The following is a 288,358-nucleotide window of genomic DNA, read 5'->3' on the forward strand; positions in this document are numbered from 1 at the left end:
GGCGGTGATTTAAGATGAAAATGACAAACGTAGTATGAAGATAGGTTTAGCAAAATCGAGGTCCGCTTACTAGATAGCAGGAAGACAGAAAGGGTACTTTCATGGTCAGCTGAAAACCCTATCAATACACCATCCTGAAATTACTTTAAGACTCTAGTATTAACTCATAACATCAGAGTGGCAATTTCAGATCACAAGAGCTTTCCAGACACAGAAACGAAACTGCAGCTGTGAACTGGAACAAAATGCAAAAAACAAACAAGGACAAAAGTCCGACTTAGCTGGAAGTTGTCTGGTAGCAGGAACATGCACAGAAAGGCTTCTGATTACAATGTTGACCGGCATGGAAGTGACAGAGGAGCAAGGTTAAATAGCGACTCCCACATCCTGATGGGAACAGGTGAACAGAGGGGATGATGCACACAAGTTCAATTCCACCAGTGGCCACCGGGGGAGCCCAAAATCCAATTTCACAACACAGTGGCAAATTACAAGGTAAGATTTCCACTTAAAAATCATTAGACATAATATTGGGGCACAGCCACAAGGCCCAATTAGCTACTCCAAATCATTTGTGGTAAAACTGTGTTTCAGTGAAATCAGAAGTCCACATTTGAAAATATAAATTATTTGTGCTAATATTGCTGTCCTGCAGAAATGCCACATTTTGGCAGAATATAATATATGACCCCTTGAAAAAGGCCATCACGCCGAAACGCGCGTCGGGGCGGGTGCACGCTGTGGTGGGATCGATTCCTGTGTGGTCCAGGTAAATTGTATATTACATATTTTTTACAACTATTTGGGAAATGTTAGTATAGTTGCCTGTGACGCCAGTGCAGTAAATTATACTGTCTATATACACTTTGAGCATGAATTTTCTTATATTCCTCTGTATATTCGATCCCATCCTCATGGCATGCACCCCTGCGTTTCCAAACATGTGTGAAACGGCATGAGCCTTGCTTCCCCTTTGTCTCCTATCCTGACAATTTTCTAAATAAAGTCTCTTTATATTTATTAACCAATAAATTCTCTTGGGTGTGTTTTTGATCGCGTGTTTGCTGCGGTTTTTGGTATCAATAAGTTGCGATTACCCCATAATATCCTATTATTTGGCCCACAATACAATATAGTATTCTTTATTATATGTTATGAATTTGATGTGGGCATGTGTCTTGTGAAGGTGTTATGCAGAATAATATGTTGTGCAGGTAATATTTTGGCCTAGGCAGGAGTCCACATTTCAAGAGAACGCTGTCTGCCAGGCACGACAAAACCTCCTAGGTGTGACAGGCAAGTTCACGCCACTATTCCATTTTTGAAGACCAAAATGAAAAGGGTTCAACTCCCCCCTGATGGCATTGATATTGAGATTGACATACTCCATGTCAGACTTGTACTATGTTCTATTGGTGCACTATCTGGTCTAAAAAATATGTGAAACGAATCATAAACTAATCACAGAAATTGCTTATTTTAATTTTTAGTTATTTTACTCACTTATATAGTGCCAATAATTACACGGCGCTTAAAAGACAATTTTGGCACTGCCCCCTTTCTAAATTTCTTATCAGTGTATCATTATAGTGTGAGAGAAATCCAGAGTAACAGGAGGAAACCCACGCAAACACAGGGAAAACATATAAACTCCTTACAGGTGTTGTCCTTAGTGGGGTTTTAGCACAGGATCGCAGTGCTGCAAGGCTGCAGTGCTAACCACTAAGCCACCATGCTGCCTCTGTCATTTACACTGCTGCTGATAAAGTTTTTGCATTGATCACTCAACGTTACCAGGTTGGAAGTCTATAGCTGCGATGCACACTGTGTACCTCACTGCTGTCTTGTGAAAAATCACTCTTAAGGTTGTCTACAAGCGTGTTTCGATACTCATGCATGCTCGTATCCCTTTCCAGGGGGTGATGCATCTGTCACAATGTATTCTTGTATCATGTATCTAACAGAGCAACAACCCAGTATACAGCACTATTTCTAATCCTAACAATGCGGCCCACAATCATGTAACAGATAGTACAACAGGAAGGCGCTGATGTGTCGGCCGCTTCCATGATTTCCAATACTTGGTGTGTTGTTAGTGGGGAAAGTCTTAAGCTTGCTTCCTCTGTCATCTCATGCCAACCATATACAACAGAGGATCATTATCCTCTTCATCTCCTGACTCTTGCATGCCCATCACCTCTTCTTCCTCGGCCTCCTCCATTTGTTCCTTGGTTCCTACACCTTAATTAACAGTTTGTCTGGTACCTTGAGCCCCCCTTAATTGCAATAAAACACCCTCCCATGGCACTCACGTGTGCGATTACAGTCAGAAAGTTAGAGATATTGTTATCACTTCTGCATCCTCCTCTGCTTCCTTCTCTTCCTCTGAGACCACCACCTCCTCCCCTTCTCCAGCAGACTATTCAAAATATGCTCCAGCATGTAGGAGACTGGAATAGTAATGTTGATGATGGCAACATCAGCGCAAACCATCTTAGTAGCCATTTCAAAACTGTGCAAAAGGGTGCAGAGGTCCTTTATCTGTGCCCACCATGCAAGCATGATGTGTTACACGTTCGTACTGCATTGGGCCAGACTATGCAAAATGTCACCTCTACCCCCGGTGGTTAACGTCTGGGGATGAGGGTCTGGATTCTGCTCAGGCACTACTTTAATCGGCCGTGGATCCAACACAAATTTTTTTTTACATCGGTACAAATGCTTTTCTCCTCTGGAGTCTGTGAATCTTTGAAGCAGACCTCTGATGCCCATGGAAAATAATGTGTGAACAGCTCTGCAGAACCCATCTGTGGTTACCAACAGTCTGTTGGGCATTTGGAAATTTGTGACTCGGGGGTAAACAAGGGTGATTGGAGTGCCGCCTCTGAGAATTGTTCTGTGTGTGATGTTAAGGTGGAGGAAGAGGAGGAGAGGCCACTTGATGCAGCGCTTGCAATTCACTGGGGTACATGCTCTTTCTGGCTCTTATCTACCAGGTGTACCTCTGTGCGGCTGCTAAAGAAAAAGAGTGAAGTAGCCAGTCCAGTAACAGATGTTTCACTTGTCTTTGGATAGGACGGGATTGTGTTTATTCAGTTGAGCTTTCATTAACATTAACACCCAGCCCATGTACATGTCGAACACCAAGCATATTCCTCCTTCCACCGCGACCTAACTTTTCCCACTTTTTTGTATGTATATAAATAGTGTGTCTGAACACCACTGTTATACTTAGTAACTTGTAAGAGCAAATGTGTCCTCCCGATTCCACAGTGCAACAGTTTTAATACGAACAATTTGAATTAGCAGATAGGTAGTCCTGCTTTAACCCCTATATTAGGCCAAAAAATTTTTAAGTGGAAATGTGTCCTTCCTATTCCTCATTGCAACACAATTTTATCACAAATGATTTGGATTAGCAAATAGGCTGAAACACTATGTTAGGCCTAACAATATTTAAGAGGAAATCTATCCAGAATCCTCACTGCAACATAGTTTTTGCCCAAATGATTTTAATTTGCAAATGGGGCCTCCTGAGACAGCAACACAAGTTTAGCACAATCTAGTTAGGTATAGGAAGATAGATTTCACACAGAACAGGATCCTATGTAGTTGACTGACAAGTTCACTTTCAGCAGCACTAGTAGGGGAGCGCTTCTCTGCACTGTGACACTGAGAAAATGGTGACAGCAAAACAAGATGTCCGCTTTTTATATGGAGAGTGTCATGACATTGTGGATGGTTTCTGCGTCCTAACCGACTGCCAGAGTGTAAACACATTAAGTTATTAAAGAAAAAATGGAGCATTATATGAAGCCCATTCTGTATGAAGTATTATATAGGGCCCATTCTGTATGAAGCAATATATAAGACCCATTCTGTATGGAATATTATATGAGGCCCATTCTGTATGGGGCATTATATGGGGCCCATTCTGTATGGGGAATTATATGGGGCCCATTCTATATGGAGTATTATATAAGACCCATTCTTTATGGAGTATTGTACTGTGCCCATTCTGTAAGGAGCAATTTAAAGGGCCCATTTGTTTCAGAGAAATAAGTGGGGTCCCTTCTGTATGGAGCACTATATGGGGCTCATTCTATATGGAGTATTATATGGGGCTATTTCTGCATGGAGCATTATATGGGGTAAATTATTCTTATTCTGTATGGAGCATTATATGGGGTACTTTACTCTTATTCTGCATGGAGCATTATATGAGGCCCATTATTATGTATGGAGCATTTTATGAGGCCCATTATTCTGTATGAAGCAATATATGGTGCCCATTATTATGTGTGGAGCAATATATGGGGCCCATTATTCTGCATGAAGCAATATATGGGGCTCATTATATTGTAAAATAACTATGTGTTACTCATAATACTGTATGGAGGACTATACTGTCCAGTCTAAATTAAAAGTTTTGAATCCTCTAGGGCACGCACTGTGTGCTGCGAGGATTCGTTGGTTCGTGAGTAGTGTTGAGCGATACCGTCCGATACTTGAAAGTATCGGTATCGGAAAGTATCGGCCGATACCGGCAAAGTATCGGATCCAATCCGATACCGATACCCGATACCAATACAAGTCAATGGGACTCAAGTATCGGACGGTATTCCTGATGGTTCCCAGGGTCTGAAGGAGAGGAAACTCTCCTTCAGGCCCTGGGAACCATATTAATGTGTAAAAGAAAGAATTAAAATAAAAAATATTGCTATACTCACCTCTCCGAGGGAACCGGCAGCGTTGTTTGCTTAAAATTCGCGCTTTTCTTTCCTTACGTGAAGTCCCGGCTTTGTGATTGGTTGCGTCGCAGTCACATGGGCGACGCAACCAATCACAGCAAGCCGTGACGTAATTTCAGGTCCTTAAGGATTTTAAAATTACGTCCCGGCTTTGTGATTGGTTGCGTCGCAGTCACAAGGGCGACGCAACCAATCACAGCAAGCCGTGACGTAATTTCAGGCCCTTAAGGATTTTAAAATTACGTCCCGGCTTTGTGATTGGTTGCTTCGCAGTCACATGGGCGACGCAACCAATCACAAGCCGGGAGGCTGGACACGCGCGCATTTTAAAATGCGCGCTTGTCCAGCCTCCCGTGACGTCCCGGCTTGTGATTGGTTGCGTCGCGGTCAACCAATCACAAGCCGGGAGGCTGGACACGCGCACATTTTAAAATTTTAAAATGCGCGCGTGTCCAGCCTCCCGGCTTGTGATTGGTTGACCGCGACGCAACCAATCACAAGCCGGGACGTCACGGGAGGCTGGACAAGCGCGCATTTTAAAATGCGCGCGTGTCCAGCCTCCCGGCTTGTGATTGGTTGACCGCGATGCAACCAATCACAAGCCGGGACGTCACGGGAGGCTGGACAAGCGCGCATTTTAAAATGCGCGCGTGTTTAGCCTCCCGTGACGTCACGGCTTGTGATTGGTGATTGACTGCGACGCAACCAATCACAAAGCCGGGACGTAATTTTAAAATCCTTAAGGACCTGAAATTACGTCACGGCTTGCTGTGATTGGTTGCGTCGCCCATGTGACTGCGACGCAACCAATCACAAGCCGGGACTTCACGTAAAGGAAAGAAAAGCGCGAATTTTAAACAAAGAACGCTGCCGCTTCCCTCAGTAAGGTGCAGGCTGCGTCGGAGAGGTGAGTATAGCAATATTTTTTATTTTAATTCTCTCTTTTACACATTTTTACATTAATGTTGTTTCGATACCGATACCCGATACCACAAAAGTATCGGATCTCGGTATCGGAATTCCGATACCCGCAAGTATCGGCCGATACCCGATACTTGCGGTATCGGAATGCTCAACACTATTCATGAGCTATTGTAGAATTACAATATATCACTCATGTAATATAAGAAGTATGGGAAATCTTTGACATTGTACTATACCTATATTTCTCTGCTGTATTTGTGCATCATGAATCATGGTATGTATTAAAGGGGCCCACTGAGACTCTTTCACCTGGGATCAAGAAAACCTGGAGCTGGCTCTGACTTGGACAAGTGATGCAATTAATTATTTTCTTTCCTGAAGGTGATGTGGCAGTCCAGTCACACTTGAATTCTGGCAATTGCATGCATATTGATATTTAACTGAAAAGTCCCTAAAGCTTTAATTCTAAATGTAACATAAATGTCTGCGGTTAACTGGAATAGTCACTGGGAATAATGCTCTCCAAGACTCAACACATACGCATAGCATCATACGCATAGCATCACATGTATAAGGCTAGGCTCACACTAGCATTTATTTTCTTAATAAGAAATCATTTTTAGTTTCACAAAATACACCAGGTGCTTTTTAATGTTTACACCTTGGACTTATCTTACTTTTGTGTGCGCTGTTATTGTTCAGGGTATGCGGTAATCTCCTCTTGCCAAATTTTTACACTGGTTCTTGATCTACTTGCCTCTGTCTTAAGCAATCACATACTGAGTAGTGTTGAGCATTCCAATACCGCAAGTATCGGGTATCGGCCGATATTTGCGGTATCGGAATTCCGATACCGAGATCCGATACTTGCCGCATATCGGATACCGGAATCGGAAGTTCTCAATTCAAACAGCACGAATTCAGCCAATGAGGAATGATTACAAGTGTGGGCACATCCTGTTCAGCATGGTGGGCATGAAACTACTGGCAAGGCTGTGATTGGCTGCTGAAATGATGTCATGCTGCAGTTTAAAAGTCGCTGGCGCCATTTTGGGCTCACTCTGCTGTGAATTCAGTTAGGCATAGGACGCTGTGTTCTGACTGAGGGTCAGTTGAGATAGCGATTTGCTTCTTTGTGCTTTTCCCAGGCTAATTTAGCAACCGATGTGTGTTCACCTTGCTTTTGCCTTGCAGCGCTGTTTTCACAGCGATCTGCAAGGTCTCTGTGTGTGTGAGTGCAGCCCACTCTGTAGTCTGTGTGCAGCCATAGCCAGTTGTATCCACCTCAGGGTGGTTCACTGACTCATACAGTTCTATCCATTCCATTGTCCTTTTTTGCAAATAGTGCAGGCTGCTGCACATTTTTTCAAATAATTCCTATTAGTGGCTTTCCACCTGTATCCAGCTAAATTGTGGAAAAACACTACATAGGATAACGTAGAGGAGGTTTTTGGGGCCTTGCAGCACCGTTTACGGCTGTCTGCACGGTCTCCGTGTGAGTGCAGCTCGCCCTGTAGTCTGTGTGCAGCCACAGCCGGTTGTATCCAGCTCAGGGTGGTTCACTGACTCATACAGTTCTATCCATTCCTTTGTCCTTTTTTGCAAATTGTGCAGCCCGCTGCACATTTTTTCAAATAATTCCTATTAGTGGCTTTCCACCCGTATCCAGCTAAATTGTGGAAAAACACTACATAGGATAACGTAGAGGAGGTTTTTGGGGCCTTGCAGTGCCGTTTACGGCTGTCTGCACGGTCTCCGTGTGAGTGCAGCTCGCCCTGTAGTCTGTGTGCAGCCACAGCTGGTTGTATCCAGCTCAGGGTGGTTCACTGACTCATACAGTTCTATCCATTCCTTTGTCCTTTTTTGCAAATAGTGCAGCCTGCTGCACATTTTTTCAAATAATTCCTATTAGTGGCTTTCCACTCGTATCCAGCTAAATTGTGGAAAAACACTACATAGGATAATGTAGAGGAGGTTTTTGGGGCCTTGCAGCACCGTTTACGGCTGTCTGCACTGTCTCCGTGTGAGTGCAGCTCGCCCTGTAGTCTGTGTGCAGCCACAGCCGGTTGTATCCAGCTCAGGGTGGTTCACTGACTCATATAGTTGTATCCATTCCATTGTCCTTTTTTTCAAATAGTGCAGCCCGCTGCACATTTTTTCAAATAATTCCTATTAGTGGCTTTCCACTCGTATCCAGCTAAATTGTGGAAAAACACTACATAGGATAACGTAGAGGAGGTTTTTGGGGCCTTGCAGCGCCGTTTACGGCTGTCTGCACGGTCTCCGTGTGAGTGCAGCTCGCCCTGTTGTCAGTTCAGCCCCCCCAAAAAAAATAAATAATAAAGTTCACCAAACACACCACTTTACAGTTGTGTAGGCCACATTAGCTCATATTAAAGTCTAGTCCACACTTTAGAAAATTAGTGTTTCATAATACCTGTTAGGAGCTGTTCAGGAATAAGCACACTAAGCTGTTAGTACTTTTCTGCTTATCTTTATCAGTCAAACAAGATGAAGAAAGCAGGGAGTAAGGCACGTGGGCGTGGGAACAGAGCAGGGAGAGGACGTGGGGATTCTATGCCTGCTGCGGGCACCGGTGACTCATCATCACCCAGTTTCAGCAGGGAACAGTCCTTCATGCGCAGCTTTGTCGGAGAGCGCCGTACACCGCTGCTGCGTGAAGACCAAATTGAAGCCGTTGTCGGATGGATGGCAGCTAACGCATCAACTTCAATTAGTGCCACATCCTCTCAGACACAGAGCACTGGAGAGCACCCATCTGTCTCTTCACCACCTGCCAAATTGCCCAGGCAGACAGAGAGCCCAGGACAGGAGCCGTCTCTACTTCTGTTCTCTGAATCTCTTGGCTTGGAAACAGGGGGCCAGCCAAGCAGCATTGGAGAAATGGAAGAAGAGGCAGTGTGCAGTGATGCCCAACAGCTTTTTCTCTCTGAGTCTGAAGAGGCGGGTGGGCCAGTGCCTCCGGTCACCACACCGCAGAACGCATCCGCTGATGACACTCAGGTGCCACTTTCTGGTGCATACTGTGCTGCTGAGACTACCCAGGAGGAGCAGTTGGTGGCAGAGGTTAGTGTAGATGATGAGGTCCTTGACCCATCATGGCGTGAGGGACAGGAAGGTGGTGGAAGCAGCTCTGAGGAAGAGATTCCCTGAACGGGCCAAAGAGGGAGAGGGAGGGGGAAGACTGCGGATCCTGTAGCCTCCACTTTGGCACCCGTTAGGAGCATGTCTCTTCGAAAAGCCAAAAAGGGCGCTCCCAAGACTTGCAGTGCCTGGTCCTTTTTTGACACAGTTGCAGATGACATTTGCTTTGTCAAATGCAAGGTGTGTCATTGTCGTAGCTGTTTTTGTTCTGACCCATTGTCAGCTGACAGATCACCAGTGAGGCCTAATTGTGGATTTACGCCCTTAGTTGACAAGCGCTTGGAGACAAAAGACACCTCACACGTATCCTGTGAGCAAGTCACTTTTATCTGATATATAAAAAGCCAAAGCAATGTTTTATACCATTTACATCAAATGCATTTCAATGTAACTCATGTAGCCCCCACCATCACCCAGGGTCATATTCTATTTACCATAGCTCAGAACATGTTGTGACTGACTATTGAGAACATACATGATAAGAAGTGTAGTCTCCTTGAAGGGGGAGACCATCAGACTACTGCGTCAACAGATTCTAGTAATTCTAACACTTAAAAGTAAAAGGCACTTAAAGGCAAGGCAGTTAAAGGCAAACTATTAACCCTTCTATAACAATTTCTCCCTTTTGTAAATGGTATAACCTTTGCTACGGGGTTAGCTGATGTCCACAAAGGAGCTACTGTCTCATGGGTCTAGTACCCACAAGGGGGCTTTCTACCTGCTTCGCCCATCCACCCTCAGTGTGGACACTCAACTCCCCCGTCAGTAGTGGCCATACGGGGCCTATGATACTCTATAGAAGGTTCAGCCTTAGGTAAGACATATATTAGCGCTTTTACGGCTACATAAAACAATAAGCAAAGCAATAAAATTTGCATACAAGTCTGAAAAATACCAAAAATAATCCATCCTGCTAGGCCGCTAAGCCAATCGGCTGGATTTAAAAAGGAGTCTCTATATTGTATTAGTCTCATTAAGAGCCTTAAGGAACCTAGAAAACCTGAGTCCAAGTCTCATTGAGTATGCTGTGTGGTGTTAATACCTTCCTTGGCTCCAGAGGTAAAGGCAAAGTACAGCATAGCCATTACAAATACTGGGCTGTGTATACAGATCCAACAGTCCAGCAGTTTTTGTCCTTCCGCGTCGCTTGTAAGAAAAGCAAGATGCTGAATAAGTTTGTTGTCCTTGTCAACACTTAAAAGTTTATCCAGTGTCTCTGTAAGGTGCAGACATCCTACCACTGCCAGCAAGGTGATTAGAACAACAGTCTTTCTGCTAGTAAAAAGATCTTTTTGCAGTGACTGGTATGGATCCAGTTGGGCGTTCCCTCAAGTGAATGTGGTCAGCTGGACTTTATAAAGGGCCGTCAAACCATGGATATAGGCTCCTTCTCACGTGTCTGTGTATGACCACCCAATCACCTGGAATCAGAAGATGTGCGTCTGCACTGGCATTAAGATCTGGAATGGACGAAAACATATGTTTATGCACCACAATAAGTATTTTCTGCAAGGCCTGGACATGGGCTGTTATAGCACCGTGTTGCATTTGTAGCACCTGTGGGAAGTACAGACCAGTCTCTGGCAAACTACTAAACAGGACTTCAAAAGGGGATAAGCCTGTCTTTCTATTTGGAGTGTGTCTGACTGACAAGAGTGCAAGAGACAAGCACTCTATCCCGCTCTTTCCTGTGTCTGCCATGGCCTCTGAATTTTCAGTTTAAGTGTCCCACTTAGTGTTTCCACTTTCCCACTACTTTGTTGTCTATATGGTGCATGATATGCTTGCTGTACTCCCAGGGCCTGCATGACTTCCCTCATTATTTCTCCCGTGAAGTGTGTGTCCCTATCGCTCTCTATGGTTTCTGGGACACCATACCTGCAGATCAGTTCTTTCATCAGTTTGTTTGCAGTCACTTTAGCATTTGCACATTTTTACCAGATAGGCTACCAGCCAACCAGAGAAGAGATCTACACATACTAGGACATTTTTCACACACTCCTACCTTGGGTAGCTGTATGTAGTCAGTCTGCAGTCTCTGAAACGGGTAGAGAGGCCTGGGTGTCACTTTCTTAGTGATTTTTACTGTTTTACCAGGGTTGTGCTGTGCACAGATGAGGCATGACCGTACAAGCTTTGCTGCTGCGTAACTGAAACCAGGAGCGATCCAGAAGGCATCTACCATGGACACATGTGACATTTTGAGGTGTGAGTGGGGCCAAGTGTTGCTTGTGCCATAATTAGGAACAGGGACCTTGGTATATACAATTTATCCTTATTCTCCCAAAACTCTTCTTGAGTTCAGCTCAGCTCCCATTCTCCCCCGTGGTCCTTCTCTGTTTGGGCAGCTGGAGGGATTTCAGGACATCTAGGCTCAGTGTGGCTGGAATACGCTGACTCTCCGCCACCGTCCACTGCTCCCTAGGCCGCCTTGCTGCTACTTTAGCAGCCTCGTCCGCCCTTCTGTTGCCCCCTACCTCCACAGAGTCACCGTCCGTGTGTGCTGTTACCTTGACGATGCCAACCTAGACTGGTAACGTCAATGCCTCCACTAATTGTTTCACCAGCTCTGCATATTTAATGGGCTTACCGGCTGATGTAAGAAACGTTCTGCTTCTCCAGACAGGGTGATAATCATGGGATATTCCCCATGCCCAATTCGAATCTTGTGTAAATATTAGCGACTTTACCTGCAGCAGCTCTATACGCCTCAGTGAGTGCCCTCAATTCTGCCTCCTACACTGACATGTGAGGAGGGAGTGGTTCAACCCGGATTACCTCATGTGAGGATACTACTGCATGTCCAGTGTAGAATCGCCCATCCTGGTGGTATCTGGAGCCATCTACAAAAATAAAAACCTCAACATATGCATTAGGAACAGGTTTTTCATGAACATATGTAAAACATACTGTCTCCTGACTCATCAGTTCCTATGCAGTCATGTTTGTGCGTCAACGTACCATAGTACTTTTTTTTTTTTTTTTCTAATGCTGTCACCAATTCCCCCTTTTCTGAATCCACAGGCAGATGAGTGGCTGGATTCAGAACATTGTATCTTTTGAGGGTGATGTATTCATTAAATTAGTATTAGAGCACATTCAAGTCTAATCTGTCTAGCCATGGACAGATGGTTTGGTTGAACTTGTACGAGTATGGCATTAATGTCATGTGGGGAACAAATTGTCAAATGAAAAACTCAGTGTGAGCTCACATGCCTAACAGTAATACAGCAGCTCTTACAACACGGACACACGTAGGAGACCCTCTAATCACTGGGTCTAATTGTGCTGAGTAGTAAGTTATTGGTCTCTGTTCCTCTCCACGTTGCTGTGTCAGTACTGCGGTAGCATGTCCTCCCTGCTCTGTTCAAAATAAGAAAAATGGCTGATCATAGTTTGGAATGCCTAAGGCCGGGGCTGGCACAATGAGCAGCTTCAGAGAATCAATTGCTTCTTGAGTGAGATTGTAGGGGTTTGATGACAACCTGTCATAGAGTGGTTGCATCATTTGTGAAGCAGACCTTATCCAAGGCCTACAGTAGGTCACCAAACCTAGGAAAATGCGTAGATGCTGGTGTGACCTGGGTAAAGGGAGATTTTGTATTGCCTGTTTTCTGTCTTCAGTCAGGTGTCTTGTACCTTCAGCAATACAATGTCCTAAAAATGTCACCTTTTGTTTGCAATACTGTAATCTGTCACGTGAGACCTTGCAACCCTTCTCTGCCAAAAAACACAGCAAGGAAACTGTAGCTTCCTTGCAGGACGTCTGGTCCGGGCAGCAGAGCAAGAGGTCATCCACATACTGCAATAGTACAGTCTGTGGATGAGGTGGTTGCCACTGCTCAAGAATCCCTGCCATCGCTGTTGAATAGATGGTTGGGGAGTTCTTTCCCCCTTTTGGGAGGACCGTCCAACAGTATTGTTAACCTTCGCTAGTAAAAAAGAAAAGATGCCGTCAGTCAGGGTGCAGAGGTATAGAAAAGAATGCATTTTGCCAAATTAATGACTGTGAAACATTTTGTGACCGTACGGTGTGTGTATTAGGGACAATTGAGATTACACTCACTGTAACATCATTAATGGCCTGTAAGTCCTGAAATATTCTGTGTCAGGGGAACCCTTGGGTCCTTTTTTTTTTTTTTTTCCTTAATTGGATACAAAGGGGTGTTGCAGGGGGAAGATCTTTGCACCAGAACCCCTGCCTTAATATACTCTTTAATATCCCTGCTCAGGGCCATTGATTTGACTAGGGTCAAAGGGGTATTGCTTTAACCAAAGAGGAGTGGTTCCTTCTTTTAATTTAATCAAAACAAGGGGGAATGGGCAGTCGACCCACATCAGATTTTCCCCTTGCCCAAACGGTGTCTGGCACCTGACTCTTTTTCCTGTCCTCAGACATTCTGGTGTCAGGCATTACCTTCACCACTCTTGCCATATACACCATTTTTGAAATATTACACAAGTGTTTATATAAATCAGACACTAATGTCCAAATACTATTAATACCCGTATTTGATTGGGTAGAGTACCTCTTAAGAAAACTAAATTTGATTCACAGAATATGTTACCAAAAGAAAATTATACATATGAAAATATATATAATTACGAAAGATACTGAGTCATAAAATGGGAGAGCACAATGCCATAGACCACAGCAAAGCACAAGCTTATTTTAAGAAGGTAGTAGCCCTATGTAAATCCATAACTAACAGTTCCAAAATATAAAAGAAGGGATTTGAAAAATACCAAATATCAATACCAGTTGCTTGCGATAAGGTATAAGAAGTGGAAAGGACAAATAAACAGTGACTATGGTTTGAGCCAATATAATGAATGGCTAAAAAACTATATATCATATGAAGACAACCTAGAAATACACGGTAACTATACCATCTTGTGTAAGGAAACTACTAAACTGGTAAATTAATGGAATTAAGTGTAACTATAATAGGGCATGATTTACCTGTGGTATAATGTGCACGTGGAAGACCCTGACGTCCCTCTGCACCAAGTGTTTATATGAAAGGGGACTTGTGACTGTAATACCCTCCGGAGTGTACTATATGATGGCCTAGCCAGCACTCAACTCTGCTCCCAGCAAATCCATAGGGGTATTGTCACTAACAATAACTTTGTAAGCAGCTCTGCTAAGCACGATCTTGTGATTCTAGTCTTATTTGTTTAGTCCTAGGGGCTTCAGTTGCTTGTCCCTCTACACTCACGTATTCCACAGTCTCGTCAGTAATCATGTCTGACGTTATCACGTCTTTGTGTACCACAGTTCTGGCTGCCCCAGTGTCAATCAAGAATTCTGTCTCCTTCCCTCCCGGCATTGTTATGGTGGCCATCAAGGCAGGACCAGGTCCGGAGGGAACAGGAACAGGGCACACATTTGTCACTGGGTTGTCAGTTTCCTAGTCTGGAGGTGAAGAAGGTGGAAGATTGGTCTGAGTGTCCATTTTCTCCACAATTCCAGCACTTTACTGTTTCTAAGTCCTTAGTTCCCTTACTGCGTCTCTACTGTTTTCCTTGTATTCCAGCATACATGACATGTTGTCTTACTGTCCTAGTTTGTTCAACTCCTTTAGCAACTTTTAAGGAGGTCTTTGGATCTACATTTCTCCATTCAGGTCTGGCTGTCTCGTAAGTCTTTTGTCATACCGTCAATGAATGTATTTACCAATACTTTAACATTGAGTGGGTTTACTGGACTGTACCCCATGTCTGCCCATTTCAGCTGTATCTGTCCAAAATACATCTCTACACTCTCTCCTTTCGTCACATCTGTATGTGTCTTAATTATGTGTCCTAGATAATACTCCTGTATCTGTCTTACCCTACCTGATGTGGTTGGTTCTCTGGTGGTGGGGGTGACTAGATGACCGGTTGGGGGTGACATGACATGCTGGTCTACAGCTCCTTCCCAAAAGGATTACTGTCAGCCTACTCCCAAAAGTTAATGTTCCCACTATCCACCAACCACAATCCTGTGTCAGCTTCTTATGTCACTACATGTGATCTTGTCTGGACAGGATTCAGTGCAATTCTTAGGTCAGGTTGCAGCACAGATCATACAAGTATTTCTCCAGTCTGGGTTTGTCTGACCACAGTCCATCTGTCTTGTCTGGGTCTCTGGTTATACAAAGGTATGACCGTAGCAGTAATGTGTCAGTCATAGTCGGACTTTTAAGCATCAAAACATTCATAATACACCTTACTTTCGTCCTTTGTCTGTGCCTTTTTGAACAACAAAACATCCACTCACTGGCATTTTTGCCTTTTTCAATATTGGTTTTACATCTTTCACTGCTTCCTTTTTCCAATCTATACAGCGGTTTTGGATCCCATTGGGGGCCCTGACTGCAGAATAAGTTGCCCATGGCTTCAACTTATCCGCTCAACAACACCAAGCAGGTTACACCACCTACCACTCGGTGGACTTAAAGGATTTTACCAAGCAGGTTACACCACCTACCACTCGGTAAATCAGCTGGCTAGCACAGCTCCATGGACGGCAAGGTTACACCACCTAATGCCGTAGACTGACTGTAGCAGGTTACACCACCTATACTACATCAGCCGTGCAGTTGGGTACCTCCTCTGCTGATCCTCAATTTGCTATATCAATCACTCAACTTGAAGCAGGAGAATCTTTTTCCAATCTTTTCAATCACTTACAAGTTTTCCTCTAAAAATAGGCACAGTTCTTTTTTCCACTTTCAATTTCATACAGTACTTATTGCTTTAAACACAAATCTCTCAGCGTGTACTAAACCAAGGACAGAGAAACTTAGAATGCAATACATGGCCCCCCTTCCTCTGGCCCACAGCACCGAGGGGAGAAATTACAAGCAATTAGCGCAGGGGCTCGACTCGCCCCTCCCATCAGGTTTTTCGCGCTGATAAGAGCTTGGTGCCTCACACACACAGAAGCGGATTGCAGCAGTTTTCAGACTTAATCTCTATAAAACATTCAAACATTCATCCTCTAAGAATTAAAAACAGTTTCTCTATACAGGCAAATCACTGCACAACTTGAATAAGCTGATTCTGACCGCGTCCGGCCAAACCACATATAGACATCTCCACAACTCATTCATCCTGGACCTTCAACAACAGTTAGATAAGTAATGATACTTATATAATGATGACTCATTCATACATGCTCAGGGATTGTTTTTTTTTTCCTTTTCCTTTCACTTTTTAGTTGATTTTACAAGAAGAAAATCCCTTATCTCAATCAGAGCTTCTCATGGACATACATACAAGGTTCACACAGCCTGCCTATTTTGCACTTTGGAATTAACACAACTCTATATAAATAAAACTGCAGCAGTGTCCACTGACACTCTGAAAACACTTTAAGGCCAAGCAACAAAAACCACGGCCTTATACAAAATACAGCTTCATATAATGTACTGCCAATCCAAAATGACCAAAATAACACCACTGCACAGAGCCTATCCCAGCTCTTGTATTACACACACTAAACAAATACACAACCAATTAGAATATTGACAAATAATACAGATAACAATTATCACAATTATCATCTTATTACTCTATTATTCAACTCTCATACGGACATAACACAAAACTCACTGGTGATGTGTGGATTCTTTGAACCGTGTTTACAGCCTTTTACCCAGAGGTATGGAGAAATCCGGAAGAGAGATTGCAGGTGCAAACAGATTGTAAGAATAATATTTCTCACCTTGCTGCAGCTGTTGTTTGCATGTCCAAACTCTCTCGAAGCTCCCCCATACGGATTCCGAATAGGCTGGTTACATGGCCGCACGTCGGGCGCCAAAACTGTCGTAGCTGTTTTTGTTCTGACCCATTGTCAGCTGACAGATCACCAGTGAGGCCTAATTGTGGATTTACGCCCTTAGTTGACAAGCGCTTGGAGACAAAAGACACCTCACACGTATCCTGTGAGCAAGTCACTTTTATCTGATATATAAAAAGCCAAAGCAATGTTTTATACCATTTACATCAAATGCATTTCAATGTAACTCATGTAGCCCCCACCATCACCCAGGGTCATATTCTATTTACCATAGCTCAGAACATGTTGTGACTGACTATTGAGAACATACATGATAAGAAGTGTAGTCTCCTTGAAGGGGGAGACCATCAGACTACTGCGTCAACAGATTCTAGTAATTCTAACACTTAAAAGTAAAAGGCACTTAAAGGCAAGGCAGTTAAAGGCAAACTATTAACCCTTCTATAACATCATCATAAAATCAAAAGAGGGAAAAATGTCAGCAACCTCAATACCTCCAACATGTGGAAACATGTGCGGACCAGGCACGCGGCGGAGTTACAAAAACACACTGAAGACCTAGGCCAACCAACAGTGGCAGCTACCACCTCTTCAGCTCGTGTTGCCTCTTCCTCCAGCTCACACACAGCTGGTTCGGCTTCCTCCCAGGATCGCCATGGAAGAACCTCTGGCACTGTTGTCCAGAGACCCACTGTAATTCAACCCGCAGCACCACATTCCCAGTCATCCTCACACTCCCAGCCCAGTCTACAGCCCAGTAGTACAGGCATGGGAGAAAAGGCGGCCTTTCTCGGCAAACCACCCACGAGCACAGGCTCTGACTGCAGGCATTGCCAAACTTCTGTCACTGGAAATGCTGTCATTCAGGCTGGTGGAGACTGACAGCTTCCGTGACTTGATGTCATTGGCAGTCCCACAGTACAATGTGCCCAGCCGCTTTTATTTCAGCAGGCAAGCCGTCCCTGCCCTGCACAAGCATGTGGAGGGACACATAAAACACACACTACTGAACGCCGTCAGTAGCAAGGTCCACCTCACCACCGATGCGTGGACCAGTCACCATGGACAGGGGCGATACCTTTCCCTCACTGCCCATTGGGTTAATGTTGTTGAGCCGGGTACAGATCATGCGAGTGGCGCAAGACGGGTCCTGCCCACTCCAAGGATTGCAGGAATCCAGTCTGTATGCATTGACTCCCCTCTTACACAAGTTCCTCAGAATCATCGCTTCAGGAGCCGTCACAGTCCACCTCAACATGGACCCGTGAACGTTTATCTGTTACGACCGACATGAGCACAGCCATGGCCAAACGTCAACAGGCCGTCTTGAAATTAATTTCTTTGGGGAATCGAAGCCACACAGCACAGGAGCTCTGGAATGTCATCAAGCAGGAGAGCGATGTGTGGTTTGTGGCAGCGAATCTCCAGCCAGGCATGGTAGTGTGTGATAATGCCCGAAATCTGGTGGCAGCTCTTGGCCTCGGCAACCTCACTCACATCCCATGTCTGGCACATGTGCTCAACTTGGTTGTGCAGAGTTTTTTGAGGGACTATCCGGATCTTGATGCACTGCTGCACAAGGTCCGCCTAGAGTGTGCTCACTTGCGGCGTTCCAGCACAGCAAAATCGCGCATTGCGGCTCTGCAGCGCCGATTCCGCCTTCCGGATCATCGCATCATATGTGACCTACCTACCAGGTGGAATTCCACGTTACATATGTTGGAGCGGTTGTGTGAGCAGCAGCAAGCAGTAATGGAGTACCAGCTGCATCAGGCGCAAAGAAGTCGCACTCCGAGCCGTTCAGACTTCACAACCACAGAGTGGGCCACTATGAAGGACGTCTGCCAGGTTTTGCGTCCCTTCGATTATTCCACGCGGATGGCGAGTTCAGATGATGCACTAGTCAGCATGACTGTCCCCCTTATCTGCCTGCTTGAAAAATCACTGCAAGCGCTAAGGGATGATGTTGTGGAAGAGGTGGAGGATGAGGATTCACCATTTCCGTCATCTTCTGGACAGTCAGCGCCACGTGGTTCCTCACAAGCGCATAGGCAGGGGACACTTTGTGAGGAGGATGAGGAGGAGTCAATGGAGGAGGAAGACATCGGTCCAGAGGAGGGAGTTACACAATTGTCCAGTAGTCAGTGTGTACAGCGAGGGTGGGGTGATGATGAGCGGGCAGAGATCACGCCTCAAGCAGGGGACAGCATTTCTTGGCCAGTTGGCAGTCTGCAGCACATGGTTGATTACATGCTGCAGTGCGTGAGAAACGACCGCCTCATCGCCCACATTCTCAACATGTCTGATTATTGGGTTTTCACCCTCCTCGATCCTCGCTACCGGGACAACGTACAAAGCCTCATCACACCGTTGAACCGGGAGCGTAAAATGCGGGAGTACCAAGACACACTGGTGAATTCCATCATCTTCTGCAGTCCAACTGAGAGCAGTGCTGCTAGTGCTTTACAAAGCAGCTCAGTGCGTCCAGGCAGTGGAGGAGGCTCTGCACAAAGAGGAAGCAGAAGCAGTGCCTCTGCCCAAGGCAAGACCAGTATGGCCCAACTGTGGCACAGTTTTGTGTGCCCGCCACAAATGTCTACAACATCACAGACGGCTCCAGTCAGCAGGAGGCAACGGTTCCGTCAGATGGTGACAGACTACATGTCTTGCCCTCTTGCTGTACTCCCAGACGGCTCTTCCCCTTTCAAGTTTTGGGTCTCTAAGCTGGATACATGGCCAGAGCTAAGCCAGTATGCATTGGAGGTGCTGGCTTGCCCTGCGGCTAGTGTATTATCGGAATGCGTCTTTAGTGCTGCAGGTGGTGTACTAACAGACCGTCGCATGCGACTATCCTCCGATAACGTTGACCGGCTTACTTTCCTGAAAATGAACCAGGCCTGGATCTCGCAGGAATTTGCCACTCCTCTTCCTGATTAAATAATTGGGTGACTGTCTACAGTATCCAGGTCTCCTGTTGTGTTCATCTTTCCACCACCTGAACTGTAATTCCTGGGCTACAACACCGCCAGTTGAGGCTCATAAGTGCCATCTGCACAGTCAAAACATACGACCCAGTGTTATTGGGTGTCAGTAACGTCAGCTGATCCCCAGCTGTGTAGCCGGCAATGTGTCCTGCCACCGCAACGCTGACAAAACAACTGAAATGTAAGGGAACCTGTCCCCCCCCGGCGTTTGTTACTGAAATAGCCACCTTGTGCAGCAGTAATGCTGCACAAGGAAAAGGTAACTATTTTTGTTTAGCTCCTTGCACACGCAGAACTTAACACTTTTAAAGTGTGTCCACTGATACCGTAAAACCATTCCGGAGGTGGGACTTTCCTTTGTAATGTGACGCAGCACACCCGTCATTCCTACCCCCTTGGCGCCGTGCGCCGCCTCCTCCGCGTTGTTTAATTCTGTCCCGGAGCCAGCGCTGTTATGTTATCCCTTGGCCAGGCACACTTTGCGGTGCCCGTCTCCTGACATCATTTGGTGTCAGGCTGGCTGTGCCTGTGCGGCCGCGCTGGCCGAGATCCCGCCTCGCAGTGTCTTCTGATTTAATCACACTGCGGGCCTGGGATCCATGGGCATGCGCAGTGCATATCTTCACCTCAGGCTGTCACTCATCTCCCTCCGCCTTCTTCAGACTGTGCGCCGTCAGCTGATCCCTAATAGCATGCCACGGCCGTGACACCGCACAGTCTGAAGAAGCCGGAGGGAGGGGAGTGAGAGGCGAGGATATGCACTGCGCATGGCTACGGATCCCAGGCCCGCGGTGGGATTACATTAGATGACACTGCGAGGCAGGATCTAGGCCAGCGCGGCCGCACAGGCACAGCCAGCCTGACACCAAATGATGTCAGAAGATGGGCAGCGCTAAGTGTGCCTGGCCAAGGGATAACATAACAGCGCAGGCTCCGGGACAGAATCAAACAACGCTGAGGAGGCGGCGCACGGCGCCAAGGGGGTAGGAATGTTGGCTGTGCTGCATCACATTACAAAGGAAAGTCCCACCTCCGGGACTGTTTAACGGTATGAGGGGACACATTTTATAAGTGTTTAGTTCTGTCTTTGCAAGGAGCATAATGAAAAGAGCCACCTTTTCCTTTGGCATCCTTTGTGATGCAAAAGCTGGCTCTTTCAGCTACAAACGCCTTTTGGGGGGGTTAAAGGTTCCCTTTCGACTTGCTCCAATCAGGCTTCGGCCTAAACGGTGTTCCTCTGCTCCTCCTGCTGTCCCTGGGCTCCAACACCGCTAGTTGGTGCCTGGAAGTGCTGTCCGCACAGTCAACAGTCGCTCCTCTGTTATTGGGGTTAAGTAACGTCAGCTGCTCCCCTGCTGTGTGTGCTGCAATACCTCCTATCTGATCCTCCTGCTGTCCCTGGGCTCTAACACCGCTAGTTGGTGCTTGGAAGTGCTGGATGCACAGTCAACAGTCGCTCCTCTGTTATTGGGGTTCAGTAACGTCAGCTGCTCCCCTGCTGTGTGTGCTGCAATACCTCCTATCTGATCCTCCTGCTGTCCCTGGGCTCCAACACCGCTAGTTGGTGCCTGGAAGTGCTGGATGCGCAGTTAACACTTGCTGCCATGTTATTAGGGTTCAGTAACGTCAGCTGCTCCCCTGCTGTGTGAGCTGCAATACCTCCTATCTGATCCTCCTGCTGTCCCTGGGCTCTAACACCGCTAGTTGGTGCCTGGAAGTGCTGGATGCACAGTCAACAGTCGCTCCTCTGTTATTGGGGTTCAGTAACGTCAGCTGCTCCCCTGCTGTGTGTGCTGCAATACCTCCTATCTGATCCTCCTGCTGTCCCTGGGCTCTAACACCGCTAGTTGGTGCCTGGAAGTGCTGTACACAGTCAACAGTTGCTCCTCTGTTATTGGGGTTCAGTAACGTCAGCTGCTCCCCTGCTGTGTGTGCTGCAATACCTCCTATCTGATACTCCTGCTGTCCCTGGGCTCCAACACCGCTAGTTGGTACCTGGAAGTGCTGGATGCACAGTTAACACTTGCTGCCGTGTTATTGGGGTTCAGTAACGTCAGCTGCTCCCCTGCTGTGTGTGCTGCAATACCTCCTATCTGATCCTCCTGCTGTCCCTGGGCTCTAACACCGCTAGTTGGTGCCTGGAAGTGCTGTCCACACAGTCAACAGTCGCTCCTCTGTTATTGGGGTTCAGTAACTTCAGCTGCTCCCCTGCTGTGTGTGCTGCAATACCTCCTATCTGATTCTCCTGCTGTCCCTGGGCTCTAACACTGCTAGTTGGTGCCTGGAAGTGCTGTCCACACAGTCAACAGTTGCTCCTCTGTTATTGGGGTTCAGTAATGTCAGCTGCTCCCCTGCTGTGTGTGCTGCAATACCTCCTATCTGCTCCTCCTGCTGTCCCTGGGCTCTAACACCGCTAGTTGGTGCCTGGAAGTGCTGTCCACACAGTCAACAGTCACTCCTCTGTTATTGGGGTTCAGTATCGTCAGCTGCTCCCCTGCTGTGTGTGCTGCAATACCTCCTATCTGATCCTCCTGCTGTCCCTGGGCTCCAACACTGCTAGTTGGTGCCTGGAAGTGCTGGATGCACAGTTAACACTTGCTGCCGTGTTATTGGGGTTCAGTAACGTCAGCTGCTCCCCTGCTGTGTGTGCTGCAATACCTCCTATCTGCTCCTCCTGCTGTCCCTGGGCTCTAACACCGCTAGTTGGTGCCTGGAAGTGCTGTCCACACAGTCAACAGTCGCTCTTCTGTTATTGGGGTTCAGTAACGTCAGCTGCTCCCCTGCTGTGTGTGCTGCAATACCTCCTATCTGATACTCCTGCTGTCCTGCCGTTGTGATACAGCTGCACAAGGTGTGGCTCTTCTAGTTTGTAACACCTGAGGGGGGGTTAAAGGTTACCTTTAAAATTGGTTCAATTAGGCTTCGGCCTACACTCTGCTCCCTCTCCTCCTGCTGACCCCGGGCTCTAACACCGCCAGTTGGCGCCCGGAAGTGCTAGCTGCACAGAGAAAAACACCCGCCAATGTGTCAGTGGGGTTCAGCAACGCCAGCTATTCCCCTGCTGTGTAGCCGGCAATGTGTCCTGCAAACGCCACGCAGACACAAAGCTGCCGTCAGTGCAGGCTTCGGCCTACACTCTGCTCCCTCTCCTCCTGCTGACCCTGGGCTCTAACACCACCAGTTGGCGCCTGGAAGTGCTAGCTGCACAGAGAAAAACACCCACCAATGTGTCAGTGGGGTTCAGCAATGCCAGCTGTTCCCCTGCTGTGTAGCCGGCCTCGTGTCCTGCAAACGCCACGCAGACACAAAAACTGAAATTGAAGGGAACCTGTCCCCCCCAGGCAATTGGCATGTATAACAGCCACCTTGTACTGCAGTAATGCTGCATTTGTACAAGGTGGCTCTCTAAGTTACTCTCCTTGCACACGCCGAACGCAACACGTCTAAAATATGTCCCCTGAGACCATTAAACCATCCCTGAGGTGTGACTTTCCTTTGTAATGACACGCTGCAACCCCCTTGGTAGCGCTGCCCATCTTCTGACATCATTGTTTGGCTGGCTGCACCTCTGCGGCCGCCCTGCCCAACACAGCGCCCCTCGGTGTCTTATTTATTTTGACTGCGAGGGTGTGATTGACGGGCATGAGCAGTGCATATCTTTGCCTGTCACTCATCTCCTTCCACCTTCTTCAGACTGTATGGCTTCATGGCCGTGGCATGCGATAAGGGATCAGCTGACGCCGCAAAGTCTGTAGCAGGTGTAAGGACATGAGTGAGAGGCGAACATATTTACTGCGCAAGGCCATGAATCCCAGCCCCACAGTGTGAATTAAGGAAAAGACACTGCAGGGCTATGATTCATGGTCAACGCGAACCACACCGGCCGACATGAAATGATGTCAGAAGACGGGCAGCGCTAACAGCGCATGGCCAAGGGATAACACGACAGCGCAGACTCCTGTACAGCTAATAACGATGCTCAGGAGGCTGCGCCCAGCACCAAGGTGGGATTTTTTGACAGCTGTGCTGCGTCTCATTAAGAAGGAAAGTCACGCCTCCAAGACAGTTTGACTGTATAAGGGGCTAAATGTTATACGTGTTTCATTCAGCGTCTGCAAGATTCAAAACTTAAAGAGCAACCTTTGACTTGTGCAGCATTACAGCTGCACAAGGTGTGGCTCTTCTAGTTTGTAACACCTGAGGGGGGGTTAAAGGTTACCTTTAAAATTGGTTCAATTAGGCTTCGGCCTACACTCTGCTCCCTCTCCTCCTGCTGACCCTGGGCTCTAGCACCGCCAGTTGGGCCCGGAAGTGCTAGCTGCACAGAGAAAAACACCCGCCAATGTGTCAGTGGGGTTCAGCAACGTCAGCTGTTCCCCTGCTGTGTAGCCAGCAACGTGTCCTGCAAACGCCACGCAGACAGAAAGCTGCTGCCAGTGCAGGCTTCGACCTACACTCTGCTCCCTCTCCTCCTGCTGACCCTGGGCTCTAACACCGCCAGTTGGCGCCCGGAAGTGCTAGCTGCACAGAGAAAAACACCCGCCAATGTGTCAGTGGGGTTCAGCAACGCCAGCTGTTCGACCGCTGCGTAGCCGGTAACGTGTCCTGCAAACGCCACGCAGACACAAAGCTGCTGCCAGTGCAGGCTTCGACCTACACTCTGCTCCCTCTCCTCCTGCTGACCCTGGGCTCTAACACCGCCAGTTGGCGCCCGGAAGTGCTAGCTGCACAGAGAAAAACACCCGCCAATGTGTCAGTGGGGTTCAGCAACGCCAGCTGTTCCCCTGCTGTGTAGCCGGTAACGTGTCCTGCAAACGCCACGCAGACACAAAGCTGCTGCCAGTGCAGGCTTCGGCCTACACTCTGCTCCCTCTCCTCTTGCTGACCCTGGGCTCTAACACTGCCAGTTGGCTCCCGGAAGTGCTAGCTGCACAGAGAAAAACACCCGCCAATGTGTCAGTGGGGTTCAGCAACGTCAGCTGTTCCCCTGCTGTGTAGCCGGCATCGTGTCCTGCAAATGCCACGCAGACACAACAGACCTCCAAATGCCTCCAGTGCAGGCTTCGGCCTACACTCTGCTCCCCCTGCTGACCCTTTGCTCCAACCCTACTAGTTGGGGCTCTAAGAAGACAAGCTTGAATAGGTCCCCATCCTGGTTCCAGTACCGTCAGCTGGTTCCGGGCAGAGCCTTTGGCTTAGGTGCCTTCCTCTGGGTATCCGAGTTCCACCAACGTCAGGTGGTCCTTGGTAGTGCTTTCAGGCACGGGTACCTCCTGCTTAGTAACCGGGTTCCAGTAACGTCAGCTGGTCCTCGGTAGTTCCATTGGCTCTTGGACCTTCGGCTACCCATCCGGGTTCCAGTACCGTCAGCTGGTTCTCGGCAGTGTCTTTTGCTCTTGTACCTTCTGCTCCCCATCCTGGTTCCAGTACCGTCAGCTGGTTCCGGGCAGAGCCTTTGGCTTAGGTGCCTCCCTCTGGGTATCCGAGTTCCACCAACGTCAGGTGGTCCTTGGTAGTGCTTTCAGGCACGGGTACCTCCTGCTTAGTAACCGGGTTCCAGTAACATCAGCTGGTCCTCGGTAGTTCCATTGGCTCTTGGACCTTCGGCTACCCATCCGGGTTCCAGTACCGTCAGCTGGTTCTCGGTAGTGTCTTTTGCTCTTGTACCTTCTGCTCCCCATCCTGGTTCCAGTACCGACAGCTGGTTCCAGGCAGAGCCTTTGGCTTAGGTGCCTCCCTCTGGGTATCCGAGTTCCACCAACATCAGGTGGTCCTTGGTAGTGCTTTCTGGCACGGGTACCTCCTGGTTAGTAACCGGGTTCCAGTAACGTCAGCTGGTCCTCGGTAGTTCCATTGGCTCTTGGACCTTCGGGTAGCCATCCGAGTTCCAGTTCCATCAGCTGTTTCTCAGCATTTTCTCAGCCTTCTTGTACCTTCTGCTACATTTCCAAGTTCAAGACCCTAAAGATGATGCCCCGGAAGACCACCCCTAAGATGACGACGACACCAGAGACGACAACCACTGAGATGACGACGACCCTGGAGACGACGACGACATGGGAGACCGAGAAGCAGAAAAACAAGAGGCTGCAGAACAAAGCAGAAGAACATTAAGCATAACACTAAATATCAGAGCAAAAGATATTATCTAAATTATAAGCAGAAGTAGACTAAGCAGTGTATGGGGGTGAGTCCGTTCCTCCTCGTAGTGCCCCTGGATAAAGCCTGATGCTGCAGGCCAAACTGAACGCGGACAAATGTAACTCTTTTGTGACAGGCAGAACGGAAGGTGTAATCTTCAAACTTTTATAGATAACAACTACGTGAATGCCTGTCACAAATAAGAATATGATGAAGAACTTGAATATGAAGAAGAATAATAGTTAAATAAAAAGAATATGAACAATGTAACAAAAAAAAATTATAGGTAGAAGATGAAGAAGAAGATGAATAAGGTGAAGAAGAACTTGATGTCAAATATGCTGATGATGATGAAGAAGAAAGTGTGGGAGAAGTAAAAAAGAGGGTGAAGGGCGTGGAAGTAGTGAAACATCAATATCTGACAAAATAAAAAAAATCTTAACATAGTCAATATCTTTGTAACTCCGAACGTCTTAAAAAAAATAAAAATTCCTGCTATTCTATTTGTTTGGACTAAACCTCTATGCCTTTAATGTCTCCGCCACCTCCCCCAATACATCCTACATTATTCTTAGTTGTTTTCCTTCATGTAGAATGAACCTACAAGGAAAGAAAGGGTTTATTTTAATTCCGATATTTTCGTCCCATTGACTTGCATTGGTATCGGGTATCAGTATCGGCGAGATCCGATATTTTGCCGGTATCGGCCGATACTTTCCGATACCGATACATTCCGATATCGGAAGGTATCGCTCAACACTAAGGCCGGCCTCACACTAGCGAGTTTTACGGACGTAAGAGCGCAGAAATTACGTCCGTAAAACTCGCAAAATAAACGGCACAATTATTCTCAATGGGGCTGCTCCTATTAGTCGTATATTACGGTTCAGTATTATACGGCTTTCTACGGCCGTACAAAATCGCAGCATGCTGCGTTTGTCAGCGTATTGCGCAAAAAAATCGCTAATGAAAGTCTATGGGGGCGAGAAAAATACGGATTCCACACGGACCTGCAGTGTGACTTGCGAGAAATACGCAGCGCTGTTAGTGAAAAGTCGGTAATTCAATTGCCGGCTTTTCATTTCTCCTGCACAAACCCGACAGGATATGAGACATGATTACATACAGTAAACCATCTCATATCCCCTTTTTTTTGCATATTCCACACTACTAATGTTAGTAGTGTGTATGTGCAAAATTTCAGCGCTGTAGCTGCTAAAATAAAGGGTTAAATGGCGGAAAAAATTGGCGTGGGCTCCCGCGCAATTTTCTCCGCCAGAATGGTAAAGCCAGTGACTGAGGGCAGATATTAATAGCCAGGAGAGGGTCCATGGTTATTGGCCCCCCTTTGGCTACAAACATCTGCCCCCAGCCACCCCAGAAAAGGCACATCTGGAAGATGCGCCTATTCTGGCACTTGGCCACTCTCTTCCCACTCCCTGTAGCGGTGGGATATGGGGTAATGAAGGGTTAATGCCACCTTGCTATTGGAAGGTGACATTAAGCCAGATTAATAATGGAGAGGCGTCAATTATGACACCTATCCATTATTAATCCAATTGTTGGAAAGGGTTAAAAAACACACACACACATGATTTAAAAGTATTTTAATGAAATAAACACAGCGGTTGTTGTAATAATTTATTGTTCTCTCAATCCATCAGGAACACCCTCGCTTGGAAAAATAATAAACGCACAAGATACATACCTTCTGGTGAACCGTCTCGTCCCACGAAGTAATCCATCTGAAGGGGTTAACTAATATTACAGGCAGGAGCCCTGCTAAATGCAGCTGTGCTCCGTGCCTGTAATCCCCGGCAAATGAATGAAATATAGGTCATTGACCTACATTTCCTTCAGTCGCGGTGAGGCGCCCTCTGGTGGATGTTCTCATGAACTGCAGCCTGGGAACTTTTTCCCACGCTCCTGGTTTTATATATTTTTTTCAGTCTATGATAGTGAAGAGTTTTTATAACTTGTTGTCCTGAAGTTGAAGGGTAACTTTTCTGATTAGAGGGATGTAGAAGTTAAAGGAGTATTCCCATCTCCAAGAGCCTATCCAAATATCTAACAGTAGATGTAATAATAATAATAATAATGACTATAATATTAGCAAATACCTCCATTTAGAAAGTAGAGTACTTCCTGTTCACTATGTCGCTTACATGATGTGTAGGGCACTGTAGTAGCTTATCCAGGGTTGTGGATAGGATGTGATGTCATAGCTGCTGGGCATTGTGGAAAGACAGCTTTGCCACAGAAAACTTCATTAGCCCACTCTCTGATGCTTCTTCAATGTGAGAAATGGTGCCAGGCAAGTTTTTTTCTTTGCCAATCATGAATCGAATGTCAAAGTGTCAACTCGATCCTCCACTGTAACCTATTAAAAATGCAGGATACATGTCATATAACAGACAGAAATAGGGGTATTCATCAAGTACACAGATATGCAGATATTGTGAAATGTTACATGAAATGAAAGATGTTTTAAAAAATAAATTTAATCAACATTGAAACAAGTGTAAGGCTATATTCACGCATTCCATTTTTGCTGCTTTTTTTTAATGCAAAAATTAAACCATTAAAAGCTATGAGATTCCAGACATCTCATTCACATACTTTTCTTTTTTCCAGATTTAATTGGAAAACTATTGCTTTTTTGAAAACCTCAGCAGGTCGATTCTTTCAGCATTTTTTCACCATAGATAGCAATAAGAAAGTGCATGCTACGTTTTTGCAACTGCTTTTTTGGTGAATAAACTAACTTTATTAAACATGTAAGACAAATGACACATAATCTGCATCAAAAATGCAGCAAGAACTTCTTTTTGTAATCCGCTTTTTTACTGCCAAGAAAGAAGTTTTTGGTTGCAGAAAAAAATGCAGCAAAAAAGCAGCGTGTGAACATAGCCTTAACCTCATATTGCCCAGTAATAATGGCAGCCAGAGAAGACAAGGTTTATTCTTGTGACATAGTTTGACCAAAGTTAGATAAATGTTCTCATCTTCAGTAATGAGTCATCACTTTCCAATTTCTGGTGCAGAATGTCTATATTGGTGTCAGTTTTGTTTCTGTGAGCTAATGCATTATTAAACAGCATCTTAAGCATTAAACATACAGATGTGTGCAGGCTTATTTGTTAACAAGCATATTAAGAGTTTTTATCCTTACAGGGAATGCAATGCTAAAGTCTTCAAGCTGTTCATTAAATGAGGGGGTCCACAGCAAAGCAGTAACATGTCGCAATGAAGGTATTACAGTGTTGGCTGTTCCATGCTGTTAGCGGGTGATAATAAAAGTCTGAAATGTCAGTGCAAATTACCTAATGCATGATAGATGGTGTTGTTTACACTAATTAAGAAATGATTCAACATTTCAAGCTCGCATACATTTTCTATTTATAAAAAAACAAAACTGGAGGGTATATGTATGTCAGCCAAAATATTTTAAAAGTCTACTGATATATTTCAACTATCACAATTATCTTCATATTTGAGCTTTATGGATCTTTTTATGTGCTTAGTTTATTTCGCTTTCCTCTGTCTTAATTATGTATTTTAAGCCTAGTAATGTAAGAGCTAATCATGAAACGGGATAAAAACACTTTAAATTAATTGTCATTGGAAGTGTGTTCTACAGTTTATCTCTAATATTATCTGTTAAAGGGGTTGTCAAGGAATATTTATTTTTTTTACACAGCCTAAAAACTATCAAGCAGAGAGTCGCTACAGTGACATGTAAACATTTGGCACCCCTGGTCAAAATTACTGTTATTGTAAACAGTTAAGTAAGTTGAAGATTAAATTATCTCTAAAAAGGGCTAAAGTTGATTTAGGTCCCCTTCAAATGTCCTGATGTTTCCAGTACTGGAAAAAACAGCATCTGAACTATCTGTGTTCATGTGTTACATACGTGTGGCATCTGTCTGCCACGTCAGTGAGACACGTACTGACAAGTAAGAAAACCTGTATATTTCATGGTGTTCCCAGATGCTGGATGATGAAGGCAGGTCTCATCATTACCACCTGGTCTCCCAGAGATCAGTGCCACCAAACAATAATGATGGCACTTGTATTCAGCACCCGCTGTGTACATCGCATGTAAAACAAATAATTAAAAAAATGGCTTTGGCTCCCATGTAATTTTCATAACCAGCAGAGGGAAATCTGGGAATGGGACCAATATCTGTTAGGGGTTGAGTTTCCCCCTCTGCGCAGGGGGAATCTCGGGCCATCTCTGCTGCGGTCTCCCATTCTTCTCCTGCCACAGTGGAGCCTGCTCAGCGGAGACGTCGGTCCCAGCATCTCGCTCAGGCTGACTCTGTACAGAGCGTTACTGCTGCTTCTCCTGCTTCTGCCATTGAAGCCAGTGTTGGGCAGCTGCGAGCAAATGCTTCTGGGACTAAGTCCTGCTTTTCCTGTTCTGAGCATGCCCAGGGTAAGATCTCTCAGTGGAGATCGAGGGGTCACATGTTCAGATACTGCAGTCTAATCTATTGGTCCTTCTAGGAAGGTCCTGTAGGTGCACAGGCTCTGTAGCAGCCTCTCATTGGTCTTCCTAGGAAGGTCCTGTACGTGCTGCAACTATTTAAGGCTCGCATGGCCGCACGGACATGCGCTAGTGTCTTTTTAAAGTTATGTGCTTTGCACCAGTGTGGTCATGTGAGTGTGTGTTCAGGGACCCGGCTGAAATAAGCCCCTAGAATGCTGGCACCTCCGGCGAGGAGATTGTGTGTGTATGTATTCAGGGACCTGGCCGAAATAAGCCCTTAGAATGCTGGCACCTCCGGTGAGGAGTTATGTGTGCATGCATGACCACTGACTGCTCTCATTTGGGTAGTTAGCCTGTGCCTCTGTGAAGTCAAACAGGACACAGAGCTTTGCTTTCTCAGCTACTCTGTGAAACTAACAGAGCTAGTTCATACTGCCATATAGTGCCGCCGTTTACTAGCAGCAGGTTCTCCTGCACGGTGGACCCCGGGCTGCGAACGCATCTACTTCAATAAAACATTTATATTTACCCGGTGCGTTCCGCTAGCCTTAATAATATCCCAAAAGGTTCCCAGTCTTTCTCACATTGCTAGCGGTGACATCATAATGGTTACTGCAGTTCATCGGTCGGCTCACACCGAAATGAGCATGGGAAAAGCTGGATGTGACCACCAGTAACCTCTATGATGTTATCGCTCATCACTGAAGTTGCATCCCAAACTCAGCTCAGTGTCTCCTGGATTCATGGCTGAGTGGTGTCAACATGCCACCGGTCAGCCATGCAATTCAGATGTAGCAGAGCTGGAGTTCTTCGTGGGACAAATGCATCATCAGACAGGTGAGTAATATGGTGATTTATTATTTTTTAATTTTATAGTAATAAATGGAAATAAAAGTGAAGGGAGTGTTTCTAAAAGGCATCATTCCAAAATGCATCATGCTTGCTTAAATGTTCTTTTGCATACTTCTGATGCTGAATTTTATGGTGAGGACACAGGAGAGGTTTTCCTCTGATGACTCTTCCATGAATGCCATATTTGTGCAGGTGTCCCTGAACAATAGGACAATGTACCAAAACTCCAGAGTCTGATAAATTTTTCTGAAGGTCTTTTGCAGTCAAGCGGGTTTCTGATTATCAGCTCTTACTGAAATTTTACTTGGTTTTCCAGACCTTATCTTGACCTCCAACATTCCTGTAAACTGCCATTTCTTAATTAAATTTCGAACATGAGCCTGCAATTGTAATTATAGTTAAAAAGTTTACCTCCAGTCATTGGTGTCAGCTGGATGGGACTACTACTTCCATAAGCCTATGCCTGCTGCCATTAATAACAGCGAGAACAGGTGGTGGCTGATGGAAGTATTCATCAGCCGGCACACTGTGCTTTAAATAAATAATTAAATAATAAATGACGTGGGTTCCCCTGTATTTTTGACAACCAGTTAGGCAAAACAGAAAGCTGCAGGCTGCCACCCTCTGCTGTCAGCTTTAGCAGGGTTGGTTATCAATAATAGAGGGGTACTTAAATAAAAAATTAAAAAAGACAGCATGGACTCACCCCCTTTTTTTTACAACCAGCCAAGCTAAAGCAGATAGTTGGGGGCTGGTATTCTCAGGCTAGTAAGGGGCCATGAATATTGGCCCCTTCAGCCTAAGAATAGCAGTCCGCTGCCATCCAGAAAAGGCACTTCTATTAGATGCGCCAATTCTGGCACTTTTTCCGGCTCTTCCAACTTGTGCTATGGTGGTGGCAAGTGAGCTTCATATTAGTAGGGTTGATGTCACCTTTGTATTGTTCGGTGACAACAATACACAGCCTAGTAATGGAGAGGAGTCTATAAGACACCCATCCATTACTAATCCTATAGTTATATTGTAAATAAACACACAGCCAGAATAAAGTCCTTTAATTGAAAGAATAGCACAGACTTCTTTAATGATTCTAAATTAAAACATTCTCACGTCCTCACCCATTCTAGTGAAGCCCTTATCTCCTGTAATAAAACAAAAATAAAAAACAACCTTATCCCTCACCTGTCTGGCATTCTGTCCCACGCCTTAATACATGTCTGGGGATAAACAGTTTTCAACCGGGATGATGCCAAGATGTGACTGTCCAGGCTGAGAACCACTGGAGAATGAGTCATTGCGAGCACAGTGTCAGTGACTTTTTGTGATGTCATCAAGGTTAACGTAGGTCACTTAGGCTGCGTTCTCAGCCGGCCCCCTGAATTGACCTAGGTGAGGTCACCACTAGCACAGTGAGAAACAGTCTCATGGTGCAGCAGTGAGTTCACCGCAGTTCACCGGTAGAAATTAAAAACTGACATCTGAATGAGCCCTTAAGCACAGTTTCTGTTTTAAAACAAATTGCAGCCAGGGTACAAAGGTTTTCTGAAACCAGAAAGCCACATTAAGATATTTAACCCCTTAACGACCGCCGATATGCCTTTTAACGGCGGCCACTAAGGGTACTTAAACCACAGCGCCGTTAATTAACGGCGCTGTGGAAAAAGTGAATAGCGCCCCCCAGAGTCAGATTTTCTCTGGGGTCTCGGTTGCCGAGGGTAGCCGAGACCCCAGAGAACATGATTCGGGGGGTTTTTACCGACCCTCGAGTTGCAATCGCCGGTAATTAACCGTTTACCGGCGGTCGCAACAAAAAAACAAAAAAACGCGATTTGCCATTTAATTTCTCTGTCCTCCGATGTGATCGCACATCGGAGGACAGAGAGATAGGGTCCCTGATCACCCGCAATAGCCCCCCAATACTCACCTATCTCCCCCGGTGCTCCTCGACTTTGGGGTCTCAGCTGCCGGGGGTAGCCGAGACCCCAAAGAACATGATCGGGGTCGGTTTTTACCGACCCCTGTTTTGCGATCGCCGGTAATTAACCGTTTACCGGCGACCGCACATCAGAGGACAGAGAAATAGGGGGATTCGGGGACCCTATCATACTTACCCGGTGTCCCTGGGTCCTCCTGCGTCTCCTCCTGCCGGCCGGCTTCTTCCTTGGGAAAGAAAATGGCGGGCGCATGCGCAGTGTGCCCGCCATCTGCTGCCATCTGCCGGCCGGCAGGAGAGACGAGTTGGGGCTAAAATTAGGGCTAGGGTTAGGGTTAGGGCTAGGGTTAGGGTTAGGGCTAAATTTAGGGTTAGGGTTGGGGCTAAATTTAGGGTTAGGGCTAGGGTTAGGGATAGGGTTAGGCTACTTTCACACTAGCGTTTTTTTGGCTTCCGTCGCAATGCGTCGTTGGAGAAAAAACGCATCCTGCAAAAGTGCTTGCAGGATGCGTTTTTTTCTCCATTGACTTGCATTAGCGACGCATTGCGACGGATTGCCACACGTCACATCCGTCGTGCGACGGATGCGTCGTGCTTTGGCGGACCGTCGGCACAAAAAAACGCTACATGTAACTTTTTTTGTGCGACGTGTCCGCCATTTCCAACCGCGCATGTGCGGCCGGAACTCCGCCCCACCTCCCCGCACCTCACAATGGGGCAGCGGATGCGTTGAAAAAACAGCATCCGCTGCACTTGTTGTGCGGCGCTTACAACGCTAGCGTCGGTACGTCGGCCCGACACACTGCGATGGGCCGAGTATGACGATAGTGTGAAAGTAGCCTTAGGCTTCTTTCACACTTGCGTCGGTACGGGGCGGTCGCAATGCATCGGCCCGACGTACCGACGCACGTTGTGAAAATTGTGCACAACGTGGGCAGCGGAGGCAGTTTTTCAACACATCCGCTGCCCAGTCTATGTCCTGCGGAGGAGGGGGCAGAGTTACGGCCACGCATGCTCGGAAATGGCGGACGCGACGTACAAAAAAAGGTTACATTGAACTTTTTTTGTGATGACGGTCCGCCAAAACACAACAGATCCAGTGCACGATGGACGCGACGTGTGGCCATCCGTCGGTAATACAAGTCTATGGGCAAAAAAGGCATCCTGTGGGCACATTTGCAGGATCCGTTTTTTTGTCCAAAACGACGGATTGCGACGGATGCCACACGAAGCAAGTGTGAAAGTAGCCTTAGGGCTAGGGTTAGGGTTGGGGCTAAAGTTAGGGCTTGGGTTAGGGTTAAATTTAGGGTTAGGGTTGGGGCTAAATTTATGGTTAGGGTTAGGGCTAAAGTTAGGGTTAGGGCTAGGGTTGGGGCTAAAATTAGGGTTAGGGTTGGGGCTAAAGTTATGGTTAGGGTTGGGGCTAAAGTTATGGTTAGGGTTGGGGCTAAAGTTAGGGTTAGAGTTGGGATTAGGGTTAGGGTTTGGATTAGGGTTGGTATTAGGGTTACGTTTGGGTTTAGGGTTGGGATTAGGGTTACGTTTGGGATTAGGGTTGGGATTAGGGTTAGGGTTGGGATTAGGGTTAAGGTTAGGGTTGGGATTAGGGTTAGGGGTGTATTGGGATTAGGGTTAGGTTTGAGGTTAGGGTTGAGAATAGGGTTAGGGGTGTGTTGGATTTAGGGTTTTGATTATGGTTAGGGTTGAGATTAGTGCTGTTTTGGGGTTAGGGTTGTGATTATCGTTAGGGTTGTGATTAGGATTATGGATCGGGTTGAGATTAGGGTTAGGGGTGTGTTGGAGTTAGGGTTGGAGTTAGAATTGGGGGGTTTCCACTGTTTAGGTACATCAGGGGGTCTCCAAACACAACAGCCAATTTTGCGCTAAAAAAGTCAAATGGTGCTCCCTCCCTTCTGAGCTCTGCCGTGTGCCCAGTGGTTTACCCCCACATATGGGGCATCAGCGTACGCGGGATAAATTGGACAACAACTTTTGGGGTCCAATTTCTCCTGTTACCCTTGTGAAAATAAAAACTTGGGGGCTAAAAATCTTTTTTGTGGGAAAAAAAATATTTTTTTATTTTCACTACTCTGCATTATAAACTTCTGTGAAGCACTTGAGCATTCAAAGTTCTCACCACATATCTAGATAAGTTCCTTAGGGTGTCTAGTTTCCAAAATTTGGTCACTTGTGGGTAGTGTTGAGCGATACCGTCCGATACTTGAAAGTATCGGTATCGGAAAGTATCGGCCGATACCGGCAAAGTATCGGATCTAATCCGATACCGATACCCGATACCAATACAAGTCAATGGGACTCAAGTATCGGATGGTATCCCTGATGGTTCCCAGGGTCTGAAGGAGAGGAAACTCTCCTTCAGGCCCTGGGATCCATATTAATGTGTAAAATAAAGAATTAAAATAAAAAATATTGATATGCTCACCTCTCCGACGCAGCCTGCACTTTACCGAGGGAACCGGCAGCCTTCTTTGCTTAAAATGCGCGCGTTTACTGCCTTCCGTGAAGTCACGGCTTCTGATTGGTTGTGTGCCGCCCATGTGACCGCGACGCGACCAATCACACAAGCCGTGACGTAATTTTCAGGTCCTGAATGCCTAGAATTAGGCATTCAGGACCTGAAAATTACGTCACGGCTTGTGTGATTGGTCGCGTCGCGGTCACATGGGCGGCACGCGACCAATCAGAAGCCGTGACATTACGGAAGGCAGAAAACGCGCGCATTTTAAGCAAAGAAGGCTGCCGGTTCCCTCGGTAAAGTGCAGGCTGCATCGGAGAGGTGAGTATATCAATATTTTTTATTTTATTTCTTTATTTTACACATTATATCGATCCCGATACCGATTCCCGATACAACAAAAGTATCGGATCTCGGTATCGGAATTCCGATACAGCAAATATCGTCCGATACCCGATACTTGCGGTATCGGAATGCTCAACACTACTTGTGGGGGGTTTCTACTGTTTAGGTACATCAGGGGCTCTGCAAACGCAACATAACACCCACAGACAATTCTATCAAAGTCTGAATTCCAAAATGGCGCTCCTTCTCTTCCGAGCCCTGCCGTGCGCCTAAACAGTGGTTTACCCCCACATATGGGGCATCAGCGTACTCGAGATAAATTGGACAACAACTTTTGGGGTCCAATTTCTCTTGTTACTCTTGTGAAAATAAAAATTTGGGGGCTAAAAACTCTTTTTTGTGGGAAAAAAAATATTTTTTATTTTCACTACTCTGCATTATAAACTTCTGTGAAGCACTTGGGCATTCAAAGATCTCACCACATATCTAGATAAGTTCCTTGGGGGGTCTATTTTCCAAAATGGGGTCACTTGTGGGGGGTTTCTACTGTTTAGGTACATTAGGGTTCTGCAAACGCAACATAACGCCCGCAGACAATTTTATCAAAGTCTGCATTCCAAAACGGTGCTCCTTCCCTTCCGAGCTCAGCCATGCGCCCAAACAGTGGTTTACCCCCACATATGGGGTACCAGCATACTCAGAACAAATTGGACAACAACTTTTTGGGTCCAATTTCTCTTGTTACCCTTGTGAAAATAAAAACTTGGGGGCTAAAAAATCTTATTTGTTAAAAAAAAATTTTTTTTTATTTTCACGACTGCATTATAAACTTCTGTGATGCACTTGGGCATTCAAAGTTCTCACTACACATCTAGATAAGTTCCATGGGGGGTCTAGTTTCCAAAATGGGGTCACTTTTGGGGGGTTTCTACTTTTTAGGCACATCAGGGGCTCTCCAAACGCGACATGGCGTCCGATCTCAATTCCAGTCAATTTTGCATTGAAAAGTCAAATGGCGCTCCTTTGCTTCCGAGCTCAGCCATGCGCCAAAACAGTGGTTTACCCCCACATATGGGGTGTCGGCGTACTCAGGACAAATTGTACAACAACTTCTGTGGTCCATTTTCTCCTGTTACCCTTGGTAAAATAAAAATTTGGAGGCAAAAGTTCATTTTTGTAGAAAAAATGCGATTTTTTTTATTTTCACGGCTCTACGTTATAAACTTCTGTGAAGCACCTGGGGGTTTAAAGTGCTCACCACACATCTAGATAAGTTCCTTAAGGGGTCTAGTTTCCAAAATGGTGTCATTTGTGGGGGGTTTCCACTGTTTAGGCACATCAGGGGCTCTCCAAACGTGACATGGCATCCGATCTCAATTCCAGCAAATTCTACATTGAAAAAGTAAAACGACACTCCTTCTCTTCCAAGCTCTGCGGTGCGCCCAACCAGTGGTTTACCCCCACATACGGGGTATCGACGTACTAAGGAGAAATTGCACAACAACGTTTGTGGTCTAATTTCTCCTGTTACCCTTGTGAAAATAAAAATTTTGGGGCAAAAAGATCATTTTTGTAGAAAAAATGCGATTTTTTATTTTCACGGCTCTACGTTATAAACTTCTGTGAAGCACTTGGGGGTTCAAAGTGCTCACCACACATCTAGATAAGTTCCTTAAGGGGTCTAGTTTCCAAAATGGTATCACTTGTGGGGGGTTTCCACTGTTTAGGCACATCAGGGGCTCTCCAAACGCGACATGGCATCCGATCTCAATTCCAGACAATTCTGCATTGAAAAAGTTGAACGGTGTTCCTTCACTTCCAAGCTCTGCGGTGCGCCCAAACAGTGGTTTACCTCCACATATGGGGTATCGACATACTCAGGAGAAATTGCACAACAACTTTTGTGGTCTAATTTCTCCTGTTACCCTTGTGAAAATAAGAATTTGTGGGCGAAAATATCATTTTTGTGAAAACAAATGCTATTTTTTATTTTCACGGCTCTACGTTATAAACTTCTGTGAAGCACTTGGGGGTTGAAAGTGCTCACCACACATCTAGATAAGTTCCTTAAGGGGTCTAGGTTCCAAAATGGTGTCACTTGTGGGGGGTTTCCACTGTTTAGGCACATTAGGGGCTCTCCAAACGCGACATGGCGTCCGATCTCAATTCCAGCCAATTCTGCATTGAAACAGTCAAACGGTACTCCTTCACTTCCAATCTCTGCAGTGCGCCCAAACAGTGGTTTACCTCCACATATGGGGTATCAGCGTACTCAGGAGAAATTGCACAACAAAATTTGTGGTTAAATTTCTGTTTTTACTCTTGTGAAAATTAAAAAAAATGGTTCTGAAGTAAAATGTTTGCAAAAAAAAGTTAAATGTTCATTTTTTTCTTCCACATTGCTTCAGTTCCTGTGAAGTACGTAAAGGGTTAATAAACTTCTTGAATGTGGTTTTGAGCAGCTTGAGGGGTGCAGTTTTTAGAATGGTGTCACACTTGGTTATTTTCTATCATATAGACCCCTCAAAATGACTTCAAATGTGATGTGGTCCCTAAAAAAAAACATGGTGTTGTAAAAATGAGAAATTGCTGGTCAACTTTTAACCCTTATAACTCCCTAACAAAAATTTTTTTTTTCCAAATTTGTGCTGATGTAAAGTAGACATGTGGGAAATGTTATTTATTAACTATTTTTCGTGACATATCTCTCTGATTTAAGGGCATAAAAATACAAAGTTTGAAAATTGCTAAATTTTAAAAATTTTCACCATATTTCCATTTTTTTCATAAATAATCACAAGTAATATCGAAGAAATGTTACCACTAACTTGAAGTACAATATGTCATGAAAAAATAATCTCAGAATCAGCAGGATCCGATAAAGCGTTCTAGAGTTATAACCTCTTAAAGTGATAGTGGTCAGAATTGTAAAAATTGGCTCGGTCATTAAGTACCAAATTGGCTCTGTCACTAAGGGGTTAAATAACATGGTTTGTTACTACACAAAAGTAATAATAATGTGGCTCTGTTTAACTACAATAAGCATTTGTATAATTTTCAATACACAATTTTTTACATTTATAGAGAATTTTAAAAGTGAATTCATATAATCTAAAGGTAGTCCCTGTCTGCATTTCTCAATCCAACCAGTGGGACTCAGAACAATCTTGAGAACGATGCTATAGATCCTGAAAAATGGACTCTGAAAATCATATTTCTACGAAAATCCTTTAATTGCTAGATATTTTTTGACTACTTTTAATGAAATATATTTTTATTCTTTGCATGATATTTACTGCAGTTTCTTTAGTACCCTTTTCAATAAGTTATAGCGGACAAGAACTTGAACCTCGGCAGTAATAATACAAACAATTAAACTTTTACTTGATAAGAGGCAGTCTTTACAAACAGCATACAGGATAAGGCTCATCAGGTTGTTGTCTTTCCCACAGCTACCGGACACAACTTCAGCACTGGTTCTTGATAATGGTAGAGCATCCCTTTTTCTATCTTTCTTAGCACTAGGAATTCTTCCATATTCATAGCAGTATATTTGGATTCCTTCTCACTTCAGTTCTGACAGATTGAGTCCAATATTTCCCGCAGCTTTGCAAAAGGAGTATGCCCCCAGGGCCCCAATGTCTATCTCAATGTTCCCAGGCCGGCAAGGGGACTCGTGCCAAGTGTTCTCTAACCGAGTATTAGACCCACATTGTCCCTAGCAGCCCAATGCTTGAGATTGCTGCTGAGAGTTCACACTACTGTGCCTCAACTAGCTTGTCACTTCATGAATTTGGCAATAACCCTCAGTTTTCCCACCCCAATCTGGCCTGCCTGTTAACCCTCACACTGCCTCTATGACTGCTGTGTTACTGGGCGAAGTTCACCTTTCACCTAAATTCTAGACAGTGATATCTTGTGACCATTAATTATAACTGCAGGCTACAGTTGAATTACAATTGTTAACAATTGTGACATGGCACATTAAAGGGTTGACATTAACCTACAGGATTGCTACTTCCAATAGGTGGCACTAGAGTTCTAGTTCTCTTCCTCTCTGAAGAGACAATTTGCATAATTAACATATTTCCCAGAGGAGCATTGCTGCTTTAAGTATCATCATCTTGGCATGCTTAGCATGTCAATCTCCGCAAGGAGAAATGATACTTCTTGGAAATTGTTAACAAGGAAACATCAGGAACAAAACATTTTTCACATTCTATACCACAGTAGCTTTAAAGTCTAAAGGGGGAACACGGGAGCTGGTCCATCTCCCTACACATATACTGTAGTAGGTGTTCTGACCAAAAGCTCTTGGTGCAAGAATTGTAATTGGGTGTATTGTTAACTGTTCTCTGACAGGACTCCTTCCTTATGGTCTGTCAACATTGGTAATGGTAGGAGATATGTAGCTGGATGAGGTTGCATGTTTATTAGGGGTAAAATAGCGATTGAGCAGTGGACAATCACTTTAATCATAATAGTCTCATCCAGTGTTTGGCAAAATTTCTGATTTGGGAGGAATGTAACAAGATTTTATCTAATCTTTACAGAATAGTACCAACCAACCACACAGACAGAGCTGCCCTAGTCACATTTACCACATGGTCTCTAAGGCCCCATAAGTACCTGAACATGCTGCAGAAGCAAAATTTGCTCAGCTTCTCACGTCATATAGTAGCTCTTTGGTTTTGCTCTCCAGATGACTGTATAATCTGACAGAATGCTTCCACCATGTCTAGACATAGCCAAATATGCACAGTTGTAATAAAGGTGCACTATTTGTGTCTACATGACATTGGTGCTAAATGTTTGTATGATATGAATTACGTGTAATCTCATCTTCACATTATGTCTATAGAGAAGGAGTAAAGGGTGATGTAATAAATTTAATTTTGTTAGCAAAATTACTAATTCTCATGGCATTACACTTATAATTTTTCATAAAATGCTGCATTCATTCTTGCCGACACTCGTAGAATGATTTTTTTTTTTTTACATCTAAACTAGCTATGACTTTTATTCCACCCTATCTGAATGGGATGCTAAGAAAATATATTTGCCAGTGGCGTATTTTCCAAAAGCTATTTCACTTTATGTTTTCCTTTATTGCAAATATCATTAAACAAAAGCCTCTTCACTGCTATGGATTAATTATCAGATCAACCATGGTAAAGTATTTCGATGACATAACAAAGGAGCAATTTCCTTGTCTTTGACAAGATTATTCACCAGGTATTAAAAAGAATGTCAACTTTACTCAATGAAACACAATGGAGAATATGTCGGTTTTGAAAGACAGAAATACAGTTTTTGATTTAAAAAAAAAAAAAAGTTAATGAAAACTTTTTGTAAACATCTGGTATTATATTGCCACAATGGTTATCTGCGCAATTAATGAGCTCCCAAGACCATTGAGCGAACATTATTGATGTGCAATAGTAAACAGAAATACACTTTGCCAGATGGCATTGTTTAAGAGACAGTTCTTATCATAATGTGAAAACACTAAGCAGGATTCACTGGGTTGTAGACATGTGCCAGCTGAAAAATTTTACATAATACAATTATCCTAATATTTGCCTCAAAGGTGCCATAGGTTTTACCAACCATTGTAATCAAATAAAAGGAACGTGATAATGTATCTTGAGATGAGCAAGTCCACTGAGACTCTATCTCCAAGTTTACTAGGATAATAGCCATACAGATTTTCCTCTAAATGACTATTTTAGGATTTCCAAATTTGGCAGATTGATGTTCAGATCTTAGTTTGAATATAAATGGCCACATTTTGTGCACAATTAAATTCTGATGAATAGAACAAAGTTTGTCCCCACGGAATATCGACAAGCTTTGGCCCACAGATTAATATACATTACAGAATAACGCTCATTATATTCTAGAAAATGCTACTTTTTTTTTGCTGGGTTCTGCGTGCATTTTATAAGGACATCTTTTCCGGAAAATGTTGTAAGAAAATATTTTATTTTTACAAGTAAGTAAAAAAATAATTATTTTTGTAATATGTCTAAGAGCAAGTAATATTGTTTTTTACACAATTAAAAGTTTTTATTAAATAATAACAAGAAGATACCAAATCATATAGAAATCAATTATTGTAGTAATCCTGCACACATTTGTTTTAAGGAAAATTTTATTTTTAGCTGCACATAAGACTCTCTGGAAAATTTCTGTCCTGCCCAGAAATTTTAACATATCATTTACAAATTAATAATAACTTTGATTTCTCTGCAAAAGGTCATCCATTTATACAATTTTGAAGGTCCTTTTGAAAAATTCCTATTAGAACTCGTGTGGACGACTGTATTATTGGTCAAAGTGCGATATGACAAAACATCAGATTTCACTCGAACCAATGGTAATCTATTTGGCCATGAATAAATCCAATTTTTTCCTTGGAAAAGGTTTGTCCAAAGAAAAAATTGCTGCATGTCTTAGTTTGATCAGATATCTGGATTGCACTTGGCCATGCAAGTTAATGAGTCCGTGGAAACCATCCGACTGAATTCGGATGACATCTGAGTACAGTCTCATTACCACGGACTGACACAAAGGAGAAGATGGAGACATTTTTTTCTCTATCTGCTCCTCATCTGAGAGAATCAAATCAAACGATGCTGATACTCTGATCAAACTTTGATCAGAGTTTGATCAGAGTGTCATTTGCACAATCAACTCTTTTATCTCAGATGAGAAAATCTCTACCTGCCTTTAAGGTGAAGGTCCACATGTAGCGAATTTCAGTTCACATTTTAGAGAACTGAAGTATTCAGAACAGTTTCCTAATACACCATTATTAATTAAAATTAGGGTTTTGGCAGTCCTCATTTGGTGTCTAAGAGTCTTGCAGATGTGTACAGACAATATTTCATAATTCAGTTTAGTTAAAATTATTATATGTAAGTTTGGAAAAATAATGGAAAGATTTATCAATCTCAATTGTTTGACAGTGCAAATTTCAATGCACCAGATTCATCACTGTTTCATGCTATTGATAATTCTATTTTAAGACTAATTATTATAAATGTGCATTTATACTGCCCAATTATTGAGACCAAGTGTTCCTAGGTTACCAGGAATGCTCTGATGCAGATAAGAGCAGTGAAAACAGGATGCCAATCACACATGAATGAGCAAAACACTGGTTCGTTGGGTAAAATAAACTTTTATTTTTAAAAAAAAATATTGGTTTGAGCCACACATCATCTTGTGTAAATAGGATCAGTGGAGCCGAGAACAATGACGAGCGACCAGTGTCCACAGAACCATCTGTAACCCGATGTTTACCCTGGTTACCAGTGTAAAATGTAAAAAAACAAACACTACATACTCACCTTCGCGTCCCCCGGCGTCCGCTTCCTGCACTGACTGAGTGCCGGCCCTAACAGCAGAGCGGTGACGTCACCGCTGTACTGTACTTTCACTTTGCGGCCGGAGCTCACAGTCAGTGCAGGAAGCAGACGGCGAGGGACGTGTGACAGACATCAGAGGGTGAGTATGTACTGTTTGTTTTTTTACATTTTACACTGGTAACCAGAGTAAACATCGGGTTACTAAGTGTGGCCCTGCGCTTAGTAACCCGATATTTACCCTGGTTACCATTGTAAAACATCGCTGGTATCGTTGCTTTTGCTGTCAAACACAACGATACACGGCGATCTGACGACCAAATAAAGTTCTGAACTTTAATCAACGACCAGCGATATCACAGTAGGATCCTGATAGCTGCTGCCCGTCACACTCAACGATATCGCTAGCCAGGACGCTGCAACGTCACGGATCGCTAGCGATATCGTTTAGTGTGACGGTACCTTAAGTTTACATCACTTCTTAATTAATTGGATTACTCTGTACTCGAAATGTGGGCAACAATTCTAGAGCATTTTTGGCTCATGACTTTTTTTGGCTCATGGTGTTGTGCTAGACTTCTTTTATTTTCCAATAACCTACAACAGCTTTTGATGGGCCCAAGCCATTTTGTTAGACAAGGTGCAGAAAGTGCAATCAATAATATCTGAACTGAAAAGGTCAAACCTATAGGGCAAAGATCATAGACAATACTTCAAAATATAAGGGACAGAGACTTGAAATAACAATTTTATATGCGATTAATGGTAGCAGAAAAGAACAGTAAGTAATTAACACAAATTAATCAATTATTACTGGGGAATTTATTACTCAAGTATCACGGTGCTATTACTCGTTACTCAGCAGGTAAAGGGGGGTGCTGTATGTAAAGCTTGAATCCCCGCCCCACATTTTTGGCACTTGTTACACAGCCAAAAGCATGCAGGGATTGCCTGCGTTTCACTATAATGCTGTAGCCATCGTGGTTATGGCATTTCTGTGATTGGCTGGCCGTGTCACATCATGAAGGGTTATAAAAAAACAGGCACCGCCTGGCTCGGCACACTGATGCCATTGCACAACTCTTTGACACTTCGTATTGGAGGGAAAGAGTACTTGTCTAGGCTTGTGTGCTCAATATAAAGAATCACAGGCCTGTAGTGTTGATACTGATGCTAAAGCTGAGCTTTGCTGTTTGTATCACATACAATTAGCCTAGTGAGGAAGAGAGTTGCAGGAGCAGTGAGAGTGACAGAATCCAGTTTGTAGACAGGGATTAGGGCTGAGCAGTCAGTTGGCAAATATATAGTTGCAGCTTTTTTGGGGGGGGGGTTGAAAAAATGTAATTTTGATCCATCGAGTATTATGTGATTTGTGTTACTTTTTGTGTTATGTAACTCTCCAAAAATTTGTTAAAATATTTCCCTGCATTAAATTTATTAGCCATGCACTATTCTTCAAATTTTTGTATATGTAAACATGATAAGCGAATACTTTTGCACTATTCGTTACTGGAACGAATAGTACGGTATTCTGGCTATTCATTACTCGGTGAATAACTAGGTATTTAAGTGACCTGCCCAGCATGTTTGGCACTTTATATATAGCCAATGAGCATGCTGGGTTGGCTTGCCAATCACAGTAATGCCTGTGCCATTTTTGGTGTGACATTACTGCGATTAGCTGGCCTTCCAGCATCATAGGGGATTTTAAAGGCTGTCGGCGCCATCTTGCGCACATTGCAGCCAAAAACAGCATCAGGAGAGGGTAGTTTCAGCACAGGGAGAGTGAAAGGAGCATAAAGAGAGTGATAGGAGATTATAGTGAGCGTTATTCATTCCAAAACACTCTTTTAAGAGCTGAAGATTGTGAAGATTAGTTGTGTTATGAACTGGTGGTTTAGGAGCAACATGGGACGAGCTCTGGAGGAGGTGGTACCTGTACTGACCACAGTTCCTGATCTTAACACAACACTAGAAGTAGCCGTGGGATGTTCCTGTCACTCCCTAGACATCTCGTCACAGCCGGAGAACTAACTACCCCTAAAGATAGAAACAGGAAAGCTATCTTGCCTCAGAGAAAATCCCCAAAGGAAGACAGCCCCCCACAAATATTGACTGTGAGTGGAGAGGGAAATGACATACGCAGAATGAAACCAGGATGAAGCAAAGGAGGCCACTCTAGCTAGATAGATAGAATAGGACAGAATACTGTGCGGTCAGTATTAAAAACTAGAAAAATCCACCACAGAGTTTACAAAAACCTCCACACCTGACTAAAGGTGTGGAGGGTAAATCTGCTTCCCAGAGCTTCCAGCTAAACTGAATAAATCCATACTGACAAGCTGGACAAGAAAAAACAGAGAAAGTGCTGAACGATAAAGTCCACAAAATGTGGACTGCAAAGAACAAAGCAAGGACTTAACTTTGCTGAACTGGTCAGAACATCAGGGAAATCCAAGAGAGATGTGAATCCAAGCAGGAACTATTGACAACTGGCACTAGCTGAAGGATAGAGCCAGGATAAATAGCCGAGCCAGAATAGACGATCAGTGGAAGCAGCTGCTGACTGCTAAATCCAAGGAGCAGCAGTTCCACTTAAATCCACCGGAGGGAGCCCAAGAGCAGAACTCACAAAAGTGCCACTTACAACCACCGGAGGGAGCCCAAGAGCGGAATTCACAACAGTACCCCCCCTTGAGGAGGGGTCACCGAACCCACACCAGAGCCCCCAGGCCGATCAGGACGAGCCAAGTGAAAGGCACGAACCAAATCGGCGGCATGGACATCGGAGGCAACAACCCAAGAATTATCCTCCTGGCCATAACCCTTCCACTTGACAAGATACTGAAGCCTCCGCCTCGAAAAACGAGAATCCAAAATTTTCTCCACCACATATTCCAACTCCCCATCAACCAACACCGGGGCAGGAGGATCCACAGAGGGAACAACGGGCACCACATATCTCCGCAACAAAGATCTATGGAAAACATTATGGATGGAAAAAGAAGCTGGAAGGGCCAAACGAAAAGATACCGGATTGATAATTTCAGAAATCTTATAAGGACCAATAAACCGAGGCTTGAACTTAGGGGAAGAAACCTTCATAGGAACATGACGAGAAGATAACCAGACTAAATCCCCCACCCGAAGCCGGGGACCAACACACCGACGACGGTTAGCAAAACGTTGAGCCTTTTCCTGAGACAACGTCAAATTGTCCACCACATGAGTCCAAATCTGCTGTAACCTGGCCACCACAGAATCCACACCAGGACAGTCAGAAGGCTCAACCTGCCCTGAAGAAAAACGAGGATGAAAACCAAAATTACAAAAAAAAGGTGAAACCAAGGTAGCCAAACTAGCCCGATTATTAAGGGCAAACTCGGCCAACGGCAAGAAGGTCACCCAATCATCCTGATCAGCAGACACAAAGCATCTCAAATAGGTTTCCAAGGTCTGATTGGTTCGCTCAGTTTGGCCATTTGTCTGAGGATGAAATGCTGAAGAAAAAGACAAATCAATGCCCATTCTAGCACAAAAGGACCGCCAAAACCTAGAAACAAACTGGGAACCTCTGTCAGACACAATATTCTCCGGAATGCCATGCAAACGAACCACATGCTGAAAAAATAATGGAACCAAATCAGAGGAGGAAGGCAACTTAGGCAAAGGTACCAAATGGACCATCTTAGAAAACCGGTCACAAACCACCCAGATAAAAGACATCTTCAGGGAAACAGGAAGATCCAAAATAAAATCCATGGAAATATGCGTCCAGGGCCTCTCAGGGACCGGCAAAGGCAAAAGCAACCCACTAGCACGGGAACAGCAAGGCTTGGCCCGGGCACAAGTCCCACAGGACTGCACAAAAGAACGCACATCCCGCGACAAGGAAGGCCACCAAAAGGACCTAGCAACCAAATCTCTGGTACCAAAAATCCCAGGTTGACCAGCCAACACCGAACAATGAACCTCAGAAATTACCTTACTAGTCCATCTATCAGGAACAAACAGTTTCCCCACTGGACAGCGGTCAGGTTTATCAGCCTGAAACTCCCGAAGCACCCGCCGTAAATCAGGGAAGATGGCAGAAAGAATCACCCCCTCCTTGAGAATACCAACCGGCTCAAGGACTCCCAGAGAATCAGGCAAAAAACTCCTAGAGAGGGCATCAGCCTTCACATTCTTAGATCCCGGAAGATACGAGACCACAAAATCAAAACGGGAGAAAAACAGGGACCATCGAGCTTGTCTAGGATTCAACCGCTTGGCAGACTCGAGGTAAATCAGATTCTTATGATCGGTCAAGACCACCACGCGATGCTTGGCTCCCTCAAGCCAATGTCGCCACTCCTCGAATGCCCACTTCATAGCCAACAACTCCCGATTGCCGACATCATAATTACGCTCAGCAGGCAAAAACTTTCTGGAGAAGAAGGCACATGGTTTCATCAAAGAACCATCAGAACTTCTCTCAGACAAAACGGCCCCTGCCCCAATCTCAGAAGCGTCAACCTCAACCTGAAAAGGAAGAGAAACATCCGGCTGACGCAATACAGGGGCAGAAGTAAAATTACGTTTAAGCTCCTGAAAGGCCTCAACAGCCACAGAGGACCAATTCATCACATCAGCGCCTTTCTTCGTCAAATCGGTCAGGGGCTTAACCACACTGGAAAAGTTAGCAATGAAACGGCGATAAAAATTAGCAAAGTCCAAAAATTTCTGAAGGCTTTTCATAGATGTGGGTTGAATCCAATCATGAATGGCCTGGACCTTAACAGGATCCATTTCTATATCCGAGGGAGAAAAAATGAAACCCAAAAAAGAAACCTTCTGAACTCCAAAAAGGCACTTAGAGCCCTTCACAAACAAAGCATTAGCACGAAGGATCTGAAATACCATCCTGACCTGTTTCACATGAGACTCCCAATCATTGGAAAAAACCAAAATATCATCCAAATATACAATCATGAATTTATCAAGATAATTCCGGAAGATATCATGCATAAAGTACTGAAACACAGATGGAGCATTAGAGAGCCCGAATGGCATCACAAGGTATTCAAAATGGCCTTCGGGCATATTAAATGCTGTTTTCCATTCGTCACCCTGTTTAATACGAACAAGATTATACGCCCCTCGAAGGTCAATCTTAGTAAACCAACTAGCCCCCTTAATCCGAGCAAACAAATCAGAAAGCAAAGGTAAAGGGTATTGGAATTTGACCGTGATCTTATTGAGAAGGCGATAATCTATACAGGGTCTCAAGGAGCCATCCTTCTTGGCAACAAAGAAGAATCCAGCTCCCAACGGTGACGAAGACGGGCGAATATGCCCCTTCTCCAAGGACTCCTTTACATAACTTCGCATAGCGGCATGCTCTGGCACAGACAGATTGAAAAGTCGGCCCTTAGGGAACTTACAGCCAGGAATCAAATTAATAGCACAATCGCAGTCCCTATGAGGAGGAAGGGAACTGGACTTGGGCTCATCACATACATCCTGGAAATCCGACAAAGACTCAGGAACTTCAGAAGAGGGGGAAGAGGAAATTGACATTAAAGGAACATCACTATGTATCCCTTGACAACCCCAACTAGTCACAGACATAGATTTCCAATCCAGCACCAGATTATGCACCTGTAACCATGGAAAATCCAGCACAACAACATCATGCAAATTATGCAACACCAGAAAACGACAATCTTCCTGATGTGCTGGAGCCATGTACATGGTCTACTGTGTCCAGTACTGAGGTTTATTCTTGGCCAATGGTGTAGCATCAATCCCCCTTAAGGGAGTAGGGCTCTGCAAAGGCTGCAAGGAAAAACCACAGCATCTGGCGAACTCTAAGTCCATTAAGTTCAGGGCAGCGCCTGAATCCACAAATGCCATAACAGAAAAGGATGATAATGACCAAATCAGGGTAACAGACAAGAGAAATTTAGGCTGTACAGTACTAATGGTAACAGACCTAGCGACCCTCTTAGTACGCTTAGGACACTCAGAAATAGCATGAGCAGAATCACCACAGTAAAAACAAAGCCCATTCTGACGTCTAAATTCCTGCCGTTCTGCTCTAGTCAAAATCCTATCACATTGCATAGGCTCAGGACTCTGCTCAGAGGACACTGCCATATGGTGCACCACCTTGCGCTCGCACAGGCGCCGTTCAATCTGAATGGCTAGAGACATTGATTCGTTCAAACCAGCAGGCGTGGGGAACCCCACCATAACATCCTTAAAGGCTTCAGAAAGACCCTTTCTGAAGATTGCTGCCAGGGCATACTCATTCCATTTAGTGAGTACAGATCACTTTCTAAATTTCTGGCAGTATACTTCTGCCGCTTCCTGACCCTGACACAGAGCCAGCAAGGTTTTTTCTGCCTGATCCACAGAATTAGGTTCGTCATACAGCAATCCGAGCGCTTGAAAAAATGCGCCTACATTGAACAATGCAGGATCCCCTGACTCAAGGGAGAATGCCCAGTCCTGAGGGTCTCCACGCAGCAGAGAAATGACAATCTTCCCCTGCTGAATGGGGTCACCAGAGGAACAGAGTCTCAAAGCAAAAAACAATCTGCAGTTATTTTTGAAGTTCAAAAATTTGGATCTATCCCCAAAAAACAAATCAGGAGTAGGAATTCTAGGCTCTAAAACAGGAGTCTGAATGATATAATCCGAAATACCCTGTACTCTAGCAGCAAGTTGATCCACACGAAACGTCAATCCCTGAATATCCATGCTAGCACCTAACCACTGAGCCACCCAGAGGTAAGGGGAAAAAAAAGACAAAACAGGCTGCAAAAAAAAAAAAAAAAAAATGGCTCAGAACTTTTTTTTCCCCTCTTTTGAGATGCATTCAACACATTGCTGGCCAGCTGTACTGTTATGACCCGGTGGTTAACGAGCAACATGGGACAAGCTCTGAGGAGGTGGTATCTGTACTGACCGCAGTTCCTGATCCTAACACCAACACTAGAAGTAGCCGTGGGATGTTCCTGTCACTCCCTAGACACCTCGTCACAGCCTGAGAACTAACTACCCCTAAAGATGGAAACAGAAAGCTATCTTGCCTCAGAGAACATCCCCAAAGGAAAGATAGCCCCCCACAAATATTGACTGTGAGTGGAGAGGGAAATGACATACACAGAATGAAAACAGGATTTAGCAAAGGAGGCCAAAACTACCTAGATAGACAGAACAGAAAAGGATACTGTGCGGTCAGTATTAAAAGCTAAAAAATCCACGCAGAGTTTACAAAAATAATCTCCACACCGACTCACGGTGTGGAGGGGCAAATCTGCTTCCCCAGAGATTCCAGCTAAGCTGAATATATCATACTGACAAGCTGGACAATAAAAAACCTAACATGAGCTGAACGATTAAGTCCACAGCAAGTGGACAACAAAAGAACAAGCAATGACTTATCTTTGCTGAAATGGACAGGCTATCAGAGAAATCCAAGGAGAGATCTGAATCCAACCAAGAAACATTGACAGCTGGCACTGGCTGAAGACTAGAGCCAGGCTAAATAGCAGAGCCAGGAGAGACGATCAATGGAAACAGCTGCTAATGCTAAACCCAAGGAGCAGCAGTTCCACTCAAAACCACCGGAGGGAGCCCAAGGGCAGAATTCACAAAAGTGTCATTTACAACCACCGGAGGGAGCCCAAGAACGGAAATCACAACAAGTACCCCCCCTTGAGGAGGGGTCACCGAATCCTCACCAGAGCCCCCAGGCCAATCAGGACGAGCCAGATGAAAAGCATGAACCAAATCAGCAGCATGGACATCAGAAGCAAAAACCCAAGAATTATCCTCCTGGCCATAACCCTTCCATTTGACAAGATACTCAAGCCTCCGCCTCGAAAAACGAGAATCCAAAATCTTCTCAACCACATACTCCAACTCCCCATCAACCAACACAGGGGCCGGAGGATCAACAGAGGGAACAACGGGTACCACATATTTCCGCAATAAAGATCTATGGAAGACATTATGGATAGCAAAAGAGGCCGGAAGCGCCAATCTAAAAGACACCGGATTAATAATCCCAGAAATCCTATAAGGACCAATAAACTGAGGCTTAAACTTAGGAGAAGAAACCTTCATAGGAACATGATGGGAAGACAACCAGACCAGATCCCCAACCTGAAGCCGGGAACCAACACACCGACGACGGTTAGCAAAACGTTGAGCCTCTTCCTGAGACAACACCAAATTGTCCACCACATGAGCCCAAATCTGCTGTAACCTGTCAACCACCGAATCCACACCAGGACAGTCAGAAGGCTCAACCTGCCCAGAAGAAAAACGAGGATGAAAACCAAAATTACAAAAAAAAGGCGAAACCAAAGTAGCCGAAATAGCCCGATTATTAAGGGCAAACTCGGCCAATGGCAAAAAGGCCACCCAATCATCCTGATCAGCAGACACAAAGCATCTCAAATAAGTCTCCAAGGTCTGATTAGTTCGCTCGGTTTGGCCATTTGTCTGAGGATGACATGCAGAGGAAAAACATTATTATTATTATTATTATTGTTTATTTATATAGCACCATTAATTCCATGGTGCTGTACATGAGAAGGGGTTACATCAAAATACAAATATCACTTACAGTAAACAAAACTAACAATGACAGACTGGTACAGCGGGAAGAGGACCCTGCCCTTGTGGGCTTACAATCTACAGGAACATAAATCAATGCCTAGCACAAAAGGCCCGCCAAAACCTAGAAACAAACTGGGAACCTCGGTCAGGCACAATATTCTCCGGAATACCATGCAAACGAACCACATGATGAAAAAACAACGAAACTAAATCTGAAGAGGAAGGCAATTTAGGCAAAGGCACCAAATGAACCATCTTAGAAAACCGGTCACAAACAACCCAGATAACCGACATCCTCTGGGAAACCGGAAGATCAGAAATAAAATCCATAGAAATATGCGTCCAGGGCCTCTCAGGGACCGGCAATGGCAAAAGCAACCCACTAGCACGGGAACAACAAGGCTTGGCCAGCGCACAAGTCCCACAGGACTGCACAAAAGAATGCACATCACGTGATAAAGAAGGCCACCAAAAGGACCTACCAACCAAGTCTCTGGTACCAAAAATACCAGGATGACCAGCCAACACAGAACAGTGAACCTCAGAAATCACTCTACTAGTCCATCTGTCAGGAACAAACAGTTTCCCCACTGGACAACGATCAGGTCTGTCAGCCTGAAATTCCTGAAGAAACCGTCGTAAATCAGGGGAAATAGCAGAAAGAACCACCCCTTCTTTCAGAATGCCGACCGGTTCAAGGACCTCAGGAGAATCAGGCAAAAAACTCCTAGAAAGGGCATCAGCCTTAATATTCTTAGAACCCGGAAGGTACGAGACCACAAAATCAAAACGGGAAAAAAACAAGGACCATCGAGCCTGTCTAGGATTCAGCCGCTTGGCAGACTCGAGGTAAATCAAATTCTTATTATCGGTCAAGACCACAATATGGTGCTTAGCTCCCTCCAGCCAATGTCGCCACTCCTCAAATGCCCACTTCATAGCCAACAACTCCCGATTGCCGACATCATAATTGCGTTCAGCAGGCGAAAATTTACGGGAAAAGAATGCACACGGTTTCATCAAGGAACCAACATGATCCCTCTGGGACAAAACGGCCCCTGCGCCAATCTCAGCAGCGTCAATCTCAACCTGAAACGGAAGGGAAACATCCGGTTGGCGCAACACCGGAGCAGAAGTAAATCGACGTTTAAGCTCCTGAAAAGCAGAAACAGCTGCAGAGGACCAATTCGCCACATCAGCACCTTTTTTCGTCAAATCGGTCAAGGGTTTAACCACGCTGAAAAAGTTAGCAATGAAACGGCGATAAAAATTTGCAAAACCCAAAAATTTCTGAAGGCTCTTTACGGACGTGGGTTGAATCCAATCATGAATGGCCTGAACCTTAACCGGATCCATCTCAATAGATGAAGGAGAGAAAATAAAACCAAAAAAAGAAAAAGAAACCTTCTGCACCCCAAAGAGACACTTAGACCCCTTCACAAACAAAGCATTGTGACGAAGGATCTGAAATACCATCCTGACCTGTTCCACATGAGACTCCCAATCATCAGAAAACATCAAAATATCGTCCAAATATACAATCAAGAATTTATCAATATAAGTCCGGAAGATATCATGCATGAAAGATTGAAAAACAGATGGAGCATTAGTGAGCCTGAACGGCATCACAAGGTATTCAAAATGGCCCTCGGGCGTATTGAACGCAGTTTTCCATTCATCACCCTGCTTAATACGAACAAGATTATACGCCCCCCCGAAGGTCAATCTTCGTAAACAAACTTCCCCCCTTAATCCTAGCAAACAAATCAGAAAGCAAAGGTAAAGGGTATTGAAACTTGACCATGATCTTATTCAAGAGGCGATAATCAATACAGGGTCTCAAGGAGCCATCCTTCTTAGCAACAAAAAAAAATCCCGCTCCCATCGGTGAAGAAGATGGCCGAATATGCCCTTTCTCCAAAGACTCCTTAACATAACTCTGCATAGCGGTATGTTCAGGCACAGACAGATTGAAGAGTCGGCCCTTAGGAAACTTACAGCCTGGAATCAAATCAATAGCACAATCACAGTCCCTGTGTGGTGGAAGAGAACTGGACTTGGGCTCATCGAATACATCCTGAAAATCAGACAAAAACTCTGGAATTTCGGAAGAGGAAGAAGAGGAGATGGACATTAAAGGAACATCATTATGAACCCCCTGACAACCCCAACTAGTCACAGACATAGACTTCCAATCCAACACAGGATTATGTACCTGCAACCACGGAAAACCCAACACGATAGCATCATGTAAATTATGCAATACCAGAAATCGACAATCTTCCTGATGGGCTGGCGCCATGCGCATGGTCACCTGTGTCCAAAACTGGGGCTTATTTTTAGCCAAAGGTGTAGCATCAATGCCCCTTAAAGGAATAAGGTTCTGCAAGGGCTGCAAGGGGAAACCACAACGCCTGGCAAACTCAAGGTCCATTAAGTTCAAAGCGGCGCCTGAATCCACAAACGCCAAGACAGAAAATGATGACAATGAGCAGATCAAGGACACCGATAACAGAAATTTAGGTTGTACAGTACTGATGGTAAAGGAACTAGCGATCCTCTTTGTCCGTTTAGGGGAGACTGAAATGACATGAGAAGCGTCGCCACAATAATAACACAACCTATTCTGACATCTGAGTCCTTGTCGTTCTGTCCTAGACAGAATCCTATCACACTGCATTGGCTCAGGACTCTGCTCTGAGGACAACGCCACAGCGTGCACAGTTCTGCGCTCCCTCAAGCGCCGATCAATCTGAATGGCCAAAGACATAGAATCACTCAGACCGACAGGCGTGGGAAACCCCACCATAACATCTTTAACGGATTCAGAATGACCCTTTCTGAAAATTGCAGCCAAAGCATCATCATTCCATTTAGTCAACACAGACCATTTTCTAAATTTCTGACAAAACAATTCTGCCGCTTCTTGACCCTGAGATAGGGCCAACAAGGTCTTGTCCGCTTGATCCACAGAATTAGGTTCATCATATAATAGACCTAAAGCCTGAAAAAAGGAATCTACATTAAGCAAAGCCGGATTCCCAGATTCCAGGGAAAATGCCCAATCCTGTGGATCACCACGCAGCAGGAAAATGACGATTTTAACCTGCTGAATAGAATCCCCAGAGGATCGAGGTCTCAAAGCAAAACACAGTTTACAGTTGTTTTTAAAACTCAAAAATTTGGACCTGTCACCAAAAAACAAATCAGGAGTAGGAATCTTCGGCTCTAAAACAGGAGTCTGAACAATATAATCAGAAATTCCCTGTACCCTAGCAGCAAGCTGGTCTACACGAGAAGCTAATTCCTGAACATCCATGCTAACACAAGACTCCTTAGCCACCCAGAGAAAAAGAGGGAAGAAAAGGCAAAGCAAACTGCAGAAAAAAAAATGACTCAACACCTTTCTTCCCTTCTTCTGAGATGCATTTAACTCATAGTGGGCCAGTTGTACTGTTATGATCCGGTGACTTTGGAGCCGCATGAACTTTCTCTGGAGTAGGTGGAAACTGTATTGACCGCAAAACCTGAACTAACACCGCAACTAGAAGTAGCCGTGGGGTGTGCCTAACAAACCCTAGACACCTTGACACAGCCGGAGGTCTAAATACCCCTATAGATGGAAATAGGAATACTACCTTGCCTCAGAGCAGAACCCCAAAGGATAGGCAGCCCCCCACGAATATTGACTGTGAGTAGGAGAGGAAAGACACACGCAGGCAGAAAACAGGATTCAGCAAAAGAGGCCATTCTAGCTAAATAGGGAAAGATAGGACAGAATACTAAGTGGTCAGTATTAAAACCCTTCCAAAAATATCCACAGCAGATAATACAAAAAGTTCCACAATCTAATTAAAGACATGGAATGTATATCTGCCACTCCAGAGAATCCAACAAGACTGAGAAAATACTGACACAATCTAAGCTGGACAAAAATACACTGAATAGCACAGAATTATTAAGCACACAGCATGTGTGCCACAGAAACAAAACCAGACACTTATCTTTGCTGATTTGGCAGAAGGAACCAAACCAGGAACAAAACTCCCAACAACCATGGACAACTGGCAAGGACTATTGAATCCTTCATGCCTAAATACCCCAGTCAGAACTGCAATCAGCAGATACACCTGACCAGGACTGCAACTCAGGGACAACTGCATTACCACCTACAACCACCGGAGGGAGCCCAAAAGCAGAATTCACAACAGGCAAACTCCCTCTGTGCCAAGTTGGAGAAGTGTGTGTTTGAGCAGGAGTCTTTGCCTTTCCTGGGCTATATCTTTTCGGCCCAAGGATTGGCTATGGATCCCGCCAAGCTACAGGCTGTAATGGACTGGCAGGAACCTCATTCTCTTAAAGCGGTGCAGCGCTTTTTGGGGTTCATCAACTATTATCGCCAGTTTATTCCCCACTTCTCAACTTTGGTAGCTCCCCTGGTTGCCCTCACCAACAAGGGAGCTAATCCCAAATTGTGGACAGAGGAGGTCTACAAGGCCTTGCTCTCTATCAAGTCACACTTCGCTAGTGCTCCCATTTTTACATCGCCCCATTTATCATGGAGGTGGATGCCTCTTCCGTCAGTGCTGGAGCAGTCCTCTTCCAGAAGGATGCTCAAGGTCAGAAGCATCCTTGCTTCTTCTTCTCCAAGACCTTCACACCGGCAGAGAGGAATTCCATTGGGGATAGGGAGTTGCTAGCCATGAAGTTGGCCTTTTCAGAGTGGAGACACCTCCTGGAGTGGGCTCGCTTTTCCCTTCAAGTTTTCACCGACCACAAAAATTTGATGTATTTGCAAACCGCCCAGCGGCTAAACTCTCGCCAGGCCAGATGGTCCCTGTTTTTCTCCCGGTTCCACTTTACCTTCAATTTTCTCTCAGGGGAGAAGAACACTCCTTAATGTCATCAGAGGAGGAGGAGGAGGAGCCTCAGCTTATTGTCCCTTCAGAGAGCCTGAGAACTGTGGCTCCGGTTTCGCTAAAGTCTGTGCCCCATGCAAAACTTTAGTTTCATCTAATTTGCGGCCTGAGGTTCTCTTTTGGGCTCACTCATCTAGGATAGGTGGACATTTTGGGACCAAGAGGACATCTGAGCTTCTGGCAAGGATGTACTGGTGGCCACATATGGCCTGTGACGTCGGGGACTATATTCAGAATCGGTCTCTTTGGCAACAGCCTGCTGGGCTACTTTACCCCCTGCCGGTAGCAGACAGGCCCGGGGAGATGGTCGGGATGTACTTCGTGGTGGGCTTAACCAAGTCTCGTAGCTGCACCGTTATCTGGGTAGTCATCGACCATTTTTCTAAAATGTTGCACTTGTTTCTGCTTCAATGGTTGCCTTCTGCATGGGCCTTGGCCGGGTTGTTCATTAAACATGTTTCCCGTCTAAATGGCATGCCTGACAAAATTGTCAGTGACCGGGATCCCCAGTTTGCATCTCGGTTCTGGAGAGAGCATTTACTCAGCATTGAGCTGAATCTCTGTTCTGCGTACCATCCTGAGATGAATGGGTTGGTAGATAGGGCCATTGGACGAGCTGTGAGTCTGTGAGTATAATAAACGGTAATTTATGCACTATGCAGAGGTAATTGAGGATTTACATAAGCATACTAGAAAGATGTAAAATACATCTTAAAGGTTGTAGCTATACTTTATATTGGGAAAGCCTGGTGACAGGTTCCCTTTATCATAACTAGAGAATAATTTTAGTTTTTTCTCTACTTGATATGATACATACAAAAGAAACAATCTTTGCTGCTATGGGATTTATGAAGACACGAACCCATTTTACTTTGGAGGGAGTGGGGAGCTGTCTTTAAAGTGAATGGACCTGCATTGCAGGAGCAGAAAGTGCAAATGGACAATGGTGATGCTGTTTCTGGAAAAAATTTGCAAACCTTTAAAATGCATAAAAAGTTATTAAGCCTCTTGGTGCCATTTGTCCTACATTAATGACTAATACTTTGTTATCAGCATTAAGAATAGTAAATACATATAAATTGAATGGTCCTTTTTATATGCACTTCTGAGCAAGCGATGAAAAGCTCACGATGTTATGATGTCATGGCATACGTGATGACCTTACACCTGCATGTACAAAACTGCCCTGGACCTCATGAGAGCCGGAAGTTCCAGCCTTGCATGAGAGGAGATTTCAGAGTGAGCAGCAGAAATGAGAAGTTGTGAAGAGGAACGGACAGGTGACGGTGAGGCTTAGAGGAGCCAGAGAGGTGATCTGTAAGAAAAATATAAGGATTTTTTTTAATTTTTAACCTAATGATGGCCCTGTACAATTCAGCAGAAGCAAATTACAAAAAAATCAGCATTTTGGCCAATGCATATTTTTGTAAAGTTCAAGTAGAAATCAATTCAAATCAGATATATTTCCTGATCTCTATTTTTTAATGCAACACATGAGACCTTAGTCAAGGGAAATTCTTCAAAACATTTTTTCAGCTTTATGGAAGACCAAAAATGGCCATGAACAGCAGGACAAGTGAGTACACGAGAGTAAACTTTATTTTTTCGTCTATGCTTTTCATGCCTTGGAATTTGCAGAGACTCCAGAACATAATATTGTACATTCCAATTAATTTTTTTGGCCCAATTTCTGTAATCTGGCAATTTGGTAGGATTTCTCATCACTATTAGCTATTTGAATAAGCTGTAAGTCATATTTTCGTATTTGTGTCAAAAAGACACAAAAAAAGATTCCAACAGGAAAGGTGCAAAAAAAAAAACACAAAAAACTATACACAGACATTTTACATAAATGTAAATACTCACTAAATTTGACACATAAACATATTTGGTACAAATAACAGCAATGCATCCTCAAGTAAAACTGATTTAGGGGAGTTATCATAGGAGCAATATTTGGTGTAATATTTTTCTTTACTTTTTATTGCTCTATCTCTTTCTCTAAATACATTTATTTAGCAATAACATTTATCAAAACTGTCATACAATGAATGTCAAATTTGGTGCATTTTGGAGGCAGTTAAAACCAGTTAAAAAAAGCAAAATATATGAAACGCTGTAATATTTATAAAAAAAAAAAATTGACAATGAATGGCCAGCAGAAAGTGGAGTGGAAACCCCCAAATTTAAAAAATTAAGTAAAGACTTTTTAAGAGCAAACATTTTCCACCTAGTGAGTAGAACGGAGTGTATCTGCAACTTTTAATGCCACTTTGTAAAATGTCGCAAATGATAAATAAATAAAGCCATGGCCCTTTTTCAGACATTTATTCAAACTGATGGAAAAAGGAGATAAAGTATCTGAAAAGGTAAAAAACATGAGAAATTAAGCAAAATGCAAAAAAAAAAAACTATTCCAAAACTCCTAAACGTTCAATTTTTTTTCTCAGGATGAAGTCCCCTAACAATTTACAATGCGTAATTTCTTGTTTTTCTGAGTTACATTAACACATCATTTTATCTGTTAGATAATGCCAGCGCTTTGTGATTGTTCAGTGATATGAAAAAAATACTGACCACTTTGAAGAAAATGTTTTTGAAACACTTTAGGAAGATAACCATAGAGCTACATTGAAGAAAGATTTATTAAGAAAGTTCTTAGAACTCCTGCAAGTTCAACAAGAATCTAATATTTGTAAAATACATAGTACAATGCCAACACAAGCCAGTAATCTCTGGAGCTTTCAACCAGTTACCATTTAATCTAATCCTGAAAGCTAATACTATACTTACCTCAGGCGAGGTGACAGCATAAAATATGGGCACCGTTTCATGCACTAATGAAACTGACTTAAAAAGATACATGAGGAAAATTAGAAAATAGTACAAAAGCCAATTGTATTCTACAAAATATATAATTTTCTTAAACTTTTTTACATTCATTAAATATATATTTGTAAAAGTCCAATGGCAGAAAACAGCAAATGTGCATGCATTGTTTAACTTTATATACACTTTTTAAGTGGTTTGCTTTCCTATGGGAGACAAGGAGTTCATTATCTGCATTTGTTTTTTTTTGTTTTTTTGTTGTTAGCATGCCAAATGAATCAAAACTTTTTAACTACTTTTTATTCTCCAGAATAATTCATCACCGTGCAAGATTGTTATCCATATTAGTAATATTTAAGAATATATTCATTTCCTCATGCAAAATCTACCTGAAATTAATTTACAAGTAATTTATCTGCTAAAATGTAATATAGATGAAAACGTAATCCCCACAGACTGCAAATGCGGAATTGCTGGCTGATGATTATCTTATTTGATTATTCAAATCTGTTTAGTTTACCAGTCAATTCAGTTTTTACTTTGTTCTTATGTGTTACATGGACTGCAAAAAGCCAGCAGAAAGGAGGGACCTATGGCAAATTTCATTTTGATTGAATGCTAAAAAATGAAGGAACTTTGGTATATACAGCTCTGGCAAAAATTAAGAGACCACTGCAAAATGTTCGGTCTGTCTGATTTTTCTCTTAATCACAGCTTTCATGCATCTTGGCATGCTTTCCACCAGTCATTCACACTGCTTCTGGCGCCAGAAGCTGTGATTAAAAATTATGGTTATTCCACAAAGTATTGATTTCTGAACTCTTCCTGAGTTAAAACATTAGTATTATTGTTTCTAAATGATTATGAACTTGTTTTCTTTGCATTATTTGAGGTCTGAAAGCACAGTTTTCTTTTGTTTGTTTGTTTTTATTTTGACCATTTCTCTTTTTCAGAAACAAAATACAAAATTTATTGCTTGGAAATTCAGAGACATGTTGTCAGAAGTTTATAGAATAAATGAACAATTTATATTTTACTCAAAAATATACCTATAAAGAGAAAAATCAGACAAACTGAACATTTTGAAGTGGTCTCGTAATTATTGCCAGAGCTGTATATCATAAATCCCAGAAGAGGTAAAATATGCACAAATAATTGCACTAAAATAAACCCCAAAAGAGGGGGTATATACCCAAAATCGGGGCCCTGAGCTAGTGGAAAAAAAAAAAAGCCGAAAAAAAAACCAATCATGCAAGAGAAAAGGTGAATAATCACTAATGCATAAACAAACAAATAAAGCGTGTGGGTGCAAGGCACGAATATAAGGCCAATGAAGCACAATAAGGTGCATAAGGCCAGGGTCACTGTTGTGAGTGCAATGCGAGAAACTCGCGCAAGTCTCTCACATTAATACCTGGCACTGCCGCCGGCACTCGGGACAAGAGGGTTCAGCTGCATGTATTTCTATGCAGCCGCATGCTCTGGTCCTGATTGCCTAGGGCAGTGCCTGGTATTGATGCGTGACCCCGGCCTAGTGTGCAAAGTAGCGATGCAAAAACAATAAAAAGGGCCTATACCTTTAAGGTCTGCCAGTCCTAATACAGCGCACACCACGACCTGCATTTTGGAATGAATTCCTTCGTCAGGGAGGATTTTTTAAAATTATTTTTTATTATTATTTTTTGTGTTTTTTGTATTATTAGCTGTATATTCCTAGTACGGGCACATGTTTTGATGCAGCACTGCCGTTTGCCAATTTTTGTCAACTAAAGGTAATTTTATCTGAATATTTATTTGTCCGGAATTTCCTTTGTCCATTGGTTTGGTTGCCACTCTCCTTCACAGAGCACCTGTGTCATTCACAACAGAAATATATTTTGATTGATGTGTTATTTTGTGATTAACAGGTGTTAATTTTTTGGGAGACAGAATGAATTTTTGGGGTTTTTTTTGCAGCTTTAGTCTGTAGGATTACAGCGATACCACATTTATATATTTTTTATGCTTTGCAGCTTTTACACAATAAAAATTAATTTAATAATGATTTTGCACTGCTGTATGTTGAGAGCTAAAACCTTTTTAGTTTTGCACTGATGGAGCTGTTGCAGCTTCTTTTTAGTGGGACAAGATGATGTGTTCAGCAATATCATTTTTATTTGCATTCCTCTTTTTTATTGCGCTTTATCACACTTCTTGATGAAAAAGCATAGTTTTTTGCCAATTTTTTTTTGCAGTGCTCATTCACGTTGTTAACTAGTGTGACAGTTTTATAGATATAAATAACAAAAGACTGACCATCACTTCCAAACAGAAGACACATGTCATCTCCATATATAACCATGTTAAATTGCACACTGTAGCGCTATAGCATATAAACGTGAAATATGCATTGCAATACTTCTCTAGAAAATGGGAAAAATTAGAATACGTAGCACATAAATTGACCAATTCAGATATACCCAGCCACCACGATACTGTGGGAACCTATCTGCCATTAGGTACTGAGATGAGATCTTCAGACCCCTTGTGAGACCATATGCTGGTGCGGTTGGCCCTGGGTTCCTCCTAATGCAGGACAATGCCAGAACTTATGTGGCTGGAGGGTGTCAGCAGTTCCTGCAAGATGAAGGCATTGAAGCTATGGACTGGCCCGCCCATTCCCCAGACCTGAATCCGATTGAACACATCTGGGACATCATGTCCCGCACCATTCACCAACATCTCGTTGCACCACAGACTATCCAGGAGTTGGCTGATGCTTTAGTCCAGGTCTTGGAGGAGATCCCTCAAGAGACCATGCGCTGCCTCATCAGGAGCATGCCCAGGCATTGTAGGGAGGTCATACAGGCATGTGGAGGCCACACACACTACTGAGCATCATTTCCTTGTCTTGAGGCATTTCCAATAAAGTTGGATCAGCCTGTAACTTCATTTTCTACTTTGATTTTGAGCATCATTCCAACTCCAGACCTCTGTGGGATATTAGTTGTGATTTACGTTGATCATTTTTAGGTTTTATTGTTCTCAACACATTCTACTATGTAATGAATGGAAATTTTCAACTGGAATATTCCATTCAGTGATATCTAGGATGTGGGATTTTAGTGTTCCCTTCATTTTTTTGAGCAATATATATATATATATATATATATATATATATATATATATATATATATAGACTATATATATGTTTGCACAAATATTTGAGGTCCTGGATCCATTATATGTCCATTTTGCAAGCCGGCAAGAAAATCTCGCCATACGCATACCATACAGATGATATACGGTTGTCACATGGATACTTTAGTGAGAAAAAATAGCATCATCGCATTGCACACGGATGACATATGGATCACTGTTGGGGAACATTTCTGAGAATCTCATCTGTGAAAAATGGACCTTTTTTACGTTGTGTGTGACTCCAGCCTAATGTGAATTCTCTCCTAGGCTGAAGCCTGCATTTATGTGGATAGCTAGGATCCTGCTAAGATTTAATTTGCCAGAAGCTGATGGGTGGAGTGCTACATCAGAGAGCCAATGTATAAATAACAAAAGACTGACTGTCCCTTTTAAACAGAAGACAGGTGTGTACAGGTGCAAACTAGTAGCCATCTCCATATATAACTAACAAATAAAGTTGCACTGAAATATTATGTGCATTACTGGTCTAGAAAATAGGAAATATTGAGAATGATTAGCACATACATTGGCCAACTCATGTATACCCTGCAGCCGTGATAAGGTTATTCCTGTTGCTTGGAACCTATATATGCTCTCTGAGTACTAGGAGAGAATGTACATTAGATAGATTCCCATCAATGAGGATTGCCTTAACGCGGCTGCTTTGTATACATGAATTGGCGAATTTATGTGCAAAGAATTATCAATTTTCCTTATTTTTCAAAGCAGTAATGCAATTCAAATTTTATATACATGTATTTCATGCTTTAGTGCAAAAGTGTTCATGCTTTAGTGCAAAAGAGTGCAGCTTTATTTGTTGATGTCAGTTTTTTAGATCGGGTTGTTCTGGACGCACCAATACCAGACATTGTATACTTTTTAGTTAATTTTTTCTATCTATCAATATTTATCATTATTATTAGTAGTAGTAGTATTTTATGATTTAAAAAAAATGTATATTTTTTTACTTTTTTAAATTGTATTGCTTAGTCCCTTTATGGGACTTTCACTTGCAGTCTGATCACTGCTATATAGCATTGCAATGCTTTATAAGCTGTCAATTCTGCACTGACACACAATCTTGTTACACCATGCTCTGCGCTCGCAATGACGTTTACAGGGCGCAGATTGGAAGGGAGAGGGAACTCCACCCTCTCCCTGCCTTTCTAAATGCTGTGATCGATATTGATAGCAGCATTTAGAGGATTAAACTGCTGGGAGCAGTGCGGGTACTGTTCTGGGTAGTGAGAGTTGGGTGTCAGCTACTGTGCGCTCCTGTGTGTGTAAAATCACCATGATATTCCTGGTACGTCCAAGATCAGGAAGTCATTCCCTTCCATGATGTACTGAGTGCGTACAAGGTTGGGAAGGAGTTAAACATATGCAGTTTTATTTGCTTGTGCTTTTTCTCTGTGCAACAGTGTTTTATGGTATGAAAGTAATGTTAACTTTCCCGCTGACTGAAGATAAGATTGCTACTTATTTGAATTACAAGTATTCAATACATACAGTAAATATATATAAGTTTTTTTCTTGTCTTTGTATTATTCTCTTAAGGGAATTAAATACTTTTTGTTATGGTATACAATTCTAATTTCTACTCTCATATAATGAAAACTGGGTTTGCTAATGAGATATTTGGCTAATCTATGCCTTAAAATCACCATAGGGAGAAAACAGAATTTATAAAATCTGCAAGGAACCAATGCCTGTAGTGATATTACTTTGTTACCACTTAAAGTAGGTTATGCACATAAATAATATGCTACTTTTGTATAACTTCTCTCAACTTCTGTAATTTTTTACAAACAAATAATTTTTAATAATTAATACAATATCTTAAAGAGTTGTAGTGCTTTCTAAGCTTCCAATCACAACATCATAAAGTTTTTTCTTTATTAGTTATCTGATACTACAACATGGGAAAACATAATTGTGATGAAACGAGAGGCATGGGATACAGATATCTCCCCGCCATCACCAATCTGTGATGGAGCTTACACAGTCCCAGCTCTCTGGTGCCTCCCTTACCCTCAAGTCAGTCAGGGAACTGCACCTAGGATAAGTAGTTGCCGGAGAGGCTACCCTCTAAGGTACTGGTTATTGAGGCACTCTGAAGTGAGGGAGATATAAATATAACCAGTTCTTGGCTGGGAATATATATATAAACATCCTTTCTGTCACTGCCAGGATCCCCCAATAACATCAGAATGGTATGCTGCCACCATTTCCCCTTTATATATAAGCCCAGTCCATTAACAAGCTTATATCAGGTCAGAAACCAACCCCAAGTAGCATGTAAGTACTAGCCTGACTCACGGACATGGGAAAACAGGATTCAAAATAAAAGCACAGCCCAAAATTAATTGATATTTTAGTTGTCGATAGGCAGACTAGATGATACAAATATATACAGAGTTAGATACAGATATTACAGCCAGACGTACAGATAAAGGTAAGGTGCAAGTATGGGATTGCAGTTAGCTGTATGTGTCACATTACCATTCCTTATAACATGTGGGCCCCAGAGAATCGCTCAAGTCCACAGGTACTTTCTCAGTTTCAGGTCCATCTCCACGTGTGACGTGATGCAGCTTCCGTGGAAGAACAATGACACTGGCTAAAGATGTATAGATAGCTAAAGTATATAATACCACGTTTAGGGGAAAATGGCCAGAGGTGTCAATGTAGCAAATTGACAGATGAAACTAGTCACCTAATCATATCATGAATTGATGAAGCTGGGTGTTGTATCCTAAGCAATATGCATATTGCTGAATGTATGCAAAATACATGGAAGCAAGTTGCCCCTTGATAGTACAATGATCTTAGTAGGATCCCTTAGAATAAGTATATCTTCTGATTCCGCTATTAAGGCCGACCCAACATGCTCATTAAGGGGTTGCTGCAACTAGATTGACACTAGCATATGTGATTTGACACTTACCCCAGTAATGGTGTACCACCGTCTGTGTCATGAACTGCATAGAGCTTCACTCGGCTGTGCAATTTCCAGTATGCAGGGAGTTGACCGTAGGGTTGCTGAGAAGCAGATGGTAAGGCAGAGGGCAGGAAAACAGCTGTGCCGCACCAGGGGAGGCCCGCCGGTGGTGTCCATGGATACAGCTGAAAAAATGTCCACCAGTACCTGCTCGCGTGTGATGTCACAAAGTTACAGAGCAGTGTTCGGACCAAAAGGGGTAACCAACGCATTTCGAAGGAAAACAAACCTTCTTCATCAGAGTTATTGCCCTAATTCTGATCTCCTCTATATATATGTACACTGGCTGCACTTATGTCCCTGCCTCTGAACCGCTCTGCCCTGGCTGCACTTGTGTGTGCGTGTATGTCTTGGTGTAGATGACCATGATCCTTTAGCATGCCGGGCTCTCTACCAGTGCCAGGTTTCTAAAATACGGAGAAGTTATATAGAAACAGGGGCGCACTATAGTATCCTGGGAAGATAATGATCATCAAGGGGTGCAATACCTAGTCTATGTATGAACATATGAAACCAAAGAGAAAAAGGTAGACTAGTATAGTATGCACAACCACAGTCAATATAGAAAATATATATAACACCTTTATTGCACCTCAAAAGATATACACGTAAAAACATTTAAAACATGGTACATGAATTAGTACGAAAAAAACCACACTCCAAATGATAGAAACTCCCCATAACACCTATAAATATTGTCCTGCATATGCATTGAAAATGAATGGCAATCCATATATATGACAACAACAGCACTATGTATATACCCACTATCCCAGGTATGAAGAGCAAATAGCCCAAGAGGGTAACCCATACATATAGTCCCCTGAAGTAAAGGTGACAATGAAATACATCAACCCTGTGGATACAACCTGTGCATGGATAAGATGGATCCTGAAATGTGCTGCAGAAAAATATGAGGCAGAAGTCCAAAAATAGCAAGTAAATAAACTCCCTATGAATGAACCAGGGAGACGGGCAGAATAGCCCAGAAATGGAGGAGTGTGGTGGAAGCAGGCCACACGCGTATCGCTGCCGCAGCAGCTTCGTCAGGGGAAGTGATGACAAATCTTGTTTCATACTACGTATGTCATTTCCTTCTCCTCTCACAGTCATTATTTGTGGGGGGCTATCCTTTGGGGATTTTCTCTGAGGCAAGAAAGCTTTCCTGTTTCTACCTTTAGGGGTAGCTAGTTCTCCGGCTGTGACGAGGTGTCTAGGGAGTGACAGGAACATCCCACGGCTACTGCTAGTGTCTGTGTTAAGATTAGGAACTGCAGTCGGTATAGTTACCACCTGCTCAGAGCTAGTCGCATGTCGCTCCTTAATCACCAGACCATAACAGGGGGGGAAATTTTTACAACAGATGTCTAAAATTGAATCATAGTTTATAATAACTCTGGACTGTTTGACCCCCAAGGGTTTGAACCATGAACTAGAATTACATGCTTTCTAAATATGGTGTGTCCATTATATTTATACTTTATGGTGATAGTAGTTTTTTTTGCTTTTTTATAAATATGAACCAAAAGGTTTTTTAATATGTAACATTTAGGAATCCTTTTAGCGTATCTCCTGCACTTGCACTTTTAGCATTAGTTTTAGTAACTGTAGATGTTTACTCTTTGCAACATTACATTTATATTTTTTAACTATTTATTAATAAATTTTGTTTTTACTTGTAGATTGCTTTTTAACATGTCGCATACACACATTCTTGTACCGCTATAAGGAATTTCAATTTGCAGTGACACTTATATACATTTCCCTGAAAAAGGAACTATGTATTTTAGAAACCCAGCACTTTTCTCCCTCTTTCCTAACTGCTGGTACGTCTGAACTATCTCCTACCCTGGAATAGCCACTGCACCCCTGAATCCCATGTACTTCTCTCCCTCTTTTCTAACTGCTGGTACGTCTGAACTATCTCCTACCCTGGAATAGCCACTGCACCCCTGAATCTCATGTACTTCTCTCCCTCTTTCCTAACTGCTGGTACGTCTGAACTATCTCCTACCCTGGAATAGCCAGTGCACCCCTGAATCCCATGTACTTCTCTCCCTCTTTCCTAACTGCTGGTACATCTGAACTATCTCCTACCCTGGAATAGCCACTGCATCCCTGAATCCCATGTACCATATATACTCGAGTATAAGCCGAGATTTTCAGCCCAAATTTTTGGGCTGAAAGTGCCCCTCTCGGCTTATACTCGAGTCATGATCGGCGGTGTGGTCGGCGGGTGAGGGGGAGAGAGTGTTTTGCATACTCACCTAGTCCCGGCGCTCCTGGCGCTCCCCCTGCCCGTCCCACGGTCTTTGGTGCCGCAGCTCATCCCCTGTTCAGCAGTCACGTGGGACCGCTCTTTAAAGTTATGAATACGGACTTCACTCCCATAGGGGTGGAGCCGCATATTCATTTCTCTAATCAGCGGTAATGGTGACCGCTGACAGAGGAAGAGGCTGCGGAGACCAGCTGTCCGGGATAAGGAGCCAGGGACGCCGGGAGCAGGTGATTATTACATAGTTACCTGTCCCTGTTCCACACGCCAGGCGCGGCTCCGTCTTCCCGTTCTCTTGCTCTGACTGTTCAGGTCAGAGGGCGCGATGACGTACTAGTGTGCGCGCCGCCTTCTGCCTGAACAGTCAGTGCGGAGAGACGCCGAGACGGGACGCTGAGGAGCTGCAGGCAGCAAGAGAGGTGAGTATGTCATTTTTTTTTATTGCAGCAGCAGCAGCATTATAGATGGGACACAGCTTTCTATGGCACATCTATGGGGCAACAATGAACGGTGCAGAGCATTGTATATGGGGCACAGCTTTCTATGGCACATCTATGGAGCAACAATGAACGGTGCAGAGCATTCTATATGGGGCACAGCTTTCTATGGCACATCTATGGGGCAACAATGAATGGTGCAGAGCATTGTATATGGGGCACAGCTTTCTATGGCACATCTATGGGGCAACAATGAACGGTGCAGAGCATTCTATATGGGGCACAGCTTTCTATGGCACATCTATGGGGCAACAATGAACGGTGCAGAGCATTGTATATGGGGCACAGCTTTCTATGGCACATCTACAGTATGGGGCCATAATGAACGGTGCAGAGCATTGTATATGGCACAGCTTTATAAGGAGCATCTATGGGGCCATAATGAACGGTGCAGAGCATTGTATATGGCACAGCTTTCTATGGAGCATCTATGGGGCCATAATGAACGGTGCAGAGCATTATATGTGGCACAGCTTTATGTGGAGCATCTATGGGGCCATTATGAACGGTGCAGAGCATTATATGTGGCACAGCTTATGTGGACCATCTATGGGGCCATAATGAACGGTGCAGAGCATTATATATGGCACAGCTTTATGTGGAGCATCTATAGGGCCATAATGAACAGTGCAGAGCATTATATGTGGCACAGCTTTATATGGAGCATCTATGGGGCCATAATGAACGGTATGGAGCATCTATTTTTATTTTTGAAATTCACCGGTAGCTGCTGCATTTTCTACCCTAGGCTGATACTCGAGTCAATAAGTTTTCCCAGTTTTTTGTGGCAAAATTAGGGGGGTCAGCTTATACTCGAGTATATACGGTACTTCTCTCCCTCTGTTCTAAGTGGTACATTGCTTCTTTTCCCTGACTTTAATTCCTGTTTCATTCTGATAATTTTTCTGTCTGCATATTAACATATCTGTGCTCCTCACACCTAGCCCCATCTTTTGATCTTATCCTGCCTCTGTCTTCCCCTTTGGTAGTCAAATGTTGTATTAACTGCAATCTGCTAATTCTCCCCTGCTGTGGAGTGTACTCCTCCTTCCTCCCCCCCCTGTCTCACCTGGCTTCATTTCTTGGTCATTTGAATGGTATAATTTGACTTTAGTCAGATGTGTCATAATTTCAAGTGACATATTTAAAGTGTATCATCTGAAATATACCAGAAATAGTCCAGAAATCGGCCAGACGGTAAGACTAATCACTGTATTCTAGCTTTACTTGCCTTTCTTTTCTCCCTTGCTCTTTAACCATGCTCACAATTCCACCACCATTTTTGCTCCACTAAATCCTCACTCTCCTCCACAAACCCCATACCCTTGCACCCTCAAACCACATAACTATCTCCCCTCTCTCTTACCCCCCGCCTCATTCATCACTAATCCTCCCCCTATCCTTCTCACACTATGAGAAACTATCGCAACCCCTCACACTAAAAATCTGTGCCACTGACCCCCACCCCCCTGCTTCCTCTCTCTGGGGCACTTTGGAATGCCCGCTCTATATGCAACAAGCTCCACGTGATCCATGATCTCTTAACTTCCTGCAACCTTTCCTTCCTGGCCCTCACTGAGACCTGGCTGACGCCCAATGACGCCTTCGCCTGCAGCACTGAGTTACGGTGGCCTCCAATTTACCCACACACCTCGCTCTGGCAACAGACATGGTGGAGGAGTGGGTATCCTTATTTCTAAAAACTGTTTTTTCAACCCTATCCAACCCCCACCCTCCCTTATCCTCCCTTCTTTCGAGGTTCACTCTGTCCGTATCTATGCTCCCTCCAATCTCCAAATGGCTGTCATATACCGACCACCGGGCTCAGCCATTGCCTTCATCGACCAATTCTCCACCTGGCTCCTTCACTTTCTCTCTGCTGACATCTCCACCATCATCATGGGTGACTTTAATATCCCTACTGACACCCGCCAGTCAGCAGCCTACAAGCTACTGGCCCTTAATTCATCCTTTGGACTCACCCAGTGGTCCTCCGCAGCCACCCACACAGACGGACATACACTAGACCTCATCTTCACCCGCCTCTGTTCCTTATCTAATCTCGCAAACTCTCCCTTCCCCCATCTGACCACCATCTACTCACCTCATCCTTGTCCTCCTCACCTGCCCCCCATGTCCAGCCATTACCACATCCAGGCAGAAACCTCGCACATCTAGACATTCACAGACTCTCAGACTCTCTCCTACCCCTGTCCTCCATATCTTCGCTCCACAACACGGACAGCGCCACCGCGTTCTATAACTCCACTCTCACATCAGCCATAGACTCAGTCGTCCCTCTCATGCATGGCAAAGTGCGACGAACCAACAGGCAACCTTGGCATAACAATCTCACAAAAAAACTTCGACAAGCATCCAGGGTTGCAGAGAGACTTTGGAAGAAAACACGCCTGCCAGATTACTTCACTGCTTTCAAACAAGCTACATTTGACTTCAAATTAGCCACCTCCGCTAAACAGACCTATTTCTCTAACCTTGTATTTTCACTATCCTACAACCCAAAACAACTGTTCAGCACATTTAACTCGCTCCTCTGCCCACCACTGCCACCTCCAACTCCCCTCATCTCCTCCGAGGACTTTGCCACCTACTTCAAAAACAAGATCGACCAAATAAGGCAAACCCTAACTGTTCCACCACCCCAACCACTCCATATAACAGACCTCTGCCCTTCCCTAATAACCTCCCTCTCCAACATCACTGAAGGAGAGCTTACTCGCCTCTTTTCCAAATCACACCTCACCACCTGTGCATTTGACCCCATCCCCTCCCACTTGCTCCCCAACCTCACTAACATGCTCATTCCAGCCCTAACCCATCTCTTCAACCTATCACTATCTTCTGGTACCTTCCCCTCTGCCTTCAAACATGCTACCATCACACCCATCCTCAAAAAAACTAACCTTGACCCAACTGCTATGCCCAGCTACTGCCCCATATCACTGCTCCCGTTTGCTTCAAAACTCCTTGAGCAGTATGTCCATGCTCAAATTTCCTCCCACCTCTCATCTAACTCTCTCCTTGACAACCTCCAATCTGGCTGCTGCCCCCACCACTCCACCGAAACTGCCCTGACAAAAATTGCTAATGACTTACTCCCAGCCAAAGCTAACAGACAGTTCTCCATCCTCCTCCTTCTTGACCTGTCCTCTGCTTTCGACACAGTCGATCACTGCCTACTGCTACAGATTCTTCCTTCCCTTGGCATCAAAGACCTTGCCCTGTCCTGGATTGCCTCATACCTTTCCGACCGCACATTTAGCATTTCCCACTCCCACACTACCTCCTCATCCTGCCCTCTCTCTGTTGGAGTCCCTCAAGGCTCTGTCCTAGGGCCCCTACTTTTTTCCATCTATACCCTTGGCCTAGGGCAACTTATAAAGTCCCATGGCTTCCAGTACCACCTGTATGCAGACGACACTCAGATCTACCTCTCTGGCTCAGATGTCACCTCTCTTCTGTCCAGAATCCTGGAGTGTCTGTCAGCCATATCCTCCTTCTTCACCTCTCGCTTCCTAAAACTCAATGTAGACAAAACCGAACTCATCATCTTTCCCCCATCTCACGTATCTCCCCTACCCAGTCTATCTATTATGGTAAACGGCATCACGTTCTCTCCCGCACCTGAAATCCGCTGCCTAGGGGTAACTCTCAACTCTGCCTTGTCCTTCAAACCACACGTTCAAACTCTTGCCACCTCGTGTCGCCTGCAACTCAAAAATATTGCCAGAATCCGTCCCTTCCTCACCCCACAATCTACTAAGACTCTTGTGCATGCAATTATCATCTCCCGCCTCAACTACTGCAACAGCCTCCTCTGTGGCCTCCCCGCTAACTCTCTTGCACCACTCCAGTCTGTCCTCAACTCTGCGGCCTGGCTAATCCACCTCTCTCCTTGCTACTCCCCTGCTTCTCCCCATTGCAAATCCCTCCACTGGCTCCCAATTCCCCAACGAATCCAGTTCAAACTGCTAACACTGATCTACAAAGCCATCCACAACCTGTTCCCTCCCTATATCTCTGAACTATTCTCCCAATACCTTCCCTCACATTATCTCTGATCCTCCCAAGACCTCCTACTCTCCTCCACACTTATTCGTTCCTCACACAACCGCCTCCAAGATTTCTCCCGAATATCCCCCATCCTCTGGAATTCCATGCCTCAACACATCCGACTATCCACCACCCTCAGATCCTTCAGACGGAACCTGAAAACTCATCTCTTCAAGAAAGCCTACAGCCTGCAATAACCATTCTTGTTATGGTTCTCAATGGCAAGAGAACATAGCCCAGCAAACATACGAACTAGCTCTTGGAAGGATGGAAACTAAACTGACCATGAACTAAACCTGCCGCACAACTAACAGTAGCCGGGTAGCGTAGCCTGCGTTTTATCCCTAGACGCCCAGCGCCGGCCGGAGGACTAACTAATCCTGGCAGAGGAAAATATAGTCCTGGCTCACCTCTAGAGAAATTTCCCCGAAAGGCAGACAGAGGCCCCCACAAATATTGGCGGTGATTTTAGATGAAATGACAAACGTAGTATGAAAATAGGTTTAGCAAAATTGAGGTCCGCTTACTAGATAGCAGGAAGACAGAAAGGGCACTTTCATGGTCAGCTGAAAACCCTATCAAAATACCATCCTGAAATTACTTTAAGACTCTAGTATTAACTCATAACATCAGAGTGGCAATTTCAGATCACAAGAGCTTTCCAGACACAGAAACGAAACTACAGCTGTGAACTGGAACAAAATGCAAAAACAAACAAGGACTAAGTCCAACTTAGCTGGGAGTTGTCTAGCAGCAGGAACATGCACAGAAAGGCTTCTGATTACAATGTTGACCGGCATGGAAGTGACAGAGGAGCAAGGCTAAATAGCGACTCCCACATCCTGATGGAAACAGGTGAACAGAGAGGATGATGCACACCAGTTCAATTCCACCAGTGGCCACCGGGGGAGCCCAAAATCCAATTTCACAACAGTACCCCCCCCTCAAGGAGGGGGCACCGAACCCTCACCAGAACCACCAGGGCGATCAGGATGAGCCCTATGAAAGGCACGGACCAAATCGGAGGCATGAACATCAGAGGCAGTCACTCAAGAATTATCCTCCTGACCGTATCCCTTCCATTTGACCAGATACTGGAGTTTCCGTCTGGAAACACGGGAGTCCAAGATTTTTTCCACAACGTACTCCAACTCGCCCTCAACCAACACCGGAGCAGGAGGCTCAACGGAAGGCACAACCGGTACCTCATACCTGCGCAATAATGACCGATGAAAAACATTATGAATAGAAAAAGATGCAGGGAGGTCCAAACGGAAGGACACAGGGTTAAGAATCTCCAATATCTTGTACGGGCCGATGAACCGAGGCTTAAACTTGGGAGAAGAAACCCTCATAGGGACAAAACGAGAAGACAACCACACCAAGTCCCCAACACAAAGCCGAGGACCAACCCGACGCCGGCGGTTGGCAAAAAGCTGAGTCTTCCCCTGGGACAACTTCAAATTGTCCACTCCCTGCCCCCAAATCTGATGCAACCTCTCCACCACAGCATCCACTCCAGGACAATCCGAAGATTCCACCTGACCAGAAGAAAATCGAGGATGAAACCCCGAATTACAGAAAAAGGGAGACACCAAGGTGGCAGAACTGGCCCGATTATTGAGGGCAAACTCCGCTAAAGGCAAAAAAACAACCCAATCATCCTGATCTGCAGACACAAAACACCTCAAATATGTCTCCAAGGTCTGATTCGTCCGCTCGGTCTGGCCATTAGTCTGAGGATGGAAAGCAGACGAGAAAGACAAATCTATGCCCATCCTAGCACAGAATGCTCGCCAAAATCTAGACACGAATTGGGTACCTCTGTCAGAAACGATATTCTCCGGAATACCATGCAAACGGACCACATTTTGAAAAAACAGAGGAACCAACTCGGAAGAAGAAGGCAACTTAGGCAGGGGAACCAAATGGACCATCTTAGAGAAACGATCACACACCACCCAGATGACAGACATCTTCTGAGAAACAGGAAGATCCGAAATAAAATCCATCGAGATGTGCATCCAGGGCCTCTTCGGGATAGGCAAGGGCAACAACAATCCACTAGCCCGAGAACAACAAGGCTTGGCCCGAGCACAAACGTCACAAGACTGCACGAAGCCTCGCACATCTCGAGACAGGGAAGGCCACCAGAAGGACCTTGCCACCAAATCCCTGGTACCAAAGATTCCAGGATGACCTGCCAACGCAGAAGAATGAACCTCAGAAATGACTTTACTGGTCCAATCATCAGGAACAAACAGTCTACCAGGTGGGCAACGATCAGGTCTATCCGCCTGAAACTCCTGCAAGGCCCGCCGCAGGTCTGGAGAAACGGCAGACAATATCACTCCATCCTTAAGGATACCTGTAGGTTCAGAATTACCAGGGGAGTCAGGCTCAAAACTCCTAGAAAGGGCATCCGCCTTAACATTCTTAGAACCCGGCAGGTAGGACACCACAAAATTAAACCGAGAGAAAAACAACGACCAGCGCGCCTGTCTAGGATTCAGGCGTCTGGCGGACTCAAGATAAATTAGATTTTTGTGGTCAGTCAATACCACCACCTGATGTCTAGCCCCCTCAAGCCAATGACGCCACTCCTCAAAAGCCCACTTCATGGCCAAAAGCTCCCGATTCCCAACATCATAATTCCGCTCGGCGGGCGAAAATTTACGCGAGAAAAAAGCACAAGGTCTCATCACGGAGCAATCGGAACTTCTCTGCGACAAAACCGCCCCAGCTCCGATTTCAGAAGCGTCGACCTCAACCTGAAAAGGAAGAGCAACATCAGGCTGACGCAACACAGGGGCGGAAGAAAAGCGGCGCTTAAGCTCCCGAAAGGCCTCCACAGCAGCAGGGGACCAATCAGCAACATCAGCACCCTTCTTAGTCAAATCAGTCAATGGTTTAACAACATCAGAAAAACCAGCAATAAATCGACGATAAAAGTTAGCAAAGCCCAAAAATTTCTGAAGACTCTTAAGAGAAGAGGGTTGCGTCCAATCACAAATAGCCTGAACCTTGACAGGATCCATCTCGATGGAAGAGGGGGAAAAAATATATCCCAAAAAGGAAATCTTTTGAACCCCAAAAACGCACTTAGAACCCTTCACACACAAGGAATTAGACCGCAAAACCTGAAAAACCCTCCTGACCTGCTGGACATGAGAGTCCCAGTCATCCGAAAAAATCAAAATATCATCCAGATACACAATCATAAATTTATCCAAATAATCACGGAAAATGTCATGCATAAAGGACTGAAAGACTGAAGGGGCATTTGAAAGACCAAAAGGCATCACCAAATACTCAAAGTGGCCCTCGGGCGTATTAAATGCGGTTTTCCACTCATCCCCCTGCTTAATTCGCACCAAATTATACGCCCCACGAAGATCTATCTTAGAGAACCACTTGGCCCCCTTTATGCGAGCAAACAAATCAGTCAGCAGTGGCAACGGATATTGATATTTAACCGTGATTTTATTCAAAAGCCGATAATCAATGCACGGCCTCAAAGAGCCATCTTTCTTAGCCACAAAGAAAAAACCGGCTCCTAAGGGAGATGACGAAGGACGAATATGTCCCTTTTCCAAGGACTCCTTTATATATTCTCGCATAGCAGCATGTTCAGGCACAGACAGATTAAATAAACGACCCTTAGGGTATTTACTACCCGGAATCAAATCTATGGCACAATCGCACTCCCGGTGCGGAGGTAATGAACCAAGCTTAGGTTCTTCAAAAACGTCACGATATTCAGTCAAGAATTCAGGAATCTCAGAGGGAATAGATGATGAAATGGAAACCACAGGTACGTCCCCATGCGTCCCCTTACATCCCCAGCTTAACACAGACATAGCTTTCCAGTCAAGGACTGGGTTATGAGATTGCAGCCATGGCAATCCAAGCACCAACACATCATGTAGGTTATACAGCACAAGAAAGCGAATAATCTCCTGGTGATCCGGATTAATCCGCATAGTTACTTGTGTCCAGTATTGTGGTTTATTGCTAGCCAATGGGGTGGAGTCAATCCCCTTCAGGGGTATAGGAGTTTCAAGAGGCTCCAAATCATACCCACAGCGTTTGGCAAAGGACCAATCCATAAGACTCAAAGCGGCGCCAGAGTCGACATAGGCATCCGCGGTAATAGATGATAAAGAACAAATCAGGGTCACAGATAGAATAAACTTAGACTGTAAAGTGCCAATTGAAACAGACTTATCAAGCTTCTTAGTACGCTTAGAGCATGCTGATATAACATGAGTTGAATCACCGCAATAGAAGCACAACCCATTTTTTCGTCTAAAATTCTGCCGTTCACTTCTGGACAGAATTCTATCACATTGCATATTCTCTGGCGTCTTCTCAGTAGACACCGCCAAATGGTGCACAGGTTTGCGCTCCCGCAGACGCCTATCGATCTGGATAGCCATTGTCATGGACTCATTCAGACCCGCAGGCACAGGGAACCCCACCATAACATCCTTAATGGCATCAGAGAGACCCTCTCTGAAATTCGCCGCCAGGGCGCACTCATTCCACTGAGTAAGCACAGCCCATTTACGGAATTTCTGGCAGTATATTTCAGCTTCGTCTTGCCCCTGAGATAGGGACATCAAGGCCTTTTCCGCCTGAAGTTCTAACTGAGGTTCCTCATAAAGCAACCCCAAGGCCAGAAAAAACGCATCCACATTGAGCAACGCAGGATCCCCTGGAGCCAATGCAAAAGCCCAATCCTGAGGGTCGCCCCGGAGCAAAGAAATCACAATCCTGACCTGCTGAGCAGGATCTCCAGCAGAGCGAGATTTCAGGGACAAAAACAACTTGCAATTATTTTTGAAATTTTGAAAGCAAGATCTATTCCCCGAGAAAAATTCAGGCAAAGGAATTCTAGGTTCAGATATAGGAACATGAACAACAAAATCTTGTAAGTTTTGAACTTTCGTGGTGAGATTATTCAAACCTGCAGCTAAACTCTGAATATCCATTTTAAACAGGTGAACACAGAGCCATTCCAGGATTAGAAGGAGAGAGAGAGAGAAAGGCTGCAATATAGGCAGACTTGCAAGAGATTCAATTACAAGCACACTCAGAACTGAGAAAAAAAAAAAAAATCTTCAGCAGACTTCTCTTTTCTCTCCTTTCTCTGTCAATTAATTTAACCCTTTTAGGCCGGTCAAACTGTTATGGTTCTCAATGGCAAGAGAACATAGCCCAGCAAACATACGAACTAGCTCTTGGAAGGATGGAAACTAAACTGACCATGAACTAAACCTGCCGCACAACTAACAGTAGCCGGGTAGCGTAGCCTGCGTTTTATCCCTAGACGCCCAGCGCCGGCCGGAGGACTAACTAATCCTGGCAGAGGAAAATATAGTCCTGGCTCACCTCTAGAGAAATTTCCCCGAAAGGCAGACAGAGGCCCCCACAAATATTGGCGGTGATTTTAGATGAAATGACAAACGTAGTATGAAAATAGGTTTAGCAAAATTGAGGTCCGCTTACTAGATAGCAGGAAGACAGAAAGGGCACTTTCATGGTCAGCTGAAAACCCTATCAAAATACCATCCTGAAATTACTTTAAGACTCTAGTATTAACTCATAACATCAGAGTGGCAATTTCAGATCACAAGAGCTTTCCAGACACAGAAACGAAACTACAGCTGTGAACTGGAACAAAATGCAAAAACAAACAAGGACTAAGTCCAACTTAGCTGGGAGTTGTCTAGCAGCAGGAACATGCACAGAAAGGCTTCTGATTACAATGTTGACCGGCATGGAAGTGACAGAGGAGCAAGGCTAAATAGCGACTCCCACATCCTGATGGAAACAGGTGAACAGAGAGGATGATGCACACCAGTTCAATTCCACCAGTGGCCACCGGGGGAGCCCAAAATCCAATTTCACAACACATTCTGCTGCCTCACCATCGCCAGAGCAGCCACCTCACCAACGCCAGAGCTGCTGCACCTCTGACCTTCTGTCTCTTCCCCACTATCCCTGTTGTGAATTCTGCTCTTGGGCTCCCTCTGGTGGTTGTTGGTGGTAGTGCAGTTGTCTTGGGGTTGTAATCCAGGGCAGGTGTTTCTGATGATTTCAGCTCTATTAGGTATTTAGGTGTGCAGGATCCATGAGTCCGTGCCAGTTGTCCATTCTACTTGGAGGGATTGCATTTCTCTCTGGTTCCTCATGCCCTGCTGCCAAATTCAGCTAAGTGTCTGGTTTTTGTCTCTGTGCACACATGCAGTGTGCTTTGCAATTCAGTGCAATTCATTGTGTTTTATTCCAGCTTAGACTTTGTTTGGATTTTTCAGTCATGCTGGATTCTCAGGAGATGCAGATATACTTTCTATGTCTTTAGTTAGATGTAGAATATTTGTATTATCTGCTGTGGATATTTTTAGGATTTTTATACTGACCGCTTAGAATTCTGTCCTATCCTTTTCTATTTAGCTAGAAGTGCCTCTTTTGCTAAATCCTGTTTTTCTGCCTGCGTGTGTCTTTCCTCTTATACTCACAGTCAATATTTGTGGGGGCTGCCTATCCTTTGGGGTTCTGCTCTGAGGCAAGATAGAATTCCCATTTCCATCTATAGGGGTATTTAGTCCTCCGGCTGTGTCGAGGTGTCTAGGACGTGTTAGGTACATCCCACGGCTACTTCTAGTTGCGGTGTTAGTTTAGGGTTTGCGGTCAGTACAGGTACCACCTACTCCTGAGAAAGTCTCTCATGCGGCTCCAAGGTCACCGGATCATAACAGTACAACTGGCCAACAATGAGTTAAATGCATCTCAGAAGAAGGGAAGAAAGGTGTTGAGCCATTTTTTTTCTGTAGCCTGCTTTGTCTTTTCTTCCCTCTTTTCCTCTGGGTGACTGAGGAGTCTTATGCTAGCATGGATGTTCAGGGATTGGTTTCTCGTGTGGACCAGCTTGCTGCTAGGGTACAGGGTATTTCTGATTATATTGTTCAGACTCCGCTTTTAGAGCCTAGGATTCCTACTCCTGATTTGTTTTTTGGGGACAGGTCCAAATTTTTGAGTTTTAAAAACAACTGTAAACTGTTTTTTGCTCTGAAGCCTCGTTCCTCTGGTGATCCCATTCAGCAGGTTAAAATTGTCATCTCCCTGCTGCGTGGCGACCCTCAGGATTGGGCATTTTCCCTGGAATCTGGGAATCCGGCCTTGCTTAATGTAGATGCCTTTTTTCAGGTTCTAGGATTATTATATGATGAACCAAATTCTGTGGATCAAGCGGAGAAGACCTTGTTGGCCCTGTTTCAGGGTCCAGAAGTGGCAGAATTGTATTGTCAGAAATTTAGAAAATGGTCTGTGCTGACTAAATGGAATGAGGATGCTTTGGCGGCAATTTTCAGAAAGGGTCTTCTGAATCTGTTAAAGATGTTATGGTGGGGTTTCCCACGCCTGTTGGTCTGAGTGATTCTATGTCTCTGGCCATTCAGATTGATCGGCGCTTGCGGGAGCGCAGAACTGTGCGCGCTGTGGCGTTGTCCTCAGAGCAGATGCCTGAGCCTATGCAGTGTGATAGGATTCTGTCTAGAATGGAACAACAAGGATTCAGACGTCAGAATAGGTTGTGTTTTTATTGTGGTGATGCTTCTCATGTCATTTCAGTCTGCCCAAAGCATACAAAGAGAATCGCTAGTTCAGTTACCATCGGAACTGTACAACCTAAATTTCTGTTATCTGTGACCTTGATCTGCTCATTGTCGTCATTTTCTGTCATGGCGTTTGTGGATTCAGGCGCCGCTTTGAACTTAATGGACTTTGAATTTGCCAGGCTTTGTGGTTTCCCCTTGCAGTCTTTGCAGAACCCTATTCCTTTAAGGGGCATTGATGCTACACCTTTGGCTAAAAATAAACCCCAGTTTTGGACACAGGTGACCATGTGCATGGCGCCAGCCCATCAGGAAGGTTGTCGTTTTCTGGTGTTGCATAATTTGCATGATGCTATTGTGCTGGGTTTTCCATGGTTGCAGATACATAATCCTGTGTTGGATTGGAAGTCTATGTCTGTGACTAGTTGGGGTTGTCAGGGGGTTCATAATGACGTTCCTGTGATGTCAATCTCCTCTTCCTCCTCTTCTGAAGTTCCAGAGTTTTTGTCTGATTTTCAGGATGTATTCGATGAGCCCAAGTCCAGTTCCCTTCCACCGCATAGGGACTGTGATTGTGCTATTGACTTGATTCCAGGCTGTAAGTTTCCTAAGGGCCGACTTTTCAACCTGTCTGTGCCGGAACATACCGCCATGCGGAGTTATGTTAAGGAGTCTTTGGAGAAAGGGCATATTCGGCCATCTTCTTCACCGTTGGGAGCGGGATTTTTTTTGTTGCTAAGAAGGATGGCTCCTTGAGACCCTGTATTGATTATCGCCTCTTGAATAAGATCACGGTCAAGTTTCAATACCCTTTACCTTTGCTTTCCGATTTGTTTGCCAGGATTAAGGGGGCTAGTTGGTTTACTAAAATTGACCTTCGGGGGGCATATAATCTTGTTCGTATTAAGCAGGGTGACGAATGGAAAACTGCGTTTAATACGCCCGAAGACCATTTTGAATACCTTGTGATGCCATTCGGGCTCTCTAATGCTCCATCTGTTTTTCAGTCCTTCATGCATGATATCTTCCGGAATTATCTTGATAAATTCATGATTGTATATTTGGATGACATCTTAATTTTTTCCGATGATTGGGAGTCTCATGTGAAACAGGTCAGGATGGTATTTCAGATCCTTCGTGATAATGCTTTGTTTGTGAAGGGGTCTAAGTGTCTCTTTGGAGTGCAGAAGGTTTCTTTTTTGGGCTTAATTTTTTCTCCCTCATCTATAGAGATGGATCCGGTTAAGGTTCAGGCCATTCATGATTGGATTCAGCCCACATCCGTGAAGAGCCTTCAGAAATTTTTGGGCTTTGCAAATTTTTATCGCCGTTTCATTGCTAACTTCTCCAGTGTGGTTAAACCCCTCTCCGATTTGACGAAGAAAGGCGCTGATGTAACGAATTGGTCCTCTGCGGCTGTCTCTGCCTTTCAGGAGCTTAAACGCCGATTTACTTCTGCCCCGATGTTGCGTCAGCCAGATGTTTCTCTTCCGTTTCAGGTTAAGGTTGACGCTTCTGAGATTGGGGCAGGGGCCGTTTTGTCTTCTGATGGTTCCTTGATGAAACCGTGTGCCTTCTTTTACCGTAAGTTTTCGCCTGCTGAACGCAATTATGATGTCGGCAATCGTGAGTTGTTGGCTATGAAGTGGGCATTTGAGGAATGGCGACATTGGCTTTAGGGAGCCAAGCACCGTATTGTGGTCTTGACCGATCATAAAAATCTGATTTACCTCGAATCTGCCAAACGGCTGAATCCTAGACAGGCTCGATGGTCCCTGTTTTTCTCCCGTTTTGATTTCGTGGTCTCGTATCTTCCGGGTTCTAAGAATATTAAGGCTGATGCCCTCTCTAGGAGTTTTTTGCCTGATTCTCCTGAGGTACTTGAGCCGGTCGGCATTCTGAAGGAAGGGGTGGTCCTTTCAGCCATTTCCCCTGATTTGCGACAGGTTCTGCAGGAATTTCAGGCTGACAAACCTGACCGCTGTCCAGTGTGGAATCTGTTTGTTCATGATAGATGGACTCGCAGAGTGATTTCTGATGTTCATTGTTCTGTGTTGGCTGGCATTTTTGGTACCAGAGATTTGGTTGGTAGGTCCTTTTGGTGGCCTTCTTTGTCGCGTGATGTGCGTTCTTTTGTGCAGTCCTGTGGGACTTGTGCGTGGGCCAAGCCTTGTTGTTCCCATGCTAGTAGGTTGCTTTTGTATTTGCCAGTCCCTGAGAGGCCCTGGATGCATATTTCTATGGATTTTATTTCAGATCTTCCGGTTTCCCAGAGGATGTCGGTTATCTGGGTGGTTTGTGACCGGTTTTCTAAGATGGTTCATTTGGTGCCTTTGCCTAAATTGCCTTCCTCTTCTGATTTGGTTCCGTTGTTTTTTCAGCATGTGGTTTGTTTGCATGGTATTCCGGAGAATATTGTGTCCGACAGAGGTTCCCAGTTTGTTTCTAGGTTTTGGCGGGCCTTTTGTGCTAGGCTGGGCATTGATTTGTCTTTTTCTTCCGCATTTCATCCTCAGACAAATGGCCTGACCGAGCGAACTAATCAGACTTTGGAAACTTATTTGAGATGCTTTGTGTCTTTCAGGATCAGGATGATTGGGTGGCTTTCTTGCCATTGGCCGAGTTCGCCCTTAATAATCGGGCTAGTTCGGCTACCTTGGTTTCGCCCTTCTTTTGTAACTTTGGTTTTCATCCTCGCTTTTCTTCGGGGCAAGTTGAACCTTCTGATTGTCCTGGTGTGGATTCTGTGGTTGACAGGTTGCAGCAGATTTGGGCTCATGTGGTGGACAATTTGGTGTTGTCTCAGGAGGAGGCTCAGCGTTTTGCTAACCGTCGTCGGTGTGTTGGTTCCCGGCTTCGGGTTGGGGATTTGGTCTGGTTGTCTTCCCGTCATGTTCCTATGAAGGTTTCTTCCCCTAAGTTTAAGCCTCGGTTTATTGGTCCTTATAGGATTTCTGAGATTATCAATCCGGTGTCCTTTTGTTTCGTCCGGCCTCTTTTGCCATCCATAATGTTTTCCATAGATCTTTATTGCGGAAATATGTGGTGCCCGTTGTTCCCTCTGTTGATCCTCCTGCTCCTGTGTTGGTTGATGGGGAGTTGGAGTATGTGGTTGAGAAGATTTTGGATTCTCACTTTTCAAGGTGGAGGCTACAGTACCTTGTCAAATGGAAGGGTTATGGCCAGGAGGATAATTCTTGGGTTTTTGCCTCTGATGTTCATGCTGAGGATTTGGTTCGTGCCTTTCATTTGGCTCGTCCGGATCGGCATGGGGGCTCTGGTGAGGGTTCGGTGACCCCTCCTCAAGGGGGGGGGGTACTGTTGTGAATTCTGCTCTTGGGCTCCCTACGGTGGTTATAAGTGTTAGCGCTGCTGTCTCTGGATCACAGCATTCATCAGGTGTGTCCACTTTTGGCATTTCAGACTGGGCTATTTAGTCTTGCTTGACCCTTTGGTCAGTGCCAGTTGTCCATTGTTCCTGGAGGATTCACATCCCTGCCTCGTCTCTCCTGCTTTGCTGTTCACTTCAACAAAGATAAGTTCTGGCCTTGATTTTTGCAGTCCACATGCTGTCGGCCTTATTGTTCAGTTCTTTTCCATGTTTTGTCTTGTCCAGCTTGGTCTGTATAAGGATTTGTTTAGCCAAGATGGTATCTCTGGAGATGCAAATATACTCTCCATATCTTTAGTTAGATGTGGAGATTTTGTATTTTCTGTGGTGGATATTTTCTAGTGTTTTAATACTGACCACATAGTACTCTGCCCTATCCTTTCTATTTAGCTAGAAGTGGCCTCCTTTGCTAAATTCTGATTTCAGTTTGTGTATGTTTTTTCCCTCTCCTCTCACAGTCAATATTTGTGGGGGGCTGTCTATCCTTTGGGGATTTTCTCTGAGGCAAGATAGTTTTCCCTTTTCTATCTCTAGGGGTAATTAGTCCTCCGGCTGTGTTGAGATGTCTAGGGAGTGATAGGTACATTCCACGGCTACTTCTAGTTGCGGTGTTAAGTTCAGGGTCTGCGGTCAGTACAGGTACCACTTTCTCCAGAGTATGTCTAATGCTGCTCCTAGGCCACCAGATCATAACAGGATCCCAGGGATCTCTGGCAGCACGGACGCACAGGCGCAGCGAGCCTGACACCAAATGATGTCAGAAGACGGGCAGCGCTAACTGCGCAAGGCCAAGGTTGAACATAACAGCGGAGGCTCCAGGACAGATTCAAACAACGCTGAGGAGGCGTCACACGGCACCAAAGGGGTAGGAATAACGGCTGTGCTGCTTCCCATTATGAAGGAAAGTCCCACCTCCGGGATGGTGTCACTGTATCAGGGGACACATTTTATAAGTGTTTAGTTCTGCGTTTGCAAGGAGCATAATTAAAAGAGACACCTTTTCGTTTTGCAGCATTAGTGCTGCACAAGTTGGCTCTTTCACCTACAAACACCTGGGGGGGCTAAAGGTTACCTTTCAACTTGCTCTAATTAGGCCTCAGCCTACACTCTGCTCCTCCTGTTGTCCCTGGGCTCTAACACCGCCAGTTGGTGCTCGGAAGTGCTGGTTGCACAGAGAAAAACACTTGCCACTGTGTCAGTGGGGTTCAGTAACGCCAGCTGTTCCCCTGCTGTGTAGCCAGCAACGTGTCCTGCAAACGCCACGCAGACACAACAGACACTAAGCTGCCACCCTCCAGTGCAGGCTTCAGCCTACACTCTGCTCCTCTGCTCCTCCTTGATTCCCTGGGCTCTAGCACCACCAGTTGGTGCTCAGAAGTGCTGGCTGCACAGAGAAAAACACTCGCCACTGTGTCAGTGGGGTTCAGTAACGCCAGCTGTTCCCCTGCTGTGTAGCCAGCAATGTGTCCTGCAAACGCCACGCAGACACAACAGACAATAAGCTGCCTCCCTCCAGTGCAGGCTTCGGCCTACACTCTGCTCCTCCTTGATTCCCTGGGCTCTAACACCACCAGTTGGTGCTCGGAAGTGCTGGCTGCACAGAGAAAAACACTTGCCACTATGTCAGTGGGGTTCAGTAACGCCAGATGTTCCCCTGCTGTGTAGCCAGCAATGTGTCCTGCAAACGGCATGCAGACACAACAGACACTAAGCTGCCTCCAGTGCAGGCTTCGGCCTACACTCTGCTCCTCCTTGATTCCCTGGGCTCTAACACCGCCAGTTGGTGCTCGGAAGTGCTGGCTGCACAGAGAAAAACACTCGCCACTGTGTCAGTGGGGTTCAGTAACGCCAGCTGTTCCCCTGCTGTGTAGCCAGCAATGTGTCCTGCAAACGCCACGCAGACACAACAGACACTAAGCTGCCTCCAGTGCAGGCTTCGGCCTACACTCTGCTCCTCCTTAATTCCCTGGGCTCTAACACCACCAGTTGGTGCTCGGAAGCGCTAGCTACACAGAGAAAAACACTTGCCACTGTGTCAGTGGGGTTCAGTAACGCCAGCTGTTCCCCTGCTGTGTAGCCAGCAACGTGTCCTGCAAACGCCACGCAGACACAACAGACAATTAGCTGCCTCCCTCCAGTGCAGGCTTCGGCCTACACTCTGCTCCTCCTTGATTCCCTGGGCTCTAACACCACCAGTTGGTGCTCGGAAGTGCTGGCTGCACAGAGAAAAACACTCACCACTGTGTCAGTGGGGTTCAGTAACGCCAGCTGTTCCCCTGCTGTGTAGCCAGCAACGTGTCCTGCAAACGCCATGCAGACACAACAGACAATAAGCTGCCTCTCTCCAGTGCAGGCTTAGCCTACACTCTGCTCCTCTGCTCCTCTTTGATTCCCTGGGCTCTAACACCGCCAGTTGGTGCTCGGAAGTGCTGGCTGCACAGAGAAAAACACTTGCCACTGTGTCAGTGGGGTTCAGTAACGCAAGCTGTTCCCCTGCTGTGTAACTGGCAACATGTCCTGCAAATGCCATGCAGACACAGCAGACACTAAGCTGCCTCCAGTGCAGTCTTCAGCCTACACTCTGCTCCCCCTGCTGACAATTTGCTCCAACACTGCTAGTTGGGGCTCTAGGAAGACAATCTTGAATAGGTCCCCCTGGTTCCAGTACCGTCAGCTGGTTTCAGGCAGAGCCTTTGGCTTAGGTGCCTCCTTCTGGGTATCCGAGTTCCACCAAAGTCAGGTGGTCCTTGGTAGTGCTTTCTGTCACGGGTACCTCCTGCTTAGTAACCAGGTTCCAATAATGTCAGCTGGTCCTCGGTAGTTCCATTGGCTCTTGTACCTTCGGCTACCCATCTGGGTTCCAGTACCATCAGCTGGTTCTCGGCAGTGTCTTTTGCTGTTGTACCTTCTGCTCCCCATCCTGATTCCAGTACCGTCAGCTGGTTCCAGGCAGAGCCTTTGGCTTAGGTGCCTCCTCCTGGGTATCTGAGTTCCACCAACATCAGGTGGTCCTTGGTAGTGCTTTCTGGCATGGGTACCTCCTGCTTGGTAACCGGGTTCCAGTAACGTCAGCTGGTCATCGGTAGTTCCATTGGCTCTTGGACCTTCTGGTAGCCATCCGAGTTCCAGTTTCATCAGCTGGTTCTCGGCATTTTCTCAGCCTTCTTGTACCTTCTGCTACATTTCCAAGTTCAAGACCCTAAAGACGACGACCCGGACGACCGAGAAGCAGAAGAACAAGAGGCTGCAGAATAAAGAGCAGAAGAACATTAAGCATAAGACTAAACATCAGAGCAAAATATATTATCTAAATTATAAGCAGAAGAAGACTAAGCAGTGTATGGGGGTGAGTGCGTTTCTCCTCGTGGTACCCCTGGAAAAAGCCTGCTGCTACAGGCCTAACTGAACGCGGACAAATCCTGTTGTAACTCTTTTGTGACAGGCAGAATGTAAGGTGTAATCTTCAAATTTTTATAGATAACAACTACAGGAATGCCTGTCACAAATAAGAATATGATGAAGAAGTAGAATATGAAGGAGAATAATAGTTTAATAAAAAGAATATGAAGAATGTAACCAATAAAAATAATAGGTAGAAGATGAAGAAGATGAATAAGGTGAAGAAGTTGATGTCAAAGATGCTGCTGCTGAGGATGATGAAGAAGAAAGTGTGGGAGAAGTAAAAAAGAAGGTGAAGGGCATGGAAGTAGTGAAACTTCAATATCTGCCAAAATAAAAAAAATCTTAACATAGTCAATATCTTTGTAACTCCGAACGTATAAAAAAAAATTCCTGCTATTCTATTTGATTGGGCTAAACCTATATGCCTTTAATGTCTCCGCCACCTCCCCAATACATCCTACATTATTCTTAGTTGTTTTCCTTCATGTAGAATGAACCTACAAGGAAAGAAAGGGTTTATTTTAATTCCGATATTTTGGTCCCATTGACTTGCATTGGTATTGGGTATTGGTATCGGCGATATCCGATATTTTTTTGAATATCGGCCGATTCAATCCGATACCGATACTTTCCGATATTGGAAGGTATCGCTCAACACTAGTCAAAATGTAAATGACTATTCTCTTTAAGCCGCTGGGATTTACTAAAATTTTAAACTTTTATATGAATATTTTTACACTATATTATTCCTTTTATTTATCAAACTATTTTAAAGTCAAACAAAATATATTGCTAACCATTTACATTTATTAGTTACATAGACTTTCGGTATATTGAACATAACATGATATACTGTAGTTAGAAATGGATTTTCTTCGTTTTACACATAGATATCATCATGTACTATGGATAATCTCTGTCTTAGCATTTTAATTTTTTTATCATAAAGCTTAGTTCACAATGGCATCCATTTTAAATTGTTCCAATTAATTTAAAATAAAGCAACTTTGCAATAGTGTTTATTAAAAAAAATATTACTTTGCTTCTTCAGTTGCTGTGCAGAGTTATAGGTGCTTCTCATGAAATTAGAATATCATGAAAAAGTTAATTTATTTCAGTTCTTCAAAATAAAACGTCAAACTCATACATTATATAGAGTCATTACAGAGTGATCTATTTCAAATGCTTATTTCTGTCAATGTTGATGATTATGGCTTACACCCAATGAAAACCCAAAAGTCATTATCTCAGTAAATTAGAATAGTTAACAAAAAGGTTTCATAAGCATTTAAAAAGGTCCCTTAGTCTGTTTCAGTAGGCTCCACAATCATGGGGAAGACTGCTGACGACAGTTGTCCAGAAGGCAGTCATTGACACACTCCACAAGGAGGGTAAGCCACACAAGGTCACTGCTAAAGAAACTGGATGTTCATAGAGAGTTGTATCCAAGCATATTAATGGAATGTTGAGTGGAAGAAAAAAGCATGGTAGAAAAAGGTACACAAGCAACTGAGATAACCACATCCTTGAAAGGATTGTTTATAAAAGGCCATTCAAAAATGTTGGGAGAAATTCATAAGGAGTGGACTGCTGCTGGAGTCATTGCTTCAAGAGACACCAGACATGAAAGTATCCTGGACAGAGTTAAACTGGCCTCAAATTATGTTATGTTAATGAATGTTCTATATATTCCTGTATTTCTAATTCACTGTACTATTAGTATTCTAAGACATGATCCTTACCCAATGAAATAACACTGGGATAATAAAATGTCAAAATGGTCTGTCTCCTAGATCGTGCCTTTGTATAGATAGTGATAAAAGTAAGATGTCTTTGATGAAACACCAACCTGTCTGCTCCATTGAGGATTACTGTTTTCCATAAAATGAGAATTATGTCTCATGTCCAGGAAACATTTTTTCCAATAATGAAGGATTTATTATGTTAAATTATGTTGATTCACATGAAATGATACTTCATGTGATTGAACAGTAATAGTATTCTAATTTGCTTTACATATGGATTCTGGGACTTTTGAATTTGAATTCAATAATTTTAAATAATTCTTAGATAAATGATAAAGTCGCCAGTACTGGATTTTCAAAAGTCACTCTTACATATAATTGTATATAATATTAAGATTTCTTTCTTTCAGAAAATAATGATATTGTGCAGAATATTTGGTTTGACATTTGCTTGTGAAAGACTATTCATATTAAGAAACAATTTGTTCTAGATTGTAGCCAACAGCCAAAGTTACTTTACATAAAATTAGCATATTATAACAGAGTTCATTGTGTAAAATAATGTGCAAGATTTTAAGCATTTCCTTAATTAGATAAAGCTTTTAAGTTTATTTATTCATCCAAGATTATAAAATCTTTGGAAATTAAAATTTGCCAATTGTGGAGAATTTTTCCAAAAAGACTAATTCACAACTAAAAATGAGAGAACCTATCTAGGATGAATTCAATGGGAGGTAAAACCAAATTGATAGACAACACCTTAAGGGGGGGGGCAAAAATCTTCCCAAACAGCTCAAATGTGGGCAGACACCAGGAAAAGTGGCATCAATTGACCCAGAGTACAAATAGTATAATTGTGCAGCATGGATGAATGGGACAGGGCTTGGACCAGCATTTGTAGCTTAAACATTGATTGGTAATAGATGGATGAGTGACAGGTGTAGGTCTGGTGCTCTGAGAGGCCTGAAGCAACACACATGAAGGACACACAACTTGGAATCCAAATGTTTTCAAACATTAGGCACAGACCCGAGAAAAAGTGGCATCAATTGACCCATGATAATGGCACAGCAGCAGTCGGCTGTGGGTAATGCATGAGCCTCCATTGTCTGGGCCAGCAGTTAGATATTTTAATTTAAGTTTAATTTAACTGGTGTAACTCTGTTTTGCTGTGAGCCCTGATACCTCATACAACAGCTCAAACTGCTTTTCTGCTCAGCCATGCTCAGGTGTCACAAATATCAGCTTTGTTGACTACTATTGTTAGAAACATTTAAGGATAGTAACACAGGTATTTAACTGAAAGTAAGTGCAGGACTGCTGGTCTGGTAGCTCTATTGCGGCAGGAAACACAAATGAAGGAGACCCAACTTGAAATTGAAACATTTCCAAAAAGTATTGCCACACACCACTGGGCAATCTTCAGCATCTTCCTCCACCTGGCAACTTTGGCAGCCCATGTGCTGGCAAGGTCAAGATTTCAGCCCAGGAAAAAAGACAGTGGAGATGTTGAGAGTCAGAAGTTACTAAATTTGGTCTGTTGAATGGACCAAAGAAAATGATCAGACTGAAAACAGGTGATTAATAGAATAGGTGAAGGTTGATAAGAACAATTTATTTTGTAATACTCCATGAAATATTTTTTTTTGGGGGAGGCCCAATATAGACCCTTGTATGTATGCCCCTTAATATATATATATATATATATATATATATATATATATATATATATTTATATAGAGATATATATATATATATATATATATATATATATATATATATATATATACACTCACTGGCCACTTTATTAGGTACACCTGTCCAACTTCTTGTTAACACTTAATTTCTAATCAGCCAATCACATGGCGGCAACTCAGTGCATTTAGGCATGTAGACATGGTCAAGACAATCTCCTGCAGGTCAAACCGAGCATCAGTATGGGGAAGAAAGGTGATTTGAGTGCCTTTGAACGTGGCATGGTTGTTGGTGCCAGAAGGGCTGGTCTGAGTATTTCAGAAACTGCTGATCTACTGGGATTTTCACGCACAACCATCTCTAGGGTTTACAGAGAATGGTCCGAAAAAGCAAAAAAAACCAGTGAGCGGCAGTTCTGTGGGCGGAAATGCCTTGTTGATGCCAGAGGTCAGAGGAGAATGGGCAGACTGGTTCGAGCTGATAGAAAGGCAACAGTGACTCAAATCGCCACCCGTTACAACCAAGGTAGGCCTAAGAGCATCTCTGAACGCTCAGTGCGTCGAACTTTGAGGCAGATGGGCTACAGCAGCAGAAGACCACACCGGGTACCACTCCTTTCAGCTAAGAACAGGAAACTGAGGCTACAATTTGTACAAGCTCATCGAAATTGGACAGTAGAAGATTGGAAAAACGTTGCTTGGTCTGATGAGTCTCGATTTCTGCTGCGACATTCGGATGGTAGGGTCAGAATTTGGCGTAAACAACATGAAAGCATGGATCCATCCTGCCTTGTATGGAGCATCTTTGGGATGTGCAGCCGACAAATCTGCGGCAACTGTGTGATGCCATCATGTCAATATGGACCAAAATCTCTGAGGAATGCTTCCAGCACCTTGTTGAATCTATGCCACGAAGAATTGAGGCAGTTCTGAAGGCAAAAGGGGGTCCAACCCGTTACTAGCATGGTGTACCTAATAAAGTGGCCGGTGAGTGTATATATATATATTACATTAACAGTAGTAAATAATGAAAAATACCCGTTCTCGATATTTCTACATTAACTGCTTTGTAACTTTAGTTTATGCATATCTTCCAAATGTTTGATTTTTATGTTCATAATACAGCCTCCTATAAGTACAGTAATTATAATTTTCGTAGTCTTTGTGCATAAACCTAATTAATTCTTAAATTCCTACCTTAAAATTCCTTAAACGACTAAATCTATATGTTAGGTTTTATGTTCACAACCAAATCCTCCATAGAGTCTCATTTCATTACAGCGTACTATCTTTTCTAATCCATTTCCTAAAGCAATGAAGCTCGTAGATAAACTCATATATCTCAGATTTGTTTTTTATTTTATATCATTAGCAGTTTATTTTATAAATCCGTTGATATTATCCAAGAGCCTTCGTCTTTCATTATAATGTTTTGCAGACATGGCATATTTTCTGTAGTAATGAATCTGATTGGAATAAATGCTGTATATCTCTTAGAAGCCTTAAAATAAGTGACAATTATGTTGGAAACTGCATAGCTTTCTTTATTTTGTTGGATAACAGCATAAAATAATAAGCACATGACCTTTAGCATTTTTATTGGAGGAAAGAGGAAATGTAATATCGGTAATCTTTTTAATCACTGTTCTATGAATTGAGCGTTGGAGCTTCATGATTTTATTGTCCCAGATGATGTTTCTAATTATACAATAGCATACTCCTCTAGAAAAGTGTAGTACGTTATCACTCAGTCTGTACTATGCCAGCAAAAGTAATTGATTACTTGGCACAGAGATGAAAGAGACACCTCAGGCTTAGAGCCATGAATCATTACTGCATCATCATTTTACCCTTCCCGCTGCCACAATCCTGCATTACATTAGATTCAAGCATTGCAGCATTTTAATAGTACAGATTGTAGTGCACAAATCCTGGATGTGTAAGAGAGGCGAACCCTCTGGGTGGCTGCTATGTGTTTGTACTGCAGAATTCAAGTTATGTCAGTTTAATACCCTATAAATCATTTTTTACAGATTTTATTTCTCTGTTTGAAAAAAAAACCTTGAAATATCTGAGAAAACGGTTTATTTCTTACTGTGCCGGTAACTAACCATGCGGATAGAAATAAGTATCCATCTGTGAAATGCATACAAATAGAAAGCTTCTTTATATGTATTCTTTATGTTTTATTATTTATACGCTATATGATGAAACGTATTGGGTCACATACACATAAAACCTACAGGACCCTTTATGACTTCTCATTCTAAATCCATAGACATTTACATGGGGTCCTCCCCCCCTCTTTGCAGCTAAAAGTACTTCCACTGTACTGGGATAGTTTTCTACAATATTTTGGAGAGGACTATTGGCATTTTTGCTGAAGAGAATTTGAGTATTAAGAAATTGATGTTGAATAAGGTGGCCTGGTTTGAAATCCCCATTGTAGTTTATCACAAGGGTGATTGCTGAAGTTGAGGCAAAGGCAGTTTTACAATAAAGAAAACAATACCAATGCCATTTGCGCTAGACACCCTGAAACCTAGTCCTAGCTGCCTAGTTTGGTGGACAAGTACCACATGTTGTCAAATATTTTAAATTTGAATTAAAAAATGTCCAAAAGGTGCTTGAGGACCATGGGGATTGTGTATATGCAGTAACAGCATGAGGCTTATCTAGAAATCAAAGTTCAATTGTACTAAATATGTAAAGGATGAAATAGTACGTACAATGTAATAATAAATTATTGGTGTCCTATATGGAGAGGTGGTCACCAGATGTTGAGGTAGAGTAGAGTGCAGTCCGTGACTCTATAATAACTCTAAAATAACTCATAAATAATATACAAAGGAAAGGGGTATTACCTGCTGCTGTTATTATACAGAAAAAGCGTGGCGAGCGCTGTTCCAAAAGTTAGGCTTCAGAGATGAAAAGGTGTGCCGTATGGCACTATTTCTGCGATGCCTCAGGACCAGTAAAGATCCAGCTGGTCCTTGCGGTGAGAGTAAAAATGTTCAAAGTCTGTGCACAAGCTGCCGTCGAGCCCCGACCGTTTGGGGGAAAATGGGATCTTGTGCCCACTACTGGAGCTTTGCATCAAAGGTACATAGTGTTCGTGATCTCTCTCCGATCTGCTGGAGAGAAGAGCAGAAGTGCCATGATGTGCTAATCTTGGGTAGGAATACCGTGGAACCGCAGAGTATGGGTGCGGCTAATGGGTATCCAAGTATACAAGTTCAGAATCAGTGCGGTGCAGTAATCCAGGGAAACTAGCGCAGCCACAGCCGGTGGCAAGCACTGAAAGGATCATTGCCAGTTGACAAGCGTGGTAGGGCACTGCTAACGAACCGTAATAAGTGATGTCACTTATGTGCAAGTAGACAATTGGGCTGATGAAAAGATTAAGAACTAATGCACTTTGAAACATTGCTGCTTGCTTAGTCAGGAATCATAACACAGGACATTTTTATTTAATTTACACTAAAGTCACCCAAACATGCCTTTAGTGTCCTTTCTTTGTGCGCTGGGACACAATCAATCTACTCCAACAAAACTGGAAGCATACATTTATCTGAAATGTCTTGGTATGCTGAAACAAAAAGATTTTCTTTCACTGAACTAAGGGGCCTAAAGGTACCGTTACACTAAACGACTTACCAACGATCATGACCAGCGATACGACCTGGCCGTGATCGTTGGTAAGTCGTTGTGTGGTCGCTGGGGAGCTGTCACACAGACAGCTCTCTCAGGTGACCAACGATCAGGGGAACGACTTCCGCATCGTTGAAACTGTCTTCAATGATGCCGAAGTCCCCCTGCAGCACCCGAGTAACCAGGGTAAACATCGGGTTACTAAGTGCAGGGCCGCGCTTAGTAACCTGATATTTACCCTGGTTACCATTGTAAAAGTAAAAAAAAAAACACTACATACTCACATTCTGATGTCTGTCATGTCCCCCGCCGGCGTCCACAGGGTTAAAACTGCTTTCGGCAGGAGCGCTGCTAATATGCACGCGCTGATGCCGAGAGCTTCCTGGACTGAATGTGTCAGCGCCGGCCGTAAAGCAGAGCACAGCGGTGACATCACCGCTGTGCTCTGCTTTACGGCCGGCGCTCACACAGTCAACCCTGTGGACGCCGGGGGATGTGACAGACATCAGAATGTGAGTATGTAGTGTTTTTTTTAACTTTTACAATGGTAACCAGGGTAAATATCAGGTTACTAAGTGCGGCCCTGCACTTAGTAACCCGATATTTACCCTGGTTACAAGTGAACACATCGCTGGATCGGCGTCACACACGCCGATCCAGCAATGACAGCGGGTGATCAGCGACCAAAAAAAGGTCCTGATCATTCCCAACGATCTCCCAGCAGGGGCCTGATCATTGGTCGCTGTCACACATAACGAGATCGTTAGCGGGATCGTTGCTTACTTCACCAAAAGCGTGACGTTGCAACGATATCGTTAACGATATCGTTATGTGTGACTCAGCCTTTAGTCAATCACTGAAAAAGAATCCCATACCATGATCTCTCTCCAAGCAAACTTTGCAGTTCTCACAACTCCAGACAGGAAGGTCACCTTATCCAGGCATTTCCTAAATCCAGATTTTCCCATCAGACTGTCAGATAAAGAAGTCTGATTCATTAGTCTGTAGAATGTTTTCACGACTCCATTGTATTTGCAGTGTGCTTTACACCATTCCATCCAACACATGAATGCATCTGCGTAGAAATATAAACCCAAGTCAAGAAGTTACATTTTATGCATAGATATTAAATCATGTTAACTGGACATTTCTATACACTACAGACCTTAGCACTTAAAGGTTGTCCACTACAATGTGTAGTGGTCTGATAGATTTAAAACTTGGACATAAAGCTTTCTTCAAATAACTCGGGTTTCCAATTGTGCCTGTGAGCAGCACTGTTGCTGTCTGCTCATTCCAGTCACTTGACACTTAGCTGCAGCTGCCTCTGATGTCCAGTGATGTCACGTAAACTTCCAAAATTGGAAGCTAACTCGGCATCATCGAGGAGGGACCCAGTCTTTCTGAATCTTCTCTCCTGCACTGCTTTAATTAACACAGCACAGCAATAGGGCCACTCTCATGCACATTTGGAAAAGGAAGGTATTTGAAGAAAGCCTTATTTACATGATTTATATTGATCTGCCCACTACACATTGGACAACCTCTTCAAGGGTCCCGCACTGTGTATTTTGCATGCTCTGTAACTTCATGGCTTACTCACTTTTCAATAATGCCCCTTACAGTTGAACATGGAAAATTTATTAGGGAATACATTTCACAAACTGACTTTTTATAAAGGTTGCATTCTTTGACAGTGTTGTACTCAAATTCAGTGAGCTTTCACAAATGTTAGCAAGACAGATGGCAAAGTGAGGGGTTAGATTTTATATACTTGTGACTGAATGAAAAACATGAATTCAATGTGCCTTTAAACTTTTTGTCCATGTAGTGCATGCTAGGGCCCGATTCATAAAAGATTTTTTGTTTTAAAAGGTTTGAAAAGTTACATCATTTTGGTGCAACTTTACCCCCAAGGGTGGTTTGCTCATTAATGACTGGGACAATTTTTACAATTCTGACCACTGTCCCTTTATGAGGTTATAACTCTTCAATGGATCCTGATGATTCTGACACTGTTTTCTCGTGACATATTGTACTTCATGATAGTGGTAACTAGTGTTGAGCGATACCGTCCGATACTTGAAAGTATCGGTATCGAAAAGTATCGGCCGATACCGGCAAAGTATCGGATCTAATCCGATACCGATACCCGATACCAATACAAGTCAATGGGACTCAAGTATCGGACGGTATCCTGATGGTTCCCAGGGTCTGAAGGAGAGGAAACTCTCCTTCAGGCCCTGGGATCCATATTAATGTGTAAAATAAAGAATTAAAATAAAAAAATATTGCTATACTCACCCTCTGACGCAGCCTGGACCTCACCGAGGGAACCGGCAGCGTTGTTTGCTTAACCCCTTTACCCCCAAGGGTGGTTTGCACGTTATGGACCGGGCCAATTTTTACAATTCTGACCACTGTCCATTTATGAGGTTATAACTCTGGAACGCTTCAACGGATCCTGGTGATTCTGACACTGTTTTCTCGTGACATATTGTACTTCATGATAGTGGTAAAATTTCTTTGATATTACCTGCGTTTATTTGTGAAAAAAATGGAAATTTGGTGAAAATTTTGAAAAATTCGCAATTTTCCAAATTTGAATTTTTATGCAATTAAATCACAGTGATATGTCACACAAAATACTTAATAAGTAACATTTCCCACATGTCTACTTTACATCAGCATCATTTTGGAACCAACATTTTTTTGTTAGGGAGTTATAAGGGTTAAAAGTTGACCAGCAATTTCTCATTTTCACAACACCATTTTTTTTAGGGACCACATCTCATTTGAAGTCATTTTGAGGGGTCTATATGATAGAAAATACCCAAGTGTGACACCATTCTAAAAACTGCACCCCTCAAGGTGCTCAAAACCACATTCAAAAAGTTTATTAACCCTTCAGGTGTTTCACAGGAATTTTTGGAATGTTTAAATAAAAATGAACATTTAACTTTTTTTCACACAAAATTTAATTCAGCTCCAATTTGTTTTATTTTACCAAGGGTAACAGGAGAAAATGGACCCCAAAAGATGTTATACAATTTGTCCTGAGTATGCCGATACCCCATATGTGGGGGTAAACCACTGTTTGGGCGCATGACAGAGCTCGGAAGTGAAGGAGCGCCATTTGACTTTTCAATGCAAAATTGACTGGAATTGAGATGGGACGCCATGTTGCGTTTGGAGAGCCACTGATGTGCCTAAACATTGAAACCCCCCACAAGTGACACCATTTTGGAAAGTAGACCCCCTAAGGAACTTATCTAGAGGTGTGGTGAGCACTTTGACCCACCAAGTGCTTCACAGAAGTTTATAATGCAGAACCGTAAAAATAAACAATCATATTTTTTCACAAAAATGATTTTTTCACCCCCAATTTTTTATTTTCCCAAGGGTAAAAGAAGAAATTGGACCACAAAAGTTGTTGTGCAATTTGTCCTGAGTACGCTGATACCCCATATGTGAGGGTAAACCACTGTTTGGGCGCATGGGACAGCTCGGAAGGGAAGGAGCGCCGTTTGACTTTTCACTGCAAAATTGACAGGAATTGAGATGGGACGCCATGTTGCGTTTGGAGAGCCACTGATGTGCCTAAACATTGAAACCCCCCACAAGTGACACCATTTTGGAAAGTAGACCCCCTAAGGAACTTATCTAGATGTGTGGTGAGCACTTTGACCCACCAAGTGCTTCACAGAAGTTTATAATACAGGACCGTAAAAATAAAAAATCATATTTTTTCACAAAAATGATATTTTCGCCCCCAATTTTTTATTTTCCCAAGGGTAAGAGATGAAATTGGGCCACAAAAGTTGTTGTGCAATTTGTCCTGAGTACGCTGATACCCCATATGTGGGGGTAAACCACTGTTTGGGTGCATGGGAGAGCTCAGAAGGGAAGGAGCGCCGTTTGACTTTTCACTGCAAAATTGACAGGAATTGAGATGGGACGCCATGTTGCGTTTGGAGAGCCACTGATGTGCCTAAACATTGAAACCCCCCACAAGTGACATCATTTTGGAAAGTAGACCCCCTAAGGAACTTATCTAGATGTGTGGTGAGCACTTTGACCCACCAAGTGCTTCACAGAAGTTTATAATGCAGGACCGTAAAAATAAAAAATCATATTTTTTCACAAAAATGATCTTTTCGCCCCCAATTTTTTATTTTCCCAAGGGTAAGAGAAGAAATTGGACCACAAAAGTTGTTGTGCAATTTGTCCTGAGTACGCTGATACCCCATATGTGGGGGTAAACCACTGTTTGGGCGCATGGGAGAGCTCGGAAGGGAAGGAGCGCCGTTTGACTTTTCACTGCAAAATTGACAGGAATTGAGATGGGACGCCATGTTGCGTTTGGAGAGCCACTGATGTGCCTAAACATTGAAACCCCCAACAAGTGACACCATTTTGGAAAGTAGACCCCCTAAGGAACTTATCTAGAGGTGTGGTGAGCACTTTGACCCACCAAGTGCTTCACTGAAGTTTATAATGCAGAGCCGTAAAAATAAAACAAAAATTTTTTCCCACAAAAATTATATTTTAGCCCCTAGTTTTGTATTTTCCCGAGGGTAACAGGAGAAATTGGACCCCAAAAGTTGTTGTCCAATTTGTCCTGAGTACGCTGATACCCCATATGTGGGGGGGAACCACTGTTTGGGCACATGGGAGGGCTCGGAAGGCATGGAGCGCCATTTGGAATGCAGACTTAGATGGAATGGTCTGCAGGCGTCACATTGCGTTTGCAGAGCCCCTAATGTACCTAAACAGTAAAAAAAACCACAAGTGACACCATTTTGGAAAGTAGACCCCCTAAGGAACTCATCTAGATGTGTTGTGAGAGATTTGATCCCCTAAGTGTTTCACTACAGTTTATAACGCAGAGCCGTGCAAATAAAAAATATTTTTTTTTCCACAAAAATTATTTTTTAGCCCCCAGTTTTGTATTTTTCCAAGGGTAACAGGAGAAATTAGACCACATATATTGTTGTCCAATTTGTCCTGAGTACGCTGATACCTGGTATCTGGGGGGGAACCACCGTTTGAGCGCATGGCAGAGCTCGGAAGGCAAGGAGCATCATTTGCAATGCAGACTTAGATGGATTGGTCTGCAGGCGTCACATTGCGTTTGCAGAGCCCCTAATGTACCTAAACAGTAGAAACCCCCCACAAGTGACCCAATATTGGAAACTAGACCCCCCAAGGAACTTATCTAGTTGTGTTGTGAGAACTTTGAACCCCCAAGTGTTTCACTACAGTTTATAACGCAGAGCCGTGAATATAAAAAAATAAAAAATTTCCCCCCAAAATTTTTTTTTAGCCCCCAGTTTTGTATTTTCCCAATGATAACAGGAGAAATTGGACCCCAAAAGTTGTTGTCCAATTTGTCTTGAGTACGCTGATACCCCATATGTGGGGGGGAACCACCGTTTGGGTGCATGGGAGGGCTCGGAAGGGAAGGAGCGCCATTTGGAATGCAGACTTGGATGGAATGGTCTGCAGGCGTCACATTGCGTTTGCAGAGCCCCTAATGTACCTAAACAGTAGAAACCCCCCACAAGTGACACCATTTTGGAAAGTAGACCCCCTAAGGAACTCATCTAGATGTGTTGTGAGAGCTTTGAACCCCCTAGTGTTTCACTACAGTTTATAACGCAGAGCCATGCAAATAAAAAAAAATTTTTTTTCCACAAAAATTATTTTTTAGCCCCAGTTTTGTATTTTCCCAAGGGTAACAGGAGAAATTGGACCCCAAAAGTTGTTCTCCAATGTGTTCCGAGTACGCTGATACCCCATATGTTGGGGTAAACCCCTGTTTGGGCGCACGGGAGAGCTTGGAAGGGAAGGAGCACTGTTTTACTTTTTCAACGCAGAATTGGCTGGAATTGAAATGGGACGCCAAGTCACATTTGGAGAGCCCCTGATGTGCCTAAACAGTGGAAACCCCCCAGTTATAACTGAAACCCTTATCCACACACACCCCTAACCCTAATCCCAATGGTAACCCTAACCACACCTCTAACCCAGACACACCCCTAACCCTAATCCCAACCCTGTTCCCAACCGTAAATGTAATCCAAACCCTAACCCTAACTTTAGCCCCAACCCTAACCCTAACTTTAGCCCCAACCCTAAATGTAGCCCTAACCCTAGCCCTAACCCTAGCCCTAACCCTAGCCCTAACCCTAACCCTAGCCCTAACCCTAATGGGAAAATGGAAATAAATACATTTTTAAATTTTTTTTAATTTTTCCCTAACTATAGGCTACGTTCACATTTGCGGTCGGCGCCGCAGCATCGGGCGCCGCAGCGTCGCCGCATGCGTCATGCGCCCCTATATTTAACATGGGGGCGCATGGACATGCGTCGCACTTGCGTTTTGAACCGCATGCGTCCCTGCGGCACCCGCGTCCGGGCGCAGAGGACGCAGCAAGTTGCATTTTTGCTGCATCCAAAATCAATGAAAAAAAGGACGCATGCGGCGCAAAACGCAGTGTTGTGCATGCGTTTTGCTGCGTATTTGTTTGCGTTGTGCGTTGCGGCGCCAACGCTGCGGCGCACAACGCAAATGTGAACGTAGCCTAAGCGGGTGATGAAGGGGGGTTTGATTTACTTTTATAGCGGGTTATTTAGCGGATTTTTATGATTGGCAGCCGTCACACACTGAAAGACGCTTTTTATTGCAAAAAATATTTTTTGCGTTACCACATTTTGAGAGCTATAATTTTTCCATATTTGAGTCCACAGAGTCATGTGAGGTCTTGTTTTTTGCGGGACAAGTTGACGTTTTTATTGGTAACATGTTCGGGCACGGGAGATTTTTTGATCGCTTTTTATTCCGATTTTTGTGAGGCAGAATGACCAAAAAGCAGCTATTCATTAATTTCTTTTGGGGGAGGCGTTTATACCGTTCCGCGTTTGGTAAAATTGATAAAGCAGTTTTATTCTTCGGGTCAGTACGATTACAGTGATATCTCATTTACATCATTTTTTTATGTTTTGGCGCTTTTATACGATAAAAGCTATTTTATAGAAAAAATAATTATTTTGGCATCGCTTTATTCTGAGGACTATAACTTTTTTATTTTTCGCTGATGATGGTGTATGGCACCTCGTTTTTTGCGGGACAAGATGATGTTTTCAGCGGTACCATGGTTATTTATATCTGTCTTTTTGATCGCGTGTTATTCCACTTTTTGATTGGCGGTATGAGAATAAAGCGTTTTTTGCCTGGTTTTTTTTTTTTTTTTTACGGTGTTCACTGAAGGGGTTAACTAGTTATGTAGTTTTATAGGTGGGGTCGTTACGGACACGGCGATACTAAATATGTGTACTTTTATTGTTTGATTTTTTTTATTTAGATAAAGAAATGTATTTATGGGAATAATTATTTTTTTATTTTTTTATTTAGGATTTTTTTTTTAATTTTTTTTTTACACATGTGGACATTTTTTTTTTTCTTTTTTACTTTGTCCCAGGGGGGGACATCACAGGTCGGTGATTTGACAGTGTGCACAGCACTCTGTCATATCACCGATCTCACTGACAGGGCTGCAGGCTTACCAGCGCCTGCTCTGAGCAGGCACTCGGTAAGCCACCTCCTTCCCTGCAGGATCCGGATGCCGCGGCCATCTTGGATCCGGGACCTGCAGCGAGGAAGTAGGTAGGAGACCCTCGGAGCAACGCGATCACATCGCGTTGCTCCGGGGGTCTCAGGGAAGCCCGCAGGGAGCCCCCTCCCTGCGCGATGCTTCCCTATACCGCCGGTACACCGCGATCATGTTTGATCGCGGTGTGCCGGGGGTTAAGGTGCCGGGGGCGGTCCATGACCGCTCCTGGCACATAGTGCCGGATGTCAGCTGCGATAGTCAGCTGACACCCGGCCGCGATCGGCCGCGCTCCCCCCGTGAGCGCGGCCGATCGTGCTGGACGTACTATTCCGTCCTTGGGAAGTAGGGCCCACCCCACATGGATGGAATAGTACGTCCAATGACAGAAAGGGGTTAAAATGCGTGCTTTTACTTCCTTCCGTGACGTCACGGCTTGTGATTGGTCGCGTGCTGCCCATGTGGCCGCGACGCGACCAATCACAGCAAGCCGTGATGTAATTTTCAGGTCCTCAATGCCTAATTCTAGGCATTCATGATTTTAAAATTACGTTCCGGCTTGTGATTGGTCGCGTCGCGGTCACATGGGCGATGCGACCAATCACAAGCCGTGACGTCACGGGAGGCAGGAGACGCGCGCATTTTTAAAATTACGTCACGGCTTGTGATTGGTTGCGTGCCGCCCATGTGACCGCGACGCGACCAATCACAGCAAGCCGTGACGTAATTTCAGGTCCTGAATGCAGAAATAGGCATCAGGACCTGAAATTACGTCACGGCTTGCTGTGATTGGTCGCGTCGCGGTCACATGGGTGGCACGCAACCAATCACAAGCCGTGACATAATTTTAAAAATGCGCGCGTCTCCTGCCTCCCGTGACGTCACGGCTTGTGATTGGTCGCGTCGCCCATGTGACCGCGACGCGACCAATCACAAGCTGGAACGTAATTTTAAAATCATGAATGCCTAGAATTAGGCATTGAGGACCTGAAAATTACATCACGGCTTGCTGTGATTGGTCGCGTCGCGGCCACATGGGCAGCACGCGACCAATCACAAGCCGTGACGTCACGGAAGGAAGTAAAAGCGCGCATTTTAAGCAAACAACGCTGCCGGTTCCCTCGGTGAGGTCCAGGCTGCGTCGGAGAGGTGAGTATAGCAATATTTTTTATTTTAATTCTTTATTTTACACATTAATGTTGTTTCGATACCGATACCCGATACCACAAAAGTATCGGATCTCGGTATCGGAATTCCGATACCCGCAAGTATCGGCCGATACCCGATACTTGCGGTATCGGAATGCTCAACACTAGTGGTAACAATTCTTTCATATTACCTGCGTTTTCTTGTGAAAAAAATGGAAATTTGGTGAAAATTTTGAAAATTTTGCAATTTTCAAAATTTGACTTTTTATGCCCTTAAATCAGATATGTCACATAAAATACTTAACAAGTAACATTTCCCACATGTTTACTTTACATCAGCACAATTTTGGAACAAAAATTATTTCGGTTAGGGAGTTATAAGGGTTAAAAATTGACCAGCAATTTCTAATTTTTACAACACCTTTTTTTAAGGGACCACATCACATTTGAAGTCACTTTGAGGGGGATATCCCTGCCATCTTATAAGATATTGGAGCCGATTCCTGTGAATCCTGGAATCAATAATTTCCTCCACCACAAATTGCTCTTGCCCATCAATTACCACAGGCTGCGGAGGTGGCACAACACGTCCCTGGAAGGTATTAGGAGATACAGGCTTTAGTAAAGATACATGAAAAACTTGGTGTACCTTCATAGTCCTAGGCAGCTTCAGACGGCAGGCCACAGAGCTCACAATACCGTTGATCTTGAAAGGGCCAATGAATTTCTGTCCAAGTTTTTGTGAAGGAATGTTTAACTTCAGATTCTTAGTTGATAACCACATGGAATCTCCTACCTTGAACATGGGTGCAGGTTTACGGAATCTATCAGCCAATCTCTTATAACTTTCTTGAGCCGTGGTCAGGGATTCCTTCAGAACCTCCAGATTTTGCCTCATCTCAGTCAGCCTTTCTTCAACTGCTGGAACCGGAGAATTAATCGGAGACCTAGGTAAGATACATGGATGATAACCCAGATTGGCAAAGAAAGGAGTGAGCTTAGTGGAGGCGCTCTCAGAATTGTTGTATGAAAATTTGGCTAATGGCAGTAATTCAAACCAATCATCTTGGAGATGGCTAACATAGCATCTTAGATATTGTTCCAAAGTCTGGTTGGTACGCTCAGTCTGACCATTTGTCTGGGGATGGTAAGCGGAAGAGAGAGAGACATTAATATTGAGTGCAGAGCAAAACCCCTTCCAGAATCTTGAAGTGAACTGTACGCCACAGTCAGAGATGATCTCATCCGGGACCCCATGCAGCCGGAAGACATTCTGAATAACCAAGTTCACTGTATCCTTAGCTGAGGGGAGGCCGGTGCATGGAACAAAATGAGTGGCTTTAGTCAGGCGATCAACTACTACCATGATTGTATTCATGCCCCCGATGTAGGCAGCTCCACAATAAAGTCCATTGATATAGACCCCCAAGGTCGGGACGGAACAGGTAATGGTTGCAGGAGACCCGTAGGTGCCACATGAGAAGTCTTGTAACGAGCAAGAGAGAACATAGTCCTTAGTATCCTTCAGGCAATTTGGCCACCAGAAAAATCGGCATAGGAACTCTTGTGTCTTCTGTACCCCCCTGTGACCAGCCAACTTGGAGTCATGTACCAACTTGAAGATCTGCAGATGGACGACCTCAGGGATGTAGATATGTCGATCTCTGAACCACATGCCACCCTTAAAGACAAGATTAATATCAACAGGTGGGTTGGCCAGAAATACATCACCATCATAAGCCTCCCTGCACTCCTTCCACAAGTCCTGATCATGGATAACTCAGATGAAATTGGCATCAGATAGAATGGTCTTGGACGGGGCTCCAGGTACGGAATCCGCAGCATGGATTCGGGATAAAGCATCAGCCTTCCCATTTCGAGAACCTGGACGGTACGAGATAACAAAATTAAATTGATTTAAAAATAAATTCCAACGAGCCTGACGAGGAAAAAGACATCTAGCGGATCTGAGGAACTCTAAATTGCGATGGTCAGTAAGCACTACGATCAGTTGTGCAGCTCCTTGCAGATGATGCCTCCATTCCTTGAAAGCCGCAATAATAGCCAGCAATTCCTTGTCTCCCACATCGTAATTCTTCTCTGCTGAGGTTAGTCTACGGGAAAAGAAAGCACAAGGATGTAGCAGACCTTTCTCTCCAGTCCTTTGGGAGAGAATAGCCCCCAAGGCATTATCAGAAGCGTCCACCTCCACAATGAAAGAAAGTGTTGGATCTGGGTGTATCAACAGCGGTGCTGAGGTGAAACAGATCTTAAGCAGATCAAAAGCTTCTTGAGCCTGTGATGACCACTTAAAGGGCTTTTCCTTCTTTGTCAAGGAAGTAATGGGATGGACAATATCAGAAAAATTTCGAATGAAGCGTCTGAAGAAATTTGCAAAACCAATAAAACGTTGGACCTCCTTAACGTTCTTGGGTACCGGCCAGTCAAAGATAGCCTGAATCTTACCAGATTCCATGTTCAGCTCCTGGAGAGAGATGATATAACCTAAGAACTGTATCTCAGAATGATGGAACTCGCATTTCTCTGGCTTGATATACAGATGGTTCTCTTTCAGACGTCTTAAAACAGCTTTGACATGTTCTTCATGTTCCTATAGAAAGTCAGAAAAGATTAGAATATCGTCCAAATAGATCACCACAAACTGGTCCAACAAATCTCTGAAAATGTCATTAGCAAGGTGTTGAAACGTTGCAGGGGCATTACAAAGCCTGAAGGGAATCACGAGATATTCAAAGTGGCCATACCGGCCTCGGAATGCTGTCTTCCACTCATCCCCTGGACAAATACGCACCAAATTATAAGCCCCACGAAGATCCAGAACACCTTAGCATGGCGGACTCTTTCCAGTAATTTGGGAATCAGAAGCAAAGGGTAACGATTCCGTACGGTTACCTTATTGAGCTCTCGATAGTCCACACAGGGTCTCAGGGACCCATCCTTCTTTAAAAAAATATAGGTGCCCCTTCTGGTGAAGAAGAAGGACGTATGAAGCCTTTGGCCAGATTTTCATCAATATACTCCTTTAAGGCTTGAAGCTCAGGTTCCGCCAAAGGATATTCGTTACCAAAAGGAATAGCTTCCTCAGGAAGCAACTCAATGGGACAGTCATAATGCCTGTGCGGAGGAAGCTGATCTGCATTATTCTTGTCACAGATGTAAGAAAACTCTTTATATGCTGAAAGTAAAGTAAATACCTGTACCGGTGGTTCCGTAGCTGTGGACTCGTGGACAGCTTCAGTTAATGCTGAGTTGTTCCTTGTTGGAAAGATAATCTCCTTGGTCTCCCAGTTGATAATTGGATTCTGAGAATGCAGCCAAGGGATGCCTAAAATCACAGGAAAATGAGGAGAAGGAATTAACAAGAAATAGAGTTGCTTTTGATGATTAGGCTCCAACAAAATCTCAAGGGGTGCGGTCTCCTGCTCCACAGGCCCAGAGAATAAAGGTGACCCATCCACTGTTTCCATGGTAATTGGAGAGGCTCTTTGCTGAATTTCATTACCACGTTCCTTGGCAAATGCAATATCCATGAAATTGCCACCTGCACCAAAGTCAATCATAGCTGCACTGGAAACCCACTGTCCTGAACACAGGATCTTAATTGGGAGAAAACAGTGAGAGTTCTTTTCATTTAGCTCCTTGGCTGGTGAACTCATAGAAAGTGAATGGAATACAGTGTTTAAAGACAGGCTACATTCAGAGATGTCAGATTCATCATCATAGTTGTCATACTTCCCTACTGCTGCTAGCACCTTGCTATGCCGCTTGGGACACTTGGGACAGTTGATTAGAAATTGGTCAGACTGGCCGCAGTAGAAACATAGACTTTCTCGAAGGCGATGCTCCCGGCGCTCATTACTCTTGCGCCTCTGAATAGAATCAATTTGCATGGGCACCTCCTCTACATCTCAAGATGTTTTACCTGCAGGCTCTTTGGAAGGAAGGGAAAAGTTAGAAATACGGTTATATGCAGCAAACTTCTCCTGCCTGTGCTCAGTAAGGCGAATGTCAATGCGCACACAATGCTATACAAATGTTTCTAGCTCTTGTGGTGATTCAGAGCGAGCTAATTCATCCTTTACAGTGCTAGTCAGACCCCTTTTAAAATAGGTAATTGTGCATAACTGTCCCAATTGGTATCTACCGCTAATCTCCTGAATTCAGTAGCATACTCAATAACAGAAAGTTTAGCCTGGAGTAAAGAAAATAAAGCATATTCAGCGGTTGCATGGCGATTAGGGTCATCAAACATTAATGTCATAGCGGCCAAAAAATCGTCCAAATTATTTAACCGCGGGTCACGAGACTCAATCATTGGATTCCCCCAGGTGAGCGTTCGTGCAGTCAGCAGCATTATTACACACAATACTTTGGATCTATCATTAGGAAAATGGTCAGCACGCACATCAAAATATAGCATACATTGATTCACAAAGCCACGAAATTTGTCGCGATCACCATTAAATCTGAATGGGGCAACTTAGGTGGGCTAGCTGGTGGCGGTTGCCCAGATGGTAAAGTCGCTTGTGCAGCCATTTGCGTGCTTATGTCCTGAAAAGCCCGTCCATACTGGGACTCTATGCCAGCAAGTTTGTTTTCCTGGGTTGCCATGCGGGTGCTTAAGTCCTGCAAAGTTTGTCCAAACACTTATAGATTGTGTTCAAAGCTTCCAAACTTCTTTTGCAGACCTTCCACATCTTTCTGCAGTGATCTAATTATGGAGAACACCTGCTCTAGTCTGCTTTCTGCAGTCATTGTTCCAGCAATCTCCTCTTTTGAGGCTAGAGTATCCTGTAATGATTATAAGGGATAACTAAGGAGACTCTTTGCATGGAACAAGACAACTACAGGGCACAGTTTTATAAGTGGTAAAGTCTATATTATCACACGGTGATTTAAACAGGTGCAGAGAGAAACTCAAGTCCACAACACTTGGAGTAAATATTAAACACAACTTAGCAGTCTATAGGAAACTTCAGAGGAAAATGCAATCACACAGAAAGTCTATGAAGCACAATTATTCTTGAGGACACTTGACATGAATAAGTCCTTGGTAGTCCAAACACAGATAGATATGCTTATAAGGCAGTTCAAATAATGTCTTAGCACAACCACGGAGGCCTGGGTAAAAGTCTCAGGTTTACACCAGCAACAGCTTACATGTCCAGCAAATGCAGATGGAAACAAACACAAGCAGCCAGATGGAGGATTACTGGAAACCGATGTATGCAGCAGAAACTCAGAGCTGAGTAGCAGGATCTCCAAACAGGTTCACAAGAGCAGGTGCAGGTGCAAAGCCAGGGAGTAATCAGGAGCTAAATGCAAGGCAGAATACTCTAGCACAGACTAAAGGCTGGGGTGGAGTTATATAGCAGGAAGACACAGTGCACATGAGACCAAAGACGCCATCTTGGAAAAGGGCAGTAATGCACAAAAGGTAATCAAAATGTTCAGAGTCCTGACATACATGTTTTTAACATTTTCACGTTCAAGAAGGATTTGCATTAAATTATTTCATTGTACAGCTCACTTTCTCTTTAACGTGGGTTCACACCATTACTAGGCTTCTGTGCTGTTAGTCAGTTTTTTGACGTGCTAGATTATAGCTATATTTGATTCAAGACTAGGGTTGAGCGACTTTTACTTTTTGGGAGTCGAGTTTTGCGAAACCCAACTTTGTCAAAAGTCGAGTCGAGTGAAGTCGGCCGATTATCGCGAAAAGTCGGGGATCGACGGAAACATGAAACCTAATGCAAGTCAATGGGGAAGCATAGTCGGCAGTGAGTGGAGGCCAGGGAAACACCTACAGTGCCCATTTTAATGGCAAAAACATCCATTCTTGTTACTGAAGCTTGTCAATCTTAATTTACTTTATAATAATAGATAGGCATTGGAAATTGGGGGTCATTTGGCTAAAGTTGTGGGGGGTAGGGCTGGTTCAAGTTTTTAGTGGGCCCAGGAAACGTAGACTACATCACAGCGGTGGAGCAGTGAGAGGTAAGTATGTCAAGTTTGCAAGTGTTGTGATCCTGAGCAAGCAGGGGGGGCCCACTCGTTGGCATTGGCACTGGCACAGGGGCCCCACAAAGTACAGCGGTGTGTTTGCACGGCGGGGGCGCCTCCCACCGGCAGCGACACTTTTGCGTACTCTGAGGGGCCCTGTGCCAGTGACGTCGCCAATGAGTATGCTCCCCCACCTGATGAAGGAACCTGCACTTTCATCTGCACTTTCCTCTTTGTCCCTGTGTAAGGTGGTATAGCATGCGGGAAGGGGAACCTTACTTTCAGCAGGGTCAGATTCTGGCTGTGTAGAGTGCAAGGGGAATGTAGTGGTCTGGGTCAATGTACCAGCAGACTCATCTAGCAGTGGCTGGGCAACGAGCAGGATGAGGAGGAAACACAGATATAGGGCCAAAGAATAAAGTAGGCTAAATGCAGTTCAAAATTAGTAACAGGACTAAACAGGCGGCATTGCTTTGTTCAGTGGAGGAGCAAACCCAGGAGCAGCAGACACCATTCTAAGGGCCAAACCACACTAGTAGGCCAAATGCAGTTTAATATGTGCTACTATAGGCTGAAAGCCTAAAGACTGAAGCTCAGCTTTATACAGTGGAGGACAACACCAGGGAGCGGCACACACCGTTAGTAGGGCTCAACCAAAGTTGAAGGCCAAATGCAGTTTAATATCTGCTACTATAGGCTGAAAGCCTAAAGACTGAAGCTCAGCTTTATACAGTGGAGGACAACACCGTTAGTAGGACCCAACCAAAGTTGAAGGCCAAATGCAGTTTAATATCTGCTACTATAGGCCAAAAGCCTAAAGACTGAAGCTCAGCTTTATACAGTGGAGGACAACACCACGGAGCGGCACACACCGTTAGTAGGGCCCAACCAAAGTTGAAGGCCAAATGAAGTTTAATATCTGCTACTATAGGCCGAAAGCCTAAAGACTGAAGCTCAGCTTTATACAGTGGAGGACAACACCAGGGAGCGGCACACACCGTTAGTAGGGCCCAACCAAAGTTGAAGGCCAAATGCAGTTTAATATCTGCTACTATAGGCCAAAAGCCTAAAGACTGAAGCTCAGCTTTATATAGTGGAAGACAGCACCAGGGAGTGGCACACACCCTTAGTAGGGCCCAAACAAAGTTGAAGGCCAAATGAAGTTTAATATCTGCTACTATAGGCCGAAAGCCTAAAGACTGAAGGTCAGCTTTATACAGTGGAGGACAGCACCAGGGAGCGGCACACACCGTTAGTAGGGCCCAACTAAAGTAGTAGGCCAACTGCAGTGTGACATAAAAAAGTACTTAATGAGAGCCTGAAGGTTGAAGCTCAGACAAGGAAACCTGGAGGAGAACACCAAGGAGGAGGAGAACACCAAGGAGCGGCAGACACCATTACTAGGCCCCAACCAAAGTAGTAGGTCAACTGCAGTGTGACATTAAAAAATACTTAATGAGAGCCTGAAGGTTGAAGCTCAGACAAGGAAACCTGGAGGAGAACACCAAGGAGGAGAACACCAAGGAGCGGCAGACACCGTTACTAGGCCCCAACCAAAGTAGTAGGCCAACTGCAGTGTGACGTTAAAAAATACTTAATGAGAGCCTGAAGGTTGAAGCTCAGACAAGGAAACCTGGAGGAGAACACCACGGAGGAGGAGAACACCAAGAAGCGGCAGACACCGTTACTAGGCCCCAACCAAAGTAGTAGGCCAACTGCAGTGTGACATTAAAAAATACTTAATGAGAGCCTGAAGGTTGAATCTCAGACAAGGAAACCTGGAGGAGAACACCAAGGAGGAGAAGAACACCAAGGAGCGGCAGACACCGTTACTAGGCCCCAACCAAAGTAGTAGGGCAACTGCAGTGTGACATTAAAAAATACTTAATGAGAACCTGAAGGTTGAAGCTCAGACAAGGAAATCTGGAGGAGAACACCAAGGAGGAGGAGAACACAAAGGAGCGGCAGACACCGTTACTAGGACCCAACCAATGTAGTAGGGCAGCTGCAGTGTGACATTAAAAAATACTTAATGAGAGCCTGAAGGTTGAAGCTCAGACAAGGAAACCTGGAGGAGAACACCAAGGAGGAGGAGAACACAAAGGAGCGGCAGACACCGTTACTAGGACCCAACCAATGTAGTAGGGCAGCTGCAGTGTGACATTAAAAAATACTTAATGAGAGCCTGAAGGTTGAAGCTCAGACAAGGAAACCTGGAGGAGAACACCAAGGAGGAGGAGAACACCAAGGAGCGGCAGACACCGTTACTAGGCCCCAACCAAAGTAGTAGGCCAACTGCAGTGTGACATTAAAAAATACTTAATGAGAGCCTGAAGGTTGAAGCTCAGACAAGGAAACCTGGAGGAGAACACCAAGGAGGAGGAGAACACCAAGGAGAGGCAGACACCGTTACTAGGCCCCAACCAAAGTAGTAGGCCAACTGCAGTGTGACATTAAAAAATACTTAATGAGAGCCTGAAGGTTGAAGCTCAGACAAGGAAACCTGGAGGAGAACACCAAGGAGGAGGAGAACACCAGGGAGCGGCACACACCGTTAGTAGGGCTCAACCAAAGTTGAAGGCCAAATGCAGTTTAATATCTGCTACTATAGGCTGAAAGCCTAAAGACTGAAGCTCAGCTTTATACAGTGGAGGACAACACCAGGGAGCGGCACACACCATTAGTAGGGCCCAACCAAAGTTGAAGGCCAAATGCAGTTTAATATCTGCTACTATAGGCCAAAAGCCTAAAGACTGAAGGTCAGCTTTATACAGTGGAGGACAGCACCAGGGAGCGGCACACACCGTTAGTAGGGCCCAACCAAAGTAGTAGGCCAACTGCAGTGTGACATAAAAAAATACTTAATGAGAGCCTGAAGGTTGAAGCTCAGACAAGGAAACCTGGAGGAGAACACCAAGGAGGAGGAGAACACCAGGGAGCGGCACACACCGTTAGTAGGGCTCAACCAAAGTTGAAGGCCAAATGCAGTTTAATATCTGCTACTATAGGCTGAAAGCCTAAAGACTGAAGCTCAGCTTTATACAGTGGAGGACAACACCAGGGAGCGGCACACACCATTAGTAGGGCCCAACCAAAGTTGAAGGCCAAATGCAGTTTAATATCTGCTACTATAGGCCAAAAGCCTAAAGACTGAAGCTCAGCTTTATACAGTGGAGGACAACACCACGGAGCGGCACACACCGTTAATAGGGCCCAACCAAAGTTGAAGGCCAAATGAAGTTTATTATCTGCTGCTATAGGCCGAAAGCCTAAAGACTGAAGCTCAGCTTTATACAGTGGAGGACAACACCAGGGAGCGGCACACACCGTTAGTAGGGCCCAAGCAAAGTTGAAGGCCAAATGCAGTTTAATATCTGCTACTATAGGCCAAAAGCCTAAAGACTGAAGCTCAGCTTTATATAGTGGAGGACAGCACCAGGGAGCGGCACACACCCTTAGTAGGGCCCAACCAAAGTAGTAGGCCAACTGCAGTGTGACATAAAAAAATACTTAATGAGAGCCTGAAGGTTGAAGCTCAGACAAGGAAACCTGGAGGAGAACACCACGGAGGAGGAGAACACTAAGAAGCGGCAGACACCGTTACCAGGCCCCAACCAAAGTAGTAGGCCAACTGCAGTGTGACATTAAAAAATACTTAATGAGAGCCTGAAGGTTGAATCTCAGACAAGGAAACCTGGAGGAGAACACCAAGGAGGAGAAGAACACCAAGGAGCGGCAGACACCGTTACTAGGCCCCAACCAAAGTAGTAGGGCAACTGCAGTGTGACATTAAAAAATACTTAATGAGAACCTGAAGGTTGAAGCTCAGACAAGGAAATCTGGAGGAGAACACCAAGGAGGAGGAGAACACAAAGGAGCGGCAGACACCGTTACTAGGACCCAACCAATGTAGTAGGGCAACTGCAGTGTGACATTAAAAAATACTTAATGAGAGCCTGAAGGTTGAAGCTCAGACAAGGAAACCTGGAGGAGAACACCAAGGAGGAGGAGAACACCAAGGAGCGGCAGACACCGTTACTAGGCCCCAACCAAAGTAGTAGGCCAACTGCAGTGTGACATTAAAAAATACTTAATGAGAGCCTGAAGGTTGAAGCTCAGACAAGGAAACCTGGAGGAGAACACCAAGGAGGAGGAGAACACCAAGGAGAGGCAGACACCGTTACTAGGCCCCAACCAAAGTAGTAGGCCAACTGCAGTGTGACATTAAAAAATACTTAATGAGAGCCTGAAGGTTGAAGCTCAGACAAGGAAACCTGGAGGAGAACACCAAGGAGGAGGAGAACACCAGGGAGCGGCACACACCGTTAGTAGGGCTCAACCAAAGTTGAAGGCCAAATGCAGTTTAATATCTGCTACTATAGGCTGAAAGCCTAAAGACTGAAGCTCAGCTTTATACAGTGGAGGACAACACCAGGGAGCGGCACACACCATTAGTAGGGCCCAACCAAAGTTGAAGGCCAAATGCAGTTTAATATCTGCTACTATAGGCCAAAAGCCTAAAGACTGAAGGTCAGCTTTATACAGTGGAGGACAGCACCAGGGAGCGGCACACACCGTTAGTAGGGCCCAACCAAAGTAGTAGGCCAACTGCAGTGTGACATAAAAAAATACTTAATGAGAGCCTGAAGGTTGAAGCTCAGACAAGGAAACCTGGAGGAGAACACCAAGGAGGAGGAGAACACCAGGGAGCGGCACACACCGTTAGTAGGGCTCAACCAAAGTTGAAGGCCAAATGCAGTTTAATATCTGCTACTATAGGCTGAAAGCCTAAAGACTGAAGCTCAGCTTTATACAGTGGAGGACAACACCAGGGAGCGGCACACACCATTAGTAGGGCCCAACCAAAGTTGAAGGCCAAATGCAGTTTAATATCTGCTACTATAGGCCAAAAGCCTAAAGACTGAAGCTCAGCTTTATACAGTGGAGGACAACACCACGGAGCGGCACACACCGTTAATAGGGCCCAACCAAAGTTGAAGGCCAAATGAAGTTTAATATCTGCTGCTATAGGCCGAAAGCCTAAAGACTGAAGCTCAGCTTTATACAGTGGAGGACAACACCAGGGAGCGGCACACACCGTTAGTAGGGCCCAAGCAAAGTTGAAGGCCAAATGCAGTTTAATATCTGCTACTATAGGCCAAAAGCCTAAAGACTGAAGCTCAGCTTTATATAGTGGAGGACAGCACCAGGGAGCGGCACACACCCTTAGTAGGGCCCAACCAAAGTAGTAGGCCAACTGCAGTGTGACATAAAAAAATACTTAATGAGAGCCTGAAGGTTGAAGCTCAGACAAGGAAACCTGGAGGAGAACACCACGGAGGAGGAGAACACCAAGAAGCGGCAGACACCGTTACTAGGCCCCAACCAAAGTAGTAGGCCAACTGCAGTGTGACATTAAAAAATACTTAATGAGAGCCTGAAGGTTGAATCTCAGACAAGGAAACCTGGAGGAGAACACCAAGGAGGAGAAGAACACCAAGGAGCGGCAGACACCGTTACTAGGCCCCAACCAAAGTTGTAGGGCAACTGCAGTGTGACATTAAAAAATACTTAATGAGAACCTGAAGGTTGAAGCTCAGACAAGGAAATCTGGAGGAGAACACCAAGGAGGAGGAGAACACAAAGGAGCGGCAGACACCGTTACTAGGACCCAACCAATGTAGTAGGGCAACTGCAGTGTGACATTAAAAAATACTTAATGAGAGCCTGAAGGTTGAAGCTCAGACAAGGAAACCTGGAGGAGAACACCAAGGAGGAGGAGAACACCAAGGAGCGGCAGACACCGTTACTAGGCCCCAACCAAAGTAGTAGGCCAACTGCAGTGTGACATTAAAAAATACTTAATGAGAGCCTGAAGGTTGAAGCTCAGACAAGGAAACCTGGAGGAGAACATCAAGGAGGAGGAGAACACCAAGGAGAGGCAGACACCGTTACTAGGCCCCAACCAAAGTAGTAGGCCAACTGCAGTGTGACATTAAAAAATACTTAATGAGAGCCTGAAGGTTGAAGCTCAGACAAGGAAACCTGGAGGAGAACACCAAGGAGGAGGAGAACACCAGGGAGCGGCACACACCGTTAGTAGGGCTCAACCAAAGTTGAAGGCCAAATGCAGTTTAATATCTGCTACTATAGGCTGAAAGCCTAAAGACTGAAGCTCAGCTTTATACAGTGGAGGACAACACCAGGGAGCGGCACACACCATTAGTAGGGCCCAACCAAAGTTGAAGGCCAAATGCAGTTTAATATCTGCTACTATAGGCCAAAAGCCTAAAGACTGAAGGTCAGCTTTATACAGTGGAGGACAGCACCAGGGAGCGGCACACACCGTTAGTAGGGCCCAACCAAAGTAGTAGGCCAACTGCAGTGTGACATAAAAAAATACTTAATGAGAGCCTGAAGGTTGAAGCTCAGACAAGGAAACCTGGAGGAGAACACCAAGGAGGAGGAGAACACCAGGGAGCGGCACACACCGTTAGTAGGGCTCAACCAAAGTTGAAGGCCAAATGCAGTTTAATATCTGCTACTATAGGCTGAAAGCCTAAAGACTGAAGCTCAGCTTTATACAGTGGAGGACAACACCAGGGAGCGGCACACACCATTAGTAGGGCCCAACCAAAGTTGAAGGCCAAATGCAGTTTAATATCTGCTACTATAGGCCAAAAGCCTAAAGACTGAAGCTCAGCTTTATACAGTGGAGGACAACACCACGGAGCGGCACACACCGTTAATAGGGCCCAACCAAAGTTGAAGGCCAAATGAAGTTTAATATCTGCTGCTATAGGCCGAAAGCCTAAAGACTGAAGCTCAGCTTTATACAGTGGAGGACAACACCAGGGAGCGGCACACACCGTTAGTAGGGCCCAAGCAAAGTTGAAGGCCAAATGCAGTTTAATATCTGCTACTATAGGCCAAAAGCCTAAAGACTGAAGCTCAGCTTTATATAGTGGAGGACAGCACCAGGGAGCGGCACACACCCTTAGTAGGGCCCAAACAAAGTTGAAGGCCAAATGCAGTTTAATATCTGCTACTATAGGCCGAAAGCCTAAAGACTGAAGCTCAGCTTTATACAGTGGAGGACAGCACCAGGGAGCGGCACACACCGTTAGTAGGGCCCAAGCAAAGTAGTAGGCCAACTGCAGTGTGACATAAAAAAATACTTAATGAGAGCCTGAAGGTTGAAGCTCAGACAAGGAAACCTGGAGGAGAACACCAAGGAGGAGGAGAACACCAAGGAGCGGCAGACACCGTTACTAGGACCCAACCAAAGTACTAGGCCAACTGCAGTGTGAGATTAAAAAATACTTAATGAGAGACTGAAGGTTGAAGCTCAGACAAGGAAACCTGGAGGAGAACACCAAGGAGGAGGAGAACACCAAGGAGCGGCAGACACCGTTACTAGGACCCAACCAAAGTAGTAGGCCAACTGCAGTGTGACATTAAAAAATACTTAATGAGAGCCTGAAGGTTGAAGCTCAGACAAGGAAACCTGGAGGAGAACACCAAGGAGGAGATCACCAAGGAGCGGCAGACACCGTTACTAGGCCCACAACCAAAGTAGTAGGGCAACTGCAGTGTGACATTAAAAAATACTTAATGAGAGCCTGAAGGTTGAAGCTCAGACAAGGAAACCTGGAGGAGAACACCAAGGAGGAGAACACCAAGGAGCGGCAGACACCGTTACTAGGCCCCAACCAAAGTAGTAGGCCAACTGCAGTGTGACGTTAAAAAATACTTAATGAGAGCCTGAAGGTTGAAGCTCAGACAAGGAAACCTGGAGGAGAACACCACGGAGGAGGAGAACACCAAGGAGCGGCAGACACCGTTACTAGGCCCCAACCAAAGTAGTAGGCCAAATGCAGTGTGACATTAAAAAATACTTAATGAGAGCCTGAAGGTTGAAGCTCAGACAAGGAAACCTGGAGAACACCAAGAAGGAGGAGAACACCAAGGAGCGGCAGACACCGTTACTAGGACCCAACCAATGTAGTAGGCCAACTGCAGTGTGACATTAAAAAATACTTAATGAGAGCCTGAAGGTTGAAGCTCAGACAAGGAAACCTGGAGGAGAACACCAAGGAGGAGGAGAACACCAAGGAGCGGCAGACACCGTTACTAGGCCCCAACCAAAGTAGTAGGGCAACTGCAGTGTGACATTAAAAAATACTTAATGAGAGCCTGAAGGTTGAAGCTCAGACAAGGAAACCTGGAGGAGAACACCAAGGAGGAGGAGAACACCAAGGAGCGGCAGACACCGTTACTAGGCCCCAACCAATGTAGTAGGCCAACTGCAGTGTGACATTAAAAAATACTTAATGAGAGCCTGAAGGTTGAAGCTCAGACAAGGAAACCTGGAGGAGAACACCAAGGAGGAGGAGAACACCAAGGAGAGGCAGACACCGTTACTAGGCCCCAACCAAAGTAGTAGGCCAACTGCAGTGTGACATTAAAAAATACTTAATGAGAGCCTGAAGGTTGAAGCTCAGACAAGGAAACCTGGAGGAGAACACCAAGGAGGAGGAGAACACCAAGGAGAGGCAGACACCGTTACTAGGCCCCAACCAAAGTAGTAGGCCAACTGCAGTGTGACATTAAAAAATACTTAATGAGAGCCTGAAGGTTGAAGCTCAGACAAGGAAACCTGGAGGAGAACACCAAGGAGGAGGAGAACACCAGGGAGCGGCACACACCGTTAGTAGGGCTCAACCAAAGTTGAAGGCCAAATGCAGTTTAATATCTGCTACTATAGGCTGAAAGCCTAAAGACTGAAGCTCAGCTTTATACAGTGGAGGACAACACCAGGGAGCGGCACACACCATTAGTAGGGCCCAACCAAAGTTGAAGGCCAAATGCAGTTTAATATCTGCTACTATAGGCCAAAAGCCTAAAGACTGAAGGTCAGCTTTATACAGTGGAGGACAGCACCAGGGAGCGGCACACACCGTTAGTAGGGCCCAACCAAAGTAGTAGGCCAACTGCAGTGTGACATAAAAAAATACTTAATGAGAGCCTGAAGGTTGAAGCTCAGACAAGGAAACCTGGAGGAGAACACCAAGGAGGAGGAGAACACCAGGGAGCGGCACACACCGTTAATAGGGCTCAACCAAAGTTGAAGGCCAAATGCAGTTTAATATCTGCTACTATAGGCTGAAAGCCTAAAGACTGAAGCTCAGCTTTATACAGTGGAGGACAACACCAGGGAGCAGCACACACCATTAGTAGGGCCCAACCAAAGTTGAAGGCCAAATGCAGTTTAATATCTGCTACTATAGGCCAAAAGCCTAAAGACTGAAGCTCAGCTTTATACAGTGGAGGACAACACCACGGAGCGGCACACACCGTTAATAGGGCCCAACCAAAGTTGAAGGCCAAATGAAGTTTAATATCTGCTGCTATAGGCCGAAAGCCTAAAGACTGAAGCTCAGCTTTATACAGTGGAGGACAACACCAGGGAGCGGCACACACCGTTAGTAGGGCCCAAGCAAAGTTGAAGGCCAAATGCAGTTTAATATCTGCTACTATAGGCCAAAAGCCTAAAGACTGAAGCTCAGCTTTATATAGTGGAGGACAGCACCAGGGAGCGGCACACACCCTTAGTAGGGCCCAACCAAAGTAGTAGGCCAACTGCAGTGTGACATAAAAAAATACTTAATGAGAGCCTGAAGGTTGAAGCTCAGACAAGGAAACCTGGAGGAGAACACCATGGAGGAGGAGAACACCAAGAAGCGGCAGACAACGTTACTAGGCCCCAACCAAAGTAGTAGGCCAACTGCAGTGTGACATTAAAAAATACTTAATGAGAGCCTGAAGGTTGAATCTCAGACAAGGAAACCTGGAGGAGAACACCAAGGAGGAGAAGAACACCAAGGAGCGGCAGACACCGTTACTAGGCCCCAACCAAAGTAGTAGGGCAACTGCAGTGTGACATTAAAAAATACTTAATGAGAACCTGAAGGTTGAAGCTCAGACAAGGAAATCTGGAGGAGAACACCAAGGAGGAGGAGAACACAAAGGAGCGGCAGACACCGTTACTAGGACCCAACCAATGTAGTAGGGCAACTGCAGTGTGACATTAAAAAATACTTAATGAGAGCCTGAAGGTTGAAGCTCAGACAAGGAAACCTGGAGGAGAACACCAAGGAGGAGGAGAACACCAAGGAGCGGCAGACACCGTTACTAGGCCCCAACCAAAGTAGTAGGCCAACTGCAGTGTGACATTAAAAAATACTTAATGAGAGCCTGAAGGTTGAAGCTCAGACAAGGAAACCTGGAGGAGAACACCAAGGAGGAGGAGAACACCAAGGAGAGGCAGACACCGTTACTAGGCCCCAACCAAAGTAGTAGGCCAACTGCAGTGTGACATTAAAAAATACTTAATGAGAGCCTGAAGGTTGAAGCTCAGACAAGGAAACCTGGAGGAGAACACCAAGGAGGAGGAGAACACCAGGGAGCGGCACACACCGTTAGTAGGGCTCAACCAAAGTTGAAGGCCAAATGCAGTTTAATATCTGCTACTATAGGCTGAAAGCCTAAAGACTGAAGCTCAGCTTTATACAGTGGAGGACAACACCAGGGAGCGGCACACACCATTAGTAGGGCCCAACCAAAGTTGAAGGCCAAATGCAGTTTAATATCTGCTACTATAGGCCAAAAGCCTAAAGACTGAAGGTCAGCTTTATACAGTGGAGGACAGCACCAGGGAGCGGCACACACCGTTAGTAGGGCCCAACCAAAGTAGTAGGCCAACTGCAGTGTGACATAAAAAAATACTTAATGAGAGCCTGAAGGTTGAAGCTCAGACAAGGAAACCTGGAGGAGAACACCAAGGAGGAGGAGAACACCAGGGAGCGGCACACACCGTTAGTAGGGCTCAACCAAAGTTGAAGGCCAAATGCAGTTTAATATCTGCTACTATAGGCTGAAAGCCTAAAGACTGAAGCTCAGCTTTATACAGTGGAGGACAACACCAGGGAGCGGCACACACCATTAGTAGGGCCCAACCAAAGTTGAAGGCCAAATGCAGTTTAATATCTGCTACTATAGGCCAAAAGCCTAAAGACTGAAGCTCAGCTTTATACAGTGGAGGACAACACCACGGAGCGGCACACACCGTTAATAGGGCCCAACCAAAGTTGAAGGCCAAATGAAGTTTAATATCTGCTGCTATAGGCCGAAAGCCTAAAGACTGAAGCTCAGCTTTATACAGTGGAGGACAACACCAGGGAGCGGCACACACCGTTAGTAGGGCCCAAGCAAAGTTGAAGGCCAAATGCAGTTTAATATCTGCTACTATAGGCCAAAAGCCTAAAGACTGAAGCTCAGCTTTATATAGTGGAGGACAGCACCAGGGAGCGGCACACACCCTTAGTAGGGCCCAAACAAAGTTGAAGGCCAAATGCAGTTTAATATCTGCTACTATAGGCCGAAAGCCTAAAGACTGAAGCTCAGCTTTATACAGTGGAGGACAGCACCAGGGAGCGGCACACACCGTTAGTAGGGCCCAACCAAAGTAGTAGGCCAACTGCAGTGTGACATAAAAAAATACTTAATGAGAGCCTGAAGGTTGAAGCTCAGACAAGGAAACCTGGAGGAGAACACCAAGGAGGAGGAGAACACCAAGGAGCGGCAGACACCATTACTAGGCCCCAACCAAAGTAGTAGGTCAACTGCAGTGTGACATTAAAAAATACTTAATGAGAGCCTGAAGGTTGAAGCTCAGACAAGGAAACCTGGAGGAGAACACCAAGGAGGAGAACACCAAGGAGCGGCAGACACCGTTACTAGGCCCCAACCAAAGTAGTAGGCCAACTGCAGTGTGACGTTAAAAAATACTTAATGAGAGCCTGAAGGTTGAAGCTCAGACAAGGAAACCTGGAGGAGAACACCACGGAGGAGGAGAACACCAAGAAGCGGCAGACACCGTTACTAGGCCCCAACCAAAGTAGTAGGCCAACTGCAGTGTGACATTAAAAAATACTTAATGAGAGCCTGAAGGTTGAATCTCAGACAAGGAAACCTGGAGGAGAACACCAAGGAGGAGAAGAACACCAAGGAGCGGCAGACACCGTTACTAGGCCCCAACCAAAGTAGTAGGGCAACTGCAGTGTGACATTAAAAAATACTTAATGAGAACCTGAAGGTTGAAGCTCAGACAAGGAAATCTGGAAGAGAACACCAAGGAGGAGGAGAACACAAAGGAGCGGCAGACACCGTTACTAGGACCCAACCAATGTAGTAGGGCAGCTGCAGTGTGACATTAAAAAATACTTAATGAGAGCCTGAAGGTTGAAGCTCAGACAAGGAAACCTGGAGGAGAACACCAAGGAGGAGGAGAACACAAAGGAGCGGCAGACACCGTTACTAGGACCCAACCAATGTAGTAGGGCAGCTGCAGTGTGACATTAAAAAATACTTAATGAGAGCCTGAAGGTTGAAGCTCAGACAAGGAAACCTGGAGGAGAACACCAAGGAGGAGGAGAACACCAAGGAGCGGCAGACACCGTTACTAGGCCCCAACCAAAGTAGTAGGCCAACTGCAGTGTGACATTAAAAAATACTTAATGAGAGCCTGAAGGTTGAAGCTCAGACAAGGAAACCTGGAGGAGAACACCAAGGAGGAGGAGAACACCAAGGAGAGGCAGACACCGTTACTAGGCCCCAACCAAAGTAGTAGGCCAACTGCAGTGTGACATTAAAAAATACTTAATGAGAGCCTGAAGGTTGAAGCTCAGACAAGGAAACCTGGAGGAGAACACCAAGGAGGAGGAGAACACCAGGGAGCGGCACACACCGTTAGTAGGGCTCAACCAAAGTTGAAGGCCAAATGCAGTTTAATATCTGCTACTATAGGCTGAAAGCCTAAAGACTGAAGCTCAGCTTTATACAGTGGAGGACAACACCAGGGAGCGGCACACACCATTAGTAGGGCCCAACCAAAGTTGAAGGCCAAATGCAGTTTAATATCTGCTACTATAGGCCAAAAGCCTAAAGACTGAAGGTCAGCTTTATACAGTGGAGGACAGCACCAGGGAGCGGCACACACCGTTAGTAGGGCCCAACCAAAGTAGTAGGCCAACTGCAGTGTGACATAAAAAAATACTTAATGAGAGCCTGAAGGTTGAAGCTCAGACAAGGAAACCTGGAGGAGAACACCAAGGAGGAGGAGAACACCAGGGAGCGGCACACACCGTTAGTAGGGCTCAACCAAAGTTGAAGGCCAAATGCAGTTTAATATCTGCTACTATAGGCTGAAAGCCTAAAGACTGAAGCTCAGCTTTATACAGTGGAGGACAACACCAGGGAGCGGCACACACCATTAGTAGGGCCCAACCAAAGTTGAAGGCCAAATGCAGTTTAATATCTGCTACTATAGGCCAAAAGCCTAAAGACTGAAGCTCAGCTTTATACAGTGGAGGACAACACCACGGAGCGGCACACACCGTTAATAGGGCCCAACCAAAGTTGAAGGCCAAATGAAGTTTAATATCTGCTGCTATAGGCCGAAAGCCTAAAGACTGAAGCTCAGCTTTATACAGTGGAGGACAACACCAGGGAGCGGCACACACCGTTAGTAGGGCCCAAGCAAAGTTGAAGGCCAAATGCAGTTTAATATCTGCTACTATAGGCCAAAAGCCTAAAGACTGAAGCTCAGCTTTATATAGTGGAGGACAGCACCAGGGAGCGGCACACACCCTTAGTAGGGCCCAACCAAAGTAGTAGGCCAACTGCAGTGTGACATAAAAAAATACTTAATGAGAGCCTGAAGGTTGAAGCTCAGACAAGGAAACCTGGAGGAGAACACCACGGAGGAGGAGAACACTAAGAAGCGGCAGACACCGTTACCAGGCCCCAACCAAAGTAGTAGGCCAACTGCAGTGTGACATTAAAAAATACTTAATGAGAGCCTGAAGGTTGAATCTCAGACAAGGAAACCTGGAGGAGAACACCAAGGAGGAGAAGAACACCAAGGAGCGGCAGACACCGTTACTAGGCCCCAACCAAAGTAGTAGGGCAACTGCAGTGTGACATTAAAAAATACTTAATGAGAACCTGAAGGTTGAAGCTCAGACAAGGAAATCTGGAGGAGAACACCAAGGAGGAGGAGAACACAAAGGAGCGGCAGACACCGTTACTAGGACCCAACCAATGTAGTAGGGCAACTGCAGTGTGACATTAAAAAATACTTAATGAGAGCCTGAAGGTTGAAGCTCAGACAAGGAAACCTGGAGGAGAACACCAAGGAGGAGGAGAACACCAAGGAGCGGCAGACACCGTTACTAGGCCCCAACCAAAGTAGTAGGCCAACTGCAGTGTGACATTAAAAAATACTTAATGAGAGCCTGAAGGTTGAAGCTCAGACAAGGAAACCTGGAGGAGAACACCAAGGAGGAGGAGAACACCAAGGAGAGGCAGACACCGTTACTAGGCCCCAACCAAAGTAGTAGGCCAACTGCAGTGTGACATTAAAAAATACTTAATGAGAGCCTGAAGGTTGAAGCTCAGACAAGGAAACCTGGAGGAGAACACCAAGGAGGAGGAGAACACCAGGGAGCGGCACACACCGTTAGTAGGGCTCAACCAAAGTTGAAGGCCAAATGCAGTTTAATATCTGCTACTATAGGCTGAAAGCCTAAAGACTGAAGCTCAGCTTTATACAGTGGAGGACAACACCAGGGAGCGGCACACACCATTAGTAGGGCCCAACCAAAGTTGAAGGCCAAATGCAGTTTAATATCTGCTACTATAGGCCAAAAGCCTAAAGACTGAAGGTCAGCTTTATACAGTGGAGGACAGCACCAGGGAGCGGCACACACCGTTAGTAGGGCCCAACCAAAGTAGTAGGCCAACTGCAGTGTGACATAAAAAAATACTTAATGAGAGCCTGAAGGTTGAAGCTCAGACAAGGAAACCTGGAGGAGAACACCAAGGAGGAGGAGAACACCAGGGAGCGGCACACACCGTTAGTAGGGCTCAACCAAAGTTGAAGGCCAAATGCAGTTTAATATCTGCTACTATAGGCTGAAAGCCTAAAGACTGAAGCTCAGCTTTATACAGTGGAGGACTGTTGTGAATTTGGATTCTGGGCTCCCCCGGTGGCTACTGGTGGAATTGAACTGGTGTCTTCATCTTCTCTGTTCACCTGTTCCCATCAAGATGTGGGAGTCGCTATATAACCTTGCTGCTTTGTTAGTTGCTTGCCGGTCAACAATGTTATCAGAAGCCTCTCTGTGCTTGTTCCTGCTCCTAGACAACTACTAGATAAGTTGGACTCTTGTCCATGTTTGTTTTTGCATTTTTGTTCCAGTTCACAGCTGTAGTTTCGTTACTGTGTCTGGAAAGCTCTTGTGAACAGGAATTGCCACTCTGGTGTTATGAGTTAATGCCAGAGTTTTAAAGTAATTTCTGGATGGTGTTTTGATAGGGTTTTTAGCTGACCATGAAAGTGTTCTTTCTGTCTTCTGCTATGTAGTAAGTGGACCTCAAATTTGCTAAACCTATTTTCATACTACGTTTTGTTATTTCATCTTAATTCACCGCCAATACATGTGGGGGGCCTCTGTCTCCTTTCGGGGTATTTCTCTAGAGGTGAGCTAGGACTTATTTTCCTCTGCTAGCATTATTTAGTCCTCCGGCTGGTGCTGGGCATCTAGAATCAACGTAGGCATGCTACCCGGCCACTGCTAGTTGTGTGTTAGGTTTAGTTCATGGTCAGCTCAGTTCCCATCTTCCAAGAGCTAGTTCCTATATATGCTGATGCTATGTTCTCTTGCCATTGAGATCATGACAGTTTGACCGGCCCACAAAGTGTTAATTGTTTGGGCTGAAGCAGGAGATAGAGAAGTGTTTAAGGGAAATTTTTTTTTTTTTTTTTTCCCTTCAGAGTTTTGCTGTCTAGCCCTTAATTGCTGTCTAGCTGCTTCTTACCTCCTCTTAACCCTTGAATGGCTCTGTGTCCACCTGTTTGTAATGGATCTTCAGAGTGTAACTGCAGGTTTGAATAATCTCGCCACGAAGGTACAAAATTTGCAAGATTTTGTTTGTCATGCACCTGTATCTGAGCCGAGAATTCCTTTGCCGGAATTTTTCTCGGGGAATAGATCTGGGTTTCAGAATTTTCGAAATAATTGCAAATTATTTTTGTCCCTGAAATATCGCTCTGCCGGAGACCCTGCACAGCAGGTCAGGATTGTGATTTCCTTGCTCCGGGGCGACCCTCAAGACTGGGCTTTTTCATTGACACCAGGGGATCCTGCGTTGCTCAATGTGGATGCGTTTTTTCTGGCCTTGGGGTTGCTTTATGACGAACCTCATTTGGAGCTTCAGGCAGAAAAAACTTTGATGTCCCTATCTCAGGGGCAAGATGAAGCGGAAATTTACTGCCAAAGATTCCGTAAATGGTCTGTGCTTACTCAGTGGAATGAGTGCGCCCTGGCGGCGACTTTCAGAGAGGGTCTCTCTGATGCCATTAAGGATGTTATGGTGGGGTTCCCTGTGCCTGCGGGTCTGAATGAGTCCATGACAATGGCTATTCAGATCGATAGGCGTTTGCGGGAGCGCAAACCAGTGCACCATCTGGCGGTGTCCACTGAGAAGTCGCCAGAGAGTATGCAGTGTGATAGAATTCTGTCCCGAAGCGAGCGGCAGAATTTTAGACGGAAAAATGGGTTGTGTTTCTATTGTGGTGATTCTACTCATGTTATATCAGCATGCTCTAAACGCACTAAAAAGCTTGGTAAATCTGTTTCCATTTGCACCTCACCGTCTAAGTTTATTCTATCTGTGACCCTGATTTGCTCTTTGTCATCTATTACCACGGACGCCTATGTCGACTCTGGCGCCGCTTTGAGTCTTATGGATTGGTCCTTTGCCAAACGCTGTGGGTATGATTTAGAGCCTTTGGAGACTCCTATTCCTCTGAAGGGGATTGACTCCACCCCATTGGCTAATAATAAACCACAATACTGGACACAAGTAACTATGCGTATTAATCCGGATCACCAGGAGATTATTCGCTTTCTGGTGCTGTATAAACTACATGATGATTTGGTGCTAGGATTGCCTTGGCTGCAATCTCACAACCCAGTCCTCGACTGGAGAGCTATGTCTGTGTTGAGCTGGGGATGTAAGGGGGCTCATGGGGATGTACCTGTGGTTTCCATTTTATCATCTATTCCCTCTGAAATTCCTGAGTTCCTGTCTGACTATCGTGACGTCTTTGAAGAATCCAAGCTTGGTTCGTTACCTCCGCACCGAGAGTGCGATTGTGCCATAGATTTAATCCCGGGTAGTAAATACCCAAAGGGTCGTTTATTTAATCTGTCTGTGCCTGAACATGCTGCTATGCGAGAATATATAAAGGAGTCCTTGGAAAAGGGACATATTCGTCCATCGTCATCTCCCTTAGGAGCCGGTTTTTTCTTTGTGTCAAAAAAAGACGGCTCTTTGAGACCATGTATTGATTATCGGCTTTTGAATAAAATCACTGTTAAATATCAATACCCATTGCCGTTGCTGACTGATTTGTTTGCTCGCATAAAGGGGGCCAAGTGGTTCTCTAAGATTGACCTTCGTGGGGCGTATAATTTGGTGCGAATCAGGCAGGGGGATGAGTGGAAAACCGCATTTAATACGCCCGAGGGCCACTTTGAGTATTTAGTGATGCCTTTTGGTCTTTCAAATGCTCCGTCAGTTTTCCAGTCCTTTATGCATGATATTTTTCGCGATTATTTGGATAAATTTATGATTGTGTATCTGGATGATATTCTGATTTTTTCGGATGACTGGGACTCTCATGTCCAGCAAGTCAGGAGGGTTTTTCAGGTTTTGCGGTCTAATTCTTTGTGTGTGAAGGGTTCTAAGTGTGTTTTTGGGGTACAGAGGATTTCCTTTTTGGGATATATTTTTTCCCCCTCTTCCATTGAAATGGATCCTGTCAAGGTTCAAGCTATTTGTGATTGGACGCAGCCCTCTTCTCTTAAGAGTCTTCAGAAATTTTTGGGCTTTGCTAACTTTTATCGTCGATTTATTGCTGGTTTTTCGGATATTGCTAAACCATTGACCGATTTGACTAAGAAGGGTGCTGATGTTGCTGATTGGTCCCCTGATGCTGTGGAGGCCTTTCGGGAGCTTAAGCGCCGTTTTTCCTCTGCCCCTGTGTTGCGTCAGCCTGATGTTGCTCTACCTTTTCAGGTTGAGGTCGACGCTTCTGAGATCGGAGCTGGGGCAGTGTTGTCGCAGAAAAGTTCTGACTGCTCCGTGATGAGGCCTTGTGCCTTCTTTTCCCGTAAATTTTCGCCCGCTGAGCGGAATTATGATGTTGGGAATCGGGAGCTTTTGGCCATGAAGTGGGCTTTTGAGGAGTGGCGCCATTGGCTTGAGGGGGCCAGACATCAGGTGGTGGTATTGACGGACCACAAAAATTTGATTTATCTTGAGACCGCCAGGCGCCTGAATCCTAGACAGGCGCGCTGGTCATTATTTTTCTCTCGGTTTAATTTTGTGGTGTCATACCTACCGGGTTCTAAGAATGTTAAGGCGGATGCCCTTTCTAGGAGTTTTGAGCCTGACTCGCCTGGTAACTCTGAGCCCACAGGTATCCTTAAGGATGGAGTGGTATTGTCAGCCGTTTCTCCAGACCTGCGGCGGGCCTTGCAGGAGTTTCAGGCGGATAGACCTGATCGTTGCCCACCTGATAAACTGTTTGTTCCTGATGATTGGACCAGTAGAGTAATCTCTGAGGTTCATTCTTCTGCGTTGGCAGGTCATCCTGGTATTTTTGGTACCAGGGATTTGGTGGCAAGGTCCTTCTGGTGGCCTTCCCTGTCACGAGATGTGCGAGGCTTTGTGCAGTCTTGTGACGTTTGTGCTCGGGCCAAGCCTTGTTGTTCTCGGGCTAGTGGATTATTGTTGCCCTTGCCTATTCCTAAGAGGCCTTGGACGCACATCTCGATGGATTTTATTTCAGATCTGCCTGTTTCTCAGAAGATGTCTGTCATCTGGGTGGTGTGTGACCGTTTCTCTAAGATGGTCCATTTGGTTCCTCTGCCCAAGTTGCCTTCTTCTTCCGAGTTGGTTCCTCTGTTTTTTCAAAATGTTGTTCGTTTGCATGGTATTCCTGAGAATATCGTTTCTGACAGAGGGACTCAATTCGTGTCTAGATTTTGGCGGGCATTCTGTGCTAGGATGGGCATAGATTTATCTTTTTCGTCCACTTTCCATCCTCAGACGAATGGCCAGACCGAGCGGATTAATCAGACCCTGGAGACATATCTGAGGTGTTTTGTGTCTGCTGACCAGGATGATTGGGTTGCTTTTTTGCCATTGGCGGAGTTCGCTCTCAATAATCGGGCCAGCTCTGCCACTTTGGTGTCCCCGTTTTTCTGTAATTCGGGGTTTCATCCTCGATTTTCCTCTGGTCAGGTGGAATCTTCGGATTGTCCTGGAGTGGATGCTGTGGTGGAGAGATTGCATCAGATCTGGGGGCAGGTGGTGGACAATTTGAGGTTGTCCCAGGAGAAGACTCAGCTTTTTGCCAACCGCCACCGTCGTGTTGGTCCTCGGCTTTGTGTTGGGGATTTGGTGTGGTTGTCTTCTCGTTTTGTCCCTATGAGGGTCTCTTCTCCTAAGTTTAAGCCTCGGTTCATCGGCCCGTATAAGATATTGGAGATTCTTAACCCTGTTTCCTTCCGTTTGGACCTCCCTGCATCCTTTTCTATTCATAACGTTTTTCATCGGTCATTATTGCGCAGGTATGAGGTACCGGTTGTGCCTTCCGTTGAGCCTCCTGCTCCGGTGTTGGTTGAGGGTGAGTTGGAGTACGTTGTGGAGAAAATCTTAGACTCTCGTGTTTCCAGACGGAGACTCCAGTATCTGGTCAAGTGGAAGGGGTACGGCCAGGAGGATAATTCTTGGGTGAATGCATCTGATGTTCATGCCTCTGATCTGGTTCGTGCCTTTCATAGGGCCCATCCTGATCGCCCTGGTGGTTCTGGTGAGGGTTCGGTGCCCCCTCCTTGAGGGGGGGGTACTGTTGTGAATTTGGATTCTGGGCTCCCCCGGTGGCTACTGGTGGAATTGAACTGGTGTCTTCATCTTCTCTGTTCACCTGTTCCCATCAAGATGTGGGAGTCGCTATATAACCTTGCTGCTTTGTTAGTTGCTTGCCGGTCAACAATGTTATCAGAAGCCTCTCTGTGCTTGTTCCTGCTCCTAGACAACTACTAGATAAGTTGGACTCTTGTCCATGTTTGTTTTTGCATTTTTGTTCCAGTTCACAGCTGTAGTTTCGTTACTGTGTCTGGAAAGCTCTTGTGAACAGGAATTGCCACTCTGGTGTTATGAGTTAATGCCAGAGTTTTAAAGTAATTTCTGGATGGTGTTTTGATAGGGTTTTTAGCTGACCATGAAAGTGTTCTTTCTGTCTTCTGCTATGTAGTAAGTGGACCTCAAATTTGCTAAACCTATTTTCATACTACGTTTTGTTATTTCATCTTAATTCACCGCCAATACATGTGGGGGGCCTCTGTCTCCTTTCGGGGTATTTCTCTAGAGGTGAGCTAGGACTTATTTTCCTCTGCTAGCATTATTTAGTCCTCCGGCTGGTGCTGGGCATCTAGAATCAACGTAGGCATGCTACCCGGCCACTGCTAGTTGTGTGTTAGGTTTAGTTCATGGTCAGCTCAGTTCCCATCTTCCAAGAGCTAGTTCCTATATATGCTGATGCTATGTTCTCTTGCCATTGAGATCATGACAGTTTGACCGGCCCACAAAGTGTTAATTGTTTGGGCTGAAGCAGGAGATAGAGAAGTGTTTAAGGGAAATTTTTTTTTTTTTTTTTTCCCTTCAGAGTTTTGCTGTCTAGCCCTTAATTGCTGTCTAGCTGCTTCTTACCTCCTCTTAACCCTTGAATGGCTCTGTGTCCACCTGTTTGTAATGGATCTTCAGAGTGTAACTGCAGGTTTGAATAATCTCGCCACGAAGGTACAAAATTTGCAAGATTTTGTTTGTCATGCACCTGTATCTGAGCCGAGAATTCCTTTGCCGGAATTTTTCTCGGGGAATAGATCTGGGTTTCAGAATTTTCGAAATAATTGCAAATTATTTTTGTCCCTGAAATATCGCTCTGCCGGAGACCCTGCACAGCAGGTCAGGATTGTGATTTCCTTGCTCCGGGGCGACCCTCAAGACTGGGCTTTTTCATTGACACCAGGGGATCCTGCGTTGCTCAATGTGGATGCGTTTTTTCTGGCCTTGGGGTTGCTTTATGACGAACCTCATTTGGAGCTTCAGGCAGAAAAAACTTTGATGTCCCTATCTCAGGGGCAAGATGAAGCGGAAATTTACTGCCAAAGATTCCGTAAATGGTCTGTGCTTACTCAGTGGAATGAGTGCGCCCTGGCGGCGACTTTCAGAGAGGGTCTCTCTGATGCCATTAAGGATGTTATGGTGGGGTTCCCTGTGCCTGCGGGTCTGAATGAGTCCATGACAATGGCTATTCAGATCGATAGGCGTTTGCGGGAGCGCAAACCAGTGCACCATCTGGCGGTGTCCACTGAGAAGTCGCCAGAGAGTATGCAGTGTGATAGAATTCTGTCCCGAAGCGAGCGGCAGAATTTTAGACGGAAAAATGGGTTGTGTTTCTATTGTGGTGATTCTACTCATGTTATATCAGCATGCTCTAAACGCACTAAAAAGCTTGGTAAATCTGTTTCCATTTGCACCTCACCGTCTAAGTTTATTCTATCTGTGACCCTGATTTGCTCTTTGTCATCTATTACCACGGACGCCTATGTCGACTCTGGCGCCGCTTTGAGTCTTATGGATTGGTCCTTTGCCAAACGCTGTGGGTATGATTTAGAGCCTTTGGAGACTCCTATTCCTCTGAAGGGGATTGACTCCACCCCATTGGCTAATAATAAACCACAATACTGGACACAAGTAACTATGCGTATTAATCCGGATCACCAGGAGATTATTCGCTTTCTGGTGCTGTATAAACTACATGATGATTTGGTGCTAGGATTGCCTTGGCTGCAATCTCACAACCCAGTCCTCGACTGGAGAGCTATGTCTGTGTTGAGCTGGGGATGTAAGGGGGCTCATGGGGATGTACCTGTGGTTTCCATTTTATCATCTATTCCCTCTGAAATTCCTGAGTTCCTGTCTGACTATCGTGACGTCTTTGAAGAATCCAAGCTTGGTTCGTTACCTCCGCACCGAGAGTGCGATTGTGCCATAGATTTAATCCCGGGTAGTAAATACCCAAAGGGTCGTTTATTTAATCTGTCTGTGCCTGAACATGCTGCTATGCGAGAATATATAAAGGAGTCCTTGGAAAAGGGACATATTCGTCCATCGTCATCTCCCTTAGGAGCCGGTTTTTTCTTTGTGTCAAAAAAAGACGGCTCTTTGAGACCATGTATTGATTATCGGCTTTTGAATAAAATCACTGTTAAATATCAATACCCATTGCCGTTGCTGACTGATTTGTTTGCTCGCATAAAGGGGGCCAAGTGGTTCTCTAAGATTGACCTTCGTGGGGCGTATAATTTGGTGCGAATCAGGCAGGGGGATGAGTGGAAAACCGCATTTAATACGCCCGAGGGCCACTTTGAGTATTTAGTGATGCCTTTTGGTCTTTCAAATGCTCCGTCAGTTTTCCAGTCCTTTATGCATGATATTTTTCGCGATTATTTGGATAAATTTATGATTGTGTATCTGGATGATATTCTGATTTTTTCGGATGACTGGGACTCTCATGTCCAGCAAGTCAGGAGGGTTTTTCAGGTTTTGCGGTCTAATTCTTTGTGTGTGAAGGGTTCTAAGTGTGTTTTTGGGGTACAGAGGATTTCCTTTTTGGGATATATTTTTTCCCCCTCTTCCATTGAAATGGATCCTGTCAAGGTTCAAGCTATTTGTGATTGGACGCAGCCCTCTTCTCTTAAGAGTCTTCAGAAATTTTTGGGCTTTGCTAACTTTTATCGTCGATTTATTGCTGGTTTTTCGGATATTGCTAAACCATTGACCGATTTGACTAAGAAGGGTGCTGATGTTGCTGATTGGTCCCCTGATGCTGTGGAGGCCTTTCGGGAGCTTAAGCGCCGTTTTTCCTCTGCCCCTGTGTTGCGTCAGCCTGATGTTGCTCTACCTTTTCAGGTTGAGGTCGACGCTTCTGAGATCGGAGCTGGGGCAGTGTTGTCGCAGAAAAGTTCTGACTGCTCCGTGATGAGGCCTTGTGCCTTCTTTTCCCGTAAATTTTCGCCCGCTGAGCGGAATTATGATGTTGGGAATCGGGAGCTTTTGGCCATGAAGTGGGCTTTTGAGGAGTGGCGCCATTGGCTTGAGGGGGCCAGACATCAGGTGGTGGTATTGACGGACCACAAAAATTTGATTTATCTTGAGACCGCCAGGCGCCTGAATCCTAGACAGGCGCGCTGGTCATTATTTTTCTCTCGGTTTAATTTTGTGGTGTCATACCTACCGGGTTCTAAGAATGTTAAGGCGGATGCCCTTTCTAGGAGTTTTGAGCCTGACTCGCCTGGTAACTCTGAGCCCACAGGTATCCTTAAGGATGGAGTGGTATTGTCAGCCGTTTCTCCAGACCTGCGGCGGGCCTTGCAGGAGTTTCAGGCGGATAGACCTGATCGTTGCCCACCTGATAAACTGTTTGTTCCTGATGATTGGACCAGTAGAGTAATCTCTGAGGTTCATTCTTCTGCGTTGGCAGGTCATCCTGGTATTTTTGGTACCAGGGATTTGGTGGCAAGGTCCTTCTGGTGGCCTTCCCTGTCACGAGATGTGCGAGGCTTTGTGCAGTCTTGTGACGTTTGTGCTCGGGCCAAGCCTTGTTGTTCTCGGGCTAGTGGATTATTGTTGCCCTTGCCTATTCCTAAGAGGCCTTGGACGCACATCTCGATGGATTTTATTTCAGATCTGCCTGTTTCTCAGAAGATGTCTGTCATCTGGGTGGTGTGTGACCGTTTCTCTAAGATGGTCCATTTGGTTCCTCTGCCCAAGTTGCCTTCTTCTTCCGAGTTGGTTCCTCTGTTTTTTCAAAATGTTGTTCGTTTGCATGGTATTCCTGAGAATATCGTTTCTGACAGAGGGACTCAATTCGTGTCTAGATTTTGGCGGGCATTCTGTGCTAGGATGGGCATAGATTTATCTTTTTCGTCCACTTTCCATCCTCAGACGAATGGCCAGACCGAGCGGATTAATCAGACCCTGGAGACATATCTGAGGTGTTTTGTGTCTGCTGACCAGGATGATTGGGTTGCTTTTTTGCCATTGGCGGAGTTCGCTCTCAATAATCGGGCCAGCTCTGCCACTTTGGTGTCCCCGTTTTTCTGTAATTCGGGGTTTCATCCCCGATTTTCCTCTGGTCAGGTGGAATCTTCGGATTGTCCTGGAGTGGATGCTGTGGTGGAGAGATTGCATCAGATCTGGGGGCAGGTGGTGGACAATTTGAGGTTGTCCCAGGAGAAGACTCAGCTTTTTGCCAACCGCCACCGTCGTGTTGGTCCTCGGCTTTGTGTTGGGGATTTGGTGTGGTTGTCTTCTCGTTTTGTCCCTATGAGGGTCTCTTCTCCTAAGTTTAAGCCTCGGTTCATCGGCCCGTATAAGATATTGGAGATTCTTAACCCTGTTTCCTTCCGTTTGGACCTCCCTGCATCCTTTTCTATTCATAACGTTTTTCATCGGTCATTATTGCGCAGGTATGAGGTACCGGTTGTGCCTTCCGTTGAGCCTCCTGCTCCGGTGTTGGTTGAGGGTGAGTTGGAGTACGTTGTGGAGAAAATCTTAGACTCTCGTGTTTCCAGACGGAGACTCCAGTATCTGGTCAAGTGGAAGGGGTACGGCCAGGAGGATAATTCTTGGGTGAATGCATCTGATGTTCATGCCTCTGATCTGGTTCGTGCCTTTCATAGGGCCCATCCTGATCGCCCTGGTGGTTCTGGTGAGGGTTCGGTGCCCCCTCCTTGAGGGGGGGGTACTGTTGTGAATTTGGATTCTGGGCTCCCCCGGTGGCTACTGGTGGAATTGAACTGGTGTCTTCATCTTCTCTGTTCACCTGTTCCCATCAAGATGTGGGAGTCGCTATATAACCTTGCTGCTTTGTTAGTTGCTTGCCGGTCAACAATGTTATCAGAAGCCTCTCTGTGCTTGTTCCTGCTCCTAGACAACTACTAGATAAGTTGGACTCTTGTCCATGTTTGTTTTTGCATTTTTGTTCCAGTTCACAGCTGTAGTTTCGTTACTGTGTCTGGAAAGCTCTTGTGAACAGGAATTGCCACTCTGGTGTTATGAGTTAATGCCAGAGTTTTAAAGTAATTTCTGGATGGTGTTTTGATAGGGTTTTTAGCTGACCATGAAAGTGTTCTTTCTGTCTTCTGCTATGTAGTAAGTGGACCTCAAATTTGCTAAACCTATTTTCATACTACGTTTTGTTATTTCATCTTAATTCACCGCCAATACATGTGGGGGGCCTCTGTCTCCTTTCGGGGTATTTCTCTAGAGGTGAGCTAGGACTTATTTTCCTCTGCTAGCATTATTTAGTCCTCCGGCTGGTGCTGGGCATCTAGAATCAACGTAGGCATGCTACCCGGCCACTGCTAGTTGTGTGTTAGGTTTAGTTCATGGTCAGCTCAGTTCCCATCTTCCAAGAGCTAGTTCCTATATATGCTGATGCTATGTTCTCTTGCCATTGAGATCATGACAGAGGACAACACCAGGGAGCGGCACACACCATTAGTAGGGCCCAACCAAAGTTGAAGGCCAAATGCAGTTTAATATCTGCTACTATAGGCCAAAAGCCTAAAGACTGAAGCTCAGCTTTATACAGTGGAGGACAACACCACGGAGCGGCACACACCGTTAATAGGGCCCAACCAAAGTTGAAGGCCAAATGAAGTTTAATATCTGCTGCTATAGGCCGAAAGCCTAAAGACTGAAGCTCAGCTTTATACAGTGGAGGACAACACCAGGGAGCGGCACACACCGTTAGTAGGGCCCAAGCAAAGTTGAAGGCCAAATGCAGTTTAATATCTGCTACTATAGGCCAAAAGCCTAAAGACTGAAGCTCAGCTTTATATAGTGGAGGACAGCACCAGGGAGCGGCACACACCCTTAGTAGGGCCCAACCAAAGTAGTAGGCCAACTGCAGTGTGACATAAAAAAATACTTAATGAGAGCCTGAAGGTTGAAGCTCAGACAAGGAAACCTGGAGGAGAACACCACGGAGGAGGAGAACACCAAGAAGCGGCAGACACCGTTACTAGGCCCCAACCAAAGTAGTAGGCCAACTGCAGTGTGACATTAAAAAATACTTAATGAGAGCCTGAAGGTTGAATCTCAGACAAGGAAACCTGGAGGAGAACACCAAGGAGGAGAAGAACACCAAGGAGCGGCAGACACCGTTACTAGGCCCCAACCAAAGTTGTAGGGCAACTGCAGTGTGACATTAAAAAATACTTAATGAGAACCTGAAGGTTGAAGCTCAGACAAGGAAATCTGGAGGAGAACACCAAGGAGGAGGAGAACACAAAGGAGCGGCAGACACCGTTACTAGGACCCAACCAATGTAGTAGGGCAACTGCAGTGTGACATTAAAAAATACTTAATGAGAGCCTGAAGGTTGAAGCTCAGACAAGGAAACCTGGAGGAGAACACCAAGGAGGAGGAGAACACCAGGGAGCGGCACACACCGTTAGTAGGGCTCAACCAAAGTTGAAGGCCAAATGCAGTTTAATATCTGCTACTATAGGCTGAAAGCCTAAAGACTGAAGCTCAGCTTTATACAGTGGAGGACAACACCAGGGAGCGGCACACACCATTAGTAGGGCCCAACCAAAGTTGAAGGCCAAATGCAGTTTAATATCTGCTACTATAGGCCAAAAGCCTAAAGACTGAAGGTCAGCTTTATACAGTGGAGGACAGCACCAGGGAGCGGCACACACCGTTAGTAGGGCCCAACCAAAGTAGTAGGCCAACTGCAGTGTGACATAAAAAAATACTTAATGAGAGCCTGAAGGTTGAAGCTCAGACAAGGAAACCTGGAGGAGAACACCAAGGAGGAGGAGAACACCAAGGAGAGGCAGACACCGTTACTAGGCCCCAACCAAAGTAGTAGGCCAACTGCAGTGTGACATTAAAAAATACTTAATGAGAGCCTGAAGGTTGAAGCTCAGACAAGGAAACCTGGAGGAGAACACCAAGGAGGAGGAGAACACCAGGGAGCGGCACACACCGTTAGTAGGGCTCAACCAAAGTTGAAGGCCAAATGCAGTTTAATATCTGCTACTATAGGCTGAAAGCCTAAAGACTGAAGCTCAGCTTTATACAGTGGAGGACTGTTGTGAATTTGGATTCTGGGCTCCCCCGGTGGCTACTGGTGGAATTGAACTGGTGTCTTCATCTTCTCTGTTCACCTGTTCCCATCAAGATGTGGGAGTCGCTATATAACCTTGCTGCTTTGTTAGTTGCTTGCCGGTCAACAATGTTATCAGAAGCCTCTCTGTGCTTGTTCCTGCTCCTAGACAACTACTAGATAAGTTGGACTCTTGTCCATGTTTGTTTTTGCATTTTTGTTCCAGTTCACAGCTGTAGTTTCGTTACTGTGTCTGGAAAGCTCTTGTGAACAGGAATTGCCACTCTGGTGTTATGAGTTAATGCCAGAGTTTTAAAGTAATTTCTGGATGGTGTTTTGATAGGGTTTTTAGCTGACCATGAAAGTGTTCTTTCTGTCTTCTGCTATGTAGTAAGTGGACCTCAAATTTGCTAAACCTATTTTCATACTACGTTTTGTTATTTCATCTTAATTCACCGCCAATACATGTGGGGGGCCTCTGTCTCCTTTCGGGGTATTTCTCTAGAGGTGAGCTAGGACTTATTTTCCTCTGCTAGCATTATTTAGTCCTCCGGCTGGTGCTGGGCATCTAGAATCAACGTAGGCATGCTACCCGGCCACTGCTAGTTGTGTGTTAGGTTTAGTTCATGGTCAGCTCAGTTCCCATCTTCCAAGAGCTAGTTCCTATATATGCTGATGCTATGTTCTCTTGCCATTGAGATCATGACAGAGGACAACACCAGGGAGCGGCACACACCATTAGTAGGGCCCAACCAAAGTTGAAGGCCAAATGCAGTTTAATATCTGCTACTATAGGCCAAAAGCCTAAAGACTGAAGCTCAGCTTTATACAGTGGAGGACAACACCACGGAGCGGCACACACCGTTAATAGGGCCCAACCAAAGTTGAAGGCCAAATGAAGTTTAATATCTGCTGCTATAGGCCGAAAGCCTAAAGACTGAAGCTCAGCTTTATACAGTGGAGGACAACACCAGGGAGCGGCACACACCGTTAGTAGGGCCCAAGCAAAGTTGAAGGCCAAATGCAGTTTAATATCTGCTACTATAGGCCAAAAGCCTAAAGACTGAAGCTCAGCTTTATATAGTGGAGGACAGCACCAGGGAGCGGCACACACCCTTAGTAGGGCCCAACCAAAGTAGTAGGCCAACTGCAGTGTGACATAAAAAAATACTTAATGAGAGCCTGAAGGTTGAAGCTCAGACAAGGAAACCTGGAGGAGAACACCACGGAGGAGGAGAACACCAAGAAGCGGCAGACACCGTTACTAGGCCCCAACCAAAGTAGTAGGCCAACTGCAGTGTGACATTAAAAAATACTTAATGAGAGCCTGAAGGTTGAATCTCAGACAAGGAAACCTGGAGGAGAACACCAAGGAGGAGAAGAACACCAAGGAGCGGCAGACACCGTTACTAGGCCCCAACCAAAGTTGTAGGGCAACTGCAGTGTGACATTAAAAAATACTTAATGAGAACCTGAAGGTTGAAGCTCAGACAAGGAAATCTGGAGGAGAACACCAAGGAGGAGGAGAACACAAAGGAGCGGCAGACACCGTTACTAGGACCCAACCAATGTAGTAGGGCAACTGCAGTGTGACATTAAAAAATACTTAATGAGAGCCTGAAGGTTGAAGCTCAGACAAGGAAACCTGGAGGAGAACACCAAGGAGGAGGAGAACACCAAGGAGCGGCAGACACCGTTACTAGGCCCCAACCAAAGTAGTAGGCCAACTGCAGTGTATCATTAAAAAATACTTAATGAGAGCCTGAAGGTTGAAGCTCAGACAAGGAAACCTGGAGGAGAACATCAAGGAGGAGGAGAACACCAAGGAGAGGCAGACACCGTTACTAGGCCCCAACCAAAGTAGTAGGCCAACTGCAGTGTGACATTAAAAAATACTTAATGAGAGCCTGAAGGTTGAAGCTCAGACAAGGAAACCTGGAGGAGAACACCAAGGAGGAGGAGAACACCAGGGAGCGGCACACACCGTTAGTAGGGCTCAACCAAAGTTGAAGGCCAAATGCAGTTTAATATCTGCTACTATAGGCTGAAAGCCTAAAGACTGAAGCTCAGCTTTATACAGTGGAGGACAACACCAGGGAGCGGCACACACCATTAGTAGGGCCCAACCAAAGTTGAAGGCCAAATGCAGTTTAATATCTGCTACTATAGGCCAAAAGCCTAAAGACTGAAGGTCAGCTTTATACAGTGGAGGACAGCACCAGGGAGCGGCACACACCGTTAGTAGGGCCCAACCAAAGTAGTAGGCCAACTGCAGTGTGACATAAAAAAATACTTAATGAGAGCCTGAAGGTTGAAGCTCAGACAAGGAAACCTGGAGGAGAACACCAAGGAGGAGGAGAACACCAGGGAGCGGCACACACCGTTAGTAGGGCTCAACCAAAGTTGAAGGCCAAATGCAGTTTAATATCTGCTACTATAGGCTGAAAGCCTAAAGACTGAAGCTCAGCTTTATACAGTGGAGGACAACACCAGGGAGCGGCACACACCATTAGTAGGGCCCAACCAAAGTTGAAGGCCAAATGCAGTTTAATATCTGCTACTATAGGCCAAAAGCCTAAAGACTGAAGCTCAGCTTTATACAGTGGAGGACAACACCACGGAGCGGCACACACCGTTAATAGGGCCCAACCAAAGTTGAAGGCCAAATGAAGTTTAATATCTGCTGCTATAGGCCGAAAGCCTAAAGACTGAAGCTCAGCTTTATACAGTGGAGGACAACACCAGGGAGCGGCACACACCGTTAGTAGGGCCCAAGCAAAGTTGAAGGCCAAATGCAGTTTAATATCTGCTACTATAGGCCAAAAGCCTAAAGACTGAAGCTCAGCTTTATATAGTGGAGGACAGCACCAGGGAGCGGCACACACCCTTAGTAGGGCCCAAACAAAGTTGAAGGCCAAATGCAGTTTAATATCTGCTACTATAGGCCGAAAGCCTAAAGACTGAAGCTCAGCTTTATACAGTGGAGGACAGCACCAGGGAGCGGCACACACCGTTAGTAGGGCCCAAGCAAAGTAGTAGGCCAACTGCAGTGTGACATAAAAAAATACTTAATGAGAGCCTGAAGGTTGAAGCTCAGACAAGGAAACCTGGAGGAGAACACCAAGGAGGAGGAGAACACCAAGGAGCGGCAGACACCGTTACTAGGACCCAACCAAAGTACTAGGCCAACTGCAGTGTGAGATTAAAAAATACTTAATGAGAGACTGAAGGTTGAAGCTCAGACAAGGAAACCTGGAGGAGAACACCAAGGAGGAGGAGAACACCAAGGAGCGGCAGACACCGTTACTAGGACCCAACCAAAGTAGTAGGCCAACTGCAGTGTGACATTAAAAAATACTTAATGAGAGCCTGAAGGTTGAAGCTCAGACAAGGAAACCTGGAGGAGAACACCAAGGAGGAGGAGATCACCAAGGAGCGGCAGACACCGTTACTAGGCCCACAACCAAAGTAGTAGGGCAACTGCAGTGTGACATTAAAAAATACTTAATGAGAGCCTGAAGGTTGAAGCTCAGACAAGGAAACCTGGAGGAGAACACCAAGGAGGAGAACACCAAGGAGCGGCAGACACCGTTACTAGGCCCCAACCAAAGTAGTAGGCCAACTGCAGTGTGACGTTAAAAAATACTTAATGAGAGCCTGAAGGTTGAAGCTCAGACAAGGAAACCTGGAGGAGAACACCACGGAGGAGGAGAACACCAAGGAGCGGTAGACACCGTTACTAGGCCCCAACCAAAGTAGTAGGCCAAATGCAGTGTGACATTAAAAAATACTTAATGAGAGCCTGAAGGTTGAAGCTCAGACAAGGAAACCTGGAGAACACCAAGAAGGAGGAGAACACCAAGGAGCGGCAGACACCGTTACTAGGACCCAACCAAAGTAGTAGGCCAACTGCAGTGTGACATTAAAAAATACTTAATGAGAGCCTGAAGGTTGAAGCTCAGACAAGGAAACCTGGAGGAGAACACCAAGGAGGAGGAGAACACCAAGGAGCGGCAGACACCGTTACTAGGCCCCAACCAAAGTAGTAGGGCAACTGCAGTGTGACATTAAAAAATACTTAATGAGAGCCTGAAGGTTGAAGCTCAGACAAGGAAACCTGGAGGAGAACACCAAGGAGGAGGAGAACACCAAGGAGCGGCAGACACCGTTACTAGGCCCCAACCAATGTAGTAGGCCAACTGCAGTGTGACATTAAAAAATACTTAATGAGAGCCTGAAGGTTGAAGCTCAGACAAGGAAACCTGGAGGAGAACACCAAGGAGGAGGAGAACACCAAGGAGAGGCAGACACCGTTACTAGGCCCCAACCAAAGTAGTAGGCCAACTGCAGTGTGACATTAAAAAATACTTAATGAGAGCCTGAAGGTTGAAGCTCAGACAAGGAAACCTGGAGGAGAACACCAAGGAGGAGGAGAACACCAAGGAGAGGCAGACACCGTTACTAGGCCCCAACCAAAGTAGTAGGCCAACTGCAGTGTGACATTAAAAAATACTTAATGAGAGCCTGAAGGTTGAAGCTCAGACAAGGAAACCTGGAGGAGAACACCAAGGAGGAGGAGAACACCAGGGAGCGGCACACACCGTTAGTAGGGCTCAACCAAAGTTGAAGGCCAAATGCAGTTTAATATCTGCTACTATAGGCTGAAAGCCTAAAGACTAGTGTTGAGCGATACTTTCCGATATCGGAAAGTATCGGTATCGGAAAGTATCGGCCGATACCGTCAAAATATCGGATCCAATCCGATACCGATACCCGATCCCAATGCAAGTCAATGGGACGAAAATATCGGAATTAAAATAAACCCTTTATAAACTTGTAGGTTCATTCTACATGAAGGAAAACAACTAAGAATAATGTAGGATGTATTGGGGGACGTGGCGGAGATATTAAAGGGACAGAGGTTTAGCCCAATGTAATAGAATAGCAGGATTTTTAATTTTTTTTTATGAAGTTCGGCGTTAGAAAGAATTTGACTATGTTATTTTTTTTTTTTTTTATGTCAGATATTGATGTTTCACTACTTCCACGCCCTTCACCTTCTTTTTTACTTCTCCCACGCTTTCTTCTTAATTATCCTCATCATCAGCTTCTTTGACATCAACTTCTTCACCTTATTCATCTTCTTCTTCATCTTCTACCTATTATTTTTTGGGTTACATTGTTCATATTCTTTTTATTTTACTATTATCTTCATCATATTCAACTTCTTCATCATATTCTTATTTGTGACAGGCATTCCCGTAGTTGTTATCTATAAAAGTTTGAAGATTACACCTTCCGTTCTGCCTGTCACAAACCAGTTACATTTGTCCGCGTTCAGTTTGGCCTGCAGCATCAGGCTTTATCCAGGGGCACCACGAGGAGGAACGGACTCACCCCCATACACTGCTTAGTCTTCTTCTGCTTATAATTTACATAATATTTTTTTGCTCTGATATTTTGTGTTATGCTTAATGTCCTTCTGCTCTTTGTTCTGCAGCCTCTTGTTCTTCTGCTTCTCGGTCTTCCAGGTCGTCGTCGTCTCCAGGGTCGTCGTCTCCGGGGTCGTCGTCATCGGGGTGGTCTCCGGGGTCGTCGTCATCGGGGTGGTCTTCAGGGTCATCGTCTCCAGGGTCGTCGTCATCACGGTGGTTGTCGTCTCTGGTGTCGTCGTCATCTTAGGGGTGTTCTTCCGGGTCATCGTGTTTAGTCTCTTGAACTTGGAAATGTAGCAGAAGGTACAAGAAGGCTGAGAAAATGCCGAGAACCAGCTGATGGAACTGGAACTCGGATGGCTACCCGAAGGTCCAAGAGCCAATGGAACTACCGAGGACCAGCTGACGTTACTGGAACCCGGTTACTAAGCAGGAGGTACCCGTGCCTGAAAGCACTACCAAGGACCACCTGACGTTGGTGGAACTCGGATACCCAGAGGGAGGCACCTAAGCCAAAGGCTCTGCCCGGAACCAGCTGACGGTACTGGAACCAGGATGGGGAGCAGAAGGTACAAGAGCAAAAGACACTGCCGAGAACCAGCTGACGGTGCTGGAACCCGGATGGGTAGCCGAAGGTCCAAGAGCCAATGGAACTACCGAGGACCAGCTGACGTTACTGGAACCCGGTTACTAAGCAGGAGGTACCCGTGCCTGAAAGCACTACCAAGGACCACCTGACGTTGGTGGAACTCGGATACCCAGAGGGAGGCACCTAAGCCAAAGGCTCTGCCCGGAACCAGCTGACGGTACTGGAACCAGGATGGGGAGCAGAAGGTACAAGAGCAAGTGTCTGCGTGGCTTTTGCAGGACACGATGCCGGCTGCACAGCAGGGGAACAGCTGGCGGTGCTGGACCCCACTGACACATTGGCTGGTGTTTTTCTCTGTGCAGCTAGCACATCTGGGCCCCAACTGGCGGTGTGTTAGAGCCCAGGGACAGCAGGAGGAGGAGCAGGAGGAGGAGGAGCAGGGGGAGGGGAGTGTAGGCCGAAGCCTGCACTGGCGGCAGCTTTGGGTGTGTTGTGTCTGCGTGGCTTTTGCAGGACACGTTGCCGGCTACACAGCAGGGGAACAGCTGGCGGTGCTGGACCCCACTGACACATTGGCGAGGTGTTTGGCTCTGTGCAGCCAGCACTTCCGGACAGCAACTAGCGTTGTTGGAGCCCGGGCTCTGCAGGTGGAGCAGAGTGTAGGCCGAAGCCTACTTGAACCGATTTCAAAGGTCACCTTTAACCCCCCCTCAGGGGTTAGAAAGTAGAAGAGCCACAGCTTATGCAGCAGTAGTGCTGCACAAGTCAAAGGTTGCTCTTTTAATTTTTCTCCTTGCACACGCTGAATGAAACACGTATAACATTTAGCCCTTTATACAGTCAAACTGTGTAATGGAGGCGAGAGTTCCCTTTGTAATGAGACGCAGCACAGGTGTCAAGAATCCCACCTTGGTGCTGGGTGCAGCCTCCCGAGCGTTGTTATTTGCTGTACAGGAGTCTGCGCTGTCGTGTTATCCCCTGGCCTAGCGCCGTTAGCGCTGCCCATCTTCTGGCATCATGTAATGTCGGCCGGTGCGGTTCGCGATGACCATGAATCCCAGCCCCGCAGTGTCTTAACATTGTTAAAACACTGCGGGGCTGGGATTCAGGGCCTGGCGCAGCACATATGTTGGCCTCTCACACTCGGGTCCTTACACCCGCTTCAGACTGTGCGGCGTCATCTGATCCCTTATCGCATGCTACGGCCATGAAGCCGCACAGTCCGAAGAAGGCGGAAGGAGAGGAGGGACAGGCGAACTGATGCACTGATCCTGCCCATCAATCACACCCTCGCAGTCCCAATAAATAAGACACCGAGGGGCGTTGTGTGGGTCAGGGCGGCCGCAGAGGCGCAGGCAGCCAAACAATGATGCCAGAAGACGGGCAGCGCTACCAAGGGGGTTGCAGCGTGTCATTACAAAGGAAAGTCACACCACCGGGACGGTTAAATGGTCACACAGAGGACACATTGCAGACGTGTTTTCAGTTCCACATGTGCGAGGAGAATACGTTTCTGAGCCACCTTGCACACATGCAGCATTACCGCTGTACAAGGTGGCTGGATAACGTAAAAACGCCTGGGGGAGGGGGGACAGGTTCCCTTCAATTTCAGTTCTTGTGTCTGCGTGGCTTTTGCAGGACACGTTGCCGGCTGCACAGCAGGGGAACAGCTGGCGGTGCTGGACCCCACTGACACATTGGCTGGTGTTTTTCTCTGTGCAGCTAGCACATCTGGGCCCCAACTGGCGGTGTGTTAGAGCCCAGGGGCAGCAGGAGGAGGAGCAGGAGGAGGAGGAGCAGGGGGAGGGGAGTGTAGGCCGAAGCCTGCACTGGCGGCAGCTTTGGGTGTGTTGTGTCTGCGTGGCTTTTGCAGGACACGTTGCCGGCTACACAGCAGGGGAACAGCTGGCGGTGCTGGACCCCACTGACACATTGGCGAGGTGTTTGGCTCTGTGCAGCCAGCACTTCCGGACAGCAACTAGCGTTGTTGGAGCCCGGGCTCTGCAGGTGGAGCAGAGTGTAGGCCGAAGCCTACTTGAACCGATTTCAAAGGTCACCTTTAACCCCCCCTCAGGGGTTAGAAAGTAGAAGAGCCACAGCTTATGCAGCAGTAGTGCTGCACAAGTCAAAGGTTGCTCTTTTAATTTTTCTCCTTGCACACGCTGAATGAAACACGTATAACATTTAGCCCTTTATACAGTCAAACTGTGTAATGGAGGCGAGAGTTCCCTTTGTAATGAGACGCAGCACAGGTGTCAAGAATCCCACCTTGGTGCTGGGTGCAGCCTCCCGAGCGTTGTTATTTGCTGTACAGGAGTCTGCGCTGTCGTGTTATCCCCTGGCCTAGCGCCGTTAGCGCTGCCCATCTTCTGGCATCATGTAATGTCGGCCGGTGCGGTTCGCGATGACCATGAATCCCAGCCCCGCAGTGTCTTAACATTGTTAAAACACTGCGGGGCTGGGATTCAGGGCCTGGCGCAGCACATATGTTGGCCTCTCACACTCGGGTCCTTACACCCGCTTCAGACTGTGCGGCGTCATCTGATCCCTTATCGCATGCCACGGCCATGAAGCCGCACAGTCCGAAGAAGGCGGAAGGAGAGGAGGGACAGGCGAACTGATGCACTGATCCTGCCCATCAATCACACCCTCGCAGTCCCAATAAATAAGACACCGAGGGGCGTTGTGTGGGTCAGGGCGGCCGCAGAGGCGCAGGCAGCCAAACAATGATGCCAGAAGACGGGCAGCGCTACCAAGGGGGTTGCAGCGTGTCATTACAAAGGAAAGTCACACCACCGGGACGGTTAAATGGTCACACAGAGGACACATTGCAGACGTGTTTTCAGTTCCACATGTGCGAGGAGAATACGTTTCTGAGCCACCTTGCACACATGCAGCATTACCGCTGTACAAGGTGGCTGGATAACGTAAAAACGCCTGGGGGAGGGGGGACAGGTTCCCTTCAATTTCAGTTCTTGTGTCTGCGTGGCTTTTGCAGGACACGTTGCCGGCTGCACAGCAGGGGAACAGCTGGCGGTGCTGGACCCCACTGACACATTGGCTGGTGTTTTTCTCTGTGCAGCTAGCACATCTGGGCCCCAACTGGCGGTGTGTTAGAGCCCAGGGGCAGCAGGAGGAGGAGCAGGAGGAGGAGGAGCAGGGGGAGGGGAGTGTAGGCCGAAGCCTGCACTGGCGGCAGCTTTGGGTGTGTTGTGTCTGCGTGGCTTTTGCAGGACACGTTGCCGGCTACACAGCAGGGGAACAGCTGGCGGTGCTGGACCCCACTGACACATTGGCGAGGTGTTTGGCTCTGTGCAGCCAGCACTTCCGGACAGCAACTAGCGTTGTTGGAGCCCGGGCTCTGCAGGTGGAGCAGAGTGTAGGCCGAAGCCTACTTGAACCGATTTCAAAGGTCACCTTTAACCCCCCCTCAGGGGTTAGAAAGTAGAAGAGCCACAGCTTATGCAGCAGTAGTGCTGCACAAGTCAAAGGTTGCTCTTTTAATTTTTCTCCTTGCACACGCTGAATGAAACACGTATAACATTTAGCCCTTTATACAGTCAAACTGTGTAATGGAGGCGAGAGTTCCCTTTGTAATGAGACGCAGCACAGGTGTCAAGAATCCCACCTTGGTGCTGGGTGCAGCCTCCCGAGCGTTGTTATTTGCTGTACAGGAGTCTGCGCTGTCGTGTTATCCCCTGGCCTAGCGCCGTTAGCGCTGCCCATCTTCTGGCATCATGTAATGTCGGCCGGTGCGGTTCGCGATGACCATGAATCCCAGCCCCGCAGTGTCTTAACATTGTTAAAACACTGCGGGGCTGGGATTCAGGGCCTGGCGCAGCACATATGTTGGCCTCTCACACTCGGGTCCTTACACCCGCTTCAGACTGTGCGGCGTCATCTGATCCCTTATCGCATGCCACGGCCATGAAGCCGCACAGTCCGAAGAAGGCGGAAGGAGAGGAGGGACAGGCGAACTGATGCACTGATCCTGCCCATCAATCACACCCTCGCAGTCCCAATAAATAAGACACCGAGGGGCGTTGTGTGGGTCAGGGCGGCCGCAGAGGCGCAGGCAGCCAAACAATGATGCCAGAAGACGGGCAGCGCTACCAAGGGGGTTGCAGCGTGTCATTACAAAGGAAAGTCACACCACCGGGACGGTTAAATGGTCACACAGAGGACACATTGCAGACGTGTTTTCAGTTCCACATGTGCGAGGAGAATACGTTTCTGAGCCACCTTGCACACATGCAGCATTACCGCTGTACAAGGTGGCTGGATAACGTAAAAACGCCTGGGGGAGGGGGGACAGGTTCCCTTCAATTTCAGTTCTTGTGTCTGCGTGGCTTTTGCAGGACACGTTGCCGGCTGCACAGCAGGGGAACAGCTGGCGGTGCTGGACCCCACTGACACATTGGCTGGTGTTTTTCTCTGTGCAGCTAGCACATCTGGGCCCCAACTGGCGGTGTGTTAGAGCCCAGGGGCAGCAGGAGGAGGAGCAGGAGGAGGAGGAGCAGGGGGAGGGGAGTGTAGGCCGAAGCCTGCACTGGCGGCAGCTTTGGGTGTGTTGTGTCTGCGTGGCTTTTGCAGGACACGTTGCCGGCTACACAGCAGGGGAACAGCTGGCGGTGCTGGACCCCACTGACACATTGGCGAGGTGTTTGGCTCTGTGCAGCCAGCACTTCCGGACAGCAACTAGCGTTGTTGGAGCCCGGGCTCTGCAGGTGGAGCAGAGTGTAGGCCGAAGCCTACTTGAACCGATTTCAAAGGTCACCTTTAACCCCCCCTCAGGGGTTAGAAAGTAGAAGAGCCACAGCTTATGCAGCAGTAGTGCTGCACAAGTCAAAGGTTGCTCTTTTAATTTTTCTCCTTGCACACGCTGAATGAAACACGTATAACATTTAGCCCTTTATACAGTCAAACTGTGTAATGGAGGCGAGAGTTCCCTTTGTAATGAGACGCAGCACAGGTGTCAAGAATCCCACCTTGGTGCTGGGTGCAGCCTCCCGAGCGTTGTTATTTGCTGTACAGGAGTCTGCGCTGTCGTGTTATCCCCTGGCCTAGCGCCGTTAGCGCTGCCCATCTTCTGGCATCATGTAATGTCGGCCGGTGCGGTTCGCGATGACCATGAATCCCAGCCCCGCAGTGTCTTAACATTGTTAAAACACTGCGGGGCTGGGATTCAGGGCCTGGCGCAGCACATATGTTGGCCTCTCACACTCGGGTCCTTACACCCGCTTCAGACTGTGCGGCGTCATCTGATCCCTTATCGCATGCCACGGCCATGAAGCCGCACAGTCCGAAGAAGGCGGAAGGAGAGGAGGGACAGGCGAACTGATGCACTGATCCTGCCCATCAATCACACCCTCGCAGTCCCAATAAATAAGACACCGAGGGGCGTTGTGTGGGTCAGGGCGGCCGCAGAAGCGCAGGCAGCCAAACAATGATGCCAGAAGACGGGCAGCGTTACCAAGGAGCTTGTTGCGTGTGTCAATACAAAGTCAAATCACACCTGAGGGACGTTTTAATGGTCACAGAGGACACATTTTAGACGTGTTCACTTCAACATGGGCAAGGAGAATAAGTTTCTGAGCCACCTTGAACACATGCAGCATTACTGCTGTTCAAGGTAGCTGTAAAACATAGAAACACCTGGGGGAGGGGGGACAGGTTCCCTTCAATTTCAGTTCTTGTGTCTGCGTGGCGGTCGCAGGACACGTTGCCGGCTACACAGCAGGGGAACAGCTGGCGGTGCTGGACCCCACTGACACATTGGCTGGTGTTTTTCTCTGTGCAGCTAGCACATCTGGGCAAAAACTGGCGGTGTTAGAGCCCAGGGTCAGCAGGAGGAGCAGGGGGAGCGGAGTGTAGGCCGAAGCCTGCACTCGAGCAAGTTGAAAGGAAACCTTTAACCCCCCCCCCCCCAGGCGTTTGTAGCTGAAAGAGCCATTGTGTACAGCACTAATGCTGGAAAAGGTAAACTTAGCTCTTTTAATTATGGTCCTTGTACATGCGGAACCTAACATTTATGAAATGTGTCCCCACACAGCGTTAAACCGTCCGGTAGGTGGAACTTTCCTTTGTCGTGTGACGCAGCACAGCCATCATTTTTACCCCCTTGTCGCCGTTCACCCCCTCCTCAGCGTTGTTTGAATCTGTCCCGGAGCCTGCGCTGTTAGGTTAGCCCATGGCTATGCACACATGTTGCGCTGCCCGTCTTCTGACCTCATTTGGTGTCAGGCTGGCTGCGCCTGTGCGGGTGCGTTGGCCGAGATCCCGCCTCGCAGTGTCGTCTCATGTAATCCCACCGCGGGCCTGTGATCCGTGCCCGTGCGCAGTGCATATCCTCTCCTCTCACTCCCCTCCCTACGGCTTTTTCAGACTGTGCGGTGTCACGGCCGTGGCATGCTATTAGGGACCAGCTGACATCGCACAGTCTGAAGAAGCCGTAGGGAGGGGAGTGAGAGGAGAGGATATGCACTGCGCACGGGCACGGATCACAGGCCCGCGGTGGGATTACATTAGACGACACTGCGAGGCGGGATCTCGGCCAGCGCACCCGCACAGGCGCAGCCAGCCTGACACCAAATGAGGTCAGAAGACGGGCAGCGCAACATGTGTGCATAGCCATGGGCTAACCTAACAGCGCAGGCTCCGGGACAGATTCAAACAACGCTGAGGAGGGGGCGAACGGCGACAAGGGGGTAAAAATGATGGCTGTGCTGCGTCACACGACAAAGGAAAGTTCCACCTACCGGACGGTTTAACGCTGTGTGGGGACACATTTCATAAATGTTAGGTTCAGCATGTGCAAGGAGCATCACGAAAAGAGGCACTTTTTCCCTTTGCATCATCATTACTGCTGCACAAGGTGGCTCCTTCAGTAACAAACGCCTGGGGGGGGGGGGGGGGGTCAGGTTCCCTTACATTTAACTTGTTGTGTCTGCGTGGCGGTCGCAGTGCACGTTGCCGTATACACAGCAGGGGAACAGCTGGCGGTGCTGAACCCCACTAACACATTGGCGAGGTGTTTGGCTCTGTGCGTACAGCACTTCTGGACGGCAACTAGCGGTGTTGGAGCCCAGGGACAGGTGGAGGAGGAGGAGGTTGGAGGAGGTAGGAGGAGGTAGGAGGGATTGCCACACACACAGCAGGGGAACAGCTGACGTTACTGAACCCCAATAACAGAGGAGCGACTGTTGGGACTGTGCGTACAGCACTTCTGGACGGCAACTGGCGGTGTTGGAGCCCAGGGACAGGTGGAGGAGGAGGAGGTTGGAGGAGGTAGGAGGGATTGCCACACACACAGCAGGGGAACAGCTGACGTTACTGAACCCCAATAACAGAGGAGGGACTGTTGACTGTGCGTACAGCACTTCTGGACGGCAACTGGCGGTGTTGGAGCCCAGGGACAGGTGGAGGAGGAGGAGGTTGGAGGAGGTAGGAGGGATTGCCACACACACAGCAGGGGAACAGCTGACGTTACTGAACCCCAATAACAGAGGAGGGACTGTTGACTGTGCGTACAGCACTTCTGGACGGCAACTGGCGGTGTTGGAGCCCAGGGACAGGTGGAGGAGGAGGAGGTTGGAGGAGGTAGGAGGAGGTAGGAGGGATTGCCACACACACAGCAGGGGAACAGCTGACGTTACTGAACCCCAATAACAGAGGAGCGACTGTTGGGACTGTGCGTACAGCACTTCTGGACGGCAACTGGCGGTGTTGGAGCCCAGGGACAGGTGGAGGAGGAGGAGGTTGGAGGAGGTAGGAGGGATTGCCACACACACAGCAGGGGAACAGCTGACGTTACTGAACCCCAATAACAGAGGAGGGACTGTTGACTGTGCGTACAGCACTTCTGGACGGCAACTGGCGGTGTTGGAGCCCAGGGACAGGTGGAGGAGGAGGAGGTTGGAGGAGGTAGGAGGGATTGCCACACACACAGCAGGGGAACAGCTGACGTTACTGAACCCCAATAACAGAGGAGGGACTGTTGACTGTGCGTACAGCACTTCTGGACGGCAACTGGCGGTGTTGGAGCCCAGGGACAGGTGGAGGAGGAGGAGGTTGGAGGAGGTAGGAGGGATTGCCACACACACAGCAGGGGAACAGCTGACGTTACTGAACCCCAATAACAGAGGAGCGACTGTTGACTGTGCGTACAGCACTTCTGGACGGCAACTGGCGGTGTTGGAGCCCAGGGACAGGTGGAGGAGGAGGAGGTTGGAGGAGGTAGGAGGGATTGCCACACACACAGCAGGGGAACAGCTGACGTTACTGAACCCCAATAACAGAGGAGGGACTGTTGACTGTGCGTACAGCACTTCTGGACGGCAACTGGCGGTGTTGGAGCCCAGGGACAGGTGGAGGAGGAGGAGGTTGGAGGAGGTAGGAGGAGGTAGGAGGGATTGCCACACACACAGCAGGGGAACAGCTGACGTTACTGAACCCCAATAACAGAGGAGGGACTGTTGACTGTGCGTACAGCACTTCTGGACGGCAACTGGCGGTGTTGGAGCCCAGGGACAGGTGGAGGAGGAGGAGGTTGGAGGAGGTAGGAGGAGGTAGGAGGGATTGCCACACACACAGCAGGGGAACAGCTGACGTTACTGAACCCCAATAACAGAGGAGGGACTGTTGACTGTGCGTACAGCACTTCTGGACGGCAACTGGCGGTGTTGGAGCCCAGGGACAGGTGGAGGAGGAGGAGGTTGGAGGAGGTAGGAGGGATTGCCACACACACAGCAGGGGAACAGCTGACGTTACTGAACCCCAATAACAGAGGAGCGACTGTTGGGACTGTGCGTACAGCACTACCAGGCAACAACTAGCGGTGTTGGAGCCCAGGGACAGGTGGAAAAGCAGAGGAACACAATGTAGGCCGAAGCCTGAGAAAGTCGAAAGGGAACCTTTAACCCCCCCCCAAGGCGTTTGTAGCTGAAAGAGCCAGCTTGTGCAGCACAAAAGATGCAAAAGGAAAAGGTGGCTCTTTTCATCATGCTCCTTGCAAACACAGAACTAAACACTTCTAAAATGTGTCCCCTGCAACCGTAAAACCGTCCCGGAGGTGGGACTTTCCTTCGTAATGTGACGCAGCCCAGCCGTCATTCCTACCCCCCCGGCGCCGCGCACCGGCTCCTCAGCGTTGTTTTATTCCGTCCAGGAGCCTGCGCTGTTATGTTATCCCGTGGCCAGGCACACTTAGCGCTGCCCGTCTTCTGGCATCATTTGGTGTCTGGATGGCTGCGCCTGTGCGGCCGCGCTGGCAGAGAGCCCGCCTCGCAGTGTCTTCTGATTTAATCCCACTGGGGGCCTGGGATCCATGGACATGCGCAGTGCATATCTGAACCTCCACCTCTCACTCATCTCCCTATGGCTTCTTCAGACTGTGCGGTGTCACGGCCGTGGCATGCTGTTAGGGACCAGCTGACACCGAACAGTCTGAAGAAGCCATAGGGAAATGAGTGAGAGGTGGAGGTTCAGATATGCACTGCGCATGTCCATGGATCCCAGGCCCCCAGTGGGATTAAATCAGAAGACACTGCGAGGCGGGCTCTCTGCCAGCGCGGCCGCACAGGCACAGCCATCCAGACACCAAATGATGCCAGAAGACGGGCAGCGCTAAGTGTGCCTGGCCACGGGATAACATAACAGCGCAGGCTCCTGGACGGAATAAAACAACGCTGAGGAGCCGGTGCGCGGCGCCGGGGGGGTAGGAATGACGGCTGGGCTGCGTCACATTACGAAGGAAAGTCCCACCTCCGGGACGGTTTTACGGTATCAGTGGACACATTTTATAAGTGTTAAGTTCTGCGTGTGCAAGGAGCTAAACAAAAATAGCTACCTTTTCCTTGGGCAGCATTACTGCTGCACAAGGTGGCTCTTTCAGTAACAAACGCCTTGGGGGGGGGGGGACAGATTCCCTTACATTTCAGTTGTTGTGTCAGCGTGGCGGTCGCATGACACATTGCCGGCTACACAGCTGGGGATCAGCTGACGTTACTGAAACCCAATAACACTGGGTCGTATGTTTTGACTGTGCAGACGGCACGTCTGAGCCTCAACTGGCGGTGTTGGAGCCCAGGAATTTAAGTTCAGGTGGTAGAAAGATGAACACAACAGGAGACCTGGATAACGTATACAGTGACCTAATTATTCAATCAGGAGGAGGAGTGGCAAATTCCGGCGAGATCCAGGCCTTGTTCATTTTCAGGAAAGTAAGCCGGTCAACGTTATCGGAGGATAGTCGCATGCGACGGTCAGTTAGTACACCACCTGCAGCACTAAAGACACGTTCCGATAATACACTGGCCGCAGGGCAAGACAGCACCTCCAATGCATACTGGCTTAGCTCTGGCCATGTATCCAGCTTTGAGACCCAAAACTTGAAAGGGGAAGAGCCGTCTGGGAGTACAGCAAGAGGGCAAGACATGTAGTCTGTCACCATCTGACGGAACCGTTGCCTCCTGCTGACTGGAGCCGTCTGTGATGGTGTAGACTTTTGTGGCGGGCACAGAAAACTGTGCCACAGTTCGGCCATACTGGTCTTGCCTTGGGCAGAGGCACTGCTTCTGCTCCCTCTTTGTGCAGAGCCTCCACCACGGCCTGGACGCACTGAGCTGCTTTGGAATGCACTAGCAGCACTTCTCTCAGTTGGAATGGAGAAGATGATGGAATTGACCAGTGTGTCTTGGTACTCCCGCATTTTTCGCTCCCGGTTCAACGGTGTGATGAGGCTTTCTACGTTGTCCCGGTAGCGAGGATCGAGGAGGGTGAACACCCAATAATCAGACATGTTGAGAATGTGGGCGATGCGGCGGTCGTTTCTCAGGCACTGCAGCATGTAATCCACCATGTGCTGCAGACTGCCAACTGCCCAAGAAACGCTGTCCCCTGCTGGAGGCGTGATCTCTGCCCGCTCGTCATCACCCCACCCTCGCTGTACACACTGACTACTGGACAATTGTGTAACTCCCTCCTCTGGACGGATGTCTTCCTCCTCCATTGACTCCTCCTCATCCTCCTCACAAACGGTCCCCTGCCTACGCGTTTGTGAGGAACCACGTGGCGCTGACTGTCCAGAAGATGATGGAAATGGTGAATCCTCATCCTCCACCTCTTCCACAACATCATCCCTTAGCGCTTGCAGTGATTTTTCAAGCAGGCAGATAAGGGGGACAGTCATGCTGACTAGTGCATCATCTGCACTCGCCATCCGCGTGGAATAATCAAAGGGACGCAAAACCTGGCAGACGTCATTCATAGTGGCCCACTCTGTGGTTGTGAAGTCTGTACGGCGCTGACTGCGACTTTTTTGCGCCTGAAGCAGCTGGTACTCCATTACAGCTTGCTGCTGCTCACACAACCGCTCCAACATATGTAACGTGGAATTCCACCTGGTAGGTAGGTCACATATGATGCGATGTTCCGGCAGGCGGTGTCGGCGCTGCAGAGCCGCAATGCGCGCTTTTGCCGTGCTGGAACGCCGCAAGTGAGCACACTCTAGGCGGACCTTGTGCAGCAGTGCATCAAGATCCGGATAGTCCCTCAAAAAGCTCTGCACGACCAAATTGAGCACATGTGCCAGACATGGGATGTGAGTGAGGTTGCCGAGGCCCAGAGCTGCCACCAGATTTCGGCCATTATCACACACTACCATGCCTGGCTGGAGATTTGCTGGCACAAACCACACATCGCTCTCCTGCTTGATGGCATTCCAGAGCTCCTGCGCTGTGTGGCTACGATTCCCCAAGAAAATTAATTTCAAGACGGCCTGTTGACGTTTGGCCACGGCTGTGCTCATGTCGGTCGTAACAGGTACACGTTCATCACGGGTCCATGTGGAGGTGGACTGTGACGGCTCCTGCAGCGATGATTCTGAGGAACTGGTGTAAGAGGAGGAGTCAATGCGTACAGAATGGATTCCTGCAATCCTTGGAGTGGGCAGGACACGTCCTGCGCCACTCGCACGGTCTGTACCCGGCTCAACGACATTAACCCAATGGGCAGTGAGGGAAAGGTATCGCCCCTGTCCATGTTGACTGGTCCACGCATCGGTGGTGAGGTGGACCTTGCTACTGACGGCGTTCAGTAGCGCGTGTTTTATGTGTCCCTCCACATGCTTCTGCAGGGCAGGGACGGCTTGCCTGCTGAAGTAAAAGCGGCTGGGCACATTGTACTGTGGGACTGCCAATGACATCAAGTCACGGAAGCTGTCAGTCTCCACCAGCCTGAATGACAGCATTTCCAGTGACAGAAGTTTGGCAATGCCTGCAGTCAGAGCCTGTGCTCGTGGGTGGTTTGACGAGAAAGGCCGCCTTTTCTCCCATGCCTGTACTACCGATGGCTGTAGACTGGGCTGGGAGTGTGTGGATGACTGGGAAAGTGGCGCTGCGGGTGGAATTACAGCGGGTCTCTGGACAACAGGGGCAGAGGTTCTTCCACGGCGATCCTGGGAGGACGCCGAACCAGCTGCGTGTGAGGTAGAGGAAGAGGCAACACGAGCTGAAGAGGTGGTAGCTGCCGCTGTTGGTTGGCCTACCTCTTCAGTGTGTTTTTCTAACTCCGCCGGGTGCCTGTTGCGCACATGTTTCCACATGTTGGAGGTATTGAGGTTGCTGACATTTTTCCCTCTTTTGACTTTTTGATGACACACGTTGCATCTGACATAGCAAATGTCATCTGCAACTGTGTCAAAAAAGGACCAGGCACTGCAAGTCTTGGGAGCGCCCTTTTTGGCTTTTGGAAGAGACATGCTCCTAACGGGTGCCAAAGCGGAGGCTGCAGGATCCGCAGTCTTCCCCCTCCCTCTCCCTCTTTGGGCCGTACGGGGAATCTCTTCCTCAGAGCTGCTCCCACCACCTTCCTGTCCCTCACGCCAAGATGGGTCGAGGACCTCATCATCTACACTACCCTCTGCCCCCAACTGCTCCTCCTGGGTAGTCTCAGCAGCAGAGCACGCACCAGTAAGTGGCACCTGAGTGTCATCATCAGCTGATGCGGCCTGCGATGTGGTGACCGGAGCCACTGGCCCACCCGCCTCTTCAGAGGAAGACAGAAAAAGCTGTTGGGCATCACTGCACCCTGCCTCTTCTTCCATTTCTCCAATGCTGCTTGGCTGGCCCCCTGTTTCCAAGCCAAGAGATTCAGAGAACAGAAGTAGAGACGGCTCCTGTCCTGGGCTCTCTGTCTGCCTGGGCAATTTGGCAGGTGGTGAAGAGACAGATGGCTGCTCTCCAGTGCTCTGTGTCTGAGAGGATGTGGCACTAATGGAAGTTGATGCATTAGCTGCCATCCATCCGACAACAGCTTCAATTTGTTCTTCACGCAGCAGCGGTGTACGGCGCTCGGACACAAAGCTTCGCATGAACGACTGTTGCCTGGTGAAAGTGGGTGCTGATGAGTCACCGGTGCCCGCAGCAGGCACAGAATCCCCACGTCCCCTCCCTGCTCCGCGCCCACGCCCACGCCCACGTGCCTTACTCACTGCCTTCTTCATCTTGGTTGACTGATAAAGATAAGCAGAAAAGTACTAACGGATTTGTGTGCTTATTCCTGAGCAACTCCTCCTAACAGGTATAAGAAGCACTAATTATCTAAAGTGTGGACTAGACTTTAATATGAGCTAATGTGGCCTACAGAAATGTAAAGTGGTGTAACTGGTGTGTTTGGTGAACTTTATTATTTATTTATTTTTTGGGGGCTGAACTGACAACAGATAGAGCTGCAGTCACACGGAGACCGTGCAGACAGACGTAAACGGCGCTACAAGGCCCAAAAACCCTCCTCTACTTTATCCTATGTAGTGTTTTTCCACAAATTAGCTGGAGACGGGTGGAAAGACACTAATAGGATTTTTTTGAATAAATTAGCAGCAGACTACACTATATGGAAAAAAAAGAAAATTGATTTGGCGGTATGACGCAGTGAAAAACCCTGAGCTGGAGACAACCAGGCTATAGCTGCTCACAGATTACAGGGCGAGCTGCAGTCACACGGAGACCGTGCAGACAGCCGTAAACGGCGCTGCAAGGCCCAAAAACCCTCCTCTACTTTATCCTATGTAGTGTTTTTCCACAAATTAGCTGGAGACGGGTGGAAAGACACTAATAGGATTTTTTAAAATTAATTAGCAGCAGACTACACTACTTTGAAAAAAAAGAAAATTGATTTGGCGGTATGACGCAGTGAAAAACCCTGAGCTGGAGACAACCAGGCTATAGCTGCTCACAGATTACAGGGCGAGCTGCAGTCACACGGAGACCGTGCAGACAGCCGTAAACGGCGCTGCAAGGCCCAAAAACCCTCCTCTACTTTATCCTATATAGTGTTTTTCCACAAATTAGCTGGAGACGGGTGGAAAGACACTAATAGGATTTTTTTAAATTAATTAGCAGCAGACTACACTACTTTGAAAAAAAAGAAAATTGATTTGGCGGTATGACGCAGTGAAAAACCCTGAGCTGGAGACAACCAGGCTACAGCTGCTCACAGATTACAGGGCGAGCTGCAGTCACACGGAGACCGTGCAGACAGCCGTAAACGGCGCTGCAAGGCCCAAAAACCCTCCTCTACTTTATCCTATGTAGTGTTTTTCCACAAATTAGCTGGAGACGGGTGGAAAGACACTAATAGGATTTTTTAAAATTAATTAGCAGCAGACTACACTACTTTGAAAAAAAAGAAAATTGATTTGGCGGTATGACGCAGTGAAAAACCCTGAGCTGGAGACAACCAGGCTACAGCTGCTCACAGATTACAGGGCGAGCTGCAGTCACACGGAGACCGTGCAGACGGCCGTAAACGGCGCTGCAAGGCCCAAAAACCCTCCTCTACTTTATCCTATGTAGTGTTTTTCCACAAATTAGCTGGAGACGGGTGGAAAGACACTAATAGGATTTTTTTGAATAAATTAGCAGCAGACTACACTACTTGGGAAAAAAAAAAAAAAAGGAACAGTATGAGGCAATGAACCACCCTCCCTGAACTGAATACAACCAACTATGGATGGCCTATGTGGCTGCACTCAGACTGGAGACTGGGCTGCACTCACACACACACACACACAGACCCTGCAGATCGCTGTGAAAACAGCGCTACAAGGCAAAAGCAAGGTGAATAGTAGGTGAACACAGCGGTTGCTAAATTAGCGTTTGGAAAGCACAAAGAAGCAAATCGCTATCTCTAAACTGTCCCTCAGTCAGCAAACAGCGTCCTGTCACTAACTGAATTCACAGCAGAGTGATCGCAAAATGGCGCCAGCGACTTTTAAACTGCATCATGACATCATTACACCAGCCAATCACAGCCTTGCCAGTAGTTTCATGCCCTCCATGCTAAACAGGATGTGCCCACACTTGGAATCAATCTCATTGGCTGAATTTCTGCTTTTTGAATCTTAGAACTTCCGATTCCGGTATCCGATACGCGGCAAGTATCGGAATCCCGGTATCGGAATTCCGATACCGCAAGTATCGGCCGATACCCGATACTTGCGGTATCGGAATGCTCAACACTACTAAAGACTGAAGCTCAGCTTTATACAGTGGAGGACAACACCAGGGAGCGGCACACACCATTAGTAGGGCCCAACCAAAGTTGAAGGCCAAATGCAGTTTAATATCTGCTACTATAGGCCAAAAGCCTAAAGACTGAAGGTCAGCTTTATACAGTGGAGGACAGCACCAGGGAGCGGCACACACCGTTAGTAGGGCCCAACCAAAGTAGTAGGCCAACTGCAGTGTGACATAAAAAAATACTTAATGAGAGCCTGAAGGTTGAAGCTCAGACAAGGAAACCTGGAGGAGAACACCAAGGAGGAGGAGAACACCAGGGAGCGGCACACACCGTTAATAGGGCTCAACCAAAGTTGAAGGCCAAATGCAGTTTAATATCTGCTACTATAGGCTGAAAGCCTAAAGACTGAAGCTCAGCTTTATACAGTGGAGGACAACACCAGGGAGCAGCACACACCATTAGTAGGGCCCAACCAAAGTTGAAGGCCAAATGCAGTTTAATATCTGCTACTATAGGCCAAAAGCCTAAAGACTGAAGCTCAGCTTTATACAGTGGAGGACAACACCACGGAGCGGCACACACCGTTAATAGGGCCCAACCAAAGTTGAAGGCCAAATGAAGTTTAATATCTGCTGCTATAGGCCGAAAGCCTAAAGACTGAAGCTCAGCTTTATACAGTGGAGGACAACACCAGGGAGCGGCACACACCGTTAGTAGGGCCCAAGCAAAGTTGAAGGCCAAATGCAGTTTAATATCTGCTACTATAGGCCAAAAGCCTAAAGACTGAAGCTCAGCTTTATATAGTGGAGGACAGCACCAGGGAGCGGCACACACCCTTAGTAGGGCCCAACCAAAGTAGTAGGCCAACTGCAGTGTGACATAAAAAAATACTTAATGAGAGCCTGAAGGTTGAAGCTCAGACAAGGAAACCTGGAGGAGAACACCATGGAGGAGGAGAACACCAAGAAGCGGCAGACACCGTTACTAGGCCCCAACCAAAGTAGTAGGCCAACTGCAGTGTGACATTAAAAAATACTTAATGAGAGCCTGAAGGTTGAATCTCAGACAAGGAAACCTGGAGGAGAACACCAAGGAGGAGAAGAACACCAAGGAGCGGCAGACACCGTTACTAGGCCCCAACCAAAGTAGTAGGGCAACTGCAGTGTGACATTAAAAAATACTTAATGAGAACCTGAAGGTTGAAGCTCAGACAAGGAAATCTGGAGGAGAACACCAAGGAGGAGGAGAACACAAAGGAGCGGCAGACACCGTTACTAGGACCCAACCAATGTAGTAGGGCAACTGCAGTGTGACATTAAAAAATACTTAATGAGAGCCTGAAGGTTGAAGCTCAGACAAGGAAACCTGGAGGAGAACACCAAGGAGGAGGAGAACACCAAGGAGCGGCAGACACCGTTACTAGGCCCCAACCAAAGTAGTAGGCCAACTGCAGTGTGACATTAAAAAATACTTAATGAGAGCCTGAAGGTTGAAGCTCAGACAAGGAAACCTGGAGGAGAACACCAAGGAGGAGGAGAACACCAAGGAGAGGCAGACACCGTTACTAGGCCCCAACCAAAGTAGTAGGCCAACTGCAGTGTGACATTAAAAAATACTTAATGAGAGCCTGAAGGTTGAAGCTCAGACAAGGAAACCTGGAGGAGAACACCAAGGAGGAGGAGAACACCAGGGAGCGGCACACACCGTTAGTAGGGCTCAACCAAAGTTGAAGGCCAAATGCAGTTTAATATCTGCTACTATAGGCTGAAAGCCTAAAGACTGAAGCTCAGCTTTATACAGTGGAGGACAACACCAGGGAGCGGCACACACCATTAGTAGGGCCCAACCAAAGTTGAAGGCCAAATGCAGTTTAATATCTGCTACTATAGGCCAAAAGCCTAAAGACTGAAGGTCAGCTTTATACAGTGGAGGACAGCACCAGGGAGCGGCACACACCGTTAGTAGGGCCCAACCAAAGTAGTAGGCCAACTGCAGTGTGACATAAAAAAATACTTAATGAGAGCCTGAAGGTTGAAGCTCAGACAAGGAAACCTGGAGGAGAACACCAAGGAGGAGGAGAACACCAGGGAGCGGCACACACCGTTAGTAGGGCTCAACCAAAGTTGAAGGCCAAATGCAGTTTAATATCTGCTACTATAGGCTGAAAGCCTAAAGACTGAAGCTCAGCTTTATACAGTGGAGGACAACACCAGGGAGCGGCACACACCATTAGTAGGGCCCAACCAAAGTTGAAGGCCAAATGCAGTTTAATATCTGCTACTATAGGCCAAAAGCCTAAAGACTGAAGCTCAGCTTTATACAGTGGAGGACAACACCACGGAGCAGCACACACCGTTAATAGGGCCCAACCAAAGTTGAAGGCCAAATGAAGTTTAATATCTGCTGCTATAGGCCGAAAGCCTAAAGACTGAAGCTCAGCTTTATACAGTGGAGGACAACACCAGGGAGCGGCACACACCGTTAGTAGGGCCCAAGCAAAGTTGAAGGCCAAATGCAGTTTAATATCTGCTACTATAGGCCAAAAGCCTAAAGACTGAAGCTCAGCTTTATATAGTGGAGGACAGCACCAGGGAGCGGCACACACCCTTAGTAGGGCCCAAACAAAGTTGAAGGCCAAATGCAGTTTAATATCTGCTACTATAGGCCGAAAGCCTAAAGACTGAAGCTCAGCTTTATACAGTGGAGGACAGCACCAGGGAGCGGCACACACCGTTAGTAGGGCCCAACCAAAGTAGTAGGCCAACTGCAGTGTGACATAAAAAAATACTTAATGAGAGCCTGAAGGTTGAAGCTCAGACAAGGAAACCTGGAGGAGAACACCAAGGAGGAGGAGAACACCAAGGAGCGGCAGACACCGTTACTAGGACCCAACCAAAGTACTAGGCCAACTGCAGTGTGAGATTAAAAAATACTTAATGAGAACCTGAAGGTTGAAGCTCAGACAAGGAAATCTGGAGGAGAACACCAAGGAGGAGGAGAACACCAAGGAGCGGCAGACACCGTTACTAGGACCCAACTAAAGTAGTAGGCCAACTGCAGTGTGACATTAAAAAATACTTAATGAGAGCCTGAAGGTTGAAGCTCAGACAAGGAAACCTGGAGGAGAACACCAAGGAGGAGGAGATCACCAAGGAGCGGCAGACACCGTTACTAGGCCCACAACCAAAGTAGTAGGGCAACTGCAGTGTGACATTAAAAAATACTTAATGAGAGCCTAAAGGTTGAAGCTCAGACAAGGAAACCTGGAGGAGAACACCAAGGAGGAGAACACCAAGGAGCGGCAGACACCGTTACTAGGCCCCAACCAAAGTAGTAGGCCAACTGCAGTGTGACGTTAAAAAATACTTAATGAGAGCCTGAAGGTTGAAGCTCAGACAAGGAAACCTGGAGGAGAACACCACGGAGGAGGAGAACACCAAGGAGCGGCAGACACCGTTACTAGGCCCCAACCAAAGTAGTAGGCCAAATGCAGTGTGACATTAAAAAATACTTAATGAGAGCCTGAAGGTTGAAGCTCAGACAAGGAAACCTGGAGAACACCAAGGAGGAGGAGAACACCAAGGAGCGGCAGACACCGTTACTAGGACCCAACCAAAGTAGTAGGCCAACTGCAGTGTGACATTAAAAAATACTTAATGAGAGCCTGAAGGTTGAAGCTCAGACAAGGAAACCTGGAGGAGAACACCAAGGAGGAGGAGAACACCAAGGAGCGGCAGACACCGTTACTAGGCCCCAACCAAAGTAGTAGGGCAACTGCAGTGTGACATTAAAAAATACTTAATGAGAGCCTGAAGGTTGAAGCTCAGACAAGGAAACCTGGAGGAGAACACCAAGGAGGAGGAGAACACCAAGGAGCGGCAGACACCGTTACTAGGCCCCAACCAATGTAGTAGGCCAACTGCAGTGTGACATTAAAAAATACTTTATGAGAGCCTGAAGGTTGAAGCTCAGACAAGGAAACCTGGAGGAGAACACCAAGGAGGAGGAGAACACCAAGGAGCGGCAAACACCGTTACTAGGCCCCAACCAAAGTAGTAGGGCAACTGCAGTGTGACATTAAAAAATACTTAATGAGAGGCCGAAGGTTGAAGCTCAGACAAGGAAACCTGGAGGAGAACACCAAGGAGGAGGAGAACACCATTGAGCGGCAGACACCGTTACTAGGCCCCAACCAAAGTAGTAGGCCAACTGCAGTGTGACATTAAAAAATACTTAATGAGAGCCTGAAGGTTGAAGCTCAGACAAGGAAACCTGGAGGAGAACACCAAGGAGGAGGAGAACACCAAGGAGCGGCAGACACCATTACTAGGACCCAACCAAAGTAATAGGGCAACTGCTGTCTTATATAAACAACTACTTAATGAGAGCCTGAAGGTTGAAGTTCAGCTTTTTCAGTGGAGGACAGCGTGATTGAGTGGCGCCGCAGACAGAAAAAGGTAGTATGTGTTAACTTAAAAAGTTGGCTCTATGCATTTTTAAATTAGTTTCAGGGGTACACAGGCAGCATTGGTGTGGTCAGCGGAGGACAATTGGAAGGAGGGACCGCAGACAGACTTCCTAGGCCTAAAATAATAAAATAGGCTCTATGCCTCGACACTTTCCAGTCCCTACTCAACCCAAGAGAGCAGGCCCCAACCACAGATCTCCGCGCTGACGATCTGGCCAATTACTTCAAAGAAAAAATTGACCACATTCGACAGGAAATCATCTCCCAATCTCTTCATACCAGACACTGTCCTCCCTCTCCCACTGCATCTAGTTCACTCTCTGACTTTGAACCAGTTACAGAAGAAGAAGTAAGCAGGCTCCTTGCATCTTCTCGCCCGACCACTTGCAGCAGTGACCCCATTCCGTCACATCTCCTCCAGTCCCTTTCCCCGGCTGTCACCTCTCACATAACAAAAATATTCAACCTTTCCCTCACTTCCGGTATTTTTTCCTCTTCATTTAAGCATGCCATCATACATCCATTACTTGAAAAACCCTCCCTCGACCAAAACTGTGCCGCTAATTATAGACCTGTCTCTAATCTTCCCTTCATCTCTAAACTCCTGGAATGCCTGGTCCACTCCTGGTCTTACCCGCTATCTCTCAGATAACTCTCTTCTCGACCCTCTTCAATCTGGCTTTCGCTCTTTACACTCTACTGAAACTGCCCTCACTAAAGTCTCTAATGACCTACTAACAGCTAAATCTAATGGTCACTACTCCATGCTAATTCTCTTGGATCTTTCCGCACCATTCGACACTGTGGATCATCAGCTCCTCCTCACTATGCTCTGCTCCATCGGCATCAAGGACACCGTTCTCTCTTGGTTCTCCTCCTATCTCTCTGACCGATCCTTCACTGTATGTTTTGCTGGTTCCTCCTCCTCTCCCCTTCCCCTTACTGTTGGGGTTCCTCAAGGATCAGTCCTAGGCCCCCTCCTCTTCTCTTTGTATACTGCCCCTATTGGACAAACAATCAGTAGATTTGGTTTCCAGTACCATCTCTATGCTGACGACACCCAATTATACACCTCTTCTCCTGCTTTCACTCCGACCTTCTTAGAAAACACCAGTGATTGTCTTACCACTGTCTCTAACATCATGTCCTCCCTCTATCTGAAACTGAACCTGTCAAAAACTGAACTCCTCGTGTTCTCTCCCTCTACTAACCTACCTTTGCCTGACATTGCCATCTCTGTGTGTGGTTCCACCATTACTCCCAAGCAACATGCCCGCTGCCTTGGGGTCATCCTTGATTCCGAGCTTTCATTCACCCCCCACATCCGATCATTGGCTGGCTCTTCTTATCTGCATCTCAAAAATATTTCTAGAATTCGCCCTTTTCTTACTTTCGACTCTGCAAAAACTCTTACTGTCTCACTTATTCATTCTCGTCTGGACTATTGTAACTCTCTACTAATCGGCTTCCCTCTTACCAAACTCTCCCCGCTCCAATCTGTCCTGAATGCTGCTGCCAGGATCATATTCCTCACCAACCGTTACACCGATGCCTCTACCTTGTGCCAGTCATTACACTGGCTACTCATCCACTCCAGAATCAAGTACAAAACTACTACCCTCATCCACAAAGCACTCCATGGCTCAGCACCACCCTACATCTCCTGTCTGGTCTCAGTCTACCACCCTACCCGTGCCCTCCGCTCCGCTAATGACCTCAGGTTAGCATCCTCAATAATCAGAACCTCCCATTCCCGTCTCCAAGACTTTACACGTGCTGCGCCGATTCTTTGGAATGCACTACCTAGGTTAATACGATTAATCCCCAATCCCCACAGTTTTAAGCGTGCCCTAAAAACGCATTTGTTCAGACTGGCCTACCGCCTCAACGCATTAACCTAACTATCCCTGTGTGGCCTAATAAAAAAACAAAAAACAAAAACAAAACATAATCAGGTTCCTCGCATCATGTGCTCATACACTTTATGCAGTCAATAGCCTCTGTGTCTGTACTGCTACATACTTAGGCTGTTAACTGGTTCATGCAGCTTTACATGAACACCAGAGCCTTACACTATGGCTGGTCCAAATAACTAAAGCAATTGTTACCATCCACCTCTCGTGTCTCCCCTTTTCCTCATAGTTTGTAAGCTTGCGAGCAGGGCCCTCATTCCTCCTGGTATCTGTTTTGAACTGTGATTTCTGTTATGCTGTAATGTCTATTGTATGTACAAGTCCCCTCTATAAGTTGTAAAGCGCTGGGGAATATGTTGGCGCTATATAAATAAAATTATTATTATTATTATGCAGCTTCCATTAGGTGGCAGGGGTACACAGGCAGCATTGGTGTGGTCAACGTAGGACAATTGGAAGGAGGGACCGCAGACAGAATTCCTAGGCCTAAAATAATAAAATAGGCTCTATGCACCTTCCATTAGATGGCAGGGGTACACAGGCAGCATTGGTGTGGTCAACGTAGGACAATTGGAAGGAGGGACCGCAGACAGAATTCCTAGGCCTAAAATAATAAAATAGGCTCTATGCAGCTTCCATTAGGTGGCAGGGGTACACAGGCAGCATTGGTGTGGTCAACGTAGGACAATTGGAAGGAGGGACCGCAGACAGAATTCCTAGGCCTAAAATAATAAAATAGGCTCTATGAAGCTTCCATTAGGTGGCAGGGGTACACAGGCAGCATTGGTGTGGTCAGTGGAGGACAATTGGAAGGAGGGACCGCACACAGACTTCCTAGGCTTAAAATAATAAAATAGGCTCTATGCAGCTTCCATTAGGTGGCAGGGGTACACAGGCAGTATTGGTGTGGTCAGTGGAGGACAATTGGAAGGAGGGACGGCACACAGACTTCCTAGGCCTAAAATAATAAAATAGGCTCTATGCAGCTTCCATTAGGTGGCAGGGGTACACAGGCAGCATTGGTGTGGTCAACGTAGGACAATTGGAAGGAGGGACCGCAGACAGAATTCCTAGGCCTAAAATAATAAAATAGGCTCTATGCAGCTTCCATTAGGTGGCAGGGGTACATAGGCAGCATTTGTGTGGTCACTGGAGGACAATTAGAAGGAGGGACCGCACACAGACTTCCTAGGCCTAAAATAATAAAATAGGCTCTATGCAGCTTCCATTAGGTGGCAGGGGTACACAGGCAGCATTGGTGTGGTCAACGTAGGACAATTGGAAGGAGGGACCGCAGACAGAATTCCTAGGCCTAAAATAATAAAATAGGCTCTATGCAGCTTCCATTAGGTGGCAGGGGTACACAGGCAGCATTGGTGTGGTTAACGTAGGACAATTGGAAGGAGGGACCGCAGACAGAATTTCTAGGCCTAAAATAATAAAATAGGCTCTATGCAGCTTCCATTAGGTGGCAGGGGTACACAGGCAGCATTGGTGTGGTCAACGTAGGATAATTGGAAGGAGGGACCGCAGACAGAATTCCTAGGCCAAAAATAATAAAATAGGCTCTATGAAGCTTCCATTAGGTGGCAGGGGTACACAGGCAGCATTGGTGTGGTCAGTGGAGGACAATTGGAAGGAGGGACCGCACACAGATTTCCTAGGCCTAAAATAATAAAATAGGCTCTATGCAGCTTCCATTAGGTGGCAGGGGTACACAGGCAGTATTGGTGTGGTCAGTGGAGGACAATTGGAAGGAGGGACCGCACACAGACTTCCTAGGCCTAAAATAATAAAATAGGCTCTATGCAGCTTCCATTAGGTGGCAAGGGTACACAGGCAGCATTGGTGTGGTCAACGTAGGACAATTGGAAGGAGGGACCGCAGACAGAATTCCTAGGCCTAAAATAATAAAATAGGCTCTATGCAGCTTCCATTAGGTGACAGGGGTACACAGGCAGCATTTGTGTGGTCACTGGAGGACAATTGGAAGGAGGGACCGCACACAGACTTCCTAGGCCTAAAATAATAAAATAGGCTCTATGCAGCTTCCATTAGGTGGCAGGGGTACACAGGCAGCATTGGTGTGGTCAACGTAGGACAATTGGAAGGAGGGACCGCAGACAGAATTCCTAGGCCTAAAATAATAAAATAGGCTCTATGCAGCTTCCATTAGGTGGCAGGGGTACACAGGCAGCATTGGTGTGGTTAACGTAGGACAATTGGAAGGAGGGACCGCAGACAGAATTTCTAGGCCTAAAATAATAAAATAGGCTCTATGCAGCTTCCATTAGGTGGCAGGGGTACACAGGCAGCATTGGTGTGGTCAGTGGAGGACAATTGGAAGGAGGGACCGCACACAGACTTCCTAGGCCTAAAATAATAAAATAGTCTCTATGCAGCTTCCATTAGGTGGCAGGGGTACACAGGCAGCATTGGTGTGGTCAGCGTAGGACAATTGGAAGGAGGGACCGCAGACAGACTTCCTAGGCCTAAAATAATAAAATAGTCTCTATGCAGCTTCCATTAGGTGGCAGGGGTACACAGGCAGCATTGGTGTGGTCAACGTAGGACAATTGGAAGGAGGGACCGCAGACAAAATTCCTAGGCCTAAAATAATAAAATAGTCTCTATGCAGCTTCCATTAGGTGGCAGGGGTACACAGGCAGCATTGGTGTGGTCAACGTAGGACAATTGGAAGGAGGGACCGCAGACAGAATTCCTAGGCCTAAAATAATAAAATAGGCTCTATGCAGCTTCCATTAGGTGGCAGGGGTACACAGGCAGCATTGGTGTGGTTAACGTAGGACAATTGGAAGGAGGGACCGCAGACAGAATTTCTAGGCCTAAAATAATAAAATAGGCTCTATGCAGCTTCCATTAGGTGGCAGGGGTACACAGGCAGCATTGGTGTGGTCAACGTAGGACAATTGGAAGGAGGGACCACAGACAGAATTCCTAGGCCTAAAATAATAAAATAGGCTCTATGCAGCTTCCATTAGGTGGCAGGGGTACACAGGCAGCATTGGTGTGGTCAGCGTAGGACAATTGGAAGGAGGGACCGCAGACAGACTTCCTAGGCCTAAAATAATAAAATAGTCTCTATGCAGCTTCCATTAGGTGGCAGGGGTACACAGGCAGCATTGGTGTGGTCAACGTAGGACAATTGGAAGGAGGGACCGCAGACAGACTTCCTAGGCCTAAAATAATAAAGTAGTCTCTATGCAGCTTCCATTAGGTGGCAGGGGTACACAGGCAGCATTGGTGTGGTCAACGTAGGACAATTGGAAGGAGGGACCGCAGACAGAATTCCTAGGCCTAAAATAATAAAATAGTCTCTATGCAGCTTCCATTAGGTGGCAGGGGTACACAGGCAGCATTGGTGTGGTCAACGTAGGACAATTGGAAGGAGGGACCGCAGACAGAATTCCTAGGCCTAAAATAATAAAATATTCTCTATGCAGCTTCCATTAGATGGCAGGGGTAAACAGGCAGCATTGGTGTGGTCAACGTAGGACAATTGGAAGGAGGGATCGCAGACAGTATTCCTAGGCCTAAAATAATAAAATAGGCTCTATGCAGCTTCCATTAGGTGGCAGGGGTACACAGGCAGCATTGGTGTGGTCAGTGGAGGACAATTGGAAGGAGGGACCGCACACAGACTTCCTAGGCCTAAAATAATAAAATAGGCTCTATGCAGCTTCCATTAGGTGGCAGGGTTACACATGCAGCATTGGTGTGGTCAACGTAGGACAATTGGAAGGAGGAACCGCACACAGACTTCCTAGGCCTAAAATAATAAAATAGGCTCTATGCAGCTTCCATTAGGTGGCAGGGGTACACAGGCAGCATTGGTGTGGTCAACGTAGGACAATTGGAAGGAGGGACCGCAGACAGAATTCCTAGGCCTAAAATAATAAAATAGGCTCTATGAAGCTTCCATTAGGTGGCAGGGGTACACAGGCAGCATTGGTGTGGTCAGTGGAGGACAATTGGAAGGAGGGACCGCACACAGACTTCCTAGGCCTAAAATAATAAAATAGGCTCTCTGCAGCTTCAACTAGGTGGCAGGGGTACACAGACAGCATTGGTGTGGTCAACTTAGGACAATTGGAAGGAGGGACCGCAGACAGAATTCCTAGGCCTAAAATACTAAAATAGGCTCTATGCAGCTTCCATTAGGTGGCAGGGGTACACAGGCAGCATTGGTGTGGTCAACGTAGGACAATTGGAAGGAGGGATCGCAGACAGTATTCCTAGGCCTAAAATAATAAAATAGGCTCTATGCAGCTTCCATTAGGTGGCAGGGGTACACAGGCAGCATTGGTGTGGTCAGTGGAGGACAATTGGAAGGAGGGACCGCACACAGACTTCCTAGGCCGAAAATAATAAAATAGGCTCTATGCAGCTTCCATTAGGTGGCAGGGTTACACATGCAGCATTGGTGTGGTCAACGTAGGACAATTGGAAGGAGGAACCGCACACAGACTTCCTAGGCCTAAAATAATAAAATAGGCTCTATGCAGTTTCCATTAGGTGGCAGGGGTACACAGGCAGCATTGGTGTGGTCAACGTAGGACAATTGGAAGGAGGGACCGCAGACAGAATTCCTAGGCCTAAAATAATAAAATAGGCTCTATGCAGCTTCCATTAGGTGGCAGGGGTACACAGGCAGCATTGGTGTGGTCAGTGGAGGACAATTGGAAGGAGGGACCGCACACAGACTTCCTAGGCCTAAAATAATAAAATAGGCTCTATGCAGCTTCAACTAGGTGGCAGGGGTACACAGACAGCATTGGTGTGGTCAACTTAGGACAATTGGAAGGAGGGACCGCAGACAGAATTCCTAGGCCTAAAATACTAAAATAGGCTCTATGCAGCTTCCATTAGGTGGCAGGGGTACACAGGCAGCATTGGTGTGGTCAACGTAGGACAATTGGAAGGAGGGACCGCAGACAGAATTCCTAGGCCTAAAATAATAAAATAGGCTCTATGCAGCTTCCATTAGGTGGCAGGGGTACACAGGCAGCATTGGTGTGGTTAACGTAGGACAATTGGAAGGAGGGACCGCAGACAGAATTTCTAGGCCTAAAATAATAAAATAGGCTCTATGCAGCTTCCATTAGGTGGCAGGGGTACACAGGCAGCATTGGTGTGGTCAGTGGAGGACAATTGGAAGGAGGGACCGCACACAGATTTCCTAGGCCTAAAACAATAAAATAGGCTCTATGCAGCTTCCATTAGGTGGCAGGGGTACACAGGCAGCATTGGTGTTGTCAACGTAGGACAATTGGAAGGAGGGACCGCAGACAGAATTCCTAGGCCTAAAATAATAAAATAGGCTCTATGCAGCTTCCATTAGGTGGCAGGGGTACACAGGCAGCATTGGTGTGGTCAGCGTAGGACAATTGGAAGGAGGGACCGCAGACAGACTTCCTAGGCCTAAAATAATAAAATACTCTCTATGCAGCTTCCATTAGGTGGCAGGGGTACACAGGCAGCATTGGTGTGGTCAACGTAGGACAATTGGAAGGAGGGACCGCAGACAGACTTCCTAGGCCTAAAATAATAAAATAGTCTCTATGCAGCTTCCATTAGGTGGCAGGGGTACACAGGCAGCATTGGTGTGGTCAACGTAGGACAATTGGAAGGAGGGACCGCAGACAGAATTCCTAGGCCTAAAATAATAAAATAGTCTCTATGCAGCTTCCATTAGGTGGCAGGGGTACACAGGCAGCATTGGTGTGGTCCACGTAGGACAATTGGAAGGAGGGACCGCAGACAGAATTCCTAGGCCTAAAATAATAAAATATTCTCTATGCAGCTTCCATTAGATGGCAGGGGTAAACAGGCAGCATTGGTGTGGTCAACGTAGGACAATTGGAAGGAGGGATCGCAGACAGTATTCCTAGGCCTAAAATAATAAAATAGGCTCTATGCAGCTTCCATTAGGTGGCAGGGGTACACAGGCAGCATTGGTGTGGTCAGTGGAGGACAATTGGAAGGAGGGACCGCACACAGACTTCCTAGGCCTAAAATAATAAAATAGGCTCTATGCAGCTTCCATTAGGTGGCAGGGTTACACATGCAGCATTGGTGTGGTCAACGTAGGACAATTGGAAGGAGGAACCGCACACAGACTTCCTAGGCCTAAAATAATAAAATAGGCTCTATGCAGCTTCCATTAGGTGGCAGGGGTACACAGGCAGCATTGGTGTGGTCAACGTAGGACAATTGGAAGGAGGGACCGCAGACAGAATTCCTAGGCCTAAAATAATAAAATAGGCTCTATGCAGCTTCCATTAGGTGGCAGGGGTACACAGGCAGCATTGGTGTGGTCAGTGGAGGACAATTGGAAGGAGGGACCGCACACAGACTTCCTAGGCCTAAAATAATAAAATAGGCTCTATGCAGCTTCAACTAGGTGGCAGGGGTACACAGACAGCATTGGTGTGGTCAACTTAGGACAATTGGAAGGAGGGACCGCAGACAGAATTCCTAGGCCTAAAATACTAAAATAGGCTCTATGCAGCTTCCATTAGGTGGCAGGGGTACACAGGCAGCATTGGTGTGGTCAACGTAGGACAATTGGAAGGAGGGATCGCAGACAGTATTCCTAGGCCTAAAATAATAAAATAGGCTCTATGCAGCTTCCATTAGGTGGCAGGGGTACACAGGCAGCATTGGTGTGGTCAGTGGAGGACAATTGGAAGGAGGGACCGCACACAGACTTCCTAGGCCTAAAATAATAAAATAGGCTCTATGCAGCTTCCATTAGGTGGCAGGGTTACACATGCAGCATTGGTGTGGTCAACGTAGGACAATTGGAAGGAGGAACCGCACACAGACTTCCTAGGCCTAAAATAATAAAATAGGCTCTATGCAGCTTCCATTAGGTGGCAGGGGTACACAGGCAGCATTGGTGTGGTCAACGTAGGACAATTGGAAGGAGGGACCGCAGACAGAATTCCTAGGCCTAAAATAATAAAATAGGCTCTATGCAGCTTCCATTAGGTGGCAGGGGTACACAGGCAGCATTGGTGTGGTCAGTGGAGGACAATTGGAAGGAGGGACCGCACACAGACTTCCTAGGCCTAAAATAATAAAATAGGCTCTATGCAGCTTCAACTAGGTGGCAGGGGTACACAGACAGCATTGGTGTGGTCAACTTAGGACAATTGGAAGGAGGGACCGCAGACAGAATTCCTAGGCCTAAAATACTAAAATAGGCTCTATGCAGCTTCCATTAGGTGGCAGGGGTACACAGGCAGCATTGGTGTGGTCAACGTAGGACAATTGGAAGGAGGGACCGCAGACAGAATTCCTAGGCCTAAAATAATAAAATAGGCTCTATGCAGCTTCCATTAGGTGGCAGGGGTACACAGGCAGCATTGGTGTGGTTAACGTAGGACAATTGGAAGGAGGGACCGCAGACAGAATTTCTAGGCCTAAAATAATAAAATAGGCTCTATGCAGCTTCCATTAGGTGGCAGGGGTACACAGGCAGCATTGGTGTGGTCAGTGGAGGACAATTGGAAGGAGGGACCGCACACAGACTTCCTAGGCCTAAAACAATAAAATAGGCTCTATGCAGCTTCCATTAGGTGGCAGGGGTACACAGGCAGCATTGGTGTGGTCAACGTAGGACAATTGGAAGGAGGGACCGCAGACAGAATTCCTAGGCCTAAAATAATAAAATAGGCTCTATGCAGCTTCCATTAGGTGGCAGGGGTACACAGGCAGCATTGGTGTGGTCAGCGTAGGACAATTGGAAGGAGGGACCGCAGACAGACTTCCTAGGCCTAAAATAATAAAATACTCTCTATGCAGCTTCCATTAGGTGGCAGGGGTACACAGGCAGCATTGGTGTGGTCAACGTAGGACAATTGGAAGGAGGGACCGCAGACAGACTTCCTAGGCCTAAAATAATAAAATAGTCTCTATGCAGCTTCCATTAGGTGGCAGGGGTACACAGGCAGCATTGGTGTGGTCAACGTAGGACAATTGGAAGGAGGGACCGCAGACAGAATTCCTAGGCCTAAAATAATAAAATAGTCTCTATGCAGCTTCCATTAGGTGGCAGGGGTACACAGGCAGCATTGGTGTGGTCCACGTAGGACAATTGGAAGGAGGGACTGCAGACAGAATTCCTAGGCCTAAAATAATAAAATATTCTCTATGCAGCTTCCATTAGATGGCAGGGGTAAACAGGCAGCATTGGTGTGGTCCACGTAGGACAATTGGAAGGAGGGATCGCAGACAGTATTCCTAGGCCTAAAATAATAAAATAGGCTCTATGCAGCTTCCATTAGGTGGCAGGGGTACACAGGCAGCATTGGTGTGGTCAGTGGAGGACAATTGGAAGGAGGGACCGCACACAGACTTCCTAGGCCTAAAATAATAAAATAGGCTCTATGCAGCTTCCATTAGGTGGCAGGGGTACACATGCAGCATTGGTGTGGTCAACGTAGGACAATTGGAAGGAGGAACCGCACACAGACTTCCTAGGCCTAAAATAATAAAATAGGCTCTATGCAGCTTCCATTAGGTGGCAGGGGTACACAGGCAGCATTGGTGTGGTCAACGTAGGACAATTGGAAGGAGGGACCGCAGACAGAATTCCTAGGCCTAAAATAATAAAATAGGCTCTATGCAGCTTCCATTAGGTGGCAGGGGTACACAGGCAGCATTGGTGTGGTCAGTGGAGGGCAATTGGAAGGAGGGACCGCACACAGACTTCCTAGGCCTAAAATAATAAAATAGGCTCTATGCAGCTTCCATTAGGTGGCAGGGGTACACAGGCAGCATTGGTGTGGTCAGTGGAGGACAATTGGAAGGAGGGACCACACACAGACTTCCTAGGCCTAAAATAATATTATTGGCTCTATGCAGCTTCCATTAGGTGGCAGGGATACACAGGCAGCATTGGTGTGGTCAACGTAGGACAATTGGAAGGAGGGACCGAACACAGAATTCCTAGGCCTTAAATAATAAAATAGGCTCTATGCAGCTTCCATTAGGTGGCAGGGGTACACAGGCAGCATTGGTGTGGTCAGTGGAGGACAATTAGAAGTAGGGACCGCACACAGACTTCCTAGGCCTAAAATAATAAAATAGGCTCTATGCAGCTTCCGTTAGGTGGCAGGGGTACACAGGCAGCATTGGTGTGGTCAACGTAGGACAATTGAAAGGAGGGACCGCAGACAGAATTCCTAGGCCTAAAATAATAAAATAGGCTCTATGCAGCTTCCATTAGGTGGCAGGGGTACACAGGCAGCATTGGTGTGGTCAGTGGATGAAAATTGGAAGGAGGGACCGCAGACAGACTTCCTAGGCCTAAAATAATAAAATAGGCTCTATGCAGCTTCCATTAGGTGGCAGGGGTACACAGGCAGCATTGGTGTGGTCAGTGGAGGACAATTGGAAGGAGGGACTGCAGACAGACTTCCTAGGCCTAAAATAATAAAATAGGCTCTATGCAGCTTAAATTTGGCTACAGGGGTACACAAGCAGCATTGGTGTGGTCAGTGGAGGACAATTGGAAGGAGGGACCGCAGACAAACTTCCTAGGCCTAAAATAATAAAATAGGCTCTATGCAGCTTCCATTAGGTGGCAGGGGTACACAGGCAGCATTGGTGTGGTCAGTGGAGGACAATTGGAAGGAGGGACCGCAGACAGTATTCCTAGGCCTAAAATAATAAAATAGGCTCTATGCAGCTTCCATTAGGCGGCAGGGGTACACAGGCAGCATTGGTATGGTCAAGTGGAGGACAATTGGAAGGAGGGACCGCACACAGACTTCCTAGGCCTAAAATACAAAATAGGCTCTATGCAGCTTCCATTAGGTGGCAGGGGTACACAGGCAGCATTGGTGTGGTCAGTGGAGGACAATTGGAAGGAGGGACCGCACACAGACTTCCTAGGCCTAAAATAATATTATTGGCTCTATGCAGCTTCCATTAGGTGGCAGGGATACACAGGCAGCATTGGTGTGGTCAACGTAGGACAATTGGAAGGAGGGACCGCACACAGAATTCCTAGGCCTTAAATAATAAAATAGGCTCTATGCAGCTTCCATTAGGTGGCAGGGGTACACAGGCAGCATTGGTGTGGTCAGTGGAGGACAATTGGAAGGAGGGACCGCACACAGACTTCCTAGGCCTAAAATAATATTATTGGCTCTATGCAGCTTCCATTAGGTGGCAGGGATACACAGGCAGCATTGGTGTGGTCAACGTAGGACAATTGGAAGGAGGGACCGCACACAGACTTCCTAGGCCTAAAATAATAAAATAGGCTCTATGCAGCTTCCATTAGGTGGCAGGGGTACACAGGCAGCATTGGTGTGGTCAACGTAGGACAATTGAAAGGAGGGACCGCAGACAGAATTCCTAGGCCTAAAATAATAAAATAGGCTCTATGCAGCTTCCATTAGGTGGCAGGGGTACACAGGCAGCATTGGTGTGGTCAGTGGATGAAAATTGGAAGGAGGGACCGCAGACAGACTTCCTAGGCCTAAAATAATAAAATAGGCTCTATGCAGCTTCCATTAGGTGGCAGGGGTACACAGGCAGCATTGGTGTGGTCAGTGGAGGAAAATTGGAAGGAGGGACTGCAGACAGACTTCCTAGGCCTAAAATAATAAAATAGGCTCTATGCAGCTTAAATTTGGCTACAGGGGTACACAAGCAGCATTGGTGTGGTCAGTGGAGGACAATTGGAAGGAGGGACCGCAGACAGAATTCCTAGGCCTAAAATATTAAAATAGGCTCTATGCAGCTTCCATTAGATGGCAGGGGTACACAGGCAGCATTGGTGTGGTCAACGTAGGACAATTGGAAGGAGGGACCGCAGACAGTATTCCTAGGCCTAAAATAATAAAATAGGCTCTATGCAGCTTCCATTAGGTGGCAGGGGTACACAGGCAGCATTGGTGTGGTCAGTGGAGGAAAATTGGAAGGAGGGACTGCAGACAGACTTCCTAGGCCTAAAATAATAAAATAGGCTCTATGCAGCTTAAATTTGGCTACAGGGGTACACAAGCAGCATTGGTGTGGTCAGTGGAGGACAATTGGAAGGAGGGACCGCAGACAGAATTCCTAGGCCTAAAATAATAAAATAGGCTCTATGCAGCTTCCATTAGGTGGCAGGGGTACACAGGCAGCATTGGTGTGGTCAGTGGAGGACAATTGGAAGGAGGGACCGCACACAGACTTCCTAGGCCTAAAATAATAAAATAGGCTCTATGCAGCTTCAACTAGGTGGCAGGGGTACACAGACAGCATTGGTGTGGTCAACTTAGGACAATTGGAAGGAGGGACCGCAGACAGAATTCCTAGGCCTAAAATACTAAAATAGGCTCTATGCAGCTTCCATTAGGTGGCAGGGGTACACAGGCAGCATTGGTGTGGTCAACGTAGGACAATTGGAAGGAGGGATCGCAGACAGTATTCCTAGGCCTAAAATAATAAAATAGGCTCTATGCAGCTTCCATTAGGTGGCAGGGGTACACAGGCAGCATTGGTGTGGTCAGTGGAGGACAATTGGAAGGAGGGACCGCACACAGACTTCCTAGGCCTAAAATAATAAAATAGGCTCTATGCAGCTTCCATTAGGTGGCAGGGTTACACATGCAGCATTGGTGTGGTCAACGTAGGACAATTGGAAGGAGGAACCGCACACAGACTTCCTAGGCCTAAAATAATAAAATAGGCTCTATGCAGCTTCCATTAGGTGGCAGGGGTACACAGGCAGCATTGGTGTGGTCAACGTAGGACAATTGGAAGGAGGGACCGCAGACAGAATTCCTAGGCCTAAAATAATAAAATAGGCTCTATGCAGCTTCCATTAGGTGGCAGGGGTACACAGGCAGCATTGGTGTGGTCAGTGGAGGACAATTGAAAGGAGGGACCGCACACAGACTTCCTAGGCCTAAAATAATAAAATAGGCTCTATGCAGCTTCAACTAGGTGGCAGGGGTACACAGACAGCATTGGTGTGGTCAACTTAGGACAATTGGAAGGAGGGACCGCAGACAGAATTCCTAGGCCTAAAATACTAAAATAGGCTCTATGCAGCTTCCATTAGGTGGCAGGGGTACACAGGCAGCATTGGTGTGGTCAACGTAGGACAATTGGAAGGAGGGACCGCAGACAGAATTCCTAGGCCTAAAATAATAAAATAGGCTCTATGCAGCTTCCATTAGGTGGCAGGGGTACACAGGCAGCATTGGTGTGGTTAACGTAGGACAATTGGAAGGAGGGACCGCAGACAGAATTTCTAGGCCTAAAATAATAAAATAGGCTCTATGCAGCTTCCATTAGGTGGCAGGGGTACACAGGCAGCATTGGTGTGGTCAGTGGAGGACAATTGGAAGGAGGGACCGCACACAGACTTCCTAGGCCTAAAACAATAAAATAGGCTCTATGCAGCTTCCATTAGGTGGCAGGGGTACACAGGCAGCATTGGTGTGGTCAACGTAGGACAATTGGAAGGAGGGACCGCAGACAGAATTCCTAGGCCTAAAATAATAAAATAGGCTCTATGCAGCTTCCATTAGGTGGCAGGGGTACACAGGCAGCATTGGTGTGGTCAGCGTAGGACAATTGGAAGGAGGGACCGCAGACAGACTTCCTAGGCCTAAAATAATAAAATACTCTCTATGCAGCTTCCATTAGGTGGCAGGGGTACACAGGCAGCATTGGTGTGGTCAACGTAGGACAATTGGAAGGAGGGACCGCAGACAGACTTCCTAGGCCTAAAATAATAAAATAGTCTCTATGCAGCTTCCATTAGGTGGCAGGGGTACACAGGCAGCATTGGTGTGGTCAACGTAGGACAATTGGAAGGAGGGACCGCAGACAGAATTCCTAGGCCTAAAATAATAAAATAGTCTCTATGCAGCTTCCATTAGGTGGCAGGGGTACACAGGCAGCATTGGTGTGGTCCACGTAGGACAATTGGAAGGAGGGACTGCAGACAGAATTCCTAGGCCTAAAATAATAAAATATTCTCTATGCAGCTTCCATTAGATGGCAGGGGTAAACAGGCAGCATTGGTGTGGTCCACGTAGGACAATTGGAAGGAGGGATCGCAGACAGTATTCCTAGGCCTAAAATAATAAAATAGGCTCTATGCAGCTTCCATTAGGTGGCAGGGGTACACAGGCAGCATTGGTGTGGTCAGTGGAGGACAATTGGAAGGAGGGACCGCACACAGACTTCCTAGGCCTAAAATAATAAAATAGGCTCTATGCAGCTTCCATTAGGTGGCAGGGGTACACATGCAGCATTGGTGTGGTCAACGTAGGACAATTGGAAGGAGGAACCGCACACAGACTTCCTAGGCCTAAAATAATAAAATAGGCTCTATGCAGCTTCCATTAGGTGGCAGGGGTACACAGGCAGCATTGGTGTGGTCAACGTAGGACAATTGGAAGGAGGGACCGCAGACAGAATTCCTAGGCCTAAAATAATAAAATAGGCTCTATGCAGCTTCCATTAGGTGGCAGGGGTACACAGGCAGCATTGGTGTGGTCAGTGGAGGACAATTGGAAGGAGGGACCGCACACAGACTTCCTAGGCCTAAAATAATAAAATAGGCTCTATACAGCTTCAACTAGGTGGCAGGGGTACACAGACAGCATTGGTGTGGTCAACTTAGGACAATTGGAAGGAGGGACCGCAGACAGAATTCCTAGGCCTAAAATATTAAAATAGGCTCTATGCAGCTTCCATTAGGTGGCAGGGGTACACAGGCAGCATTGGTGTGGTCAACGTAGGTCAATTGGAAGGAGGGACCGCAGACAGAATTCCTAGGCCTAAAATAATAAAATATGCACTATGCAGCTTCCATTAGATGGCAGGGGTACACAGGCAGCATTGGTATGGTCAACGTAGGACAATTGGAAGGAGGGACCGCAGACAGTATTCCTAGGCCTAAAATAATAAAATAGGCTCTATGCAGCTTCCATTAGGTGGCAGGGGTACACAGGCAGCATTGGTGTGGTCAGTGGAGGGCAATTGGAAGGAGGGACCGCACACAGACTTCCTAGGCCTAAAATAATAAAATAGGCTCTATGCAGCTTCCATTAGGTGGCAGGGGTACACAGGCAGCATTGGTGTGGTCAGTGGAGGACAATTGGAAGGAGGGACCGCACACAGACTTCCTAGGCCTAAAATAATATTATTGGCTCTATGCAGCTTCCATTAGGTGGCAGGGATACACAGGCAGCATTGGTGTGGTCAACGTAGGACAATTGGAAGGAGGGACCGAACACAGAATTCCTAGGCCTTAAATAATAAAATAGGCTCTATGCAGCTTCCATTAGGTGGCAGGGGTACACAGGCAGCATTGGTGTGGTCAGTGGAGGACAATTAGAAGTAGGGACCGCACACAGACTTCCTAGGCCTAAAATAATAAAATAGGCTCTATGCAGCTTCCGTTAGGTGGCAGGGGTACACAGGCAGCATTGGTGTGGTCAACGTAGGACAATTGAAAGGAGGGACCGCAGACAGAATTCCTAGGCCTAAAATAATAAAATAGGCTCTATGCAGCTTCCATTAGGTGGCAGGGGTACACAGGCAGCATTGGTGTGGTCAGTGGATGAAAATTGGAAGGAGGGACCGCAGACAGACTTCCTAGGCCTAAAATAATAAAATAGGCTCTATGCAGCTTCCATTAGGTGGCAGGGGTACACAGGCAGCATTGGTGTGGTCAGTGGAGGACAATTGGAAGGAGGGACTGCAGACAGACTTCCTAGGCCTAAAATAATAAAATAGGCTCTATGCAGCTTAAATTTGGCTACAGGGGTACACAAGCAGCATTGGTGTGGTCAGTGGAGGACAATTGGAAGGAGGGACCGCAGACAAACTTCCTAGGCCTAAAATAATAAAATAGGCTCTATGCAGCTTCCATTAGGTGGCAGGGGTACACAGGCAGCATTGGTGTGGTCAGTGGAGGACAATTGGAAGGAGGGACCGCAGACAGTATTCCTAGGCCTAAAATAATAAAATAGGCTCTATGCAGCTTCCATTAGGCGGCAGGGGTACACAGGCAGCATTGGTATGGTCAGTGGAGGACAATTGGAAGGAGGGACCGCACACAGACTTCCTAGGCCTAAAATACAAAATAGGCTCTATGCAGCTTCCATTAGGTGGCAGGGGTACACAGGCAGCATTGGTGTGGTCAGTGGAGGACAATTGGAAGGAGGGACCGCACACAGACTTCCTAGGCCTAAAATAATATTATTGGCTCTATGCAGCTTCCATTAGGTGGCAGGGATACACAGGCAGCATTGGTGTGGTCAACGTAGGACAATTGGAAGGAGGGACCGCACACAGAATTCCTAGGCCTTAAATAATAAAATAGGCTCTATGCAGCTTCCATTAGGTGGCAGGGGTACACAGGCAGCATTGGTGTGGTCAGTGGAGGACAATTGGAAGGAGGGACCGCACACAGACTTCCTAGGCCTAAAATAATATTATTGGCTCTATGCAGCTTCCATTAGGTGGCAGGGATACACAGGCAGCATTGGTGTGGTCAACGTAGGACAATTGGAAGGAGGGACCGCACACAGACTTCCTAGGCCTAAAATAATAAAATAGGCTCTATGCAGCTTCCATTAGGTGGCAGGGGTACACAGGCAGCATTGGTGTGGTCAACGTAGGACAATTGAAAGGAGGGACCGCAGACAGAATTCCTAGGCCTAAAATAATAAAATAGGCTCTATGCAGCTTCCATTAGGTGGCAGGGGTACACAGGCAGCATTGGTGTGGTCAGTGGATGAAAATTGGAAGGAGGGACCGCAGACAGACTTCCTAGGCCTAAAATAATAAAATAGGCTCTATGCAGCTTCCATTAGGTGGCAGGGGTACACAGGCAGCATTAGTGTGGTCAGTGGAGGAAAATTGGAAGGAGGGACTGCAGACAGACTTCCTAGGCCTAAAATAATAAAATAGGCTCTATGCAGCTTAAATTTGGCTACAGGGGTACACAAGCAGCATTGGTGTGGTCAGTGGAGGACAATTGGAAGGAGGGACCGCAGACAGAATTCCTAGGCCTAAAATATTAAAATAGGCTCTATGCAGCTTCCATTAGATGGCAGGGGTACACAGGCAGCATTGGTGTGGTCAACGTAGGACAATTGGAAGGAGGGACCGCAGACAGTATTCCTAGGCCTAAAATAATAAAATAGGCTCTATGCAGCTTCCATTAGGTGGCAGGGGTACACAGGCAGCATTGGTGTGGTCAGTGGAGGAAAATTGGAAGGAGGGACTGCAGACAGACTTCCTAGGCCTAAAATAATAAAATAGGCTCTATGCAGCTTAAATTTGGCTACAGGGGTACACAAGCAGCATTGGTGTGGTCAGTGGAGGACAATTGGAAGGAGGGACCGCAGACAAACTTCCTAGGCCTAAAATAATAAAATAGGCTCTATGCAGCTTCCATTAGGTGGCAGGGGTATACAGGCAGCATTGGTGTGGTCAACGTAGGACAATTGGAAGGAGGGACCGCAGACAGAATTCCTAGGCCTAAAATAATAAAATAGGCTCTATGCAGCTTCCATTAGATGGCAGGGGTACACAGGCAGCATTGGTGTGGTCAACGTAGGACAATTGGAAGGAGGGACCGCAGACAGTATTCCTAGGCCTAAAATAATAAAATAGGCTCTATGCAGCTTCCATTAGGTGGCAGGGGTACACAGGCAGCATTGGTGTGGTCAGTGGAGGACAATTGGAAGGAGGGACCGCAGACAGACTTCCTAGGCCTAAAATAATAAAATAGGCTCTATGCAGCTTAAATTTGGCTACAGGGGTACACAAGCAGCATTGGTGTCGTCAGTGGAGGACAATTGGAAGGAGGGACCGCAGACAAACTTCCTAGGCCTAAAATAATAAAATAGGCTCTATGCAGCTTCCATTAGGTGGCAGGGGTACACAGGCAGCATTGGTGTGGTCAACGTAGGACAATTGGAAGGAGGGACCGCAGACAGAATTCCTAGGCCTAAAATAATAAAATAGGCTCTATGCAGCTTCCATTAGGTGGCAGGGGTACAGAGGCAGCATTGTTCTGGTCAACGTAGGACAATCGGAAGGAAGGACCGCAGACAGAATTCCTAGGCCTAAAATAATAAAATAGGCTCTATGCAGCTTCCATTAGGTGGCAGGGGTACCCAGGCAGCATTGGTGTGGTCAACGTAGGACAATTGGAAGGAGGGACCGCAGACAGAATTTCTAGGCCTAAAATAATAAAATAGGCTCTATGCAGCTTCCATTAGGTGGCAGGGGTACACAGGCAGCATTGGTGTGGTCAGTGGAGGACAATTGGAAGGAGGGACCGCACACAGACTTCCTAGGCCTAAAATAATAAAATAGGCTCTATGCAGCTTCCATTAGGTGGCAGGGGTACACAGGCAGCATTGGTCTGGTCAACGTAGGACAATTGGAAGGAGGGACCGCAGACAGAATTTCTAGGCCTAAAATAATAAAATAGGCTCTATGCAGCTTCCATTAGGTGGCAGGGGTACACAGGCAGCATTGGTGTGGTCAGTGGGAGACAATTGGAAGGAGGGACCGCACACAGACTTCCTAGGCCTAAAATAATATTATTGGCTCTATGCAGCTTCCATTAGGTGGCAGGGATACACAGGCAGCATTGGTGTGGTCAACGTAGGACAATTGGAAGGAGGGACCGCACACAGACTTCCTAGGCCTAAAATAATAAAATAGGCTCTATGCAGCTTCCATTAGGTGGCAGGGGTACACAGGCAGCATTGGTGTGGTCAACGTAGGACAATTGAAAGGAGGGACCGCAGACAGAATTCCTAGGCCTAAAATAATAAAATAGGCTCTATGCAGCTTCCATTAGGTGGCAGGGGTACACAGGCAGCATTGGTGTGGTCAGTGGATGAAAATTGGAAGGAGGGACCGCAGACAGACTTCCTAGGCCTAAAATAATAAAATAGGCTCTATGCAGCTTCCATTAGGTGGCAGGGGTACACAGGCAGCATTGGTGTGGTCAGTGGAGGAAAATTGGAAGGAGGGACTGCAGACAGACTTCCTAGGCCTAAAATAATAAAATAGGCTCTATGCAGCTTAAATTTGGCTACAGGGGTACACAAGCAGCATTGGTGTGGTCAGTGGAGGACAATTGGAAGGAGGGACCGCAGACAGAATTCCTAGGCCTAAAATATTAAAATAGGCTCTATGCAGCTTCCATTAGATGGCAGGGGTACACAGGCAGCATTGGTGTGGTCAACGTAGGACAATTGGAAGGAGGGACCGCAGACAGTATTCCTAGGCCTAAAATAATAAAATAGGCTCTATGCAGCTTCCATTAGGTGGCAGGGGTACACAGGCAGCATTGGTGTGGTCAGTGGAGGAAAATTGGAAGGAGGGACTGCAGACAGACTTCCTAGGCCTAAAATAATAAAATAGGCTCTATGCAGCTTAAATTTGGCTACAGGGGTACACAAGCAGCATTGGTGTGGTCAGTGGAGGACAATTGGAAGGAGGGACCGCAGACAAACTTCCTAGGCCTAAAATAATAAAATAGGCTCTATGCAGCTTCCATTAGGTGGCAGGGGTATACAGGCAGCATTGGTGTGGTCAACGTAGGACAATTGGAAGGAGGGACCGCAGACAGAATTCCTAGGCCTAAAATAATAAAATAGGCTCTATGCAGCTTCCATTAGATGGCAGGGGTACACAGGCAGCATTGGTGTGGTCAACGTAGGACAATTGGAAGGAGGGACCGCAGACAGTATTCCTAGGCCTAAAATAATAAAATAGGCTCTATGCAGCTTCCATTAGGTGGCAGGGGTACACAGGCAGCATTGGTGTGGTCAGTGGAGGACAATTGGAAGGAGGGACCGCAGACAGACTTCCTAGGCCTAAAATAATAAAATAGGCTCTATGCAGCTTAAATTTGGCTACAGGGGTACACAAGCAGCATTGGTGTCGTCAGTGGAGGACAATTGGAAGGAGGGACCGCAGACAAACTTCCTAGGCCTAAAATAATAAAATAGGCTCTATGCAGCTTCCATTAGGTGGCAGGGGTACACAGGCAGCATTGGTGTGGTCAACGTAGGACAATTGGAAGGAGGGACCGCAGACAGAATTCCTAGGCCTAAAATAATAAAATAGGCTCTATGCAGCTTCCATTAGGTGGCAGGGGTACAGAGGCAGCATTTTTCTGGTCAACGTAGGACAATCGGAAGGAGGGACCGCAGACAGAATTCCTAGGCCTAAAATAATAAAATAGGCTCTATGCAGCTTCCATTAGGTGGCAGGGGTACCCAGGCAGCATTGGTGTGGTCAACGTAGGACAATTGGAAGGAGGGACCGCAGACAGAATTTCTAGGCCTAAAATAATAAAATAGGCTCTATGCAGCTTCCATTAGGTGGCAGGGGTACACAGGCAGCATTGGTGTGGTCAGTGGAGGACAATTGGAAGGAGGGACCGCACACAGACTTCCTAGGCCTAAAATAATAAAATAGGCTCTATGCAGCTTCCATTAGGTGGCAGGGGTACACAGGCAGCATTGGTCTGGTCAACGTAGGACAATTGGAAGGAGGGACCGCAGACAGAATTTCTAGGCCTAAAATAATAAAATAGGCTCTATGCAGCTTCCATTAGGTGGCAGGGGTACACAGGCAGCATTGGTGTGGTCAGTGGGAGACAATTGGAAGGAGGGACCGCACACAGACTTCCTAGGCCTAAAATAATAAAATAGGCTCTATGCAGCTTCCATTAGGTGGCAGGGCTACACAGGCAGCATTGGTGTGGTCAACGTAGGACAATTGGAAGGAGGGACCGCAGACAGAATTCCTAGGCCTAAAATAATAAAATAGGCTCTATGCAGCTTTCATTAGGTGGCAGGGGTACACAGGCAGCATTGGTGTGGTCAACGTAGGACAATTGGAAGGAGGGACCGCAGACAGAATTCCTAGGCCTAAAATAATAAAATAGGCTCTATGCAGCTTCCATTAGGTGGCAGGGGTACACAGGCAGCATTGGTGTGGTCAGTGGAGGACAATTGGAAGGAGGGACCGCACACAGACTTCCTAGGCCTAAAATAATAAAATAGTCTCTATGCAGCTGACATTAGGTGGCAGGGGTACACAGGCAGCATTGGTGTGGTCAACGTAGGACAATTGGTAGGAGGGACCGCAGACAGAATTCCTAGGCCTAAAATAATAAAATAGGCTCTATGCAGCTGCCATTAGGTGGCAGGGGTACACAGGCAGCATTGGTGTGGTCAGTGGAGGACAATTGGAAGGAGGGACCGCACACAGACTTCCTAGGCCTAAAATAATAAAATAGGCTCTATGCAGCTTCCATTAGGTGGCAGGAGTACACAGGCAGCATTGGTGTGGTCAGCGTAGGACAATTGGAAGGAGGGACCGCAGACAGAATTCCTAGGCCAAAAATAATAAAATAGGCTCTATGCAGCTTCCATTAGATGGCAGGGGTACACAGGCAGCATTGGTGTGGTCAACGTAGGACAATTGGAAGGAGGGACCGCAGACAGAATTCCTAGGCCTAAAATAATAAAATAGGCTCTATGCAGCTTCCATTAGGTGGCAGGGGTACGCAGGCAGCATTGGTGTGGTCAACGTAGGACAATTGTAAGGAGGGACCGCAGACAGAATTCCTAGGCCTAAAATAATAAAATAGGCTCTATGCAGCTTCCATTAGGTGGCAGGGGTACAAAGGCAGCATTGGTGTGGTCAGTGGAGGACAATTGGAAGGAGGGACAGCACACAGACTTCCTAGGCCTAAAATAATAAAATAGGCTCTATGCAGCTTCCATTAGGTGGCAGGGGTACACAGGCAGCATTGGTGTGGTCAGTGGAGGACAATTGGAAGGAGGGACCGCACACAGACTTCCTAGGCCTAAAATAATAACATAGGCTCTATGCAGCTTCCATAAGGTGGCAGGGGTACACAGGCAGCATTGGTGTGGTCAGTGGAGGACAATTGGAAGGAGGGACCGCACACAGACTTCCTAGGCCTAAAATAATAAAACAGGCTCTATGCAGCTTCCATTAGGTGGCAGGAGTACACAGGCAGCATTGGTGTGGTAAAAGTAGGACAATTGGAAGGATGGACCGCAGACAGAATTCCTAGGCCTAAAATAATAAAATAGGCTCTGTGCAGCTTCCATTAGGTGTCAGGGGTACACAGGCAGCATTGGTGTTGTCAGTGGAGGACAATTGTAAGGAGGGACCGCAGACAGAATTCCTAGGCCTAAAATAATAAAATAGGCTCTATGCAGCTTCCATTAGGTGGCAGGGGTACACAGGCAGCATTGGTGTGGTCAACGTAGGACAATTGGAAGGAGGGACCGCAGACAGAATTCCTAGGCCTAAAATAATAAAATAGGCTCTATGCAGCTTCCATTAGGTGGCAGGGGTACACAGGCAGCATTGGTGTGGTCAGCGTAGGACAATTGGAAGGAGGGACCGCAGACAGAATTCCTAGGCCTAAAATAATAAAATAGGCTCTATGCAGCTTCCATTAGGTGGCAGGGGTACACAGGCAGCATTGGTGTGGTCAACGTAGGACAATTGGAAGGAGGGACCGCAGACAGAATTCCTAGGCCTAAAATAATAAAATAGGCTCTATGAAGCTTCCATTAGGTGGCAGGGGTACACAGGCAGCATTGGTGTGGTCAACGTAGGACAATTGGAAGGAGGGACCGCAGACAGTATTCCTAGGCCTAAAATAATAAAATAGGCTCTATGCAGCTTCCATTAGGTGGCAGGGGTACACAGGCAGCATTGGTGTGGTCAGTGGAGGACAATTGGAAGGAGGGACCGCAGACAGACTTCCTAGGCCTAAAATAATAAAATAGGCTCTATGCAGCTTAAATTTGGCTACAGGGGTACACAAGCAGCATTGGTGTCGTCAGTGGAGGACAATTGGAAGGAGGGACCGCAGACAAACTTCCTAGGCCTAAAATAATAAAATAGGCTCTATGCAGCTTCCATTAGGTGGCAGGGGTACACAGGCAGCATTGGTGTGGTCAACGTAGGACAATTGGAAGGAGGGACCGCAGACAGAATTCCTAGGCCTAAAATAATAAAATAGGCTCTATGCAGCTTCCATTAGGTGGCAGGGGTACAGAGGCAGCATTGTTCTGGTCAACGTAGGACAATCGGAAGGAGGGACCGCAGACAGAATTCCTAGGCCTAAAATAATAAAATAGGCTCTATGCAGCTTCCATTAGGTGGCAGGGGTACACAGGCAGCATTGGTCTGGTCAACGTAGGACAATTGGAAGGAGGGACCGCAGACAGAATTTCTAGGCCTAAAATAATAAAATAGGCTCTATGCAGCTTCCATTAGGTGGCAGGGGTACACAGGCAGCAATGGTGTGGTCAGTGGAGGACAATTGGAAGGAGGGACCGCACACAGACTTCCTAGGCCTAAAATAATAAAATAGTCTCTATGCAGCTGACATTAGGTGGCAGGGGTACACAGGCAGCATTGGTGTGGTCAACGTAGGACAATTGGTAGGAGGGACCGCAGACAGAATTCCTAGGCCTAAAATAATAAAATAGGCTCTATGCAGCTGCCATTAGGTGGCAGGGGTACACAGGCAGCATTGGTGTGGTCAGTGGAGGACAATTGGAAGGAGGGACCGCACACAGACTTCCTAGGCCTAAAATAATAAAATAGGCTCTATGCAGCTTCCATTAGGTGGCAGGAGTACACAGGCAGCATTGGTGTGGTCAGCGTAGGACAATTGGAAGGAGGGACCGCAGACAGAATTCCTAGGCCAAAAATAATAAAATAGGCTCTATGCAGCTTCCATTAGATGGCAGGGGTACACAGGCAGCATTGGTGTGGTCAACGTAGGACAATTGGAAGGAGGGACCGCAGACAGAATTCCTAGGCCTAAAATAATAAAATAGGCTCTATGCAGCTTCCATTAGGTGGCAGGGGTACGCAGGCAGCATTGGTGTGGTCAACGTAGGACAATTGTAAGGAGGGACCGCAGACAGAATTCCTAGGCCTAAAATAATAAAATAGGCTCTATGCAGCTTCCATTAGGTGGCAGGGGTACAAAGGCAGCATTGGTGTGGTCAGTGGAGGACAATTGGAAGGAGGGACAGCACACAGACTTCCTAGGCCTAAAATAATAAAATAGGCTCTATGCAGCTTCCATTAGGTGGCAGGGGTACACAGGCAGCATTGGTGTGGTCAGTGGAGGACAATTGGAAGGAGGGACCGCACACAGACTTCCTAGGCCTAAAATAATAACATAGGCTCTATGCAGCTTCCATAAGGTGGCAGGGGTACACAGGCAGCATTGGTGTGGTCAGTGGAGGACAATTGGAAGGAGGGACCGCACACAGACTTCCTAGGCCTAAAATAATAAAACAGGCTCTATGCAGCTTCCATTAGGTGGCAGGAGTACACAGGCAGCATTGGTGTGGTAAAAGTAGGACAATTGGAAGGATGGACCGCAGACAGAATTCCTAGGCCTAAAATAATAAAATAGGCTCTGTGCAGCTTCCATTAGGTGTCAGGGGTACACAGGCAGCATTGGTGTTGTCAGTGGAGGACAATTGTAAGGAGGGACCGCAGACAGAATTCCTAGGCCTAAAATAATAAAATAGGCTCTATGCAGCTTCCATTAGGTGGCAGGGGTACACAGGCAGCATTGGTGTGGTCAACGTAGGACAATTGGAAGGAGGGACCGCAGACAGAATTCCTAGGCCTAAAATAATAAAATAGGCTCTATGCAGCTTCCATTAGGTGGCAGGGGTACACAGGCAGCATTGGTGTGGTCAGCGTAGGACAATTGGAAGGAGGGACCGCAGACAGAATTCCTAGGCCTAAAATAATAAAATAGGCTCTATGCAGCTTCCATTAGGTGGCAGGGGTACACAGGCAGCATTGGTGTGGTCAACGTAGGACAATTGGAAGGAGGGACCGCAGACAGAATTCCTAGGCCTAAAATAATAAAATAGGCTCTATGAAGCTTCCATTAGGTGGCAGGGGTACACAGGCAGCATTGGTGTGGTCAACGTAGGACAATTGGAAGGAGGGACCGCAGACAGTATTCCTAGGCCTAAAATAATAAAATAGGCTCTATGCAGCTTCCATTAGGTGGCAGGGGTACACAGGCAGCATTGGTGTGGTCAGTGGAGGACAATTGGAAGGAGGGACCGCAGACAGACTTCCTAGGCCTAAAATAATAAAATAGGCTCTATGCAGCTTAAATTTGGCTACAGGGGTACACAAGCAGCATTGGTGTCGTCAGTGGAGGACAATTGGAAGGAGGGACCGCAGACAAACTTCCTAGGCCTAAAATAATAAAATAGGCTCTATGCAGCTTCCATTAGGTGGCAGGGGTACACAGGCAGCATTGGTGTGGTCAACGTAGGACAATTGGAAGGAGGGACCGCAGACAGAATTCCTAGGCCTAAAATAATAAAATAGGCTCTATGCAGCTTCCATTAGGTGGCAGGGGTACAGAGGCAGCATTGTTCTGGTCAACGTAGGACAATCGGAAGGAGGGACCGCAGACAGAATTCCTAGGCCTAAAATAATAAAATAGGCTCTATGCAGCTTCCATTAGGTGGCAGGGGTACACAGGCAGCATTGGTCTGGTCAACGTAGGACAATTGGAAGGAGGGACCGCAGACAGAATTTCTAGGCCTAAAATAATAAAATAGGCTCTATGCAGCTTCCATTAGGTAGCAGGGGTACACAGGCAGCATTGGTGTGGTCAGTGGGAGACAATTGGAAGGAGGGACCGCACACAGACTTCCTAGGCCTAAAATAATAAAATAGGCTCTATGCAGCTTCCATTAGGTGGCAGGGCTACACAGGCAGCATTGGTGTGGTCAACGTAGGACAATTGGAAGGAGGGACCGCAGACAGAATTCCTAGGCCTAAAATAATAAAATAGGCTCTATGTAGCTTCCATTAGGTGGCAGGGGTACACAGGCAGCATTGGTGTGGTCAACGTAGGACAATTGGAAGGAGGGACCGCAGACAGAATTCCTAGGCCTAAAATAATAAAATAGGCTCTATGCAGCTGCCATAAGGTGGCAGGGGTACACAGGCAGCATTGGTGTGGTCAGTGGAGGACAATTGGAAGGAGGGACCGCACACAGACTTCCTAGGCCTAAAATAATAAAATAGTCTCTATGCAGCTGACATTAGGTGGCAGGGGTACACAGGCAGCATTGGTGTGGTCAACGTAGGACAATTGGAAGGAGGGACCGCAGACAGAATTCCTAGGCCTAAAATAATAAAATAGGCTCTATGCAGCTTCCATTAGGTGGCAGGAGTACACAGGCAGCATTGGTGTGGTCAGCGTAGGACAATTGGAAGGAGGGACCGCAGACAGAATTCCTAGGCCAAAAATAATAAAATAGGCTCTATGCAGCTTCCATTAGATGGCAGGGGTACACAGGCAGCATTGGTGTGGTCAACGTAGGACAATTGGAAGGAGGGACCGCAGACAGAATTCCTAGGCCTAAAATAATAAAATAGGCTCTATGCAGCTTCCATTAGGTGGCAGGGGTACGCAGGCAGCATTGGTGTGGTCAACGTAGGACAATTATAAGGAGGGACCGCAGACAGAATTCCTAGGCCTAAAATAATAAAATAGGCTCTATGCAGCTTCCATTAGGTGGCAGGGGTACAAAGGCAGCATTGGTGTGGTCAGTGGAGGACAATTGGAAGGAGGGAAAGCACACAGACTTCCTAGGCCTAAAATAATAAAATAGGCTCTGTGCAGCTTCCATTAGGTGGCAGGGGTACACAGGCAGCATTGGTGTGGTCAGTGGAGGACAATTGGAAGGAGGGACCGCACACAGACTTCCTAGGCCTAAAATAATAACATAGGCTCTATGCAGCTTCCATTAGGTGGCAGGGGTACACAGGCAGCATTGGTGTGGTCAGTGGAGGACAATTGGAAGGAGGGACCGCACACAGACTTCCTAGGCCTAAAATAATAAAACAGGCTCTATGCAGCTTCCATTAGGTGGCAGGGGTACACAGGCAGCATTGGTGTGGTAAAAGTAGGACAATTGGAAGGATGGACCGCAGACAGAATTCCTAGGCCTAAAATAATAAAATAGGCTCTGTGCAGCTTCCATTAGGTGGCAGGGGTACACAGGCAGCATTGGTGTTGTCAGTGGAGGACAATTGTAAGGAGGGACCGCAGACAGAATTCCTAGGCCTAAAATAATAAAATAGGCTCTATGCAGCTTCCATTAGGTGGCAGGGGTACACAGGCAGCATTGGTGTGGTCAACGTAGGACAATTGGAAGGAGGGACCGCAGACAGAATTCCTAGGCCTAAAATAATAAAATAGGCTCTATGCAGCTTCCATTAGGTGGCAGGGGTACACAGGCAGCATTGGTGTGGTCAGCGTAGGACAATTGGAAGGAGGGACCGCAGACAGAATTCCTAGGCCTAAAATAATAAAATAGGCTCTATGCAGCTTCCATTAGGTGGCAGGGGTACACAGGCAGCATTGGTGTGGTCAACGTAGGACAATTGGAAGGAGGGACCGCAGACAGAATTCCTAGGCCTAAAATAATAAAATAGGCTCTATGAAGCTTCCATTAGGTGGCAGGGGTACACAGGCAGCATTGATGTGGTCAGTGGAGGGCAATTGGAAGGAGGGACCGCACAGACTTCCTAGGCCTAAAATAATAAAATAGGCTCTATGCAGCTTCCATTAGGTGGCAGGGGTACACAGGCAGCACTGGTGTGGTCAGTGGAGGACAATTGGAAGGAGGGACCGCACACAGACTTCCTAGGCCTAAAATAATAAAATAGGCTCTATGCAGCTTCCATTAGGTGGCAGGGGTACACAGGCAGCATTGGTGTGGTCAACGTAGGACAATTGGAAGGAGGGACCGCAGACAGAATTTCTAGGCCTAAAATAATAAAATAGGCTCTAAGCAGCTTCCATTAGGTGGCAGGGGTACACAGGCAGCATTGGTGTGGTCAGTGGAGGACAATTGGAAGGAGGGACCGCACACAGACTTCCTAGGCCTAAAATAATAAAATAGTCTCTATGCAGCTTCCATTAGGTGGCAGGGGTACACAGGCAGCATTGGTGTGGTCAACGTAGAACAATTGGAAGGAGGGACCGCAGACAGAATTCCTAGGCCTAAAATAAAAAAATAGGCTCTATGCAGCTTCCTTTAGGTGGCAGGGGTACACAGGCAGCATTGGTGTGGTCAGCGTAGGACAATTGGAAGGAGGGACTGCAGACAGAATTCCTAGGCCTAAAATAATAAAATAGGCTCTATGCAGCTTCCATTAGATGGCAGGGGTACACAGGCAGCATAGCATTGGTGTGGTCAACGTAGGACAATTGGAAGGAGGGACCGCAGACAGTATTCCTAGGCCTAAAATAATAAAATAGGCTCTATGCAGCTTCCATTAGGTGGCAGGGGTACACAGGCAGCATTGGTGTGGTCAGTGGAGGACAATTGGAAGGAGGGACCGCACACAGACTTCCTAGGCCTAAAATACTAATATAGGCTCTATGCAGCTTCCATTAGGTGGCAGGAGTACACAGGCAGCATTGGTGTGGTCAGTGGAGGACAATTGGAAGGAGGGACCGCACACAGACTTCCTAAGCCTAAAATAATAAAATAGGCTCTATGCAGCTTCCATTAGGTGGCAGGGGTACACAGGCAGCATTGGTGTGGTTAACGTAGGACATTTGGAAGGAGGGACCGCAGACAGAATTTCTAGGCCTAAAATAATAAAATAGGCTCTATGCAGCTTCCATTAGGTGGCAGGGGTACACAGGCAGCATTGGTGTGGTCAGTGGAGGACATTGGAAGGAGGGACCGCACACAGACTTCCTAGACCTAAAATAATAAAATAGGCTCTATGCAGCTTCCATTAGGTGGCAGGGGTACACAGGCAGCATTGGTGTGGTCAACGTAGGACAATTGGAAGGAGGGACCGCAGACAGAATTCCTAGGCCTAAAATAATAAAATAGGCTCTATGCAGCTTCCATTAGGTGGCAGGGGTACACAGGCAGCATTGGTGTGGTCAACGTAGGACAATTGGAAGGAGGGACCGCAGACAGAATTCCTAGGCCTAAAATAATAAAATAGGCTCTATGCAGCTTCCATTAAGTGGCAGGGGTACACAGGCAGCATTGGTGTGGTCAGTGGAGGACAATTGGAAGGAGTGACCGCACACAGACTTCCTAGGCCTAAAATAATAAAATAGTCTCTATGCAGCTTCCATTAGGTGGCAGGGGTACACAGGCAGCATTGGTGTGGTCAACGTAGGACAATTGGAAGGAGGGACCGCAGACAGAATTCCTAGGCCTAAAATAATAAAATAGGCTCTACGCAGCTTCCATTAGGTGGCAGGGGTACACAGGCAGCATTGGTGTGGTCAGCGTAGGACAATTGGAAGGAGGGACTGCAGACAGAATTCCTAGGCCTAAAATAATAAGATAGGCTCTATGCAGCTTCCATTAGATGGCAGGGGTACACAGGCAGCATTGGTGTGGTCAACGTAGGACAATTGGAAGGAGGGACCGCAGGCAGTATTCCTAGGCCTAAAATAATAAAATAGGCTCTATGCAGCTTCCATTAGGTGGCAGGGGTACACAGGCAGCATTGTTGTGGTCAGTGGAGGACAATTGGTAGGAGGGACCGCACACAGACTTCCTAGGCCTAAAATACTAAAATAGGCTCTATGCAGCTTCCATTAGGTGGCAGGGGTACACAGGCAGCATTGGTGTGTTCAGTGGAGGACAATTAGAAGGAGGGACCGCACACAGACTTCCTAGGCCTAAAATAATAAAATAGGCTCTATGCAGCTTCCATTAGGTGGCAGGGGTACACATGCAGCATTGGTGTGGTCAACATAGGACAATTGGAAGGAGGAACCGCACACAGACTTCCTAGGCCTAAAATAATAAAATAGGCTCTATGCAGCTTCCATTAGGTGGCAGGGGTACACAGGCAGCATTGGTGTGGTCAACGTAGGACAATTGGAAGGAGGGACCGCAGACAGAATTCCTAGGCCTAAAATAATAAAATAGGCTCTATGCAGCTTCCATTAGGTGGCAGGGGTACACAGGCAGCATTGGTGTGGTCAGTGGAGGACAATTGGAAGGAGGGACCGCACACAGACTTCCTAGGCCTAAAATAATAAAATAGGCTCTATGCAGCTTCCATTAGGTGGCAGGGGTACAAAGACAGCATTGGTGTGGTCAACGTAGGACAATTGGAAGGAGGGACCGCAGACAGAATTACTAGGCCTAAAATAATAAAATAGACTCTATGCAGCTTCCATTAGGTGGCAGGGGTACAAAGGCAGCATTGGTGTGGTTAACGTAGGACAATTGGAAGGATGGACCGCAGACAGAATTTCTAGGCCTAAAATAATAAAATAGGCTCTATGCAGCTTCCATTAGGTGGCAGGGGTACACAGGCAACATTGGTGTGGTCAGTGGAGGACAATTGGAAGGAGGGACCGCACACAGACTTCCTAGGCCTAAAATAATAAAATAGGCTCTATGCAGCTTCCATTAGGTGGCAGGGGTACACAGGCAGCATTGGTGTGGTCAATGTAGGATAATTGGAAGGAGGGACCGCAGATAGAATTCCTAGGCCTAAAATAATAAAATAGGCTCTATGCAGCTTCCATTAGGTGGCAGGGGTACACAGGCAGCATTGGTGTGGTCAGTGAAGGACAATTGGAAGGAGGGACCGCACACAGACTTCCTAGGCCTAAAATAATAAAATAGGCTCTATGCAGCTTCCATTAGGTGGCAGGGGTACGCAGGCAGCATTGGTGTGGTCAACGTAGGACAATTGGAAGGAGGGACCGCAGACAGAATTCCTAGGCCTAAAATAATAAAATAGGATCTATGCAGCTTCCATTAGGTGGCAGGGGTACACAGGCAGCATTGGTGTGGTCAGCGTAGAACAATTGGAAGGAGGGACCGCAGACAGAATTCCTAGGCCTAAAATAATAAAATAGGCTCTATGCAGCTTCCATTAGATGGCAGGGGTACACAGGCAGCATTGGTGTGGTCAACGTAGGACAATTGGAAGGAGGGACCACACACAGTATTCCTAGGCCTAAAATAATAAAATAGGCTCTATGCAGCTTCCATTAGGTGGCAGGGGTACACAGGCAGCATTGGTGTGGTCAACGTAGGACAATTGAAAGGAGGGACCGCAGACAGAATTCCTAGGCCTAAAATAATAAAATAGGCTCTATGCAGCTTCCATTAGGTGGCAGGGGTACACAGGCAGCATTGGTGTGGTCAGTGGATGACAATTAGAAGGAGGGACCGCACACAGACATCCTAGGCCTAAAATAATAAAATAGGCTCTATGCAGCTTCCATTAGGTGGCAGGGGTACACAGGCAGCATTGGTGTGGTCAGTGGAGGACAATTGGAAGGAGGGACCGCAGACAGACTTCCTAGGCCTAAAATAATAAAATAGGCTCTATGCAGCTTAAATTTGGCTACAGGGGTACACAAGCAGCATTGGTGTGGTCAGTGGAGGACAATTGGAAGGAGGGACCGCAGACAAACTTCCTAGTCCTAAAATAATAAAATAGGCTCTATGCAGTTTCCATTAGGTGGCAGGGGTACACAGGCAGCATTGGTGTGGTCAACGTAGGACATTTGGAAGGAGGGACCGCAGACAGAATTCCGAGGCCTAAAATAATAAAATAGGCTCTATGCAGCTTCCATTAGGTGGCAGGGGTACACAGGCAGCATTGGTGTGGTCAGTGGAGGACAATTGGAAGGAGGGACCGCACTCAGACTTCCTAGGCCTAAAATAATAAAATAGGCTCTATGCAGCTTCCATTAGGTGGAAGGGGTACACATGCAGCATTGGTGTGGTCAACGTAGGACAATTGGAAGGAGGAACCGCACACAGACTTCCTAGGCCTAAAATAATAAAATAGGCTCTATGCAGCTTCCATTAGGTGGCAGGGGTACACAGGCAGCATTGGTGTGGTCAACGTAGGACAATTGGAAGGAGGGACCGCAGACAGAATTCCTAGGCCTAAAATAATAAAATAGGCTCTATGCAGCTGCCATAAGGTGGCAGGGGTACACAGGCAGCATTGGTGTGGTCAGTGGAGAACAATTGGAAGGAGGGACCGCACACAGACTTCCTAGGCCTAAAATAATAAAATAGTCTCTATGCAGCTGACATTAGGTGGCAGGGGTACACAGGCAGCATTGGTGTGGTCAACGTAGGACAATTGGAAGGAGGGACCGCAGACAGAATTCCTAGGCCTAAAATAATAAAATAGGCTCTATGCAGCTGCCATTAGGTGGCAGGGGTACACAGGCAGCATTGGTGTGGTCAGTGGAGGACAATTGGAAGGAGGGACCGCACTCAGACTTCCTAGGCCTAAAATAATAAAATAGGCTCTATGCAGCTTCCATTAGGTGGAAGGGGTACACATGCAGCATTGGTGTGGTCAACGTAGGACAATTGGAAGGAGGAACCGCACACAGACTTCCTAGGCCTAAAATAATAAAATAGGCTCTATGCAGCTTCCATTAGGTGGCAGGGGTACACAGGCAGCATTGATGTGGTCAGCATAGGACAATTGGAAGGAGGGACCGCAGACAGAATTCCTAGGCCTAAAATAATAAAATAGGCTCTATGCAGCTGCCATAAGGTGGCAGGGGTACACAGGCAGCATTGGTGTGGTCAGTGGAGGACAATTGGAAGGAGGGACCGCACACAGACTTCCTAGGCCTAAAATAATAAAATAGTCTCTATGCAGCTGACATTAGGTGGCAGGGGTACACAGGCAGCATTGGTGTGGTCAACGTAGGACAATTGGAAGGAGGGACCGCAGACAGAATTCCTAGGCCTAAAATAATAAAATAGGCTCTATGCAGCTGCCATTAGGTGGCAGGGGTACACAGGCAGCATTGGTGTGGTCAGTGGAGGACAATTGGAAGGAGGGACCGCACACAGACTTCCTAGGCCTAAAATAATAAAATAGGCTCTATGCAGCTTCCATTAGGTGGCAGGAGTACACAGGCAGCATTGGTGTGGTCAGCGTAGGACAATTGGAAGGAGGGACCGCAGACAGAATTCCTAGGCCAAAAATAATAAAATAGGCTCTATGCAGCTTCCATTAGATGGCAGGGGTACACAGGCAGCATTGGTGTGGTCAACGTAGGACAATTGGAAGGAGGGATCGCAGACAGAATTCCTAGGCCTAAAATAATAAAATAGGCTCTATGCAGCTTCCATTAGGTGGCAGGGGTACGCAGGCAGCATTGGTGTGGTCAACATAGGACAATTGTAAGGAGGGACCGCAGACAGAATTCCTAGGCCTAAAATAATAAAATAGGCTCTATGCAGCTTCCATTAGGTGGCAGGGGTACAAAGGCAGCATTGGTGTGGTCAGTGGAGGACAATTGGAAGGAGGAACAGCACACAGACTTCCTAGGCCTAAAATAATAAAATAGGCTCTATGCAGCTTCCATTAGGTGGCAGGGGTACACAGGCAGCATTGGTGTGGTCAGTGGAGGACAATTGGAAGGAGGGACCGCACACAGACTTCCTAGGCCTAAAATAATAAAATAGGCTCTATGCAGCTTCCATTAGGTGGCAGGGGTACACAGGCAGCATTGGTGTGGTCAGTGGAGGACAATTGGAAGGAGGGACCGCACACAGACTTCCTAGGCCTAAAATAATAAAACAGGCTCTATGCAGCTTCCATTAGGTGGCAGGGGTACACAGGCAGCATTGGTGTGGTAAAAGTAGGAAGTAGGACAATTGGAAGGATGGACCGCAGACAGAATTCCTAGGCCTAAAATAATAAAATAGGCTCTATGCAGCTTCCATTAGGTGGCAGGGGTACGCAGGCAGCATTGGTGTGGTCAACGTAGGACAATTGGAAGGAGGGACCGCAGACAGAAATCCTAGGCCTAAAATAATAAAATAGGCTCTATGCACCTTCCATTAGGTGGCAGGGGTACACAGGCAGCATTGGTGTGGTCAACGTAGGACAATTGGAAGGAGGGACCGCAGACAGAATTCCTCGGCCTAAAATAATAAAATAGGCACTATGCAGCTTCCATTAGGTGGCAGGGGTACACAGGCAGCATTAGTGTGGTCAGTGGATTACAATTTGAAGAAGGGACAGCACACAGACTTCCTAGGCCTAAAATAATAATATTGGCTCTATGCAGCTTCCATTAGGTGGCAGGGATACACAGGCAGCATTGGTGTTGTCAACGTAGGACAATTGGAAGGAGGGACCGCACACAGGATTCCTAGGCCTAAAATAATAATATAGGCTCTATGCAGCTTCCATTAGGTGGCAGGGGTACGCAGGCAGCATTGGTGTGGTCAACGTAGGACAATTGTAAGGAGGGACCGCAGACAGAATTCCTAGGCCTAAAATAATAAAATAGGCTCTATGCAGCTTCCATTAGGTGGCAGGGGTACACAGGCAGCATTGGTGTGGTCAGTGGAGGACAATTGGAAGGAGGGACAGCACACAGACTTCCTAGGCCTAAAATAATAAAATAGGCTCTATGTAGCTTCCATTAGGTGGCAGGGGTACACAGGCAGCATTGGTGTGGTCAGTGGACGACAATTGGAAGGAGGGACCGCACACAGACTTCCTAGGCCTAAAATAATAAAAAAGGCTCTATGCAGCTTCCATTAGGTGGCAGGGGTACACAGGCAACATTGGTGTGGTCAACGTAGGACAATTGGAAGGAGGGACCGCAGACAGAATTCCGAGGCCTAAAATAATAAAATAGGCTCTATGCACCTTCCATTAGGTGGCAGGGATACACAGGCAGCATTGGTGTGGTCAACGTAGGACAATTGGAAGGAGGGACCGCAGACAGAATTCCTAGGCCTAAAATAATAAAATAGGCTCTATGCTGCTTCCATTAGGTGGCAGGGGTACACAGGCAGCATTGGTGTGGTCAGTGGAGGACAATTGGAAGGAGGGACCGCACACAGACTTCCTAGGCCTAAAATAATAAAATTGGCTCTATGCAGCTTCCATTAGGTGGCAGGGATATACAGGCAGCATTGGTGTGGTCAACGTAGGACAATTGGAAGGAGGGACCGCACACAGAATTCCTAGGCCTAAAATAATAAAATAGGCTCTGTGCAGCTTCCATTAGGTGGCAGGGGTACACAGGCAGCATTGGTGTGGTCAGTGGAGGACAATTGGAAGGAGGGACCGCAGACAGAATTCCTAGGCCTAAAATAATAAAATAGGCTCTATGCAGCTTCCATTAGGTGGCAGGGGTACACAGGCAGCATTGGTGTGGTCAACGTAGGACAATTGGAAGGAGGGACCGCAGACAGAATTCCTAGGCCTAAAATAATAAAATAGGCTCTATGCAGCTTCCATTAGGTGGCAGGGGTACACAGGCAGCATTGGTGTGGTCAGCGTAGGACAATTGGAAGGAGGGACCGCAGACAGAATTCCTAGGCCTAAAATAATAAAATAGGCTCTATGCAGCTTCCATTAGGTGGCAGGGGTACACAGGCAGCATTGGTGTGGTCAGTGGAGGGCAATTGGAAGGAGGGACCGCACAGACTTCCTAGGCCTAAAATAATAAAATAGGCTCTATGCAGCTTCCATTAGGTGGCAGGGATACACAGGCAGCACTGGTGTGGTCAGTGGAGGGCAATTGGAAGGAGGGACCGCACAGACTTCCTAGGCCTAAAATAATAAAATAGGCTCTATGCAGCTTCCATTAGGTGGCAGGGATACACAGGCAGCACTGGTGTGGTCAGTGGAGGACAATTGGAAGGAGGGACCGCACACAGACTTCCTAGGCCTAAAATAATAAAATAGGCTCTATGCAGCTTCCATTAGGTGGCAGGGGTACACAGGCAGCACTGGTATGGTCAGTGGAGGACAATTGGAAGGAGGGACCGCACACAGACTTCCTAGGCCTAAAATAATAAAATAGGCTCTATGCAACTTCCATTAGGTGGCAGGGGTACACATGCAGCATTGGTGTGGTCAACGTAGGACAATTGGAAGGAGGAACCGCACACAGACTTCCTAGGCCTAAAATAATAAAATAGGCTCTATGCAGCTTCCATTAGGTGGCAGGGGTACACAGGCAGCATTGGTGTGGTCAACGTAGGACAATTGGAAAGAGGGACCGCAGACAGAATTCCTAGGCCTAAAATAATAAAATAGGCTCTATGCAGCTTCCATTAGGTGGCAGGGGTACACAGGCAGCATTGGTGTGGTCAGTGGAGGACAATTGGAAGGAGGGACCGCACACAGACTTCCTAGGCCTAAAATAATAAAATAGGCTCTATGCAGCTTCCATTAGGTGGCAGGGGTACACAGGCAGCATTGGTGTGGTCAACGTAGGACAATTGGAAGGAGGGACCACAGACAAATTTCCTAGGCCTAAAATAATAAAATAGGCTCTATGCAGCTTCCATTAGGTGGCAGGGGTACACAGGCAGCATTGGTGTGGTTAACGTAGGACAATTGGAAGGAGGGACCGCAGACAGAATTTCCAGGCCTAAAATAATAAAATAGGCTCTATGCAGGTTCCATTAGGTGGCAGGGGTACACAGGCAGCATTGGTGTGGTCAGTGGAGGACAATTGGAAGGAGGGACCGCACACAGACTTCCTAGGCCTAAAATAATAAAATAGGCTCTATGCAGCTTCCATTAGGTGGCAGGGGTACACAGGCAGCATTGGTGTGGTCAACGTAGGACAATTGGAAGGAGGGACCGCAGACAGAATTCCTAGGCCTAAAATAATAAAATAGGCTCTATGCAGCTTCCATTAGGTGGCAGGGGTACACAGGCAGCATTGGTGTGGTCAACGTAGGACAATTGGAAGGAGGGACCGCAGACAGAATTTCTAGGCCTAAAATAATAAAATAGGCTCTAAGCAGCTTCCATTAGGTGGCAGGGGTACACAGGCAGCATTGGTGTGGTCAGTGGAGGACAATTGGAAGGAGGGACCGCACACAGACTTCCTAGGCCTAAAATACTAAAATAGGCTCTATGCAGCTTCCATTAGGTGGCAGGGGTACACAGGCAGCATTGGTGTGGTCAACGTAGAACAATTGGAAGGAGGGACCGCAGACAGAATTCCTAGGCCTAAAATAAAAAAAAAGGCTCTAAGCAGCTTCCATTAGGTGGCAGGGGTACACAGGCAGCATTGGTGTGGTCAGTGGAGGACAATTGGAAGGAGGGACCGCACACAGACTTCCTAGGCCTAAAATAATAAAATAGTCTCTATGCAGCTTCCATTAGGTGGCAGGGGTACACAGGCAGCATTGGTGTGGTCAGCGTAGGACAATTGGAAGGAGGGACTGCAGACAGAATTCCTAGGCCTAAAATAATAAAATAGGCTCTATGCAGCTTCCATTAGATGGCAGGGGTACACAGGCAGCATAGCATTGGTGTGGTCAACGTAGGACAATTGGAAGGAGGGACTGCACACAGTATTCCTAGGCCTAAAATAATAAAATATGCTCTATGCAGCTTCCATTAGGTGGCAGGGGTACACAGGCAGCATTGGTGTGGTCAGTGGAGGACAATTGGAAGGAGGGACCGCACACAGACTTCCTAGGCCTAAAATACTAATATAGGCTCTATGCAGCTTCCATTAGGTGGCAGGGGTACACAGGCAGCATTGGTGTGGTCAGTGGAGGACAATTGGAAGGAGGGACCGCACACAGACTTCCTAGGCCTAAAATACTAAAATAGGCTCTATGCAGCTTCCATTAGGTGGCAGGGGTACACAGGCAGCATTGGTGTGGTTAACGTAGGACATTTGGAAGGAGGGACCGCAGACAGAATTTCTAGGCCTAAAATAATAAAATAGGCTCTATGCAGCTTCCATTAGGTGGCAGGGGTACACAGGCAGCATTGGTGTGGTCAGTGGAGGACATTGGAAGGAGGGACCGCACACAGACTTCCTAGACCTAAAATAATAAAATAGGCTCTATGCAGCTTCCATTAGGTGGCAGGGGTACACAGGCAGCATTGGTGTGGTCAACGTAGGACAATTGGAAGGAGGGACCGCAGACAGAATTCCTAGGCCTAAAATAATAAAATAGGCTCTATGCAGCTTCCATTAGGTGGCAGGGGTACACAGGCAGCATTGGTGTGTTCAACGTAGGACAATTGGAAGGAGGGACCGCAGACAGAATTCCTAGGCCTAAAATAATAAAATAGGCTCTATGCAGCTTCCATTCGGTGGCAGGGGTACACAGGCAGCATTGGTGTGGTCAGTGGAGGACAATTGGAAGGAGGGACCGCACACAGAATTCCTAGGCCTAAAATAATAAAATAGGCTCTATGCAGCTTCCATTAGGTGGCAGGGGTACACAGGCAGCATTGGTGTGGTCAACGTAGGACAATTGGAAGGAGGGACCGCAGACAGAATTCCTAGGCCTAAAATAATAAAATAGGCTCTATGCAGCTTCCATTAGGTGGCAGGGGTACACAGGCAGCATTGGTGTGGTCAGCGTAGGACAATTGGAAGGAGGGACCGCAGACAGAATTCCTAGGCCTAAAATAATAAAATAGGCTCTATGCAGCTTCCATTAGGTGGCAGGGGTACACAGGCAGCATTGGTGTGGTCAGTGGAGGGCAATTGGAAGGAGGGACCGCACAGACTTCCTAGGCCTAAAATAATAAAATAGGCTCTATGCAGCTTCCATTAGGTGGCAGGGATACACAGGCAGCACTGGTGTGGTCAGTGGAGGGCAATTGGAAGGAGGGACCGCACAGACTTCCTAGGCCTAAAATACTAAAATAGGCTCTATGCAGCTTCCATTAGGTGGCAGGGATACACAGGCAGCACTGGTGTGGTCAGTGGAGGACAATTGGAAGGAGGGACCGCACACAGACTTCCTAGGCCTAAAATAATAAAATAGGCTCTATGCAGCTTCCATTAGGTGGCAGGGGTACACAGGCAGCACTGGTATGGTCAGTGGAGGACAATTGGAAGGAGGGACCGCACACAGACTTCCTAGGCCTAAAATAATAAAATAGGCTCTATGCAACTTCCATTAGGTGGCAGGGGTACACATGCAGCATTGGTGTGGTCAACGTAGGACAATTGGAAGGAGGAACCGCACACAGACTTCCTAGGCCTAAAATAATAAAATAGGCTCTATGCAGCTTCCATTAGGTGGCAGGGGTACACAGGCAGCATTGGTGTGGTCAACGTAGGACAATTGGAAAGAGGGACCGCAGACAGAATTCCTAGGCCTAAAATAATAAAATAGGCTCTATGCAGCTTCCATTAGGTGGCAGGGGTACACAGGCAGCATTGGTGTGGTCAGTGGAGGACAATTGGAAGGAGGGACCGCACACAGACTTCCTAGGCCTAAAATAATAAAATAGGCTCTATGCAGCTTCCATTAGGTGGCAGGGGTACACAGGCAGCATTGGTGTGGTCAACGTAGGACAATTGGAAGGAGGGACCACAGACAAATTTCCTAGGCCTAAAATAATAAAATAGGCTCTATGCAGCTTCCATTAGGTGGCAGGGGTACACAGGCAGCATTGGTGTGGTTAACGTAGGACAATTGGAAGGAGGGACCGCAGACAGAATTTCCAGGCCTAAAATAATAAAATAGGCTCTATGCAGGTTCCATTAGGTGGCAGGGGTACACAGGCAGCATTGGTGTGGTCAGTGGAGGACAATTGGAAGGAGGGACCGCACACAGACTTCCTAGGCCTAAAATAATAAAATAGGCTCTATGCAGCTTCCATTAGGTGGCAGGGGTACACAGGCAGCATTGGTGTGGTCAACGTAGGACAATTGGAAGGAGGGACCGCAGACAGAATTTCTAGGCCTAAAATAATAAAATAGGCTCTAAGCAGCTTCCATTAGGTGGCAGGGGTACACAGGCAGCATTGGTGTGGTCAGTGGAGGACAATTGGAAGGAGGGACCGCACACAGACTTCCTAGGCCTAAAATAATAAAATAGTCTCTATGCAGCTTCCATTAGGTGGCAGGGGTACACAGGCAGCATTGGTGTGGTCAGCGTAGGACAATTGGAAGGAGGGACTGCAGACAGAATTCCTAGGCCTAAAATAATAAAATAGGCTCTATGCAGCTTCCATTAGATGGCAGGGGTACACAGGCAGCATAGCATTGGTGTGGTCAACGTAGGACAATTGGAAGGAGGGACCGCACACAGTATTCCTAGGCCTAAAATAATAAAATAGGCTCTATGCAGCTTCCATTAGGTGGCAGGGGTACACAGGCAGCATTGGTGTGGTCAGTGGAGAACAATTGGAAGGAGGGACCGCACACAGACTTCCTAGGCCTAAAATACTAATATAGGCTCTATGCAGCTTCCATTAGGTGGCAGGGGTACACAGGCAGCATTGGTGTGGTCAGTGGAGGACAATTGGAAGGAGGGACCGCACACAGACTTCCTAGGCCTAAAATACTAAAATAGGCTCTATGCAGCTTCCATTAGGTGGCAGGGGTACACAGGCAGCATTGGTGTGGTTAACGTAGGACATTTGGAAGGAGGGACCGCAGACAGAATTCCTAGGCCTAAAATAATAAAATAGGCTCTATGCAGCTTCCATTAGGTGGCAGGGGTACACAGGCAGCATTGGTGTGGTCAGTGGTGGACAATTGGAAGGAGGGACCGCATACAGACTTCCTAGGCCTAAAATAATAAAATAAGCTCTATGCAGCTTCCATTAGGTGGCAGGGGTACACAGGCAGCATTGGTGTGGTCAGTGGAGGACAATTGGAAGGAGTGTCTGACACAGTAAGTACTCCGAGTCCCAAAACCTAAATTGATGTTAATGTATCCCAAACAAAAACAAAGCCAAAAAAGAAAAAAAAAAGGTGGCATACTTAGGTACAGGGGTGTGCTCCTATGCTGACTTTCAGACTTTGTAATTTGGCGCAAAGTATTTACTGGTGTAAATGTAGGACAGGGCCCCTGACTATTTTAACTAGCATCATACATGTCAACAAATTGTTGTTGTCTGTGCCAGGCATGGAAGGATTTCAGCGCATAGACTAAACAGTGGTGGAGCAGCGACAGATAATTTTGCAAGTGGTAGAGCACTGTTTGACCTTGGGGGGACACTCTCTTCTGGCTGGCGGTACAAGCCCAGGGCTCCTCATGTTACAACGGTGTGTCTGACATTGGGTGCGTGCCACCACCGCCAGAGAAACTTCATTGTACTATGAGGGGCTCAGTGCCAGTGCCGTCGACCAAAAGTGGGCACACCCACCTCTTCAGACAAACGGCACTCTGACGGGTGCTTGCGACAAGTGGCGAGACCACGGCCCTGTGGGGGGAGTCAGCTCATTTACGGAGGTAAAAAAATGGCCTATGGTGGACATTCAGCAGCTGCAAATGGAGGAATTGGAGCAGTCAGTAACAGGAGGCCAAAAGCAAGACATTTTTCAGGCAAGCTACGTGTCAGCAGGGGAAGGTGGGGCAAAATAATTTGAAATCCATGATTGGTTCATTTTAATGAAGGTTAGATCATCAACATTTTGGGTAGCCAGACGAGTCCTTTTTTCGGTCAGTATTGAACCAGCAGCACTGAAGACTCTCTCTGATAGCACACTAGCAGCTGGGCAAGCGTGCTCCTGCAATGCATATTCTGCCAATTCAGGCCAGGTGTCTATTTTAGATGCCCAGTAATCAAAGGGGAATGACATGTGAGGGAGAACATTGATAAGGGAGGAAAAATAGTTAGTAACCATACTGGACAAATGCTGTCTCTTGTCAATTTGAATCGATGCAGCAGTACCTGTCGTGTCTGCGGTCATTGCGAAATCACTACACAACCTGGTCACAAAACCCCACTGTCTAATGCCGCTTCTGATTTGTGCACCTCTAACACCTCTGCCATGTTGCCCCCTACAGCTCGTGTGAGAACCATCACCGCCACTGTGTGCTGGGAATGCCTGAACCAAACGGTCTACAAGAGTTGCTTGTTTGGTAGCCAATATTTACTCAAGGTTCTCATGTGGCATGATATTTTGTAATTTCCCTTTATATCGTGGATCCAGGAGGCAGGCCAACCAGTAATCGTCATCGGTCATCATTTTGATAATGCGGGGGTCCCTTTTTAGGATACGCAAGGCATAATCAGCCATGTGGGCCAATGTTCCAGGTGTCAACTAACTGCTTGTGCTGGGTTGAGGAGCACTTTCTTGCTAATCAACATCACTTGTCTCCCGCAAAAACCCTGTACCTGACCTTGCAACGCCACGAGTTTCTATTGTCCCCTGAGAAGCATCCTCCTCCCATAAATATTCATTCCCATCATCCTCCTCCTCCTCCTCTTCATCCGCCATCTCGTCCAGGAGAGTTCCCTGAGCAGACAATGGCTGACTGTCCTCCAGGCTTCCCTCATCCTCGGCTGCAGATGCCTGCTCCTTAATGTGCGTCAAACTTTGCATCAGCAGACACATTAGTGCGATGCTCATGCTTATGATGGTGTCGTCTGCACTTTCCAGCCGTTTACATGCCTCAAAACACTGAAGGACTTGACAGAGGTCTTGTAGCTTCGACCACTGCACACCTGACAACTCCATGTCTGCCATCCAACTGTCTGCCCGTGTATGTGTATCCTCCCACAAATACATTACAGCATGCCTCTGTTCACACAGCCCCTGAAGCATGTGCAGTGTGGAGTTCCACCTTGTTGCAACATCGATTATTAGGCTGTGCTGGGGAAGCTTCAGCGATCGCTGATGGTTCAGCATATGGCTGGAGTGTAGGGGCGACCGGCGGATGTGTGAGCAAAGTCTTCGCACCTTCAGGAGCAGGGCTGGTAACCCCGGATAACTTTTCAGGAAGCACTGCACCACCAGGTTCAAGGTGTGAGCCAGGCCAGGTATGTGTTTCAGTTGTGAAAGGGCTATGGCAGCCATAAAATTCCTTCCATTATCACTGACTACCTTGCCTGCCTCAAGATGTACACTGCCCAGCCATGACTGAGCTTCTTGCTGCAAGTACTCGGCCAGTACTTCCGTGGTGTGTCTGTTGTCGCCCAAACACTTCATTTCCAACACAGCCTGCTGACGCTTACCACTAGCTGTTCCATAATGTGACACCTCGTGTGCAACACTGGCAGCTGCGGATGGAGAGGTAGGGCGACTGTGCTCTGTGGACGAGCTTTCGCTTCTGGAGGAGGAGGAGGAGGAGGAAGAAGAGGAGGGGTGTTGAACGCCTACAGCCAACTGTTTCCTAGACCGCGGGCTAGGCAGAACTGTCCCACTATGGCTGTCCCCTGTGGACCCGGCATCCACCACATTAACCCAGTGCGCCGTGATGGACACGTAACGTCCCTGGCCATGCCTACTGGTCCATGGATGTGTTGTGAGGTGCACCTTTCTACTTACTAATTGCCTCAGTGCATGGACAATGCGGTCTTTGACATGCTGGTGGAGTGCTGGGAAGGCTTTTCTCGCAAAGAAGTGCCGACTGGGTTGGTCATAGCGTGGTACTGCATAGGCCATCAGGGCATTGAAAGTTTTGCTTTCAACCAACCGGTAGGGCATCATCTCTAACAAGACTAGTCTAGCAATGTGGGCGTTCAAACCCTGTGTACTCGGATGAGAGGATGAGTACTTCCTTTTCCTAATGAGAGTCTCTTGTAGGGTGAGCTGGACTGGAGAGCTGCATATGGTGGAACTAGCGGTGGTGGCGGTGGAGGACATGGCGGATTGAGAGAGGGTTGGTGATGGTATTCTCGATGTTGGCCTACATACAGTGTTTCCTACCAATAACCTCGTGATTCCCTGACTGCTTTGGCCTTGTGACGATACCTCCATATTTGCTGCTGGTGGTGTCCTAACTGGTGGGCTTACAGTGAAGGAAGCAATGTAGCGTTGCTGACTAGCTTCATTCTAAGCGGGTGCACCAACGGTACGGGACGTTTGGTAGTTAGTCCAGGCTTGCAAGTGCATGCTGGTTAAATGTCTACGCATGCACATTGTATTTAAATTTTGGACATTCTTCCCTCTGCTAAAGGTCTTTGAGCATTTCTTACAGATAACTTTGCACCGATCATTCGGATCTTGGTTAAAAAACTCCCACCTTGCACTCTTCCTACTATCTAATACCTTTTCAGGCATTGCACGCTGTGCTACTTTAACCGGATGGCCACGCTGTACTAAAAGTGTTTTTGGTTGTGTCAAACGTTTTTGGCCAGATACGGGACTGCCAGATGAAAGCTGTTGCGATGTAGATGCCTGCTGCGGATCATCCTCCTCCGCTTCAGAGCTACTGCCAGCGGCACCCGATTCCCCCAATGGCTGCCAATCTGGGTAAACAACTGGGTCATCTATCACCTCCTCTTCAATGTCATGTGCACCTTCCTCTGTGTCACCGTGTAAGGCGCTAAAGCGTTCGGGACGGGGCACCATAGTCTCATCAGGGTAACATTCTGGCTCAGTACACTGCGAGGGCAATGTAGTGATCTGAGTCAATGGAACAGCATAATAATCTAGCTGTGGCTGTGCATCTGTGCACTCCATGTCCGATTCATCTTGTAATGGGCTGTTAACTATTTCCCTTTCTAACCCTGGCACGGTATGTGTAAAGAGCTCATGGAGTAAACTGTAGTGTCGCCTGCCGCATCCTTCACTTTTGCTTTGGGTGAAGGACACAAGGAAGCGACTTGTTCCTGACCGGGAGCATCCACTGACGACTCGCTGCTTTTAAATTTGGAACTTTCGGAAGAGGAGGCGAAAGAGCTAGAGGCTGAGTCAGCAAGGAAAGCCAAATCTTTTTCCTGCTGCTACGGCTTTAAAAGCGGTTTTCCAACGTCCAGATAAGTGAGCCTTCGAGGCCTTGTGTAGCCAGACGATGACGCTGGCTCAACAACTCGAGCCTTAGGTGCTATTTTGCTTTTCCCACTATCCAGATGCTCCACCACCACCACCACCACCATCATTACCAGCTTACAATGACTGCCCACGGCCTCTTTCACCAGACTTCCTCATTTTTGGGAAAATGTAACCAAACTAACAACCATTATATGGTACTGTAAAACAAGGTAGAAGGTGTATATAAACTTGTTGGCAATTTAAATCTCCCTTTTTTTGTGGGGGAGACTGGAGCAAAAAACAGGCCCTGTGTATTACACTATACAATGTAAGTGGCAGAACGTGGCTGGCAGATATACGACAAACATAACTGACGTATATAAACTTGCTGGCAATTAAAATCTCCCTTTTTTTGGGGGGGGGGGGAGACTGGAGCAAAAAACAGGCCCTGTGTATTACACTATACAATGTAAGTGGCAGAATGTGGCTGGCAGATATGCGACAAACAGAACTGACGTATATAAACTTGTTGCCAATTTAAATCTCCCTTTTTTTTGGGGGGGAGACTGGAGCAAAAAACAGGCCTGTGTATTACACTATATAATGTAAGTGGCAGAACGTGGCTGGCAGATATACGACAAACAGAACTGACGTATATAAACTTGTTGGCAATTTAAATCTCCCTTTTTTGGGGGGGAGACTGGAGCAAAAAACAGGCCCTGTGTATTACACTATACAATGTAAGTGTCATGTCGGACGCTGTTCACACTAGGGCGTCCGACAGACAGCGGTAATTCCTCATTCCTCCACTATATGCTCAGGCAGGCTCGCTGGGCATTGTTTTTCACGCGGTTCAACTTTTTTGTTACTTACCGACCTGGGTCTAAGAACACTAAGGCGGATGCTTTGTCCAGGTGTTTTCCAGGGGGAGAACCTCGGGAAGAACCGGTACCCATCCTCCAAAAAGGTGTAGTGGTCTCGGCTCTCACGACAGAGGTTGAGGCTGAGATTGCCGAGGCTCAGGAGGAAGTACCACCATAACTTCCCGTTAACAAATTGTTTGTACTGCTCCATCTTCGCCTAAAGATATTGGCAGAGCATCATGATGCTGTCCTGGCTGGTCACCCAGGGGTTAGGGGTACTTTGGAGTTGGTGTCGCATCGGTTTTGGTGGCCCAAAATCCGACAGGACGTGGTCTCATACGTGTCAGCATGCACCACATGCGCTAGGGCTAAGACGCCCCACTCCCGTCCTGCTGGCACACTACTTCCTCTCGAGGTACCCAGTAGGCCATGGACAGAGATCTCCATGGATTTTATCATGGACTTGCCCTCCTCAGCTGGGAACACGGTCATCTTGGTGATTGTTGATCGTTTCTCAAAAATGTTGCACTTTGTGTCTTTGCCTTCGTTGCCTAACGCTAAGACTCTGGCTCAGGTTTTTGTGCAGGAGGTGGTCAGACTTCACGGGGTCCTATCTGACATCGTGTCTGATAGGGGTACACAGTTTGTGGCAAAATTTTGGAAAGCATTTTGCTCACGGCTGGGGATCAAGTTGTCGCATTCTTCGGCATTTCATCCTCAATCAAATGGTCAGACCGAGCGTATGAATCAAAATTTGGAGCAGTACTTAAGCTGTTTTGTTTCTGACAACCAGGAGGAGTGGTCGACATTCCTTCCTTTGGCTGAGTTTGCCATAAATAATCACCGCCAGGAATCTTCTGGGGAGTCTCCGTTCTTTTGTGTTTACGGGCACCATTCTCAATTTTGTACTCTGCATCAGGGGGGCTCTTCCGGCGTCCCGGAGGAGGACCTGTTAGGAGCACAACTGTCTTCCGTCTGGAGGAAAGTGAAACAGCGCCTGTTGAGCGTGGGTGCAAGGTACAAATGTGTGGCTGACAGTAGACGTGTGCCAGGTCCGGACCTGAGTGTGGGTGACTGGGTGTGGTTGTCCACAAAAAACATAAGACTCAAAATACCATCCCTTAAATTGGGTCCTAGGTTTATTGGTCCGTTTAGGGTCGCTGCCATCATTAACCCGGTTGCCTACCGATTTGAGCTCCCTACGGTATATAACATTCACAACGTGTTCCACAGATCGTTATTAAAAAAGGTGGTGGGTTCTGTGGACTTGGCGCCGATGCCTCCTCCAGTCTTGGTGGATGGCAGTTTAGAGTTTGAAGTCTCCAAGGTGGTTGACTCTCGAGTGGTGCACCGCATGTTACAGTACCTGGTACACTGGCATGGTTATGGGCCGGAGGAGAGGTCTTGGGTACCAGCCTCGGATATACATGCGGACCGGCTGGTCAGTATGTTTCACCGCTGCCATCCGGACAATCCGGGTCCTATAAGTCGTGAGAGCCCTGGGGTCCCTCGTAGAAGGCAGGGTACTGTCATGTCGGACGCTGTTCACACTAGGGCGTCCGACAGACAGCGGTAATTCCTCATTCATCCACTATCTGCTCAGTGGCGCCAGCTAGATTGATCTAGATTGTCCGGGGTTAATCTGGCTAGTACTCGGGTTGGAGGCTTAGTCATGCCCATTGCCTTTAAATAGTTTTGCTGGGCTTTGGGCGTCGCCGATTATAGCTTGTGTCTTGTGCCTGGTGATCTCGGTCTGGAGTGGTGGTCTAGGAGAGGAAATATCGTATCTGGTGGTGTATTATCCTTCGTTATATTTCTCCTTCCTATATTTGTATTGTTTTGCCCTGTGCACATTATAGTGTTTTCCTGTGTGTCTGCGGCGTGGTGCGTTTTTTGGTTTTCCCTGTCTGTGCTTTCTGTAGGGGTTGGTGAGAGGTCTTATCACTGGGTGGTGGAGGTTTCAGCTTAGTACTGAAACAGGACTCGGTCAGGCCTGGCGGCCCAGACATGCACACCTTCAGTGTAAACTCTGGTAGAGGGACAGACAGGGTTTCCCTAGTTTGAGGGATATTGCAGGGGCCTGTGTGTTGTGAATTTGGATTCTGGGCTCCCCCGGTGGCCGCTTGTGGAATTGGACTTGTCATCCTCTTTCCTGTTTCACCTGATTCCATCAGTAGTGGGTGTCGCTATTTAAGCTCATTTCTCTGGTGGTTTCTTGCCGGTCAACAATGTTATCTGATGCCTCTCAGTGCTTGTTCCTGCTTCTAGACAACTCTAGATAAGTTGGACTTTTGTCCATGTTTTGTTTTGCCTATTTGTTCCAGTTCACAGCTGAAGTTTTGTTACTGTGTCTGGAAAGCTCTCGTTGATCAGGGATTGCTACTCTGGCGTTATGAGTTAATGCCAGAGTTTAAGGTAATCTCTGGATGGTGTTTTGTTAGTGTTTTTCTGCTGACCATGAAAGTATACTATCTGTCTTCTGCTATCTAGTAAGCGGACCTCAAATTTGCTAAGACTATTTTCCTGCTGCGTTTGTTGTTTCATCTGAACTCACCGTCATTATATGTGGGGGGCTACTGTCTTCTTTGGAATATTTCTCTAGAGGTGAGCCAGGTCTTATATTTCCCTCTGCTAGCTATTTAGGTCTTAGGCCAGAGCTGGGCATCTAGCGATAAATAGGAAATGCTACCTGGCTATTTCTAGTTGCGCGGCAGGCTTAGTTCATGGTCAGTATAGTTCCATCTTCCGAGAGCTTGTCCCCCTATAGGCTTGCTATGATCTCTGCCTGCAGAGATCATGACAGTTTGACCGGCCCATAAAGTGTTAAAGACCCAGGTTGAGAAAGGAGAGTTATAAGAAGTCTGCTGGAATTTTTTTTTTTTTTTTTTTTCCTCCAGTCTGCCTTGCTGCAGTCTTTTTTCTCTCTCTCCTCCTAATCTCTGTATGCTCTGTGTGCACCTGACAATAATGGATCTCCAGAGTGTAACTGCGGGTTTGAATAATCTCATCACGAAAGTACAAAATTTACAAGATTTTGTGGTACATGCTCCGGTATCTGAGCCGAGAATTCCTTTGCCGGAGTTCTTCACAGGGAATAGAGCTAGCTTCCAGAATTTCCGAAATAATTGTAAGCTTTATTTGTCCCTGAAGTCTCGTTCAGCTGGAGACCCTGCTCAGCAGGTTAGGATTGTGATTTCCTTGCTCAGGGGTGACCCTCAAGATTGGGCCTTCTCATTGCCAGCAGGGGATCCTGCGTTACGCGATGTGGATGCGTTTTTTCTGGCCTTGGGCTTGCTTTATGAGGAACCTCATTTGGAACTTCAGGCAGAAAAAACTTTGATGGCACTATCTCAGGGGCAAGACGAAGCTGAAGTTTTCTGCCAAAAATTCCGTAAATGGTCTGTGCTTACTCAGTGGAATGAGTGCGCCTTGGCGGCAACTTTCAGAGAAGGTCTCTCTGATGCCGTTAAGGATGTTATGGTGGGGTTCCCTTTGCCTGCAGGTCTGAATGAGTCAATGACAATGGCTATTCAGATTGATAGGCGTCTGCGGGAGCGCAAACCGGTGCACCATCTGGCGGTGTCTATGGAAAAGACGCCAGAAAGTATGCAGTGTGATAGAATTCTGTCCAGGAGCGAGCGACAGAATTTTAGACGGAAGAATGGATTGTGTTTCTATTGTGGGGATTCTACTCATGTTATATCGGCATGCTCTAGGCGTACAAAGAAGCTTGATAAGTCTGTTTCCATTGGCACCATTCAGTCTAGGTTTATTTTGTCTGTAACCCTGATTTGCTCTTTGTCATCCATTGCCACGGACGCCTATGTTGACTCTGGCGCCGCTCTGAGTCTTATGGATTGGTCCTTTGCCAATCGTTGTGGTTTTGATTTAGAGCCTTTGGAGACTCTTATTCCTCTGAAAGGGATTGACTCCACCCCATTGGCTAATAATAAACCACAATACTGGACACAAGTAACCATGCGTATCAATCCGGATCACCAGGAGATTATTCGTTTCCTGGTGCTGTATAATTTACATGACGATTTGGTACTGGGATTGCCATGGTTGCAGTCTCACAACCCAGTCTTGGACTGGAGAGCAATGTCTGTGTTGAGCTGGGGATGTAAGGGTATTCATGGGGACGTACCTTTGGTTTCTATTTCGTCGTCCATTCCCTCTGAAGTCCCTGAGTTCCTCTCTGATTATCAAGACGTCTTTGACGAACCCAAGCTTGGGTCGTTACCTCCGCACCGTGAGTGCGATTGTGCCATAGATTTGATACCGGGTTGTAAATATCCAAAGGGTCGTTTGTTTAATTTGTCTGTGCCGGAACATGCTGCTATGCGGGAATATATAAAGGAGTCTTTGGAAAAGGGACATATTCGTCCATCTTCTTCTCCCTTGGGAGCTGGGTTTTTCTTTGTCTCAAAAAAAGACGGCTCTTTGAGACCATGTATTGATTATCGGCTTCTGAATAAGATCACTGTTAAGTATCAATACCCATTGCCATTGCTTACTGATTTGTTTGCTCGTATAGAGGGTGCTAAGTGGTTCTCTAAAATTGATCTTCGTGGGGCGTATAATTTGGTGCGGATCAGGCAGGGGGATGAGTGGAAGACCGCATTTAATACGCCCGAGGGCCACTTTGAGTATTTGGTCATGCCTTTTGGTCTTTCTAATGCCCCTTCGGTTTTCCAGTCTTTTATGCATGATATTTTCCGCGATTTTCTGGATAAATTTATGATAATATATCTGGATGATATTCTGATTTTTTCTGATGACTGGGACTCTCATGTCCAGCAGGTCAGGAGAGTTTTTCAGGTTCTGCGGTCTAATTCTTTATGTGTGAAGGGGTCTAAGTGCGTTTTTGGGGTCCAGAAAATTTCCTTTTTGGGGTATATTTTTTCTCCCTCTTCCATTGAGATGGATCCCGTCAAGGTGCAAGCTATTTGTGACTGGACTCAGCCCTCCTCTCTTAAGGGTCTTCAGAGATTTTTGGGCTTTGCCAACTTTTACCGCCGATTTATTGCTGGTTTTTCGGATGTCGTTAAACCACTGACTGATTTGACCAGACAAGGCGCTGATGTTGCTAATTGGTCCCCTCATGCTGTAGAGGCCTTTCAGGAGCTTAAGCGCCGTTTTGCCTCTGCCCCTGTGTTGCGTCAGCCTGATGTGAATCTGCCTTTTCAGGTTGAGGTTGACGCTTCGGAGATTGGAGCTGGGGCAGTGTTGTCGCAGAAAGGTTCCGACTGCTCCGTCATTAGGCCTTGTGCCTTCTTTTCTCGCAAATTTTCGCCCGCAGAGCGGAATTATGATGTTGGGAATCGGGAGCTTTTGGCCATGAAGTGGGCGTTTGAGGAGTGGCGCCATTGGCTCGAGGGGGCTAGGCATCAGGTGGTGGTATTGACTGACCACAAAAATTTGATTTATCTTGAGACTGCCAGACGCCTGAATCCTAGACAGGCGCGCTGGTCTTTATTTTTTTCTCGCTTTAATTTTGTGGTGTCATACCTACCGGGTTCTAAGAATGTTAAGGCAGATGCCCTTTCTAGGAGTTTTGACCCGGACTCTCCTGGTAATTCTGAACCTACAGGTATCCTTAGGGAGGGAGTAATTTTGTCGGCCGTTTCTCCTGATCTGCGGCGGTCCTTGCAAGAGTTTCAGGCGGATAGACCGGATCGTTGTCTGCCTGATAGACTGTTTGTTCCGGATGATTGGACCAGCAGAGTCATCTCTGAGGTACATTCTTCTGCATTGGCAGGTCATCCCGGAATTTTTGGTACCAGGGATTTGGTGGCAAGATCCTTCTGGTGGCCTTCTCTGTCACGAGATGTGCGAGTCTTTGTGCAGTCATGTGACGTTTGTGCTCGGGCCAAGTCTTGTAGTTCTCGGGCTAGCGGACTGCTGTTGCCCTTGCCTGTTCCTAAGAGGCCTTGGACACACATCTCGATGGATTTTATTTCAGATCTGCCTGTTTCCCAGAAGATGTCTGTCATCTGGGTGGTCTGTGACCGTTTCTCTAAAATGGTCCATTTGGTTCCTCTGCCCAAGTTGCCTTCTTCTTCTGAGTTGGTTCCTCTGTTTTTTCAGAATGTTGTCCGATTGCACGGTATTCCTGAGAATATTGTTTCTGACAGAGGTACCCAATTTGTGTCTAGATTTTGGCGGGCATTCTGTGCTAGGATGGGCATAGATTTGTCTTTTTCATCTGCTTTTCACCCTCAGACTAATGGCCAGACCGAGCGGACTAATCAGACCCTTGAGACATATCTGAGGTGTTTTGTCTCTGCTGACCAGGATGATTGGGTTGCTTTTTTGCCATTGGCAGAGTTCGCCCTCAATAATCGGGCCAGTTCTTCCACCTTGGTGTCCCCGTTTTTCTGTAATTCGGGGTTTCACCCTCGATTTTCCTCCGGTCAGGTGGAATCCTCGGATTGTCCTGGAGTGGATGCGGTGGTGGAGAGATTGCATCACATCTGGGGACAGGTTATGGACAATTTGAAGTTGTCCCAGGAGAAGACTCAGCGTTTTGCCAACCGTCATCGTCGTGTTGGTTCTCGGCTTTGTGTTGGAGATTTAGTGTGGTTGTCTTCTCGTTTTGTCCCTATGAGGGTCTCTTCTCCTAAGTTTAAACCTCGGTTCATCGGCCCTTATAGAATATTGGAGATTCTTAATCCTGTTTCTTTCCGTTTGGACCTCCCTGCGTCCTTTTCCATTCATAACGTTTTTCATCGGTCGTTATTGCGCAGGTATGAGGTACCTGTTGTACCTTCAGTTGAGCCTCCTGCTCCGGTGTTGGTTGAGGGTGAGTTGGAGTACGTTGTGGAGAAAATTTTGGACTCTCGTGTTTCCAGACGGAAACTCCAGTATCTGGTCAACTGGAAGGGTTACGGCCAGGAGGATAATTCTTGGGTCAATGCATCTGATGTTCATGCTTCTGATCTTGTTCGTGCCTTCCATAGGGCTCATCCTGGTCGCCCTGGTGGATCTGGTGAGGGTTCGGTGCCCCCTCCTTGAGGGGGGGGTACTGTTGTGAATTTGGATTCTGGGCTCCCCCGGTGGCCGCTTGTGGAATTGGACTTGTCATCCTCTTTCCTGTTTCACCTGATTCCATCAGTAGTGGGTGTCGCTATTTAAGCTCATTTCTCTGGTGGTTTCTTGCCGGTCAACAATGTTATCTGATGCCTCTCAGTGCTTGTTCCTGCTTCTAGACAACTCTAGATAAGTTGGACTTTTGTCCATGTTTTGTTTTGCCTATTTGTTCCAGTTCACAGCTGAAGTTTTGTTACTGTGTCTGGAAAGCTCTCGTTGATCAGGGATTGCTACTCTGGCGTTATGAGTTAATGCCAGAGTTTAAGGTAATCTCTGGATGGTGTTTTGTTAGTGTTTTTCTGCTGACCATGAAAGTATACTATCTGTCTTCTGCTATCTAGTAAGCGGACCTCAAATTTGCTAAGACTATTTTCCTGCTGCGTTTGTTGTTTCATCTGAACTCACCGTCATTATATGTGGGGGGCTACTGTCTTCTTTGGAATATTTCTCTAGAGGTGAGCCAGGTCTTATATTTCCCTCTGCTAGCTATTTAGGTCTTAGGCCAGAGCTGGGCATCTAGCGATAAATAGGAAATGCTACCTGGCTATTTCTAGTTGCGCGGCAGGCTTAGTTCATGGTCAGTATAGTTCCATCTTCCGAGAGCTTGTCCCCCTATAGGCTTGCTATGATCTCTGCCTGCAGAGATCATGACACCTGTGTAATCAGCTGTAGTCTACCCAGTACCCCCGTGACAGTAAGTGGCAGAACGTGGCTGGAAGATATACGACAAACAGAACTAACGTATATGAACTTGTTGGCAATTTAAATCTCCCTTTTTTGGGGGGAGACTGGAGCAAAAAACAGGCCCTGTTTATTACACTACACAATGTAAAAGGCAGAACGTGGCTGGCAGATATATACGACAAACAGAACTGACGCATATAAACTTGTTGGCAATTAAAATCTCCCTTTTTTTGGGGGGGAGACTGGAGCAAAAAACAGGCCCTGTGTAATACACTACACAATGTAAGTGGCAGAACGTGGCTGGAAGATATATATATATATATATATATATATATATATATATATATATATATTAAAAAAAAAAAAGGACTGAACTACAATTTCAATCTCCCTACAATGATCTGAGGACAAGTATGGCAGCCAGCAATAAAAAGGACTGCTGCACACAAAAGTGTGGACAAATAAACAATAGAACTATGCAGAAAGGAGCAACAGGATGTTTGCTTTTAAAAAAGCAGTTGGTTTGCACAGCAGCGTACAAACAGCAATGCAGCTATCAGGGAGCCTTACAAAGCAGCCTAATAAGCTACAGAGCTGATGCACAAAAATCTAGCCTCCACTGTCCCTGCAAAGAAAAGGTCGTGTTAGACAGTGGAAATCGCTACAGCACAAGTGGTTTGGGGGTTAATCTTCCCTCCCTAAGTATATCCCTGCTTCTGACGAAGCTGCAGCAACCACTCCCTATGCTCAGATCGGCAGAAGTAAGATGGCGGTCGGTGTACACGCCCCTTTATAGCCCATGTGACGCCGCAGAAAGCAAGCCAATCACTGTCATGCCCTTCTCTAAGATGGTGGGGACCGAGACCTATGTCATCACGCTGCCCACACTCTGCGTCCTCCTTCATTGGCTGAGAAATGGCGCTGAACGCGCCATATTAAACGCGACTTTGGCGCGAAAATCGCCGACCTCATGGCCGATCCCACACTAGGATCGGGTCGGGTTTCATGAAACCCGACTTTGCCGAAATTCAGCGATTTTTGAATTTGTCCGATCTGTTTTGCTCAACCCTTGTTAGCATCAAAATTCATAGACTTTGTATAATTTAAGGTGACTACCAGCCAATTATTGCATAGTTTTAAACATAAAAATATTATGAATATTTGGGTCAGCTACTATATTATCCTACCCTTGTAATTATTACTAATCAGTTATATAGGTTTTAAATCATAAGTAGTACACATATACACACATGGTCAAAATTGTTGGTACCCCTTGTTTAACGACAGAAAAATCCACAATGGTCACAGAAATAACTTGAATCTGGCAAAAGTAATAATAAATAAAAGATCTATGAAAATGAACAAATGAAAGTCAGACATTGCTTTCCAACCATGTGTCCACAGAATAAAAAAAATAAAACTCATGAAATAGGCCTGGACAGAAATAATGGTACCGCTGAAAATAATGTGACAAAAGGTACATGTTAAATCAAGGTGTGTTGACTAACTAGCATCACAGGTGTCCAGAATCTTGGATTCAGTGAGCCTGTATATAGGGCTACAGATACGCACTGTGCTGTTTGGTGACATGGTGTGTATCACACTCAACATGGACCAGAGGAAGTGAAGGAAAGAGTTGTCTCAGGAGATTAGAATAGAAAGAAAATTATAGACAAACATGTTAAAGGTAAAAGTTATAAGACCATCTCCAAGCACTTTGATGTTCCTATGACTACAGTTGCACATATTATTCAGAAATTTAAGATCCATGTGACTGTAGCTAACCTCCGTGGACATGGTGGCAGGAGGAAAATTGACGACAAATCAAAGAGATGTATAATACGAATGGTAAGAAAGGAGCCCAGAAAAACTTCTAAACAGATTATGTTCACAGACTGAAAAATGAAGCGTACCAAGAAAAGAACACTGTCCCTACTGTGAAACATGGTAGAGTCTTTGTTATTTTCTGGGGCTGCTTTGCTGCATGTGGCACAGGGTGTCTAGAATCTATGCAGGGTACAATGAAATCTCAAGACTATCAAGGGATTCCAGAGAAAAATGTGCTGCCCGTGTCAGAAAGCTTGGTCTCAGTCGTAGGTCCTGGGTCTTGCAACAGGATAATAACCCAAAACACACAGCTAAAATCACCCAAGAATGGCTAAGAGGAAAGCAATGGACTACTTTGAAGTGACCTAAATCCTATTGAGCACCTTTGGAAAGAGCTGAAACATGCTGTCTGGAAAAGGCAACCTTCAAACACGAGACAACTGGAGTAGTTTGCTCTTGAAGAGTGGGCCAAAATATCTGTCAAAAGATGCAGCAGTCTCATTGACAGTTACAGGAGTCGTTTGATTGCAGTGATTGCCTCAAAAGGTTGTGCAACAAAATATTAAGTTAAAGGTACCATCATTTCTGTCCAGGCCTATATCATGCATTTTTTTTTTTTTTTAAATTCTGTGGCAGCATGGCTGAAAAGCAATCTCTGACCTTCATTTGTTCATTTTCATAGATTTTTTATTTATTATTACATTTGTCAAATCCAAGTTATTTCTGTTACCATTGTGGGTTTTTCTGTCATTAACCCCTTTCTGACATCTGACGTACTATCCCGTCGAGGTGGGGTGGGCCCGTATGACCACCGACGGGATAGTACGTCATCACCGATCAGCGGCGCTCACGGGGGGAGTGCGGCCGATCGCGGCCGGGTGTCAGCTGCATATCGCAGCTGACATCCGGCACTATGTGCCAGGAGCGGTCACGGACCGCCCCCGGCACATTAACCCCCGGCACACCGCGATCAAACATGATCGCGGTGTACCGGCGGTATAGGGAAGCATCGCGCAGGGAGGGGGCTCCCTGCGGGCTTCCCTGAGACCCCCGGAGCAACGCGATGTGATCGCGTTGCTCTGAGGGTCTCTTACCTCCCTCCTCGCCGCAGGTCCCGGATCCAAGATGGCCGCGGCATCCGGGTCCTGCAGGGAGGGAGGTGGCTTACCGAGTGTCTGCTCAGAGCAGACACTTGGTAAGCCTGCAGCCCTGCACAGCAGATCGCAGATCTGGCAGAGTGCTGTGCACACTGCCAGATCAATGATCTGTGATGTCCCCCCCTGAGACAAAGTAAAAAAGTTTAAAAAAAATTCCCCACATGTGTGTAAAAAAAAAATAAAAAAAATATCCTAAATAAAGAAAAAAAAAATATTATTCCCATAAATACATTTCTTTAGCTAAATAAAATTAAAAAAACAATAAAAGTACACATATTTAGTATCGCCGCGTCCGTAACGACCCAACCTATAAAACTGCCCCACTAGTTAACCCCTTCAGTAAACACCGTAAGAAAAGAAAAAAAAAACGAGGCAAAAAACAACGCTTTATTATCATACCGCCAAACAAAAAGTGGAATAACACGCGATCAAAAAGACTGATATAAATAACCATGGTACCGCTGAAAACGTCATCTTGTCCCGCAAAAAACGAGCCGCCATACAGCATCATCAGCAAAAAAATAAAAAAGTTATAGTCCTGAGAATAAAGCAATACCAAAATAATTATTTTTTCTATAAAATAGTTTTTATCGTATAAAAGCGCCAAAACATAAAAAAATGATATAAATGAGATATCGCTGTAATCGTACTGACCCGACGAATAAAACTGCTTTATCAATTTTACCAAATGCGGAACGGTATAAACGCCTCCCCCAAAAGAAATTCATGAATAGCTGGTTTTTGATCACTCTGCCTCACAAAAATCGGAATAAAAAGCGATCAAAAAATGTCACGTGTCCGAAAATGTTACCAATAAAAACGTCAACTCGTCCCGCAAAAAACAAGATCTCACATGACTCTGTGGACTCAAATATGGAAAAATTACAGCTCTCAAAATGTGGTAATGCAAAAAATATTTTTTGCAATGAAAAGCGTCTTTCAGTGTGTGACAGCTGCCAATCATAAAAATCCGCTAAATAACCCGCTATAAAAGTAAATCAAACCCCCCTTCATCACCCGCTTAGTTAGGGAAAAATAAAAAAATTAAAAAATGTATTTATTTCCATTTTCCCATTAGGGTTAGGGCTAGAGTTAGGACTAGAGTTAAGGATAGGGTTAGGGTTAGGGCAAGGGTTAGGGCTAGGGTTAGGGCTAGGGTTGGGGCTAGGGTTAGGGCTAGGGTTAGGGCTAGGGTTGGGGCTAGGGTTAGGGCTATGGTTAGGGTTGGGGCTAGGGTTGGGGCTAGGGTTAGGGCTAGGGTTAGGGCTAGGGTTAGGGCTAGTGTTACGGCTAGTGTTAGGGCTAGTGATAGGGCTAGGGTTATTGCTAGGGTTAGGGTTAGGGCTAGGGTTGGGGCTAGGGTTGGGGCTACAGTTAGGGTTGGGGCTAAAGATAGGGTTAGGGTTTGGATTACATTTACGGTTGGGAATAGGGTTGGGTGTGTCTGGGTTAGAGGAGTGGTTAGGGTTACTGTTGGGATTAGGGTAAGGGGTGTGTTTGGATTAGGGTTTCAGTTATAATTGGGGGGTTTCCACTGTTTAGGCACATCAGGGGCTCTCCAAACGGGACATGGCATCCGATCTGAATTCCAGCCAATTCTGCGTTGAAAAAGGAAAACAGTGTTCCTTCCCTTCAGAGCTCTCCCGTGTGCCCAAACAGGGGTTTACCCCAACATATGGGGTATCAGCGTACTCAGGACAAATTGGACATCATCTTTTGGGGTCCAATTTATCCTGCTACCCTTGGGAAAATACAAAACTGGGGGCCAAAAAATAAGTTTTGTGGGAAAAAAAAGATTTTTTATTTTCACAGCTCTGCGTTGTAAACTGTAGTGAAACACTTGGGGGTTCAAAGTTCTCACGACACATCTAGATAAGTTCCTTGGGGGGTCTAGTTTCCGATATGGGGTCACTTGTGGGGGGTTTGTACTGTTTGGGTACATCAGGGGCTCTGCAAATGCAACGTGACGCCTGCAGACCAATCCATTTAAGTCTGCATTCCAAATGGCGCTCCTTCCCTTCCGAGCTCTGTCATGCGCCCAAACAGTGATTCCCCCCCACATATGGGGTATCAGCGTACTCAGGACAAATTGAACAACAACTTTTGGGGTCCAATTTATCCTGATACCCTTGTGAAAATACAAAACTGGGTGCTAAAAAATCATTTTTGTGAAAAAAAAAAAGAAATTTTATTTTCACGGCTCTGCGTTATAAACTGTAGTGAAACACTTGGGGGTTCAAAGTTCTCACAACACATCTAGATAAGTTCCTTGGGGGGTCTAGTTTCCAATATGTGGTCACTTGTGGGGGGTTTGTACTGTTTGGGTACATCAGGGGCTCTGCAAATGCAACGTGACGCCTGCAGACCAATCCATTTAAGTCTGCATTCCAAATGGCGCTCCTTCCCTTCCGAGCTCTGTCATGCGCCCAAACAGTGATTCCCCCCCACATATTTGGTATCAGCGTACTCAGGACAAATTGGACAACAACTTTTGGGGTCCAATTTATCCTGATACCCTTGTGAAAATACAAAACTGGGGGCTAAAAAATCATTTTTGTGAAAAAAAAAAGAAATTTTATTTTCACGGCTCTGCGTTATAAACTGTAGTGAAACACTTGGGGTTCAAAGTTCTCACAACACATCTAGATAAGTTCCTTGGGGGGTCTAGTTTCCAATATGGGGTCACTTGTGTGGGGTTTGTACTGTTTGGGTACATCAGGGGCTCTGCAAATGCAACGTGACGCCTGCAGACCAATCCATTTAAGTCTGCATTCCAAATGGCGCTCCTTCCCTTCCGAGCTCTGACATGCGCCCAAACAGTGGTTCCCCCCCACATATGGGGTATCAGCGTACTCAGGACAAATTGGACAACAATGTTTGGGGTCCAATTTATCCTGATATCCTTGTGAAAATACAAAACTGGGGGCTAAAAATCATTTTTGTGAAAAAAAAAAAGAATTTTTATTTTCACGGCTCTGCGTTATAAACTGTAGTGAAACACTTAGGGGTTCAAAGGTATCAAAACACATCTAGATAAGTTCCTTAGGGGGTCTACTTTCCAAAATGGTGTCACTTGTGGGGGTTTTTAATGTTTAGGCACATCAGGGGCTCTCCAAACGCAACATGGCATCCCACCTTAATTCCAGTCAATTTTGCATTGAAAAGTAAAATAGCGCTCCTTCCCTTCCGAGCTCTGCTATGCACCCAAACAGTGGTTTACCCCCACATATGGGGTATCGTCGTACTCAGGACAAATTGCACAACAACTTTTGTGGTCTAATTTCTTCTCTTACCCTTGGGGAAATAAAAAAATGGGGGCGAAAAGATCATTTTTGTGAAAAAATATGATTTTTTATTTTTACGGCTCTGCATTATAAACTTCTGTGAAGCACTTGTTGGGTCAAAGTGCTCAACACACATCTAGATAAGTTCCTTAAGGGGTCTACTTTCCAAAATGGTGTCACTTGTGGGGGGTTTCAATGTTTAGGCACATCAGGGGCTCTCCAAACGCAACATGGCGTCCCATCTCAATTCCAGTCAATTTTGCATTGAAAAGTCAAATGGCGCTCCTTCCCTTCCGAGCTCTGCCCTGCGCCCAAACAATGGTTTACACCCACATATGGGGTATCAGCGTACTCAGGACAAATTGCACAACAATTTTTGGGGTCCAATTTCTTCTCTTACCCTTGGGAAAATAAAAAATTGGGGGCGAAAAGATCATTTTTGTGAAAAAATATGATTTTTTATTTTTACGGCTCTGCATTATAAACTTCTGTGAAGCACTTGTTGGGTCAAAGTGCTCACCACACATCTAGATAAGATCCTTAGGGGGTCTACTTTCCAAAATGGTGTCACTTGTGGGGGGTTTCAATGTTTAGGCACATCAGGGGCTCTCCAAATGCAACATGGCGTCCCATCTCAATTCCAGTCAAGTTTGCATTGAAAAGTCAAATGGCGCTCCTTTCCTTCCGAGCTCTGCCATGCGCCCAAACAGTGGTTTACCCCGACATTTGGGGGTATCAGCGTACTCAGGACAAATTGTACAAAAAATTTTGGGGTCTATTTTCTCCTGCTACCCTTGGTAAAATAAAACAAATTGGAGCTGAAATAAATTTTGTGTGAAAAAAAGTTAAATGTTTTATTTTTATTTAAACATTCCAAAAATTCCTGTGAAACACCTGAAGGGTTAATAAACTTCTTGAAAGTGGTTTTGAGTACCTTGAGGGGTGCAGTTTTTAGAATGGTGTCACACTTGGGTATTTTCTATCATATAGACCCCTCAAAATGACTTCAAATGAGATGTGGTCCCTAAAAAAAAATGGTGTTGTAAAAATGAGAAATTGCTGGTCAATTTTTAACCCTTATAACTCCGTCACAAAAAAATTTTGGTTCCAAAATGATGTAAAGTAGACATGTGGGAAATGTTACTTATTAAGTATTTTGCGTGACATATGTCTGTGATTTAAGGGCATAAAAATTCAAAGTTGGAAAATTGCGAAATTTTCAAAATTTTCGCCAAATATTCATTTTTTTCACAAATAAATGCAAGTTATACCGAAGAAATTTTACCACTATCATGAAGTACAATATGTCTCGAGAAAACAGTGTCAGAATCGCCAAGATCCGTTGAAGCGTTCCAGAGTTATAACCTCATAAAGGGACAGTGGTCAGAATTGTAAAAATTGGCCCGGTCATTAACGTGCAAACCACCCTTGGGGGTGAAGGGGTTAAACGAGGGGTACCAACAATTTTGACCACGTGTGTGATTATAGATTTTACACTGAACTTTCTAAAAGATTACAAATCTCAATTCTGCTTTTCTAAAAGTAATAGCAGCAGTTCAATGGAAATCTTGTATAAATAATTAATAGTAATGTGTTTTCGTTGTCGGTAAGAACAATGGTAACGTCTGGTGTATGTCAGAAGAATAAAGTCTTAGTAAGTTCCAGAAGTTGTATTGAGATGTATCATTTATAGCTACTGTATGCACAATGTATCTTCTTCAGAATAAAAAATACTAAGTAGATGTCAACATCTCTCAGCATATACTTTTAAAGTTGTTCTGTTGTATGGCAATTCCATTATTTAAGTCTCTACTTGAGCTCAATGGGGAAATCAACAGAAAACAAATAAACAGATTGCTCTTAAACCTAAGGGAAACATCTATAAAATTTGACAAGCATTTCTGCATGTTTGATTACCAAACATTCATCAAGAATGACAAAGCTCAATAAAGAAGAAATATCAAAGCTTAGTTTAATCTTAGGTTGATGTTGCAGCTATAAATTCTCGAATGCCTATCTTGCTTTTGCTTCCTTCAGGTGAATTAAAATAAGAAATCTGTGATTCATTAGTTTAAATTGAAGAGACAAAAGCCACTTATGAACAGATTTACTTGTCCCAAGCACATTCAGACTTTGTCTTCTAACGTTTCCCAACATATGGTGTTTTCAATCCAGTTAAAGTTTATAGTGGCTGCATGGCATGCCAACATGAATTTGTAGAGGACCTTCTAGAGAGCCATAAAAATGTCTATAAACTTCTTACACATGTTACACTGTTAAGTAAACATTTCTCTGGTGAGAGATTAACGTCCTAATGGGTAATAGCCTCAGCTTATTATAATATAGAACTCTGACATTATAATATTGATAACATGTAAGGAAGTTGGGGTCTACAAAAAATGTTTTTTTCTTATCAGTGAGTGCATGTATTTTTCTCATAAAGTATAATTTAAAGCAAATATAGATATATGAAAGCAACTCACTTACAGTGGGTTCGGAAATTATTCAGACCTCTTTAAATTTATCACCTTATGTTCATTGCAGCCATTTGGTAAATTCAAAAAAGTTTTTTTCTCATTAATGTACACTCTGCACCCCATCTTGACTGAAAAAACATAAATGTAGCAATTTTTGCAAATTTATTAAAAAAGAAAAACTGAAATATCAGATGGTTATAAGCATTCAGACACTTTGCTCAGTTTTGAGTAGAAGTATCCTTTTGAGCTAGTACAGCCATGAGTCTTCTTGGGAATGATGCAACGAGTTTTTCACACCTGGATTTGGGGATCCGCTGCCATTCTTCCTTGCAGATCCTCTACAGTTCGGTCAGGTTGGATGGTCAACGTTGGTGGACAGCCATTTTCATGTCTCTCCAGAGATGCTCAATTGGGTTCAGGTCAGGGCTCTGGCTGGGCGAGTCAAGAATGGTCACAGAGTTGTTCTGAAGCCACTTTGTTATTTTAGCTATTTGCTTAGGGCCAATATCTTGTTGGAAGGTGAACCTTTGGCCAAGTGTGAGGTCCAGAGCACTCTGGAAGAGGTTTTCATCCAGGATATCTCTGTACTTGGCCGCATTCATGTTTCTTTCAATGACAACCAGTTGTCCTGTCCCTGCAGTTTAAAAACACCTCCATAGCATGATGCTGCCACAATCATGTTTCACTTTTGGGATTGTATTGGGCAGATAATGAGCAGTACCTGGTTTTCTCCACACATGCCACTTAGAATTATCACCAAAAACATCTATCTCCATTTCTCCAGACCAGAGAATCTAATTTCTCATAGTCTGGGAGTCCTGCAAGTGTTTTTTTTAGCAAACTCTATGTGGGCTTTCATATGTCTTGCTCTGAGGAGAGGCTTCTGTTGGGCCACCTGGTTTTCTCCACACATGCCACTTATTATTATAATTATCTGACTAGGCCCGCCGTATGGCGTCACTAATAGGCTTTGAGTCAGATGCTCTGCATTTCTGTGTGAACATGCCACATACAGTTTATTTGTCTGCACTGGTGTGCCAAGCGGCCAATCCCTGATTGTAGGCTGGCCGCCTCATCGGTATTATTGCACCTGTGTAGTTTCCATCTTAACTTGGGTCCGCTGCACCTTGATAGTGCATTTGTTTGGAGGCCGTGACAGGTAAGCACCTTTACCTGTGTACTGTTTTTTTTTTTTTCTCTAGAAGTTAGTGGAGGTTTTTCCTCTTATGGTTTCTTTTGTTTAGAGTAGGACCGGAAAGACACAAGGACCCTTGATGCGGGTTGCCGGCTTAAGTATTGTGGCCATAATATAAACCAATACCTTGTATACATTATTATGTTTTTGAGCACTTTATATCTGTTAGGGCTAGATGTTTATTATTACTGATGCGTTCGCAGCCGGGGTCCACCGTGCAGGGGAACCTGCTGCTAGTAAATGGTGGCACTATTTGGTGGTATAGACTAGCTCTGTTACCTCACAGAGTAGCCAAGAAAGGAAAGCTCTGCTCCCTGTTAGACTTCACAGGAGCACAGGTTAACTGCCCATCAGAGAGCAGTCAGTGGTCATGCAAACATACAATCTCCTCACCGGATAAGCCGGTATTCTAGGGGCTTATTTCAGCCAGGGCCCTAAATCCATGCACCTGTTACCTCACAGAGTAGCCAAGAAAGGAAAGCTCTGCGACCTGTTAGACTTCACAGGAGCACAGGTTAAATTCCCATCAGAGAGCAGTCAGTGGTAATGCAAACATACAATCTCCTCGCCGGAGGTGCCGGCATTCTAGGGGCTTATTTCAGCTGAGTCCCTGAACACACATAAATGACCACACTGGCGCATGCACGTAACAGATTCAATACTAGCGCATGGCCGTGCGGTCATGAGAGCCTTAAATAGCTGCAGCAAGTACAGGACCTTCCTAGAAAGACCAATGAGAGGCTGCTACAGAGCCTGAGCACCTTCAGGACCTTCCTGGAGGACCAATGGATTTAGCTGCAATATCTGAACATGTGACCGTCGATCTCCACTGAGAGATCTTACTCTGGCATGCTCAGAACGAGAAAAGCAGGACTTAGCCCCAGAAGTGTCTGCTGCACTGACTTCAATGGCAGAAGCTGGAAAAGCAGCAGTAACCCTTTGTACAGAGTCAGACTGAGTGAGACGCTAAAGGGGGTAATTTGGTAATCTGGCCTACTAGTCAATATGAGAAACAGGCCAACAAGTTGTTAAATGACTCCAAATGTTATCGGCAACTATTTTTCAATCCTATGTCTTCCTTTCAGGACGAATTGTCCGAGATCCTGGAAAGAGCTTTGATTCAAGGTTTGATCACGAAAAAATTGGTGGAACAGATTCGGAAAAGCCATCCCAGGTTACCAACCTTTTACTTAATACCGAAAATCCACAAAAATCAACTGGACCCCCCAGGTCGCCCTATTGTGGCAGGTAATGGTGGACCTTGTGAATTGATCGGAAACATTATTGATTATTTTTTAAGACCTTTTGTCACCAACCTGCCATCCTATATTCAGGATACCACGTCGGCATTACAGCGTCTGGACCAACTGTGCCTGGAGGACAACATGACGTTTGTAACTGCCGATGTGGAATCTCTATATACATCTATTCGCCATCAGGATGGACTGAATGCGGCACGATTTTTTCTGAGTTCTGGATCTTTAGAGGCTGACATGGTAGAGCTAATTTTAATCTTGCTAGAATTTCTATTGACCCACAAAGCTTTTACTTTCAATGATCGTACCTACTTGCAGCTACAGGGTACTGCGATGGGGGCCTCTTGTGCCCCCTCGTATGCTAATTTGTTTTTGGGGGTTTGGGAGAGGGAGGTTTTTCATGATGATCTCATCCAGGGGATATGTCATATCCATAACTGGATGAGATACATCGATGATGTTCTGTTCATATGGGAGGGCCCAATAGAGGGCTTGGAGCGTATGATGCAACATCTTAACAACAACACTAAGAACATCAGATTATCTTATAAATATGGAAGAGAAATAGATTTTTGGGATATTAAAGTGGCAGTAGATCTTAATGGTGTGGTAACTACGCATGTTTTTAGAAAGTCCACATCTACCAATTATTTTCTATACGCAGACTCCTCCCATCCCATCTCTACAGTCCGCGGTATTCCGGTAGGACAATTTCTCCGGGCTCGGAGAATTTGTTCAGATGAGATTAAATTTGAAAAGCAAGCTGTGGACTTGACTAGAAGATTTATTGAAAGGGGCTACAGCAAAAGAATGATCAAGAGAGGATACCTTAGGGCGTCCAGGGCCTCACGAAATCAACTGTTGTATAAAGACTCAGCTATACCTGGAAAACAAGAAAAATTGGAACAGGTACGTTTCATCTCAACTTATAGTAACAAATGGAATGAACTAAAAGAAATCATTCTAAAGCATTGGAAAGTTCTACAGCTGGATCCCACCCTTCGAAAAATCTTACCGGACCGTCCATCGTTTGTTGCTAAGAGATCGGCTAACCTCAAGGATACTCTGGTTCACAGCCACTATGAGCAGAAAAGGAGCAAGAAAAATATAGGAAGACCTGGATTTTTTCCGTGTGGAATGTGTAAAGGGTGTGGTAATCATACTAAATCAACTAGTTTCTGTAACTTTGATGGATCCAAGGAATATCAAATCCGCAAACATCTAAGTTGTAATTCCCAAGGAGTTATATACCATGCACAATGCCCGTGTGGCAAAGTATATATCGGGCTCACTACTAGGGAATTAAAGGTAAGAACCAGAGAACACGTTGGTGATATTTTAAAAGCTAAAAATGCGCATAGTGATGTGCCCCTTAAACCCATTGCAAGGCACTTTAAATACCATCATGGATGTAATGCAAGGGGTCTAGTGGTGAAGGCCATAGATCAGGTTACATTGGGTGTCCGGGGGGGCGATGTGGCCAGACATCTGGCTCAGATGGAAAGCAGATGGATTTTTCGCTTAGGTACTCTCAGTCCTAATGGTCTTAATGAAAGTTTTGGGTTTTCAGCATTTTTATAATACTATTTTCTAACTCTATATTATATAGGTACTCTTCAGAGGTATTTTTTTAGGGGTAGGGTGTTTTTATTTGGTATTCATATTTTATTTTTATATGTTTGTTAACTTTGTATTTGGTTTGCTTATAGTATATATTTATGGGTCCCGCTTTTCCTTTCCGTGTTGTTCTGAAGATATCCTATGGGCCTCCATGCTTGTGCTCTCGTTTGAAGACTGCTCAAGAATCCTAATGTTGTTGTTTTTAATATTAATAAAAGGTGTTCATATATGTATATGTATATGTTCATATATGTATGTATGTATACGGTTTCTTTGAGGCCTATGCATTAGCTTATTGGGGGGATCTTCATTATTATTTATATGTATATATATATGGGTAGTCTATGGGGAATGATGTTTCTATGAAGACTTATGTGAATTGGATATGCTCTCCTTTATATGTCTATTGGAGGGTATTTAATAATATTTGTATGTATGTTTTTATATTATATTCATTTGTTAATAGGGTTCATCAGATGGGTCAGGCTAACCCTCTTTTTTTGTATTATTCACATTACGTCTTTTTAGACGGTATGGTCACTACACTCGGTTTTTTGGTTTTTAGTGAGTAATATTAATATGCACTTTAATACATTGAAATGTTTATCTGTTCACTAAGCACTTTATATAAACGTGTTATGTGATAGCGTCTATCTCTTGGGGGCTATGTATATATGGCATCTTTGCCTGCCTCCGTATAGTTGTGGGCATTTAAGGTCACTAAGCACTTTATATTCACTTATTTATTAAATAAATTATTAAATTATAATATGCACTTTAGTCATTTACGCACTTTATTTACTTATATACTTATATGTAAGTTTTAATGGGGTCTTTTTTTTGGTTTGGCTTGGCTGATTTATCCGTTTTTGGAGAGTCATACTATCCTCAGGGCTACCGTTTCCTTATTTGTTTTAGTTTTCATTTGGGCACTTATCTATTTAGCGATCTATTCTTCCCCTGTCTCCTTGTGATTGTGCGCATGCGCGGATCGCCATCTCCGTGCGCTTCAGACAGCATCATAGGTGGTAACCGCTTGTGTTCCACAGTGCGGTCCCCCCGGCGGATGTCATGAAGAGCTAGTGTTTCCGGAGTAGGTTGGATCTGCGCATGCGCCGCTAGGTTACCTCAGGAGACCGCCGGTTACTCTCCGACGGCATTGGGTGGGGGATTTACGGCACGCGATTGGTTCAGGGACTCCATAAATAATCACTCTGCCTGGGTACTGACACGCCCCCGGAAGAAGCCAGGGCGAAACGCGCGTCGGGGCGCTGGGAAGGAGACGTGGGAGGACGCACATCATTCACATCTTTATTCGGTGAGCACTTTTGTATACTTTTCCTCTCTCCAGGTCACACGTATTTAGATGTTATCATAGACATATGGAGAGTGGGTAGGTACGGGGATCTTAGTCCACCTATGTATTTGGGACCTGTTATTATTCCAGAAGTGGATGCGGTTTGCACCTTGATGTCTATTTGGCCCACATAGGATCATAGGTGGGCAGGTGCTCTACACATACATATACTCATTTTGTCCATGTGGACATTTTTTGTAATGTGCTTCCCATGTTCTTCCCATAAGGTACTACCTAGAGGATATGCTGTAGCTTTTTTTAGACATATATATTGTTTTGTTATGTTGTTTTCAATAAATCTATTTTAAATTGTATCTGTGGTAGGCTTCTTTATGGATGACAGTGATTCTGCTGCCATCTAGTGGTCGTTTTATATGTATTTTGGAAGTACCATTCTGTGTCTATGGTCGGACTTGTTGGTAATACTGAGTGAGACGCTGGGACTGACGTCTCCGCTGAGCAGGCTCCAGTGCGGCAGGAGAAGAATGGGAGACCGCAGCGGAGATGGCCCGAGATTCCCCCTGTGCAGAGGCGGGAACTCGACCCTTAACAATATCTTTCAGGGTGCAGTTGGACCCTAGTTGGCTCTCTATACTATGGCTGCTGTTCACACAGGATGCATTAGTCAGCACTGACTAGGCCTGCCGTATGGCATCACTAATAGGCTTTGAGTCAGATGCTTTGCGTTTCTGTGTGAACATGCCACATACATTTTATTTGTCTGCACTGGTGTGCCAAGCAGCCAATCCCTGATTGTAGGCTGGCTGCCTCATCGGTATTATTGCACCTGTGTAGTTTCCATCTTAACTTGGGTCCGCTGCACCTTGATAGTGCATTTGTTTGGAGGCCGCGACAGGTAAGCACCTTTACCTGTGTACTGGTTTTTGGTTTTTTTTTTCTCTAGAAGTTAGTGGAGAATTTTCCTCTTATGATGTCTTTCACTTAGAATTATCACCAAAAATGTCTATCTCCATTTCTCCAGACCAGAGAATCTAATTTCTCATAGTCTGGGAGTCCTGCAAGTGTTTTTTTTAGCAAACTCTAAGTGTGCTTTCATATGTCTTTCTCTGAGGAGAGGCTTCTGTCGGGCTGCAGTGATAGTTGACTTTGTGGAACTTTCTCCCATCTCTCTACTACATCTCTAGAGCTCAGCCACAGTGACCTTTGGGTTCTTATTTACCTCTTTCACCAAGGCTCTTCTCCCTTGCTTGCTCAGTTTGGCTGGACGGCCAGATCCAGGAAGACTTCTGGTGGTCCCAAACTCCTTCTATTTAAGGATTATGGAGGACGCTGTACTCTTAGGAACCTTGAGAACTGCAGAAATTCTTTTGTAACCTTGTGCCTTACCACAATTTTGTCTCTGAGCTCCTTGGCCAGTTCCTTTGACCTTATGAGTCTCATTTGCTCTGACATGCACTGTGTGCTGTGAAGTCTTAAGGTACCGTTACACTAAGCGACGCTCCAGCGATATAGACAACGATCCAACCTAAACTAGTTCGCTGGAGCGTCGCTGTTAGGTCGCTGTAGAGACGTCAAACACAGCAGCTCCAGAACGATGCAGGAGCGATCCAGTGACGTAACGGCGACTCACTTATCGTTCACGCTCCATGTAAAAACATTGCTGACATCGTTGCTTTTGCTGTCAAACATGACGATACACGCCGCTCTAGCGACCAAATAAAGTTCCAGACTTCTAGCACCGACCAGCGATATAACAGCAGGATCCAGATCGCTGCTGCGTGTCAAACACAACGAGATCGCTATCCAGGACGCTGCAAAGTCACGGATCGTTGTTGTTCTCGTTGGAAAGCTGTTTAGTGTGAAGGTACCTTTATTTAGACAGGTGTGTGCCTTTCCAACTCAAGTCTTATCAGTTCAATTAAACACAGCTGGACTTCAAGGAAGGAGTAGAACCATCTCAAGGAGGATCACAAGGATATGGACAGCATGTGTCTTAAATATGAGTGTCTGAGGAAAGGGTCTGAATACTTATGACCATGTGATATTTCAGTTTTTCTTTTTTAATAAATTTGCAAACATTCAAGATGGGGTCAAGTCAAGATGGGGTGCAGAGTGTACATTAATGAGAAAAAATTAACTTTTTTGAATTTACCAAATGGCTGCAATTAAACAAAGAGTGAAAAATGTAAAGGAGTCTGAATACTTTCCGTACTCACTGTACTTATGTGATAGATGGTGAGCTCACACGTTCACTTGGGTATGGTGATGAATAGCTTGATGGCAGGAAAAAGCGAAAGTGTCCACTTTCATCCAAAATGAAAGATATGTTTATTTAATCTTAGTTAAAATTCATAATTATAATATGGTGATACAAAAATGTTAAAAAGCCAATGCATTTAAGTGCAACATGCTTTCTTAGTCCTGGTGCAACCTTAAAGTGGTTATCTGGCCTAAGGGTACAAGACAGCAATCACTCTATCTGACTCCAGACCCCACAGACTTGTGAATCCTCACAAAGAGAAGCAACATGCTGAGACACCTGTCTGCAAATTATGATTCTGGTTTGGCTTTTGTCCTAAGGGTACCATCACACAGTGGCATTTTCATCGCTACGACGGCACGATCCGTGATGTTCTAGCGATATAGTTACGATCTCGCAGTGTCTGACATGCAGCAGCGATCAGGGACCCTGCTGAGAATCGTACGTCGTAGCAGATCGTTTGAAACTTTCTTTCGTCGCTGGATCTCCCGCTGTCATCGCTGGATCGTTGTGTGTGACAGCGATCCAGCGATGCGATCGCTTGTAACCAGGGTAAACATCGGGTTACTAAGCGCAGGGCCGCGCTTAGTAACCCAATGTTTACCGTGGTTACCAGCGTAAAAGTAAAAAAAAACAAACCGTACATACTCACCATCTGATGTCCTTCAGGTCCCTTGCCATCTGCTTCCCGCTCTGACTGTCTGCCGGCCGGAAAGTGAGAGCAGATCACAGCGGTGACGTCGCCGCTGTGATCTGCTTTCACTTTACGGCAGCACTCAGTCAGAGCGGGAAGCAGACGGCAAGGGACCTGACGGACATCAGATAGTAAGTATGTACGGTTTTTTTTTTTTTACTTTTACGCTGGTAACTACGGTAAACATCGGGTTACTAAGCGCGGCCCTGCGCTTAGTAACCCGATGTTTACCCTGGTTACCAGCGAACCTCGGCATCGTTGGTCGCTGGAGAGCGGTCTGTGTGACAGCTCCCCAGCGACCACACAACGACTTACCAACGATCACGGCCAGGTCGTATCGCAGGTCGTGATCGTTGGTAAATCGTATAGTGAGACGGTACCCTAAGTCAAATGGCAAGGCTGGTTAAATGTTGATATTGACTTGTAGGATTGCTACTTCCAATAAGTGGCAACAGAGTTCAAGTTGTTTTCCATCTGTTTTTATTTTATGTCTAGCATTGCAGCATTTAAAAAGATGGGCTGTAATGAAAATTGTACTTTTCCTTTTCTCTCTACAGTTGTATACAGTGGGGAAAAAAGTATTTAGTCAGCCACCAATTGTGCAAGTTCTCCCACTTAAAAAGATGTAATTGACATCATAGGAAGACAATAATTATGAGAGTCAAAATGAGAAAACAAATCCCCTCTGATTTGGTGATTTTCTGGGGGTGCATTATACTTTGTGGATGACTATGGTGGTGCATTATACTTTGTGGGTGACTATAAGCTGTGCATCATATTTATTTATCTATTAAGCTTGGCTTCCTTAGAGCTATCTTATTCCGCAGCACTTTACATACATTATCATCGGTTTCCCCAATGGAGCTCATAATCTAAATTCCTTTTAAGTATGTCTTTGGTGTGTAGGTGGAAACCGGAGTTCCCAAAGGAAACCCATGTGAACCACATACAATCTCCCTACAGATGTTGGCCTTGGTGGGATTTGAACCAAGGACCCCAGCACTGCAAGACTGCAACACCAACCACTGAGCCAGCGTAACATTATACTTTATGGATGATTATGGGGGTGCATTATACTTTATAGGAGGACTGTGGAGTGCATTATACTTTATGGATGACTATAGCGGGTGCATTATACTTTATAGGATGACTATAGGGGTGCATTATACTACTATGGATGACTATGGTGGTGCATTATACTTTTTGGATGACTATGGTGTGCATTTTACTTTATAGATGATTATGAGATGTGCATTATAAGGAAGACCTTGGGATGCATTATACTGTAGAAGGACTATGTGGGGTGCGTGATACTTCTTCAATGAACCCCATAACTTCTATGTACGCCCCTGGTGAGTATAATGGTTTATTTTCTTCTAAACATTAAAAAACAGTGGTAGAACAGAGGACTTATATATCAGGATAGGGCAATATATATACCAGCATGGAGCCAGGATTACGGACATATATACTAGGATGGAGGGCGCATATATAATTATTGCAGGAAAAGTCCGAGGAAGGTGACATTTCGAAGAGGTAGAAGGTTTGTGGATGTAATCCACACTGCCGATTAAAATGCAGGACCAAAGATATCCAAATGAAGGAAAGTTCAAGTGACTTCTTCCTCAGGAACACAACCACATATATACAAGAACAGGTAGAAATGTCTATGCAAATAGAAATCATTTTCAAATCTGGCACCAAAAAAAATCACATGACAGATGGTGTCAGGGTTCATAATATTTACATATGGTATAACACATGATCTGTATATAAATTGAATCTAAACAAAATAAATATAATTCACATTGGTATTCACATGATTAGGCAATAATAAAATATATTGTTTCACAGATACATAAAAAAGGAAGAAGGAAAAAAGAAGAAATAAAAAAATAAAAAAACGATAGGTTCGGTTGAGAACTCGCACCAAAAGATCAAACAATAGGTGATGAGACCCTCAGCCATCACACTACGGATGTGCCACAACTCCATACACAAAACAAAATAGGAGAAATGACATTACCACCTACCCATATTTAGAGTATCAAAAGAAATTTTTGAAAACATTAAAACATATATGTTTATTGAAAAAAAAAATATTAAAAATTTAATAAAAATATTGAGTGTACTGTAATGTAAAAAAGTTTTTTTAGCATATCACTATGTTAAATGTTAAAAAAGAAAAAAATATGTTATAAAAACTGATGAGTTAAAAAAGATTTATAAAATTAATTAAAAACAATTAATAAAACATTTCAATGAAAAAGCTTCTTTCTTAGATCAAAAGTAGTTAAAAGTAAGAAGACCTGTGGCTTCTAATATCGATGAGGAGCCCCAAAGAAATAGATACAGTGCTCCTCATCGAAATTGGAAGCCGCAGGTCTTCTTACTTTTAACCACTTGTGATAATACTTTTAACCACTTGTGATAATCTTTCTTTTCTCCTTAATTTGCGTTAACTCCAGGTGAGCTACTCTGATTTCAGGGCAGCTACTTTAATCATAACTAAATTACTATCTGTACAATAGCTGTGTGCACAAAGTCTTGGTATCTCTATCATGAACACATAGGTTTGCAGCTCATTGCTACCCGATAAAATTGAAAGTTAATATAAACAACATAAGAAAGAAGCTTTTTCATTGGAATGTTTTATTAATCATTTTGAAATAATTTTATAAATCTTTTTCAACTCATCAGTTTTTATAATAAATAAAATATATTTTTTTCTTTTTTAACATTTATCATTGTGATATACAAAAAAAAAAGTTTATTTTCATTACAGTAGACTCAATATTTGTATTAAATTTTTAATATTTGTTATTTTTTCAATAAACACATATATAGTATGTTTTAATCTTTTCAAAAATGTATTTTGATACACTGAATATCAGAAGGAGGTAATGGTATTTCTCCTTTTTCCTCTTGTGTCCGTAGTTGTGGCACATCCGTAGGGTGATGGCTGAGGGTGTCATCACCTATTGTTTGATCTTTTGGTGTGAGTTCTCAACCGAGCCTTTCGTTTTTTAATTTTTTTCTTTCGTCTTTTTTCCTTCCTCTTTTTTCACATATCTGCGAAACAATATATTTTATTTTTGCCTATTCATGGGAATACCAATGTGAATTCTATTTATTTTGTTTATATTCAATTTATATACAGATCATGTGTTATACCATATGTAAATACTATGAACTCTGACACCATCTGTCATGTGATTTTTTTTTGTCGCCAGATTTGACATTTTTTTCTATTTGTATAGCCATTTTTACCTGTTCTTGTATATATGTGGTTATGTTCCTGAGGAACAAGTCACTGGAACTGCAAAATGAGTTGAAATAAAAACCACTTTCCTTCATTTGGATACCTTTGGTCCTGCATTTTAATCGGCAGCGCGGATTACATCTACAAACCTTTTCTCTCTTCACATTTGATGCGGTCGCCTATGGATCCACAGATCTGCTGCAGCTGATATTCTCAAATTCTCTATATGTCATTACCTTAGATCTTTCAGGTTAGTGCAATTTTAGTAGATCGCTTATTTTTCCATCGGATAAGACCCTATGTGCACTGATTTCTTCTACAGCTACATTCTAGGAAGGTGACATTATTACAGAAAGGGGCCCAGGATGAGGGACATTACAGGGCAAGGGAAATTATTTTGGGATGGGGGCCAGAATAAGGAACGCAAATTATTAGCTTACGGTAGCAAGTGGGGGACATCATTACAGGACCAGTTGGAGGACATTACTGTATGAATCCAGAAAGGGGATATTATTACTCCCCAGTGGGGGCATAATTAATATTCCCCATTGTGGCCCATACATTATTAATTTATGGAACACAATTGGGATGCTCCAGCTATATCAAGTGTAGTGCCGCGATGATCACACCATGTGATATCATCTAAATATGCTTATGCATACTTCTGGTGAGGCTCTAACACTTTGTCCATCAGCCTCTGGAATGTAGCCATAGTTTTTGGAGGATTTTCAAGTCCTCTTTTTGTGGTTTTGATGTTAAAGTAGGACTCACAAGCGTGAGGACCCGTGACGTGAGTTGTGAGCTTCCATATTTTGGCCAGAATATCAACTAACACCTCACATATATTGCTGTGTTTTTTGCACTTTATGTCTTTTCAGGGAGCAGTTGGGCCCAGATGGCTCTGTAAACTGTGGCCTCTGTTCACACAGGATGCATATTAGTTAGCAATGGGCAGCTCGCATGATCTAAGAGTATGGGCATCAAATAGGCTGTGAGCCAGATGCTTTGCATTTCCTGTGTGTGAATATTGCCGCATACAGACTGTATCTTTTTGTGCACTGGTGTACCAAACGGTCAATCCTTGATTGTAGGCTGGCTGTCTCATCGGTATTACTGCACTTGTGTAGCCGCCATCTTTATTTGAGTCCACTGTGCCCTGTTAGGCTACGTTCACACGTTCCTTTTTTTCATCCTTTTTTTTTCAGGTCCTGTTTTGAAAAACCGCAGCTAAATTCAGCGCTGATTTTAGCTGCGGTTTTTGATCCTATTTCTTCTGCGGATTCCACTGCGGGTTTCCAACTGCAGTTTCCTATTGGTGCTGCTGGAAACCCGCTGCGGAATCCGCAGAAAGAATTGACATGGTACTTCTTTTTTCTGCAGGCAAAACCGCTGCGGATTTGCCTGTGGAAAAAAGGATCGTCGGCACAGCGGGTCCTTTTTTCCATTGGGTTACATTGTACTGTAACCTACATGGAAAACTGCTGCGGATCCGCAGCAAAAACCGCACCGTGTGAACATAGCCTTAGTGCATTTGTTTTGAGGCCTGGGCAGGTAAGCGTCTCTTCCTTTTTCTTGTTTTTTTATAGATTTTTGGAGGATTTTCAAGTCCTCTTTTTGAGGTTTGGAATGTTGCCGGAGCCCCATGTAATCCAAAGACAGGACGACATAGTGATAGAGACCTTCTGGTGTGATTATTATTATTTTTTGAGATAGCGCCATTTATTCCATGGCGCTTTTACATGTGAAGAGGGGTATACATAATAAAAATAAGTACAGTAATCTTAAACAATACAAGTCACAACTGGTACAGGAGAAGTGAAGACCCTGCCCGCAAGGGCTCACAATCTACAAGGGATGGGTGAGGATAGAGTAGGCGAGGGTGTGTTGTGATAGAGAGGTCCAGAGTAGGGGTGATGCGCGGGAGAAATCTTGTATGCAATTTTGGGGAGATAAGAGGGGAGTAGAGAAGGAGATCTTGTGAGGATTGGAGGCTGGGTGCAGGTAAGTACTGGGAGATGAGGTCACAGATGTAAGGAGGGCAAAGGTTGTGGATGACTTTGTATGCCATGGTTAAGGTTTTGAACTGGAGTCTTTGGGTAATGGGGAGCCAGTGCAAGGATTGACAGAGGGGAGAGGTCAATGAATAGCGGGGGGACAGGTGGATTAGTCGGGCAGCAGAGTTTAGAATAGATTGGAGGTGTACGAGAGTGTTAGAGGGGAGGCCACAAAGCAGGTGGAGGTTGCAATAGTCATGGCGGAAGATGATGAGGACATGGACTAGAGTTTTTGCAGATTCATGGTTGAGGAATGTACAAATCCATGAAATATTTTTGAATTGATGTCGGCAGGAAGTGGAAAGGGGTTGTGATAAAGGCGGTCTTTTATTTTGCCTATTCTGTCAGTGGTCCTGGCCAGCAACATTTGATGAGCTTGAACGTGGTGAAGTACTGGACCTTCCCTAGTCTCTAAGGTAGCTCATCCACCTGGGGCAATGGATAAAGGTCAAACTTTGACACTTCTTTCAACTTCCTAAAGTTGTTACAGAATCGTAATGACCCGTCTGACTTTGGAATCAGTACAATAGGGTTAGCCATTTCACTCTGGGATTCCTCTATGATTCCCAACTGAAGCATCTGCTTCGTGATGGCTTACCTCCGGGCACTGGGTCTGGTTTTATCTGTATCCTTATCCGGGGCAAGGTGACTATATCATGCTGGATTACCGAGGTCCGACCTGGCAGTTCTGAGAATACATCCATATTCTGTTGCACTAAACACCAAGCCTTGCGTTGCTGCTGTTTTGTGAGACTATCATTTATCTTAACCTCACCCCCTGCCACGTCCTTGGCCAGTGACAGAGCATTCCCTATTGGTACGACTGGAGTTGCCTCTGTGATCAAACATTTCTGGTCATTCCAGGTTTTTAACAGGTTTACAAGGTACAGTTGTTTGGGTTTTCTCTTTCCGGGCTGGTACACTCTGTAATTCACTTCTCCCACATTCCCCTGTATCTCATATGGCCCTTGCCACTTGGCCATGAGTTTAGTCTCTGTGGTGGGCACTAGGGCACAATCGGTCCCCTTCTTTAAAGGTCCTGACAGTGGCTCTTTAATTATATGTGTGGCTCTGCTGCAATCCTGTTTATGCATGCTTGCCACGTGATCTATTACACACCGATGTGGAGTTGGTTCCTGCTCCTATGTCTCCTTGGCTACATCCAGCAACCCCCTTGGATGCCTGCAATGCAATAGCTCAAAAGGTAAGAAGCCCGTGGATGCCTGTGGTACCTCGTGGATGGCAAACATTATGTAGGGCAATAACATGTCCCAAACTCTCCCGTTCTTGGAGACCACCTTTTTGAGCATAGACTTGAGGGTCTTTTAAACCTTCCCACCAACCCGTCAGTTTGTGGGTGGTACACGGAAATGCATAGCTGTTTAATCTGCAGCAGCTTACATAGCTCCCTGGTCACTTTGGACATAAAAGGAGTCCCCTGATTGGTAATAATCTCCTTTGGTAGGCCAAGGTGACAAAACATTGCAAACAACTCTCGGGTGATTACTTTTGCTGAGGTATGGCGAAGTGGTATCGCCTTTGGGTATCGCATGGCACAATCCACTATGACCAGAATGTGTTGATGGCCACGGGCGGATTTCACTATAGGGCCCACCAGATCTTTTGCTATTTGCTCAAAGGGTATTGCTATGTTGGGTAGAGTCACAAATGGACTTGCAATGGGTGTGGACAGTTGGCACTCAGGACATGACTCACAATACCATTGTACCTCTGCATACACCCTGGGCCAAAAGAACCACTGCAGTATACGTCCTTGGGTTTTCTTTACAGCTAAGTGTCCTCCTAGCATGTGTTTGTGTCATCTCTAGCATGGCCCGACGGTACGACTGAGGCACCACCAGCTGTTCTACTACTTCATCTTGGATTTTATCAATCCTATAAAATAACTCTAGGTTGAAAGCCATGCAGGGAAAAAACATTTCTGCACCCAGGTGCTGAGCCACCCCATTTATTTCCACTACCCTTTCTCGTGCCCGGGCCAGGGTGGGGTCCTGTAGCTGAGTGGTCCCAAACGTACCAGGGGACACTTCTAGCTCAGGGATCAATGGAGTCTCCTCGACTTCTCCTGCCAATACCTCTAGGGGAAACCTGTCACACTCTGTCCCTAGGCTGGCAAACCCTGAGCAGGTATCCCTGACTCAGGATCTTTGGGTTGAGTGCCCAGAATAACCTTTACCCTGGGAGGGTTAACCCTGTGCTCCCACAGAACCAGAACAGGAGCAAGTCTCTTCCCAACACAGTCCTATATGGAAGAGTCTTTAGCACTCTCACCACATGTGGAAAATGTAACCTCCTCAGTCGGGCACTCTCAGAATTCCCCATGCATACACACCACTCCCACTTTCTGACCCGTGGGGTTCTCCCTGGCAACTAGTGACCCAAGGACCAGAGTCACTAAGTTCCTGGAGTCCAGGAGAGCCTTTGTCTGGTATCCATTGCCAAAAACCTGCCACAGTTAGGGTTCGTTGTATGCAGTTCCTGTAGATATGGTACAGACTCACTGGACATACATAGAAATTCTGTGCATAAACCTGCAGTCCATGGGTTGAGTCATCAGGTGGCAGTTGGAGCCACATGTCCGGGTTCCTGGCATCACCAGCACCTCATAATGGAGGCACCGTTAGTCTTTGAGACCGCTTTGGGAGAAACTTGTCTCCTGCCATTCTCACTCTGGGGTAACCCATCAGTATGGACTTGGGTCTGACTGTCATCAGCAAGGGAAGCAACCCTTTCCCCCACCTCTGGGGCTTGCAGGGTCTGGCATGACAGCGTACAGAGTCCTGTATAAAGTCCTTAGCAGCTGTGCACCACTCAATCAGTCTGACCACCTGGTCTAAAGTGCCTGGGTTCCCTTGCCCCACCCAATGCTGTATGGCTGTTGGCAGAGCTCTCACCAGCCAGTCGACCACCACCCTCTCCACCATCTCGGCTGGATACAAGGTCTCAGGTTGGAGCCACCTTTTCTCAAGCTGCAATAAGTCATAAACCTGAGACGGGGTGGGCCTCCACAAAAGTCCATGAAAATACCCATTGGGCTCTTACATAGGTATTAACCCCCAGTAGGATAAGGATCTCACCTTTTAGCTTGGCATAGTCTCGGGCATCCCCCCGACTTAGGTCACAGTAAGCCTTTAGCACATCACCTTTCACGAACGGAGTCACCCACTGTGAAGTTGGCAGATTCTCCTGCTCTGCAGTGCGCTCATAGATGTGAGGAAAGCTTCCACGTCATCTTACTGACTCATCTTCCTCAAAGTGGAGCGTACCTTGTCCTGGGCCTCATGACATTCCAGGCTCAGTGCTGGAGGTGCCTCACAGAGGGCCGCAATTTGCTGCAGCAACAGGTTATTTGTCTGTTGCTGTTGTTGTTGTGGGAGGACCAGCTGCCTCAGGATTTCCTCCATCTTGTCCGCAGGTCTTGGTTGCAGTGTGGCATAGACATGCAGCTGATGTTGGGGTATGCCTCAATTCACACTCCCCGCATTTTCTAACCAATTGCAGTGCTGCAGTGTTCACACCGTGCAGTAGTATGGCACAGGCACAGGAAAGTTCACACCAAACATATTTAATGTCCAAACAACTGACAAAATGAACAGCACATGGTATCCTCCAGATCGCAGCTGGAGCCTGACAACAGTCCGTATTCAAGACCAGTTGCCGAGGTGACTGCACCACCATATGACGCTGCGGTGTGTCAGGCGTTCACTGCTCTTGGCTCTGTGTTACTGCACACAAGCTGAACATTGAGGAGCCACCTGCTCTACTGCTTGCAAAAAACACTGACACACCCAAACAATTTACTGCAGGGTATTTAAATGGAATCTGTGACATTTGTAAGACTCAGCCTGGAGGGAGCATACTGCCCCACTACTATTCTGTAGTTCGCTTCAAAATAAAAGCTTATGCCAGGTTTTCTTAAATCTGCCTTGGGCAAATAGCTCGTCCAAAACCACACTTACTTTTATTCTGCATTGCAACCACAGCTATTCCTGTGACTTCAATGCACTCCAGCGGCCTCAATATGCTTCTATGCACATCCAGGGTGATACATAGCGTCCCTTGCATATAATACCCCTCACTACCTCCCACAAGGCATAAAAGGTGAATGGTATTTCTGTATGGGGCAAATGGTGTATTGATGCGACTGGTAATGTTGCATTAAACTTGTATTTGAGCACTAAGACAGACATTACTACTATATGGGAGCACAAAAAATAATTTTAGTATTGCACTAGGGCTACAAAGGGGACATTTGCATTAATATTGTATGAAGGCCACAGATTTTAACTGAAAGATTCACAAAGCTAGACATCACTGCTATTGTATATTATACTTTTTGTGGATACTGTTACTATGGGGCATCAAAATGGAGGTACTGTTACTGGCAAGGCACTTGGCAGGTATAATTTCAGTTCAAGAAAGAAAAAATAGATTCTGCACACCTTTAGCACTGAATTAAGGTACAGGTGCACAAACACACTATGTGGTCAATATACAAACATATACATGCATGATGCATCAGCACATTGCAATAAATAAATACATGAACTGCAAGGATGCTGTAAATGTTAAATAGAAACGGTACTTAGTTAACATTTTTTTATTAACCCCTTAATGACCTATGACAGATATATCTGTCAAAGGTAGCCTCCCTCTCTTTGGTGCTGGCTCCAATGCTGAGCCCACACCTTTTCCGGCACATGACAGCTGATCTGATCAGCTGTCATGTGCCTCTAACAGATGCAAGTGGAATCGCAATCCAACAGAGGCTGCTAACTTGTTAAATGCTGCTGTCAAACTCTGTCAGAAGCATTTAACATGGCCGTTCCGGAAGCTTCTAGTCTCCTAAGAAGACAATTGAAACAAGAAAAAAGTAGAAAAAAGTTTTTAAAAAAATTAAAAAAAATCTAAAAGTTGATAACATCTCCCATTTGCCCCATTCAAAATAAAACAATAATAAAAAAATGCACATATTTTTATCGCCATGTTCAGAAATGCCCGATCTATCAAAATATAAAAAGAATTAAACCGATCAGTAAACGGTGTAATGAGAAAAAAATCAAAATGTCAAAATTACGATTTATTGGTCGCTGCATCATTACAATGAAATGCAATAATGGGTGATCTAAACATCATATTTATCCCAAAATGGTATCATTAAAAACATCAGCTTGGTGCGCAAAAATAGGCCCTCTACCAGACCCAGATCCCGAAAAATGGAGAAGCTATAGGTCTCGGAAAATAGCTCCATCTTTTACAAACTTAGGATTTTTTTTTCATCACTTAAATAAAAAAGAACTTACACATGTCTGGTGTCTGTGAACTCGTAATGACCTGGAGAATCATAATGGCAGGTCGGTTTTAGCATTTAGTGAACATGGTAAAAAAAAATAATGATAATTGTGGAATTGCACTTTTATTGCAATTTCACCACACTTAGAATTTTTTCCCAGTACACTATGTAGTAAAAGCAATGGTATCTTCCAAAGTAAAACGCCTTTTACAAGGCCACATTGAAGAAAAAAGATATGGCTTTGGAAAGAAGATGAGCAAAAAATGGAAAAGCAAAAACAGAAATACCCCTTGTCTTTAAGGTGTTAAACATGTGATAAACCAGCCTCATCTCAACTGTGAGTGAATAGAAAACTAGGCATAGCTCGCAATTAAAACCTTGTATTGGAAAGGTTGGTGGATAAAGGTGCTGAGTAGAGATGAAAGAATATTTGAATGTTCTTTTTGGATTACAACCACCGATTTTGCAGTATTTGCCAATTTATAAGTCGAATATTCACCGAACATAGCCAAATGCCATTGGAGTCAATAGGAGTCAAAGAAAAAGCATACACCACACCTTAAAACAGTCCCCAAAGCTCCCAAAATAAATTAAAATAATTGAGCCACAGTACAAATTTTAGAATGACAGGGCAGCAATCAGCCATGCATGAGGTATCAGGGTCTGGGCCAGCATTTGAACGTCAAATTAAGATGAGGTGGGTGAGGGAACGGTGTAAGCCTGCTGTGCTGTGAGCATGGATACCACATGCAACAGCTCAACCTGCTTTCATGCTCAGCCACACTTAGGTGGCACAAATATCAGATTCGTAGACTACTATTGTCAGAAAAATCTATGGATAGTTACATGGGTAGTTGACTCACAGCACGTGGAGGCCTGCTGGTCTCAGAGGCCTACTGCTACAGGCAACACACATGAAGGAAACTCAACCAGGAGTCTACACTTTTACAAAAATTAGTGGCAGACACCAACAAAGTGGCATCAATTTCACTACAGTATAAATAGTATAATAGGGACCGAGACATCCTCCACTACAGTCAACCCAGCAGATAGACACAAAACCAGGAGTGTTCACATCTCCAAATATTGGCAGACAACAAGATAGTGGCACCAATTTCACCACAGTAGAAATAGTATAATAAGGACCAACACCTCTTACACTACAGCCAGCCCAGCAGATGGATAGATCCATTCAGGACTGTTCACTGTATCATGAAACCCGACCCGATCCCAGTGTGGGATCGGCCATGCGGTCGGCGATCTTCGAGCCAAAGTTGCGTTTAGTATGATGCTTTCACCGCCATTTTTCAGCCAATGAAGGAGGGTGCAGAGTGTGGGCAGCGTGATGACATAGGTCTCGGTCCCCACCATCTTAGAGAAGGGCATGACAGTGATTGGCTAGCTTTCTGCGGTGTCACAGGGGCTATAAAGGGGTGTGCATGCCGACTGCCATCTTACTTCTGCCGATCTCAGCATAGGGAGAGGTTGCTGCAGCTTCGTCAGAAGCACCGACATAGTTAGGGAGGGAAGATTAACCCCCAAACCGCTTGTGTTGTAGCGATTTCCACTGTCCAACACCACCTTTGTTTTGCAGGGACAGTGGAGGCTATATCTTTGTGCGTCAGCTCTGTAGCTTATTATGCTGCCTTATAAGGCTCCCTGATAGCTGCATTGCTGTTTGCACCGCTGCTGTGCAAACCAACTGCTTTTTTAAAAGCAAAAATCCTGTTGCACCTTTCTGCAGTTATCTTGTTTATTTGTCCACACTTTTGTGTGCAGCAGTCCATTTTGTTGCTGCCATACTTGTCCTGAGATCATTGTAGGGAGATAGAAATAGTACTACAGTCCTTGGATCTTTTCAGATATCTTCCAGCTACTTGCTGCCACTTACATTGCGTTGTGTTATACACTGGGCGTAAGTTGTGGTGCTGTCTCCCCCCCAAAAAAGAGAGATTCAAATTCTCACAAAGTGGATATACGTCAGTTCTGTTAGTTTGTTGTATATCAGCCAGCCACGTTCTGCCACTTACATCGTGTTGTAAAATACAGTGGGCCTGAGTTTGGGTTCAGTCTCCCCCCAAAAGAAGTGAGATTGAAATTCTCACAAAGTGGATATACCTCAGTCCTCTTAGTTAGTGGTGTATCAGCCAGCCACTTGCTGCCACTCACATTGCGTTGTAAAATACACTGGGCCTGAGTTTGGGTTGTGTGTCCAAAAAAAAAAGTGAGATTGAAATTCTCACAAAGTGGATATACCTCAGTCCTCTTAGTTTGTGGTGTATCAGCCATCCACTTGCTGCCACTCACATTGCATTGTAAAATACACTTGGCCTGAGTTTGGGTTCTGTTTCCAAAAAAAAAAGTGAGATTGAAATTCTCACAAAGTGGATATACCTCAGTCCTCTTAGTTTGTGGTGTATCAGCCAGCCACTTGCTGCCACTCACATTGCGTTGTAAAATACACAGGGCCTGAGTTTGGGTTCAGTCTCCCCCCCAAAAAAAGTGAGATTGAAATTCTCACAAAGTGGATATACCTCAGTCCTCTTAGTTTGTGGTGTATCAGCCAGCCACTTGCTGCCACTTACATTGTGTTGTGTTATACACTGGGCCTGACTTGTGGTTCAGTCTCCCCCCAAAAAAAGGGAGAATTAAATTCTCAACAAGTTTATATACACCTTCTACCTTGTTTTACAGTACCATATAATGGTTGATATTTTGGTTAGATTTTCCCAAAAATGAGGAAGTCTGGTGGAAGAGGCCGTGGGCGGTCATTGCCAGCTGGTACTGATGGTGGTGGTGGTGGAGCATCTGGTGGTAGTGGGAAAAGCAAAATAGCAGCTAAGGCTGGAGGAGTTGAGCCAGCGTCATCGTCTGCCTACACAAGGCATCGAAGGCTCCCTTATCTAAGAGTAGGAAAACAAGTTTTAAAGCCGGAGCAGCAGGAAAAGGTTTCGCTTTCATTGCTGACTCAGCCTCTAGCTCTTTTGCCTCCTCTTCAGAAAGTTCCAAATTTAAAAGCAGTGAGTCTTCAGTGGATGCTCCCGGTCAGGAACAAGTCGCTTCCTTGTGTCCTTCACCCAAACCAAAAGTGAAGGATGCGTCAGGCGACACTACAGGTTACTCCATGGAGCTCTTTACACATACCATGCCTGGGTTAGAAAGGGAAATTGTTAACAACCCATTACAAGTTGAATCGGACATGGAGTACACTGATGCACAGCCACAGCTAGATTATTATGCTGTTCCATTGACTCAGATCACTACATTGCCCTCGCAGTGTACTGAGGCAGAATCTGACCCTGATGAGACTATGGTGTCCCATCCTGAACGCTATAGCACCTTACACGGTGACACAGAGAACATGACATTGAAGAGGAGGTGATAGATGACCCAGTTGTTGACCCAGATATGCAGCCATTGGGGGAAGAGGGTGCCGCTGACAGTAGCTCAGAAGCGGAGGAGGATGATCCGCAGCAGCCATCTACATCGCAACAGCTTTCATCTGGCAGGCCCGTTTCAGGCCAAAAACATTTGTCAACCAAAAAAACAGTTTTAGGACAGCGTGTCCATCCGGTGAAAGTAGCACAGTGTGCAATGCCTGAAAAGGTATTCCATAGTAGGAATAATGGAGTGTGGCAATTTTTTAACCAAGATCCGAATGATCAGTGCAAAGATATTTGTAGGAAATGCTCAAAGACCTTAAGCAGAGGGAAGAATCTCCAAAATATAAATACAACGTGCATGCATAGACATTTAACCAGCAAGCACTTGCAAGCCTGGACTAACTACCAAACGTCCCGTACCGTTGGTGCACCTTCTCATAATGAAGGTAGTCAGCAACGCTACATTGCTTCCTTCACTGTAAGCCCACCAGTTAGGACACCACCAGCAGCAAATGTGGAGGTATCATCGCAAGGCCAAAGCAGTCAGGGAATCACAAGGTTTTTAGTAGGAAACACTGTATGTAGGTCAACCTCAAGAATACCATCACCAACCCTCTCTCAATCTGTCTTGTCCACCACCACCACCACCGCTTGTTCCACCATATGCAGCTCTCCAGTCCAGCTCACCCTACAAGAGACTCTCGTTAGGAAAAGAAAGCACTCATCCTCTCATCTGCGTACACAGGGTTTGAACGCCCACATTGCAAGACTAATCTCGTTAGAGATGATGCCCTACCAGTTGGTTGAAAGCGAAGCTTTCAAAGCCCTGATGGCCTACGCAGTACCATGCTATGACCTACCCAGTCGACACTTCTTTGCAAGAAAAGCCATCCCAGCCCTCCACCAGCATGTCAAAGACCGCATTGTCCATGCACTGAGGCAATCAGTAAGTAGAAAGGTGCACCTCACAACAGATGCATGGATCAGTAGGCATGGCCAGGGACGTTACGTGTCCATCACGGTGCACTGGGTTAATGTGGTGGATGCAGGGTCCACAGGGGACAGCCATAGTGGGACAGTTCTGCCTAGCCCACAGTCTAGGAAACAGCTGGCTGTAGGCATTCGCCATCCCTCCTCCTCCTCCAGAAGCGAAAGCTCGTCCACAGAACGCAGTCGCACAACCACTCCATCCGCAGCTGCCAGTGTTGCACACGAGGTGTCCCATTATGGAACAGCTTTTGGTAAGCGTCAGCAGGCTGTGTTGGAAATGAAGTGTTTGGGAGACAACAGTCACACCGCGGAAGTACTGGCCGAGTACTTGCAGCAAGAAACTCAGTCATGGCTGGGCAGTGTACATCTTGAGGCAGGCAAGGTAGTCAGTGATAATGGAAGGAATTTTATGGCTGCCATAGCCCTTTCACAACTGAAACACATACCTGGCCTGGCTCACACCTTGAACCTGGTGGTGCAGTGCTTCCTGAAAAATTATCCGGGGTTACCAGCCCTGCTCCTGAAGGTGTGAAGACTTTGCTCGCACATCCGCTTGTCGCCCGTACACTCCAGTCGTATGCTGAACCATTAGCGATCACTGAATCTTCCCCAGCACCGCCTAATAATCGATGTTGCAACAAGGTGGAACTCCACACTGCACATGCTTCAGAGGCTGTGCGAACAGAGGCGTGCTGTAATGTATTTGTGGGAGGATACACATACACGGGCAGGCAGTTGGATGGCAGACATGGAGTTGTCAGGTGTGCAGTGGTCGAAGCTACAAGACCTATAAAGGAAAATTACAAAATATCATGCCACATGAGAACCTTGAGCAAATATTGGCTACCAAACAAGCAACTCTTGTAGACCGTTTGGTTCAGGCATTCCCAGCACACAGCGGCGGTGATGGTTCTCACACGAGCTGTAGGGGGCAACATGGCAGAAGTGCTAGAGGTGCACAAATCAGAAGTGGCGTTGGACAGAGGGGTTTTATGACCAGGTTGTGGAGTGATTTCGCAATGGCCGCAGACACAACAGGTACTGCTGCATTGATTCAATGTTTTCCCTCACAGGTCATTCCCCTTTGATTACTGGGCATTAGAGTTGAGCGACTTTCATTTTTTTAAGATCGAGTCGGGTTTTGTGAAACCCGATTTTGTCCAGAGTCGAGTCGAGTGCAGTCGGCCGATTATCGCTAAAAGTCGGGGATCGACCGAAACACGAAACCCAATGCAAGTCAATGGGGAAGCATAGTCGGCAGTGAGTGGAGGCCAGGAAAACACCTACAGTGCCCATTTTAATGCCAAAAACATCCATTCTTGTTTCTGAAGCTTGTCAATCTTAATTAACTTTATAATAATAGTTGGGCATAGGGAATTGGGGGTCATTTGGCAAAAGTTGTGGGGGGAGTAGGGCCGGCTCAAGTTTTTCGTGGGCCCAGGAAATGCGGACTACGTCACGGCGGTGTTGCAGGGAAAGGTAAGTATTTCAACGTTGCAAGTGCTGTGATCCTGAGCAAGCAGGGGGGGCCCACTCGTTCGCATTGGCACTGGCACAGGGCCCCTCAAAGTACAGCGATGTGTGTTTGCATGGCGGGGGCGCCTCCCACCAGCAGCGACACTTTTGCGTACTCTGAGGGGCCCTGTGCCAGTGACGTCGCCAACGAGTATGCCCCCCCACCTGATGAAGGAACCTGCACTTTCATCTGCACCTTCCTCTCTGTCCCTGTGTAAGGTGGTATAACATGCGGGAAGGGGAACCTTACTTTCAGCAGGGTCAGATTCTGGCTGTGTAGAGTATAAGGGGAATGTAGTGGTCTAGGTCAATGTACCAGCAGACTCATCTAGCAGTGGCTGGGCAATGGGCAGGATGAGGAGGAAACAGATATAGGGCCAAAGAATAAAGTAGGCTAAATGCAGTTCAAAATTGGTAACAGGACTAAACAGGCGGCATTGCTTTGTTCAGTGGAGTAGCAAACCCAAGAGCAGCAGACACTGTTTCAAGGGCATAACCACACTAGTAGGCCAAATGCAGTTTAATATCTGATAGTATAGGGCGAAAGCCAGAATGTGGAAGCTCAGCTTTGTTCAGTTGAGGACAACACCAGGCAGGGGCAGACAGACACCTTTAGTAGGCCGGAACAGCCAATTGCATTTTTAAAAATGGTAATTTGGAACTGAAGGTTGAAGCTCAGCTTTATTCAGTTGAGGACAACACCAGGCAGGGGCAAACAGACAGACACCTTTAGTAGGCCGGAACAGCCAATTGCATTTTTAAAAATGGTAATTTGGAACTGAAGGTTGAAGCTCAGCTTTATTCAGTTGAGGACAACACCAGGCAGGGGCAGACATTCACCTTTAGTAGGCCGGAACAGCCAATTGCATTTTTAAAAATGGTAATTTGGAACAGAAGGTAGAAGCTCAGCTTTATTCAGTTGAGGACAACACCAGGCAGGGGCAGACATTCACCTTTAGTAGGCCGGAACAGCCAATTGCATTTTTAAAAATGGTAATTTGGAACAGAAGGTTGAAGCTCAGCTTTATTCAGTTGAGGACAACACCAGGCAGGGGCAGTCAGACACCTTTAGTAGGCCGGAACAGCCAATTTTTTAAAAAAACAGCAGTTAGTAAGAGGCAGAAGGTAGAAGCTCAGCTTTATTCAGTTGAGGACAACACCAGGCAGGGGCAGACAGACACCTTTAGTAGGCCGGAACAGCCAATTGCATTTTTAAAAATGGTAATTTGGAACTGAAGGTTGAAGCTCAGCTTTATTCAGTTGAGGACAACACCAGGCAGGGGCAGACATTCACCTTTAGTAGGCCGGAACAGCCAATTGCATTTTTAAAAATGGTAATTTGGAACAGAAGGTAGAAGCTCAGCTTTATTCAGTTGAGGACAACACCAGGCAGGGGCAGACAGACACCTTTAGTAGGCCGGAACAGCCAATTGCATTTTTAAAAATGGTAATTTGGAACTGAAGGTTGAAGCTCAGCTTTATTCAGTTGAGGACAACACCAGGCAGGGGCAGACATTCACCTTTAGTAGGCCGGAACAGCCAATTGCATTTTTAAAAATGGTAATTTGGAACAGAAGGTAGAAGCTCAGCTTTATTCAGTTGAGGACAACACCAGGCAGGGGCAGACATTCACCTTTAGTAGGCCGGAACAGCCAATTGCATTTTTAAAAATGGTAATTTGGAACAGAAGGTTGAAGCTCAGCTTTATTCAGTTGAGGACAACACCAGGCAGGGGCAGTCAGACACCTTTAGTAGGCCGGAACAGCCAATTTTTTAAAAAAACAGCAGTTAGTAAGAGGCAGAAGGTAGAAGCTCAGCTTTATTCAGTTGAAGACAACACCAGGCAGGGGCAGACAGACACCTTTAGTAGGCCGGAACAGCCAATTGCATTTTTAAAAATGGTAATTTGGAACAGAAGGTTGAAGCTCAGCTTTATTCAGTTGAGGACAACACCAGGCAGGGGCAGACAGACACCTTTAGTAGGCCGGAACAGCCAATTTTTTAAAAAAACAGCAGTTAGTAAGAGGCAGAAGGTAGAAGCTCAGCTTTATTCAGTTGAGGACAACACCAGGCAGGGGCAGACAGACACCTTTAGTAGGCCGGAACAGCCAATTGCATTTTTTAAAATGGTAATTTGGAACTGAAGGTTGAAGCTCAGCTTTATTCAGTTGAGGACAACACCAGGCAGGGGCAGACAGACACCTTTAGTAGGCCGGAACAGCCAATTGCATTTTTAAAAATGGTAATTTGGAACAGAAGGTTGAAGCTCAGCTTTATTCAGTTGAGGACAACACCAGGCAGGGGCAGACAGACACCTTTAGTAGGCCGGAACAGCCAATTTTTAAAAAAAACAGCAGTTAGTAAGAGGCAGAAGGTAGAAGCTCAGCTTTATTCAGTTGAGGACAACACCAGGCAGGGGCAGACAGACACCTTTAGTAGGCCGGAACAGCCAATTGCATTTTTAAAAATGGTAATTTGGAACTGAAGGTTGAAGCTCAGCTTTATTCAGTTGAGGACAACACCAGGCAGGGGCAGACAGACACCTTTAGTAGGCCGGAACAGCCAATGGCATTTTTAAAAATGGTAATTTGGAACAGAAGGTAGAAGCTCAGCTTTATTCAGTTGAGGACAACACCAGGCAGGGGCAGACATTCACCTTTAGTAGGCCGGAACAGCCAATTGCATTTTTAAAAATGGTAATTTGGAACAGAAGGTTGAAGCTCAGCTTTATTCAGTTAAGGACAACACCAGGCAGGGGCAGACAGACACCTTTAGTAGGCCGGAACAGCCAATTGCATTTTTAAAAATGGTAATTTGGAACAGAAGGTAGAAGCTCAGCTTTATTCAGTTGAGGACAACACCAGGCAGGGGCAGACAGACACCTTTAGTAGGCCGGAACAGCCAATTTTTTAAAAAAACAGCAGTTAGTAAGAGGCAGAAGGTAGAAGCTCAGCTTTATTCAGTTGAGGACAACACCAGGCAGGGGCAGACATTCACCTTTAGTAGGCCGGAACAGCCAATTGCATTTTTAAAAATGGTAATTTGGAACTGAAGGTTGAAGCTCAGCTTTATTCAGTTGAGGACAACACCAGGCAGGGGCAGACATTCACCTTTAGTAGGCCGGAACAGCCAATTGCATTTTTAAAAATGGTAATTTGGAACAGAAGGTAGAAGCTCAGCTTTATTCAGTTGAGGACAACACCAGGCAGGGGCAGACAGACACCTTTAGTAGGCCGGAACAGCCAATTGCATTTTTAAAAATGGTAATTTGGAACTGAAGGTTGAAGCTCAGCTTTATTCAGTTGAGGACAACACCAGGCAGGGGCAGACATTCACCTTTAGTAGGCCGGAACAGCCAATGGCATTTTTAAAAATGGTAATTTGGAACAGAAGGTAGAAGCTCAGCTTTATTCAGTTGAGGACAACACCAGGCAGGGGCAGACATTCACCTTTAGTAGGCCGGAACAGCCAATTGCATTTTTAAAAATGGTAATTTGGAACAGAAGGTCGAAGCTCAGCTTTATTCAGTTGAGGACAACACCAGGCAGGGGCAGTCAGACACCTTTAGTAGGCCGGAACAGCCAATTTTTTAAAAAAACAGCAGTTAGTAAGAGGCAGAAGGTAGAAGCTCAGCTTTATTCAGTTGAGGACAACACCAGGCAGGGGCAGACAGACACCTTTAGTAGGCCGGAACAGCCAATTGCATTTTTAAAAATGGTAATTTGGAACAGAAGGTTGAAGCTCAGCTTTATTCAGTTGAGGACAACACCAGGCAGGGGCAGACAGACACCTTTAGTAGGCCGGAACAGCCAATTTTTAAAAAAAACAGCAGTTAGTAAGAGGCAGAAGGTAGAAGCTCAGCTTTATTCAGTTGAGGACAACACCAGGCAGGGGCAGACAGACACCTTTAGTAGGCCGGAACAGCCAATTGCATTTTTAAAAATGGTAATTTGGAACAGAAGGTTGAAGCTCAGCTTTATTCAGTTGAGGACAACACCAGGCAGGGGCAGACAGACACCTTTAGTAGGCCGGAACAGCCAATTTTATAAAAAAAAAGCAGTTAATAAGAGGCAGAAGGTAGAAGCTCAGCTTTATTCAGTTGCAGCTTCTTGGCAATAATATAAAGAAGACGCGACAGGACAACACTCGGTGGATGCCATATCTGTGTTTTCAATGGAAAAAATCCTTTCAGTTAACTACTTGCAGGAGCAAGTTTTTGTAGCTGGTGGACAATTTTTTTTAAAAAAAACAGTTAATAAGAGGCAGAAGGTAGAAGCTCAGCTTTATTCAGTTGCAGCTTCTTGGCAATAATATAAAGAAGACGCGACAGGACAACACTCGGTGGATGCCATATCTGTGTTTTCAATGGAAAAAAACCTTTCAGTTAACTACTTGCAGGAGAAAGTTTTTGTAGCTGGTGGCCAATTTTTGTACTGTACCAGTTTTTTGTTGTATGTGTTTTTGTTTTTAATGTTAAAATGTCTGCATTTGATATCTCTCCAGTATTTTCTTTTTTATAAGCAAAATACTGCAGTTTTACATCGGTTACATGGATACACAGGCAGCTTGGTGGTGAGTGGAGGAGTATTTAAAGTAGGGACCGCAGACAGGCTATCAAAGGCCTAAAATAACAAACAATAGGCTCATGGCAGCTTTACAGCGGTTACATGGATACACAGGCAGCTTGGTGGTGAGTGGAGGAGTATTTAAAGTAGGGACCGCAGACAGGCTATCAAAGGCCTAAAATAACAAACAATAGGCTTATGGCAGTTTTACAGCGGTTACATGGATACACGGGCAGGCAGCTTGGTGGTCAGTGGAGGAGTATTTAAAGTAGGGGACCGCAGACAGGCTATCAAAGGCCTAAAATAACAAACAATAGGCTCATGGCAGCTTTACAGCGGTTACATGGATACACGGGCAGGCAGCTGGTGATGAGTGGAGGAGTATTTAAAGTAGGGACCACAGACAGGCTATCAAAGGCCTAAAATAACAAACAATAGGCTCATGGCAGCTTTACAGCGGTTACATGGATACACAGGCAGCTTGGTGGTGAGTGGAGGAGTATTTAAAGTAGGGACCGCAGACAGGCTATCAAAGGCCTAAAATAACAAACAATAGGCTTATGGCAGTTTTACAGCGGTTACATGGATACACGGGCAGGCAGCTTGGTGGTCAGTGGAGGAGTATTTAAAGTAGGGACCGCAGACAGGCTATCAAAGGCCTAAAATAACAAACAATAGGCTCATGGCAGTTTTACAGCGGTTACATGGATACACGGGCAGGCAGCTTGGTGGTCAGTGGAGGAGTATTTAAAGTAGGGACCGCAGACAGGCTATCAAAGGCCTAAAATAACAAACAATAGGCTTATGGCAGTTTTACAGCGGTTACATGGATACACGGGCAGGCAGCTTGGTGGTCAGTGGAGGAGTATTTAAAGTAGGGACCGCAGACAGGCTATCAAAGGCCTAAAATAACAAACAATAGGCTCATGGCAGTTTTACAGCGGTTACATGGATACACGGGCAGGCAGCTTGGTGGTGAGTGGAGGAGTATTTAAAGTAGGGACCGCAGACAGGCTATCAAAGGCCTAAAATAACAAACAATAGGCTTATGGCAGTTTTACAGCGGTTACATGGATACACGGGCAGGCAGCTTGGTGGTCAGTGGAGGAGTATTTAAAGTAGGGGACCGCAGACAGGCTATCAAAGGCCTAAAATAACAAACAATAGGCTCATGGCAGCTTTACCGCGGTTACATGGATACACGGGCAGGCAGCTGGTGATGAGTGGAGGAGTATTTAAAGTAGGGACCGCAGACAGGCTATCAAAGGCCTAAAATAACAAACAATAGGCTCATGGCAGCTTTACAGCGGTTACATGGATACACAGGCAGCTTGGTGGTGAGTGGAGGAGTATTTAAAGTAGGGACCGCAGACAGGCTATCAAAGGCCTAAAATAACAAACAATAGGCTTATGGCAGTTTTACAGCGGTTACATGGATACACGGGCAGGCAGCTTGGTGGTCAGTGGAGGAGTATTTAAAGTAGGGACCGCAGACAGGCTATCAAAGGCCTAAAATAACAAACAATAGGCTCATGGCAGCTTTACAGCGGTTACATGGATACACGGGCAGGCAGCTTGGTGGTCAGTGGAGGAGTATTTAAAGTAGGGACCGCAGACAGGCTATCAAAGGCCTAAAATAACAAACAATAGGCTTATGGCAGTTTTACAGCGGTTACATGGATACACGGGCAGGCAGCTTGGTGGTCAGTGGAGGAGTATTTAAAGTAGGGACCGCAGACAGGCTATCAAAGGCCTAAAATAACAAACAATAGGCTCATGGCAGTTTTACAGCGGTTACATGGATACACGGGCAGGCAGCTTGGTGGTCAGTGGAGGAGTATTTAAAGTAGGGACCGCAGACAGGCTATCAAAGGCCTAAAATAACAAACAATAGGCTCATGGCAGTTTTACAGCGGTTACATGGATACACGGGCAGGCAGCTTGGTGGTCAGTGGAGGAGTATTTAAAGTAGGGACCGCAGACAGGCTATCAAAGGCCTAAAATAACAAACAATAGGCTCATGGCAGTTTTACAGCGGTTACATGGATACACGGGCAGGCAGCTTGGTGGTCAGTGGAGGAGTATTTAAAGTAGGGACCGCAGACAGGCTATCAAAGGCCTAAAATAACAAACAATAGGCTCATGGCAGTTTTACAGCGGTTATGCAGCGCCCCAGAGTTCTGGTCGTTGCAGTGCTGTGGCTTCGCCGCTAAGGGGAGCCATGGTACGTTCGATGGCACCGAAGGAGTTCCTCCAATCAGGTATCACAGACACCAATATGTTTCTCAGCTGGGCCTCCGGGGGGAGCTAAGGGTGCTATTCATTAGGCCACTCCCCACCATAGTGGGTAAACTGGGGGTCAGGCAGGAAGTTAGAAGAGAACGCTGACGGGATTGAACGGAGCAACACCCTGTGGCAGGGGGTGTTGTGAAGGGAGAGACTGTAGGGTCTCTGCCAGGGGTGGGATCCTGGCAGAGGCTTGGCATTGAAAGAACGTAACGGGTCCGCGCAGGCTCCTGGAAGCGGCGGGACTCAAGAAAGGACTAGAAGCGAGATAGATTGTGCTGAGTGAGAAACGAGATCAAGCAGAAGGAGAACACCAGCAGGGGTTTTGTTGAAAGAGGCAGCACCCTGCTGAGGCGCAATACCGGTGGCCGGAACGCCGAGGGAGTGGATTAGAATACAGCTTCAAGCCATACTCCAAACAGCGGCAGGACAGTCGGTCTCAGGCGGGCTGTCTACCACATATCACCTATGAAGTCTTGGGGGGCAATTGCGGGAGAGGGGCGACTCTAGGGTCCCGGAAGAACTCCAGGCCTACCTGACAAACGGGTGCCATTCCAACCTGAATACAGGGAAGGGGTGGATTACAGAGGAACATCAAATCGAGTTGTGAGGGAACTTAAGAAACAGACACAACCGTTGTGGGGTTACTTTCCGTGAGCACAGCAGGGAAGGACTACAACACATAGCGCTAGAAGGAAGGCACAGATTTCCACCTGAGAGGAGAACTCTGGAGGTGCCATTAGACCGGCCGGACTTGCGTAGCCTGGTGAACCGTGTTCTGGACTGAGGACTCAGAGATCTCCAGTAAAGAAGGTAAAGAGACTGCAACCTGGTGTCCTCGTTATTTACCGCGACTTACACCCCACAACTGTACCGCTCCATCGCTACCATTACTACCACCTATTACACCGGACGTCCCCCACTGACGGACAGGGCCACGGACCGGGTCTAGCCACCGTGACAACCCCGAGACTGAGAACTAGAGGCCCGGCTCCGGGTACCCCTCGGCCCTGTGGCGGTGTGGGGGCGCTCCAGTTACATGGATACACGGGCAGGCAGCTTGGTGGTCAGTGGAGGAGTATTTAAAGTAGGGACCGCAGACAGGCTATCAAAGGCCTAAAATAACAAACAATAGGCTCATGGCAGCTTTACAGCGGTTACATGGATACACAGGCAGCTTGGTGGTGAGTGGAGGAGTATTTAAAGTAGGGACCGCAGACAGGCTATCAAAGGCCTAAAATAACAAACAATAGGCTCATGGCAGCTTTACAGCGGTTACATGGATACACAGGCAGCTTGGTGGTGAGTGGAGGAGTATTTAAAGTAGGGACCGCAGACAGGCTATCAAAGGCCTAAAATAACAAACAATAGGCTTATGGCAGTTTTACAGCGGTTACATGGATACACGGGCAGGCAGCTTGGTGGTCAGTGGAGGAGTATTTAAAGTAGGGACCGCAGACAGGCTATCAAAGGCCTAAAATAACAAACAATAGGCTCATGGCAGTTTTACAGCGGTTACATGGATACACAGGCAGCTTGGTGGTGAGTGGAGGAGTATTTAAAGTAGGGACCGCAGACAGGCTATCAAAGGCCTAAAATAACAAACAATAGGCTCATGGCAGCTTTACAGCGGTTACATGGATACACAGGCAGCTTGGTGGTGAGTGGAGGAGTATTTAAAGTAGGGACCGCAGACAGGCTATCAAAGGCCTAAAATAACAAACAATAGGCTTATGGCAGTTTTACAGCGGTTACATGGATACACGGGCAGGCAGCTTGGTGGTCAGTGGAGGAGTATTTAAAGTAGGGACCGCAGACAGGCTATCAAAGGCCTAAAATAACAAACAATAGGCTCATGGCAGTTTTACAGCGGTTACATGGATACACGGGCAGGCAGCTTGGTGGTCAGTGGAGGAGTATTTAAAGTAGGGACCGCAGACAGGCTATCAAAGGCCTAAAATAACAAACAATAGGCTCATGGCAGTTTTACAGCGGTTACATGGATACACGGGCAGGCAGCTTGGTGGTCAGTGGAGGAGTATTTAAAGTAGGGACCGCAGACAGGCTATCAAAGGCCTAAAATAACAAACAATAGGCTCATGGCAGCTTTACAGCGGTTACATGGATACACAGGCAGCTTGGTGGTCAGTGGAGGAGTATTTAAAGTAGGGACCGCAGACAGGCTATCAAAGGCCTAAAATAACAAACAATAGGCTCATGGCAGCTTTACAGCGGTTACATGGATACACAGGCAGCTTGGTGGTGAGTGGAGGAGTATTTAAAGTAGGGACCGCAGACAGGCTATCAAAGGCCTAAAATAACAAACAATAGGCTTATGGCAGTTTTACAGCGGTTACATGGATACACGGGCAGGCAGCTTGGTGGTCAGTGGAGGAGTATTTAAAGTAGGGACCGCAGACAGGCTATCAAAGGCCTAAAATAACAAACAATAGGCTCATGGCAGTTTTACAGCGGTTACATGGATACACAGGCAGCTTGGTGGTGAGTGGAGGAGTATTTAAAGTAGGGACCGCAGACAGGCTATCAAAGGCCTAAAATAACAAACAATAGGCTCATGGAAGCTTTACAGCGGTTACATGGATTCACAGGCAGCTTGGTGGTGAGTGGAGGAGTATTTAAAGTAGGGACCGCAGACAGGCTATCAAAGGCCTAAAATAACAAACAATAGGCTTATGGCAGTTTTACAGCGGTTACATGGATACACGGGCAGGCAGCTTGGTGGTCAGTGGAGGAGTATTTAAAGTAGGGACCGCAGACAGGCTATCAAAGGCCTAAAATAACAAACAATAGGCTCATGGCAGCTTTACAGCGGTTACATGGATACACAGGCAGCTTGGTGGTGAGTGGAGGAGTATTTAAAGTAGGGACCGCAGACAGGCTATCAAAGGCCTAAAATAACAAACAATAGGCTCATGGCAGCTTTACAGCGGTTACATGGATACACAGGCAGCTTGGTGGTGAGTGGAGGAGTATTTAAAGTAGGGACCGCAGACAGGCTATCAAAGGCCTAAAATAACAAACAATAGGCTCATGGCAGTTTTACAGCGGTTACATGGATACACGGGCAGGCAGCTGGTGATGAGTGGAGGAGTATTTAAAGTAGGGACCGCAGACAGGCTATCAAAGGCCTAAAATAACAAACAATAGGCTCATGGCAGCTTTACAGCAGTTACATGGATACACGGGCAGGCAGCTGGTGATGAGTGGAGGAGTATTTAAAGTAGGGACCGCAGACAGGCTATCAAAGGCCTAAAATAACAAACAATAGGCTCATGGCAGCTTTACAGCGGTTACATGGATACACAGGCAGCTTGGTGGTGAGTGGAGGAGTAGTGCAAGGAGTGTCTGTCCCAGTACTCCCAAAATATAAATAGATGTTAATGTCTCGCAAAACAACCAAAACAAAAAAAAAGGTGGCATACTTAGGTACAGGGGTGGGCTCATCTACTGAGTTTCTGACATAGTAATTTGGCAGTAACTATTTAATGGTGCCAATATAGGACACAGACACAGACTACTTTAAGTTGCATCATAGATGTCTACAAATTTGTATTGTCATTGCCAGACATTGAATGATGTCAGCGAATAGACTAAAGATTGGTGGAGCTGTGCGACATAATTTTGCACGTGGTAGAGCACATTTTGAGCTGGGGTAGGGGGGAACTCTCTTGAGGCCGGCGGGACCGCCCCAGGGCCCCTCATGTTACAACGGTGTGTCTGACGTTGGGTGCGCACCACCACCGCCAGAGACACTACATTGTACTATGAGGGACCCAGTAGCAATGCCGTCAACCAAAAGCGAGCACACCCACCTCTTCAGACAAACAGCAGTCTCACGGGTGCTTGCGCCAAGTCGCGATACCACGGCCCCGTGTGGGGAGTTTTGCCATTTAGGGAGGTGTAAACATGTCGTATGCTGTACAATCAGCTGCAGCAAATTAGACATTAGAAAAGTAATTCACAGGCAAGAGCTTTTCATAGGAAAGCTAGGTGTCGGCCGGGCAAGGTGGGGCAAAAGATTTCGAAATCCAGTTGTGGTTCATTTTAATGAATGTTAGATCGTCAACATTTTGGGTAGCCAGACGAGTCCTTTTTTCGGTTAATATTGAACCTGCAGCACTGAATACTCTTTCTGATAGGACACTTGCTGCCGGGCAAGCAAGCTCCTGCAATGCATATTCTGCCAATTCTGGCCAGGTGTCTAATTTGGAGGCCCAGTAATCAAATGGGAATGACGGTTGAGGGAGAACATCGATAAGGGATGAAAAATAGTTAGTAACCATACTGGACAAATGTTGTCTCCTGTCACTTTCAATTGATGCAGCAGTACCTGTCCTGTCTGCGGTCATAGCAAAATCACTCCACAACCTGGTCAGAAAACCCCTCTGTCCAACGCCACTTCTGATGTGTGCACCCCTAACACTCCTAGTCTGCTGCCCCCTGGAGCTCGTGTGAGAACGATCACGTGCGCTGTGTGCTGGGAATGCCTGAAGCAAACGGTCAACAAGAGTTGATTGTTTGGTTGCTAATATTAGTTCCAAGTTCTCATGTGGCATAATATTTTGCAATTTGCCTTTATAGCGTGGATCAAGGAGGCAGGCCAATCAGTAATCGTCATCGTTCATCATTTTCGTAATGCGTGTGTCCCTTTTTAGGATACGTAAGGCATAATCCGCCATGTGGGCCAAAGTTCCAGTTGTCAAATCTCCGGTTGTGATTGGTTGAGGGGCAGTTGCAGGCAAATCTACGTCACTTGTGTCCCTCAAAAAACCAGAACCCGGCCGTGACACGCAACCAATTTCCTGTGCCCCCGGGAAAGGTTCGGCATTAAAAATATACTCATCCCCATCATCCTCCTCGTCCTCCACCTCCTCTTCGCCCGCTACCTCGTCCTGTACACTGCCCTGACCAGACAATGGCTGACTGTCATCAAGGCTTTCCTCTTCCTCTGGTGCAGACGCCTGCTCCTTTATGTGCGTCAAACTTTGCATCAGCAGACGCATTAGGGGGATGCTCATGCTTATTACGGCGTTGTCTGCACTAACCAGCCGTGTGCATTCCTCAAAACACTGAAGGACTTGACACATGTCTTGTATCTTAGACCACTGCACACCTGACAACTCCATGTCTGCCATCCTACTGCCTGCCCGTGTATCCTCCCACAAATAAATAACAGCACGCTTCTGTTCGCACAGTCTCTGAAGCATGTGCAGTGTTGAGTTCCACCTTGTTGCAACGTCTATGATTAGGCGATGCTGGGGAAGGTTCAAAGACCGCTGATAGGTCTGCATACGGCTGGCGTGTACAGGCGAACGTCGGATATGTGAGCAAAGTGCACGCACTTTGAGGAGCAGGTCGGAGAACCCAGGATAAGTTTTCAATAAGCACTGCACCACCAGGTTTAAGGTGTGAGCCAGGCAAGGAATGTGTTTCAGTTGGGAAAGGGAGATGGCAGCCATGAAATTCCTTCCGTTATCACTCACTACCTTGCCTGCCTCAAGATCTACTGTGCCCAGCCACGACTGCGTTTCTTGTTGCAAGAACTCGGATAGAACTTCCGCGGTGTGTCTGTTGTCGCCCAAACACTTCATAGCCAATACAGCCTGCTGACGCTTGGCAGTAGCTGGCCCATAATGGGACAACTGGTGTGCAACAGTGTCATCTGCCGATGGAGTGGTTGGCAGACTGCGTTCTGTGGAAGAGCTGTAGCTTCTGCAGGAGGACGAGGAGGAGGAGGAGGAGGGGGTGCGAACGCCTACAGCCAACTGTTTCCTAGACCGTGGGCTAGGCACAACTGTCCCTAAATTGATGTCGCCTGTGGACCCTGCATCCACCACATTCACCCAGTGTGCCGTGATGGACACATAACGTCCCTGGCCATGCCTACTGGTCCATGCATCTGTAGTCAGGTGCACCTTTGTACTCACAGATTGCCTGAGTGCATGGACGATGCGCTGTTTAACATGCTGGTGCAGGGCTGGGATGGCTTTTCTGGAAAAAAAGTGTCGACTGGGTAGCTCGTATCGTGGTTCAGCGTACTCCATCAGGGCTTTGAAAGCTTCGCTTTCAACTAACCGGTAGGGCATCATCTCTAACGAGATTAGTCTAGCTATGTGGGCGTTAAAACCCTGTGTACGCGGATGCGAGGATAAGTACTTCCTTTTTCTAACCAGAGTCTCATGTAGGGTGAGCTGGACTGGAGAGCTGGAGATCGTGGAACTTTCGGGTGTGCCGGTGTACATGGCAGACTGAGAGACGGTTGGAGACGGTATTGTTTCCGCCGGTGCCCTAGATGCAATATTTCCTCCTACAAAACTGGTGGTTCCCTGACCCTGACTGCTTTTGGCTGGCAAAGAAACCTGCACAGATACTGCCGGTGGTGCGGAAAATGGTGGCCTTACAGTGACGGAAGGGATGTTGCGTTGCTGACTAGCTTCATTGGCCGAGGGTGCTACAACCTTAAGGGACGTTTGGTAGTTAGTCCAGGCTTGAAAATGCATGGTGGTTAAGTGTCTATGCATGCAACTAGTATTTAGACTTTTCAGATTCTGACCTCTGCTTAAGCTAGTTGAACATTTTTGACAGATGACTTTGCGCTGATCAGTTGGATGTTGTTTAAAAAATGCCAGACTGCACTCTTCCTAGACTCGGATCCCTTTTCAGGGATTGCAGACTGAGCTTTAACCGGATGGCCACGCTGTCCTCCAACAGGTTTTGGCTTTGACACGCGTTTTGGGCCAGATACGGGCCCGGCAGATGGAACCTGTTGCGATGTTGATGCCTGCTGCGGCCCCTCCTCCACCTCCGCTTCTGAACTACTGCCGCCTGCACCCTGTTCCCCCAATGGCTGCCAATCGGGGTCAATAACTGGGTCATCTATTACCTCCTCTTCGAGCTCGTGTGCAACTTCGTCTGTGTCACTGTGTCGGTCGGTGGTATAGCGTTCGTGGCGGGGCAACATAGTCTCATCAGGGTCTGATTGTGGATCTGTACCCTGAGAGGGCAATGTGGTGGTCTGAGTCAAAGGAGCAGCATAGTACTCTGGCTGTGGCTGTGCATCAGTGCACTCCATGTCAGAATATACTTGTAATGGGCATGGCCTGTTAAATGTTTCACTTTCTAAGCCAGGGACGGTATGTGTAAAGAGCTCCATGGAGTGACCCGTTGTGTCGCCTGCTGCATCCTTCTCTCTTGTTGTAGTTTTTGCTGAGGAGGACAAGGAAGCGACTTGTCCCTGACCGTGAACATCCACAAGCGACGCGCTGCTTTTACATTTACCAGTTTCGGAAGAGGAGGCAAAAGAGCTAGAGGCTGAGTCTGCAATGTAAGCCAAAACTTGCTGTTGCTGCTCCGCCTTTAAAAGCGGTTTTCCTACTCCCAGAAAAGAGAGCGTTCGAGGCCTTGTGTAGCCTGACGACGAAACTGGCTCCACAGCTCCAGACTTAGGTGGAATATTTTTATCCCCACGACCACCTGATGCTCCACTACCACTACCATCATTACCAGCTGACAATGAACGCCCACGACGACCTCTTGCACCAGACTTCCTCATTGTTTTAAAATCTTAACCAAAGTAACTTTATTTGTTGCTGTCAAACAACTTACACGGTGAGCTATAACTTCAGTATGATTTCAATATCCCTTAACAGGTTGGTGAGACCACAAGGAAAATCAGGCACAATGTTACACACTCTGTTTTCTGTGGCACAAAATCACAGAGATGACACACACGCAGGACTGTCACTCAAGCACTAATGTCAATATTAATCTCCCACCTAATTTATTTATTTATTTTTTTCAGGGAGACTTTAGAAACCAAATAATATTAAAAAAACCAAAAAAATAAATAGCCTTTCTATGGCCCACTGAATGAGAGAGAGAGGTGGCACACCCAGGAGTCAAGACTGGCACACAAGCTGAAAGGGCAATATTACTCTCCCACTGTTTTTTTAAGTTTTTTTATTTTTATTTTCAGGGAGACTTTAGAAACCAAATAATATTAAAAAAACCAAAAAAATAAATAGCCTTTCTATGGCCCACTGAATGAGAGAGAGAGGTGGCACACCCAGGAGTCAAGACTGGCACACAAGCTGAAAGGGCAATATTACTCTCCCACTGTTTTTTTATGTATTTTTTGTTTTTTAAGGGAGACTTTAGAAACCCAATAATATTTAAAAAAATAAATAAATAGGCTTTCTATGGCCCACTGAATGAGAGAGGTGGCACACCCAGGAGTCAAGACTGGCACACAAGCTGAAAGGGCAATATTACTCTCCCACTGTTTTTTTATGTTTTTTTTTTTCAGGGAGACTTTAGAAACCAAATAATATTAAAAAAACCAAAAAAATAAATAGGCTTTCTATGGCCCACTGAATGAGAGAGAGGTGGCACACCCAGGAGTCAAGACTGGCACACAAGCTGAAAGGGCAATATTACTCTCCCACTGTTTTTTTTTTTTTGTTTTTTTTTCAGGGAGACTTTAGAAACCAAATAATAAGAAAAAAAATAAATAAATAAATAGGCTTTCTATAGCCCACTGAATGAGAGATAGCACACACAGCAGTGGCACACAAGCCCTGACTGAGGCCAATATTTTTCTACCACTGATTGATGTAGTGTTTTTGTGTTGAGGTAGATTTTAGAACACAAATCAAGGAAAAAAAAAAAATGCTTTCTATGGCCCACTGAATGAGAGAGGTGGCACACCCAGGAGTCAAGACTGGCACACAAGCTGAAAGGGCAATATTACTCTCCCACTGTTTTTTTATGTATTTTTTGTTTTTTAAGGGAGACTTTAGAAACCCAATAATATTTTAAAAAATAAATAAATAGGCTTTCTATGGCCCACTGAATGAGAGAGGTGGCACACCCAGGAGTCAAGACTGGCACACAAGCTGAAAGGGCAATATTACTCTCCCACTGTTTTTTTTTTTTTTTTTTTTTTTTCAGGGAGACTTTAGAAACCAAATAATAAGAAAAAAAATAAATAAATAAATAGGCTTTCTATAGCCCACTGAATGAGAGATAGCACACACAGCAGTGGCACACAAGCCCTGACTGAGGCCAATATTTTTCTACCACTGATTGATGTAGTGTTTTTGTGTTGAGGTAGATTTTAGAACACAAATCAAGGAAAAAAAAAATGCTTTCTATGGCCCACTGAATGAGAGAGGTGGCACACCCAGGAGTCAAGACTGGCACACAAGCTGAAAGGGCAATATTACTCTCCCACTGTTTTTTTATGTATTTTTTGTTTTTTAAGGGAGACTTTAGAAACCCAATAATATTTAAAAAAAAAATAAATAGGCTTTCTATGGCCCACTGAATGAGAGAGGTGGCACACCCAGGAGTCAAGACTGGCACACAAGCTGAAAGGGCAATATTACTCTCCCACTGTTTTTTTATGTTTTTTTTTTTTTCAGGGAGACTTTAGAAACCAAATAATATTAAAAAAACCAAAAAAATAAATAGGCTTTCTATGGCCCACTGAATGAGAGAGAGGTGGCACACCCAGGAGTCAAGACTGGCACACAAGCTGAAAGGGCAATATTACTCTCCCACTGTTTTTTTATTTTTATTTTTTTTCAGGGAGACTTTAGAAACCAAATAATAAGAAAAAAAATAAATAAATAAATAGGCTTTCTATAGCCCACTGAATGAGAGATAGCACACACAGCAGTGGCACACAAGCCCTGACTGAGGCCAATATTTTTCTACCACTGATTGATGTAGTGTTTTTGTGTTGAGGTAGAATTTAGAACACAAATCACGGAAAAAATAAATAGGCTTTCTATGGCCCACTCAGTGAGAGATGGCACACACAGGGATGGCACTGTAGCAGAAATGCCAATCTTAATCTCCCACAAAAAAAAAAAAAAAAAAAAAAACAGGGACTGTCCTACAATTACTATCTCCCTGCAGTAATCTAAGCCAGGTATGGCAGGCAGCAATAGGAGTGGACTGATGCACAAATTAAATAAAAAGTGTGGACAAACAAAAAAGATAGCTGTGCAGAAAGGAACAAGAGGATATGTGCTTTGAAAAAAGCAGTTGGTTTCCACAGTGGCGTACACACAGCAATACAGCTATCACGGAGCCTTCTAGGGCAGCCCAATGAGCTACAGCGCTGAGGAAAAAAAAAAAAAAAATAGCTTCCACTGTTCCTGCACACCGAAGGTGGTGTTGGACAGTGGAAATCGCTACAGCACAAGCGGTTTGGTGGTTAGTGGACCCTGCCTAACGCTCTCCCTGCTTCTGACGAAGCGGCAGCAACCTCTCCCTAAGCTCAGATCAGCAGCAGTAAGATGGCGGTCGGCGGGAACGCCCCTTTATAGCCCCTGTGACGCCGCAGACAGCAAGCCAATCACTGCAATGCCCTTCTCTAAGATGGTGGGGACCAGGATCTATGTCATCACGCTGCCCACACTCTGCGTTCACCTTCATTGGCTGAGAAATGGCGCTTTTCGCGTCATTGAAATGCGACTTTGGCGCGAAAGTCGCGTACCGCATGGCCGACAAGCACAGGGGTCGGATCGGGTTTCATGAGACGCCGACTTAGCCAAAAGTCGGCGACTTTTGAAAATGATCGACCCGTTTCGATCAACCCTACTGGGCATATAAAATAGACACCTGACCTGAATTGGCAGAATATGCATTACAGTAGCTCGCTTGCCCTGCTGCTAGTGTGCTATCTGAAAGAGTCTTCAGTGCTGCTGGTTCAATACTGACCGAAAAAAGGACTCGTCTGGCTACCCAAAATGTTGATGATCTAACCTTCATTAAAATGAACCAATCATGGATTTCAAATTATTTTGCCCCACCTTCCCCTGCTGACATGTAGCTTGCTTACAAAATTTCTTGCTTTTGGCCTCCTCTTACTGACTGCTCCAATTCCTCCATTTGCAGCTGCTGAATGTCCACCATAGGCCAGATTTTTACCTCCTTAAATGGGCTGACTCCCCCCACAGGGCCGTGGTCACCAACTAGCCCAAGCACCAGTGCGAGTGCTGTGTGCCTGGACAGGTGGGTGTGCCCACTTTTGGGTGACAGCACTGGCACAGGGTCCCTCATAGTACAATAAAGTGTTTCTAACAGTGGTGGTGCACAACCAATGTCAGACACACCGTCGTAATATGAAGGGCCCTGTGCCAGTACCGCAGCCCACAAGAGAGTGTTCCCCCCCAGCTCGAACAGTGCTCTACCACTTGCAATACTTACCTCTCCCTGCTCCACCACAGTGTAGTCTGTGCTGATAAATCCTTCAATGGCACTGCCAATACAAATTTGTTGAAATGATAGATGATAGTAAAAATATACAGGGGCCCTGGCCTCCATTTAGACCAGTTAATACTTTGCGCCAACTACCACTGTCTGCAACTCAGCAGAGGAGCCCACCCCTGTACCTAGCTATGCCACCTGTTTTTTTATTAACATTTTTTTGGCAGACATTTACCTCACTTTATTATTTTGGCCTACTAACTGTGTCAGACACTCCTTACAGTTGTCCTCCACTGAACAAAGCTATGCCGCCTGTGTACTCCTGTTACCAGTTTTGAAGTGCATTTAGCCTACATTTTTATTTTAGGCCTACTAAGTCTGTCTGCGCCACTCCTTACACTTGAGCTCCACTGAACAAACCAATGCCGCCTGTGTACTCCTATTACCAGTTTTGAACTGCATTTAGCCTACTTTTTTGGGCCTACTAACTGTGTCTGCCTCCCATTACAGTTGTCCTCTAATGCACAAAGCTGAGCCGCCAGTTTACTCCTGTTTCGACTATTAAACTGCATTTGGCCTACTTGTTTGGTTGGGCCTACTAATGGTGTCTGCCGCTGCTTGTTGTTCTCCTCCAATGAACATAGCTGAGCCGCAATTTTCATCCTGTTTCGAATATTAAACTGCATTTGGCCTACTTGTTTGGTTGGTTCTACTAACGGTGTCTGCCGCTGCTTGTTGCTCTCCTCCACTGAACAAAGCTGAGCCTCAATTTTCATCCTGTTTCGAATATTAAACTGCATTTGGCCTACTTGTTTGGTTGGGCCTACTAACTGTGTCTGATGCTCCTTGTTTTTCTCCTCCACTGAACAAAGCTGAGCCTCAGTTTTTATCCTGTTTCGAATATTAAACTGCATTTGGCCTACTTGTTTGGTTGGGCCCACTAACGGTGTCTTCCGCTGCTTGCTTTTCTCCTCCACTGAACAAAGCTGAGCCTCAATTTTCATCCTGTTTCGAATATTAAACTGCATTTGGCCTACTTGTTTGGTTGGGCCTACTAACGGTGTCTGCCGCTCCTTGCTTTTCTCCTCCACTGAACAAAGTTGAGCCTCTATTTTCATCCTGTTTCGAAAATTAAACTGCATTTGGCCTACTTGTTTGGTTGGACCTACTAACGGTGTCTGCTGCTGCTTGTTGTTCTCCACTGAACAAAGCAGTACCGCCTGTTTACTCCTGCTACCAATTTTGAACTGCATTTGGCCAACTTTATTACTTGGGCCTACTAACGGTGTCTGCTGCTGCTTGTTGTTCTCCACTGAACAAAGCAATGCTGCCTGTTTAGTCCTGTTACCAATTATGAACTGCATTTAGCCTACTTTATTATTTGGGCCTCTATCTCTGTTTTTCCTCCTCATTCTGCCCATTGCCCAGCCACTGCTAGATGAGTCTGCTGGTACATTGACCCAGACCACTACATTCCCCTTGCACTCTACACAGCCAGAATCTGACCCTGCTGAAATTCTGGTTCCCCTTCCCGCATACTATACCACCTTCCACGGGGTACAAAGAGGAAGGTGCAGATGAAAGTGCAGGTTCCTTCATCAGGTGGGGGGGCATACTCTTTGGCGACGTCACTGGCACAGGGCCCCTCATAGTACACAAAAGTGTCTCTGCTGGTGGGAGGTGCCACCGCCATCAAACACACCGTACCGCTGTACTTTGAGGGGCCCTGTGCCAGTGCCAATGCCAATGAGTGGGCCCCCCTGCTTGCTCAGGATCACAGTACTTGCAAAGTTGAAATACTTACCTCTCCCTGCTTCACTGCCGTGATGTAGTCCGCGTTTCCTGGGCCCATGAAAATCTTGAACCAGCCCTTCCCCCCCACAACTTTAGCCAAATGACCCCCAATTGTCAATGCCTAACTAATATTATACGGTAAATTAAGATTGACAAGCTTAAGTAACAAGAATTGATGTTTTGGGCATTAAAATGGGCACCGTAGGTGTTTTCCTGTCCTCCACTCACTGCCAACTTTGATTCCCCATTGACTTGCATTGGGTTTCGTGTTTCGGTCAGCCCCCGACTTTTTGCAATAATCGGCCGATTTCACCCGACACAACTTTTGAGAAAGTCAGGTTTCGCGAAACCCAACTCGATACTAAAAAAGTAAAAGTCGCTCAACTCTACTGTTCACATATCAAATGATTAGTGACAGACACCAACAAAGTGGCATCAATTTCAGCACACAGTAGAAATAGTATAATGGGGAGCAACATGTTTTCCATGACAGCCAACCCAGCAGATTGCAACCCAAACAGGACTGTTCACATTTCCAAAAATTAGTGGCAGACAACACCAAAGTGCCATCAATTTCACGAGAGTTGAAATGGTGTAATAGGTACTGACACATCTTTCACTACAGCAAACCCAGCAGATGGACACCCAACCAGGAGTCTTCAAATTTCAAAAAATGAGGGCCTGACACCACCAAAGTGGTATTAATTACACGACAGTAGAAATAGTATAATAGGGAGCGATACGTCTTCCACTGCAGCCAACCCAGCAGATGGAGACCACATTTCCACAAATTTGTGTTAACATCTGCAGCAGCAGCAACAGCAGGCACAGAAGCCACACTAAAGATATCACTAAATTCAATTATGCAAGATCAATGCAGCACACAAAAAACTTCAACATTGCCAAGTATGTACAGTCTGTGATTGGAGTGCAAAAGTATTTGGAGATCCATGACTTGTTCATCTTGTTGTGCTGCTGCACTAGCTGTTCTAAAAATATATCAAAGGACTCACAGAAATTGCTTCTGCCACTTACATTACAGCTGCTGCTGCTAATGTTTTGGCATTGACAAATTGATGTGCCAGAGGTTGGAAGTCTAGAGCTGTGATGTGCACTGTCTGCCTCACTACTGTCTTGGGAAAAATCTTTCTTAAGGTTGTGGAAAAGTGTGTTTCAAAATTCCAGCATTCACGGGTCCCTATTCAGGGTGGGAAACATCTGGCAAAATTTAGTCTTATAATGTGGATCTAACAGAGTGGCAACCCAGTATTCAGTACTATTTCAAATCATAACTATAAGGGGATCATGTTTCAGATAGTGCAGCAAGAAGGCATTCATATGTCTGGCTCTTTCATGAGGTACAAGCCCATGCTATGTTGGTGGTTGGGTAACACTGATGCTTGCTTCCTCCTTCCCCTCCAGCCAACAATGAACAACACAGGGATCATTATCCTCTTCATCCCCCCGACAGTTGCTTGCCCATCACCTCTTCCTGCTCCATTCCTTCCTTGGATTTTGCTCCTTCACTAACAGTTTATCTGTTATCACCAACCCTCCTCGATCGCAGTAAACCACACTCTCTTGACACCTGCCTGTGTGACCACAGTCTGAAACTTTGTGACAATGTGTTAGGACTGGTGGAACGCACCAAATAATATTTAGAGAGGATATGAGGTGCCTTGGAAGTCCGGGGTCCACCATGCAGAAAGGACACCTGCTGCTTGGAAATGGCGGACTATATGATGGTGAAATGTGAATACACACACGGGTTAGCTTACCCGGTATGAAGGAAGCGAACCCTGTTGTGTCACAGGGCCACAATACCACACAGAGAGCGCAAGTAAAGGGTCACAGAACTCTGTCCCAAGACACGGGGAAAGAGTTCCTCTAGACCTCTTATGCTTGACACCGTTACTGTGGTGTCAGGGGTAGAACTAAACTGATAATAATAATAGCACAAGAGTGCGTACAACGCCACTCTGGAGGACGCCACTAACCACCCTAACCAGGGCCCGGAAGCGCACGGCGCCGCACTGGCGGTCGCTGCTGAGAGATGCAGAATTGGGTGCAGGATGTGCAGAGTAGCACTAGGTAGCTTCAACCATTCGCGAGCAGGCAACAACACTAGGGATGGGAATGATTCGAAGCTTTCATTCATCAACAGGCATTCATCTACACACACACAAGTAAATCAGTTTACACTAGTGCATGGCCAAGTGTCCATGCGAACCTTTTATAGCAGTAGCGCTCTAGGACCGTATTGATAGGAATAGGAGCCGCAACAGGACCTGAGCATGTGACCCCCGACCTCCAATGGGAGGTCGTCCCGTGGGCATGCTCAGTATGGGAAAAGCAGGACTTAGTCCCAGAAAGGACTGCTTGCTGCTGATCAGTGCTGGCTACAAAGGCAGAGCCTGGAAAGCAGCAGTAACCATTCGCACAGTATCAGCTTGAGCCACATGCTGGGACTGATGTCTCCGCTGAGCAGGTTACACTGCAGCTGGAGGAGAATGGGAGACCACAGGAGACATGGTTTGAGATTCCCCCTGTGCAGCAGTGGGAACTCGACACCTAACATTACTCCCCCTCCTATGGCCCCCTCCTCCTTGGGCCTCACTATGTTCAAAGGCTGCAATGAGCAGCAGAGCCCGAAGGTGCTCCACAGGTTCCCAGGTTCTGCCCTCTGGGCTTAGAATATAGAAACTTGGCACTCAACTTGGTAACGTGGAATATGCTTTTTTATTTCAGATAGCAGTCCCAGTATATAAACGTTTCGGTCTGTTATGGACCTTCTTCAGTACAACTAGGTTGAAAATACATTACAAAAGGTATTTAACCATTTTATGATAACAACATCCAATGAAGTTGTAAAAATAACAGAAAATAAAAATAAAAACATAAACGGGAAGGCTAACAAGATAAATCTAACAACAATTTTAGTGAGTATGTGATGGATCAAGGGTAAGGGAGGTAAGGAAAGGTAGAATAATTTTATATCATACCCGACTGCTCAAGAACAAAATATAGAAGATGTCTCCGGACATAACGTTGATCCTCGTATGTAGGTCTACTTGTGGATCGTACAGAGGACAAAACTGGTCGCTCTACAATATTTGAGAAATACATCCAATTACTAGGTATGTGATATAGTGTTGTAGAACATAAGTATTATGAATGTGTTTACTGACCCAGTATATTAGAGAGAATAGTGTTGTTCACAGGTGGCAGATGTTAATAGGGAAGCTGCAAGACAATGTAGTGGCTGTTTTATACTGTCTAATGGGCTGTGACCCTTCCAGTCCACCAGATAATATTTTTTGCCATGTACCACCTTGCACCCCATGATAGAATTCACCTCGTACTTGTCTGTGGACGAACCCGATGTCCCGGGAGATGACTAAGAAAACCGGGACATATAGATGGGCTTTAAGAGGGATGCATGAAAAGTGTTGGTGATACCTAGGCGTAGAGGAAGAGCCAAACGGTAGACCACTGGGTTAACCTGTTCCAGAACCTTGAAAGGGCCTATGTAGCGAGGCGCAAACTTAGTGGACTCAACTCGCAGCCTGATGTTACGGGTGGAGAGCCACACTAAGTCGCCAGGAGCAAAGGTAGGAGTGGGGCACCGGTGTGCATCGGCAGAAACTCTCATTCTCTCCTTGGAGGCCCAGATGGCATCCTGTGTGCAGTCCCAAATGTCGCGTGCCTCCACCGCCCAGTCTGCCACCCTAGAGTCGGTGGATGACACCGGCATGGGCACAGGGACACGCAGATGCTGGCCATAATTAAGGAGGAATGGGGTCTGCCTGGTGGAGTCAGCTACGGCGTTGTTCAAAGCAAATTCTGGTCTGCCTGGTGGAGACAAAATGTCACAGGTATGTGACCAGAGTCTGGTTGGCCCTCTCTACCAACCCATTTGTCTCGGGATGGTACTCAGAAGAGAGATTCAGCTCAATGTTAAATAAATGACAGAGCTCTCTCCACAATCGAGACACAAACTGGGGACCCCGGTAACTGACAATTTTGTCAGGCATGCCATGTAGACGGAAAACATGTTTAATAAATAATGCCATCCTGGCCCGTGCAGAAGATAACTGTGGAAGCGGAACCAAGTGCACCATTTTAGAAAAATGGTCGGTGACTACCCAGATAACGGTGCAGCTACGAGACTTGGGTAAGCTCACCACGAAGTCCATCCTGACCATCTCCCAGGGCCTGTCTGCCACAGGCAGGGGGTAAAGTAGCCCAGCAGGCCATTGCCGAGGAGACCGATTCTTGGCGCAGGAGACACACACCTGAATATAGTCCCCGATGTCAAGGGCCATATGCAGCCTCCAGTACGTCCTTGCCAGAAGCTCAGATATCCTCTTGGTCCCAAAATGTCCACCCAGCCTGGACGAGTAAGCCTAAGAGAGAACCTCCAGTCGCAAATTATATGGAACAAAATTCTTGCCTGGGGACACAGACTCTAGCAAAACCGGAGCCACAGTTCTCAGGCTCTCTGAAGGGACAATAAGCCTAGGCTCCTCCTCCTCTGATGACACTAAGGAGCGGGATTGAGTGTCGGCATGTGTGTTCTTCTCCCTGAAGAGAAAATGGAGGGTAAAGTGGAACCAGGAGAAAAACAGGGACCATCTGGCCTGGAGAGAGTTTAGCCGCTGGGTGGTTTGCAAATACACCAAATTTTTGTGGTCAGTGAAATCTTGGAAGGGAAAGCGAGCCCCCTCCAGGAGGTGTCTCCACTCTGAAAAGGCCAACTTCATGGCTAGCAACTCCCTATCCCCGATGGAATAATTCCTCTCTGCCGGTGTGAATGTCTTGGAGAAGAAAAAGCAAGGATGCTTCCGACCTTGAGCATCCTTCTGGAAGAGGACTGCTCCAGCACTGACAGAAGAGGCATCCACTTCCATGATAAATGGTTTATCAACAGCGGGGCAATGTAAAATGAGAGTGCCAGCGAAGTGTGACTTGATAGAGAGGAAGGCCTTAGAGACCTCCTCCGACCACAATTTGGAATTAGCTCCCTTCTTGGTGAGGGCAACCAGGGGAGCTTCCAAAGTTGAGAAGTGGGGAATGAACTGGCGATAATAGTTGATGAACCCCATAAAGCACTGCAACGCTTTGAGAGAATGAGGTTCCTGCCAGTCCATCACAGCCTGTAGCTTGGTGGGATCAATAGCCAATCCTTGGGCTAAGATGTTATAGCCCAGGAAAGGCAAAGACTCCTGCTCAAAGACACACTTCTCCAACTTGACATAGAGGGAGTTTGCCCGTAGGAGGTCGAAGGCTTTGCAAACATCTCTCCGGTGGGAGTCTATATCTGGAGAGTAGATGAGAATATCATCCAGATAGAATACAACCGAGGTGGAGAGCATATCCCAGAAATTATCATTCACAAAGTCTTGAAAAATGGCTGGGGCATTACCAGGTATTCATAGTGCCCATCCCTGGTGTTAAAAGCTGTCTTCCATTCGTCCCCCTCACGGATGCGAATCAGGTTGTAAGCCCCCGCAGATCTAGTTTAGTAAATACCCTTGCTCCCCAAAGCCTATCAAAGAGCTCAGATATCAGGGGCAGTGGGTACTTATTCTTAAAGGAGATGGCGTTAAGACCCCTGTAGTCTACGCATGGATGCAGCTCTCCGTTCTTCTTCTGCACGAAGAAGAACCCAACCCCTGCGGGTGACACTGACTTCCTAATGAATCCTCTTGCCACATTCTCCTGGATGTACTGAGACATTGCCTCCGTTTCCGTGAGAGATAACGATAGACTCGACCCCGGGGAGGCTTAGCACCAGGCAAGAGGTCAATAGAACAGTTATAGGGGCGGTGAGGCGGAAGGGTCTTCGCAGTCCTCTTGGAGATCACGCCCGCATAGGGCCAATAGTGCTTGGGGAGAGAGGAAATATCTGCGGGTACCTCAGTAGTAGCAACCTGAACCCACTCCCTCTGACATCTACCCTCACAAGATTCACTCCATCCCAAAATTCTGCCTGTGGACCACTCTATATGAGGGGAGTGATACCGTAGCCAAGGTATCCCTAACAGGACCTCATCAATTCCCTCAGGAATGACGAGTAAAGAGATAATCTCCTGATAGGATGGCAACATAGAAAGAGTAAATGGGATGGTCTGTTGTGTTATCTGTGAGGGCAGTGTTGAATCAATTCACCACTCGTATGGTCACTGGTTTGGCGAGCATCACCAGGGATATTGCGTGCCATTGGGCGAATGCAGAAGACATGAAATTGCCCTCCACCCCAGAATCCACGCAAAGCTCTACCGTATCAGTGGATGGGCCTAAGGTAATTGTCCCCTTGAAGGACAATTTGAAGTAAAAAGTTGCCGTGTCTAGTGTACCTCCTTCTACTACCACTAGACGCTGACGTTTTCCCAACAGATGAGGACATTTCCGGGCATAATGTCCCAACTGCTGGCAGACCGGACAGACCTTGAGTGCACGAGCGGTCCGGGATTTAGACCCCGCCCGTGACACCTCCACGTTCTCATATGGCTCGGACGCCTGGATTTGAGATCCCAGAGGTTTGGCGAATGTGGGAGCTAGCTGAAAACTCTGCCTACACTGAGCTCATTCTAACCTCCGCTCGTTAAAACGGAGGTCAGTGTGAGTTGATACAGTCATTAACTCCTCCAGTGTGGAGGGATTCTCCCTGGTGGCCAAAGCGTCCTTCACATGGTCAGCCAGCTCCCTCCAAAATACAGGGATGAGGGCTTTATCCTGCCACTCCAGCTCAGATGCTAAAGTCCGAAAGTGGACAGAAAAATGACTGACCATGGATAAACCCTGTGTCAATGCCAGCAGTTGGAGCGCCGTATCATGGGTGACTTGGGGTCCCAAAAAGACCTGTTTCAGAGTGCTCAGAAACCTCGGAGCACTCTGCACCACATGATCATCGCGCTCCCACAGCGGCATAGCCCACTACAATGTCCTGTCCGACAAGAGAGAAATAATGAATCCCACTTTAGCCCGCTCTGAGGGGATATGAGCAGCCAGGAGCTCAAGGTGAATCACACACTCATTCACGAATCCCCTACAAGACTTGCTATCACCAGAGAATTTATCTGGCAAAGGAAGGTGGGATAAGGTCAGAACAGTGGTGGCAGTGGACAAAGTGGCTGCAGCCACACTAGCAGCCTGAACAGCTACTGCGGTAACATCCACAGCTGAGGTTGTGCGCCCAAGAGCTGCCAACCTGCCCTCCAGCTGCTGGATATACCGCTGCAGTCACTGTTCGTCCGCCATTACTAGCCAGACCCTGGCGCTAGTGTAATGTTAGGACTGACGGAACGCACCAAATAATATTTAGAGAGCATATGAGGTGCGTTCGCAGTCTGGGGTCCACCGTGCAGAAAGGATACCTGCTGCTTGGTAATGGCGGACTAGATGGCAGTATAATGTGAATACACACACGGGTTAGCTTCACCTGGTATGAAGGAAGCAAACACTGTTGCGTCACAGGGCCGCGATACCGCTCAGGGAGCTCACTTAAAGGGTCACAGAACTCTGTCCCAAGACACAGGGAATGAGTTCCTCTAGACCTCTTACGCTTGACACCGTTACTGTGGTGTTTGAGGTAGAACAAGAGTGCGTACAACGCCGCTTTGGCGGACGCCACTAACCTCCATAACCAGGGCCCAGAAAGTGCACGGCGCCGCACTGGTGGTCGCTGCTGAGAAACGCAGAATTATGTGCAGGATATGCAGAGTAGCACTGTCTGGTGCTAGGTAGTGTCCACCATTCGCAAGCAGGCAACAACACTAGGGATGGGAATGATTCGGAGCTTTCATCCATCAACAGGCATTCATCTACACACAAAAGTAAATCAGTTTATACTAGCGCATGGCCGAGTGGCCATGCAAACCTTTTATAGCAGTAGCGCTCCAGAACCTTCCTTATGGTCCAATAGGAGCCGCAACAGGACCTGAGCATGTGACCCCTGACCTCCAATGGGAGGTCGTCCCGTGGGCATGCTCAGTATGGGAAAAGCAGGACTTAGTTTCAGAAAGGCCTGCTGCTGATCAGTGCTGGCTACAAAGGCAGAGCCTGGAAAGGCAGAAGTAACCATTTGCACAGTATCAGCTTGAGCCAGACACTGGGACTGACATCTCCGCTGAGCAGGTTCCACTGCGGCTGGAGGAGAATGGGAGACCACAGCAGACATGGTTCGAGATTCCCCCTGTGCAGCGGTGGGAACTTGACACCTAACACAATGTTATCCATTCTGCATCCTCTTCTTCCTCCTCCTATGATACCACCACCTCCTCCCGCAGTCAATTCAAAGTCTGCTCCAGCATATACATGACCAGAATGGTGATGGCATCGTCAGCTCTAACCATCTTAGTATTAATTTCAAAACTGTGCAAAAGGATGCAGAGGTCCTTAATCTTTGCCCACTCCATAAAGGTGATATGCCCCATGTACTTACTGTTTTGGCCCAGGCTGTACGAAATGACATATTGCGTCAGGGCTCGTTGCTGCTGCAACATGTGCAGAGTGGAATTCAACTGTGTCGGCACATCACATATCAACCTGTTAACTTGCATGAACAAAGACATCTGTATCGATACAAAGACATCTGTATCGATGCAAAGTCGATGACCTGAGGGGTGCAAATGGCGGAAGTGAGCACAGAGCTACCCTGCTTTCTGCAGCATCTCACCCAGGCTAGGATAGTGACAGAGGAAATTCTGTACCACCAAGTAGAGGACATGAGGCATGCAAGGCACATATGTGAGCTTGCCAAGGCGTAGGGCTGCAACTAGTGGATCACCCCAGGCACAGGGCAGTGGGGTACTCGGTACCGGGTCCCTCTGTCTCGGTTCTGGGGATGTCATGGTTGCCCGACCTGGTCCGTGGCCCTGCTAAGGGGTGCCCAATTAAAGGTGTAGTTTGTCAAGTGTTCGTGACGCCACCTGTGGTATTTGGTCAGGGTGACCGATGCTGCTAGGGGTCCGCTGGGGTGATGGAATGGCAGCTAGATGGTATACCTTCCCACAGGTGAAGTATGTCCCCAGGGCTTCCCTTGATGAGTAGGTGGTAATGGTGGATGTTGTAAGGTGCGATGAATAACGAGGACACAAAGGTTGCAGTCTCTTTACCTTTTACTGAAGACTTCAGCATTCACAGTCCAGAGTACCGTTCACAGGGCTGGCTGAGTCCGGCCAGTCCGAAGGCACATCCAGAGTTCCCTTTGCAGGTGGAAATCAGTAGCCTTCCTACTAGTGCCTGTGTGTTGTAGTACCTCCCTGCTGAGCACCACGGGATAGTCCTCACAACTGTAGTGTATATTTCTGATGTTCTTTCTCTCCGTCCCCCAGATGGTATGGATAGGACGACCCGTATGACGGGGTAGGCCTGGAACTATTTTATAGGGACCCTAGTGACGGATGTTGCCGATCTTAAGGCAGGACTCCTCCTGGTATTATCTCCTTGTGTTGTGATCTCGTTTCTCACTTCTCCACAATATACTTCGCTTCTTGTCCTTTCTTAGGATGCTGCCGCAATGAGGTGCAGGCGCAGCTCTGTAACGTTCTATCTCTTGCTATGTCTGTGTCAGGATCCCACCCCTGACAGGGACCTCTGTCTACAGCTCCGATGTTCCTCGTTCTCTCTCTGTCTGCCTGACAGGTCTTCTCTGGGTCTCACCCAGGCAGTTTTCTCACTAACTTCCTATCCAACCCCCAGTTTTACCCGAGTGTGAGGAGTGGCCTAATAGATAGAACCTTTTGCTCCCCCTGGTGGCTGGAGTGTGAAGTGTAGTGTGTGACTGTGATACCTGGTCAGGTGAACTCCTTTAGTACCATCAGACGTACCATCACTCCCCCTGGTGGAATAGCGACAATACTGCAATAACCAGGACTCTGGGGCGCTGCACTAGTTTTGCATCGTAATCGGACACGGCCTTCTCTGGATGTAGGTTCAGTGGAGACAGCCATTGCTCAAACTCGACCTGGAGACTTATCAACAACTCTTCAGCTGTATGACTGTGATCTCCAAGGCCTATCAATTTTAACACTGCCTGTTTGCGGTTTGCCCTGGCTGCGCAGTTTGGAGGTGGTGGGGATTTGCTCTGCACTGTTGGAGTGCATGTCTCATTAATAGGTTGAGGGCACAGGTGGAGGAACTAGAGGAGGTAGAGGAGGAGGCAGAAGCAGTGTAGTAAGTGTAAATTATAGAAGGTTGTCCTGCAAGCCTTGAGGATTCCAAGACTTGTGGAGCAGTACCTTCCCTGCCTGCCCCCAAAGCCACCAGAGTCACCCAGTGCCCACTCAGCGAGATGTAACACCCTGGCCATGCTTGCTCATCAGATTGGAGATGGTGGAGTTAAACCTCTTAGCTTTGTCATGTGTAGGAGGAAACAATCTTTTGCGTGACCACAACTGCGGCACCATGGGCTGGCTGCAGAGCTGAGAGAGGGCAGTGAACAAGACAAACTGCTGTACCATGAGCCCGAGGTTCTGTGGTCGGAGACCTGCATCTCAATACTTGGCAAAGTTACAGAGGAGGAGGAAGAAGCAGCAGATGTGATTGATGGGGCAGCTGATGGTTGTTGAGGTCCACTGGTCAACATTTTAGCATAGTGGAATTCCATGAGTAACGCATATTGATTGCGCAAGTGAAGTTTCATACATGAAGTATTCAAATTTTTGCACTTTTTCCCTCTACTCAGTGTTTTTTTGCAAAGCTGGCAGATCATGTGACTTCGTTCATCCTTTGCGGTGTCAAAAAAGGCCCAGGCTAGGCAACCCTTGCTGCCCCTTTGAGTTGCAGACCTGCGAATGCTGCTGGCCACAGCCAGAGTTGTGCCTGAGGATGCATTGCTTGTCATGGTTGCAGTATGTATTTCCACCGTATGGCGCACTGTTACCACCTTGTCTTTTACCTCCTCCTCCACCTCCGCAGATAACTTACTTAACTGTGTGTCTCTGTGTTCACGCCAACTGGGATCTACCACCTCATCATCATCTCCTGTGTTATCACATTCCTCGCCCTTGGAGTCGCCCTTCTCTTCCAGCCCCGACAGCACAGTACAGTCGGTGTGATCCTCAAATATCTGAGTCTCACCAGGATCACCTCCCCCTGGGGTTAATGTCTGATGACGAGGGTCAGGATGCTGCTTGGACCCTACTTCATCCTGCCCCAGATCAAAGCTAATGCCCATGGCATATAATGCGTGAGCAGCTCTGCAGATTCACCCCTCTGTGGTTCCATACAGTCAGTTTGGTGGTTGTAGAGTTGTGATGCAGGGGGAAGCAAGGGTAATTGGGGTGCCATCTCTGTGGAATGCACTGGGTGTGATGTTGAGATGGAGAAAGAGTAGGAGAATCCACTTGAAGCTGCACTTGCCTTCCACTCGAGCATATTGTCTTTCTGGGCCTTATCAACAAGCTGTACTTTTGTGTGTCTGAAAAAATAAAGGTAATGAAGTAGCCCGTTCAGTAAAAGACGTTGTCAGTAGTGTTGAGCGATACCGTCCGATACTTGAAAGTATCGGTATCGGAAAGTATCGGCCGATACCGGCAAAATATCGGATCCAATCCGATACCGATACCCGATACCAATACAAGTCAATGGGACTCATGTATCGGACGGTATTCCTGATGGTTCCCAGGGTCTGAAGGAGAGGAAACTCTCCTTCAGGCCCTGGGAACCATATAAATGTGTAAAAGAAAGAATTAAAATAAAAAATATCGCTATACTCACCTGTCCGACGCAGCCGGGACTTCAGCGAGGGAACCGGCAGCGTTGTTTGTTTAAAATTCGCGCTATTACTTGGTTACGTGAATTCCCGGCTTGTGATTGGTCAGGTCGGCCATGTTGCCGGGACGCGGACCAATCACAGCAAGCCGTGACGAAATTACGTCACGGCTTGCTGTGATTGGTCCGCGTCCCGGCAATATGGCCGCCCTGACCAATCACAAGCCGTGACGTCACGGGAGGCTGGACACGCGCTCATTTTAAAATGGGCGCGTGTCCAGCCTCCCGTGACGTCACGGCTTGTGATTGGTTGCGCCGCGGTCAACCAATCACAAGCCGGGAGGCTGGACGCGCTCATTTTAAAATGGGCGCGTGTCCAGCCTCCCGTGACGTCACGGCTTGTGATTGGTTGCGCCGCGGTCAACCAATCACAAGCCGGGAGGCTGGACGCGCTCATTTTAAAATGGGCGCGTGTCCAGCCTCCCGTGACGTCACGGCTTGTGATTGGTTGCGCCGCGGTCAACCAATCACAAGCCGGGAGGCTGGACGCGCTCATTTTAAAATGGGCGCGTGTCCTGCCTCCCGTGACGTCACGGCTTGTGATTGGTTGCGCCGCGGTCAACCAATCACAAGCCGGGAGGCTGGACGCGCTCATTTTAAAATGGGCGCGTGTCCAGCCTCCCGTGACGTCACGGCTTGTGATTGGTCAGGGCGGCCATATTGCCGGGACGCGGACCAATCACAGCAAGCCGTGACGTAATTTCGTCACGGCTTGCTGTGATTGGTCCGCGTCCTGGCAACGTGGCCGACCTGACCAATCACAAGCCGGGAATTCACGTAACCAAGTAATAGCGCGAATTTTAAACAAACAACGCTGCCGGTTCCCTCGCTGAAGTCCCGGCTGCGTCGGAGAGGTGAGTATAGCGATATTTTTTATTTTAATTCTCTCTTTTACACATTTTAACATTAATGTTGTTGCGATACCCGATACCCGATACCACAAGAGTATCGGAATCCCGGTATCGGAATTCCGATACAGCAAGTATCGGCCGATACCCGATACTTGCAGCATCGGAATGCTCAACACTAGTTGTCAGTTGTCTTTGTATAGGACATGATGTTGATTTTTCACTAGTGCTTTCACAAACATGACTACCTACCCCACATACACCTTGAACACCAAGTCTAATAACCCTTCCACTACAACCTCGCTTTTTTTTCCAGTAATGTTGCTCAGATAGTATAGTAGGACCACAGAATTAGCAGCAAAAAAAAATTACTCTGTACCAAGTCTGCACACAGCTGTATTTCAGAGGCAGTAATTGACAAGGTGAAATATGGTGTGCTGAATCATATTAGTCACAGAAGAAAGAATTGTTTGAGTGTGGATGAGGCCTGTATAACAAAGAAGATATGCTCCAAACAGTTTCAAAATGAGCTCTCCCTTACTGCATGACGTTAGTAACAAAAGAAAGAATTGTTTGTGTGTGGATGAGGCCTGTTTGACAAAGAATATATGTTCTAAACAATTTCAAAATTAGATATCCCCTACTGTATGAAGTTAGTAACAGAAGAAAAAATTTTGTGTGTGGATGAGGCCTGTATAAAATAAACTAGATGCTCAAAACCATTTCAAAGTGAGATCTACCCTACTGCATGACGTTAGTAACAGAAAGAATTTTTTTGTGTGGATGAAGCCTGTATAAAATACACTAGATGCACCAAACAATTTCAAAGTGAGATCTAATGTACTGTTAAACGTTAGTAACCGAATAAATTTTTTTGGGCCTGTGGATGAGACCTGTATAATGTAGACTAGATGCTCCAAACAATAATAAAATGAGATATACCCTGTTGTATGACATTAGTAACAACATAATTTTTGGGGGGCTGTGGATGAGCTCTGCATAACATAGACTAGATGCTCCAAACAATTTCAAACTCAGATCTAGCCTGCTATATCACGTTTCTCAAAAAATATATATTTTTTTATGTGCAACAGCTCTGCACACACATAAATTTTACTGCCACTAAATGACAAGGTAGGACATGGTGGGCCAAATCACGTTTAGCAACCAAAAAAAATAGTTTATTAATCTGAATGAGCTATGCAGACAGTTGAACGTCACCAACTCTAAATGCAAGATGATAAATATTAGCAACTGCCTCCCAAATTTTTTTCTACTGTGCAACAGCTTTACACACATAACAATTTCACCACCACAAAATTACAACTTGGGATATAGGGGTCTGTATCACGTTTAGCAACAGAACATTTTTAAAATTTGCATGAGCTATGCACACAGTTCAATTTCATCACCACTAAATGACAAGGTGATATATGGTGTACTGAATCACATTAGCAACTGGCAAAAAAATGTTTTTACTGTACAACAGCTCTACACACAGAACAATTTCACTGTCACAAATTACATCAATGGATATGGCGGGCTGTATCACGCTTAGCAACAGAAAAAAATTATTTTTTTAATGTGCATGATCTCTGCGGACAGTTGAATTTCACCGTACTAAATAACAAGGTGAGCTATGGTAAGCTGAATCATGGTAGAAACTGTCCCAAAAAAATATTTTTTCATAGCCAACAGCTCAAATCGCAGAACAAACTCACCACCAGTAAATTACAAGATGACATATGCCTTTCTGGATCACATTTAGCACCTTTAAAAATAAGATTTAGAAAGGTCTACTCGTGCATGGAGCACAATAGAAGCAGTCCACAACACACTTTTATGAAATGTGCCCTGTTGTCATTGTCTTTGGACATCAGTAATGGCACAAAATAAATATCCGTTGGAAGGTCAATATCACAGCCACACAGGACACTAGCTATCTAAACTATCTGACTAAGAAACAACCGCCTGGCTAACTAGCTAAAATCTATCAGCAAACGGTCCCAGTGTCAGGAGCAGCCTCTCTCTGCTGTTACTTTGTCAAAATGGCTGTAAAACAAGATATCGGCTCTATATATGGAGAGAGATATGTGATATCAGCAGCCTATGACACAAGACATTGTGTCAAGACATTGTGGATGTTACCTGCACCCTGATTGGCCTGCCGCAATGTCCACTCATACGTAAAGCTAAAAGAAAAAAAAAGTTTACAAGCACGCCACTCCTCTGAGCTTTGTCAACCCCTACCCTTACTAGATACTTGTCCCACGCTCATCATATACCCCCATTATTGCAGCCAAGGTGCCAAGGTGCTCAAAATACTTTATTGGCAACGCAAATATTTTCCCATACTTTTTACCTAATGTTTCCAATGTTTTTCTGATTTTATAAAATTTTGCTTGTGTTTCCAATCACAAAATCGAATGGGCCATATTCGTGCAGATTGTATTTTTGGCAATCGTTTCTCAAACAAATTCGTTCATCACTAGTGCTGCTTTCTTCATCTAGTGCAGTGTAGGAGCAGGTGAAAAATGTGGAGTGTGCTATAGAAGTGATCAATCATAGAAGTTTGTGAGTTACTTTCTACAGAGATGAGTTCTGGCTGAGAAAAGTCATAGCAGTAGTCCGCATCAGATGAAGAAAGGTGAAAATGAATGACTTTTGGATTATCGGTAAGTCACTGGATTTTACCTATATTGTATATACTACACACTAACTAAGTGCTGTGGTGTTATTTATATTCTTTTTGTGTTTTATTATTGGTAGATTAGTTTTGGTAAAGTAGGCTTGTTCAGTGACAATATGGTGATGTTTGTTATTTGGTAACATTATGATTACTGTTTAGAAATATTTTAAAAATGAACTTATAGCCATGTTTTCCATGAGATTTAAGATATTTTATCCTTTTATCCACATACTTTTTTTTTAATCAAGGAGAGGGGGAGAACATGTGTTTCTTTATAGAAAGCTAAAGGACCTGTACATCCGACTAACATATTGATGGGGACCCATGTCCAAATCTTGAATCAGGACCCAGCAAACTCTAAGCAGGTGCAAAATATTGATAAAACAATCACTGGGACGTACCATTCATGGAAAGGGTTGCCTAGTATTATAAATGAATATGGATATGTCTTGTATATGATGCAAGTCACATAGATACGTGCAGTGCACCATTCTGGCTTAGTCCTGTCCATATTATTAGATAAGTTGGGCTGCTCACCAATCTATAAGTGCACCACACATGCACAGACACACCAATACATCTCACTAATGCTACAAGGTATGGCTTTATTCTGCAAAAGACGAAAAATATATGAGATATTGGTTGATATTTTGGCCAAAATAAGCAAGCTGGTAACTCATGTCAGGGATCTTCATTGTCTTGCAAATCTCTATGCTGAAATTAAAAGCAATAAACTGTAAAATACACCAAATATAAACAAAAAACATCACTGGAAAAAAGCCATTATTCTTACCAATACCAGGTCAGATTACTAATGCACTGTAGGATGCAGCAAGCCCTTCTGATCAAAGATGGAGTTAGCTTAGATGCAAATACTGATAAAACCACTCACACATCCATGGAGGAGAGTGGTTGCTTAGTATTTTAAAGGTACAGGGATAACGCATGTCTAGGGCACCAGTCACACAGTGATACAGTATGTGTAGTGCACTATATTGACTTAAAGCATATTAATAAGAGAGTGTGGGATAATAGTATGGGCGTCACCCATAAGCCTTAGATCACATTCACACTAGCAGTATTTGGTCAGTATTTTACATCAGTATTTGTAAGCCAAAATGAGGAGTGGAACAATCAGAGGACAAGTATAATAGTAACATGCACCTTTTGCATTTTTCAGTCACTTCTGGTTTTGGCTTACAAATACTGATGTGAAATACTGACCAAATACTGAACGTGTGAATGTGGCCTTAAGCTAGTATTGTACACTAAATGTATATGTGTGAATGACCCCATTCATGTAGGCAGTGACTATCTAGTATTCTAAATGCACAGATACATGTAGTGCACCACACCAGTACTCTCTCATTAATAGACTTTAAGCTGCCATGATGCACCACATATATCTGTGTGATTGGAGGCCAAGATGAGATTTATACCTGAGGAGCAATTAGAATGCGAGGCAACCACCACCTCTATGAATGGTAGGCGTGTGACTGACTGTTTTATCAATATTTGACACCTACACTACCTCTGCCTTTTATTATGGGGGCTTGCAGCATCCTGAAGTCGATTAGTGTTATGACTAGTTATTGATTATTATGGCTGCTTTTATTCTGTGACTGTCAGTTGACCACCAAACTCTAACCCTGATTGGTCCACTCACCAGCCCAGGTAATAAGAAAGGACCTATTGTCTAGCATATTACTCACAGACCTGTTTATCATGTTTGGTAGACCATTTATACACTACTCAGCATTAGAGCTTGTACAATCCCTATCTTTGTAAGCTATTAGTGATGGGTGACCCCATGGATGTTTGGGTCCAATGGGCTCATACAAACATTTAAAAAAACGTTTGGCTCGAGGGTAGGGCACTTGAGACACTGTTTCTCTGGATGTCTGCATGTACCATTACTCAGATGAAGAGCTAGCATCAGATAGCAGATTGCAGAGGCACATATGAAGATTCTGAAAGTTGGTTTATTTTCAAGCTGAATTCTTGTAGTATGCACAATTACAGTAAAAGTAGCTGTAACAGCTGTAGTAGGTAAAAACACTATTCTGAACTAGCGTTGCAGGACATGTAGCTTCTCAAAAATGGCTGCCATGCTTACAATGAGGAAGAAGAAGAAGAAAGGGGTTATCGACATCAGGGCTAGTGAAGCAGAAAGGGAGAGAGTGAGGGCAAGGTTCTAAAAGGCAAACCTTATTGCTTAGCAAAACAATAACACAAAAATGAGCATTATACTCTCCATGTTCAGCATTGTCTCTCTGCTGATACTTTGGTCTCTCTTGTGTCTCTGCACCACTGATTTCACATTGACAGTATTGCAGGTAATCACTGAGTTTCGCAGTTCTGACCTATTGAGAAGTTCGGTAGGATTCTTTACCTCGTTACTAGTGTTGAGCGATACCGTCCGATACTTGAAAGTATCGGTATCGGAAAGTATCGGCCGATACCGGCAAAGTATCGGATCCAATCCGATACCGATACCCGATACCAATACAAGTCAATGGGACTCAAGTATCGGACGGTATTCCTGATGGTTCCCAGGGTCTGAAGGAGAGGAAACTCTCCTTCAGGCCCTGGGAACCATATAAATGTGTAAAATAAAGAATTAAAATAAAAAATATTGCTATACTCACCTCTCCGAGGGAACCGGCAGCGTTGTTTGCTTAAAATTCGCGCTTTTCTTTCCTTACGTGAAGTCCCGGCTTGTGATTGGTTGCGTGCCGCCCATGTGACCGCAACGCAACCAATCACAGCAAGCCGTGATGTAATTTCAGGTCATTCAGTATTTTAAAATTACGCTCCGGCTTTGTGATTGGTTGCGTCGCAGTCACATGGGCGACGCAACCAATCACAGCAAGCCGTGACGTAATTTCAGGTCCTTAAGGATTTT

The sequence above is a fragment of the Ranitomeya variabilis genome, chromosome 4, assembly GCF_051348905.1.
Source record: "Ranitomeya variabilis isolate aRanVar5 chromosome 4, aRanVar5.hap1, whole genome shotgun sequence".
Classification (NCBI taxonomy): Eukaryota; Metazoa; Chordata; class Amphibia; order Anura; family Dendrobatidae; genus Ranitomeya; species Ranitomeya variabilis.